Consider the following 232,618-nt stretch of genomic DNA (forward strand, 5'->3'; position numbering starts at 1 on the left):
GTTATAACTCAGGAACTGCTAGATAGAAGAGATACATAAGTCAAGATACTGCCTGACCTGTGGTGGTGCAGTGGATAAAGCGTCGACCTGGAAATGCTGAGGTCGCCAGTTCGAAACTCTGGGCTTGCCTGGTCAAGGCACATATGGGAGTTGATGCTTCCAGCTCCTCCCCCCTTCTCTCTCTCTGTCTCTCTCTCCTCTGTCTCTCTCCTCTCTAAAAATGAATAAATAAAATTAAAAAAATTAAAAAAAAAAATAAGTCAAGATACTGGATAAGGATGCAGAGCTTTCACACTCTCGCTGGGTGTGCCACATTTCCCAAATCTCCAAGTGTTCATCAATCTGGAAGCTCTCCAAACTCCTCTCTCATCCCTCAGTTCTTTTTGGATTTTATAGAAGCTTCATGACAAAAGCATGATTGATTAAAATCATTGGCCATTGGTGATTGATCTCAATCCCTAGCCCCTCTGCCCTCCCCAGAGGTCAGGGGTGTGGGACTGAAAGTTCCAACCCCCAATCGTGGTTGTTTTGACTCTCTAAGTGGTGAAATAGTAGCTGTTTTGTTTGGGCTAAACACTTATATCTCACCCTCAATTTCCTCATTCTCAAAATGGGAAAATAGCTATGTTGATGGTACCCATGTGTTGGGCAAACAAGTGTATAAAAAGTGTGTTAGGGCCCTGGCCGTTTGGCTCAGTGGTAGAGCGTCGGCCTGGCATGTGGGAGTCCCGGGTTCGATTCCCGGCCAGGGCACACAGGAGAGGCGCCCATCTGCTTCTCCACCCCTCCCCCTCTTCTTCCTCTCTGTCTCTCTCTTCCCCTCCCGCAGCCAAGGCTCCATTGGAGCAAAGATGGCCCGGGTGCTGGGGATGGCTCTGTGGCCTCTACCTCAGGCGCTAGAATGGCTCTGGATGCAACAGAGTGGCACCCCAGAGGGGCAGAGCATCGCCCCCCTGGAGGGTCTGCCAGGTGGATCCCGGTTGGGCTCATGCAGGAGTCTGTCTGACTGCCTCCCCGTTTCCAGCTTCAAAAAAATGAAAAAAGAAAAAAAAAGTGTGTTAGGATTGCTTGCTTGTATTTACCTTATTGGTGCACGAGAAAGGGGCAGCACCATGTGTATATAGTCTATGTAAGGCTGTGGGTGCTTGCTCTCAGGGTGGCAGATTGCAAATTGCGGATTTCCTGCCTGCTTGGGAGGGACCATTGTTTGCCAGGGAAGGGGTCCCTGCCTCCCAGCCCGCCCTGCCTGTTCTGCTGGAGAGTCCATGGGGGGGGGGGGCGCCATCTTCCCTACTTGCTGGTCTGCCATGGCAAGACTGTAATAAATGGAATGGTCCACCATTTTTGGCTCCACAGTTCCTTTACCGTCTGCCCGAATCCAATGTGAACTTGCATGGTCATGGCCACTGGCCTTATACCATGATTATTTTTTCAATTCCATCTTGGGCACATTGTGGGCAGAGGCAATGCTGCCTAGAGCAGTGGTTCTCAAAGTGTGTTCTGGAGATCCCTGGAGGGTCTCTGAGACCCTGTCTAGGAACCTGTGAGGGTATCTCTTTTTCAACTATATATCTGTATGAATCTGAGTTTTCTTCACATCCTTAAAACAAAACGTCACAACCAATTAAGTAGAGAAACAGAGGTGAGACTGCAGATGTCTTCTACTAAGCAGACACTAAAATGTTTGCAGAAGCGTAAAGCAGTACTTTTCTCACTAATTTTGTGGGATGGGGGAAAAATACAGCCTGGCCTGTAGTGATGCAGTGGATAAAGCGTGGACCTGGAATGCTGAGGTCACAGGTTGGAAACCATAAGCTTGCCTGGTCAAGGCATATACAAGCAACAGCTATGAATTGGTGCTTCCAGTCCTGGGCGGTTGGCTCAGCAACAGTGTCAGCCCAGCGTTTTAAGTTCTGGGTTCAATTCTAACTCAGGGCACACAGAAGAAGTGACCATCTGCTTCTCCACCCACCCCACCCTTTCACATACACACACACACTCTCTCTCTTCCCCTTTCTCCCTTGCTAAAATTAATAATAAAAAAATAATGAATTGGTGCTTCCCCCTTCTCCACCACCCTTCTCCCTCTCTCTCCCCTCTCTAAAATCAATCAATAAAATCTTTAAAAATAAAAATATATTAACAGGTAATGACATTTTATGAATTAAAGAACATTTTTAAACTTCTCAGCTTTAATTTTTTTTTCTTTTCAGCTTTAATTTTAATACAGTAATTATCAATAGATATCATTCACAGCCAGGGGTAGTCAACCTTTTTATACCTACCGCCCACCTTTGTATCTCTGTTAGTAGTAAAATTTTCTAACTGCCCACCAGTTCCACAGTAATGGTGATTTATAAAGTAGGGAAGTAACTTTACTTTATAAAATTTATAAAGCAGAGTTACAGCAAGTTAAAGCATATAGTAATAATTACCAAGTACTTTATGTCGAATTTTCGCTAAGTTTGGCAGAATAAATCTTTATAAAACAACTTACTATGGTTAAATCTTTTTATTTATACTTCGGTTGCTTCGCTACTGCCCACCATGAAAGCCAGAACGCCCACTAATGGGCGGTAGGGACCAGGTTGACTACCACTGATTCAAACAAACCAATTCTTTGGGATCCTTAATAATTTTTAAGAATAAAAACTTTGAGGCCAAAGAGAAAAGAATAGGGTTCCAGATCTAGATTTTACAGGTACCTCGTGGTCTTAACCTTCCCCTGTGCTTCCATTTCTTTAACTCAATACTCATCCCTGTGACAGTTATTAATCTTTCTTTTCTTAATGTTTATATGTTGTATTATGTGTGTATTATGAAGACTGTTTCTAGAAGGATACACAATAAATTGGCACCAGTGGTTCCTCCTGCAAAGGGGAACTGGGAAACTGGGATGCCGTGACACCGCAAACCTTTCTGCTTAGATTTGTTTTTTAATACATCAGACATACACTGCTTATGTTTATTATTGAGCAATTAAAAGTAAAATACAATTTTGTTGAGATTGTTAGGAAGCACAAATCCGTTCAAGTAAAGTGGTGCTGACTGGAAATTTAAAAAAAAACAACCACCAGTAAAGTTTTTCGCACCCACTTTCGCTGGGCTCACAATCACTTCGCACAGGTCCCACGCCGCTCGCGTCGGCCGGAGCTGGGGCGAGGGGTGGGGGGTGTTCTTCCCCGCCCACGGCCCGCCCCTTGCAACATCGGTCCCGCCCAGGGAAGCGTCACTTCCGGCAAGGCTGCTTCCCCAAACTCCCTCTGGCTCCCGCCTTCGCCCGCTTCCGGTCGTCGTCGTCGCCGCTGCTGCCGCTGCTCCTGGTGCTGCTGCTGCTGCTGTTGAGGCTGCTGGCGGAGGCCGAAGGATCGGGCGGCGGCAGCGGCGGCGGCTGAGACGGCAGCGGCGGGAGCGGAGCGGGACGAGGGAGCAAGAGGAAGCCTGAGAGGAGCGAGCGGAACGCACTCTGCCCCGCCCGCCCTTCCGCACGCCAAAAGAGCCGGAGTAGCCCGGGTCCCCAGCCGCCGCCGCCGCCGCCGCCCGCCCGCCGGACAAAGCCCGAGAGCCCGCGCCCAGAGCCATGTCCTCGTCCTCCAGTAGCGGCCACCAGTCCAGCCAGAGCCGCGCCATCCCCTCCCGCACCGTGCCCATCAGCGACGCCGCGCAGCTACCTCATGACTATTGCACCACGCCCGGGGGGACGCTCTTCTCCACCACACCGGGAGGTGAGCGCCCACCGCGGCCCCCGGCCCCGTGCGGCCCGCACCCTCTGTGCCTGCAGCTACCTTCTCCGTCGTGTCCCCTACTCTCCCTCCACGGTCCTTTAACTCAGGGTGTGTCCACGCTGGGCCGCTCGCTTGGGCCACCTCCCGACCCAACCCGCCTAGTTCCACCAGAGCCCCGTGGAACTGCTTTCCGGAACCTTAACTTCGCGTTCTCTCTTGCCCGCAACTCGATTGAGCGCGCGCCTAGTCTGGAAACGTGGCTTTCCTGTCGAAAAAAAAAAAAAAAAAAAAAAAGGCCTTGTTCCCGCTTCGTGGCAGGTTTATGCACTCGACCTAGTTTTCTCCCCCTTCTCCTGAGCAAATTCGTCTACACTTGGCCGTGCACTCACTCTGCATTAGCTCTGCCTCTTGCATATTGTGCATTTGTGCACATTAATGCTTGATTTTGGAGTTGTGTCCTAGACCTTTTTAGAAAGGAAGTTGGAGAGAGTAATTCGCTCTTGGGACCCTGAGATGACTTGTTTTGCTGCTTTTAGAACACAAGGAGGAGGCTGGAATGCGGAGTTGGGAAGCCTCGCCCAGCCTTATCCTGCTTTGACAGCATTGTTTACTCTGCGGACGAGTCCCCACGGGTGGGGGTGGGGGGTCCCGAGGCAGGAAGAAAGAGTGATAAAGTAATAGCCAAGGGAAAGGGGGTGGGGGTCGTAGAGCCCTGGCAGCCTTAAGGGTAGGGTTTTGGCAGCGACGGTTTAGAGATAGAAGAGGCCATTAGCAATGAGGGCACCCTGGTCAGGGGATTGCTTGATTTTGAAGAAGGCATTGTGCAGGGCAAGGTTTCTGGACATTGCTTTTCAGGGTACAGCCAGGAACTGTTTACAGGGAAGAACACTGGGGTAGAGGTGAAGCGTTGAATTGGTCTGGGAAAAGGGAGCTCAAAGGTTGCGTGTCCCCTGGCTGGGCTGTTCTCCAAAGGGAGGAGATGGAAAGCGATCCTGAGGGATCTTATTGAGGGGAACGGTGCTTCATTTTTAATTTCAGAACTCTGCCTTCTTTCAGTGCAGAGGTGCCCTGTCACTAGAGGGTTGGGACTGTGCTGGCAGTCCCTGCAGTTTCCAAGATTGCCAGATCGCTCCTGTAGGCTGGGCTCACCAGTTGGACTACAACCAATCCTGGCAGTTAGGCCTTGGCCATCCTTGAGTCGCTGCACAATAGCAAGGGATCTTAGAGTAGGAGATCTCTATTTCAACAAAAGATAAAAATCTAGGAGAGAGCTCTACAGAAAAATTGAGCAAGGCCACTCTAGGGGAGGGGTGGCCGGCTTGGAAAACTAAAAGGACCTAGGCTGGAGAAGTTCATAATATGTATGGAGAGCTGGGTTTAAGGAAGGTTTAACTGCAGAACATTGGAGTTGCTTAGTGATGTATGTGGCTTACCTCATTGGAGAAATCTCCTGATCTGATCTATTCAAGGCTAGCCCCTGAGCATGTTGAGATTTTTGCCTTTTTATCCCTCCAGTCAACAAAATGGAAACTTGAGTGAGGCCCCAGGGTCATGGGGTTCAGGCAGAAGGTCGCCCTGCCAGCGGAGAAGGTGGTAAAGGGGCCTTATTTAACCTTCTTGGGGCACAGGTTGTTGGTGTGACTGCATCTCTTCTTGTGGCAGTTGACAGCAGTGGGTTGCAGGCAGATGTAACATTTGTGGCAGATTATCTTGTCACAGTTGCACTTCCAGGTTAGCTGGCAGAGGAAGGACTTGAAGCCACCCTGCAGATGAAGCATCAAGTGCAGGCTGGGCTCACTAAATATTGTAATCTGAGAGAGTGCAGCCATCCTTCAGCTGTTTGTCCACAAAAATCAAACACTGCTAGTCAGGCAGGATGCCCTCCTTGTCTTGGATTTTAGCTTTGACATTCTCAGTGGAGTCACTGGGCTCAACCTCAAGGGTGATGTGATGGTTTTGCCAGTCATGGTCTTCACAAAGATCTGCGTCTCTGCACCTGCTGGGGAGGCTGCCTGCCACCTCATTGAAGAGAGAGCAAAACCTTTTTAATCACAAAAGATTTTGACAGACCAGCATCTGCTCCAGATAATATTGTCTTGAATTTGAACTGATAGCTTTTAAGAAATGAATATTGTTTTCTTAGGTGATGGAAAGAAATTTATAACTTCCAGAATTCTTTGTGGTCAGTAAATGCCTGTGCTTCCAGCCGTTCAGAACATACATCATAGTAACAACTGCAATTCAGCTATTTGGGGAAGGAATTAAACTTTTAGTTATAGCAGTGATTTTCAGCCTTTTTCATTTTGTAGCACACATAAACTAATTTCTAAAATTCTGCAGCACACCAAAAAAGTACTTTTTGCTGATCAGACCAAAAAACAGGTATAATTGTGATTTATTCACACTGGGTGGCTATTGTTGGGTTGGCTGTTGTCATTTTTTGATAATCTATGGGAAAAGAGGTTAGTGCCCCTGACTAGTCAGGTGTTGCATGTTTTAAAGTCTTGTGGCACACCGGTTGAAATTTCTGCCATGTATATATTAATCATTATTCCCCTAAGGCAGTGGTTGGGAAACTGCTGCTCGTGAGGCTCTTCCACAAAATACAACGTGCGGTGCTACCTCGATAAGGAATGTACCTACCTATATAGTTTAAGTTTAAAAAATTTGGCTCTCAAAAGAAATTTCAATCGTTGTACTGTTGATATTTTGCTCTGTTGAGTAATGAATGAGTTTGCCAACCACTGACTGCCCTAATGGAAGAGACAGAGGGGCACTCTTTGGCCTTCCTTTTTTCTTTTCTTCTTTTCTTCTCCCCTCCCCTCCTCTTTCTTTCTTCTTTCTTTCTTTCTTTCTTTCTTTCTTTCTTTCTTTCTTTCTTTCTTTCTTTCTTTCTTTCATTCATTGCTTTTAGAGATTCAGAGAGAGAGAGAGAAAAGCATTCATTTGTTGTTCCACTTAGCTGTGCATTCATTGGTTGCTTACTATATGTGCCCTGACCAGGGATTGAACCCACAACGTTGGTGTTTTGGGATGACACTGACTGAGCTATCTGGCCAGGGCCCTTTTGGCATATTTCAAAGAGCCAAGCTACCCTGCTTTTAAAATAAACTTTGATTTAAAGATAGAATCTAGTCTAATAGTCTGGATTAGTTCCTAAAATGCTTGAAAAGATTCTGCTAAAAATACTGATTCATTTACCCTTCTTCCCAACATACAATCTCAAATATCATTTAACCTGTCTCCAGATAGTTTCTACACACACGGTTTTGTGTTTGTTTTGTTGCAGATTTAAATATTTGTCCTGTTAGCTCATCTATTATATTACGCCTGTATTTATTGGTAGAACACATTGTGATTTTTGGAATTTTAACCCGAAGACTTCCATAACATGTTTAGAGGATATAGCACTGTTGGGATTGGATTTATTCACTATTGTGTAGTAGTTAACACAGTGCTGTTTAGGTGTTCAATACTTAATGATTTAATTTCTTCCTTTGAAATTTTCTGCCCTTGTGGTTTGTTCATTTCTCTTGTTACATTCCCCTTTCTCCTCCCATGTAATTTTATTTCCCAGAACCAGGGTAAGGTGGTTTGTTGTTATTTGGTCTCCTCCAGACATCTGAATTAATGTGGTTAGATATCTTTTTTAAAAATTTATTGTGTAGATAAATTCATAGATTTAGACATAGACATAGATTCTAATGTCACCTATGTTCCCCAGTACATCCCCCCGTCCCCTTCCCTGTACCACCCTCCCCCCTTCCCTCCAGAATTTGCTTTTCAGCTCTCATCCCATCCTATCATTTCCTTTCCCTCTGTCCGCTTTCCCTCTGGATCCTCTGATCCCTCCTCTGTCTCTATTCCGTTCCTCAGTTCATACTGTTCGTCGGATTCCTCAAATAAGTGAGGTCATATAATATTTTTCTTTCTCTGCCTGGCCTATTTCATAATAGTTATCCAGGTCCACCCATGTTGTCGCAAAAAATAATATTTTCTTTTTCATGGCCCCATAGTATTCCATAGTATATATGTACCACCGCATTTTAATCTACTCCTCTACTGACAGGCACTTGGGCTGTTTCCACATCTTCGCTATTGTGAACAATGCTGCCATAAACATGGGGGTGCATTTCTCCTTTTGAATCATTGATGTGGTGTTCTTGGGATATATTCCTAAAAGTGGGTGGCTGGGTCAAAAGGCAGTTCCATTTTTAATTTTTTGAGGAATCTCCATACTACTGTTTTTGTAGTTAGATATCTTAAGTGAGTTTTATGGGCCCAGTGCAGTGCTTTGCTCTGATTGGTCTTAAAATCTTGGTGGGAGTTGAGGATGGGTAAGATTTTCATTCTAGAACAAAACACTTGTATCGAGTTAAGTGCTAACATATATTTCAGACTTGAAAACATTTAGAAAAAGGAGTCAGTAGGCTTGTATTGGAAATCTTTATTTATAGGGAAGGGAGGAGATTAGTATTTCCTGTCTGAGATTTAAGGGTATCTGTACACATGTCAGAGCATTCCTGGGTAACAGTTGATGTGCTGAATGCCCTAAAGGATCAGACTGGGAAGGGACACTCACAACTTGGTGAACTTAATGATCTCTCCCTCCTTGAGTCTTTTATTCATTGGGAATCAGAGGATACAGCCAACCCTTGAAAAGGTTTCTCAAAATCGCCTTCTGGAGCTTGAGAAATGAGAGGTGGCTGAAAACACACTTGTCGCCACTTAGATTTCTCATTGTTTTTTTTCATTATTAGGGAAGAGGAAAATTTTTGTTAAATAAATTCAAGGAAAAAAAAATGCCCTTGGATTTTACCTTATTTTGGTTCTTTGAGAAGCTACTTCTAGCCTCAGTGAAGGTAAAGGTATTGTCATTGGGTTCACTTTCAAAACACACTGGTTAGCTGAGAAAAACAGACCCAGAGAAATTAACTGGTGAATGTCACACTGCTGATAATGGCAGCAGGTAGCCACAAATTTAGTGTCTTATCCCTATCCCAGTTTCTTCTCCACTATCATAAGATGCTTATTTTACTGAGAAAGGAAGTTTTCAGACATTTAAAGAAACTTCTCTACTTCGGGAATGTTAGCTAATATCTAATTCTTTCTGTTACCTTATTTCTTTAAGTTCTCAACTGTCTCCTTCAGGGAGACTGCTGTGGGGAATGAGCAGAAACATAGAGACCTCTTTTAGCCTTTCTTTCTCCTTTTTTCCCTGTGTAACAGCCTCATCAGCTGTGGAAAACTATGCTGTTGCCATAACAAGAGCACCAGAGGGGAACTAACTATTATGGTCTAAAATCTTGTTCATGCTTTTATTCTTTTTCTCGGCCAACTGGAGAGTTGCTGTGATTGGTCACTGGGCCAGAATTACCTGAAGGCCACTAGGAGGTTCTTCTGTAAATAAAGGAGAAGGCAGGAAGAAGGGAAAAGAATTTGCTTGGAGTATTAATAAAATAAAAGTACTTTGGGGAAGTCCTGAGTTTTGTTTTTTGTTTTGTTTTGTTTTATTTTGGGGTGTCAGAGGAGTCCTGAGTTTTAATCTAGTTTCCTAGGAGGAAATAATAAAGCTCTGTGTAGATATGGGGAAGAAAGGTAAGTTTCTGACTGTTGTAAAATTTCTAATTTTGTGACCTTGAGTGGAGTTTATTTTAGGCCAAAAAAGAAGTACTGTTTGGCTCTCCGGCTTTAGTTAATTAACCAAAGGGTTTCATTATTACATGTGATTGCATGAAAGGTGTTCATTTTGCCTGTGTTCAAGGAAGATGATATTTGTTTATTATAGAGTAACACAAATTAACATGTGTTATTATTCCATGGAAGAGTCAACTTAAGTCTCCCACTCATCATTTGCCAAAGTACATATGTATTAAAGACATGTACTTAATTTTTTTTTAAGAGAGAGAAAGTGTGTGTGTGTGTGTGTGAGGGGGAGCATTAACTTGTAGTAGTTACTTCTTGAATGTGCCTTGCCCCAGCAAGCCTGGGGTTTTGAACCAGCCACCTCAGCATTCCAGGTCAACACTTTATCCACTGAGCCACCACAGGTCAGGCTATACTTCTTTTTTTTTTTAATTGGGTGCATTTTTGCTGATGAGAAACTTAATTCTGAGCTTGCTTGGGGAAGGCAGTGGTGCTCATTCTACTGGCACACAGCAGTGCTTAGTCTGCCAAGGGAAGGCAACTCTTACAAGTTGGTAGTGCAGAATGAATGACAGGCCTGTGCCCAATCCCTTTCTCTCCTGAGGCCTCTCGTATGAAATAGGAAGAATGAAAAGTGATGAATCTGTAAACTAGCTCTCCCCGGGGTTATTTAGCAAAGACTTTGAGAACTGGAGTCCTAGAGACAATTTTATAGGAAGGGGGTCTTGCATGGTTTGCAGACAGTATAGGCTTGATTACTTGTGTATGTAAAAGTTGGAGATCAGACAGGGTCAAGTTAATGTGGGGGAAGCTAGTTCATCTGGTTGGAGAGGAAGAGAGCCTGAACAGAATAATTTGTTGGTGAATGGCAGAACTTTTTCTTGACTCCCAAGACTTCAGATGAACAAATTAATATTTAAAAGATTTTTATTGCTTTATTTATACTAGGACAAAAGTCATTTGAAACTTGCAGTTATTGAACTTATTGAATAGGTGAAGCCTACATTACTATTCTCAAATTTTTTCATCATGGAACTTTGTTTTCCTTTAACATCTGTGTGCTCCTTACCACCCAACAGCTATATATCTGATGTGTGGCTAGTTTTTTGTTTTCGTTTTTTTTTTGTATTTTTCTGAAGCTGGAAACGGGGAGAGACAGTCAGACAGACTCCCGCATGCGGCCGACCAGGATCCACCAGGTACGCCCACCAGGGGGCAATGCTCTGCCCCTCCGGGGCGTTGCTCTGCCACGACCAGAGCCACTCTAGCGCCTGGGGCAGAGGCCAAGGAGCCATCCCCAGTGCCCGGGCCATCTTTGCTCCAATGGAGCGTTGGCTGCGGGAGGGGAAGGGAGAGACAGAGAGGAAGGAGAGGGGGGGTGGAGAAGCAAATGGGCGCTTCTCCTATGTGCCCTGGCTGGGAATCAAACCCGGGTCCCCCGCACGCCAGGCCGACACTCTACCGCTGAGCCAACCGGCCAGGGCCTGTGGCTAGTTTTTAAAGACCCCCTTCTTCTGGCTCAGGGACCACAGCCAAAAGCTCATAAATCGATGAATGTTGTACATCTAAACAAATTGTCTTTCATATCTCTAGGACAAATGCTCTGACAAACAGAAGCTGTTCATTTCACTGAATAGTTTTAAAAAGTAAAAACCTTAACAAGCAAGGGTGTTAACTAGAAAATACAATTTAATTTTTTGGATTTTCTATATATGGGATCACATCACTGAACAGAGACAGCTTTACATCTCTTTATCAGTCTGGGTGCCTTTTATTTTTCTTGGATAATTTCCCTGACTAGAACATTTAGTACAGTGTTGAACAGAGGTGGCAGGATACTGAGAATAACACCCTTGACTTGTTCTCAATAATAGGGAAAAAACAGTAGTTCTTGTCATCAGGTAAGATGTTAGCTGTGGGTTTTCCATAGATGCTCTTTTCAGGTTGAAGAAGTTCTCTTTATTCCTAATATATTGGGTGTTTTTATTATGAAAGGGTGTTGGGTTTTGTCAAATGCTTTTTTTTTTTTTTTTTTTTTGGCATCTCTTAAGATGATTGTGTGATTTTTAATTTTTTTTTTTTGTTGATGTGATGATCTTACAGTAATTGATTTTTGGATGTTGAACCAACCTCACATTTCTGGAATAAATCCCACTTGGTCATGGTGTATAATCCTTTTTATATGTTGCTGAATTTGGTTTTCTAATATTTGATTGAGGATTTTTGCATCTGAATTCATGAGGGATATTAGTCTGTATTTTTCTTGTGATGTCTTTGTCCAGTTTTATTTTCAAGGTACTACCTCATTTAATATTAATTTTTTTGGAAGTGGCCTGCTGTTTATAGCAGGAGTGCTGATTATTTACTGATGAAGATAGATGTATAATTAGAAAGTGTTAAGAAGCTTGTGATTCTTCATTTTAAGATGTCATAATTAATTTTTTGACCATCAGAGAGGAGATCTCATCACCAGAGACTTTTAATGTTAGAGTTGAACTGCTTTTATTTATTTTATTTTTCTATTTTTTATTTTTAGTGAGAGGAGGTGAGGCAGAGACAGACTCCCTCTTGCACTCTGATCAGGATCAACCCAGCAAGCCCACTAGGGGGCAATGCTCTGCCCATCTGGGGCCCTTGCTCTGTTGCAGCTGGAGCCATTTTTTAGTGCCTGAGGTGGAGGCCATGCATCCTCAGCGCCTGGGACCAACTCGCTCTAATTGAGCCATGGCTGCAGGAGGAGAGGAGAAGAGAGAGAGAGAAGCGAGAGGGGGACGGGTGGAGAAGCAGATGGGCGCTTCTCCTGTGTGCCCTGACTGGGAATCGAACCTAGGACATTCACATGCCAGGCTGCCACTCTGCTGCTGAGCCAACTGGCCAGGGCCTTGAGCTACTTTTACATTGAAATGAAACTGCTCTGGTCGTAGAAGTTCCTTAAATTATTAGGCATAGGCGGTAGATACAAACATTGACCTAGACCAATGATCTTCCAGTAGACTTTTGCCTCTTCCATACTTTGTTGATAGAGTTCAAGCCCCTTACTGCAAGTAAAAGTGTTGTTGTTTTTTAAATGAGTGCCTAATACGAATTAACTGGGGAGGACAGCAGATAGTTGGAATGAAAGCCAGATGTGAATCTGAGTGCTTTCTTCATACCAATAGCAGTGATCCTCCATTAATTATTAGTATTTCAGAGACTGAGTCACAACATCTGTGAAATCTAGTCCAAAGAATGGATCCAGGATACAGTCAGATCCAGTTGAATCCTGGCAGATCCAACCAGCATTTCCTAGAATTAGGGCTTGACATTTCTTGTGGAGAAATTTTTTTTTTTTCTTTTCATTTTTCTTAAGCTGGAAACAGGGAGAGACAGTCAGACAGACTCCCACATGCGCCCGACTGGGATCCACCCGGCATGCCCACCAGGGGCGACGCTCTGCCCACCAGGGGGCGATGCTCTGCCCATCCTGGGCGTCACCATATTGCGACCAGAGCCACTCTAGCGCCTGAGGCAGAGGCCACAGAGTCATGCCCAGCGCCCGGGCCATCTTTGCTCCAATGGAGCCTTGGCTGCGGGAGGGGAAGAGAGAGACAGAGAGGAAAGCACGGCGGAGGGGTGGAGAAGCAAATGGGCGCTTCTCCTGTGTGCCCTGGCTGGGAATCGAACCCGGGTCCTCCGCATGCTAGGCCAACGCTCTACCACTGAGCCAACCAGCCAGGGCGAGAAATTTTATTTCAAGATGAATGTTCAAGTGTAAATAGAAGTGGACATATTTGATATACTTTATTTTGATGCAAATTTTTTGATGGTCAAGGCTAGACAGACTTAAAATCCAGTGGCATTTATTTAAAATTAGTTTGAGGCTCATATATAATTTTGGACCTGGTACTAGCTCAAAAGTTTAGCTTATTTTGCAGTGAAGACTTGAGAACCAGTTTTGCTTAGAGGACCTCACTTATTTGTGTTGATATCTAAACTCCTGTGTCACTGTGTGATCTTCCACTAGTTTACTTCTCTGAACATTAGTGTCTTCATCTGTAAAATAACAGGCATCCTGCATGCAGGTGCTCTCGAAGGCCTCTTCTAGTACTGGACCTTCTGAATAGGAACAAAGTCATTATCAGCTTCCCTTTCAGCCCAGGTGTGTGTTCTGTTGTCACAGTGTCCAAAGTGACTGGGTATGAGCCGTCCTTTGACCTTAGTATCTTGGAAATCTTTACTCCCAGAAGTTACTGACTTAGTAGAATTGGCTTTACACAAACCTTGGATGTCTTCCATTTGCCACAAGAATTTAGTCATACTACAGTAAGTTATTAGATCCTGAGGCTCCAGTTGTGCCTTTTGTTGATGTAAGAATGTCCTTTCGTTGGTTTTATTAGCTCTTCAGGGATTTAGTGGTTACAGACACTGAACGTGTGTTGGCCACCATCAGCCTCCCCGGAGGATACTGAGTTAGGCAGCTTTTAGTTTCCTCTAGGTTATCCCGCATAGAGCTTTTAAGAGTCTGTCCTTTCATCCAGAGCCTCTATGAAGAACGGATGTTTAAAGCTGAAGTTTGTTTAGGAATGTTCTTTAACCTAGTCAGTCAAACACAGACTTCTATCACTTTCCCAAATTGGAAGAATAAAAAGCAGAGAAAACCGCTTTGTTTCATAAGTCCTTTCTGTATTTTCACCTCTCATTTTCTCTTTCTATGCGGGGGGGGGGGGGGGGGGGGGCTTCCTTTCATTAGAAGCACTTTGCTGCTTGTTCATCTTCTATTTCTGATCTTGGTGGGCCCTGACATGAGGCATAAATGGAGAATTGTCAAGAATTCCTAATGGGCCTGACCTGTGGTGGCGCAGTGGATAAAGCGTCTACCTGGAACGCTGAGGTCGCTGGTTCAAAACCCTGGGTTTGCCTGGTCAAGGCACATAGGGGAATTGATGCTTCCTGCTCCTCCCTCCCCCTTCTCTCTCTCTGTCTCTCCTCTCTTAAAAAATAAAATAAAATAAAATAAAGAATTCCTAATGAAATACTGAAGTTACTTGCCAAGTACTTTGTTTCTTTTTAATTCAATTTCTAGGTTTGAAGGATACCTTCCTTCCTCGTGGCCTGCTGCCTTAGTAGTGTCAGTCTGTTATGTATATATTTATATTTACAAGTACTTTGAAGTCACCATTTCCCTCAATTCCTTGTAAATTTTTTTTACACTGTCCTTGATCTTAAAAATATTTTTGTGGGGAGGGGGGCTCTAAACAGTGAAAATGTATTCTCTTGTTTTTGGAGGCTAGAAGTCTGGAGTCAAGTTTATTTTTTATAGTGTTAAAATATACATAACAAAAGTTACCATTTTAACCGTTTTTAAGTGTACAAGTCCATGACATTAAGTGCTTTCACATTGTTTTGCAGCCATCTCCACCATACATCTCCAGGACTTCTCTGTCTTCCCAAACTGAAGCAGTAAGCCCCCTTACCTGTCCTCTCTCAGCCCCTGCAACCGCCATTCTACTTTCTGTCCCTGTGAATTTGACTACTCTATGTGCCTTATGTAGATGGAATCATTCAATAATTGTTCTGTTGTGACTTGTTTGATTAGCATAATGTCTTCAAGATTTTTGCAGTCACCCTTTTATTTTTATTTTACATTTATCTTTTATATCTATGAAAATAAAGTTTGAAAGTGATAGTATTATTAGGCTAATAACAAAAAGCAACATTCTCATGCCCCATCTTCTCTCATCTCCGTTTCTACTCCCCAGAGAAACCATTTAAAACTCCTGTAGTTATTCTAGTGTTTACCTCTGGATTTCTGAAATAATGCTGTTTATTTCTCAGTTTTTGATATTAACAATTAGTTTCCTGCAGTGGAAGACAAGGATTTTGTTGCTATATACACCCTTCTTCCAGAATATATACTTCTACCTCCCAGCGTACTAATTTAATTTAATTTTTTTTTGAGGGAGAGAGAGACAGGAAGGGAGCAGGGGGAGGAGAGAGATGAGAAGCATCAACTCGTAGTTGCTTCACTTTCGTTGTTCATTGATTGCTTTCTCATACGTGCCTTGACCAGGGGGCTCCAGCCGAGTCAGTGACCCCTTGCTCAAGCTGGCGACCACAATCCCACACTCAAGCTGGCAAAATCATTCTCTAGCCGGCGACCGGGGGATTTCCGAACCAGGGCCCTTAACATCCCAGGCCAATGATCATTCCACTACGCCACCACAGGTCAGGCCCTCCTAATTTAATTTTTAGCCCATTTTGGTTAAATTAGTAGTTATTAAATTTAAGTAAATATTAAACACAGATGTGGCTGGTACTTGTTGGTTTCCAACTCACTAGCCATTCCATTTGCTTTGCTACTTATTTTTAAAGGGGCAATGTGCCGGGGCCCAGGATATATACCATGACTATTCTGTGGCTTCCCCAGTGTTCATTCTGGTGGGCATCTGACCCAGTTCTGGGCCAAATGAAATATAGGGAGAAATTGGCTGGTTTTCTGAGAAAGATTTTTCTCTTTGATAGAGAAAATGCCCTGAGGGAAGCCCCATTTGACTCCATACTCTCCCTTCCTCCTGGGACACTGTTGTGTGAGGGTATAGGTCCATCACAGCCTTCTTGGAGGGTGTTGTGTATTTAAGCTGTGCAATTTGGGCAAGTTATATTTCTGTTCTGAGATATTTGTGTGAGTGTATGCTTAATTCTGATTCTGTAAGAGGCTTAGTTAAACAGAACTTTATGATGGAGACCCTGTGAAAGTTAGAGTAACTATACACTACCTTGTCAATTAACCCTGTTACAGTGGACATTCTCTAAGTGGTTTTATTTCAAGTTATATAGTTTCTTAGGCGTACATAGCTTAACATGGATTAATTATCATTTAAACTAAGCTACTTGGCCTTCAAAGAGAGGCCCTTAGTCTGGAGTGGCCTTGTTTCTGTACTAATTATCTTGGCAAGCATAATTTTGGCCCTCATTCATTGGCCTTCTTGTTCCCTGCTATTTGAAAATCACTAGTTTTTAGATTAACAGGTAGAAGCTTCTTCCTTCCTTTCTACTCTCCCTCAAATGGACTTGGTTTTACTCTGCTAGTAATGTCAGCATCAAGAACATGCTGGTTCGGCCTGACCTGTGGTGGCTCAGTGGATAAAGCGTCGACCTGGAAATGCTGAGGTCGCCGGTTCAAAACCCTGGGCTTGCCTGGTCAAGGCACATATGAGAGTTGATGCTTCCAGCTCCTCCCCCCTTTCTCTCTCTCTCTCTCTGTCTCTCCTCTCTCTCTCACTCTCTCTCTTTCTCTCTCTCTCTCTGTCTCTCCCTCTCCTCTCTAAAATAAATACAAAAAAGCAAGTGAAAAAAAATAATATTAAAAGAACATGCTGGTTCAAGGTATTAGATTTATCCTAATATCTGGTCGCCAAGGGATGAAGAAAATTTATAAATATCTACTGTGTTTCCCCATGTATCATATAAGACGCTCCCATATATAAGAAACAACTTAATTTTGGGGCCCAAAATTTGGGAAAATAATTATCACATAAAGTTATTGAACTCAAGTTTTATTCATCATATATAATTCATACAACTCCTCATCACTGTCAAAATTCCCATCCAGCCTGACCTGTGGTGGTGCAGTGGATAAAGTGTCAACCTGGAAATGCTGAGGTTGCTGGTTCGAAACCCTGGGCTTGCCTGGTCAAGGCACATATGGGAGTTGATGCTTTCTGCTTCTCCCCCTTTCTCTCTCTCTCTCTCTCTCCCTCCCCCTCTCTATAATGAGTAAATAAAATCTTTATAAAAAAATTAAAAAAAAATTTCCATCCATTAGCTTGTCCTCATCTGTGTCTGGTGACGAATCACTGTCTTCAACAGTGAGCACAAAAACAAGTGTAAAAAAGCAGGAAATGCAAGTAAAAAATTCTACAACCACTGTATAGGATGCACCCAGTTTTTAAACCCCAAATTTTTAGGGAAAATGGTGTGTCTTATACATGGGAAATACGGTAATGCTAACCCTAGATCTAGAAGTTTTTAATTGTTCTGAAGTTCAGACATAAAGGCAAATATACACATTTTAAAAACAAAATAGAAAAAGAAAAATTGAGCAGGAAAGAAGCACATAAAATGCAAAGTGTCAATTGACAACTGCCTTTTTTTTTTTTTTTTTTTTTTTTGACAGAGACTGATAGGGACGGACAGAGACAGAAAGAGAGAAATGAGAAGCATCAGTTCTTTGTTGCAGCACCTTAGTTCAGGGGTCCCCAAACTTTTTACACAGGGGGTCAGTTTACTGTCCCTCAGACCGTTGGAGGGCCGGACTATAAAAAAAACTATGAACAAATCCCTATGCACACTGCACATATTTTAAAGTAAAAAAAAACAAAACAGGAACAAATACAATATTTAAAATAGCCTGACCTGTGGTGGCGCAGTGGATAAAGCGTCGACCTGGAAATGCTGAGGTCGCCGGTTCGAAACCCTGGGCTTGCCTGGCCAAGGCACATATGGGAGTTGATGCTTCCAGCTCCTCCCCCCTTCCTCTCTCTCTCTTTCTCTCTGTCTCACTCTTTCTCCTCTCTAAAATGAATTAATAAATAAATAAAAAAAAAATTAAAAAAAAAAATAAAATAAAGAACAAGTAAATTTAAATTAAAAAACTGACCAGTATTTCAATGGGAACTATGGGCCTGCTTTTGGCTAATGAGATGGTGGTGCCCCTTCCTGAAGTGCAGCGAGGCTGGATAAATGGCCTCAGGGGGCTGTAGTTTGGGGACCCCTGTCTTAGTTGTTCAGTGATTGCTTTCTTATATGTGCCTTCACCGGGGGACTACAGCAGAGTGAGTGACCCCTAGCTCAAGCCAGTGACCTTAGGCTTCAAGCCAGCGACCTTTGGGCTCAAGCCAGCGACCATGGGGCCATGTCTGTGATCCCACGCTCAAGCTGGATGCTCAAGCCCATGACCTCGGGGTTCGAACCTGGGTCCTCTGCGTCCCAGTCCGGCACTCTATCCACTGTGCCACCACCTGGTCAGGCAATAGACAACTGCTTTTAATAGTTTCTGTTTTTAGTGCTTTTTATGGGTTATCACTGTTGGTATAAGTAATATACCAGTATGTATACCACAATTTCTTGATTTCTTAACATTAGCTAATACATTGACTCCCTGTTATGAAAGATGAGGAATCTAGATTCTAGGACACTTTCATTACTTTTTACCTCATTTTTCCTTCCCTCTCAGTTTACTAGTGTCTGTAATTTGTGTTAAATGTTTTTGGTTCTTCTGGGTGGTTACCATTAAAACTCTAAATAATATAGTTAAACCTCTGTGTCTCAATCTGTCGACTAACTCTCTTCTACCTAAGATTATACTATCCACCTGTCTAACCTGTCCTTTGCTGGTAAGGTCCACCTTTCCATTATTTTTACAATGTCAGAGTCTATAACATTTACATTCTCTTCCTTTACTATAATCCCTTTTATTATGGATTGATTATAAATATTGAAAACCAGTAAGTAGCATCCACAATTATGTAACTTTTATAACTTTTCAATATAAAACTGAAGGGTATGATTATTTTCATAGAAAGGGAAACGCAGTGGAAGGAAAAACTTTCTATTGTCAAGGTCAAATAGATTTTTTTTTGTTCTTATACATTCCATTAATTGATCAAAATCATGCCCTATTTTAATATTGTAATATATGCAAGGCTGTGGATATCTTGTATGATCTTTTGTTTCTCTTCAGGAATTTAAGGTTGTTTCTAATTAGTTGTAGATTAATTGGTTGACATTAAGTTGGGCTGACATAAGTGTGGCTGGCAGTTTGAAAGAAAAGTTAATTACTAGGAAGTTCTTGCTACAGAAAATAATATGTCTGCCTGCACTTATGTGAGAGACCTGGAGTATTTTAAGTTTTTTAATTGGTTGTCATGGCATTCATGTAATTTCACAGTAAACACAATATCCAACAAAGGAAATAAAAGGGTTTTCTCCTGACATTTTAGTTATAGTTGAATCTTAATTTTTTAAAATAGATTTGGTTTTTTGAATGTCTACTTCTGAATTATACCACAGACTCCTTAGTAACTAACAGGCTGGTTCACCTTTTTTACTGTATAGCTGCTACAATAGATTGTTTTTAGCTTGCAGTGATCTAAAATTCAAACACTTAAAATACCATGCTTTTGTATTCATAGTTTCCTTGACTATATTTGAGAATATTATCAGCATCAGGTAATACCCTAGTTTTTCCAGGTGTCTTCTCTTCTGAATTGTCTACTTTTCTTGCATTCAAAACCATGAATTTGCCTGACGGGGCGGTGGCGCAGTGGATAGAGCATCAGACTGGGATGCGGAAGACCCAGGTTCGAGACCCCGAGGTCGCCAGCTTGAGCGTGGGCTCATCTGGTTTGAGCAAAAGCTCACCAGCTTGAGCCCAAGGTTGCTGGCTCCAGCAAGGGGTTACTCGGTCTGCTGAAGGCCCACGGTCAGGGCATGTATGGGAGAGCAATCAATGAACAATTAAGGTGTTGCAATGTGCAATGAAAGACTGATGATTGATGCTTCTCATCTCTCTGTCCCTGTCTATCCCTCTCTCTGACTCTCTCTCTGTCTCTGTAAAAAACAAAACAAAACAAAAACATGAATTCTAGGAATCCACTAAAAATTATTAGAACTATTATATTAAATGAATTTAGCAAGATTACAGTATAAAAAATTGGTGTAAAAAAATGAATTGTAGCCCTGGCCGGTTGGCTCAGCGGTAGAGCGTCGGCCTAGCGTGTGGATGACCCGGGTTCGATTCCCGGCCAGGGCACACAGGAGAAGCGCCCATTTGCTTCTCCACGCCTCCGCCGCGCTTTCCTCTCTGTCTCTCTCTTCCCCTCCTGCAGCCAAGGCTCCATTGGAGCAAAGATGGCCCCGGGCGCTGGGGATGGCTCTGTGGCCTCTGCCTCAGGCGCTAGAGTGGCTCTGGTCGTCAACATGGCGACGCCCAGGATGGGCAGAGCATCGCCCCCTGGTGGGCAGAGCTTCGCCCCATGGTGGGCGTGCCGGGTGGATCCCGGTCGGGCGCATGCGGGAGTCTGTCTGACTGTCTCTCCCTGTTTCCAGCTTCAGAAAAATGAAAAAAAAAAAAAAAAATGAATTGTATTTCTACACACTTGCAATGAGCAATCCAGAAATTAAATCAGTAGATAATTCCATTTGTAATAGAATAAAAATAATAAAATACATAGAAATAAACTTAACCCAAAAAGCTCAAAACATATACTGTGGAAACTGTAAAAAAACACTGTTGAAAGAAAGTAAAAGAGGCCATTGAAAGATATTCATGTTAATGAATCAGATGACTTTATATAGTTAGGGTGGTAAAACTTTCCATATTTATTTATACATTTAGCACAATCCCCATCAAAACCCCAACTGAAGTGTTTGTAGAAGTTCACAAGCTGACCCTAAAATTCATATGAAATTTTTTTTTCATATGAAATTTTGAGACCTAAAATAACCCAAAAAATCTTGAAAAAGAAAAACAAAGTTGGAAGATTCACATTTCCTTATTTCAAATGTTATTATAAGTCAAGACAGTGTGGTACTGGGTACTACCATAAGGATAGACATATAGATCAGTGGAAGTCCAAAAATAAGCCCTCAAGATTGTGGTTAATCAATCTCTGACAAGGATGCCAAGACAATTAAATGGAGGGAAAACAGTCTTTTCAACAAATGATGCCAGTGCAACTACATAGATATCCACATGCAGGGAGGCATATAAATATAAGCACAGCCATGGCAATCTGAACTCTGTTTAGTGTAAGGAAAATAAAGAGTGTCAATTGAATAGGCCTTGAGACTTCTAGGTCGCAACATATAGTGTGTCTGTAAAGTCATGGTGTACTTTTGACCAGTCACAGGAAAGCAACAAAAGACGATAGAAATGTGAAATCTGCACCAAATAAAAGGAAAACCCTCCCAGTTTCTGTAGGATGATGTAGCAGCATGTGCGCATGCGCAGATGATGACGTAACACCATGTATACAACGGAGCAGCCCACAGCCATGCCAGTCGAGATGTGGACGGTACAGAGCAGGGGTCCCCAAACTTTTTACACAGGGGGCCAGTTCACTGTCCCTCAGACTGTTGGAGGGCTGGATTATAAAACTATGAACAAATCCCTATGCACACTGCACAAATCTTATTTTAAAGTAAAAAAACAAAATGGGAACAAATACAATATTTAAAATAAAGAACAAGTAAATTTAAATGAACAAACTGACCAGTATTTCAATGGGAACTATGCTCCTCTCCCTGACCATCAATGAAAGAGGTGCCCCTTCTGGAAGTGCAACGGGGGCCGGATAAATGGACTCAGGGGGCCGCATGTGGCCCGCGGGCCGTAGTTTGGGGACCCCTGGTACAGAGAAAAGTTCAGTGTGTTCTGTGGCTCGCTAAATTCAAATCTGTAACCAAAGTGCAACGTGAATATCGGCACGTTTATAACGAAGCACCACCACATAGGAATAACATTAGTTGGAGAGGGATAAGCAGTTGAAGGAAACCGGCAGTTTGGTGGAGAAACCCCGTTCTGGTAGGCCATAAGTCAGTGATGAGTCTGTAGAGGCTATATGGGATAGCTACCTAAGGAGCCCTAAAATGTCTGCGTGAGACCACATCGAACTGCACTGAATAGGTATGAAACTGGGAGAGTTTTCCTTTTATTTGGTGCAGATTTCACATTTCTATCATCTTTTGTTGCTTTCCTGTGACCAGTCAAAAGTGCACCATGACTTTACGGACACACTGTAGTATAAAAAGTTATTTTCATAATTATGTCCCTGATTCACCAAGAGAAGGTTGAATTGTTTTCTGTTTAAGGTAGTAAAAAGTTTTAAATCCATATTAGAAAATTTTTTATCCAAAATAATTAAAATTATTTACTTTTTGAAAGTTGAACTGTTTTCTGCTATACAAAATGACTCAATTTCCAGATGCCTTTTGAATTGTTACTCTAATTCTTAATATTTTTCTTTTCTTTTTTTTTTTTTTAAAGTGAGAGGAGGGGAGGCAGAGACAGATTCCCACATGTGCCCCAACCAGGATCCACCCGGCAGGCTCCCTACCAGAGGATGCTCTGCCCATCTGGGGCTGCTGCTCGGTTGTTTGGCAACTGAGCTATTTTAGCACTTAAGGCAAGGCCACAGAGCCGTCCTCATGCCCGGGGCCAACTTGCTTGAATTGTTCAAGCCATGGCTGCAGGAGGGTAAGAAAGAGAGAGAGACAGAGAGAGAAAAACGGGTAGGGGAGGGGTAGAAGCAGAGGGTCACTTTTCCTGTGTGTCCTGATCAGGAATCAAACCTGGGACTTCCACACTCTGGGCCGATGCTCAACTGCTGAGCCAACTGGCCAGGGCCTAATTCTTATTTTTCAAAATAAAGAGGTTAAAGGTAAATTGCAACTTTTCATCATCCTAAATTTATATTTGAAACAGGATATAAGACTTGTATCTTCTTTAAACAAGGAGTGAATGATTTCTAACTTTTCTAAATGTTCTGATGGATTGGAGGGAGGCATGTAAAACTGTTCTGTTAAGGTTAGGATCATGGTACAATCACAAATGTACTATGAGCCTTTGCACCTAAATATTCCTAACAATAAAAATAGGAAGCTAATTCTAGCCTACTTTCAGAGGACTAAAAGACTTCCTTTGTGAAGTTTTGGTCTTAACCTCTTTCCCTATGCCTTGTAGGTGAAAGAAGCACCATTAACAGAGCTGTTCCCTGGTTTTTGCCATGCTGCTCTTTTTTGGTGAGAGTAGGGGAGAGATAGTGAGGCAGACTCTCACATGAGCCCTGACCAGGATCCGTCCAGCAACCCCATCTGGGGCCAGTGCTCAAGTACCGAGCTATTTTCGCCTGAGGCTGATAGCTAGGCTCCAACCTAGCTATCCTCAGCACCCAGGGCCACACTTGTACCAATCAAGCCACTGGCTGCAGGAGGGGGAGACAAGGGAGGGGCAAGAGGGAGGGGGTGAGAAGCAGACAGCCGCTTTTCCTATGTGCCCTGACCAGGAATTGAACCTGGGACTTCCATATATCAGGCCAACTCTATCCACTGAGCCACTGGCCAGGGCCTTGCTATGCTGTTCTTTAGAGATCATCATCCTCTCTACCAGCATCCTCTTTTCATTTTTTTTCTTTTCTTTTTTTTTAAGTGAGAGAGAGAGAGAGACAGAAAGGGAGAGAGATGAGAAGTATCAACTCGTCGTTGGGGCACTTTAGTTCATTGATTGCTTCTTATATGCGCCTTGACTAGTGAGGAGGACTCAAGCTGAGCCAGTGACCCCTTGCTCAAGTGACCTTGGGCCTAAGCCAGTGACCATGAGGTCATGTCAAGTAGGTGACGCCTTGTGCCCGCATTCAAGCTGGTGACCTTGGGGTTTCGTACCTGGGTCCTCAGCATCCCAGGTTGATGCTCTATCCACTGTACCACTACCTGGTCAGGTTACATTCCCTTTTCTTACCAAATAATTTGTAATACTCCTGTAGTATTCTGAAATGAATTTCTTAGGTTATATGACCTACCTATTCACATCAGTTTTTAAATTGTACATGTAAAAAGAAATGCAAGGATTAAGTAATATATAAAATGTATAATTGCCAAACTAGAAAACCCCAAACCACCTTTACCACTTCCCCTCACCCTATCTTAAAAGGTAGTGCTTTAGGGCAAATGATTGGTGGTCTGTGTTGTATAAACTGCTTGCCATAACATGTGCTGTCTACTCTGTGATTATTATTAAGTAGTACTGTGTACCTTCCATCTCTTTTACTTTAAACAACTCACTTCCACTCTTGGAGATCATAGTGATTGTGAGGTAGACTGAAAGAAGGCTGGACTAGGAGTCAGGAGACCACAGGGTCACTACACATTTTGCCTCTGATTGGCTCTGTGACCCTGATTAAGTCACTTTTCTGAGTCTCAACATCATCCATCAAAGTGATCTGTATTGACCCTTCACTTTCTTACTGATTCTTTGATATTTCATCTATTCTTAAAGCACTATTAGGATTTTAGAATAAGGATGAAGTTGGGTTCTTTAATAAAACAGGGATGACTGAGGAACTTGAAAAAAATACGGATTTTTAGGTTCTACCGTATTTCATTAAATATTTTAACATGCCATTTGGTTCAGAATATTTTTTTTCTTATTTTCCTCAAAACCTTAGGTATGTCTTACGGAGCGAAAAATACGGTAATTCCAAGGATTGGAATTCACTTGGAATGTGTTTTGTTGTGTTTTTTTTTGTTTTTTGGTTTTTTTCATATAAGAAGAATGGAGATAGATAAATTTTTTGCATGTGTCCTGACTGGGATTCACCTGGCCACCCACCCCCTTCTGGGGCTGATGGTTGAATTAGCTGAGCTATCTTTAGTGTCTGGGGCTGATGCTGGAACCAATCTAGCCCCTAGCTGCAGGATGTCCATATGTTGGGCTGATGCTCTATCCACTGAGCCATCCAGCCAAGGCCAGAATGGGTTTTTTTTGGGGGGGTTGTATTTTAAGTTGGAAAGGGGGAGGCAGTCAAACAGATTCCCGCATGCGCCCGACCGGGATCCACCCGGCATGCCCACCAGGGCGCAATGCTCTGCCCATCTGGGGCGTTGCTCTGTTGCAATCAGAGCCATTCTAGCGCCTGAGGCAGAGGCCATAGAGCCATCCTCAGCGCCCGGGCCAACTTTGCTCCAATGGAGCCTTGGCTGCGGGAGGGGTGGAGAAGCAGATGGGCGCTTCTCCTGTGTGCCCTGGCCGGGAATCGAACCCAGGAGTCCTGCACGCCAGGCCGACGCTCTACCACTGAGCCAACTGGCCATGGCCAAGGCCAGAATGTTTTTAAACAAGCATCCACGATAATTTTGATGCAGATATCTGCAAAATTCTTGTCTTAGTAGCTTCCCAAGTACAGCACAATATTTTTCTTAGTGTATTATGGAGAAGCTGAGAGCCAGATATTTTATTTTCATGTCTTATAAACTGTAAATATGATTGTGTGTGTAGTATAGTTGCAACAGAACTAGCTAGTAAAATAGAAAGTTGATATGCTTTAGAACTGATTTGAAAGCCTTAAAGGTGTTGTTTTTGTTTCTTTTTTGAGAGAGGCAGGGAAAGAGAGACAGGAACATCGAGCTGCTCCTGTATATGCCCTGACCAGGAAATCAAACTGGCTGGCAACCTGTGCTTTGGGACAATGCTCCAGAGCTATCCGTCCAGGGCTAAACTTCTATTGATTTTTAGAGGAATGGAGAGGAAGGGGAAGAGAGGGGAGGAGAAGGGGAAGCATTTGTTGTTCCACTCAGTCATGCATTTTTTGGTTGCTTCCTGTATGTACCCTGACCTGGGATTGTATCCACAGCCTTGTTGGGACAGTGCACTCTTAACCCACTGTGCTAACCTGAGCTAACTGGCCAGGGCCTAAAGGTTTTGTTTTAAAGTGTCTTCATGTGCCAACAGAGTGAGAATGTTCTTATTCTGAGACATTTGTCATTCTTTCCTGTGCCTGATTTGTGGTATTATTGAGAAGAGAGTATGCTTAGTGCTTAATTTTGATTGTTAAAGCCAGGATGGGGGAGGTAATTGATAAGTCTCTGTTGGCCATCTTCTCACCTAGTTTGACTCTTTTCCATCTAGTCAGAAGGAAATTATTTACTAGCATTTGCATAAATGTGTTATGGCAGCAATGCAGCTATTAATTCCAAGTAAATTATTGAGTTTTTAACTCCTTTGCCACCTATTTAATGTTGATAATTGCTTATTTGGAGTAAATGTTAATTTTCTTCCTTTTTTGGGAAGATTCCAGAGTTTCTGTTCCTTTTGCAGTAAATGCCTTGCTTTTTTTTTCCTCTTCCTCACATTTCAACTAGCTGTTGTATTTGTTCTTCTGTTTCCATGGATATAGCTGTCATGTGTTATTTGAGGAAATTTGCCTGAACCAGACTTTCCTTATAATATGTTAACAGTATTCTTTCTTTTTACTAGGGGAGCATTGACCAGCAGGTAGTGTTTACATTCTGCCTCTTTAAACTGAGTAACTTTGTACACAATTTTATTTTCATATAATACTGCCCTTCATTGGATTGCTAAACCTTTAAAGCAGGTTTTTCTTCTCTGGGTTTAAGCCTAGTGTGAGCAAAATGCCTCCACACGACTGTATCCTTTTGTTACTTGAGCAGTAATGGCTAGTGTGCTGGGCTGCCATTCTCATTTCCAACTGACTTGTTTAACAGATTATCTCATGGTCACATTCTTTCTTCCTGAGCTTGCTGTAGTCTTAGAACCAGCAGCAGAGCTCCAGGCATCCACCACATTAGGCCAACATCAGGCATCCACTACATTAGGCCAACATTAGGCATCTTTGAATTGTCACTGTATTTTTCGCTCCATAAGATGCATCTGACCATAAGACGCACCTAGGGTTTTAAGGAGTAAAATAAGAAAAAAAATATTCTGAACCAAATGGAGTGTTAAAATATTTTATAAAATATACCATAATAATATTCCAACAATGTAAACTCAACAGCAGTATTAACAACCATTAGCAGTGTTATTAACAAATGAGAAGAGACTTTAATGTTCAAATACTCTTTTAGTTGTCTGGGAACCACAGCAGCTAAAAAAAATGAACATTTGCTCCATAAGACACACTTTTTTTGGGGGGGGGAGTGCGTCTATGGAGCGAAAAATACGGTAGTTTTATGTCTTATTTTTAGTCATTAGTACTTAAGATGACCATGACAAAAGAAATGGACAGCAGGCCATGGATAGGTAGTTCAGTTGGTTAGAGTGAAGTCCTGATACACCAAGGTTGTGGGTTCTATTCCCAGTCAGGGCACATACAAGAATCATCTAATCAGGAATCAACCAGTTAATGTATAAATAAGTGGAACAACAAATTGAACTTTCTCTTTTTCTCTCTCTCTCCCTCTCCTTCATTCCCTCCATCTCTCTCTCCTTCCTATGTCTCTGATACCAATTTTAAAAAAGGAATTGACCAGTGAACACATAAATAAGTAGAACAACACATCGATGTTTCTCCCTTCCTCTCCCTCTGATATTAGAGGGATTTTAATAAGTAAAAATTTTTTACAAGAACTGAATAGATACTTCTCCAAAGAGGACATACAGGTGGCCAATAGAAATGAAAAAAAGTTCAGCGTCACTAATCATCAGAGAAATGCAAATTAAAACCACAATGAGATTTCACCTCACCTGTCAGAATGGTGCTCATTAACAAATCAACACACAGTAAGTGCTGGCGAGGGTGTGGAGAAAAGGGAACCCTCCTGCCCTGCTGGTGGGAATGCAGACTTCTGCAGTCACTGTGGAAAACAGTATGGTGTTTCCTCAAAAAATTAAAAATAGAACTGCCTTTTGACCCAGCTATCCCACGTTTAGGAATATATCCTAAGAATATCAAATCACTGATTCAAAAGAAGATATGCACCCCCATGTTTATTGCAGCATTGTTTACAATAGCCAAGATCTGGAAACAGCCCAAATGTCCCATCAGTGGACAAGTGGACTAAAAAGCAGTGGTACATATACACAATGGAATACTATGTGGCCATGAAAAAGAAGGAAATCTTACCTGTTGTGACAGCATTGATGGACCTGGCAATTATTATGCTAAGTGAAACAAGCCAGGCAGAGAAAGACAAATATCATATGGTCTCACTTATATGTGGAATCTAATGAACAAAGTGAACTGAGGAATGGAATAGAGGCAGAGGCAAGGTCACAAGGAGCAGAGGAATGGGGGATGAGGGGATGGGATCAGAGAAGGTGAAGAAATTAGTGAAATTATAAATACATGACACATAGATACAGATAACAGGACAGCAAATCCCAGTAGTAAGGGGTAGGGAGTTAGGGGGAGGAGGGCAAAGGGGGTGTAATGGGGGACATAGGGGTGGGGGTGGAGTGTTATATTGAGTGGGACGCTTGAATCCACGTTAACACAATCAAAATTAATTTTAAAAATGCAAAAAAATATTAAGACACGGTAAAAAATAAAAGGAGATGGATAGCAGTAGGTTTTCTTAATTATCGGGTAAAGTGAACCCTTCAGAACTATTATAAAACATTTTGGTAGCATGTACTGGTAAGCAGACTAGTTCATAAAAAAGAAGAGGGCTGCCAGTTTTAGCCTCTGCTACAGCTCTGTGTGGAAAGAATGTTGGTCTCAGTGCCTTTAACCCAAATGTGGCCATATGTATCTATTGGCTACTTTTTCGCATACTTTTTTTTTTAAGAGAGAGAGAGAAAGAGAGGGTCAGATGGGAATGGAAAGAGTTGAGAAGCATCAACTCATAGTTGTGGCACCTTAGTTGCTCGTTGATTGTTTTCTCATATGTGCCTTGGCCAGGGGGCTCCAGCCAAGCCATTGACCCCTTGCTTAAGCCAGCGACCTTTGGGCTCAAGCTGGCAACCCTGCGCTTAAGCTGGTGAGCCCGTGCTCGAGCATGTGACCTTAGGGTTTCAAACCTGGTCCTCAGCGTCCCAGGCTGACTCTGTCCACTGAGCCACCATGTGGTTAGGCTCTCGTAGTTATTTATAACTTTATTTAAACATATAAGTAAGTCATGGCCCTGGCATAGGGAACTCTCACGGTTTAGAGTGGCAAATAGATAACAAGAGTCCTAATAGATAATTTGTATTAAGATGGGGGGGGCAAAGTATTTGAAGAAAAAAAAAAGTTTTGTAAAGGAAGCAATGTTGGAGCTGAGGCTTGAAGGGTAAGCAGGAATTTCCCCAGCTGGAAAGGAGGAAAGGCATTCCAGCTGGCAAAGGAGCCAGGGAGGTTAGAGCTAATCCTTTTTGCTTGAATTGTAAAATCCTTAAGGGTTAGAATTAGATGGGATTTAAAATAAATTCTTGGGTAATATTATATGTTGATAAACCCCTTCGTTTGTTCTCAGACTCTTTCCAATAATGTTTTCCAGGAACCCGAATCATTTATGATCGAAAGTTTCTATTGGATCGTCGCAATTCTCCCATGGCTCAGACCCCGCCCTGCCATCTGCCCAATATCCCCGGAGTCACCAGCCCTGGCACCTTAATTGAAGACTCCAAAATAGAAGTAAACAATTTGAACAACTTGAACAATCATGACAGGAAGCATGCAGTGGGTAAGAGAATGCTGGTGTTGGGAATCAAGAGAGTGGCCCTGGAAATGTGAATGTCAGTTACCTGTATGTTGAAAAATGTTGATGCTTCAATTAACTAATGTTCAGTTAGTTATATGAGTTTAAGGTTCCCACTCCCCCCCACCCCTACTTCCTTCACCAAGGTTAATTGAAATGTTCTGGAAACCCTAAGTTCTAAATCATAATTGAAAACTAGTGGATGCAGAGGAAAAATCCAAAATCATGAAATGGTAAATTGCAAAGATGACTCCTTGAACTTGAACTTTATGTGACAAGGGAAGACACACACAAAAACCCCAAAATAATTGTATAGCTCCCATTCCCATCAATTTTATTTATTTATTTATTTAAGAAATATTTTATTTATTGATTTTACAGGGGTTGGGGTAGAGAGAGAAATATCAACTCATAGTTGTTTCACTTTAGTTATTGATTGGTTGTCACATATGCTGTGGGCCTTGTGCCTTGACTGGGCAAAGCCGGGGTTTCAAACCAGTGACCTCAACTTTCCAGGTCGATGCTTTATCCACCACACCACTGTAGGCCAGCCTCCGTTGTTTTTATGTTGTGGGGAAAAGCAATATGTTTTTTCCTCTATTTGCTAGAATTGCCTATAATATTTATATAAATGGCCCCTACAAACACACATTTAGTAGTGACTTCTCAGTGCCTCTGGGAAGCAGAAGAGGGAGGTGGAAACAGCCAGCTCCTGAAATCCACCTCAGGTAGCACTCTGACTCTATAAATGGCCAGCATTCTGCCTCAAATTCCAAATCAGTTTTTAATGTATGAAGTGTTGATTCAAAGCAGAGCCAAAGTTCAGAGCCTCCAGGAGAGTGTGCTGACTTGCTAGATGGCAACAAGCACCCCAGGGGCTCCTGTCTGGTCAGCCTGCTGACAAAGGGGCACTGGTTGCATCGTTTCACTTGCATCCTTTTCTCAAATGCTCCTTCCCATCAGTGATTTGGTTGCCTGTCTTCCCCCAGATTAAAAGACCAGCCAAAGCAAAGCAAAATAATTGTTTTAAGGCAGCAGAGAATGAGACAGTTTGAATTAATTTTTGTACCTTGTGCAGAGGGAATGACAAAGCTGTTTTGCTTTTCCTTTTTCTTTAAAACTTTTCATCTTTTTCCTTCTAACTAGGGGATGACGCTCAGTTTGAGATGGACATCTAACTGTCCTGCAAGGATCAGAAGACTAGCAGCAACAAGGACACCTGTGTATACCTGATTTGGCCAATAGGATCAACAATGCAGATACAGAAGAGGCAGCACAGCAGTCCCCATTGCAGTTTCCACCTCCTCTTCCTCTGGGTGCCAAATGATGTGAAGATGAGCTTCATCTGACCATTTCTTCTCCCTCTTTCCTATTCTCCTTTCCAGTTAGACAGATTAGATTGAAGGCCCACGACATATTTCTGTAGAACTAAGCAGCCAGCAAAGGAAAACAGTTGAATGGTGGCTTCCCTAGTCATTTTGGTATTGAGAAGTACCCTTCCCGTTAAAAAATAATAATAATAATAATTGTTTTTTAATCCCAAATCAGATTTCAGCCTACCAACAAATGCTGGCTGGGGAAGTGCTAAAGAGGTTTGGTGGGCTCAGCATTGTTCATGTTCTGACCCTGTGTTGTTCCCCCCACCCCCCGTCTCCCACCTGTGGTTCAGTGCTACCAGAGTCTGGGTTTGGGATCTTTAAAACCAGAGGGAGGCCCTGGCCGGTTGGCTCAGTGGTAGAGCATCGGCCTGGCGTGCAGGAGTCCTGGGTTCAATTCCCGGCCAGGACACACAGGAGAGGCGCCCATCTGCTTCTCCACCCCTCCCTCTCTCCTTCCTCTCTGTCTCTCTCTTCTCCTCCCACAGCCGAGGCTCCATTGGAGCAAAGTTGGCCCAGGCGCTGAGGATGGCTCTATGGCCTCTGCCTCAGGCGCTAGAATGGCTCTGGTTGCAACAGAGCAACGCCCCAGATGGGCAGAGCATCACCCTCTGGTGGGCATGCCGGGTGGATCCCGGTCGGGCACATGCGGGAGTCTGTCTGACTGCCTCCCCATTTCCAACTTCAGGAAAAAAAAATGGGAAAAAAAAACCCCAGAGGGAGATAAACAACAAGGGAGCTGCTTTCCCTTTTATCTTCAGGTATTTGTTCTCGGGGCCAGCACAGCTTGTACAACTCTGGTAGCACTACCCTGTGACACTATTCTGAGGTCTGCTTCCCCTCCACTGTCTGGGAGGATGTCTTTGCTATTATAGTTTATCTTCCTATTTCTTTACTTAGCACATGTGTGCAAAGATTTATAACTCCCTACATGAGAAGGGGTTGTTGGTAACCAGCTGTTGTTTCCTTTTCTTTCATTCTTCCCTGCTTGCATGATGTTGCTTACAGTCCTGTTGGACTCTGAGCATCCAGGGGATTTTACTCCTCCCAGAGTGGGTCCACACCAAGTGATAGAGGCACTTTGGATAAGGCCTGATCACAGTGTCCTGCAGATAATACTTAGGAATGATTTTGAAAGAGGGGCCCATTTGATAACTAAGTCTCAGTGGTCATTGTTTTTCAGTCCAGTGAGCATTGTAATATTTGTTATCTCATTGCAATTTTTTTCTATTTGAGTTTAAAGATGACTTCCAGAATGCTCTTAGGAAAGAACTAAACTCTTTTCCTTTGTAGACCTGCTTTATTTGGCTGCCGAGATAGATAAGCATGGGCTTCGAAATGTGTTCCTCCCCATTTTTTTGCATTTTCCATTGTACTCTGAACTTTCCCTTTCTTTCCTGTCTACCCTCCCTCCTATCCTTCCTCTCTCTCACTCTTCTTCCTTTTTCTCTGCCAGGCCATTTTTCAAATATACATCAAAGATACCTCAAGTGTTGGTATCTGATAATATCTGTCACTCCTTATCTGAGAAGTGACCTTTTATTTTTTAAGATGACTACAGACCTATTTTTAGATATGTTTTCAATACAATTTTGAACAGCAACTTTTTAATCACATCTTCCAGTGTTAGGAAGGTGAGAAATGTCTGTAGGCAAGTCGGCTGTCCCGTCACCACTCTTTGTCTCCTGCAGTCCCTTATGAGCTCTTTCCTTCTCCTAGTTTTGGGTGTGCATGTTTGGCATTTGTAGTGGATGGTTTGTAAAGTTGGACCATTCTGCCTTGTTTTGGATTGTTCATGAAAGCTCCTTCTTTTCCCTTACCCTTTACTGTCACTGTCCTTCTCTCCCAGCCACGCTCCGGACTGTTGCTTGGCACGGTGACCCCAGGAAAGTGACTACCTACTTAGAAAGACTGATGCCTCTTTTCTTTCATAGAAAGCCAAGTGGCCTCTGGTGTCCTGGGAATTTCTGTGTGCCCTGAACCACAACCCAGATGTGAGAGTAACAGGCCAATTGGCTAAGAAAGAAAGCTATTTGTTTTTCTTTTGAACTAGGGAAAGACTCTGTGTGCACATATATTTTAGACAAGAGAGGAGGATGTCTGAGGAACTTTGCTCTGTTTCCTGCTATAAAATGTGAATAGTTCAGAGTGAAACCTTTTGTGATGGTTGATGTCTCTCAGGAATAAGCTGGACCTCCAAAGTTTTGGAGATACTTTCAGTTTCAAATTGATGATCATAAATGTATGTTATGTTTGTTTATTGTGTACTGTTCTGATTTTAATTAAACTCCAAATTTCGCTCTACATTCTCTTGGAAAACCTCAAGTTACACTAATTTTCATAAGAGGCTTGCTCAAGATCTTTGTCCCCTGGTAACATGCTTTGTTAGGAATGAGGCTGGTCATGTTCATACTCTGGCCTTGGCATGTGGAGTCTGACTCCAGCTACAGCTAGTTAGTCTGTCAGGGAGCTGAAGAGCATCCCCTTCTTGATCTTTATTGTTGCACATGACAACTCAGCTTCCTTACTGAACGATAGGGAATGGAATTAAAACATGCCAGCTTAAGTAGTAATGAGATACCATTTTCTCCTTTTTTTGCCATCTTGGGGAATCTGCACGTGGCCCCCTAATCAGAAGCCATGTTTCTAGTATTCTTGGAGTGTCCGCTGTATGGTACAACAGCAGCCCAATCGTTTAGCCTTGTCTGCGAGGACTTCTTCCTGCCTTGTGCACTTCTTTTCTAGAGGCCACTGCTACTAGGGATACTTTGACTTCATAAGTTGGTGTTTTAAAGATGATTCCACAAGTGTACAGATAAACTTCCACCAGATGGCACTTTGTGCCGTGCCTCAGAGTCATTTTCAGAGCCAGCCAGAATCCACTGGGTGGTTTACCTTCTGGATGTTTGGAAGGAAACCCACAGCTAAAGCCCTAAATGGCTATCTATCCTGGCTTTTTTGGGGGGAGGGAATACTCTTAGGGTACTATTTGAATGAGACAGTTCTTGACATCTTAGTGATCATTTGTATTTTTCTTTTTATGAAGAAACCATATTTCTGTACTTTTGGGGACAGTCCATCTTAATGACAAATGACCTTCCAGATTTCCACAGGAAACATGCATTGTCAATGGTTTACCTTCTTTATAGTGTTTATAGTGTAGTTTCTTGTGCATTGTGTTTAAATAGCTATCTCATTCTCAAGAGCATGATGTAGAGAAACAGGCTTTTAGGTGTTAGGCTTCCAAGCCAAGAATTTTGTCCTTCCACATCTATTTCTGTATAACAAACTACCCCCAAATTAAAAATCTTAAAAGAGCAAACATCATCTGTCCTTTTCAATAAATTACAAACTTGGAAGCAGCTCAGCATTGTGGTTCTGAAACAAGAGTCCCAGGAAGTTGCAGTAAGATGTTGGCAGGGTCTTCAGTCTTCTGGGGCTGGAGAATCCACTTCTAACCTCTCTCTTTGTGCTTGTTGGAAGGATGCCTCAGTTTCTCCCCATGTTGGTCTCTGTGTAGGGCATTGTGAGTGTTCACACACCACAGCAGCTGGCTTCCCCCAAGTGAGTGATCCAGGGGAAGAGGGGATGAGCAGGAATTAGCAGTGCCTTTTATGATCGTCTTTGAAAAGCACAGCCCTTCACTTCTTCCTTATTCTGTTCCTTAGAAGCAAGCCACTAAGCCAAGCCTGTACTCAAGGGAGAATTAGACCCCACCTACTGAATGAAACAGTGTCAAAGAATCTGTGGATATATCTTAAAACCACCTCACCCCTAACAGGATGAAACCAGGCCAATGCGGGTAGGGCATAGGTTTAAACTAGATGATACGTTGAGAAATATGTTGCTACTGAAAACAGTTCTTTAAGATGTGTGTCACGCCTGACCTGTGGTGGCACAGTGGATAAAGCATCGACCTGGAAATGCTGAGGTTGCCGGTTCGAAACCCTGGGCTTGTCTGGTCAAGGCACATATGGGAGTTGATGCTTCCAGCTCCTCCCACCTTCTCTCTCTCTCTGTCTCTCTCTCCTCTCTCTCCCTCTCTGTCTCTCTCTCCTCTCTAAAAATGAATAAATAAAATTAAAAAAAAAAAAAAAAAGATGTGTGTCACCAAACTGGGATAGAAGACTTTCTTTCCTCAAAGTTACCTGATGGTTTTGAGAAGGGTGGCAGGAAATGACATTTCCCAGGAGAACATAATGACTATATACTTGACTGACTACCAGCAACCCAAAGATGCTGCTTTGCCAGTCCTATGCTTGGTGTCTAAGATGCAATATCACTTGCTGTCCCCTTAAGCGAGGGATCGACAAAGGGAATTGGATCCTTGTAGCTGATCCACTACAGCTGACCTAATCAGAGGCAGGGATTAGCCAGCAAAGGGAGCAAACATGAATTAGATGTTGGGTTACTGAATTGAAGAAAAGCTATACAGGAATAGGAGTTACAGTGCCTGTTACCAGCATTTTCTTATCTATAGCCCTGCTTGCTTGCTTTAGAGTTCAGATTCAGGGTGAAATAGATGACAGCATCTGGACCAGGTCTCCCAGGGTTGATGCTTGACATCTGGTCTTCAGCTACACTAGCTGAAACAGACTTGGGTCAAGCATCACCCATCAAGCTACTTGTCAAAGTAGGGAACATCTTGGAATTAGAAATGTCTGTGCTTGATTGTTCCTTTAAGTCCAATGTACAAATTAACTCTGTGTGCCACCTAGCCCTGGGCTTCCTGATGGAAATGGGTTTTTAAAAGAGAACCAGTCCTGTCTTTACCCTTGGGAAGCTTAGGTGAGGCTTGTCAGTTGAGCACATCTTTAGTGCGTGTCTGCTTTGTGTTTGTGGTACCCATACCCAACCAGGTTTTTAGAGATTTCAGACATCTCAAAGATGCAGATTCTTGTATGGATTTACACTCTGCCTTTTACCAGCATTTTCTTATCTGTAGCCCTCCTTGCTTTAGAGTAGACTTGAACTACTCTGAGGCAGCCATAAGAAAAGGTATTTCTTCCAGAAGTAAGAAACTCATCTTTAAAGCAAGCACTTTCAAATGAATTTTGTTTTTCCTCCTGATTCTAAGATGGAATCAACATAGATGGTGTTTTATGTTTGTTGTTTGGGTTACCAGCTCTTTAGGATTCTTAGAACTTACCTTCCCAGTTCCAACATTTCCACTAGAATTCAGCCTGCCAGGTTTTGTGGGCTTCACCCTCAGCGTCTGTCCGTCATTTAGCCAGTAGGTATTGAGCACCTGTTTTGAATCAAGGCTGCAGGTGTAAGGGGCTCGTTGTGTTGGCAGCAATATCCCAGGAACAACCGTTCCATTCTCCCCATCTTGGATCCTCAGTGGGGCACCAGGCATTTTGGCTGCTTTAGCCAGGGCCCTTAGCCCTTTGCATTTCCCTTTAAAGGGGGAGCCCAATGCCTTTATTTGGGTCAGAACTTTCCCTTCTTGGCAGGGTTCTGGACTACAAGCATTTGGGTGGCTATTTATTAATCTGTGAAACCCAGTCACCCACCCATGACCTCTGGGAGAGAGCAGTGTTTGTTTTAAAGAAGCATTGTTTCTTTGGGAGGGTAGTTTCTGTCTAGACTTGAAGGGGGCGTAGTTACCACACATACTACCCTCCCCACGCCCAAGTTCTTTACCTCTCAGCTTTTAATACAAGATGAAATCATACTTTGAGACAAGGGGGTCCCAGCTGTTTAGAATGCTTGTCCCCCAGGGGCATTTTGTGTTCTAGTAAGGATATTCCAGTCCAGCATTGAAGTTTCCTTGAAGCTAGCTCACAGGAATTTTTACTGAAGACTAAGAATGATTGATATGTACTTATTTTTTCAAACATTCATGTCATCTATCTCACCATCTAGAATTCACATTTCTTCAGGCTGGCCCTGAAATTTGATACCTTTTAGCAAAGCTTAGACTTAGAAGTTTCAAGGCCCTTGTTCAGGTGGTCTGGTTTCGCTTTGCTTAACTACTGCCTGGCAGCCCATACTGTGTGGATGCCCAGTGGAAAATACTATCGAGACAAAAACACCATTTTGGGGGTATTTAAACTCTGACTGCCGCCTTTCTGTGAGTGGAAGGCTGGCTGAGATGTTGCAATTCTTGATAATCACTTGGCCGTGTTGCAGTTTGCAAAGGCAGCTCTTGCCGGCGTATAAAACCAGAATTCCTGTACTTCAGACTTAAAGAATTCCATGATTCAAGCACAGAATATCCATTTTTGCCCCATTGAAATCTCTTTCTCTCCATCTTAAAAGGCGGGAGTGGGGGCAAAAACCCCAGCCCCAATCAAGGGTGCTTTTTACTTGAAACCAGGAGAGTGGGGGAGGAACACTAGATAAGGGGCGAGTTGGGCAGGTGAGCCACCCTGCTCCTGCTGTGTATGCAAATCCTGAGTACTGTGAGCCAGTGCCTTTGCTCCACCTGCAGGTGGAGCCCATCTCTTTCCATCTAGGTGAGGAGACTTTCTGCTACCCAGGGGTAAACCTTAAAGCAGGTGGCTTGGAAAGCCCAGTGGACACTCACATATTCAGGTGTCCATTTTAAGCATCTTTAAAATATTTTATGTATTAAAAGAAATGCCTTTCCCTGTCTTAGTGACACCAGCGGCCCAGTTCTATTCGTTCTGAGTGGAAAAGCAGAGACTGCCAGTTCTTTCTTTGACCTCCCTTCCTCCCCCTTGATGACTGTCCCGATGCCTCCAGTGTGCTCACTGCCATGGGTGGACAGCAGAGGGCACCGTGTAGTCCCGAGGCAGTCCTGGGTGATTCTGTGGTCAGTTGTTTGAGAGTCTGTTGGGTTTTCTTTGTCTTGGGTTTTTGTTTTTTGTCCAACTGTTCTAACAAACCAGCAGGTGTTTGGAAATTAGGGGGGGAATTCTCACCAATGGTTGCTGTTACAGTTAAGTCAATAAAAATCTTGAATATCAACTTGGTGTTCTTTTTAATTTTTTAAAATTTTAGATACGCCCTGGCCAGGTAGCTCATTTGGTTGGAGCATTTCCTCAATATACCAAAGTTACAGGTTCAGTCTCTGGTCAGGGCACATACAAGAATCAAAAAAGATCCAACCAATGAATGTATAAGTAAGTGGAAAACAGATTGATGTTTTTCTTTCTCTCTCCCTTCTTCTCTGTCTGAAATCAATAAAAATAAAGTTTTTAAAAATATTAAAATTTCAGGTGAAATCCTGTTGGTTTCACACTCAGGGGTTCTTGGCTGGTGAGAGAGATGGGTAACGGCAGTCGGCCACTTCATGTGTCTGTTCTTCTTGACACTTGGGGAGCACTGACTGTCCATCTGGCCCTGTATTTGCAAGGAGGTGATGTGTCCCTTCAGGGGCTTGGAGAAGGTGGACAGGCTGGGCTGAGTGTACAAGAAAACTAGGTGCCAGCCTTAAGGAAGCCCAGCAGCGTTTCCTGAAGAGGGCTGCCTCTGCCTCTTGGGAGCATTTGCTAGAAATCCATCCGATCTGATGTCTTAAAATAAACTGGGCTATGCTGTGTGAGCATCAGATGATTTGCTATTGTTAATCCAGTGAGGCTCATCTTAGTATTGAGAACAAGAATAATTCTATCATTTCATGTTTTAGATGCAGTTAATGAGAATCCATAGAATGAGACTAGACTTGAGATGTGTTCCTGTCGGAACAGCCTAGAGGTTTAGCACTCGCTTTGGAGGAGCAGGCTGGGTTCCAGCTCGCGGTGTAAGAGCCACCTTCCCACCAAAAGGACTCTCAGTCGATTCCCTTCTCTAAAATAGGCTTAAGATAAATGTTTTTCTTGGGTGGTTTGAAGCTCAGGTAAGATTGTGGGAAGCACTTAGCCCAGTGCCTTGTACCTTGAATTAAGTGAGGGACTCAAACACAACTCAGTTGGCCTGACACCACAGCTGTCCGTGGGTCTCCTTTTCCCCAGAGTGCAAGTCTGAGAGTGGAGCAGGCTTGCCAAAGGCAGCCACCATTTGGTGTTGGAACCTCCAGGACTAAAGAATCTAAGGGAAGATGGGGCCTAGTAATTTTTAAAACACTTTGATACATCCTGTATTTTGCCCCAAAAGCAAGTAGAATTTAACCTCAAATGCAACTTAGGATACAGGGGTGAGTGGTTTGCTGCTGATAAAAGGGGAGGCTTTACAACATGGAGAAACGAGACAGTGGGTTGTGTGAGTCACAGGTGCTTCCCAACTTGTGTGTGTCCTGTTTCTGCTCGTCTTTCCTTTTCTCCACTCCTACCTCTTGCCAGGCCTGCCAGCGTCCCCAGCCAAGGAGAGGAATGCATCTGATTTTCCCCACCCACCTACTGACTTGGCACTGCTATAGAAATGATAGGAGACCTTTGCCTTTGGAGCAAGTTAAAATACCTCTGCCTATTCTATAAAAGCCCCTTCCTGGCCCCCAGTTTAGGGCAGGACTCAGTTTTCAGGGGCAGTTATTTTCTCTGACTTACAAGTGTTCACCAGCACACAGGGTCCACCAGGCGTCCCCAAACTACAGCCCGCGGGCCGCATGTGGCCCCCTGAGGCCATTTATCTGGCTCCCCGCCGCACTCCCGGAAGGGGCACCTCTTTCATTGGTGGTCAGTGAGAGGAGCACTGTATGTGGCGGCCCTCCAACGGTCTGAGGGACAGTGAACTGGCCCCCTGTGTAAAAAGTTTGGGGACCTCTGGTGGAGCTGTGTTGCTAGGCTCCACCGCAGATGCCTCTGAGCAGGCAGCGGAATGCCCCTGCTGCTGGCACCAGACCGAGCTTTCAGCTGGAGTCAGCAACATGGAGCTTCGCTCCGTTGTGCCTGTGTATTCTGCTTGATGAGGCAATGCCTTGTTGTCAGTGAGGCTTGTTCTTTGAATCAGAACTGCTAACTGAATACTCCCACAAGCTATAGCCATAAATAGCTTGACCTTTTGTTTTCCTGGCCCCAGCCATAGAACTATGAGGCACGTACTTAGTAAAGATGCAATAAAGCCCTCAGATGGGATTTTCTTTCCCCAAAATTTCAGTTTGGTAGTGGAATTGGGATTCATGTTTGGTTCCAAGGCCTACAGCCTTGATCTGAAGCTAGGAGAGCAAAGGCCTCTAGAAGCTATAAGGGCAAGGCCCCTGGGACTCCAGAGACCAAGCTCAGCTCTTGGTCCTGCCACTCCTGGCTGTGTGGTCGGCCACTAGGGCTCTCTAGGGTCCCATTCGGAAAGAGGATGGGCCAAAAGCTGACCTCACAAGGCCTCCCCAGCCCCACTGTTTTCTAAGTAGAATCAGATGCAGAACCCCATTGTGATCCTAAATTGCGGTTAGGGGAGGTCTGTTTCCACTCTAGGAAATGAGCAGCTGGATCAGCTTTGTTGCTGAATCAGGGCATTGAGGTTTCTCAGGCCCAAGCCTGGCTCTAGCCTCACCAACCCCTGCCTGAGTCAGGATTACTACCCTGACTCGACCAAGGTTGCAGTTGAGTCAAGTCTAAACTCAGCAAGGGTCCTCACATAATTGGGGTAATTTTCCAAAGGCTGGAGCTTCCTGGAAAAGCAGGGGCAGATTTAAATATTCCCAACAAAATGGCCCCTTTGTTCTGCCAAACAAAAACTATATCTAGTCCATTTTGGCAATGCTGATAAGAGAAACACAGAACCACTGCATTTTTGGGTTTTTTCATCCAGAAGACAAAGGTGTGTGTTTGGTGGGAGAGATTCCTACAAGAAAGCTCATGTTCCTTTTGCTGTGCTGCTATGAGAAACCTGAAATTAAGCCAGTCTTAGAACCTGAGGAACAAAAGCCGATAAAGAATAGATAGATGAAGGGGATGGCAGGGCCTGGGCTTAGCAGGCTTTATAGGGAGATGGGGATAAAGCTCAAAGGACAGTCTGGCTTAAAGTGCACGGCTCTCCTGAGCCTGCCAACAGACACTTCACAGGAATGCATCAGGGTCTACCTGCTTTCATGTCACAGGATCGGGCTGAGCTGTGAATTACTCAGTAGAGGAGTAAGGGTCACACAGCTTCTCAGTGGCTGAGCTATGACCAGAATCCAACTCCTGCCAGCCAGGGCATGTCCTTTACCCCTACTGGATAGGAAGCTTATTAATAACACGCATTAAGAGATGGAGGTGAACTGTCACCAACTTTAATAGATGGTGTCTGCCAAAGCGGACTGACCCGGAGGGTGTCTGAGTGCTCCAGCTTCTGTAGTCCAAAGGTGGCCAGTTCTAAAAAAGTTCCTGCCTCTCCCTTTAAAGGCACCAGCCGACCTAAGGGACTATACAGTGGCTTTTTTGGTACAACTCCTCAGCAGAGGTCTTCTTCAGAGCCTGGACAAGGCCAGACTGCTACTGGCCAGCTGGAAAGATGTAGGTAGGGGCCCGTAACCCAGTCTGAGGCACCGAGAACCGACTCAGTTTTAAACTTAACACAGTGATGCTTAACCTTTGGAAGTGGGGGTGTCAAAGGCCTCTCCAGAATACATAACTTTGTCCCACCTCAAAAATGCAGATATGCCCCAACTTTAGCGTACAATTTCTGGGGGTTCACAGGTTTAAAAAAGTCAGGTAGAGAACTCTTACATTAGTGCTTTTACTCCCACTATCTGCTCAGTGAAGGGGGAAGCCCACGAGGCTGCTGGGCAGGCTTCCTGCCCCTCTGGCAGCCTCTGCATCAGCCAGACTCCACAGGGCCTCCACTGACAGGAGGGCAGCCCCGCTCTGCAGGTCTGGCAGACAGAGCCGCTTTCCCCTTTATTTCCCCTCATTGGGTCAGACGGTCATCGTATCTTCCAGGAGCTTCCCAGCCTTCCAGGGTACCAGCAGATGCAGCACCCCTCCAGCAGCTCCTCAGAGACACCCGCATTCTTCCACAATCATGTCTTTATGATGGTCTAGAAGGACTCTGCCGTTGTCCACATAGAGCATGCTCAACGGCCTGGTCTTCACCGGGGCACAGCAGGTGGAAGGGACTCGGTGGGGCTGGTACCGCTTCAGCAGACTCTGAAAGGGAGCAGAGGGGGCAGGTTCATTCCCCAGTGGTCAGGTCAGAATAGTGTCACTGGTGGGCAAAGGGTGAAATGATAAAAAGAGTCTAAATGAGTTTCTGGGTGCAAAAATAGAAGGAAGTTGTTTTCATAAAGGAATCAATTGGCTTGCCATACATCATCAACTCTTAACTTCTAGAGTAACTTTTTCTTTTTCAAGTATCTTTTTTTTTAAACAGAGACTAAGAGAGGGACAGATAGGGACAGACAGACAGGAAGGGAAAGAGATGAGAGGCATCAGTTCTTCATTGCAGCACCTTAGTTGTTCATTGATTGCTTTCTCATATGTGCCTTGACTGGGAGGGGGGGAGTTATAGCAGAGCAAGTGACCCCTTGCTCATCCAGAAACCATGGGCTCAAGCCAGCAACCTTTGGGCTCAAGCCAGCGACCATGGGGTCATGTCTATGATCCCATGCTCAAGCCAGGTGAGCCCATGCTCAAGCTGGATGAGCCCACGCTCAAGCTGACGACCTCAGGTTTTCAAACCTGGGTCCTCTGCATCCCAGCCAGATGCTCTATCCACTGCACCACCACCTGGTCAGGCTTTAAGCATCTTTTAAACATAAGATTCTAAAAGCTATATCTCAATAGAACAGTAGCTAACTTATATATTCTCCTATTGTTTTTTTGTGTTTTTTATTTTTTTATTTTTCTGACGTTGGAAACGGGGAGGCAGTCAGACTCCCGCATACGCCCAACTGGGATCCACCCGGCACACCCACCAGGGGGCGATGCTCTGCCCCTCTGCGGCATCGCTCTGTTGCAACCAGAGCCATTCTAGTGCCTGAGGCAGAGGCCACAGAGCCATCCTCAGCGCCCGGGCCAACTTTGCTCCAATGGAGCCTTGGCTGCAGGAGGAGAAGAGAGAGACAGAGAGGAAGGAGAGGGGGAGGGGTGGAGAAGCAGATGGGCGCTTCTCCTGTGTGCCCTGGCTGGGAATTGAACCCAGGACTCCTGCACGCCAGGCCGATGCTCTACCACTGAGCCAACCGGCCAGGGCCAATTCTCCCATTGTTATAGTCTACAGTGAATACCAGTTTTAAAAATATTCCAAGTAAATTGCTGGTGTAGTTCCAAAAATATGAGGCAGAACAGAGTCGTGGAAATTCTTGTGGGATTTGCTTTCTTGCTCAGAGAAGGCCAGTCAATGGGAGAAAAAGGCAACAACCCCTTGGTATTCTTTTTTCTTTTCCAAGTGTAAGGAAGGGAGATAGATTCCTACATATGCCCTGACAGGATCTACCCAGCAACCCCAGTCTGGGGCAGATGCTCTGTCCATCTTGGGCCATGCCTGCAACCAAGCTATTTTTAGTGCTTGAGGCAGAGGCTCCATAGAGCCATTCTCAGCACCTGGGCCAATGCACTTGAATTAATCAAACCATGACTGTGGGAGGAGAAGAGGGAGAGAAGGGGGAGTGGCTGGGTGGAGAAGCAGATGGTCACTTCTCTTGTGTGCCCTGACCAGGAATAGAACCCGGGACATCCACATGCCGGGCCAACACTACCACTGAGCCAACCGGCCAGGGCCCCCTTGGCATTCTGGAACTGGGCCCTGTCCCTGTGGTGTCCCTGAAAAGTGACATTTTTTCAGGTCAGAGTTGGCCACTGGGCCTATCTGGGTCTCTGTAATTCCCCTGATCATGCAATAGGTGAGTTGGTGGAATGACATGGGCCTGGGAGAGGGTCATGAGGGCCTTTGCCCAGGTCAGGTTCTCTAGGGAGCTGGCCTCCACCTGTGCCTCCTTTGCATGGGCTCAGCGCACATGCTCTGACCCTGCCTGAGGTGTGGCATGCAGGATGCACTACAGGTTCAAGGGATTCTCAGTCTAGGCTTCTTGGAGTAAACAAAAATGCTTTGATCCCATATGATCTTTGAGAGCAGGCAGGGCCACCTATATTATCAGGGCCACTACATTAGTCTCTGTTCTCTGCTTTCTTCTCTCATTCTCCTTCCATTCCTTTCCCTCCACTACCTTCCAGAACTTAGGCTGATTAGTTTTACCTGGTGGTAGCATAGGGTCTTATCTAACTCCATAAAAATGGGTGTCCAATTCCTATTTTAGGCAGCAAAAGTACAGAGGCTGGAACAGTATTATGTCAACAATGGCCCCATAAACCTGGCCCCCATTTCATCAGTGAATCACAGCTTTCTAGTAATAACACAGCATCAAACATGCCTATTATCTGCCAACATGCAGTACACACATTATCTCATTTAACCCTATCACATCCCTATGAAATATGGCACTGCTACCCCCATTTTACAGGTGGAAAAACTGAGGCTCAGAGAAAATAAGCGAATTGATCAATATTGCACAGCTAATAAGTAGGAATCAAACCCATGCCTCTCTATCCCGAAACTCCAAATTCCGAACTTCCTTTCCTAGAATGTCAGGGTTGGGGAGGAGTTGAATCTCTCTAGTCTATATCCTCCACCCCTAGTTTTATGGAAGACAAGGAAAAAGTCCCAGGAAAGCAATGTGTTCAAGGCTACCCAAGGGAGCATAACTCCAGGTAGGCTTTCTGAGAATGCTGTCATTGGTCACTTCTCTATCTTTAGGACCTGGCACATGGTAGGTGCTTGAATAACTGTGCAGGAATGAACACAGTCATTTAATAGCAAAGCTGGAGTCCTGTGCCCCTAATCTGGCAGGCAGCTACTTCTCCCCCGTAGACTACCCATCATCCCCCATGCCTTGGTAGCACACCTGGATGTATGCATGGTTGGTCGGATGGAACTCCTCCCCAACAGGGTTAGGACACTCGCCCTCGCAGCGATAGGCATTGTACTGCTTGGGATAGATGATCCAGGCACCCCATCCAATCAAGTTGAAGTCCACCTGGAACTTGACCTTCCGACACAGTTGGCTTCTGTCTGGCAAGTGATGTCGAGGGTGCCTGCTGCTCTTCTCCCGGAAGAGCTGTCCCTCCTGGGCCCGCCAGGAGCTCTCGGCTTCCCACAGCAAGGTGGAGCCACCAAGCCTCCTCTGCTCCGGAGAGAGGTTGGAGTACAGCAGGAGGAGCACATTGGTGACAGATGGTGTGGGAGGCCGCTGCCAACACTCTCTAGTCAAACTGGACATCTGCTTTTCCAGTTCCCTAGGGTTCTTCAGCCACTTGGAGAGTGGCCTGGTCACCTCCACGACCATGGTGCCTGAGGAAAAGGTAACCTGGGACAGAGTGACAGTGAACAGGTCCATCCGAAGACGCTCCAGGCAGTCAGATGGGTCCTGACCTGCCTCCTGCTTTGGCTGGTGGAAAATCTCAATGGAGAGCGGGACATCAGGCTGAAGGTCCACAGAGCTGGACAGCTGCAGCCGGAGCTCAGCCCACTCCAGATCCTCTTTTTGGCTCAGGAAGGAGAAGTCAAAAGCAAAAGTCCAGTTCTGCCCATCCACCTCCACATCTGGGTGGGGAAAAACAGGAAGGAAGCAGGGTGAGTGGAAGCCTCTGCGGTGTCAGTCGGTGTAATAACAACCATAGCTCATGTCTGAGCTCTCTCCTTATATGAATCATTTCTCTTAATCCTTACCTTGACCTTATGAGTTGGGAGTGTTTCTGAACCGATTTTAGAGATGAGAAATATTGAGGCTCAGAGATATTAAATTACCTGTCCAAGGTGTCATTCTTGGAAGGTGCCAGAGCCAAGAATAAACTTGGATTTGCCCAGACTTCAAATCACTGTTCTGCCACTGCCCCTCAAGACACTCTGAAGCCAGAGAACAACTGGTAAAAACTGGATGAGTTCATCTCCCCTCCCCTCCACACACACACATGCACACACAGTATAAGGCCATGCCCTGAGCTTTTTCACCTAAACCCTGAGCTTCCAACACACCCTCTGGCCCTGGAGCACGTCACCTTCCCAGGCTTCGTTTTCTCACTGGAAAGGGTGGCCTGTTGCACAGGCACAGGGAAGTTGGCGTGCATATCACGGAAAGGCTTGGAGCTCTCAGGGCACAGGCAACAGAAACCAGAGACTGCCTGCCCTCTTCCTGGATAGTTCCTCAGGATGGAGGCAGAAACTTCAGGAGGTTTTGGCAACGCTACAAATAGGTTTCTTAAGGCATTCTAAGCTTGACTTTGCACTGACCTCACAGTTTCCAGGAGTCTGTCCTTTCTGCCTGCAGGGTGCTCACCCTCTCCGGCCTCAGGTCATCCACACACCTAGGGCAGACTGGCAAGCGCATGCACACGCACAGATACCACAGCCCTGTTCCACCCACCCAGGACCTAAGCTCAAAATGGATGAAAAGGAACAGGAAGCACATTCCATTTATTTTAGTCCTGGACTGATTTGGTCTGATGTCTGAGAATGTCATGGATTTATAAATCTTCAAGTCACTTAAAAATGACCTCCAACCTTTTGCAGCCCAGTTTCTTCTTCTTTGCAATGGGAATGCCTTACCCATCTCTGCATTATCAGAACCAGGGAAACTGAGAGGTTTGAGGGTTTATTGCTCAATAAAAGCCAGGGGTTACTCATTAGAAATTAAAACAGAAACCCTTTTGCATATAGATCCTGGAGGCAGTGATGATCTCCAATTTAGGTCCTCCTGAACAGACCACATCACGGTTTATTTTCTTATTGTCTCCCAGAGCATGTTGGGTCAGACAGTTGGTGACTTTCTCTGGGAAATCCAGCCTGCATTAGCACGGCAATTCCAGGGCTCAGCCTCTGGCAGGTCTCCCAGCCCAGACTTAGCTGTTCCCATTCACTTCATTTCCACCTCCCTCCTCATTAGCACCTGCAGGGGGCAATAACCGGTCCCTGACTAGCAACTCTCCCCAGAGGTGTGGGGAGGAGGGTGACATTACCCACTGCCCATTGGAGCCTCATCTGGCCACCTGGGGATTAGGTGGGACATGTAGCAACTTCAGGCCACATGCACCCAGAGTTAACATATTATCTCAAGTATCCACAAATGGCCTTTTACAGGAAGGCATTCCAGCTCAGGGGTGAAGAGCAGAGGCCCGGCTCTCTCCAGCAATGGTTCCGATTCTGCCACCTGCTGTTTAACATTGGGCAGGTTACTATTGGAGGCCCTCTTTGGACCTCACTGTCTCTCTTTGTGCAGGGGAAGTGAGGACAGTATCCACCTGACAAGGAGGTTGATTTCCTGAGATAACGTGTGTAATGTGCTTTATCTAGCACAGCCACCAAAATGCAACCAACACAGCCAGTCAGCCACTACCTTCGCCCAAGGCCCAAAGTTAGAAATGAAGGCAGAGGGACCTGGACTGAGGAACGAAAGCATTTGTTACCGGGATGGGCAGTGTGTATGGAGGGCGGACAGGGACATTAGTCCTTCCTGCTGGAAAAGTCTGAGACTCCACGACCCCCACCCAGCCAAGGGCTCTCTAGGACACAGCGCTGATAGGTTCTCTTTGACCTGGCTCTGGTTCGTCTTAGAATAGGGGTGTTAATCTTTTGGGGGTCACTGTTGCCTGATGAAAGCTGAGAATGCTCTCCCCAGAAAAAACTATCTCCCACTTATGCAATAAATCTGCCTTCATGCCAAGTGTTTCATAAACATTGTCTCTTTTAAATCTTCCCCACCTTCATCACCATTCTGCAGATGAGGAAACTGAATGTCCAATGTGAAAGTGGTTGAACAGTGTCAGGCAGATGCAAAGCCAAAGTGGTAAGGCTCCAAGCCACACCCTGGTGCAGGTTACAAATAAACTTAGGGGAAAAAAGAGCTGGTTTAGGTTTAGGACCCGCCTTATGGTCAGTCTCTCTTCAGGCAGGCTCTTCTCACTGCTTTAGAAAATAAAGCCAATGCAGGCCCTGGACGGTTGCTCAGTGAGTTAGCTCATCGTCCTGGATATGAGAAGCAACCAATGAATGCATGACTAAGTGGAACAACAAATGAATGTTTCTCTCTCTTTCCCTTCCTCTCTATCTCTCTAGAATCAATCAGCCAATCAATAATAATAAAACAATTCACAACAATGTGAATGTACTTAATGCCATTGTACACTTAAAATAGGTAAAATGGTCAATTCTTGTTATGTATATTATACCATACATACACAAATGAAAGGCCCTTTCCTGTTTCACAAAAGAGGTAACTAGAGAAATGCACTGGAGTGCCAGGGACACCTGGGAAATTAGGAAGCACCGTTTGAGGGACCAAATCCCAGCCTAAGACTCAAGACTGCCAACTCACCAGCCTCCCACCTTCGGGAACTCTCTGATAGAAGGAACTCTTAAAGAGCATTCCGCTTTGCCCAGCCGCCCCACCCCCAAACCCCAGCAGCTTTCTGGAAGAGGAGCAGAGCACTCCAGTAATTGCCCGGCTCCTAGAGTGTCCCTAGTCTGGCTGGTCCCGGGATGACCCTTCTGGAGAGGGTCACCAGCTGTCTGACCCGAGACTGGGCAGGCCAAGGACCAAGGAGCCCCGACCCACAGACCACAAGGGGCCGGCGGGTGGCCAGTCAGATCAGATTATCAGATGTGGATTTCGCCTCGGCCCCGGGGAGGGCCGTCTAGCCCCGGCAAGCGGCAGGAGGCACAGGGCCGCAGGGACCACTCACACCCCAGGCGCCAAGATGTGTATTGCGCGAGGCAAAGGGGACCCCGTGGGCAAGGGTTCCCTATGCTCAACACCTACTTGCCCGCCGCGCCCGGTACCCAGAACACTCGGTCCCGTCCTCGAGGGCGAAACTCCCAGGTCACCAAGGTCACTGACTTCCCCCTCATCTCAAACCACCTCCACATCTAGGCCCTGAACCCGGTGTTATCCGGGACACTGACATCTCCCCAGCCTGGCCTTGCGTACACAAACTTGCCGCAATTCTCCGCTTGGGGATATCCCATCTATAATCCCTGAAACCTAATACCTGATGTTACATGCCTGAGGCCCAGTTTCGAAGCCTGCTCTCATCCTGAGACATTCTCAATGCCAGACCCAGTACATATTTACCCTCCTCACTCGCCAGAAGAAAAAAACGACAAGACAAATAATTGTAGCAATACTAACGACCATTTATTGTTATGCCTGGTTTTGTGCTAAGCAGTGTGTGTGTGCGTGCGCGTGCTTTGTCACCTAGCCCTCACTACAGACTTACAAGGGAAGTACTATTATTCCTATCCTACAGGTGCGCAACCTGAAGCGCCCGAGATTACGTAATTTAACCAAACCGCACAAATGACAAGTGGCACAGCCAGGCTCCCACTTACAGCACTGTGCTTTTACCCACACTAAACCGGGACAAGCAACCAGAGGTCTCCGTCCGGGACACACCCCGACGCCACGATCCCGCCACCCACCAACACTGCGCCCCAGGCCAGACACCCCCAGACTCAGACCGCGGACGCGCTCTCGGAGCTCGGTACGTCCTCAACGGCGGCATTCCCAGCACGGCGTTCGCAGCGCGGAGCCTCAGCCACCACTCGCTCCAGCGCCCTTCCGGAGGCTGGCGGTGCGGCGGGACCCGAGACGCCCCGGGGAGGTCAGCGCGCTGGGCAGCCTACCTTGCGCCTGCAGGCTGCGGAGGATGTCCGCCCGGGGCGGGTCGCGGTAGAGGCTGAGCATATATGCGAGAGGAGACGGCGACGAGGGCTGCTCCCTCGCACGCAGGGGCCTAGGGGCCACTGTTGAGGCACCTGCCTGGAGCAGGGCCCACCAGACGTGCCAGAGGAGGAAGGGGAGCCGGTGGGCGTGCATGGTGGGTTGGCCGGGCCTGAAAGCGGCGCCTCCGTGTTTATATGCTGGGTCTTCGTAGCCGCCCAGCCCCGCCCTACCTCCCTGGGTGAAGCTTTAAGAGCATATACACGCCCCCCTCCCCAGCCTGGGGTCCCCCCCTTCCCCCGGGAGACTCCTTACTCGGGGCGGGCGTGGCCTGAGCCTAGTAGGGAAGAAACACACAAAGCCCATGGAGGAGCCTAAAGGGCAATCTAGTTCGCCCGTTCTGGGCACCCTGGCCCTCTAGGTCTTATTTCTGACACAAAGCAGGCTTGTTGCCTGCAAACTCCCAGGTCAGAATTGTGGCTTCCTTGCTCTATCTACCTCACCTGGTATCCCTGCCCTTCCCTGTCCCTCAAGCCTCCGAGGTATGTCTGGCTCAAGGAGGAAAAGGTAGGGAATGGCCGTGGCTGTTGGTGACTACCAAGGGGAGTGGAGCCTCACTGGCTGTGATGTTTCAGCCTAGCCTGGCTGTGCAGCCATCCCAGCTGTCCAGTTCACCTCCGGGAGCACCCCAGGCCTATCTGGCAGGGCCCATCTGGAGGGCCACCTTGGGGAAACTAGGAGGTACCTAGAGCTGCTGGAACAAAGAAGGTGAGCTCCAGACCAAGGCCTGCAGGGTTCTGCTTCAAATATGTAAGTGCTTTCCTGGGAAAGACAGAGGACAGGGGCCACCAACATGAAGGCTGGACTTCTCCATTGGAAAAATGAAGTGTTCAGGACAAGCTGGAACCCAGAGCATAGCTGACAGATGGTGCTGGCTCTTCCCTTCACAGGCACACATCACTCCATTGATTTCAGGGAAAGGTGTTGCCTGCAACGTCCATGCCTGCAGTCCCTCAGGAGATCTGGATATTAGCTCCGGACCTCTCACTTCAGGCTCCCTGGGCCCTGCTTTCCTCATCAACTCTAAGAGGGATCCTTGCCTGGCCTCCCTTCCACACGCAGTCAGGTCTGCGCTGAAAAATTACCTTTAAAGAAATGTAAATCCCTGCCCCTTGGTAGGCCTGAACTGCTTTCCTCCACACAGAAGGGCCCCCCTCCCCCATGTCCTTTTCTAACCTACAAGCGCATTTGCAGTTGGGTAGCATTTACGGAAACATTATGTGCCAAGCACACCTTGGTTTCACAAGATGCCTCCAGTTCCAAAGAACCACAAGCTCAGCCTTGAGCAAGTGTTAGACAGTGGAAGAAGGCCCAGCAGGCTCCAACCCTGTGTTCTGGCAGAAGCCAGCCCCACCCAGCAGGAAGGGACCTTGCCTAGGAGAGACCTGGGGTGCAGACCTATTCAGACTCTGGGAGTGGACAGTCTGCTCAGCCAGCCAGCTGTTAGTTCCTTAAGGCTGGGGCTGTTGTGTTTGTCATGCTCTCCCCACTGTACAGAGCATAGCTGGGACCCAATAAATCTTAGCTATGTAAATAAATCAATAAGTAGCACTGTGTCTGAGCTTGCCCGAAGATAAGTATCACCAGGAGTGTTTGTTAAACTATTGATTCCCGAGTCCCAGTCCGAACCTTCAGGATTAGAACTTGAAGAGGGGGCTTTTCCTACATATTTAAAAAGCAACCCTGTGATTCTTAGACAACTTTGAGAACCTGGGTGGGGCTGAGGTTCTAGTTGTGGTTTGGAGCGCACCTCTCCCTGTTTAGTTTCCTCAGGTGTAAAGCATGACAGGAGATACCTCCTCCCATGCAGATTAAATGAAATGGATCCTCAATTGCTTTGCAAGGTCCAAACCCTGATGTTTTTGTAAAGCCTTATGCATTTGAATATTAGTATGGTTGTCACCCAACTTCCTCAGCCTGGAGGCTTGCTGGCTGGGTATTGTCAGCCCCAACCCTCTGCATCAGACCCCTCCTCAGATGCAGAAGGCACCCTAACCCAGGTTATAACTATATAAATAAAAAACAATGATAAATTGTGGTTAGTGTTTGGAAGTCCCTGCCAAGGACATGGGAACTAAGAATGACAACATGGGGCAAGTGCATGTAGCATGACAGAGGCATAGGAATCATCTCCCCAAATCCCAGCTCTCCAAATCCCCTTGTGTCCTAGAATCCAGGTGGTCCCTATTAAACAGGGACATTCAGCACAGAGTTGTTTATCCATCAAAATTGGAGAAGGAACAAAAAAGATGATATCTCTACTTCACATACTAGACCAAAGCTTCTTGAAATTAAGAATAAAGCTTTATTCATCCCGTGTCGCTAGCACTATGTGGCACATAGTAGGTGCTCAATAAATGTTTCAGTTAATATAAATGCTAATAACAATAGTATCTTTTGAGATAAAATATTTTAATATACAAAATAAATAAAGCAAACCTATTAGAATATATATAGAATCCCTAAACACACATTGGGCTTTAATTTTCAACTCTGACATGTAAAGAGCTTGTAAATTATCACTCTTATCCTTACAAGAAAAAGCTGGACAATCTGACAAGCAACAACTTTTCTTTGACCCCCTCAGAGAACAGTAGTTAATATTTATTGATCACCTAATGCAGGAGACACTCTACCAGTGGTGGGATTCAGCTGGTTTGCACCAGTTCAGCCAAACCAATACCTAATTTTTTGTTGAGTTCAGAGAACTGGTTTTTTAAAATGGCACTTGCAATCAGGGTTCTCTCTAAGGTGGGCACCTGGGCAGCCGCCCAATGTGGAAATCAGAAATTTACATTCCTTACTCTTTTTTAACATTCATCTGAGCAATGTTAAGCACTTGTAGTGATGTTCATTCTGTCCATAGGTGAAAAAGTTGCAATTGAGGACACCAATCTTAAATAACAGTTTTATTGTTTTTTTTGTCAGGTATTATTTAATTTTTAGTTAATATTTTAAAACTCATAAAAATCTAGTTTTGTGTGCCTCGTTTATTGTGCTTATTTAAGTATTAAATGCATGAAATAATAAACTACCTTTTGTTATATATTTTCTTATACTTAAAACTGTGATTAGGGCAGAGAACTGGTTGCTAAATTATTTGAATCCCACCAAATAATTGCACTGTACTAATCATTGCATTGATTTTATTATTGTCTCCACTTCAGAGATGAAAAAACAGAGGTTCAGAGGGAACAAGGAGCCTTGCTCAAGGCCCCAAATTTATAGCAGGAAACAGCCAGCACGAGAAGGGTAGGACTGCTTGTTAACTACACCTGTGCTTTTGGCCCTGTAGCTTCCTCACAGATGAGAGGGTGAACATGTGCCTTGTCCTAAGACTTAAAAAAACTCCCAAATAACAGTCTTGCCTTTCCCAGGGTCCAGGACTGCAGACAGAGCTCATTTCTGATGTGTATTGGCCCAGGGCCATGTGGAGGCCTGGACTTACTCTCTGGTCAGCAAGAGTGACTGACTCTGTCAAAGCCCATCCATCTCTGAGCTTTCTCCAGCTCTGGCACCTTGAGAGAACCTGACTCTCTGTTCTCCTCAGGACAGAGGCTAACAGTCATCCTTCTGATTTTTGAAAGGTATTGTTCATCCAGGATCTGTTTCCAACAAGAAGTTACCAGGAGTGCCCCTTCCCAGGAAGGGAATAACACCTTCTCACTTCCCCTGCCCCAGATGGACTGACGGACAGATTCCCTGACCTGGGAGATAACCTGTGAAGGCCATTCCAGCTGGCTGGAGGGTGGGGACACAGTCTCTCAAAGTTCTCAAATGCTTTCCATCAGGCCGTCAGACCTTCTGTTGATGTGAGCAACAATACGTGGCGTGTTTAAGTGCTGGGGCTCTGAGGACAGTGCTGGGGCTCTGAGGACAGGCTGCCAGGAGGCCGAATCTGGAGGCTTCTCTCTCACCACCATTCTCTTAGCATTTGAAGCCTCTGCTTCCCCCACCATAAAATGGAGGTAATGAATAGTACCTTGGCAGGTGTGCTGTAAGTACTAAGTGTGTGTAAAGCGCATAGTGCATGTAGCATTTGGCCATTTGTGTATTCATTCATTGAATGACCCTGTTCATCTAGTGAGTCTATGACAAGTTACCTCCAAGAGCTAGGTTGTCAGGGAGTCAATGCAAGAATCCATTTCAGTTCTGCAAATATATATATATATATATATATATATATATATACACACACACACACACACACACACACATATATACATATACATATATATATCTATAGAGAGAGAGACAGAGAGAGAAGGAAAGAGTGAAAGAGGGGGGAGAAGCAGGAAGCATCAACTCTCATATGTGCCTTGACCAGGCAAGCCCAGGGTTTTGAACCGGCGACCTCAGCATTCCAGGTCAACACTTTATCCACTGCGCCACCACAGGTCAGGCAGCAGAGTCTCTTTTAAGTAAAACACCATAGAGCAGTGGTCCAAACTTTCTTCAGTGGCCACCATCAGATTGTGAACTCCCAAGAGGCAGGAACTACTTCTGACTGTTCCTCTCCAAACTGACCATTGCTTGCTATGATCTTAAAACTAAATAAATGAATGCAATACTGGAAATGGTAGCGGTGGGTCTAAGCACAGGTTTCTGGCTTCCACCTTCAGTACTTGCCCACCCTTTCTCTTACCCTACCCTGCTGGTCTCGGAGACCCACACCAAGAGCTGAGAGGTACCAGCTAAGTGCCTCTGCTGGGCACACATGGTTCTCTGTGATCTGGAGATAGAGACCACAGCCCTCCTTCACAATCTCCTTTACCCCAAATGCACGCTAGCTCCATGGAAATACCTACCCATCCCCAAGTTCAAAGCTGTTCTTCCCTTGCCCAGAATATTTTGTTCTTCATTCTTACAATCCAGTTTAAGGGTCTCCTTTTTCAGGAAGCCTTCCTCCTGTGGTCTCCCTCCCCCTTCAGGCTCCAATCTCAGTCATTATTTGTTGACCAGTTAAGATGCTTAAGCTTCCAGGAGTTTTCTACCAATGAGCTTGCTGCCCTGCTCTGTATTCTTCAGAGTGCTGGCACTTGGTAAATGGAGATAGCAAACTATGCCTACAGCTAGCCTTGGCTGACCCAGTGTTTTGCCTGATCTCAGAAGGATTTTGAAAAGTTTTTATTTAAGTTGTCAACATTGAAAATCTCTCCCCTTTTTTTAAGTGAGAAGAGAGTAGATTCCTGCATGTGCCCCAACTGGGATCCTCCTGGCAACCCCCATCTGGGGCCTATGCTTGAATCAACAGAGCTATCCTCAGTGCCTGAGGCTGACTCTCAAACCCGTTGAGCCACTGGCTGCTAGAAGGGAAGAGAGAGAGAAGGGGGAAAGGGAGGGAAAGATAAGCATATGGTCACTTCTCCTGTGTGCCCTGACTGGGGATCAAACCTGGGACGTCCACACACCGAGCTGATGTCCTATCCACTGAGCAAATCAGCCAGGGCCAAAAATTCCTTTTTTTTTTTTTTTTTTTTTTTTTTTTACAGAGGCAGAGATAGACAGGGACAGACAGACAGGAACAGAGAGAGATGAGAAGCATCAATCATCAGTTTCTCGTTGCGCATTGCGACTTCTTAGTTGTTCATTGATTGCTTTCTCACATGTGCCTTGACCGTGGGCCTTCAGCAGACCGAGTAACCCCTTGCTGGAGCCAGCGACCTTGGGTCCAAGCTGGCGAGCTCTTTGCTCAAGCCAGATGAGCCCGCGCGCGACCTCTGGGGTCTCGAACCTGGGTACTTCCGCATCCCAGTCCGACGCTCTATCCACTGTGCCACCGCCTGGTCAGGCCAAAAATTCCTTTTTTAAAAAAAATTATTTTCTTTTGGGACAGCATCAACTCATAGTTGCATCACTGGATTAATTGTTCATTGATTGCTTCTTATACATGCCTGATGGGGGTGGGAGTTCAAGCCTAGCCAGTGACCCCTTGCTCAAGCCAGTGACCTTGGGCTCAGGCCAGCAACCGTGGACTTCAAGCCTTTGATCTTTTAGATCGCATTGATGATCCCACACTCAAGCTGGAGACCTCCGGATTTCAAACCTGCGACCTTAGCATCCCAGGTCGATGTGCTATCCACTGTGCCACCACAAGTCAAGCGTGAAAATTCTTAAGATTTAGTAGTATAAAATAGTTCCCCCCTCCCATCATTTAAGAAATGGAAAGGTCTAGGCCTTCACTTCAATGTGGCAAATGTTCCCTAAAGCTGAATCATTTGCTGCTTCCTTTGGGCAGATCTGTTCTCTAAAGTGTGCCACAGTCTCCACTACTCCTTAACTTGTACCCATTTGCCTGGTGCTAAAGACAAATGAGTTTGAGACCTCGCTATATGTGAGAGAAAGATACTCTGGAATCAGTTTGGAAATGTATATTGGGGAGTGTTTTGTTGAGCCCACCCCATTGTCCTTCTCCACAGGGACTAACCCATGGATTATGTGTACCTGGTCCAGGCTGGATGAGATAGAAATAATCTGTTACTTAATAAGTGCTTACCATAATGTGCTTGCATTATCTAATGTACCCTTCTCATCAGTCCTATGAAGCAGATTGTATATTTACTCTCATTTTACAGGTGAGGAAACTGAGACTCAGAGGGGTTAATCAGCTTGCCAAAGATGGAACACCTAGCAAGGGGTCTAGCTGTAATGGACCCTAAGTCACTCTGGCTTTGGAACCCAGACAGGATACTACCATGTCCTCACATAGTCATTTATTACCCCCTTACACAGCGATGCCCTTCCCCACTTAACCATCTACATCAGTGGTAGTCAACCTGGTCCCTACCGCCCACTAGTGGGTGTGCCAGCTTTCATGGTGGGTGGCAGCAGAGTAACCAAAGAATAAATAAAAAGATAGATTTAACTATAGTAAGTTGTTTTATAAAGATTTATTCTGCCAAACTTAGAGAAAATCTGACATAAAGTACTTGGTAAGTAATTATTATTATATGATTTAACTTACTGTTATATAATTATATTATATAATTTAACTCTGCTTTATAAATTTTATAAAGTAAAGTTACTTCCCTACTTTATAAATCACCATTACTGTGGAACCGGTGGGCAGTTAGAAAATTTTACTACTAACAGAGATACAAAGGTGGGCGGTAGGTATAACAAGGTTGACTACCCCTGCTCTACACTGATCTGCTGCACCCTGTCACAGCACCCTGTTCATTTCTCCACAGCACTTCCACAGTTGTATATTAACTTGTTTTGTTTGGTACCGTTTGTTTGTTTTTTGTCTGTTTTCCTCCCTCAGCACTGGGCTATAAGCCAGCTTACCTGTCTGTTTAGTTTACCAATGAACCACCAGTGCTTAGCTTAGTTTTTTTTTGTTGTTGTTGTTGTTTAATTTAGTTCTAGAGAGAGAGAGAACGAGAGCTTGTTCCACTTATTCATGCTGGCATTGGTTGATTCTTGTATGTGCCCTGACCGGGGATCAAACCTGCAACTTAGGCATGTTGAGATGATGCTCTAAACAACGGAGCTACCCAACGAGGGCCCAGCAGAGTTTTTTTTTTTTAATTTTATTTATTCATTTCAGAGAGGAGAGACGGAGATACAGAGAGAGAGAGAGAGAGAGAGAAAGTGTGGAGGAGCAAGAAGCATCAACTCCCATATGTGCCTTGACCAGGCAAGCCCGGGGTTTCAAACCGGCGACCTCAGCATTCCAGGTCGACTGTTTCCCACTGCGCCACCACAGGCCAGGCAGCACAGTTTTTGATACATGTACTCAGTACATGTATCAAAAACATGTATTCAGCCTGACCAGGTGGTGGCGCAGTGGATAGAGCGTCGGACTGGGATGCAGAAGGACCCAGGTTCGAGACCCCGAGGTCGCCAGCTTGAGCGCGGGCTCATCTGGCTTGAGCAAAGAGCTCACCAGCTTAGACCCAGGGTTGCTGGCTCCAGCAGGGGGTTACTCGGTCTGCTGAAGGCCCGCGGTCAAGGCACGTGTGAGAGGGCAATCAATAAACAACTAAGAAGTCGCAATGCGCAACAAGAAACTGATGATTGATGCTTCTCATCTCTCTCCGTTCCTGTCTGTCTGTCCCTGTCTATCTCTGCCTCTGTAAAAAAAAACAAACAAAAAAAACATGTATTCAGAATGAATACATTTAACCCAGTCCCCGGACCTGGGGAGGGGGTGGACACAGAGGTAAGAAGGGGAGGACCTGGGGAGGGGGTGGACACAGAGGTAAGAAGGGGAGGACAAGGGAAGTGCTTCTTGATCTAGTGGCCACCAAAGGACATAAACCTGCAGTTTGCCAGCTTCCTGTGCTTTCAGGTTCTTCCACATCACTCTGAGCACACATGGGTACACAGTAGGCACTTAACAGATACCCAGTCCACCTGAGTATGCTGAGTTCGTGACATCAGCAGGAGAATGCCTTCTTAGTGCTCCTGGCTCCTTAAGAGCATGATTCATGTTACTGAGCCTTCTATGCACTTCGCTTTTGCCACCCTCTCACCTCCATTTTCTCTCCTGCTCCTTGCAGGAACTGCGTGACCTGAGTGGGACTAGTGAGGGACTGGTACCTACAGCTGGTCGGGCCCTGCCTGACTCTGAACCCCTGCTTTCTCCAGCTCCCGTGGTCAGACTGCCCTCCTCGGCCCCTCTGTGTGGAGCGCAGGCCTGTGGTGCTTCCCACAGGGTCAGGAGGTGAAGGCTCAGCCTGGCCTGGGAAACAAACAAAGAGGCTACCAGGAGGATGCCCTCTCCTCCCACCCCAGGGGCTTCCCAGAGATTCCCACAGGCCCCCCAGCCAGCACCCCCTGGGCCCCACCTCCCACCTCCCCATTCCTCTCCATTGAGAGCTGGAGCTGACCTGGAATTTGATGACCCAGCTGAGCCTGGTCAGTTGTTGTATGTCAATTGTATCTCACTCAAATTGTAAAAACAAATATAAATATAATAAACTTATAAAAATTATTCAAAATTCATTAAACTAAATAAACATTAAAGAAATTTAGATAATTAAACTTTGATGTTCTTTATAAGTTTGTAGCATTTATCTTTGTAAAATAGAAGTAATTTTAAAGAATATACTTCTGCTTAAGCTTAAAAGTGTACTAATGCCTGACTGGTGGTGGCGCAGTGGGCAAATTGTTGACCTGGGATGCTGGGGTCCCAGGTTCAAACTTGAGCAAGGGGTCACTGGCTTGGCTTGAGCCTCCTGGTCAAGGCACATGTGGGAGGCAGTCAATGAACAACTAGAGTGATGCAACTATGAGTTGATACTTTTCATATCTCTCTCTTCCTCTCTAAAAAAAAAAAAAAAAAAAAAAAAAAAAAAGCCCTGGCCGGTTGGCTCAGCGGTAGAGCGTCGGCCTGGCGTGCGGGGGACCCGGGTTCGATTCCCAGCCAGGGCACATAGGAGAAGCGCCCATTTGCTTCTCCACTCCCTCCCCTCCTTCCTCTCTGTCTCTCTCTTCCCCTCCCGCAGCCAAGGCTCCATTGGAGCAAAGATGGCCCGGGCGCTGGGGATGGCTCCTTGGCCTCTGCCCCAGGCGCTAGAGTGGCTCTGGTAGTGGCACAGCGACGCCTTGGAGGGGCAGAGCATCGCCCCCTGGTGGGCAGAGCCTCGCCCCTGGTGGGTGTGCCGGGTGGATCCCGGTCGGGCGCATGCGGGAGTCTGTCTGACTCTCTCCCCGTTTCCAGCTTCAGAAAAATACAAAAAAATAAATAAATAAAAATAAATAAAAGAAAGAAAGAAAGAAAGAAAGAAAAAAGTGCACTAAGACCTTTGGGACACTGAAGTCTTATAGGTCTATAGATTCAGTGGGCCTAGAGTGGGATCCAAAAGCCCCTGCCCTTCCAGGGAGTCTTATTAAGGAACACAACATCATCTCTTTCTCTTTCTCTCTCTCTCTGGCTTTCCACAAACCCATGAAGTAGGGGATTCTGTTGGCTTCTATTGATGAGATCTCCGAGACTCAGAGAGGCTGGATGACTTGCTCAGGGTCATGCAGTCAGTTAACAGCAATGTTAAGATTTGGGCCCAGGCAATCTGACTCCAAAGCCTGCTCTTGGAATAACTCAGGCAGGGGGTGGGGGCTTATATCTCCGAAATCCTCAAGTACTGTGTACTGTTAGCCACTGATACAAGGTTGGCAGGACCCTAGGCTGGTGCACCCTCTACTCAGATCAAATGGCTCAGACTTCCAAGGCAGCTGGAAGGGAGATGCATATGCCTGTATGGATATGCAGGAAGCCCTGGAGAGCTAATACCATTAACCAAAGACCCAATGGGGCAGTAAGAGTCTTCAGGAAGCAGATAATTCAATGGAAGAGGCTTGAATACATTCCCACCCAACACCTACCCTCAGAGCCTTTCATTCTATGGCTACTAACAGAACCTCTAGGCACATGAGAATTAGAGGTGAGGTGGGGTCTGTGCCAAATACGTGTCCATTTCATAGATGGAAAAACTTTTTGGAAGCCAGCGGTTACCAATTGTATGTCAGGCACAATACTGAGTGTTTTGGACACACGCTTCATGCACAACTCCAAGGGGCTCCTTTCACATTGTATTCTGTAGGTATAATTGTTCCTGTTTTACTGATGAAAAAACTGAGGCTTGAATTGCATGGACTTGCCCAGGGTCAAATTGGCACTAAGCAGCTGAGCTAGCTTGGAGCCCAGGTCTGTTTTGACTCTCACCCTCATTCTCTACACCATCAGTCAGGAGTGGACAAAGCCAAGGAGACCTCAGGTGTTCTCATCTTCCCTTCACGCTGGTGTGAAGGCAGCAGGTTCAGGAGGTAGCACTGTGCCTGTTTGCCCACTCACCACGCTCACATCTTTGGAGAACAGGGACTGGGTAGTCCAATGCTGAGATAATGTTCTCGTGATTCGAGATGTTATAAAAATCACACCACCACCCACCCACCCACTTCACCCTGTGGCTCTCATGTCCATCCCCATACACCGATATTTCTTCCACCAACCCTGCCCCAATCATGTCCTGACAGCTGACACCCCTCTCTGCTGTTTCAGAGCCAGAGGACCAAGATTCTGAGGTCTAAAGGAGGCGATCTGCCCCCAGCTCCAACCTTGGCCACACTAACTGCCCTCCTAGGGGTGACCCCAGCCCAACCCCCTTCCCAGCCTACTTCTGGTTCCCAGCACCCTTGCCCTCCCTACTGCTACCCCTTCCCTCTGCTCCCTTTTCCCATCCTCCCTGTGGACTGCACCCCTCAGAACCCTGTTCCTTTCACACTGGTAAGAGCTAAGATCCCATGACCCTTTTTCTAGCTGTACCTGCCTCAGGTCCTGAGCTGCCCTGAGCAGCTGCCCTGAGGGCTGGAGGGACTGGTAACAGATTTAGAGGGGAGCTCTGTTGGGGAGTCCAGCCAAGGAAACCCCCTAAGGAAAGAGAGGGGGAGGAGTGGGGTTGATGGTTTAAGTTAGTGCCAGTTAGGCTTGTGGTTTGTGTGTGTGTATGTGCCCAGGGTGTGTGTGCGTAGGAGGGGCCAGCCTGGGTTTTTCCAGCCCAATTGGCCACTCTCTCTGGGCCCTTACATCATGCCCCTACCACCCACCTTGTCTTAGACTTTGATCTTCCAGGGGGCAGGTGTCCTCTGGGCCCCTGCACTCAGTTTCCTGGAACAATAGGTGCTAACCAACGAGGCTGAAAAGGTGCTTTTCTTATCATAGAGTTTCTATCCCTAGGGAGGTTGGCTTTTATCTGCAGGTGGCTGAGGCAAAGGAAAGGAGCACGAGTCTTGAAGTCATAGTCGTGCCCTTCAGTGTGCGAGGCTGCCTCCAGTTGTGCTTTCTCGTTCTTGGAGAAGGGTCTTAACCGGATGTGTGTGGGGCGGTGCCCAGTCCTGACTGCCACTCCTGGCACTGCGCGGACACAGCTGGGACGCAGGAGGAGGTTTGCAGAATGGCAGACAACGTCTGCAGGGGGGGTGAGCTCGCCTGGCTGGCTGTTTCGCAGGGACCTGGCGGAGGCCCAGAAGGCGCACCCGTGGGAAAGCGCACAGACCACAACGCAGGCGACTCTGCTAGTGAGCAGAGCGGAGGGCAGCGCGAGAGGACCACGGCAGGGCGCGGCGGTGAGTGTCCCGGGGCCAGGCGGCGGGGCCGTTGTCCCGGGCCAGCAGCTCCGCGTTGCCGGCTCCGGGGCCGCAGCCGCCTAGCGAGGTGCGGGCCATGCCTGACGTCTGCCGCGCCCACCACTTGGCGCCGCCCTATGGACAACTCTCTGGCCTTGGGGTCCCGCCACGGCATCCCACCACTGGGTCCCGGACACGAACCCGGGTGCAACACGGTCGGATCCCTGGCCAGGGCCGGTTGATCCAGGTTCTGGGGTGAGCTGGAAGTGTTCCCCTCCTACATATTCCGTCCCCACATCCCCACTCTGGGCATTTAATAGCCTGATTTGCCTGCTGTTGGTGGGAGGAGTGGTGTGGGCGGACTGTTGAAACTGGGGGCGCTGGGGAATGAAGTTCTAGTTCAGGGCCATCTGCAGAGCCCCCACTGGGTGCCAGGCTGGCTCTGAGGTGGGTCACTCACACCACCGAGGCCTTTTTGTCCTCAATGTGTTTTGTATACCAGGGCCCCTAGGCTCAGAGAGAGCGATGCTTTTTTCTTCACCCCCTGCCTTAGGGGAGCCCAGTCTACAATGACCAGCTGCCACAGACTGTCAGAGCTCATGGAGACAGTCTGGTCAGACAGCTTTGCACAGTTCTCTTGTGTGATGCTCGCAGCTCTTCAGGTGGGTGCTGAGAGGCCATGCCACTTGCTAGAGGTCATGGCAACCACAGAGGAGTTACCTTGTGGCCAATGAAGCATAAATTTCAGTCACTTTCCTAGGCCCCTGGTCCCAGTTTGTATTTGTATTTTTCTATTTTTTCCTTTAAAAACCCTGTCCCACAATGGTATGAGGCTCAGGCCCCATAACAGGTGAGCTCTCCTGAGGACCTGGTCTGTCCTCTGCCCTCTACCACTCTGCCTAGGGTGGGTGGAGGTAGGGAAAGGCAGGGGCCCTGCAGAGAGGGAAGGGCATGCAGATCAGGTCAAGGGACCCACATGACCTCAACATGATTCTTGGCTTCGGCAGTCTCCAAACAGCCTGGCATACACCCTTGCCCTTGGCCTGCTGTGAAAGGAGACAGCTTGGGTGGAGCTCTGTATGACCTTGGCTCCTCTCTGGAGCTCAGTTTCCCTCATCAGAGGGAGCGGTGGTTTTTACAGGGGTGACAGCAGGAACCAAGGTGAAAATGGAAGGGACAGAAGAAAGCTCTGGAAAGTGGCTGGGTCCTACAGGCCCGCCTATGCTTTCCATTCCTTCCCCATATCCCCTGTCCCCGCTGTGCCCTGTAACCCCATCTATGCATCAGTCCACCGCAATCCCCTTCCAGCTGCAGGCTTTTCTCACAGCCAAGTTGCCCACGGGGCTGCCCCCCTGCACTCCCTGACTCCCAGTTACTCTTCACTGCCAGGAGCCCTCCCACCCCAACCCCCTGTGGGCCTGCCCAGCTTGGGTTGTGGGACACTCCATGTTGCCAAATTGGCTCTAGGCCTAATTGATGTTGCAACGGCCTTTGACACAGTTTAAACCCTCCCCTACCCCTTGGCTTTTGAGCCACCAAGCTTCCCTCCCTCCTCCCTGGCCACTCCTGCTCAGTCCTCTGTCTCTTAGTTTCCTTCTCCTTCTCTAGTCCCTCCCCTCTGCTCTGATAGCTCTCCCCACCCCCACTCTATGCTTCTCCTGGAGGGTCTCACCAGTCTGAGGCTTTAAAATGGTGCCCTGCCTTTGTTTACCCCGGGCCACTTCTCTGCACCTGGGCCCCTACTCAGCCGCCCCCTGTGCATCTCTCTCATGCTTCCTCGTGGGCGTCTTGAGCTGCCCTCAGACTGAGCTCTTTCGTGTTCCTTGCCCAGTGCTGCCACTTGACTCAAGCCTCTCCCTCGACCCATTTACTCCACCTGACATCCTGATTTCTTCTTCCCCAGTACCCCAACATCCAGTCCAATCCTTGCCCTGTTGAATCTGCGTCCAGAATTGTTCTCTAGGACTCCTTTGCTCCTCTCCATCTCCTCTGATCCCAGCCATCATCGTCTCTCTCCTGAATACCTACAATGGTCTCTGCCGGTCTCCCTGCCTCCACCCTGATCCCCTGTCTTCCCCTAGGGCCCCCATCCACTCCCACAGGAGTTGCTGCCCTAGATGGGCCTGCAGCACTTCCCCCAGTAAAAACCTTCAGAGCCTCCCATTCCTTTCCGGGTCGAGTACCAGCTCCCGAAGCCCTGGCCTGGGTGTCCTCTGCAGACAGCAGCCCTCTTTGCGTTCCTGCAATTTAGTGAGCTTGTTCCCAATGCACAGCCTTTGTCCTTGTTTTCCCTTCTGCCTGGAATGCCCTTTCTCCCGCTCTGCTTGGCACACCCCTGTTCAGCCTTTAATTGTTCACTTAGATATGACCTCCGTGGAGAGTTCTTTCCCCACCACTCTGTCTAAAGACCACCTGCTTTCACATACCCTCAGAGTACCCTGTATTTTTCCTTCAGAGCATTTATCATCAGCTGTAGTTACATCTTTACTTGTAGGCTATTTATTCACGTCTGCCTCTTCCACCAGACTGTAAGTACCGAAAGGGCTGTATAGGGTTTACTGTCTGTGTTGCTCTGCATTCCTGCCCTTTCTTAGCTCCAAGTGGGCACCAGGAAATACCTGCTCTAAGGGAGAGGCTGTCCTCCCACATCTGTCCAGCAGGTGGAGCCCTAGGGCAGAACTTAGTCCTCAGATACCAGAACAGCACCCAGCCCCATCCCAGGGCCCCAGTTGGGGATCCAGAGGGCAGGTTTGGAGCCAGGCAGCCCTCTTTGCCTCTCTGTCCCACAGAGCCCCCATACTTCTCTTGGTTAGTTAAAGCTTGTGGCTCTGCCTCGTGGTATTTTTCCTGCAGGGGTTAGTGGCAACTTAAAACCAGAGACTGGTTCTAACCTATTTCTTTTTCCTTGTTGCACGTTCAGAACTCAGAAAACTGAATAACAAGTAGGAAAATGAAGTGACCGCACTCTGTGTAGAGGCTGTCCTTCTGGCAGTTAACATGAAGGCTTTGGAGCCCGGCTGCCCCGGTTCTATCCTGACTCTATTGCTTACTAGTTGTGAGAGTTGGAGCGAGTCACTAGGTGACTGTGCTTCGTTTTCCTCTGTAAACACAAGAGCAGTGCCTACCTCATAGGGTTGTTATGAGACTGGAAAGATGAAGTACAAGAAAAGTATTTAGAATGGTACCTGGCATGTAGTACATGGTCAGTGAATGACAGCTTTTATTATTGAACTATTCTTTACCCTCTACTGGAACCCTCAGTCCCAGATGTGGGAGACACTGGCTGCCGCTGCCCTGGCTGGAGCATGGCGCACGCACATACACGCAGAGCAGGGACGTTTCCAGCGGCAGCCCAGGCAGCCCAGGCAGCCCATGGTGCCCCTCTCCCCGGGACAGGAGAGTCTGGCAGATGCCCTGTCACCTTCCTGGCACTGTGTTTCCTGCACTCAGTGCCATTGGCTTGGAAGGACAGGTTTCCATGGCAGCAGGTGATCAGGCTGCAGACAGGGACAGTGGCTGGTCTTGGCTGAGCTCTCTGGCTTTTTAGAAGGGGGTGGCTTCTAGCCAAGGCCCAGGGCCTTCTGCTGCCCAGGCATTCAGCTAGCCTGGGCAGTCCTGGCCACACCCAGAGCCCAGTGTAGTCTCCCTGCCCTGGGAACTGGGAGGCTGAGCCAGCTACTCACTCCTGGGCATTCCCCTGGCCCTGGGCACATACCCCTCTCCCCCATTCCTCATACTTTACTAGAAAAATCTGCACGAGCCTTTCTCCTCTGCTTGCGATCGACCTCTCAAGGCTGTGCTCGGCATGCAGCAGTCCTCTCTTACATGTTTATAGGGTGTATGTGTAAATAAAAAGTGAGTTTTTCTTACCACCTTCAAGAGAGTAATGTTGTGAGACATAATCTGCTCTGCTCTGATGATGGCCTGTTCATCCCAAATATTTATTTGGTAACTAGTATATGCCTGCCTTTGCTCCAGGTGGAGCCAAGATTTCAACCCAGAAAGACACGTTCCTGCTCTCACAGAGCTGACATCTTGTAGGGGGAGAAAGGCAGTAAACGAGCAGCCTGGCCTGTGGTGGCATGGTGAAAATGCTGATCTGGAATGCTGAGGTCACCAGGGTGAAACCTTGGGCTTATCTGCTCAAGCCACACAGGACAAGCAACCAGTGAACAACTAAAGTAAAGCAACTATGAGTTGATACTTCTCGCTCCTCCTCTCTCTGTAAAATAAAAAACAAAGCAAACAAACAAACAAAAGCAGAGTAAGGAAAATAGCAGATAATGATGAGCGCCGTGATGAGAATAAGAATTGTACCAGAGTGATGTAATAGAGAGACAATGAGCGGCTGTTCAGACGGGGGCCGCCAGGGAGGCCTCTCCAAGGTGGTGACATTGTGCAAAGAGCTAAGTGGAAGGAGGAAAGATGTGGAGGAAGAGCATTCTAGGAAGGGGACCAGCCAGTGCAAGGTTCCTGAGGAGGGACCACAGCTGGGCAGTTTGAAGATCTGAGAGAAGTTAAGCTGGAACATAGTGGGTGAAGGGGATGATGATACACACAGTAAAGTGCACTAGTCTTCAAGACACAACTGGATGAATTTTCACAGGTGTATACTTCTGTGTAACCCCTACCCAAATCAAGATATAGAACACCCCAGCACCCCCATAAGGTTCCCTCAGGCCCCTTTCCAGGCAATGTAGCCCCTCACCCAGGGTGACCACTTTTCTAACCTTGATCGTCACAGTTACTTTGGCCGGTCCTGGGGTGTTGTCTAAATGATGGGCTCTTCCCCTATGTTCTGATTTGTGCCTGCTCTCCTCTCTCATCAAGTCTGTGATGTTTATCCATGGTGGGACAGGTATCTCTCATCAAGTCTGTGATATTTATCCATGGTGGGACAGGTATCAGTAGTGCACTCATTTTAGTTGCTGAGAGGTGTTCTATTATAAGACCACAATTTCTTAGTCCATTTTTCTCTTGATGGATATCTGAGTTGTTTCCAAGTTTATGGCTGCTCTGAATCATGCAGCTAAGACCATCCTTGTCCATGGCCCATGTACCGCCTCACAAAGTATACATGCACTTCTAGGTGTATTACACATACTAGTGAATCGGGCAGCTAGGTCTACCCTTTCATTTCCAGGGGGGAAACAGGCCCAGAGAAGGGACTGGGTTTATCCCCTGGTTCCCAGGCCATCAGTGACTGACGGGGACACTGTGCTAGGTTGAGGGGAAAGCAGAGAAAAAATATTTTTTGAGCACCTGCTGCATTTCAGGCCCTCCATGGGTATTATGTCATTTGCTGTAATTCCCAAAAGACCACCGCAAATTAGGTATTATTATGGCCATTTTACGGATGAGGGGCCTAGTCTAAGAAACATAGACAGGGATAAAGCCAGGCAGGGCTAAGACAGACCTGTCTGATCTAAAGCCTAACCCCCTCCCTGACATGCTGACCTCCGGGGAGGGATGAGAGCTGTATGTGCCAGGGCTGCAAACTGTGGACCTGGGGGGGAAATGAGACACTTGAGGGGTCCCCAGGCAGGATGGGGTGCAGCCTGGAGAAACGATTATTTTGAACCCCTGCCAGCCCCCAGCTGGCCTGTGTTTCTCTTCTGAGGGCAGTTCAGGATTGGGTCAGCTCGTGGTTAACTGGCTATGTGACCTTGGGCCAGACACTGCCTCTCTGTGCTTCTGGTACCTTCTAACTCTGACCTGTCCAGTTGGGGTTGGAACTTGAAAGTCTCCTGGCCTCCACTGGCCTGACAGGTGCCTCTTGCTCCGGGGCTGCTGCCAGAGAGGGCCGGAAGGAAGCAGCGGCTCTGGGACTCCCAGGAATGTGCCGCGCGCCTGTATGGGGCCTCTGTCCCCACATACTGCTCCTGTTACTTGGAGCCGGACCTCGACCCACTTTCGACTTCTTGGGGAGGTATGGGAGAGGGCAATTATTTTCTCCATTCTGTGGTTTGTGTGTTTTTGTTTTAATTGTGGTAAAATATACATCACATTAAATTGACCATTTTAACCACTTTGAAGGGACATTAAGTACATTCACGTTGTTGTGTAACCGTCACCACCATCCATCTGCAGAACTTCTTCGCCTTTCCCAAACAAAACTCTGTACCCACGAAGCGTGAACCTGTGGAGGCATTTTGGGTAGTGGTTTGGGGAAGGGCAGCAGGAGGCAGCTATCCTGAATGGCCTGGGGAAGCCTGAGAGAAAGTGAGGGGTGTGGGGCAAGCCTGCAGGGAAAGCAGGCCCTTGCGGGAGAAACCAGGGGCCTGAGTATGCCCACCTTCCGGCCCTTGCTGGGCTTTCCCCGCCCCTTGCGCAGGGCAGTTTATTTCCTTCCTGCTACCCCAACCCCCTACACTGGCCTCTCCCTCCCTACAAGGCAGCGGGCACCCCCTTCAGAGATCTGAAGTGGGGGTGACAGGTCGGGAGGTGAGCAGAGGGGGCTCAGATCCTAGGAGACTTGTCTACAGCCTTCTAAATGTCAAATGTCAGCTAGGTGTGAAGTCAGAGCCAAGAGACCAGCTCCTGGGGGGTAGGCAGGGTGCTGAGTGATGAGGACAGAAAGGCTTCATTCTCTTCTTGGCCCTCTTGGGAAAGAACCTCCCGGGGAGTCTGGTGGCAGAATAACAGTTAAGACCTCTTTTGGTCCCAGATGTTCCCACAGGCCTTTGAGAGCCCTGGGGATATGAAGTGGGAGAGGAAGTCTGGCAGCGGAGTATGAGATGGCATTTCTCAAATATCTGAAAGGAAGAGTGTATACATACGTTTACCCTGGTGGTCCCGTGGCTGTGGGAACAGGAGCAGCTGGGGACCGAGGAGAGTGACTGGGAAGGGGATGTCAGGTTCCTGTTAGGAGGAGTAAGGACATCCTAACACCCAGCACAGTTCTGCAGGGAAGCCTCCCTCGGGAGTAAGTTCCCTGTCCCTGGGAGATTAAAGTCAGGGCGCAGTTTAGTCCTGAACACAAGGACTCTGGTGTCAGAGAGGGCTAGGGGACGTTGGGCAAATTTTACAACCTATCTATGCCTCAGTTTCTTCATTCATACAGTGAGGATAGTAACGAAATGTACTTTTCAAAAGTGAGGAATGAGATTGTGGACATGAAGCCTAATACAGTGCCTAGCGCTTAGAAAGCACCATGTAAAGGACAGGAGTACTGTGAGGTTTCTTCTTGGGTGAGGTGGGGAGTTGCTTAAATCCCCATCAAAAGCCCTTCAGTTCTGATGTCCCTGGAAGGAGAAGCATGGGACTGATTCTGACAGTGTCCGAGAGTTGTCTGAAGTTTGTCACCAAATGGGCACTTTGTCTACCTACCCACCAGATGACGTCTAGGAAGAATACCTGTGTTTATGTGCCAGCACCAGGGTCTGGAGAGTTTCGTTGACTTGCCCAGTGTAGACATATAAGGCAGGGACTAGATTAGGGTGTGGGGCTCTGGGCACTGGAAACCTAGCCAGAAGCCCTGTCCACCGAATCTCTCTGCTCATGGCCCGTACCCAGCTTGACCCTTTGGTCCCTGTTCAGTTAGAGAGGCTGCTTGACTGACTTGCCAGGAAGAAGGCAGGGCGAGGGGCACCAGACAGGGTTTTAAAGGAAGCTTTCTTTTTCTAGGGTCTAGTATGGAGCCCCCTTTCCTGCCTTTGCCCCAAAGGAGCCCCTGCCTGGTGCTTCTTGTGGACCTTCTGTAGTGGACAGAGTACAGCAGGGGTTGGCGTCAGGGGAACCATCTTGAGCCATCACCACTCTGAGCCTCCGTGGTGCGTTGGGAGGTGGGAGTGGCATCTACTTCTCAGGTTGGCTGAGATTAGCCAACATGATAATTTTGAGAAAGCCCTTTGTAATACAAAAAACACTTTATAGACCTTGGCATATATAATATAATATTAGGTACTCAGGACTTGAATTTCTTTCTTGTTCCTCTACACAAACCATTTCTTACAGTGGAAACTGCTGCCCTGCCGTGGTTGCAGGGCTGGCCTGGCCAATTACAAAGCATTTAGTGAGCTCCGTGTATATGCCCTGGGCTGGAGCACAGAGATGGGAGTGCTCTGGCGTCCAGGAGCTCACTGCTTGGTTATGGAGGGACAGGTAAGCCAAGGAGTCATGCTGGGGGTGGCAGCCTTGAGGCTTGCTGCTCTGAGCTCCCTTCCCAAGAACTCGCTACAGGATGCAGTTAGCTGACTGTCCTTAGTCGCCACACTGTCACTATCCACCGCTGCATTCACAGAGGCCATCACCTCCCTGGGCTGCTCCCGGTCAGTGCTGAGCCCAGTGGGGGCCTTAGAGTCAGGCCCCGTTTGTCAAGTGCAAGACTCCTCTAATGGGCAGTCTTTGCTCGGGTCTGCCCTCAGCCTGGCAAAGACATCCTCAAGGCCACACTGGGTCTAGGGTTCTTCCTCCCCAACCCCTTCTCTACCCCAACCTTTCACAAGTGTCAGACCTGTAACACGCTGTGAGGGCTCTCCACACTTGGCCTTGCCCTGTCTTTCACAAGCATTTCTGCCAGTCAGTCTCTTGCGCTGCTATGTTGCCGTGGTATCCACTTTTCTGAGCACCAGAGCCCACACAGGGTGTGAAGTGCCGCCTGCACTGACGGGGGTGCTTAGTCATTCTGAGCACAGCCTTGCTGCCCACTTTGGGGGCAGGCCATAGGGGAAAGCAGAGTCTCTTTTGGTTGCTGGCACTGGAAGGGGGCAGCCAAGAGTTAAAGCTAGAGAAGGATGGGCTTTGATGTCAGACTGCCTGGTGAGACTCCCAGCCCTGCCCCCTGCTGGCTGTGTGCCCTGGTGCAGGTTCATTTATCTCACTGAGCCTCAGTTTTCTCTTCTGCTAAAAAGATGACCTTACCTCCTGCCCTTCACTTCAGTGAGTTAATGCACGTGACTGTGGCAGAGCAAACACTTAGTGTGTTTCCCTGGAGGATGAAGACTGTGAAGGGAAGGAGGCGAGATGCCTCCAGCCCCAGAAAGCACACTGGATTTGGGGGCTTTATGTGCTCCTCTGATACTTGGCCAGCACACCCTTAAGAGGAGTTGGCATCACCTGGTTCCCTGCCATCCGCAGTTGGGAACATTGCACTCCAGCTGGTGAGTGGAGGCAGGCCAGAATCTTGGTACAAGGATAGGTGACTGAATTCAGTTGACCAACTGCAGCCGGAAGAGGACCTCAGAGTCTCTTGGCTCTGAGGTTCTCAAACACCAGACACTTGGTGACTGCTTTAGAGCCACCGGGGAGGCTTTCCCAGGCTTCATCTCTGGAGCTTCGGGCCTGAGAGGGCTGGAGTGGAGCCTGGGAATCTGCAGTTGGACCCTTCTGCCGGTGGTTCAAACGCACACATAGATAGCAGGTTCGCGCCTGGCTGCCATGACGGTGAGTGCCTGTCAGAGACGGACTGGGCGTGGGGGCTGCTTCACGGGGCCCTCCAAGCCAGCAGAGCGCCAGTGTCCTCCGGTTTCTGAGAATGCGTGTGGTGTGCCATGATGCTTCTGAGTTTGTTTTGGAGAGGAACAGATTCTCATGAGCTGGGTTCTTTCCCTGTGGCCTCGAGACACCTCTGCCCACTGCTGGGTGCCAACAAGACGGCAACGAAAGAGTGGGGTGGTGCCAGGGTGGAAGCCTAGCTCTAGGCCATTAGGACAAAGGAGATGGGGCAGGTAGTGAGTTCCTCATCTTTGGGAAGTCAAGCAGAGGCAAGGGCTTGACCTGGGGATTTCATTTGGGATACACTGACTTGCGTCTCAGAGTTTATCTTTTTTAAATTGTATTTATTATGTCCATCATATTCTGATGGAGGTAGGGGTGAGATGGTGTGATGTCTGAGGGTTGCTTTAAAATACTCCAGCAAGTGAACCAAAAGCAAAAGAAAGATAATGGTAGCACGTGTGGCAGGATCTTGGTAATCATCTGGAGGATGGGCATGCAGAATCGGTGATGCTATTCTCTGCTTTTGTGCATATGTAAAATGCTCAAAATAAAAATGACTGAATTATTAGATTATGTCATAGATGCACAAAAGGATCGTGGGTGGGAGGCAGTTGGCTTTCCTCCCTTGGCCTCTTCTCCGTGTCTTCAATGGTCTTTTAGAGATTGATCACATGTATACAAGCCCATGAGTTAATTTTTTTTTAATTATTAAAGAGTAGATAACACATCCATGTGGAACAAAATTCAAATGCTCAGGAAGGTATACAGTGAAGTTTCCCTTCTGCCTGAGTCCTGGTCACCCAGTTCTTGGGAGGCAACTAAAGTTTCTGGTGTCTTACCTGTCGTTTAGAGACATTCAATGCAATGTGTGTGTGTGTGTGTGTGTGTGTGTGTGTGTGTGTGTGTGTGTGAGAGAGAGAGAGAGAGAGAGAGAGAGAGAGACAGAGAGAGAGAAGGGGGGGGAGGAGCTGGAAGCATCAACTCCCATATGTGCCTTGACCAGGCAAGCCCAGGGTTTTGAACCGGCGACCTCAGCATTTCCAGGTCGACGCTTTATCCACTGTGCCACCACAGGTCAGGCCTAGACACACCCTTTCTACAGCTCCAACGTGCTGGACTATTAGAGACTCTGTCCTGCAACCTCCTCTCCTTCCCTCCTTCTTTCTTCAGCTGCAGAGTAAATACTTTTCCTTAAGCCGTAGCACATTATTATCATTGCCATCAATATAAGTGAGGCCTTTCTCTTGTGTTTTTCTCTTTGTTTTATTTTCCCTTCATTTCATTTCTTTTTCTTATAGACACCATGGTATTGTGTTTAATAAATACTTTTACATACTGTAAATTTTTTTTAAACTATGGTATTTTTCTGTGTATAGTGTCATTACCTTACATCAATTCTATTATATGGATAATCTAGCTTCATTTATGACTTTTACTCCGGGATACTGTGTTGTCATGCTTCCCCCACGTTTTTCTGTACGTCCCTCAATTGTTGGGTGTAACTGGACAGGATGCCATGGCTGGGGTTCATGTGACTTAGACATTCCCCTGGAGACCACTGGACAGCACTGCCCTGACGGCCCTGTGCATGTCCAGCTCCACAGATGAGTTCCCACCAACCCCCATAATCTGCCTCGTGTTTTAAAATAGCTGCATAATATTTCTAGTTTCGGGGTGCTCCATAGCTTATCTGGTCAATCATCTCTTTGTTGACAGATCTTTCAGTTCTTTCCAATTGAAAACAGGTTCCCACCCTCATGCACTGTTAATGGGAATGCAGACTGGTGCAGCCACTATGGAAAACAATTAAAAAATTAAAAACGGAACTGCTTTATGACCCAGCAATTCCACTTCTGGGTTTTTATCTGAAGAAACCCAAAACACTAATTCAAAAGAATATATGCACCCCAAGTTTATTGCAGCATTATTTATAATAGCCAAGATATGGAAGCAGCACAACTACCCATAAGTAGATGACTTGATAAAAAAGCTGTGGCGCCCTGGCCGGTTGGCTCAGCGGTAGAGCGTCGGCCTAGCGTGCGGAGGACCCGGGTTCGATTCCCGGCCAGGGCACACAGGAGAAGTGCCCATTTGCTTCTCCACCCCTCCGCCGCGCTTTCCTCTCTGTCTCTCTCTTCCCCTCCTGCAGCCAAGGCTCCATTGGAGCAAAGATGGCCCGGGCGCTGGGGATGGCTCTGTGGCCTCTGCCTCAGGTGCTAGAGTGGCTCTGGTCGCAACATGGCGACACCCAGGATGGGCAGAGCATCGCCCCCTGGTGGGCGTGCCGGGTGGATCCCGGTCGGGCGCATGCGGGAGTCTGTCTGACTGTCTCTCCCTGTTTCCAGCTTCAGAAAAATGAAAAAAAAAAAAAAAAAAGCTGTGGCACACATATACAATGGAATATTACCTGTCCATAAAAATGGTGAAATCTTACCAATTGTGACAGTATGAATGGATATAGAGTATATTAAGCACAGTGAAGTAAATCAGTCAGAGAAAGACAAGTACCATATGATCTCACTTATATGTGGAATCTAAGGAAAAAAACAAATAAACAAACAAAATTGAAACAGACTCCCAGACACAGAAAGCAGCCTAGTGGTTGCCAAAGGGAAGGGGTTTGGGGACTGGGTGGAAGAAGTGAAGGGATTAAGAAGCACAAACTGGCAGTTATAAAAGTCATAGGCATGTAAAGTACAGCATAGGGAATATAGTCAATAATCTTGCAATAACTATGTATGGCGCCAGGTGGGTACCGGGAATATTGGGACAACACTTTGTGTAGTTTACCATTGTCTAACCACTATGCTGAAGACCTGAAACTAATGCAAAATAATATTGAAAGTAAAGTGTAATTGAAAAAGAAATAGTAAATACAAAAATGGGTTCCTGGCCCTAATTCCGGCATGTGTCTGGAGACTTCCTCACAATAGAAAACAACTCTTTTTTTAAAAATAGAGACAGAGAGAGAGTCAGAGAGAGGAATAGATAGGGACAGACAGGAAGGGAGAGAGATGAGAAGCATCAATTTTTTTTTTCTGTATTTTTCTGAAGTTGGAAACAGGGAGGCAGTCAGACAGACTCCCGCATGTGCCCGACTGGGATCCACCCGGCATGCCCACCAGGGGGCGATGCTCTGCCCATCTGGGGCGTTGCTCTGTTGCAACCAGAGCCATTCTAGCGCCTGAGGCAGAGGCCACAGAGCCATCCTCAGCGCCCGGGCCAACTTTGCTCCAATGGAGCCTTGGCTTCGGGAGGGGAAGAGAGAGACAGAGAGGAAGGAGAGGGGGAGGGATGAAGAAGCAGATGGGCGCTTCTCCTGTGTGCCCTGGCTGGGAATCGAACCCGGGACTCCTACATGCCAGGCCGACACTCTACCACTGAGCTAACCGGCCAGGGCCAAGAAGCATCAATTTTTTGTTGCAGCACCTTAGTTGTGCATTGATTGCTTTCTCATATGTGCCTTGACTGGTGGGGGCTACAGCAGAGTTAATGACCCATTGCTCAAACCAGAGACCTTGGGCTTCAAACCAGTGACCATGGGGTCATGTCTGTGTTCCCATGATCAAGCCAGCAACCCCAAACTCAAGCTGATGACCCTGCACTCAGGCCGGTGAGCCTGCACTCAGGCCAGCGACCTCAGGGTTTCGAACCTGGGTCCTCTGCATCCCAGTCTGACGCTCTATCCACTGCGCCACTGCCTGGTCAGGCCTAGTGTGCAACTCTTAAATGCCAGGGTAGTGTCGGGAATTTAATTCCATTTTGACACTACTGTCTACCTAGAGAGAGAATCAGATCCACAAGGAAAACGTTCGGTCCCTCAAAATTGTCCTCTACCTGAGATGCTAGTTGCAAGCCCAGGTTGTTCTGTGCTTCTGACTGGCCAGCGGCAAATCAGGTTCCCATGATCCCTGTGCTCCCTCCGGTTTGATTAATTGGCTAGAACTGCTCACAGAACTAGGAAGACCTGTTTACTCTAGATTACTGATTTATATAGAAATGAACAGCTGAATGAAGAGCTCCATGGGGCGAGGTCCAGAGTGAAGGAGCTTAGGCCCAGGTTTGGTGGAAGCTTTCTGGTTCTGCTACATATATGCTCTGAAAAACAGAAGTCTCTTTGGGGGTGTTTATGGAAACTTCATTACCTACCTGTGACTGCCTAAGTCAGTCATGGCTATTGATTTAACCTCCAGCTCCCTCCCTTTCCTGGAAACCAGGGGGTGGGACTGAAAGTTCCAATCTTCTAACCACTGGGTGGCTCCTAATCAGCACCATGCCCCCACTTAAAAGTCACTTCATTAACATAACAAGCGACACCATTGTTGCTCTCACAACTTGGAAAATTCCTAAGGGTTTGGAACCCTAAACCAGGAACCAAATACATCTGATAAATCACACTATCGACCCAATCTATCACCACTGAAAACTATGAAAATCTTATATGTTGTCAATTTGTGCGTGTGCAAGCACGAATCTAGGCTGAATTCCTAGAAATGGACTTGCTGAGAACCAGAGCCTGCATCGTCATTTGGGTGGATACTGTCAGAGTGCCAGAGTGTCTCTTTCCCACCCCTCACTGAAGCTATCCTCTAGCGCCCCTATCTTCTAGCACCAAGGTTCTTTGAGGTCCAGAGAGGGCGGGTGACTCGGCTGGGATAGCACGCCCTACGGTAAGTGCTGACACCCAAACTAGTACTCAGGAAGCTGAGCGGGGGCCAGTGGTCTTTCCGGGGCACCGCCTGCTGGCTCCTGTGTGTTCCGAGCTTCATGGAATCTGTGGCCTTCTCCGTAAAGCTGGGGGCCTCGGCCTCTTCTGGAATGTCTCTGATAGCCAAGCACTTCCCCCTGCCCACTGGTCCAGTGCAGGGTCAGCCCAGGAGCTCTTTCCCTGGGGACCAGCAGCTTGCCACGTGAAGGCCCCCGGGAGCTGCTGTGTCAGGCCTCAGGAGCTCCCTGGACACCCCCCCCCCCCAGCATCCTCATAAATGGCTCTGTCAGAGTGAGACATCCTTGGGAGCCTGAGTGGTGTTGCTTGGAGACAACTGGGCAACAGATCTAGGTTATTTAGAGGAGAGAGAGTGGGAGGGAAAGGGGTGACAGCCTGTTTATTCAGGGATGGATGGTCTCCCTGCTGCAGGGTTTGGCAGTCCCCCTCTCAACCCCTTCCTGCCCACGCCTCGCTATTCCCAGTGTCCGAGGCCTGGGACTGTGCAGTGCAACCCAGCAGAAGGCCATTTGGAGCCCCTTCCTGATAGCAGTGGGCGCTGGGGACTCTGCCTGTTCTAGGAGGCACTACACAAGTGCTGGCTTGGGGAGGGGCCGAGGAGGGGCGGGCAGAGAGACAGAGCCTCGGAGGGGATCTTCTGGTGCTCATAATAGCCACAACTACTATTCTGTATTGACCTTCCTATTCAGCAGTTATTTGTTAAGGGTTTTACATTTATCAGTTCATTTAATCTCAAAACCCTGTCAAAGTGGGTATGACTATCCCCATTTTACAGATATAGAAACAGAAGCTCAGAGATTTGCCTGAGGTAACACAGCTAATATGTGGCAAAACTTAATTAAAACTCAGATCCGTCTGATGCCAAAGCTGGAATAAATTATGGTAATTGGTAGAGTTGTCAGGGTCTCTGCAGGACATCCACTTTCACCCCAAACTGACCAGGAATCCTCCCCACTCCCCTGGTACCCTGGTACCCACTCCCCCCAGGAAACGCATCTGCTCTGAAACAGTCAGTTCCCCTGTCTGCCTCTCCCAAAGGTCTGTGAGCACCTAGGGCAGGGTGGGGCCTTACTCATCTCTGTGCCTGGAGCTAACGGTCAGGCACATAGTAGGTGCTTAAAGAACATCCTATGGAGCTCGATGCTTAAGCAGCTCTCCCGGAAACAGGGGTGCTGCTCTCTCCCTGATAGCCCTGCAGGGGCTGAGAGCCAATGTCGTGCCCTTGAGCCTTCTCAGGTCCAGCTGGACAGACCCAGACCTCTCAGCATTTCCCCAGGGCTTGGCTTCAGAGCTCAGAGCCAGACAGACCTTTTGCTGTCTGGCTGGGATTCAACACCCATGTTCCTGGGCAGGCACGGTGCCATCAGCAGGGAGTCCACCGAGGTGTGGGCTGGGGTGGTGAAGGCTGCTGGGTGTGGGGGCATCTATCCCTGGATGGTCTGGCACCAGGGACTCTTCTAGCACTGGGAAGAGGCTAACTCTTCAGTGCTCTAGCTTTTAAAAAGAGGCCAGCTCAAACTGGGCTGGGCTGACTGGTGGAGGGAGTAGGAGTGGGGAGCTGTGGCAGAGCTGGGACAGACAGGCCAGGAGAATTGTGCACAGGGACAAGTCAATATGTGTGTGGGCCCTCAGGCTGTAGTCAGCATTGTCCCCGCACACTCCTCCGAACACAATGCAATCTTATATATCTTCAATCATAGTTATTTATCTAATAACAATGACAGTGAAGGGTGGTACTGCATATTTTGAACTCATTCTCCCATGTAAGCCCCACATCCACTTGCTCTGGTAAATGTTGTTGTCCTTTTACAGATGAATTAGCTGAGGCTCAGAGCCCTCTAGCATTTCTGAAGTAGCCCCACTAGTACACCATTCTATACCATTCTGTTGTAGTATCTTCTTCATAGCACAAATCTCTCAGAAATGATCTTGTTTCCGTTTACTTGTTTATCATATCCCTCAAACCCCCTCCCCCAACACTGAAATATTAGCTCCATGAAAGCAGGACCGCATCAGCTTCCTTTATTGTTTGGGGTCTAGAACGGGGCTTGAACAGGGCTCTGTTAATGTTTATTGACTGACTAACTAAATAAATGAACTATTTGTTGAGTGAATGAGTCCAGAGTCCCTCTCCCCTTTCTCTCTTCTTCTGATGGCATGCTCTCCCTGAAGTATTTGAGGGATGTTCTGGAGACAGACTCACCCTCCTCCTACATCTCCTGGGGACTCTTGAGTCAGGTACTAAGTGGTGCTGGGAATAGGAGGTGGGGTCCCCCTGCTCTCAGGGACCTCATCATTCTGAGCAGCATTTTCAAACAGTAGGTAACAGGTAAAATCAGTTTTGTGCAATGCAATCAGCAAACACAAAAAGAAATAGGATAGGAGAGATTAAAAAGTATCAGAATCATCACACATGGTAAGGCTAACCATTTGTGTGTGTGTGTGTTGTGTGTGTGTGTCTATAAAATATTCACATATTCATTTCTTTGTGGAGCTGGTGGTCCAATGTAAAATATTTGTTTACTTGGGTCTTGGTCAAAAAAGTTTGATTGTAGCGTGTGAATTTGGGAGGTGGGAGATATTATCCTTGTGCTTGGAGGGTACAACCAATAAAATGAATAATCCTGCTTTTAATTATGATGCCAATTATTGAACATATATTCTGTGCCAGAGATGGTCAGGTCTAAGACCCCTGCACAGAGGTGATGGGGAAAGAGTCCAAGAGCAGACAGAGATCTCATAAGCCAGGAAGACTACCTGGAGGAAGTGGAACCTGAACTCAGCCTCAAAGAAGCCCTCTGTCCCTACAGAGTCAGGGCTAGGCCATAGTGTGAGCTCAGGTGCCAACAATAATAACAATGACAAGAGCTGCTGTGTCAGTGAGCTCTGGCTGAGTGCCAGGCACCCTTTTAATCCTCCAGACATTTGCAGGAGGCAGGAATTGCTCTTCATATAATTTTACAAATGAGAAAAATGAGTCTTAGAGAAACATAATGATTTTTAGGGTCGTGGTCACATAGTGGTAAAGCTGCTGAGGATAGATCCAGGGCAGGCCCACTCTGCTCTACGCTCTGGTCTTTAAGCTCTGGACTGCACACAGAAGAGGCCTGGCAGACAAGGGGTGCTGGACCCTGGAGACTGGCAGTGGGCTTGGAAGGGCAGCCAGACACAGCAGGCCCCTGAGGCAGCTGGGGCGGACAGAGCTGGGTCTGTGTGGGGACTTGGGCAGCAGGCATGCATACCTGAGGCTCAGAGAGCATCTGCCTCAGGTGAAGACTGCAGGCTCCAAGACACCCACCCTGGAGGGGCTGTGTGGGCCCCAGGTCTTGGCAATAATGTGGTCATGGGCAGCAAGACCAGGCTGACTTAATTGCCCTGACACTGTCCATTCCTTGGGCCCAATGTCCCCAGCCAGGGCAGGCTTGGTGGGTACCAAGGAGCAGAAAAGAACAGTAGGACCTGTTTCTTACTGCTGTCAAGTCTTTCATCTTCGCTGCTTTGAACCCAACTTTCTGCCTTCCAGTGAGTCACTTGTGCCTGTCAGGAAATAATTATTAGCTTGAGTATTGCCATGAGGGAATTGGGATTCCCATAGCTTATTTTTTGGTGCAGGGACTAAACTTGCGAGTTATCTCCCAAGAGCACCGGTACCTTGCTTGCTTGGGCAGAGGGAGCTGTGGATGGCCATAGGAAATTCTTCTGGAAGCGTGAGCACTGCGATTACTTACTGTTGCTTGCAGCAGCAACCTGGCTTTGGACTAGAGTAGGTTGGTTTGTGTGTATTCTGCACATACTGACATATAATCACGTGCTCATTTGTATATCCACTTTCACTACTATTGGACACTAGCACAAACATGCATTCCCTTCGTCACATCTTTGCAAATGTGAGTTCACCCATGAGCAACACAAGCACATATGTGTGCACACACAAACACACATTTGTACATGGGGCCTTAGTGTCCTTCAGAACAGGTGGTATCTTGAGTGCTTATATGTGTGGGATGTGGGATGGTGATTGAGCTGGTAAGTGGCTGGCTGAGCGAGTGGATGTTCTTTTCTGCTCTGAGCTTCCAGACCTCTTAGGAGGCTTCTGTGACAATTTGGGCAGAGAGAGTTCTCCCAGCTGACCCTTGCCTCTGCCTGGGGCTGGGGAGAGTGCATTCTTTTGGGTATACCTAGGGCTGCTCTGTGTCCTTTATTCTCTCCCTCAATATTCAGCCTCCTCCCCATCTCATGCCCCAGGGTGGGGCAAACCTGGTCCTGAAGGCTTCCGTGTTGTTGGGGGCACTCCCAATCCCATGGCCAGCAGGCAGCCAGAGACACTGGCCTTGCTGGGGACTTGGCAGAGCCCAGGGGTTGGGGGTGGGCCGATGAGGCTGGACACTGTGGTCTGGATGCAGTTGGTAGCTTGTCCCTGAGACACCTCCAAGGCCCCAGCCCTGTACTTTTCTCCTTCTTCTTTTTCCAGATTTAAAAGAGAGTTTTACTGAAAACAGGGTGGAAGAAAGGAGAAAGGAAGAGAGCTTGATGCATCAAGGGAGGGCACACTAATGAAGAGTATGGCTCCCCAAACTGCTACTGGGGTCTGGCTTATATAGGGTTCTTCATGTAGGTGCAAGAGTAGATTTCTTTGCTTTCCAGGATACCACTGTGATCTAGCCCTCTACTTCTGGGCTTTATCAGCTGGGCACTAAGCTTGTCTTTTGGAGTCAGAAGGCTGTGATTGTTGGCTCTCCTGGGGACATCTCTGCCCTGAGCTTCTCTGCTTGATTCAAGAACACCTACTGTTACATGGTAGATACAAATGAATGACTGATGCTGTGCTAAGCACTGTGCTGGGGACCAGAGATGGAATTTTGTCTTCCAGGAGCTCACTCTAGACAGACAGCCACATGTTCTAGTATCTTTTGGCCAGTGAGGGAAGAGGAGGTGTGTGTGTGTGTGTGTGTGTGTGTGTGTGTGTGTCACACCTTACTAGGTTAGGAGGAGTCCTGGAGCTGAGAACAAGTTTTTCTGGGCCTCAATTTCCTCATCCGCTAAAATAGGGATAATAAAAGTATCCCCTTTTCTCTCATAAACTCATTCAGGTGAAGCACTTGAGACCTAGGTACTGGGGACCTGCTAAGTACCACAAACGACAGCCATTTCTCTTGTCTATTTTTTTTAGGGCTCATGGGGGCTGCGGGGCCTGAGTGCCCCTCTCCTAATTCATTGCTTTCTGGCCTGACTTTGGACAGAGGTGAGGCCTGAGCTGCCTTCATTATGGGAGACCTGGGCTCCATTTACTCCCGCTCCAGCCCTGATTGGGGGGCGAAGCAGGTAGTAGTAACAGGTGAGGAATAAGGATTTCCCGAGTGTAAGGCGGAAAGAGGAAGTGACTCACCAACCACAACAAAGCCTGTCTCCCGGAGAGGAAGCAGAGGCAGAGTGAATGCACATGGATGTCCACGGGAGCTTGCGAGCCAAGCGTCGGTGGGCCTGACATTTCCACGCGCCGCGGGAGGCGGGAGCAAGCACTCTGCGGGGCGGAGATTGTGCATGTCACTGACCTGAGGCAAGGGGTGGGGACAGAGGGACCCTCTTTCCTCTCGAAGTTTGTTGCCTGCTCTTTACTTTTCGCCTTCTGGACCTGAGGGGCGTGTTTCCCTGTGTACTCAGTGCTGGGAGACACCCACTATTGAGCGACAGTCTGTATTTTGAGTGCTCGCTGGTTGACACTTGGAGAGACTGAGGCCCAGAGAGGGCAATCGCCTAGATCAGGTTGCACAGCACAGTAAGGTTCGCCTGGCTTTAAAAAGTAGAGAGGAGCGAGGGAAGCCCGAGTTCGCCGATCTCCTGGGGAGCTGTTGTCTGGGAGGGGGTGTGGCGCCCACAGCATTTGCTTCTTTCTCCAGCCAGCAAGGCTGAATGTACGGTTTGGGTATCTTCCAGAACTAACCGAATTAATGACAGGGAAAGAGGAACTGGCTTTCCAGGCAGTCTCCCCCACGCCAAACTTTTCCTCCCGAGGTTGGGTGGGCGGGAGGAAGGAAGGAGGAAGCGGGGTTGGGGAAGGTGGGGCCAGCCATTCCCTCCCCGCTCCGGAGCCGCAGCTCTGAATGCCTATCCCGACGTGGCTTGGTGAGTGTGTCTTTAAATCCGAGCCCCCCGCCCCCTTGTCGGCTGGGGCCGGGGCTCAAGATGGTCAGGCGGTGGCGGGAGCGGTGATTGGCGGCCCAACCAGGCCCGCCCCTCGGCGTTGGGGGCGCTGGGCGCCAGCACCACAGCCGCGCGCTGGGGCTGGGTCGCGCCGCTCCCACTGCTGGTGAGCGCGGTCTCCTGTTCTGGTGACCTCGCCTGATCACTCCCGGCCTGCCCACCTCCGGAGCCACCTCTGCCCACGGATGGGCCGGGGAAGTTGGGAGGAGCGAGCAGGAGCCCGCGCCGGGCTCGCCCCGCCGCTGCCTGACTCGGCGCCGGCAGTTCGGGCGCAGCGCGCCAATCGCAGGCTGGCAGGTACCGAAGCTGGCGAGGGTAGGGCAGATCCGGGAGTCTTCCCCCCCCCCCCCCCCTACCGTGCAGGCTGCTCCGACCACCCACTCCCTAGCCCCGGAGCTCACGCCTCCCTGGGCTCCCTGGAGAGTAGAGGTTTTGGGCCCCCACCCAAACTCACACTGGACTGGTGCCTGGGAGAGAAGCGGGACACCACGTACTGAACAGTGAGCAGATACTGGGGTCGTTTTGTTTGTCGCGCTTTGGGCTACCCGCTCTCCAGAGGTGTTCCTTGCTTTCGTGTAGACTTGGGCTGGCAACACCTCCACTCTTCATGGCAGGGCTGGGGGTGGCCCCTGAGCCAGGTTTTCTGCGCAGTTGCCCGGAGGGAAGCTGTCTCCTGATCCACACTTGCCCCCCATCCCCGCTTATATTTAGGGGTCTTGAAGCCTTTGTAAGGGGAAGAGTCCCGAGGTGCCAGAGGGCACACACTTTGATTCTGGGTTACTCTGGTCCTCCCTCTGTAGGCCTGGGTCTCCCAGGAAAGCCTCCTTCTCATCTTCACAGGTTTTTCCGAAAGAGGCAGTGACCTGTCAGAAAGCAGGGTGCGATGTGAAGGAGAACCGCTGCACCCAATGTAATGTGGCCGCGATGGTTGGAACATAGCCTTATCTTATGGGGAGTCAGACACAGAAGAAAGCTTCCTGGTTTCAGCAAGCTTCTGGATTCATTACTTTCCCAACCAGAGGCCCAGCTACTAACTCCTTGGCTTCTATGCAGAGCAGCCAGACCTAGTGACCAAGTGCCTCTTAAATGCCAGGCACTGGGCTCTGCCTGGGAGGATGGCAGTGGTGGGAGGAGTTAGAGGTTCTGTTCTCTGCTGGTTCAGCCCCATCCGGGAAGACAAGACATAAACACACAAAGTTTGCTGATTTGGGATTTCCATACCAGTCCTGGACTAGTAATAATAATGGAAATGCCAAGAGGCTACACATGATTAATTGCTAAATGAATGACATAGGCCGCATTAGGGGGAACATGCAGGCTGGTATCCTGTTCTCATGCAATCATGCAAATATGCATAACATGTTGCAGCTCCATACCCATCCTTTCTAATTACTCTGCTAGTTATGAGGACCTCTTACCACCCCCAGAGACGGAGCAGCAGGAGGACTCAGGAAATTCTTCATATATGTGCCCCCAGCCCTACTACCAGGTGTTTTTTTTCCAACTGGTAGATTTCTGAAGAAACCATTTGATTTCTGGGGTTAGGCTGAACACCAGACTCTCCTAGCTGCCCTGAGGCCTCTGAGGTTTAGGGTCTAGATTCAGCCTTATTGAAGGCTCAGAGGCCAGCAGGGAGGAAGTCCTCACATCCTTTCTGGAGAGCATCTGTTGCTGGGGCCTGGGGATGAGGTTGGGAGGCTGGTGGAGGTCCTAGGCTGGTGGAGGCCCTAAGCCAGACACTGTTTCCTGTGAATGCAGACAAGCGCTCTTCCGTTCAGTGGCCACTGATGTTGGAATTGGGGTGGTGGAGGTATGAAGGCTGGACAGGGTTGGCCTGAGGTGGGAGGTACCTGGGGCAGCGCAGACCTCACGCTAAAGTTCTGTTGTGTCTGGGACTCCACCCTCCCCCAACATCCCTGATAGGTTCTGCTTTTCTTTTTCTTTTTTTTTTTAATTTTTAAAAAAATTTTTTTGTATTTTTCTGAAGCTAGAAACGGGGAGAGATAGACTCCCGCATGCGCCCTACCGGGATCCACCCGGCACGCCCACCAGGGGGCGATGCTCTGCCCACCAGGGGGTGATGTTCTGCCCCTCTGAGGTGTCGCTCTGCCGCGACCAGAGCCACTCTAGCGCCTGGGGCAGAGGCCAAGGAGCCATCCCCAGCGCCGGGGCCATCTTTGCTCCAATGGAGCCTCGGCTGCGGGAGGGGAAGAGAGAGACAGAGAGGAAGGGGGGGTGTGGAGAAGCAGATGGGCGCCTCTCCTGTGTGCCCTGGCCGGGAATCGAACCCGGGACTTCTGCATGCCAGGCCGACGCTCTACCACTGAGCCAACCGGCCAGGGTCGGTTCTGCTTTTCTGAAACACTTTGTGGAGGTGGCAGTGTGCATGTACCCTAGCCTTGGTGCTGTTCTGGGAGTGGGAATGCTGAGCTCACCCTGAAGCCCTTGGCCAGCACTGTGAGCACTTGGGTGAATGCACCCATGTGCCTCCAAACAGATGGCACACACAGAGCCACCTGGGCAGAGGGGGAATGCTTTATGAGCAGAGATGTGTGTGCACTCAGGTTAGTAGGGTGTGGGCAGAGAGTGACACTGGGTAGAGTCATGATGAGACAGGAAGACAGTGGAGATAGGCAAGACGTATAGGGGAAGACCATGTAAACACAGAAACATAGACCACACATGGGCCACAGACACTACCAGGCATCCCCAAACTACGGCCTGCGGGCCGCAATGCGGCCCCCTGAGGCCATTTATCCAGCCCCCACTGCACTTCTGGAAGGGGCACCTCTTTCATTGGTGGTCAGTGAGAGGACCACTGTATTTGGCAGCCCTCCAATGGTCTGAGGGACAGTGAACTGGCTCCCTGTGTAAAAAGTTTGGAGACCCCTGAATTGTAGACTGATTTATACCTTCACGAAAATTTGAACCTCCTCGTGTGAGAGGCAGACGTGTAGTGGGAAGACATGGACTACTGGTGTGGACATGAGTTGATGTTCACAGCACAGGACATGGAGCCACATGAAAGTGGCTGGAGTACCTGGGCAGATGTGGAGTTGGCTGTGTGCTCCCTGGGGACCCAGGCACATACCTGCTGTGTCACCTGACAGCAGAGGCCAGGACAGGCACAGAGCTGGATACTGAGATGTCGTCTGAGGTATATCACTCAGTTATCCCTGAGGCTTCATGTGGCAGCAGTGCTGGAAGTGGTCCTTTTGGGGTGATAGTGCAGGTACTCTGTGGCCTCCTTTCTAGATCCCCACTCTAGGGTTTGAAGACCCCAAAGGGCTCAGTATTCTCTGTTTTGCTCTGCGAATCATTATCATCCTTACTCCCTAGTAACAGGGCTTGGCGCATGCCTAAGCATGAGTGGGGGCTCCCTGAACCATTGAGTCTCATCTTTCCTGAGTCTCCACAAGTTTCCTGAAGTGAGGCTGTGTGTCCTGGATGGGGGCGGACTCTGGCTGGGGACTCTCCTTCTGAGCCCTTTTGGGCCTCTGGGAGGGGAGCCAGTGGTTTGCTAAGAATAGCCCCAAATCATGGTTCTGCCTCCCAGTGGGCAGCCGTGCACCTCCCTGGTCCAGGGCCAAGGAGCTTGCAGATGGGCCTTTTATGTTTCCTGTAACTGGCACTCAGAAGGGGGATGGGTCTGGGAGCAGCAGGCTCGGTCTGGGAGGAGGCACAGCTGTCTCCTTCCTAGAACTTTGGCTGGGACTGGAGGAAAGAGAAGGCTCCTCTTCCACTCAGAGCTTGTTGGGTCCAAATTTTGGCTGTCTCCCTCATTAGCTGTGTGCCCCTGGGCAACTCACTTAACCTATCTGTGTCTGATTCCCTTATGTAGCAGGGTTAATGATAGTAACTCCATAGTGCATAGAGAGCACTTGTGGTAGTGTGTAGCTCATAGTAAATGCTCAGTAAACTTCAGGTGCTTCTGTTATCACCATTCTCTCAGTTGAAAGACAGACCTGTGAGGCCAGAGGCCAGAGTGCTTGCGCAGTGCCTCATGGTGGGAAGGCACCAGGACGTTTGACCTGGATTCCTGGCCTGGGGTTCAGTATGAGGTGCAGGCGACAGAGATGAGTGAGACTCGGCCCTTGTCAGGTGAGAGAGGCACTTTGCACATTGAACCATGCCTGTCTCAGGTTCTGTGCTGGCTATGGGTCGAGCCCAAGGTAGGGAATGGATTGCCTGGGGGCAGGGTGACGCTTCAGGTGGACTTTGAAGGATGGCCAAGAGTTTGCAAGGGTGAGGAAAGGTTTCCCAAGCAGAAGGACCAGCCATGTAAAGGTTTGACACAGCTGGGTATGTATATGGGACATGAACAGATCTGTGGATCTGGGGGGGAACTCCACTCTCAGCACTCTGGCCTGTTAGGAAAGACCCTGCATGTCGGGAACTTCTGTTTCTCCCACTCTGGGCTCGGAGGCAGCCCTGGTTCCCTGTTAGGACACAGGCTGGAGGCCCACCGGAATTCTTACTTGCTTTTCCGGAATCACAGTCTTGCTCACCCATTCTCCAGAGGCCTCCCGCTCTCTTATAAATTGTCGGCCCTCACTGCAGCCCCCCATTTTGAGCTGTGGCTCCAGACTGCTCCTGCCCCAAGATCAACATGCCTATTTTTGCTTAGTCAAGACACTCATGGATTAATAAATCCTCCTCTCCTTCCTTTCAGTGAACTGAAGCCTTTGAAAACTCCTTAGCCTTTCCAAAGGAGTAAATGTCTAATAGTGGAATTTCTAGACTTCAAAAATTATTTTCTATATTCTCTGTAACTGATATGTGGACTGGCTTGAGCTATGTGGGGGTCCCCCTGTTTGGTCCCGGGTACTCTACGAGGCATGGGGCATCTGGGGTTACCTGCATGCCCAGGGCAGGCAGCGGGGAGCATCTGTGAACTGGGTGTGTCGCAGATGACCCTGTACTCCCAGGGAGCTGGGGCTTTCGGAAACTCCAGGAGGGAGGGTGTGGTGCTGGGAGGGCTGTGGGCCCACTGCTGGGCTTCCCGTCCTCGCCCACGAGGCTGGGTCGGTTTGCACGGGGAGAGAGGTGGGCGCCCTCAGATGACCTTGTCCCAGGCCAGTCCCTGCAGCCCGCTGAGCCAGCCTGTTTGCAAGTGTGTGGCCTCTGTCCTGCCTCCCCAGGGTAGAGGACAGGAATTTCAGTGTTTTGAAGATTCTGTTTAGAAAGCACAGAGGGAATTTCTCTTCCCCTTTTTCCTTTTCCTGGAATTATAGATCCCATGAAAGAGCTAACCCCTCTCCTGCTGGTCACAGAGTGGCTGGTGGATATGTCCCCTTTGACTGCTGCCTTGTAGTGACTGAGTCCTTCCTCCTGGGGTCCCTGAGGTTGGTGCTGACCTCCTATATCTCAGGGCCCTGTTGGCAGGACCTAGAACACCTCATCCAGCCCGGCTCTGCTGGGGGCCTTCCCTGCACGCATCCATGCCCCTTGCTGCTTTAGCCTTAGTTTGACCACCTTCTTAGTGGGTGTTCACTCTGCTCCCCACGCAGCTGTTTCTGTTGATGGAGCTCATGAACTTTGGGAGCCGCCTGCAGGTGCTGCTCTGTGGGCGGCTCACTCCAAGGTTTGCGGGGAAGCTCTGGTTTCCAAATACTCTGGAGAGAAGTGCTCTCCCTGGAGATTAGGCCCTAGAGTCGCAGAGCCCTTGGGGACATGCAAGGCGGGTCTCTCTGCTGAGGCACAGGTAGGTAGCTGTGGGCTGGCAGTTGACTACTTTTTAAAAATATGATGTCTATTTTAAATTATTTTTTTATTCATTTTAGAAAGGAGAGAGAGAGAGAGAGAGAGAGAGAGAGGAGAGAGACAGAGAGAGAAGTGGGGGAGGAGCAGGAAGCATCAACTCCCATATGTGCCTTGACCAGGCAAGCCCAGGGTTTTGAACCGGCGACCTCAGCATTTCCAGGTCGACGCTTTATCCACTATGCCACCACAGGTCAGGCTGACTACTTCTTTTGAGCCCAGTTCTCTCATCTGCAAAATGGGTGTAATTTCTTTCTTGTCTACGTTAAAAATTTTTTTAAAATTGAGATGACATTCACTTGACATAATAGTCAACATTTTCAAGTGTACAACTCAGTGGCATTGAGTACATTTCCAATGCTATGTGACCATTGCCTCTATCAACTTCTAAATATTTTCCTTGCCTCAAAGGAAAACCTGTACTCATTAAGCAGTTACTTCCCATTCCATCCTCTGCCTTATTTTTATGGAGGTATAGAAAGTGTAAAATTCATCCATTCTAACTATATAGCTGGATGAGTGTTTTATGAATGTGTAGCCACCACATCAGCCAAGTCCAAGAAGACTTCCATTACCTGGAAGGTCCCTCGTGATCTGCTGTGGTCAGTCACCACCTCTCCCACCCCTGGTCTCAGGCCCACTTATCTCCTTTCTGTCACTATGGTTTTATTTTTTATAGGTTCTCACATAAATGGACTCATATAAGAGGAGGCTTTTATGTCTGGCTTCTTTCCTCAACATGACTTCTTGAGCTGTGTGCATGGTGCCGCGTCTCTGCAGTGCAGTCCTTCTTCACCACCGCGTCATATTCCTGTGTGTGCATGGTGCTGCGTCTCTGCAGTGCAGTCCTTCTTCACCACCGCGTCATATTCCTGTGTGTGCATGGTGCTGCGTCTCTGCAGTGCAGTCCTTCTTCACCACCGCGTCATATTCCTGTGTGTGCATGGTGCTGCGTCTCTGCAGTGCAGTCCTTCTTCACCACCGCGTCATATTCCTGTGTGTGCATGGTGCCGCGTCTCTGCAGTGCAGTCCTTCTTCACCACCGCGTCATATTCCTGTGTGTGCAGGGAGCTTGCTTATCCTGCTCTCAGTGGATGGACGCCCACCCTGCTTTTGAAAATGTTTTCAGTAAAAAAATAATCTAAAGCTATTATCTTTATGAAAAATTCAAGTAGTAGCTTCACCCATTCCACCCAGTGGGAATAAAATATATATAAAATGTTTCTCCTTCTTCCTTCCTCTCTTCACCAGAGGTTAACACTGTCAGCACTTGATGACTGTCCCCTCATCTTTTTTTCTATGCCTCTATGTGACTTTGTGTATGTAGTCTTTGCTTTGAGGATATAAGTGGGATCATGATTAGCCCATGACTCTGGGACCCACTTTTTCACTTAGCCATTGGTCCCCAGCACTGCCTCCGGAGTTCTGAGCACATTTCCCGGGGACCTTTCCCCGGAGCTGAGGGCTTAGAGATGGGGGTGTCATCTCCCCCAGGCTCTGAGCTAGGGCCCAGCGAGACTACAGGGAGACAGAACAAAGGCTCCCTGGAGCAGGTTTCTGGGGGAGGGAGGCATTGGAAGAGAAAGGATCATTCTGTTGTGGGGGAGACAAGGTGGTGTCTGGGTGGATGTGTATTCCTGCACTGCCTCCCACCCAGCGGACAGCAGCACGGGCTTCCTCTTCCAGTCTCTGTGTAGTGTCTCTGGAAGGAATAGGCCCAAGGAGAGGAAGATCTGTTGAGTCGACAAAGGACAGACACTGGAGGCCTCCCCTGCTGCGGTGGGGCTCCCCCTTTCAGAGGCAGACTCTTCTGGGAGACTGCTTGGGGTCCCACTAGTGGGATCCTGTCTTGAGTGGCGGGCTTTGCCCAGTGTGTGTGGGTGGACTGTGGGATGTCTCCAGCCTCCTGAGGAAGGGGCTGTGGGTGCTCAGATTTACATGCTCCTGGATCTACTGTGACCCCAGCCCATGGCTCACAGAAGCTCTGGATCTGTATTGTCACATTCCTTCCCTTGACACGGCCATCATGTATACATGATTTATAGTTCCTGCGTACTTACTAACATTAGTGGTTTTCATCATTTTAAAGTTTTTCCCAGTTTAATAATTCAAAGTTGTGTCTTACTACTGTTGTATGAAGTGAGTTCTAGGAGACAGGAATCCTGTGTGGTGTTCCAGGGCAGCCTGCTCGTCCAGGGTGGCCTTGTCTGGTGACTTAGGGTTTATTTTATTTTATTTTTTTGTGTGTGACAGAGACAGAGAGACAGAGAAAGGGACAGATAAGGACAGACAGACAGGAAGGGAGAGAGATGAGAAGCATTAATTTTTCGTTGCGGCTCATTGCAAGTGACCTTTGGGTTCAAGCCAGCAGCCATGGGGTCATGTCTATGATCTCACACTCAAGCCAGTGACCCTGTGCTCAAGCTGGCGAGCCCATGCTCAAGCCGATCAGTCCATGCTCAAGCCAGTGACCTCGGGGTTTTGAACCTGGGTCCTCTGCAACCCAGTCCAATGCTCTATCCACTGCACCACTGCTTGATCAGGCATTAGAGTTTTATCTTAGCCTCCTTCTCAAAGCCCTTGGGGATGATGTAAGGAGAGGGAGAAAGGGGTGGGCCTGGGAGAGAAGCTGTCAATAGGTGGGAAATATGCTCAGATCTAGGTAATATGTTGACCCTTCTCCCTTTAAAAATAGCTTTATTGGCCCTGGCTGGTTGGCTCAGCGGTAGAGCGTTGGCCTGGCGTGTGGGGGGACCCGGGTTCGATTCCCGGCCAGGGCACATAGAAGAAGCGCCCATTTGCTTCTCCACCCCCATCCCCCTCTCCTTCCTCTCTGTCTCTCTCTTCCCCTCCCGCAGCCAAGGCTCCATTGGAGCAAAGATGGCCCGGGCACTGGGGATGGCTCCTTGGCCTCTGCCCCAGGCATTAGAGTGGCTCTGGTCGCTGCAGAGCGACGCCCCGGAGGGGCAGAGAATTGCCCCCTGGTGGGCAGAGCGTGGCCCCTGGTGGGTGTGCTGGGTGAATCCCGGTCGGGCGCATGCGGGAGTCTGTCTGTCTCTTCCCGTTTCCAGCTTCAGAAAAATACAAAAAAAAAATAGCTTTATTAAGATATAATTCACATGCCATACAATTCACCCATTTAAAGCAAACAATGCAGTATCTTTTACATTCAGAGCTGTGCATCTCTCTGCACTCTCATTTTATAGCATTGTCCTCAACTCAGAAAGAGAGCCTGTACCCTTAGTTGTCACTCCCCACCCCCAGCCCACTAACCTACTTCTTTTTTTTTTTTTTTGTATTTTTCTGAAGTGAGAAGCGGGGAGGCAGAGAGACAGACTCCCACATGTGCCTGACTGGGATCCACCCGGCATGCCCACCAGGGGGTGATGCTCTGCCCATCTGGGGCACTGCTCTGTTGCAACCAGGGCCATTCTAGCATCTGAGGCAGAGGCCATGGAGCCATCCTCAGTGCCTGGGCCAACCTTGCTCCAATGGGGCCTTGGCTGCAGGAGGGGAAGAGAGAGATAGAGAGAAAGTAGAGGGGGAAGGGTGGAGAAGCAGATGAGCGCTTCTCCTGTGTGCCCTGGCCAGGAATTGAATCCAGACTTTCACACACTGGGCCGACGCTCTACCACTGAGCCAACCTGCCAGGGCCTAACTTTTTTTTCAGAAGATTCGCTTCTTTTGGACATTTCATATAAGTGGAATCATATAGTATATACATACATATATATATATACACACATACACATATACATGTACATATACATACACAATATATCTATATATACATATCTGTACACATGTATCTATATGTATACACACATATCTATACATATATCTTTCCATATATATTTTTTGACTTTTAAAGGAAAAAAAGAACCTCATTTAAGTTTTCTTATTTGAATATAACTTAAATATATACAAATATAAAACTAAAGTGTCTTAGATTAACATAGTTTTATATATAACTATGAAATGCTAATAAAACCAGAAAGCCAACTTGTTTCAAATGAATAATATTAATTTACTGGGAGGATGTAAATAGCAACTACATTGCCAATGTCCGGTTGGTAGTAGGGAGCTGTGCTCTTGGTCCCTGTCTGTTTCCCTGCCACTGTCACTTGATCCTGCTATTCAGAGTGACGTTAATAATATTGGGCTGGCCAGATAGTTCAGGGTAATTCTGATTATTCACATATGAGCCCAAACTGTAGGTGAGTAATCCCCAAATGTCTGTTTTAGTAATACATCGCTTGATACCTGGAGAGCTGGCTTGTGTGAGTGCAGATGAGGACAGAGTGGTGGCGTGACTGGATCTGTATATAGTAGATCTCAAACCCACTTCTCTTCGAAATCAGGAATTTGGCAGAGATGGGCTTTGCTCAGTTCACACAGATGTTTCAATATGAACATACATGGTCCTGACTGCTAAGAGGCTGGGCCTTTGAACTGGGTTCATCCAGGCTGCATGGGCGATGGGGTGGCTCAGTCTCTACCCCACCCGCTCTTGTATTTGTTTGTGCTGTGTGCAATGATGTCATTTGGCTTTCTCCAAGAAGGAACTGGATTGTAAACACAGGACTTGAGCCCCAAATTGCATTGCAGTGCATCATTTAGATGAGCCAGGCTTTATTCTCATTCCTTTTTTCTTTAAATTGAGGTGAAATTCACATAATGCAAAAATGAACTATTTTAGTGAGCAATTCAGTGGTAATTAGTACATCTACAATATTGGCCAACTAACCATCTCCTCTATCGAATTCCAAAACATTAAGAAAATTTTATTTTATGTGGTAAGAACACTTCACCTGAGCTCTGCCTTCCTAACATATTTTTGAAGTGTACAATACAAGATTTTTTGCCCATAGGGACAGTGTTGTTCAGCATATCTCTTGTTGTGTTTAACTGAAACTTTATGCCCGCTGATTACCAACTTCCCACTCCCCCCTCTCTCTAGCCCCGGGCAGCCACCACTCCATTCTTTGAGTCTATATGAATTTGACTGCTTTAGAATTCTCATATAAATGGCTTGACCTGGTGGTGGCACAGTAGAGAAAGCTTTGGACTGGGATGCAGAGGACCCAGGTTCGAAACCCCAAGGTCACTGGCTTGAGCGTCAGCTCACCAGCTTGAACGCGGGGTCATAGACATGATCCCATGGATGCTGTCTTGAGCCCAAAGGTCGCTGACTTGAAACCCAAAGTTGCTGGCTTGACCTCAAGGTCACTGGCTTGAGGAAGGGGTCACTCACTGTGCTGTAGCCCCCCACCAAGGCACATATGAGAAAGCAATCAATGAACAACTAAGGTGCCACAATGAAGAATTGATGCTTCTCATCTTTCTCTCCTTTCTTGTCTGTCTGTCTCTCTCTCTGTCTCTGTCACAAAAAAAAAAAAAAAAGTTCTTATATAATTGGAATCTCGAATTATTTGTCTTTCTGTGACTTGCTTATCTCACTTAGCACAGTAGTTTTCCACTGCTGTGCCACAACACACGGGTCCTGCAACAATTTTTAAAACATAAGGTGCCTGACTCTTTGGTCAGAGACACTCACCTCTTTTCCCTTAGACTGTCAAATAAAAAAATGAAAACAGCCAACACAACAATAGCTGTCTGGTGTGAATGAATCAAAATCACACCTATTTTTTTTTCAAATCGGCAAACATTATATTTTTTGGTGTGCTGCAGAATTTTAGTAATTAGCTTGTGTGCCATGAAATAAAGAAGGTTGAAATTATTGATTTAGTATAATGTCCTCAAGGTTCATCCATGTTGTAGTCTATTGCAGAATTTCCTTTTTTTTTAAGACTGAATAATATTCCATTGTAAGTATATATATTATATATATACATGGATAAAAAAGATGTGGTATATATTTATATATAATACAAATAAATAATACAGTGCGAACCTACTTTTGCATATATATCAGTGGGCATTAGGGTTGCCTCCACGTCTTGGCCATTGTGAATAGTGCTGCAGTGATCATGGGTGTGCTACTATCTCTTTGGGATCTTAACTTCAAAGTAGGATAGATACCCCGCTGGATTGCCTGGTAGTTCTATTTTAATTTTTTTGAGGAATCTTCCTACTATTTTTCATAGTGGCTGTGCAATTTTACATTCTTGCTAATGGTGTGTAAGGGTTCCAGTTTCTCTACATCCTTGCCAACACCTGTGTCCCGTCCCTTTTTTTGGCTAATAGCCATGGCAGGCATGAGGTAGTATCACTTTGTACTTTTGATTTGTATTTCCTTCATTAGTGATGTTGAACATCCAGAACATTTTCATCACTTCAAAAGGAACCCCTGTATCTGTTAAGCAGTCACTTCAGAATCCCCGCCCCTTCCCCTCTTCCTAGCTCCTGGTAACCACTACTCTGAATTCTGGTCTCTATGGAGTTACCTGTTCTCAGTATTTCATAGAAATGAAATTACACAATATGTGACTTTTGTGTCTGGCTATTTTTCACTTGGAACACTGTTATCAAGGTTCGTCTGCATTGTGGCATGTAGCTGGGCTTCGTTCCCTTTTATAGCCGAATACTGAGTAATAGATAATCCATTGTATGCACACACCAAATTTTGTTTATCAGTTTATCAGTTGGTGGACATTTGGATTGTTTCTGCCTTTGGCTATTGTGAATGGTGCTGCTGTGAACATGTGTGTACCAGTGTTTATTTGCACACCTGTTTTTAATTTTAATTTCCTTGGGTGTGTACCTAGAAGTGGGATTCTGGGTCTTATAGTAATTTTATGTTTAACTTTTTGGGTTTGATATTCTGGAATTAGATAAAAGGTGAGAGTTGCACAGCATTGTGAATGTACTAAGTGCCACTGAATTGTATACTTTAAAAAGGTGAATTTTATGGTATGTGAATTAAATCCTAGTTTTTTTAAAAAAAGACTCAGCCTGTGTGGATACCAAAGCAGACACCCAGGGAGTCTGGACTGAGTCATGTTCTCGGTGCTGGAAAACCCAGAACCCTGCATTGCCTTTTAGGGTCCTGCAGACAGACTTCCTGGGTATTGGGAATGCTGGGCCCAGTGCCATGGTCCTTCTTTGAGGTGGTAGGTGAGAGCTGTAGGAGCCAAATAGGCTGGCTGATGGCCTTCCCCATTACCCCCTCAGCTCATTCTGGCCTTTTCTGGATTCTAAAAGAGAGGTGCTCACTACCGAAAGTTCCCCCCGTTCCCGTACCTGAGACGCAGGCCTGTGAGCAACAGCCTTGACCATGACTTGGGCTCTAGGGACATCAAAGCTTGTATGGGGTCAAATGTACCATGCTGACCTCCCCTCTGGGTCCCTTTTCCCTTTCTGTGTTTTGTACTGTCTTCCATAATGACCCACATGGGCCTCAGGACCAGATCCTCTTGCTATAGCTCTTGAAGGCCTGCTGCTTCCTTCTGAGAGTGCAGCCAGGGCGAGGCTGTGGCTGTCTGTCTGTTCAGTCCTCCCCGCACCCTTCCCCCATGGTCTGTCAAATCCCAGTTAGTGGCAAACCCATCCCTCTAGTTGCTCAGGCCCACCACCTAAGTCATCCACAGTTCCTCTGTGTCTAACTTCAGAAATGACATGCCAGCAATCCTGTTGGCTTCACCTTCAGAGTAGATGGATCCAGGGTGACCCTTCTTCCTCACCTTACTCTCACGGCTGGCCCAGGCCTCTGCATCACTTGTGCTAGTGCCCTAGATTCCTGACAGGTCCATTGCCTTCCTCCCTGATCCTGTACAGACTCTTCTAACACAGCAGCCTAGACCCTAGTGTGATCTTGTTAAAATGTAAATGTCAGATCAAGGCACTTTTCTGCCCCAGGCCCCAGTGGCTCCCCATTAACTCACAGTAATACCCCTGTGGCCTCCAGGACACCCCCATCTCATCCTGAACTTCTCACTTGCTCCACCCAAACTGGGCACCTCATGGCTTCTTTGATACACTGGGAACACCTTACCTCAGGGCCTTTGCATGGGCTATTCCCTTAATCTGGGATGCTTTTCCTCCAGAGAGTCACATAGCTTTCCATGTCACTTCAGGTCTTTACTCAAATGTAAAGCCTCCTTTGGGGACTCTGACTAACATTTCATGCCGCATCTTCATAACCCTCTTCTTTCTTATCATGTATCGCCTCCTGATATTCTCTATATTTGATTATTTATATAGTTCATTTCTGTTTTTCCAGCTAGTGTGTACGAGGCAGGAATTTCTGTTCTGTACTGTCAGCTCCTCAAATAAGGCCTTGCACATAGTAGGTGAACCAGAAATGTTTGTAGAATGGCTGCATGAAGAGGGAAGGAATTAGCCCATTTTATAGATGAGGAAACTGAGTCTCAGAAAGGTTGACTTGAACCTCATCTCTTGACTCCCAGCCATGTGCTCTTATGCTGAGCCGTAGTTTTTAACCTCCTTCTCCCTATTATCCCTATGTCCAGGAACAGCTGTGCTAAACTTGTGAGTTTGAGCCTTCAAAGCTCCCCTGGGGAGTTCTCCTTGTTAACCTAGTAATGATGGAATTGACACATGTCAAACAATCTGCTCTTGGAAAGACACGTCTGCCGAGCGCAGCTGGAACAGAGGCCTCGAGGAACGTGTTAAATGGCAAGTGCCCCCAAAGTAGGCGAGGATATTTTTTTTTTTTTATAAATTTTTATTAGTGGTAATGGGATGACATTAATAAATCAGGGTACATATATTCAAAGAAAACATGTCTAGGTTATTTTGTCATTAAATTATGTTGCATACCCCTCGCCCAAAGTCAGATTGTCCTCCGTCACCCTCTATCTAGTTCTCTGTGCCCCTCCCCCTCCCCCTAACTCTCTCCCTCCCTCCCATGTCCTCCCTCCCCCCACCCCTGGTAACCACCACACTCTTGTCCATGTCTCTTAGTCTCATTTTTATGTTCCACCAATGTATGGAATCATGTAGTTCTTGTTTTTTTCTGATTTACTTATTTCACTCCTTATAATGTTATCAAGATCCCACCATTTTGCTGTAAATGATCTGATGTCATCATTTCTTATGGCTGAGTAGTATTCCATAGTGTATATGTGCCACATCTTCTTTATCCAGTCTTCTATTGAAGGGTTTTTTGGTTGTTTCCATGTCTTGGCCACTGTGAACAGTGCTGCAATGAACATGGGGCTACATGTGTCTTCACGTATCAATGTTTCTGAGGTTTGGGGGTATATACCCAGTAGAGGGATTGCTGGGTCATAAGGTAGTTCTATTTGCAGTTTTTTGAGGAACCACCATACTTTCCTCCATAATGGTTGTACTACTTTACAGTCCCACCAACAGTGAATGAGGGTTCCTTTTTCTCCACAGCCTCTCCAACATTTGCTATTACCCGTCTTGTTGATAATAGCTAAGAGGATATTTTTTTTAATGGACAAAACTGGAAAACTTTGTTGCCTGGTTAGTAGAAATAGGAGCTTCTTTTATAATTTGTATGTATTGTCCAAATATTGTTTGTATTATAATAAACTTTTTAAAGATTAAAAAAAAAAACAAAAAAACCCAGTCTGCTCCTGTTTGTTGAGTGTTCACTCTCTGCTAGGCACAGGGCTCAGCGGGTTAGATGGATGCATTACTCATAAACTTCACAGCATCCTGAGGAGGAGGAGCTGTCATTTATCCCACTCTATAGACAAGGAAGTGGAGAGGTTTCAGATGAGCAAGATGAAAAAGATGGATAACTTCTTGAACCCAGGAGGATATGGGGAAATTGGCCTTCTTATGCAATTTTGGTTTCTGTGCTACAACCTTTTGGAAAAGTAATATGGCAGTATTTACTATAGTTTTTAAAAGACACCTGCCTTTTTATCTAAGCAGTGCAAGTTTTAGTAGCCTGTCCTGAACAAGTAAAACTGTCAGGATGCAAGGCCATGTGCCCAAGAATTTTGGGGCTGTGCCTTGGAGACCCCACTGTCTCCTTCCAGTTCCCTCTTCTTCCCCACCTTAGGGCATTTGCACAGGTTGTTCCGCTGGCTGCCTGGCATGCCTTTCACATGGTTGAAACCTTCCTGTTCGGTATCAGCATAGGCCTTCTGTGACTATCATATCTAAAATCTGTCCCTTGCAACTACCTTCCTTATTTTTTATCTCAGCATCAGGCCCTTGTAGCCCACATCCCAAATATAAAATATGTCCCTATTGTATTTCTTGTTGACTCTTTCCACCCCCACCCTTTCCTCTGTCTTGTTGGAATATCTGTCCATGAAGGGCTAGGACAGTGCCTGTCTGATTGACAGGATAGATACTTAGTAGCTATTTGTTGAATGAGTAGTGATACAGTGAAATGGTATGCCAACTTTAAGCAGACTGGGTTGGAGCTGTATGTATCAATTGGGAGAGGTGTTTGGGTTGTTTTGTTAAGGGAAGAAAACTTGTAGAAGGAAGCTTAAGAGGTGGACTTGGAGGGGAATGGGAAGGGCATAAACTTTATTCATCTTTGATTTATGACATTAAGTACAAATTACTTCTGTAATGAAAAATCTGATTAACAACAACAAAAAAATCAACACTGAAAAAAATGTATCCAATCAGAGGGAGCCTCAGGATTTGAACCCTGGTCCTCTGACTCCCAGCTCATGTACCCTACCCTTTCTGTGGCTTTTCTGCACACGGCCTGGTAGTATCAGTAGCACCTTGCTGCATATCTCAGAAGAAGGCAGAGTTAGTAGCTGTTTGTATTTTGTTTTGTAAATTGAGATATCGTTTACAGACAGCAAATCAGGACATGATTTGATGAATTGTTACAGATGAATCACCTGTGTGACCCCCACCCAGATAATGTTCCCTGGGGCCCTTCCCAGTCAGTTACCTGACTCTCACACTCTCAAGTGGCTGTGCTACTGAAGGACTTCCCAAGGATTAGTCTTGCTTATTCTTTTTTTTTTTTTGTATTTTTCTGAAGCTGGAAACGGGGAGGGACAGTCAGACAGACTCCCGCATGCGCTCGACTGGGATCCACCCGGCACGCCCACCAGGGGCAAGGCTCTGCCCACCAGGGGGCGATGCTCTGTCCCTCCGGGCATCGCTCTGTTGCGACCAGAGCCACTCCAGTGCCTGGGGCAGAGGCCAAGGAGCCATCCCCAGCACCCGGGCCATCTTTGCTCCAATGGAGCCTCGGCTGCGGTAGGGGAAGAGAGAGACAGAGAGGAAGGAGAGGGGGAGGGGTGGAAAAGCAGATGGGCGCTTCTCCTGTGTGCCCTGGCCGGGAATCGAACCCGGGACTTCTGCACACCAGGCCGATGCTCTACCACTGAGCCAACCGGCCAGGGCCTAGTTTTGCTTATTCTTGAAGTTTATGTAAAAGGAACCATATAAAATGAAGAGTTTTTAATCTGACTTCTTTCACTCAATATAAACTCTGTAAGATTCATCTGTGATACTGTAGGTATCAGCAGTTTGTCCCTTTTCATTGTTGCGTAATAGTCTATTATATGGGCGTACCATTGTGTGTGTGTTTTACCCCTGTAGATGGGCTTTGCCTTGTATTTAGTGTTGATGGCTATGGAAAAGCTGCTGAACGCTCTTGCCTGTCCTTCGGTGGACTCACATACTTTCTTCCCTGGGATGTATATCCAGGATGCTCGCTGAGTAATGGGACCGAATCCTTGTTATACCAACAAGAAAACTAAGGAGGCTTCAGAAGATCCAGAAAGAGAAGTGATGTGCCCAACTTCACACAGTGACTCATGATGGAATCTTGTGCCATCCCCAGGACCTCTCAGCCCTGGTTTTCCCCACCTCCCACCCACAAGCTTCAGCTGCTGCTTCTCACTCCAGCCTGAGGGGAAGGTCGAGGGGCTTCTGGATGGCATTTCTCTAAGTCTCCTTGTCTTGGCATGACCTCTGAGTGCTTCTTCTGCATCCCTGGCCCTGGAGAAGATGGGCAGTCCATAGTTTGCCTTCCTTGGTTGTGTGTGCTGGGGGACATGGAGTGGCATTGTTATTTGTCAGATGTTGGTTCCTGGGCTGGCCAGACAGGGGTCAAGATTGGTATGTGGGGGCTGTACCAGCGTCGCTGGCCTGGGCCAGTGTGCATGGGTGTGTGCGGTGTGAGTGGGTCTTGCACACCTCACACTCACTGTGCTCCTAGTGTGTGCAAGAGCATGGAGCTTCCTGGTTTAGACCCACTGCGTGCTGGGAGCAGCCTGGAAAGTGGCTCAGTCTGGGGCTGGCACACACCTGGCTTGGGGGCCACCTCCTCGCAGCCCTCCCAGGACTGGACACAGCATGTGTCTCTCACTGCTTGGTTCTCTGATGATACTAACTCCGTGTGTTGGGGGGTGCCTTAGCTTTTCCCATGCCTGCTTCACCTCTTGGCCCTGAACTCTCCAAGGGCAGGGATGGAAACGAATATGAATGCCTAATCAAACCTTTTTTTCAGCTTTAAATTTTTTAAAATTGAGGTACATATACAAACCATAAAATTTACCCTTGTAACCATTTTTAATTGTACAGTTAATTCAGTGGCATTAGGGACATTCACATTGTTGTACAACTGCCACTGTCACCCCCAGAACTTTTTCATCCTTTGAAACTGAAACTCTGTCTATTAAACACTATCTCCCCATCCCCCCCATGCCCTGCCCCTGCCTGCCCCTGCCTACCACCCTTCTCTGTCTTTCTCTGAAACTAACTACTCCAAATACCTCACATAAGTGGAATTATACAGTGTTTGTCCTTTTGTGTCTGGCTTACTGCAACATTTAGCGTAATGTCTTCAAGGTTCATCCATGTTGTGGAATTTCATTCTTTTTTGTGTGTGACAGAGACAGAGAGAGGGACAGATAGGGACAGACAGACAGGAAGGGAGAGAGATGGGAAGCATCAGTTCTTTCATTGTGGCTCCTTAGTTTTCATTGATTGCTTTCTCATATGTGCCTTGACCCAGGGTGGGGGGTTATAGCAGGGTGAGTGACCCCTTGCTCAAGCCAGCAACCTTTGGCTTAAGCCAGCGACCTTGGGCTTCAAGCCAGTGACCTTTGGGCTCAAGGCAGTGACCATGGGGTTGTGTTTATGATTCCACACTCAAGCCAGCAACCCCGTGCTCAATCTGGTGGGCCCGTGCTCAAGCTGTTGACCTTGGGGTTTCGAACCTGGGTCCTCTGTGTCCTAGTCTGATGCTCTATCCACTGTGCCACAGGCAGAGTCATTGCTTTTTTTTTTTTTTTTTGTATTTTTCTGAAGTTGGAAACGGGGAGGCAGTCAGACAGACTCCCGCATGCGCCCAACCGGGATCCACCTGGCATGCACACCAGGGTGCATGGTCTGCCCATCTGGGGCGTTGCTCTGTTGCAACCAGAGCCTTTCTAGTGCCTGAGGCAGAGGCCATGGAGCCATCCTCAGCACCCAGGCCAACTTTGCTCCAATGGAGCCTTGGCTGTGGGAGGGGAAGAGAGAGACAGAGAGGAAGGAGAGGGGGAGGGATGGAGAAGCAGATGGGCGCCTCTCCTGTGTGCCCTGGCCGGGAATCGAACCCGGGACTCCTGCACACCAGGCCAACGCTCTACCACTGAGCCATCTGGCCAGGGCCAGATCATTCCTTTTTAAGGCTATAATTGTTTTTTCCAGCACATTAAAATTTTTTTTTTTCTTAAGTGAGAAGCAGGGAGGCAGAGTGACAGACTCCTACCTGCGTTCTGACTGGGATCACCGGCAAGCCCCCTACCTGGTGATGCTCTGCCCATCTGAGGCCATTGCTCCATTGTTCGGCAACCAAGCTATTTTAATGCCTGACATGAAGCCATGTGCCATACTCAGCGCCTGGGGCCAACTTTGCTTGGACTGTTAGAGCCATGGCTGCAGGAGGGGGATAGAGAGAGAGAGAAAGAGAAGGGGGAGGGGGGTGGAGAAGCAGATGGTCGCTTCTCCTGTGTGCCTTGACCAGGAATTGAACCCGGGATGTCCATATGCCGGGCCAATGCTCTACCACTGAGCCAACTGTCCAGGGCCATTTCCAGTGCATTTTAAAGGCATCTCAGACGTCAGGATTGAGTGACGGGTCAGCTTGATTGTGGCAGTGGAATAATGTTTATTCACATTTACTAGGTGCCCAACTTTCCCAGATGTTGTCTCCTGTAATCCTCACCACATCCTTGGGAATAAGTTCCAGTGTTATCCCTATTTTATAGGCAAGGGAATGAGGCTCAGAGAATTTCAGTAACATGGCCCAGGTCACAAAGCAAGTCACTGGTCAGCCAGGATTGGATGCCAGGCCTGCCCAGTGGCACAGACCATGCTCTGCAGCCCCTCCCCCAGCACAGTGCCCTGGCCCTGCTGAGAGTCATTTCCTTGGATCCTCCTACCCTCTCTGCAGCCGATCAGAGCTGAGTGTGGGGCTGACCTGGACCACCTGGCACAGAGGGACGCCAGCAGCAGCCCCGCCTCCCTGGGTCTGGGTCCTCCATCCTGGCCCCAGCTTCTGTGGGAAGCTCCTTTATGAAGCAGCCTCCCTGGGCCAGGTGGGGGCTGTGGGGAAAGTGGGCCTCCGTGCCCCCAACACAAGGCTGATAGGAATGCCTGGTGCGGGATGGCCAAGGGCAGGATGTCACTCTTGGCAGAACGCTCCCTGAACAAACAGCTAGCTACCAGGAGCTTTGGGATCAAAAGGAAGATAAACAGGAAGAGGGAAAAACACAAAAATATTTTTTCCCCTCCTGTGCCCTGGCGTTTTCTTGCTGCTCTCCCTCCGCCACTCAGGTTTGAGGTGGTGGGACTCGTCCTCTGCCAGAAACCACCCCAAGGCCTGGAGAGCGCGTGGGCGGGTTCTAGGTTCTGTTTTGCCTGATGGGCTTTGATAAGCCTGGGCACTGGGGCCAGAGAGGCCCGAGTTTGAATCTTCACTCTACTATTTCTTTGCCAGACTGTCTTTCTTGTCTATCAAATGCTGCTCACCCTTAAGGACCCAGCTAATGGGCCTCCTCTTCCAGGAAGGCTTTCCTGAGCTAACATCTCCCTCCTCTGTGCAACTTAGTGCAGTGAGGAAGGTCCTGGAGTCCTTGGCCTGTGTCAGCCTCTCTCAGCCTCAGGTTCCTCATCTGTAGATTGGGAATAATAGGAGTGGGGAGAAGAGAGAGCCTGGATTTTCTTGCCTGTCTTGTGTGGGTTTGGCCAGGGCCCAGTGAAGTATGGTGCTCTCAGGGTTAACTCACTTCCATGCCAGGGGTGGAGGACTGAGTGTGAGATGAAGTCACTTCCCTGCCGGGGGGTCTGCTATGTGCCTGGCCTTCCTCCGTAAATCCTGTTTCCGCCTTGGCCTCTGCATGCCCACTAACTCCTGGCTCCCATGACCCTGAAGGTCACCAGCAGGTGGGGCTTCTGATGGAATGTTGGCCTGTCATTCATCCTATGAGGTCACTTCCTGTCTGGATCAGCCATCCACCTTTCCTGCCATAGCCTTCCACATGGTGATTGCATGGGAATGGTTGCATGGGGTTTGAGGGAGGCTACCAGAGGTCAAGTTCAATGCCTAGCCTACTCTTTTTTTTTTTTTTTTAGTGAGAGGAGGGGAGGCAGAGACAGACTGTCACATGAGCCCTGACTGGGATCCACCTGGCAAGCCCACTAGGGGGTGATGCCCTGTCCATCTGGGTCCCTTGCTCTGTTGCAACTGGAGTCATTTTTTAGTGCCTGAGGCGGAGGCCATGGAGCTGTCCTCAGCACCTAGGGCCAATTCACTCCAATGGAGCCATGGCTATAGGAGGGGAGAAGAGAGGGTGATGGGTGGAGGAGCAGATGGGCGCTTCTCCTGTGTGTCCTGACCAGGAATTGAGCCTGGGACATCCACGCTCCTGGCTGACACTCTACCACTGAGCCAGCTGGTCCGGGCCGTGACTAGCCTACTCTTTATGCTGGGGCACTGAGGCCCAGGGAAGGCGGGGCCCTGAGGCCCAGGAAGAGCGGGGCCCTGAGGCCCAGGGAGAGCGGGACACTGAGGCCCAGGGAGAGCGGGGCACTGAGGCCCAGGGAGAGCGGGGTACTGAGGCCCAGGGAAGGCGGGGCCCTGAGGCCCAGGGAAAGCCGGGCCCTGAGGCCCAGGGAAAGCGGGGCACTGCCTGAGGTCAGGATCAGGAGGCAGGACTCTAGCCCATGCTCCAGTTATGGGGACATTTTGGGGACCCCATGGGTGTCCCTTGGAGTCACAGGCTGGTGGTTTGAGGACATTACTCAGCTTCCCTGGGGCTCCATTTCTTCTTGTGTGGAACCTGGGGAAGCCTGTGTGTCAGACCTTCCCTGAGCACTGTCAGGCCCGGACATCCGTGAACTTGTTTAACCCTCACTCTGCTGTAGGGAAGCTGAGACTTAGACTCAGGAACTAGTCTGGGCTGTGGTGGGGTCAGCGCTGCTGCTGACCCAGGTCTTCCTGACTCCAGTGTCCTAGTTCCTTCTGCGGGAAGGTGTTAGCTTTCCATCAGCGGCAACTCGGGAACGTCCTCAGTTTTCTGACCTTTTCCTGTGGGGTCAGGGGCACTTTGGGGCTGTAAGGTTGGTACAGAACCTCCCTGGTATCAAAGGTCATATTGTGCATTCTTCTTCTTTTTTCCTATAAATATTTTAGATTCATTTTAGGAAAATCAGAAAATAAAGATATGTAGGAAGATTATATGATCCCACTTCCCAGTGATAACCATAGTTCACCGTTATTCCCCCCCCCCCCACTATTTTGAGATTTAGCCTTCCAGACACTTTTTCTGTGTGTGTGTGTGTGTGTGTGCGTGCATGTGCTGGTGCTTTATATGAAGGAACTCCCACTCCTTCTTAATGGCTCAGAACTCTGAAATACTGTTGGCTGCTCCAGAGGTGACTTCTTGTCTGACTTCTAACACCATAGAATAATTTGGCCTGTTTTTGAGTTTTAGATCAGTGGAATCACAGTACTGTACTTGCTTACGTTGCCATCTTTCCCTCCACGTTCTACTGGTGATGGTCATCTGACATTCTCTGCACTTTAATGATACATTCAACTTTGACCACCGTTCATATGAAAGATGTTTTTAGTCTTTGACTAATGTAAACAAAGCTGCACTGAACACTTTTTTGGATATATCTTTGATCATTGCTTTTGAAATCAATTGATAGAAGAATTGCTAGGTCAAAGGGTTGTACAATTTTAAGGTAGTTTAAAGTTATTGTCAGATTGGTCTCCAGGGATCTGTGTGGGTTTCCATGGCCAGAGGTGCTTGGAGGTCACCTGTCCCCAGCACGCACATGACACGGTGTTTTTGTCCTGCTGTGGCTGTGACACCATGATAGGCAGTACTTGACATGCCATCATTTCCAGAGTTTACATTACAAATTAGGGTGAACATTTTTTCTCATGATTATTGGCCATTTGTATTTCTTCTCTATTGCGTTTTTGGGGGTCCATTTTACTCACAAGATGTACTTGTTTTCTTATTTATTTGAACAAAAGACTATTTTGAATATGATACATAATAAAAATGTGTTGAATATATTTTTACCCAGTTTGCAGTTTGCCTTTTAACTTTGTGGTTTTTCTCGGTTAGTTAAAAACTGACCATTCTTCTGTTGATATTTCACTATGTCTTCAGCAGTTTGCATAGAAATTTCTCTTCCACCCCAAGATTATACCAGTATTTACTTACGTTCTTTCATTTCTGCGGTCTCCTTTGTAGCATGTTATCATTCATTTCTCTGCACTTCCTTTGGAAACATAATGTGAAGGACAGCCTAGAGCAGGGGTCTCAAACTCGCGGCCCGCGGGCTGCATGCGGCCCTCCGAACAATTTTGTGCGGTCCGCAGACTAATCCACGAAGTTCAAGAAAAGTGTTGCGTAACAGTTGCCTTTTGTAGACCTAGTGCGGCCCGCCTAACGGCTGTGATCTTGCTCTGCGGCCCACATACTGAGTTGAGTTTGAGACCCCTGGCCTAGAGGTTATGAGCATGTACTCAGAAGCTCCCAGTGACTTGTGTATCCTTGGGCAAGTTACCCGGACTGTCTGTACCTCAGTGTCTGTACCTGCAAAATGGGAATTACGCTGGTACACAAAACCCAAGGTTTACTGTGGGGGTTAAATCGCAGCAATGTGCAAACTTTTAGTTTTAGGACTCCTTCCTTGAACTCTTAAATATTGGAGACCCCAAAGAGCTTTTATTTATGTGGGTTATATTATACGTAAGTTGATATTTACCATATTAGAAATTAAAACTGAGTATGTTTAAAAACATTTATACATTTCCTTTTTAAAATGACAATAAGAAAACTCACTATTTGTTAATATAAATAAAATATGTTTTTTTGAAAAAGAAGTTTTTTTTAAAATGTGGGATTTTTTTTATTCATTTTAGACAGGAGAGGGAGAGACAGAGAGAGAGGAGAGACAGAGAGAGAGAAGGGGGGAGGAGCTGGAAGCATCAACTCCCATATGTGCCTTGACCAGGCAAGCCCAGGGTTTCGAACCGGCAACCTCAGCATTTCCAGGTCCACGCTTTATCCACTGCACCACCACAGGCCTGTTTTTTGTTTTTTAACATGAGAGGAGGGGAGATAGTGAGGCAGACTCCCACATGTGCCCCAACTGGAATCCACCTGGCAACCTTGTCAGGGGCTGATGCTCTAATCAACTGGGATATTTTTAGCACCTGAGGCTAACATGCTCGTGGTATAATCCTCAGCACCTGGCGCCATGCTGGAACCAATTGTGCCACTGGCTATGGGGAGGGGAAGAGGGAGAGAAGGGGGAGAGGGAAAGGGAGAGAAACAGATGGTTCCTTCTCCTTTGTGCCCTGACCAGGAATTGAACCCAGGATGTCCATATGCTGGACCAATGCTTTATCCACTGAGCCACTGGCCAGGGCAAATAACATTTTGTTTTTTCCTTCTTCCAAGTGAAAGGAGGGGAGATAGACTCCCACATGTGTCCCAACCAGGATCATCTGGCAACTGTCATCTGGGGCCGATGCACTGTCTCATCTGGGGCCATGCTTGCAGCTGAGCTATTTTTAGCACCTGAGGTGGATGCTCCACGGAGCCATCCTCAGTGCCTGGGGCCTGTGTGATTAAACCAATTGAGCCATGGCTGTGGGAGGAGAAGAGAGAGAGAGAAGGGGAAGGGAGAAGGCTGGAGAAGCAGAAGGTTGCTTCTGCTGTGTTTCCTGACCAGGAATCAAACCCAGGACATCCACATTTCAGGCTGATGCTCTAGCACTGAGCCAACTGGCCAGGGCTCAATAACTTTTTTTTTGTACTTTTCTGAAGCTGGAAACGGGAGAGACAGTCAGACAGACTCCCGCATGCGCCTGACTGGGATCCACCCAGCACGCCCACCAGGGGGCAATGCTCTGCCCACCAGGGGGCGATGCTCTGCCCCTCCGGGGCATCGCTCCGTTGCGACCAGAGCCACTTTAGCACCTGGGGCAGAGGCCAAGGAGCCATCCCCAGCATCTGGGCCATCTTTGCTCCAATGGAGCCTTGGCTGTGGGAGGGGAAGAGAGAAACAGAGAGGAAGGAGAGGAGGAGGGGTGGAGAAGCAGATGGGCACTTCTCCTGGGTGCCCTGGCCAGGAATCGAACCTGGGACTTCTGCACGCCAGGCCAATGCTCTACCACTGAGCCAACCGGCCAGGGCCTCAATAACTTTTTTAAAACACAAAATATACTGGGAAGAGTAGCATTGTTTTGAAGTTTTGCAAATCTCTTTAATATCTTGTTTTTTAAAAGTTTTTATTTATTGACTAGAGAGAAAGAGGAAATGAGAGAGAGAAACATCAGTTTGTTGTTACACTTATTATTATTTTTTGACAGAGATAGAAAGTCAGAGAGAGGGACAGATAGGGACAGACAGGAGGGAGGGAGTTGAGAAGCATCAATTCTTCATTGCGGTACCTCAGTTGTTCATTGATTACTTTCTCATATGTGCCTTGATCAGGGAAATACAGCAGAGTAAGTGACCCCTTGCTCAAGCTAGTGACTTTGGGCTCAAGCCTATGACCTTGAGCTTCAAGCCAGCGACCTTTGGGCTCGAGCCAGCCACCATGGGGTCATGTCTATGATCCCATGCTCAAGGCAGTGACCCTGCGCTCTAGCTGATGAGCCTGTGCTCAAGTCAGATGAGCCCATGTTCAAGCTGGCGACCTCAGGGTTTTAAACCTGGGTCCTCCACGTCCCAGTCCGATGCACTGTTCGCTGTTCGCTGTACCACCGCTTGGTCAGGCTCTTTCTTTCTTTCTTTCTTTCTTTCTTTCTTTCTTTATTTATTTCTTTATTTCTTTCTTTCTTTCTTTCTTTCTTTGATTTGAGAGACAGAGGAAGGGAGACAGTGAAAGAGAGAGAGAGAAGCATCAACTTGCCATGCCACTTAGTTGTTTCACTTAGTTGTGTACTCATTGATTGCTTCTCCTATTTGCTCTGACTGGGGATTGAACCCAGGATCTTGGTGTGGCAGGATGATGTTTTAACCACTGATTAACACGGCCAGGGCTGGCAGGTGATAATATTTTAAAGTTTAGTTGAAATGTAGAATTTGAAAACATATTGATAAACTTTGCATATTTTGTTATGTTACAATGAATGAATCTTTGACCCAGGCATGATTTTATAACATCAAATGTTGGTTATTGGAGAAATAATTGGTTCACTGATTTATACACATCTTCCAAATGTGGAAACATTGCATTTCATCATATTCAAAAATTCCATGCTGGCCTGACTAGGTGGTGGTGTAGTGGATAGAGCATTGGACTGGGATGCGGAAGACCCAGGTTCGAGACCCCGAGGTCGCCAGCTTGAGCACAGGCTCATCTGGTTTGAGCAAAGCTTACCAGCTTGGACCCAAGGTTGCTGGCTCGAGCAAGGGGTTACTCGATCTGCTGAAGGCCCACGGTCAATGCACATATGAGAAAGCAATCAATGAACAACTAAGGTGTTGCAACGAAAAACTGATGATTGATGCTTCTCATCTCTTTTCGTTCCTGTCTGTCTGTCCCTATCTCTCTCTCTCTCTGACTCTCTCTGTCTCTGTAAAAAAAAAAGAAAAAAAAAGAAGAAAATTTCATGCTATATTAATATCTATATTGCAAAATCTTTATGTGTTGGGAAGCCTTCAAACTCACAATGGCTGATAGAAGTTCTCATAAATTCTGATTTTTCCTCTTGATAACTCATCTTTGTCATTGGCAACAATATTGCCAGCTCCTGGTTTGTCTGCTGGCTGCTCTTTCAAGTAGAAGTGGTGCTTCGTGGCCGAGAGGCTGGCCCGGCCGTGCTCAGACGGCTCCTCACACCTGTGTACTTCCCGTACTCAAAAGGCACAGGGACTGGGGTTTAATGAAATTAAACAGTTTTACTGCTTCAGCAAGAACATTTTTTTTAATGTTTTATTTATTGATTTCAGCAAGAGAGAGTGAGAGAGAGACAAGAACATCAAGACGTTCCTATATGTTCCCTGGCCGGGGATCGAACTGGCAACCTTTTGCTTTGGGCTGTGCTCTAACCAACTGAGCTATCTGGCCAGGGCTAAGAACATTCTTAAGTGACACTGTGTATTTTGTCAGTGTGAATGATGACCAGCCCAGTTCAGGGTCAGTGCCGTGCCTCCTGCTGAGCCTCTAGCAGTTTGACCCTGTGGCTTTTGCTCCATCAAATGTTCTGCCGGTGAGAAAGGCGAAAGGCAGTGATGTTTTATTACTGTGTTGAGAACGGTTTTGACCCTGCAGACCCCTGGATGGTGTGGGGGACCCTTGGGCTTTGTGGAGTGTGCTGTCGGACTGTGGGTTAGATGACGGGTAAAGGGAGTCAGCGCAGTGCCGGGACCCCTCTGGGTCTGGGCCAGCTTGCCTGCTGCCGTTATTTTTTCTGTCATAACACACCTGAGACAGACAACATGGGAGTGGAGAGGTAAACCACTTGGGGTTAAAATTTATCATTTGTGATTTTCAAATCCTACTCAAGGTGAATGTGCTTGGTCATCAGGAGTAAGTGAAGAGCCCAGGGGACTTTGTAGGCACCCATGTCCTTGCTCCCATGGGAGACAGAGAGGGTGTGACTCAACAGAAAAGACCCAGGGGTCTCAGCCAGGCAACTCTCCTGAGCAGGTGGGGTCCTCTTTCCAGACAGGGGACTGCTCAGAATCACCTTTCCCCCTTCCTGGCTGGCCTCCATGTCCCTTTCTCATGAACCTCTGCTGTGTGGGACCCAGAGGTTAGCATCCCCATCCCATTTTCTAAAAAGCAGTCAAAACCAAGCAGTTTTGGAGTGCTTGTTGTCTTTGGGGCCTTGGGCTCTAACCTTGCTTGTATTATTTCATTTATACTCAGAATGTGGACACCCATAGAGTTGATCTGTTTTTCTTTCTTTAAAAATCTTTCCAATTTGGTTATTCAAGTGGCTATTTTGTGCCAAGCACTGGGATGCCCTTGAAGGCCAGCCTCGGCCCTGGCCTGGTGGGCCTCATGGGGCGACATCCATGGTGGATATGGCTGGGGGAAGGTTAAGGAAGGCTTCCTGGTACAGGGGATTGGAGTGAGCTAGGCAGAGGGACAGTAAGATGTAGAATGAATGTGCATTGGGTCTTCAGACTTTATCGGCAGAAGCAGACATCTGTCGCTAGAGGAAAACTGACTAGGTTGGACCAACAGGGAGATGGCCCAGCCTTGTCTTTAATGGGCTATTAAAGGGTTTCCAAAGGTGCAATTTCAGCCTTACATAGACTGTACAAAACCCTGCCCCCAACGCCCTGGCCTGGTAAGATACACCTCTGCTTTATTTTTATTTTTGTAGCTCTTTGATAATTATTTGCAGAGGTTTGTTGAGATGTTGTCTGTTCCAGGGACTGTAAGAAGTTCCCTTTGATTGGAGTTCAGAGCACAAAGCTGGGAGTTAGGGAGCAGTAGGTTGGGGAGGGAGGCTAGGCCTGAAAGTCATGGATTGCCGTGTGGTTCCTCTGTGACTCTAACTGAAGTCTTTTATGAAATCTGTCTCCTCTGCTTGGTGTACTTCATTCTCTGGATTAGGAGAGCTTTTCCCGGACAGGGTTTTCTCTGGCCCTGGGTGGACATGCTCAGTGAAGCAGATAAGCAGGGTGGTGCACGGGAGAAGGGTGGGAGACCCCTGGTCCTGGCTCTGCTGCTCACGGTCTCTGTGGCTGACTCTGGGCAGGTCTCTGGCCTGTTCTGGACCTCAGTTTCCTCTTCTGTAAAACGAGAAGAACAGTCTCAAATGTGCCTCTAGTTCTCAGATACATGTTGGTACCCAAGGGGAATTTAGACTGTGTGTGTGTGTGTGTGTGTGTGTGTGTGTTGGGAGTATTGAGGGACAAGGCCCAGAGTAGGTGGTAGGCTGGTCTGAGCCCGTGTGTGTGTGTGAGAGAGAATTGGGAGTATTGAGGGACAAGGCCCAGAGTAGGTGGTAGGCTGGTCTGAGCCCCTGCCCTGGGACAGAGCTGGAAGTTTTACTGGGACCCCCCCAGCTCTCTCCCGGCCCCGCAGTAGGGAAACCCTGCAGCATGGTGACTTCCTCCGTGTTTGTTCTGCAGCTGAGGCAGATGTTTCCTGCAGCTGGTCACTCAGCCTCCTGCCCTATTTTTAGCTCCATTGTTACCCACACTGGGCATCTGGCTGCCAGGGCTGTGTGAGAGGCTGTGGTCCTGGGAGGGGCACTCTTCTCTGTGTCCAGCTTGTTCTGTTCCTTCTCCGAGGTCTTCTGGGGAAGTGAAGGTGGCTTTGGAGAGATGGGAGGGTGGCGCTAGGTGGTGCAGTGGACAGCGCCCAGGTTGTGAAACCAGAGGCCCAGCTCTGTCATTATGTCATGGGGTGCAGTGGTTTTGAACTGCCGGTCTGCAGACCAGTGCTGGGCCCCAGAAATTTCATGCTGGTCTGTGAAGATGTTAACCACCCTGACATATGAAAGACTGGCATGAAGTTTTGGGCGGACTGGCATGGGTCTGCCAACCGGCGGTTGAAGACTGCTGATGCAGTGAATGCAGTGAACTCTCCGAGCCTCAGGTGTTTTCATCATGAAATGGCACAGCAGCCTGTGCTTCTGCCTGTCTCACCAGGCACGGACTCAAGGCCAAGGTACAGGCCGAGTGCTGGAGGGCTTGCAGGGGGAAGGGGCATTTCCACTGGACGTTGGTGGACCGGGGAAAGGGCAAGGATGGGGATGGCATTCTTGTTTGCAGGACCAGGGCGGGCAGAGGCATGGAGGCAGGGAGGCAGGGAAGGGCTGGATGTATCTTGGGACATCCGAGCAGTGAGGGCCTTGAACATCCCTGGCCAGCCTCACTGGAGCAGTTCCTCCTGAAATGAGCCCCGTGGTGCGTTCATGGGCAGGAGGCGTTGTAGCTCCTTCCTGAGCCAGCAGTCAGCATGGCAGCTCTGCCTCTGGCTGTTCTACACATTGAACTTGCATAAACGACTGAGGGGTGATGAGGGTGGGAAAGGGTGTCTTGAATGCCAGGTAAGGGAGTCTAGACTGGAGGCCATAGGGGTGGAAGGGATGGGAACAGACCCCAGAATTGGGTCATAGTTCTTTCCAGCTCTTTGAAATGCTTCTTCAAGTCCCTGTGACATTGCTGGAGGTGGAAAGTGAGGTTCAAGCCTACGTTCCCACTGGCCGTCTGGGGCGCAGTCCCCGGGAGCAGACAGGAGAGTGTTGGCAGGGCTAGGGCTCTGGGTGGAGTCTCCGGAGACTGACTTTCTCCTGACCTTGAAATGCCCGAATGCCCGGCGTCTTGGCGGTGATCATGTCTAGGTCCTCTTACCTCTGTTCTCCCAGGGCCTCCCTGCAGAGCTCTCCCCTCTCCCCCAGTCCCAGGCTGCCTGGCCCCTGGTGATGGACAGGAGCTTCGGCTTTTTCAGGAACGGAATGGGTGCCTTTCCCACCTTCTCTGGGGCTTCACACTCCCCTTCTCCTGCTCCTCCCTGAAAGAACCTGGCAGGCAAGGTCCTTCCCGTGCAGGTGCTACCTTGTTTTCCAGGGCGTTCCCCTGCTCAGAAAGACCCTGAGAGGGGCAGGGAGAGACTCCAGATGGAGAGACTCTTGTAGACTCAGCCTGTTTGGAGCAGTGGAGGCCAAGCCTCTATCTAGAGTGTGAGGCCAACATTTAGCTGCTTAGAACTTTCCAAATTTCTGCAGCTGACTCAGGGAGAACTGCTGTGCCACGCTGTCTAGCAGCTGATGGTGCTGTAATCGTCACCTGTGTGCATCTCCCATGGGCCCAGTGGCCAGGGATGGTGACTTCTGTACCTTGTACACCCCGTGGCACAGGCTGGACTTCCAGGACCCTGGCATTGCTCTGCCTGAGTGTAGGGCTGCCAGCCCACAGTGCAGCCTGACTTCCATCAGTGGGGAAACTCGACATTCTCCTGCAGGAGGGGCAAGTAAGTTCTGTCCTGTTGCCATGTGGCGTGTGGTCACTGAGAGTCAAACCTAAAAATAACAGCATGCATTAGTCAGGATCAGATTTGGCTACAAGTAATAAGAAAGGCCAAGTAACAGTGGTTTACACAAGATGCGAGTTTCTGTCCTTTCCAAGCCCAGAGCTTTGTGGCCCATGGAGCCCCTGGGAAACCTGGTCTTTTCCATTCCCAGCGTGTGGCTTCACGTGCTCATGCTTCAAGATGGCTTTGAAACTTCAGTCATCACATCTGTGCTCCAGGCAGCCGGAAGGAGGAGGGAGGACAGGGAGAGGAAGGATTCTGGAACTTGCCATGTGACATGACCCGTATGTTTCGTAGCTAGAATTAGTTACAAGGCCCCAGGTAGCTGCGAGGGAGATGGGCAGTGAGGTCTTGGCTCTGGGCAGCCATGAGCTCCACCTGCTGCCCCTTATCCGGTTTGTTTAATACAGACGGGAGGGAGGGGGAAAGGATTTTGAGCTAACCTGAGGATGTTCCCAGCTGAGCACCTGGGCCAGCCCTTCAGGGACTGCAAAGTCATACCCAGGCAGGTGTCCCAGGAGGGCAGTCCTGCCTTGGGACCAGAAAGCCACATGCCTCAGACCAGTAAGGGGGACCAGAAAGGCTTTTGAGGGGTTAGGAGTTGACCCAGTAGCAGTGGTCAGAATAAGGGAAGCGAGCCAACCTCTTTGAAGGGGTTCAGAGCTTGTGGGCCATGTCTGGGCTGCTGGGATCTGAGGGAGGGGACAGGCTCCCTCCCAGGACAGGATGCCCCAGGATGAGGGTTAGACCTGGAGCCCTGTGCCCCTCAGATCTCCAGAGGGGGAGGGGGATCCGGGGGGACTGCAGGAGTTCCCCCAGGGCTGCTGGGATCTGAGGGAGGGGACAGGCTCCCTTTCAGGACAGGATGCCCCAGGATGAGGGTTAGACCTGGAGCCCTGTGCCCCTCAGATCTCCAGAGGGGGAGGAGGGTCCGGGGGACTGCAGGAGTTCCCCCAGGGCTGCTGCCACTTGATGTGTAAGTGCTGGTGGCTAATTAGGGTGGAAGTAAAACTGCAAGGCTCAAGCCACTTGCACGTGTGACCCTCTTGGCCCATGGATGACAGACTTCCTCCAGATGAGAGGCATTCTCTGAGTCTTCAATGGGGAGAGCTGGGGGAATAGGTAGAAAACTAGCTTCTTGGAAGACAGCTTAGATTTAAAAATTATATATTTAAAAATATTTTTGGCCCCATTTTTTTATTTTGAAAAATATCAAGTCTACAGAAAAATTGATAGAAGAGTAGAGTGAACACGTTTGTGCTCACCAGTTGCTAAATTTACTCCATTTGTGTTTCTCTCTGTCTCTACCTCTCTCTCAGCTATATATGAAGATTATAGACATCAAGGTGCTTCACCTCTAAACACTTTATTTTTTTATTTTTTATTTATTTTTTTGTATTTTTCTAAGGTTGGAAACGGGGAGGCAGTCAGATAGACTCCCACATGTGCCCGACCGGGATCCACCTGGCATGCCCACCAGGGGGCGATGCTCTGCCCATCTGGGGCGTTGCTCTGTTGCAACCAGAGCCATTCTAGCGCCTGAGGCAGAGGCCACAGAGCCATCCTCAGCACCCAGGCCAAATTTGCTCCAGTGGAGCCTTGGCTGCGAGAGGGGAAGAGAGAGACAAAGAGGAAGCAGAGGGGGAGGGGTGGAGAAGCAGATGGGCGCTTCTCCTGTGTGCCCTGGCCGGTAATCGAACCCGGGACTCCTGCACGCCAGGCCAATGCTCTACCACTGTCACCTCTAAACACTTTAGCCTTTGTCTCCTGAGAATGAGAACATTCTTCTAATATCTACATCAACACATCCAAATAAGTTTACTTGTTTATCCAACATATAGTTTCTATTCAGATTTTTCCACTTGTCATCAAAGTGTTCATTATAACCCCCCCCCGTCCAAGGCCCTATACGGTCAGAGCTAAGGGGATGGGGCCCCCAGGCCAGGAGGCAGGCAGCCGGTGCTTGAAAGTGCCCTCTTCCTTCTTGAGGGTCCCATACTCCAGGAGCCTCCAGGCCCATGTGTGACAAGTGCCAGGGTCTTTGCTGGCCTTGGAGCAGGCAGGAGCCCCTTTTCTGCCCTTCACCTGTCAGGGGAGCTAAGAGGGAGGCTTGTTCACCCTTGACCCAGCACAGGGCCAGCCTTTCCAGCTCCTCCCCGCTCAAGGACCTATCTGCCCTAGGACCCCCACCCCCCGCTCTGCAGCTGTTCTGTGTTGACTCCCAATGCGTGGCTCCTCAGCTGGCCATGCAGTCACTCTGCCTGCTTTTGTCCGCTTCCAGCTCCACGCCCACCTTGAGGTGTCATTTCAATGTATAACAATGAATGACGTGTCCCTGCCAGAACTCAGACTTCCAAAGGCTCCCCATCTTTTGGAGGCTGAGGCCCCAAATTCAAGGCCACCCCGTCATGGCGGCGCCCCTGCTGAACATGTGGTAGTATTTCCAGACATTTCTCTACCTTCTGTTTTTAACTCTTAGACTTTTAAAAACATTTTTTAATTTATTGATTGATTTTAGAGAGAGGGAAGGATGGAGAGAGTAACATTGATTTGTTGTTCCACTATTTATGCAATCAATGGTTGATTCTTGTGTGTGCCCTGACCAGGGATCGAACCTACAACCTTAGTGTATCAGGACGAAGCTCTAATCAGCTGAGCTACAGGGCCCGGCCTTTAGTTTCTTTTTTAGTTTAGAAAAAAGAAAATATTTCAGAAACATATAATTTAGTAGGTGAAAGTCTCCTGCAATTCTAGACACCAGATGGCTTTATTTATTTTTTTGAGAGAGAGAAAGAAGAGGAGAGAGTGAGAAGCATCAGCTCATAGTTGCTTCACATTAGTTGTTCATTGATTGCTTCTCATATGTGTCTTGACTGGGGGACTCAAGCCAAGCCAGTGACCTTGGAGTTTCGAACCTGGGATCTCGGTGTTCTGGGTTGACATTCTAACCATGGAGCCACCACCAGTCAGGTGGCTTCGCTTTATTTTTTTTTTAGCAAGAGAGAGAGAGGGAGAGAAAGAGAGGGGCAGACAGGGGCAAACAGGAAGGGAGAGAGATGAGAAGCATCAGTTCTTTGTTGTGGCACTTTAGTTGTTCATTGATTGCTTTCTCATATGTGCCTTGACTGGGGGGCTTCAGCTGAGCCAGTGACCCCTTGCTCAAGCCAGCGATATGGGCTCAAGCCAGCAACCTATGGGCTCAAGCCAGCAACCCTTGGGCTCAAGCCAGCGACCATGGGGCTATGTCTATGATCCCACGCTCAAGCCAGCGACCCCACACTCAAGTTGGATGAGTCCGCGCTCAAGCTGGTGACCTTGGGGTTGTGAACCTGAGTCCTCCATGTCCCAGGCCGACACTTTATCCACTGCGCCATTGCCTTATCAGGCTACTTTATTTTTTAAATTGATCTCATCTTATTGTTAAAGAGAAGGAGGCTGAGGGGTAGAGGTTGTGAAGGGATAGGTCTGGGTGACCCCCAGACACATGATGTGATGGAGTATGCAGCTGAAAACAGGACTCGGCCTCTACTGAGCCATGTAGCCTGGGGAAATTCCCATCATTGGTTAGCTGTTTCCTCTTCTGTAAACCCTGCCTCACCTCCCTTCAGGGCTGTTGTTGGTAGCCAAGACAGAAAACCACAAGGACAAAACACCCCATCAGGCTGCACTATTGGAGTGCTTTATTGGGAACACAGATGACAGTGGGCAGAGGGCACTGTGGACAGAGGCACAGGGGGCTTTGAGGGTATGGGTGGTGGTACCCTGGTTGTACAACTTTGAAACTTACAAATAACAGTACTTTTTTTTTTTTTAGCATTCCCAAAGTAATCATGTTCATGGTAAGAAATTTAGAAGCTGATGGATAAGCAGAAAAAAGAAAAATACCACACTTAATCCCCCATCAGGAGTAAGTGACAAAGTGTTTAAACATCCTTCCTGTCATTTGTGCCTGCTGTTGTGTGCTGTCCTTGGTCCCAACAACAAGGACCCAGGCAGGGTGGGGAGACAAAGTGATGGAGCCAGTTCGTTCCATCAGCAATTATGTGGCCAGCTTCTCCTCTGAGCCTGGCTGCTGACAGCCAGGAAGGACACAGGGTGGCCCCGGCTGGGAACAGCGTGTAGTGGAAGAAATGTCCCATTTTGTGACACTCGTAATGGACTCTGGGAGTGGAGAGGTGAGGGTGAATGTATAGTCAGGGAGAGCTTCCTGGAAGCCCTGGCTTTAGCCTTCAGGAGTGGGTAGATGTGGGAGGGTTGGGGAGAAGGGCAGTCCAGATGGTGGAGTGTGGGCTGGGAGCAGCTCCCTCCACCCTGTCTTGTGGAGGGCTGAGCTCACTCCTTGGTGCTGGCACTCACTTGCCCCTCTGTCAGTCCCTCAGGCTGGTCATCTGTTCATCTCTTAAATACTTCCTGAGCATCTGCTAGGCCCCAGCGCTATTCTTGGGTCACAGTGTGGACAAGTCAGGACTGTCCTGCTTTTAGGGAGTCGGGGAGACTGATGCTATACACAGTATAATCGCACCAGTGTGTCCGTTAAGAAAGAAAATGGGCTCAAAAGATGGAGGACTGTCGGGGTGGAGTGGGCAGACCACATCCCTGGGGCCTCAGAGGGGCCTCTCTGAAGAGGAACGTCTGAGCCAAGGTGACAGGCAGTGGCAGCCTTGTGAATGGGAGGGGTGGCAGGCACGCAGCCTTCATGGAGGAGCCTGGGTGTCGGGAGGGGAGGACATGGCAGTGGCTAGAGCAGGTGGGACAGCCGAGGTCGAGAGCGGGCTGTGCACCAGGGTGAGGGAGGAGGGGTCTGTCCTCTGCTCAAGTGCCCTCTGCCTAATGTGCCCGTGTTCCCACGATCATCATTCCATTTGTACCATCTGGTGGCTTTTTTAGTGTCTTTGTGGTTTTTTTTCTTTGCTACTGCCATCAACCCTCAAGGAAGAAGCGAAAGGGTTTGTGATCCCCACTTTACAGCAGAGGAAACAGTGAAGCAGGGCCAGTGGTGTGATTTAGGGGGGACAAGAGGGAAGGAGAGAGACCCCCAGAGGCCGGTGCAGCCTGTCCGGTCAGGGTCAGCGGCTGGTGGGCAGAGCAGTTGGACCAATAGGGGTGCAAACTTGTTCTTCTGTGGGTAGGTTGTGGACAGAGGACTTGCCCATTCCTGCTCCTTCATTCAAGCCAGGAGCAGGAGCAGATGGAAACCTTTCGAAGTGGTTCCCTGGACAGAGCAAAAGGGGGAGAGTTGCTGTGTTAGCAGAGCAGGGAGCTTCTGTGGGTCAGCTGCCTGCTGCCCTGCCGCTTGCCTGGGATGACAGCCAAGGTCAGCCTCCTCATTCCTCCCGGGCCACTGCTTGTGGGTCTGGGCAGGGGAGGGGACGTGGAGAAGGGCAGTGAGTGGAGTGATGGGAGGCGGGGGCCTGGGCTGACCTGAAGGGCCGTGAGGAGTCTGAGCCCTTGCTGTGTGGCGGGCTGGGTGTGTTGGTTTGCACACACATTCGCTTATTTCATTTTCATACAGACCAATTAGGGAGGTGTACTCACGGTCCCCAGTTAGTAGTTGGGGAAACGGAGAGTCAGAGAAGTTAAGCCATATGCCCCAAGTCACACCACTGATAAGTGGTAGAAATGGGAACCAGCCAGTGGTCAGCCCCAGGATCCCTGCTTCACTGAGTCAAAATGACAGTGTCCTGCATTTAGGTGCAAGGACATTGGAGAGTCACTCACAGCTTCTGTGAGTCTCCACCTTTGGCTGTTAAATAGGACGCTAGCATGGCCTTCCTGGGTTTCCTCACACCTTGAACAGATGGTTATTAAATTCTCACCTGTAGCAGGCAGTGGGCTCAACTCTGAGGACCCCCACGCTGACAGAAGGGTACTCTTGGGGACCATAGATTTCAGACTTAAAAGACTCAGCAACACTGTCTAGAAAAAATATAATGCGAGCCACAGGTGCCATTTTAAATAGCCACATTAAAAATAAAAAATGAAAAGATGAACTTAATTTTAATACAGTATGTTTTAACCTAATGTCAAAATGTTATCATTCTGATAATAATAAACATAGCCCTAGCTGGTTGGCTCAGTGGTAGAGCGTCGGCCTGGTGTGCAGGAGTCCCGGGTTCGATTCCCGGCCAGGGCACACAGGAGAAGCGCCCATCTGCTTTTCCACCCCTCCCCCTCTCCTTCCTCTCTGTCTCTCTCTTCCCCTCCCACAGCCGAGGCTCCATTGGAGCAAAGATGGCCCGGGCGCTGAGGATGGCTCTGTGGCCTCTGCCTCAGGTGCTAGAATGGCTCTGGTTGCAAAAGAGTGATGCCGCAGATGGGCAGAGCATCGCCCCCTGGTGGGTGTGCCGAGTGGATCCCGGTTCGGGCACATGCAGGAGTCTGTCTGACTGCCTCCCTGTTTCCAACTTCAGAAAAATACAAAAAAACAAAAACAAAAAAACATAATAAATTCTTAATGAGGTATTTTATTCTTTTTGTACTAAGTCCTTTTACACTTGCATTGCACCCCAGTGTGGACCGGCCACATTTGAAGGGCTCCAGAGCCATGTGCGGTCAGTGGTCACTGCACTGCACAGCCCAGCTGTGCGGTCTGAGTGGTCAGTGCCCCCAGCACAGCAAGGTCTAGTAACAGCTGACTTACTGAGCACTCACTGACCAGGCTGAGGACTTTATATACAGTATTAGTTAACCTTCACAACAACCCCATGGGGGAGGTGCTGCTACTGCCCCATTTCACAGAATTGTCAGCTGTGGCCCAGAGAGGTAAGTAACTTGGCTGAGGTCCCACAGTGGTGAGTTGTGGAGGTGGGTATGGAGATGTGACTATAGAGGTGAGCACACTGGGACAGAGGATGGGAGAATCCCCCCTTTTTTTAATTGAGAGGAGGGGAGATAGTGAGACAGAACTCCCGTGTGTGTGCCCCAACCAGGATCCACCCAGCAGCCCCCATCTGGGGCAGGTGCTTGAATCAGCTGAGCTGTCCTCATTGCCGGAGGCCGATGCTCAAACCAATCAAGCCACTGTCTGCGAGAGGGGAAGGGAGAGAGAAGGGGGAGAGAGAAGGGTGGAGAAGCAGATGTTGCTTCTCAAATGTGCTCTGACTGGGGATTGAACCGGGGATGTCCACATACCAGGCTGACACTCTATCCACTGAGCCAACTGGCCAGGGCCAGAAGCACCTCGTTTCTAACATATTTTTTTTTTCATTTTTCTGAAGCTGGAAACAGGGAGAAACAGTCAGACAGACTCCCGCATGCGCCCGACTGGGATCCACCTGGCACGCCCACCATGGGGTGACGCTCTGCCCACCAGGGGGCGATGCTCTGCCCATCCTGGGTGTCGCCATGTTGCGACCAGAGCCACTCTAGTGCCTGAGGCAGAGGCCACAGAGCCATCCCCAGCGCCCAGGCCATCTTTGCTCCAATGGAGCCTTGGCTGCAGGAGGGGAAGAGAGAGACAGAGAGGAAAGCGCGGTGGAGGGGTGGAGAAGCAAATGGGCGCTTCTCCTGTGTGCCCTGGCCGGGAATCGAACCCGGGTCCTCCGCACGCTAGGCTGACGCTCTACTGCTGAGCCAACTGGCCAGGGCTCTAACATATTTTTGAAGCAGATTTCATACAATAAAATTTTCCCATTTTAAGTGTACAGTTTGGTCAGTGGCAAGTATGTGTAGTTGTGAAACCATATTCAATATATAGAGTAGTTTTGTCCCTCAAAAGATGCTCTTGAGCTCCTGTGTGGTGTGCCCCCTTCCCCTGACACCGTGGATCAGCTCTCTGCATCTATATTTTTGTCTTTTCTAGGATGTCATATGAGTGGCTGACAGTAAAGTCTTTGGGCCTGGCTTGATTCTCTCAGTGTGCTAGTTTTGAGGTTTGTCAATGTCATTGTTTGTATCGATAGCTTATTCCCTTTTTTTGCAGAGTAGGATCCCATTGTATGAACACACCACATTTTGTTCCTCTGTCCACCAGCTTACGTGAGAGTTGATTTCAGATGTCGGTGGTTATGAATAGTGCTGCGATGTACAAGTCTTCCTCTGGACATCTTTTTATTTTGTTCAGTAGTTACCTGACTGAGAATGGAGTTGGTGGGTATGTTTAAATTTGTAAGAAATGGCAAAGCTGTCTTCTGAACACTGTACCATCTTATGTTTCAGCAGCCATGTCTGGGTTTAAGTTCCTGCACAGTTGCCAACACCTGGTATTGTTGGTTTCTCTAAACTTGTCATTCTAGTGCATTTTCCTGATGATGGATGATGCTGAACTTCTTTTTATATGCTTATTTAGCATCCAGCTGTGTCTTTACATCTTTTGCCCATTTTTAAATTACTTTAATTTTTTTTTTTTGTTTTGTTTTTTTTTGTTTTTTTGCATTTTTCTGAAGCTGGAAACAGGGAGAGACAGTCAGACTCCCGCATGCGCCCGACCGGGATCCACCCGGCACGCCCACCAGGGGGCGATGCTCTGCCCACCAGGGGGCGATGCTCTGCCCATCCTGGGCGTCGCCATGTTGCGACCAGAGCCACTCTAGCGCCTGGGGCAGAGGCCACAGAGCCATCCCCAGCGCCCGGGCCATCTTTGCTCCAATGGAGCCTTGGCTGCGGGAGGGGAAGAGAGAGACAGAGAGGAAGGCGCGGCGGAGGGGTGGAGAAGCAAATGGGCGCTTCTCCTGTGTGCCCTGGCCGGGAATCGAACCCGGGTCCTCCGCACGCTAGGCCGACGCTCTACCGCTGAGCCAACCGGCCAGGGCAAATTACTTTAATTTTTTTACCTTGGTATTGAGTTGTAGTTTTTCGTCAGGATTAAATGAGCGTTGGATTCTTCTTGGCTGAACAAGGTTGCCTCTCCGCCACGGTGTCCGCAGGGTGGTCTCTTCCCTCGGGACTGACTGCGTGTGTTTTCACAGAGGCAGGGTGACAGCATGTATATGTCTGGGACATGCTTAAATGTCATTGTAACTGCGACCCAGATGAGTCTGGCTTCTTAGCTGGTCACTAAGGGAGAAATGGAGCCTGGAGTTCCTGATCCCTCCATGGGAAACCATGTTTCGCTCTGCCTTGCTAGGTCTGGGGTGTTCTGTCAGAGAGTGGGGTGAATGAGGGTCCTGAGGACCCTGAGTGCAGGTTGTACAGGTCCCAGAGCGAAAGGAGAGTGTGGGAGGTGCTCTTGCTCCCAGGGTCAGTGTGAAGAGACAAGAAGGCACACTAATGAGTAGTTAGCAACTGCTGCCACCTTCCAAAGGTCAGCTGTCCTCATCTGAGCATGGACATAATAATATCTCAACCTTACAGGGTTGTTGGAGGACCATATTATGGGAAGTTCCCTGTGTGGTACCTGGTGCTTAGTAGGTGCTTTGAAATGTTAATAAATAGAAGACAAGGAAAAGGTGGAGGAGGACCTGTGTTTGGTGGGTGGCATGCTTTCCTTAAAGTATGAGTTTCTCTTTTTTTTTTTTTTAATTTTGCTAAGCCTGACCAGCCAGTGGCACAGTGGATAGAATGTCAGACTGGGACATGGAGGACCTAGGTTCACAGCCCCGAGGTTGCCAGCTTGAGTGCAGGCTCATTCGGCTTGAGCACAGGGTCGCTGGCTTGAGTGTGGGATCATACTCATGACCCCATCATCGCTGGCTTGAACCCAAAGGTCACTGGCTTGAAGCCCATGGTTGCTGGCTTGAGCCCAAGGTTGCTGGCTTAAGCAAGGGGTCACTTGCTCTGCTGTAGCCCCCTCCCCCATCGGGGCACATATGAGAAAGCAATCAATGAATTAACTAAGGTGCTACAACGAAGAATTCATGCTTCTCGTCTTTCTCCCTTTCTATCTGTCTGTTTCTCTCTCTGACTCTCTCTCCGACTCTGTCACACACACAAAAAAATTTGCTAAGGGCCCCTCTAGCAATCTGGCAGGAGTTCATGAACCTCTTCTCAGAATGTTTTATTTTTTTTAAGTGAGAGTAGGGGAGATAGATAGACTTTCGCATGCACCCCGATCATGAGCCACCTGGCAACCCCCATCTGGGGCTGATGCTTGAATCATCTGAGTTATCCTCAGCAACTTAGGCTGATGCTTGGACCAGCCTAGCTATACTCAGCACCTGGGCTGATGTTTGAACCAATTGAGCCACTGGCTGCGGGAAGGGAAGAGGAAGAGAAGGGGGATAGGGAGGGAGAGAGAAACAGATGGTCACTTCTCTTGTGTGCCCTGACTGGGAATTGAACCCAGGTCATCCATATTCTGGGCCAATGCTTTATCCACTGAGACAACCAGCCAGGACTCAGAATGTCTTTAAGTGCACAAAACAAAATACATGGGATTACAGAGGACGTACATTTTATTGAGAGCTGTCAAAATACTAAAAACAAATTGGTGATATAGTAACGCATTAAGATAATCTATTAGATAAATGAATGTTTAATTGTATTTTTGAAGACATATCAGTGACAAGGCTCTTGTTGCTCAGCTTTGAGGGAGCCATTAGGCTGGGGCACATCTTTGATAGGCATGTGCCCAGCACCATGGACACCAGGTGATTATGATTGTTTTGATGGTCCCGAGTGCTGAGACTCCCACTCTGCAAATAGAGTGACGGCTTCTTTATGACTGCCTTTGTACGGCGAGCATTGGCTTCTCTCCAGGATCATCACATTCTCCATGTTTCTTAGCTGTGGGAACCACCTGGGATCCCAGTGTGCGGGTCTCAGACCACTAGGCACAGTTACCCAAGTTGGCCAGTTATGTCACCCCCGGTGTGTGGGCAGGGAGCCTGGGTCTGTAATGACTGTGGTTTGAAAGGAGTGATGAGGGCAGGCCACGTTCCAGATACTGCACTGGGGCGTGATGTGAAATGTCTTTGAGCTCTATGGCAGCCATGTCCTGGGATCTGCTATGCGACGGGGTGGCCTTAGCTGTGATGGAAGGAAATGCTTGCTTTTACTTAGACGTTAAGAAAATAAAGGCATAATTGTTTACAAACCGTCCAGGCTCATGAAACCCCTTTGTCTGGTACCATCCAAATCCATCCTCCTTTCCCCCAGCAGAGATTTGAGCACTAGGGATCCTAATACCCCCACCTCTTCTGACCGCTGCCCTGGTAGTGGACAGCAGTGGTGTGACCACTAGGACTGGCCATCTTAGGAGCCAGACCATGTGAAACTGGAAGGGGATTTCAGACCATCTCATCCTTCACTGTCATTTTATGTGAGGACGCTAACAGCCAGATGGTGGAAGGAAGTTACCCAGGGCCACACCGCACGTGGCCAGCAGGTGAGGCTTACTCTGGGCTGGGTTGAGTGAGGTTTCAAGGGGAGAGTTGCAGAGTGAGAAGCCTGGGGATCCCAGGGTTTCACTTTCCTCTAGACATTTTGGAGGCAGGTCAATTTCCAAGGATCCTGTTCTTCCCCTGCCCCTGTGGACTGCAGCTGTGCACAGCTGTGTTGTCTCCTGGCTGCCTTTAGAGGCACTGGCTGGGGCCTGTCCTTGCCTGTGGAGCCGGTGAGAGATGTGGGTGGCTGGGGCTGGAGCTGGAGTGGGAGGCAAGGGGAGGAGGGTGGAGGTGCAGGCCCAGCCCAGATCAGTGGGAGCAGGGCCTGGCCTTGGCCTGGCAGCTGTAGCCAGCTGTCGCCTCTGTTTGCCATGCTCTTCTTTGGGACAGCTGCCTGTCTTCTGGAGAGGGCTGTTCCCACCCGTGCCTCCTTGGCCCAGACTGCTGAGAGGGGTCTGGGAAAGTTTGGTGACCTGTGTTGGGAGCCTGCCATGGCAGCAAAGTGGAGAGAACTGGCGAGAATTTCGGGCTCTGCTGTCGGCCAACTGGGGTCCACTGTGAAGCTCCCTCTCTCTCTGAGCTGCCTTGTTTTTTGTTTAGGAACAGACTCATTCCCTCCACGCCCGGGTCAGGCATGAAGAGTCGTGATGGGGCTCTGATAAACACCAGGTGTGCATGTTAACAAAGCTGTCAAGCGCTTCTGGGAATTTTCAAGTATGACAAGGCTGGGCAGGGAGCCCTTTCCAGACTGGAGAGGGAGAGAATCGAGTGGTGGTTTGGGAAGGCTCTGGGAGGGACAGCAGGAGGCTAGTCATTCTGTCTAGGTGTCTCTGGGGAGGGGAACATGAGTACACAGCCATTGGGGAGACCTGGGGAGCATCTGTCTAGGGACCAGGAAGTTTGACTCAGGGTCTGGGGGAAAGGGCACCATGAGCTCAGCCTTCAGACTGAGCTGCTGAGTCCCTCATCCTCCATCCACTTCCGGCGGTGCTGCTGCTGGTTATGAGAGGGCTGAGGTGGGGCAGGGGGTATGCATGGCTGGGGTATATTGTACCCACCCACCGACTGGGAGCAGCTCATGGCCAGCTGAAGGCAACTAGGGGAGGTGTCATGTTCTAAGGACTGTATTGTCCCTGTGCTTCTGTAAAGTAGACTCATGTTAGGGTACAGATGGGGTTGGGGTTGGGCAGGGCAGGGCAGGTAGGGCCCGCCTCCTGATTCTGGACCATTCATGCCGTGGGGGCCTGGCAGCTGCTGGGCTTTCAGAAAGTTCTGTCTCCCATATCTGGATCCAGAGTCAATCTTCCACACACCCTCTAGCAGCTCTTAACAGGTCTTCTAGCACATTGTTTGTTTGTTTGTTTTTGCAGAGAGAGAGAGAGACATGAAGGGAGAGAGATGAGAAGCATCAACTCAGTTACATCAGTTTAGTTGTTCACTGATTGCTTCTTATATGCCTTGACCAGGGGACTTAAGCCGAGCCAGTGACCCCATGCTCTAGTGAGTGACCTTGGGCTCAAGCCAGCGCGACCTTGGGATCATGTTGATGATCCTGCGCTCAAGCTGGCAAGCCTGTGTTCAAGCCAGATGAGCCCAGGTCCAAGCCAGCGATCTTGGGGTTTTAAACCTGGGACCTCAGTGTCCCAGGTCAACACTCTAGCCACTGCGCCACCACAGGTCAGGCCTTTCCGCATGTTCCCCAGCCATTCTCGTACTTGTTTTGAATAAACTTTAACTTTATTACCCAGTGTTCAGAGGAGAAAAATCAGAAGATGCAGAGAAGCAAAAAAGAGAAAATAAAAAAAATTACTTATAATTTCATCACTTGGTGATAACTCATGCTAGCATCTTGGTATTTATCCTTCCAGACTTTTCTCTTGATACACTTTCATGAATTAAATTGGGATTATAGCTTAATGGCCATTTAACATTCCATTTTAGAAAGGTCCTGTAATTTATTCAACAGGACTCCTGATGTTGGCTGGAGGTTGTTTCCAGTGTTTTGTTTTATAAGCAACACCAGTCTTTGTAGTCCACTTTTTGCATTCATTCTTAGGTGCTTCCCTAGGAGAGAGCTCTCCACAAGGACACTCGCAAGTCTCATGTGGGTCAGAATCTTTGCCTATTGATGATGTTGAGTTTGGTGATGTTGAGGTTGATGATGTTGATGATATTGAGGTTGGAAGTGGTAAGGTTGAGTTTGGTGATGTTGATGTGGATGATGTTGGGGTTGATGGTTGTTGATGATGATGATGTTGAGGTTAGTGAGATTAAAGTTCAGGTTGGCCTGACCAGGCATGGTGCAGTGGATAGAGCGTTGGAGTGGGATATCGAGGACCCAGGTTTGAGACCCTGAGGTCACCAGCTTAAGCGCGAGCTCAAGCTTTTTTGCTTGGGTCCAAGCAAAAAGCTCGCTTGAGGAAGGGGTTACTCGGTCTGCTGTAGCTCCACGGTCAAGGCACATATGAGAAAGCAATCAATGAACAACTAAGGTGCCACAATGAAAAACTGATGATTGATGCTCCTTATCTCTCTCCGTTCCTGTCTGTCTGTCTCTATCTGACTCTCTGTCTCTGTAAAAAAAAAAAAAAAGGAAAAAAAAAGTTCAGGTTGGTGCTGGTGATGCTGCTGAAGCTGGTGATTGAAGCTGAGGTTGATAATGTTGATGTTGAGGTCAGGGTCCTGGTGCTTTCACTGGACCTTTGATCTGCCGAGACAGGGGTTGGCAAACCGCGGCTCGCGAGCCACACGCGGCTCTTTGGCCCCTTGAGTGTGGCTCTTCCACAAAATACCACGTGCAGGCGCTACCTTGATAAGGAATGTACCTACCTATATAGTTTAAGTTTAAAAAAAATGGCTCTCTAAAGAAATTTCAATCGTTGTACTTACTGTTGATATTTGGCTCCGTTGACTGAGTTTGCCGAGCGCTGTGAGAGCTCACCCAGTCTGGACTTTCTTGGCCTTGTTTTGTGACATTCATGGCTAGAATGTCCTTCTGCACCCTGTTTGCATCCAGATCTTTTACATCCAAGCCTGACTTCCTTTTATATTTGCCCTTGGTTCTCCCTCAGGTCACCTACTTCTTCCAGTCTGGAGGGCCTGGCCTCCATGTGGCCTGATCCAGTCACCTGGAGCCCTCAGTCCCCACCTGGTGTGGAAGGTTAACCCCTTCCTCTTATTTTCATCAGAGGAGTATCAACTCTAATAGGTCAGGGTCTCTGTCTTTTTATCTCTCTATGTCCATCACCCCCAAAGTGCCAGCAGTGGGCTGGGCAGATAGTGGACATTCAGTGAACACGTGGTAGGCAGCACACCTGCCCTCTGTCTTCAGCTACAGGGTGAGCTGGCCCTCAGACTTTGATCTGTATGTACGGGGAAGGTGAGGGTGGGCTTGATCTCCTCTGCCCTGGCTTTTCCTGCCACCTCCTTGACCGCACGCCCTCTCACCCCATAGGACTCGGGTCTGAGATTGCTGGCTGACTATGGGTACAACAGCCAGCACAGCCCAGCAGACGGTCTCAGCCGGTGCACCCTTCGAGGGCCTCCAGGGCAGCAGCACGATGGATGGGCGGCACTCACTCAGCGTCCACTCCTTCCAGACCTCGGGCTTGCACAACAGTAAGGCCAAGTCCATCATCCCCAACAAGGTGGCCCCCGTCGTGATCACGTGAGTGGCAGGGGGAACGTGACCATGTCCCTGGAACACGTGGCTGTGGAAGCAGCCTGGAGGGTGGTGGCACGTAGTATTTAATATCTGGATGAAGACCCTGAGGCCCAGAGAGGTTAGGCAGTTTATCTGGAGTCACACAGTAAGCAGGGGCAAGGACTCTGTTGTGGGTCTCCAGCTTATGGGACTTACTGTATCCACAGTGCTAGGAAGTGTGGAGAAGGAAGACTAGTTGGGGCACACTGTTTTGAAAATAATTTTTGGTTGAACGTTTTCATAGGGAGTTTATATACTTAGATGCATAAAATTTAGATTTTTCCTCCCCCACAACTAATAATTATGGTTGGAAATTGAAGTTAACACCAGGCTATTAAAGGACCTTGGGCTAAAAAGCTGGAAGCTGTTGGTAGACTGTCTTAATTAGGTCTTTCAAGGACATTCCTGGAGGAGGTTGAGGGTTTGTTCCAACACCATATTTTGAGAGAGACCTGGGTGTCCTGAGGAGGAGGGCCAGGAAGGGGCCCTGCAGCCCTGTCTGCCCCCCAGGGCACAGTGAAGTAGTGGGTGTTGGGGACCCCCAAGGCCAGGAAGACGGGAGGAGCATTGGGTCTGTTTCCTGAGGAGTCAGAAAGCCTCGTCTGACATTGAATCTGCCCACTGTGCTCCCTGCTGCTGGCCCCTCCAAAACACAGGAAGTAGGACATGATGAGCTAAGAAATATATTCCTCACGCAGAACTTTGGCAGAGACCTAGCAGATGGGCCTTCTGTAAGGAAACCCGAAGGTGGGGATGATAAATTTGGCCTGCTGGCTTTGGGGCCTGACAGAAAAGCTGTAATCATAATATATAACTGTGTTCATGATGAGGGAAGAAGAGAAATGTTATATGAAAGAGACTTGATATACAGTCTCTCCACTGGAGATGAGAAAACTAGGTGTCGGCCTTGAGGGCAGTGTTGAAGACATGTGTCTGGGTTTTGCTACGTGAGCTTAGGCGAATTCTGTTCCCTCCCCGGGCCTTAGTCTCCTTATCAGGATATGTGGAATGATGTTTAAAATATTTAACCAAGCGGTGTGGCTCAAAACAGTCTCCGGCCTGTTATAAAAATCTTCCGTAATGTACTTTGCATGTTTCCTGGAGCCAGCCAGGAGCTCAGGCTCAGGTTATAGTGTGGTTGAGGCGGAAGGGACCTTAGAGATTATCCAACATGAGTTGGCAAACTATCTTGCAGGCTAAGTATAGCCCAGCATCTGTTTTGTAAATAAAGTTTTATTGAAACACTGTCATTGTCGTTCGTTTATACATTACGAGTGGATGTTTAACACTTCACCTGCTGAGATGAGTAGTTGTAACAGAGCTTTTGTATGGCCTACAGAGTCTAAATATTTCCTGTCTGACCCTTGGCATAAAAGGTTTGCCGACTCCTGATCTAATAATACCTTTTAGATCAGATGTGGAAACTGACTTAGATGCACAAAATGTTTCGAGGAGGTAGAGAGATTTGCCCATGATGGGCCCCGCAGTGAAATAGAGGCAGAGCTAGCTGGCTGGCTGCCTGCAGGAAGCCAGTCTCTGGACTCCTCCTCCAGTGCTCCCTGCCCCACCCCTTTCACCACCCAGACTTTCCAAAAGGCACTTCTTTTCTAAAGAGGATCAGATACCAGATCAGGAGCTCTGGGAGGCTGTGTCTTCTTCATTGTTAGAATCAGCACAGAAGTTTTTTGTCTTGAGGACAAAGACCTCCCCCCTTGTTTAGCATTTGCAGAAAACTAGATTTGTACCTGAGCGTTTTGTTTGAAATGTCCCTGTATGGAGATTGAACTACCACTAATAATAATAATTTTATTAATAAGTATAAGGCACTGGGCTAAACACTTATATTCATTAACCTATTGATTACTCACAGCAGCCCTGGGGGGTGTGAATGGAGCTAGAGAGTAACTCCACTCCATGAATCCATTGGGCAGTGGATTCATGCCCAGACCACATGGCCCCAAAGTCTGTGATCTGAACCGCCTTGCTGTGCTGCGGGATTGTCAGTGGGGAGCCTGTTCCCAGAGACAATATGATGGAGGACCATTCAAGACCAAAGTAACTCTGGAATGGAAAGCCCTATTCAAGACAGAAACCTCTGTCACATAAAAGTCCAGGTGATGCACGAGGCTCTGTGGTCGCTGGGCTCCTCCTCTCTTGCTGTCCTGCCATCATCAGCATCTGCTTCTTGTCATCATTTCTGGGTGCTAGTCAGCCAGAAGGAGAGAAAAGTAGAAGGCACACATCTCTTTAATAGAATGGCCCAGGAGTTGTACATACCACTTCTCCTCACATCCCATTGGCTGGGACCTAATCACATGACCATGCTAGCTGCAAGGGATGCTGGGAAATGCAATCCTCATAGGAACCAGTCTGCATTCCAGGTTTCTATTGCTGTCAATGGGGAGAGTGAATATTGTGGTACAATGGACTGTCTCTGCCACAAATGGGTAAGCACTTGGGTGGGGGTGGGGCGACTCTGCTGTGGGTCTGGTGAGGATGGAGTGGACCCTGGCTGCAAGGTTGCCTGACTTGGTCTCCATCTGCCTCCGGCAGGTACAACTGCAAGGAAGAGTTCCAGATCCATGACGAGTTGCTCAAAGCCCATTACACTCGGGGCCGGCTCTCAGATGGTACCCCTGAGCACTACCTGGTGCAGGTGAGGTCAGGCCCTCCCCTTCCCTTCCTCTTCCAGCCTCTCCTAGCCCCTCCTGTCCTCCTTCCTCACAGGCTCTCTGTCTAATCTCTTCTTCTCCCCACCCCACCCCCCTTCTCTGTTTCACTGCCTCATCCCACCCCTCTGGGGTTTCCATCCCACCTCCCTCACCCCCTTGCTTCCTGAGGCCTGTTCCTCCTGTCCTGTGGAGCCCCTGCTCTTCTCTCTCCACTCATCCCCTGCCAGGCCCTAGGATGTCCCCTCGCCAGGAGCACCAGGGAGAATGCAGATGAGGACAGAGGCCCCAGGCCCAGACTGCTTCCCCTAGGCTAGGGATCTCTCTCCCCTTCTCTTTTGAAATTTCACAACTTCTTTGGCTTAGCTGTTTTTTTTGCCTTAACTATCCCCTAGAAAGTAAAGTCACAAAGACAGACGAGTTTTCATCTAACTTATTCACTGCTACAGCCCCAGGCCCCAGAACAATGCTTAGGCAAGATGTAGGTCCTCAGTAAACAGTCAGTGAATGAATGAATGAATGAATGAAAGAAAGATCATGACAGTTAAACTGTATGTACTGAAAGAGTGGCTAACCATTTCTGGTATCTGGAAGAACTGGTCTCTTATCTGTCAGCAATGTAGTATGTTTGTGTTTGGGAGGGGGTGGACGAGATGACCTCAGGGTTCCTTTTTGCCCAGGAAGGAACTCTTCCATTTCCCTCTGCTCTCCCCTGATCTCTGGGTGTCATTTTCCTCTTTTCTCTATAGTCATGGCACCCATTCACCCCAGTTAGGGAGGGAGAGGCCTGCCCACCCTCAGAACTGCAGAGCCCTAGGAAGGGGCCAGTAGCCTTCCTCTAGTTGGTTCCCGCTGCTGCTGCTGCTGTGACTCCCTACTCTGGCCCCTTCTCCGTACTGCCCCCGGGTTGAGAAAAGTTTGCCCTCCTCCCAGTGGCTGAGAGCCCCCTAGAGCCAGCTTCAGCTTCTGCCCCTTGAGTGCTTCTCCCTGCTTTCCTTCTTCAAGACCTAGCCTGGATGCCAACCCCTACATGAAACCTCAGATTCCATTCAGGAGTTGTCTTCTCTCTCACTCTGTGACCCCTTCCCGGCATCACAGATGGTCATATAGTTTTTGCAAGCCTGCAGACAACTTGAGGACCATGTCTTCTACCCCGTCTCCCTGATCCCCATCCCCTGGGACGGAGCCCTGCCTGTAGAAGATGGTCCTGGGTCGCCTCAGTGACTCCTGTGGCTCTCCCACTGCCAGGGACGCTACTTCCTGGTACGGGACGTTGCTGAGAAGGTGGACCTGCTGGGCACTGTGCAGAGCCCTGGTGCCCCCAACTTCCGGCAAGTGCGGTCTGGGCTCGCTGTGTTTGGCATGGGGCAGCCCAGCCTCTTGGGGTTCAGACAGGTCCTCCAGAAACTCCAGAACGATGGACACAAGGTAAGCACGGTCACTTCTCAGGCAGAGGCCAGCCTCCCAAATCTGGGGAAATAGGCTCCCAGGAAAGGCAACTTCAGAGTCAGTCTTTGGAGGGTCCTAGCCACATGACGGAGAGGGTGGCTGGGGTCTTGATCAGGCCTTGAGTGCCATCACAGTCTTTGTTGTCAGCATGGTTGGACGTTCTGGCAAATGTTTATTGCATTGTCCTGAGTGGACATGGAAGCCTCAAGGTCAGCACCCCACCTTGAGGACCTCAGAGGAAGCAAGGAGGGTGACAGGATGGCAAGAGGGGCCAGGTCATAATGAGAGAGCCACAGGAGGATGAGCACAGCTAGAAAAGAGCACTAGACTAGGAGCCTGAGACTGAAGTTCACTAAAGGAGAGAGGATGTGTTAGCTGATTGTCACTACAAAGTGGGAATTAACATTATGAGGTTCAGGTGAAGGACTATACCTTGAGAGGAGGGAGGGTCAGGAGCGGGTGGCATTTGGTCTGAGCTTTGCTTCCTGGGTGCAGTTCAGGTCTTAAGGACAGGGTGAGGTGATGAGCCCTTGAGGAGGGGGAGCGGCCTGCTCAGAGATCTGGAGGCGGGGCAGTGAATTGACGGTGACGTCCTCCTTGGGCTCCTGGCAGGAGTGCATCATCTTCTGTGTGCGGGAGGAGCCCGTGCTCTTTCTGCGTGCTGATGAGGACTTTGTGCCCTACACCCCACGAGACAAGCAGAGCCTTCACGAGAACCTCCAGGGCCTTGGACCTGGGGTCCAGGCAGAGAGCTTGGAGCTGGCCATCCGAAAAGAGGTGAGGGCCACTGGTGTTAGTGGGGGCCCCTTGTCTGATAGGCCTTGGGCAGCTGAGTTGGGACCCCAGCCCACAGCTCAGCTTTGCTCTCCCTGGCCCATACTCGCCCCCTTTCCTGCCCTGCTTGGGCCAGTGGCTGGCCACAAGGCCAGCTCATGGGCAGCCAGAGAAAGGACTTACTATTCCCATTTCAGTTTGCCTCTGCCCCTTGCCCACCCTGCTTTTCTCCTCCACACTCAGTGTTATTTAGAGAGAGGCCTGGTGGAGTGAAACAAGCACTCGACCAGGAGTCTAAGACTGAAGGTCAGCCCCCGTGGGCCATGAGACCGGGAGGGAACCACTTCTCTCGTGGGCCTCTATTGATGTCCGAGGTTCCACTGTCCTACAAGGTTTGCCAAGGTCTCTGAGGCTGTTAACATACCACAGAGGTGTGTAAATAGAGTATGGGGGTCAAAGTGCCCCCATGAAACTTTCATGAGCAGGAAGCGAGGCTGTACTGGACACTGGTCACCTCCCCGTGTCCATTTCAGGTCTCCTCTCTAGCTCCCAGCTGACCAAGTCTCACCCTGTCCTTCAGACTGGTGACTTATCTAACCCCTACTGCCCACTGGGCAGGGCCCTTCCTACCTGACCCAGCACCCAGGTCGCTGCTCTTACGACAGCCAGGTCGTAGAGAACACCCTGGCCATGTAGTTCCCCTTGAGGGAAAAGCAGCCTGTCTGTGGCCTCTTTGTGGTCTAGTCACTCCAGAACTCAACCAGGAAGGCCAGGAGGGACCTGAAGGTCCGTCATGGCTGTCTGGCCCCCACACCTCCCTGTAGATCCACGACTTTGCCCAGCTGAGTGGGAACACGTACTATGTGTACCACAACATCGAGGACCTGCGGGGGGAGCCCCACGCTGTGGCCATTCGGGGCGAGGATGATGTGCACGTGACCGAGGGGGTGTACAAGCAGCCCCTATTCCTGCAGCCCACCTACAGGTACCGTGGGCCAGTCCTGCGCAGGACCCCAGGGTGTTAAGCATGGTGAGCTCTGGGCCTGCACTCCAACTGTGGCCTCAGTCTCACCAGCTGTAGGTGGGGCTGAATTGCATGCAGGGATGCGGAGCTGCCCAGGGTGTGTCATCCTGCCCAGGGTATGGAGCCTGCCTGATGGGTGACTCCCCCTCACCTGGCAGGTACCACCGTCTGCCCCTGCCAGAGCAGGGGGCTCCCTTGGAAACTCAGTTTGATGCCTTTGTCAGTGTCATCCGGGTAAGTGGGGGCAGCAGGGGTGTTGGGAGCACTGAGTGGGGAGCTGGAGAGTGGGTCCCTGTATAGGCCCTCTCTCTATGGAGATGCTCAGGGTGGCTTTGGCCACTGAGTTTTCTGAGGAAGAAATCCTCTTTCTGTGTTGTGTATGGTGTCGAGTATGTTGGGTATGTGTGCATGCGTGTTTAGGTTGTGTGTGTCTGTGTGATCGTGTGGGGTGTGTATTTGTACATTCTCTAATGACCACCCAGCACAGGCTTTCTGGAGGACTGGACTTGGGCTGTGACTAGGCTGCTAACTTGCTGTGTGACCTTGGACAAATCTCCTAACCTCTCTAAACCTCGTTTCCTTATTTCTTTACTGGAGCTGAAAATTCTTACCCTCTAGACTCTCCTCCTGATGCTTCCTAAGTCCTGGTGGTGTTTCCCTTCCAACCCTTTCAGATCACCTTATTTAATTCACATCTTGCAGGGATGTTAGATATGGCCTTGTCCCCTCTGAGCAGTTCTCACTTCCAGAGCCAGTGCCTCAGCCTCCCCTGGGGGCTGGGAAGGAGGCAGGGCCTGTGATCCCAGGGGCAGGTGGAGCAGATCAGGCTGTGGGGCTTGCAGAAGGGGCTGGGCTGTCTCTCTGGCCCCGCCTTGCTGCAGACTGCGGGGCCGGGTGGGCCTGTGTCACGACCCTCCTATTCTTCCTAGCTCCTCAGCCGAGGGGTCCTAGGTCACACTCATGACCCTCCTATTCTTCCTAGCTCCTCAGCCGAGGAGTCCTAGGTCACACTGTGAAATGCTATCCCTGGTCCTTCCCCAGGAGACGCCCAGCCTGCTGCTGCTCCGAGATGCCCAGGGGCCTCCCCCTGCTCTCCTCTTCAGCTGCCAGACAGGTGTGGGCAGGACCAACCTGGGCATGGTCCTGGGTACCCTCATCCTGTTTCGCTACAGTGGGACTGCCTCCAGGCCGGAGTGAGTGGTGTGGGACCCAGTGCCCCAAGGAACTGGCCAGCATGCCGGGGACACACCGGGCTCTCAGAGCCAGAGCTGGAAATGGGGCGTCTGGGGTCCAGTTCCTGGGCTGCCGTAGACTTGCAGGGTGACCTGGAGAAAGTCACTTGACTTTTCTGGCCCCACTTTCCCCAGTAGGCAATAGTGCTCCTGCCTCCTCCAACCTGATTTGAGAAGAAGACTTGGAGCCTGTAGTCTGGTGCCCCTCAGAGGCTTGGAGTTAATACAAACTCTCATATAAATGCGAGAGTTTCAGAGCAGGGCCATCCTAGTCGCTGACTGTGCTGATGCCCTTTCCTTGTCAGAGCGGTGCCTGCGAAGACCAAGCCACTGCCCATGGAGCAGCTCCAGGTGATACAGAGCTTTCTCCACACGGTGCCCCAGGGAAGGAAGATGGTGGAGGAGGTAAGCAAGGGAGCCAGGAGCGGGGGCCAGGGCAGCGAGGGAACGTCTACTCCCCGTGTGGGTGGGGCCTTTCTGCCCTGACACCCCCTGTGCTCATCCCTGGCCATTCTCTTTACCTTCTCTTCTATCTCCCGCTGTCTTTCCTGGGCCCTGCTGCTGACCCCTTGTCCCTGACCTGTCCCTGGCACCAGGTGGACAGAGCCATCACTGCCTGCGCTGAGCTGCACGACCTGAAGGAAGCAATCTTGGAAAACCAGAGGCAGCTGGACCGTGTCCGGCCGGAGAGCCCAGCCCCGGTGAGGCGCGCACAGCTCCTGCTTCTGCACAGACCGGCCGCATCATTTCATTAGGCCTGTTATCTGGCTTCTTTCAGACGGGCTTTTCATGGTTGCTGCACCTCCCAGGAGAAGAGCGGCTTCAGAGGAAGGGGAGGGGGGGAGCAGGATGTGCAGGGAGGACGGATGAGGAAGAGGGGAAGTTTACTTTCCCGGCCAGGTCCCCTTGCTGCTGAGTAAACAGGATGGCGGAAGGGGTGCTGGTAGAGGGCGGGGGGCCTCTGGGCCCAGACACTTTCCAGACAGCTTATGGCCCCCCACAGAAAAAACGTTGGTGTTTCTCTGGGAAGGCTGGGGTTGGTCCAGCCTGCTGCTTCTGGAGGCGGGCTGAGCTCTGGGCTTTCTCAGCAGGCCTGTCCCCACTCTGGGGAGAGGAGGTCAGATGGACAGTGTTTGCAAACAGTGCATGGAAAGAATCTAAAGCCTGCAAAACCCTTTTCTTTTTGACACTTTACAAACATCTTTTAAGAGCAATATTTTATTATGGAAAAGTGAGAAATTAGAGAAGGAAACTTCCTTCCAATTCTGGCCTCACTGCTGCGTGTTCAGGGCTGGCTCCCTCCTCCTCATGCAGGTGCCCAGCACGTGGTTTGTAGCCTGCTTGTCTCGTGTCTTTCCCCTGCGCATACCTGGCTGTTGTCACTGGGAATTGTCCTGGCTGTGTCACTTCAGGTCATGGCCTGGTTCCGTCGTCACTGGCCTGATAAGTTAAGAGCAGGGCGGCCAGGGTTCCAGTCCTGGCTCGCTGGATACAGGGGTATGGATGTGGGCAGCCTGCTTACCTGCTCTGTGCTCCCCATTCCCCACTTACAGAGAGTCCCCACTGATGGTGATGACCTTACACGGTTGTTGTAAAGAAAAATTCAGATGAGATCCATAAAGCACATAGAAGGGGGCCTGACACAGAGCAGGTGTTCCTGGCATGTCACCTGCTGAGATTTACTACGCAGGCCTCTTCTTGTTGGACAGTTGAGTCACTTCTAGTTCTTTATCAGTGTAAACACTTTTGCATAAAGCAGCTTTGTGAAAAGGAGGTTTTCATTACATGCATTTAGGATTTTCCCCCTTAGTGTAGATTAGCGGCTGGCCTACAGAGGCCCATGGGCAAAATCCAGCCCACCCCTGGTGTTTTGTAAGCATATTTTTGGGGACACGGCCTTGCCTGTTCATTATACGCTGTCTCTGGCTCTCGTATGCTGCGCACAGAGCTGAAACACTGTGCAGCCTCAGATCTAGAATACACACTGTTTGGACTTCTTTAGAAATAAAAGTTTACCAGTCTCTGGCCTAGATTCCCAAAGATGGAATTAAACTTCACCAAAGGGTATGACCTTTCTTCCAGCTTGCACCCCCCCCTCCCCGCCCTCAGAGGGTGGCACTGACCCAGCAGGAGAACCCTGGTCTCTGAAGGCTGACAGAGTGACCCCAGTGATTAATACCCTCTCTGACAACCCCCCACCCAAAGTTGTTGGGCTGGGCTTAGGACACTTGTTTGGGGACCTGGCTCTGTGATTTGAGCAAGTCACTTACTTTCTCGGAACCCCAGTTTCCCCTCTGTAAAGTAAGGGTAATGATGATGGCGCCTGGGAGTGCTGTCATGAGGGTCTTTTTGTTCTTTCGTAGGAAGGGGCACAGGCTTGAGGAAGTGAAGGCTCTGGCTCAGGGGAGAGGGTGTTGATACACTCGCGCTTCTGCACAGAGGCGTGCTGCCCGTATGATGGGTGCCGCTGGAGCAGATCGGGGCGTTCCAGCCTGTCTGTGGGCTCAGAGCCTGTGGAGAAGGCAGACCCTGTGCTGAGAACTGTAGTGCTTGTGGTAATCCTGTAGCTCTCCCTACACCATGCCGCAAATGGGGGAGGGTTAGATGCTTAGAAGGACTTCCAGCCTGGCAGAACTGTTTTATGAAGGGATAGGTAGATTGTCTTCTGGGATTTCTGAGGCTTAACTCCTGCCCTTCCTGGGGTGGAGACTGTGTGGCCAGAGCAGCCCCATCTTTAGCTCCCTACCCTCTCTCCTGTCCCCTCCTCTCAGGGAAGCAGCAGCCAGCACGGTGGCCGGCAGAGGGCGCTGCAGAACCTGGAGCGATACTTCTATCTGATCCTGTTTAACTACTATCTGCACGAGCAGGTGGGGCTGGGGGATGAGTGGACTCATTCATGACCCCTTCTCCTGGGGCCCCTCCAGATCCCTGCCACAGTGACAGTCGTGGGGTCAATGAGGACCCCATGGAACTAGAGAGGAGAGTTGGGCATACATGTGTTGATTCCAGAGGAAGAAAGGAAGGTGTGTGTGTGTGTGTGGGCGGGGGGTGTACAAGGAAACACCAAGATAGGGGAGGTCCCCAAGCATGTCAGGCAAAGGGAGGCCCCGCCTCTCTCCTCTGGGCTCCCCAGCCTGTCTCTGTACCCTTAGCAAGAATGATCTCGCTTCTGACGGCCTGGTCCTTGCTCCCCACCCTCTCATCCCTGCCCTGGGCCAACATGGATGTCTCCTGGGGCGCCCTTACCCTGGGCAGACAGGGGGAGTTCAGGGTGGCTCTGCGCCCCTGAACGCCCGTCTCTCTCTGCTTCGGGCTGCAGTACCCGCTGGCCTTTGCCCTCAGTTTCAGCCGTTGGCTGTGTGCCCACCCTGAGCTGTACCGCCTGCCTGTGACACTGAGCTCAGTGGGTCCTATGGCCCCTGGGGACCTCATCAAGGACTCCCTGGTGAGTGTGGCTGGCTGCCTGGAGGAGTGGGAATGTGTGGGGTGCTTGCTCTGGATTCCTGTGGGGTTCGGGTACGCATTACCCTCACAAGCAGCAATGGTGCAGCAGTCTGGGGGTGGACTCTTACTGTGAGCATGCCGAGCATAATGGGGTCGTTCTCAGGCCGAAGAAGCAGGCACAGCTTTGGCCACTGTTCCAGTCCCCTCTCCTCTGTCTCACAAGCAGTACTCTGGGCAGGGAGTCAGGAGGCCTGGTTCTAGAGTCTTTGCCACCACTTCTCACCCGGAGAGTGGGCGCTGCCGGTCCCTCCCTGCCAGGGCAATGGTGAAACTGAGTGGCTGCCGGTCCCTCCCTGCCAGGGCAATGGTGAAGCTGAGTGGCTGCCGGTCCCTCCCTGCCAGGGCAGTGGTGAAGCTGAGTGGCTGCCGGTCCCTCCCTGCCAGGGCAGTGGTGAAGCTGAGTGGCTGCCGGTCCCTCCTTGCCAGAGCAGTGGTGAAGCTGAGTGTGCGGAGCTGGTCCCGCCTCCTGCTGCCCCCGTGGACGGGTCTGAACCTCTCGGTTGTTGTGAATCCAGGCTTGCTGCTCTCCCCACAGGGGGTGGATGATCTCATCTCCTCAGACGCACTCGGCACCATCAGAGAGATGGACGTGGCCAACTTCCGGCGGGTGTCCCGAATGCCCATCTATGGCACAGCCCAGCCCAGTGCCAAGGTGACCACCCCAGCGGGCCTGGGTCCACTTATAGATTGGCAGGAGGGGACAAATGAGCCCTTTTGCTGACCACCCTCCTGTCCCTCCAGGCCCTAGGGAGTATCCTGGCCTACCTGACCGATGCCAAGAGGAAGCTGTGGCAGGTTGTTTGGGTCAACCTGAGGGAGGAGGCTGTGCTGGAGTGTGATGGGCACACCCACAGCCTGCGGTGGCCTGGGCCCCCCATGACCGCTGACCAGTTGGAGGTGAGACCCTTCTGTCTTCTACACACCCTACCTTAGAGGCCTTCAGGGGAATAGGCCTGGGAAGGTCTTTAGAAGATCCCATGCTCCTGTTGAACAGAGGGAGGAACTGAAGCCCCGAGAGGAGTGGTGTCGGGGGATGGATGATTCAGGGCTCCTGCTCTGGCCACCTGCCTGGCTCTGAGTCTGGCTTACGACCCCTCAGGCTCAGGAAGGGGCGGCGTGTCCAGAAGCCAGTCTGGTCCTGGCCGGAGCAGACCTGGTCTTTCAGGTTGTCCTGGAGTTCGCTTCAGTGGCCTGTGTGCCCTCTGTCCTACCCTCCCCTAGGCTCTGGAGACGCGGCTGAAGGACCACCTGAGCATGCCTCCCCCAGGCCCAGAGGGCCCACAGACCCACAGGTTCCAGACGTGCCTCACCATGCAGGAGGTCTTCAGCCAGCACCGCGGGGCCTGCCCCGGCCTCACCTACCACCGCATCCCCGTGCCGGACTTCTGCGCCCCTCACGAGGAGGTGAGGGGGAAAGGCAGGCAAGGCGTCTGGGCAGGGAGAGGAGCCCGGCCCACCCCCACGGCCTTGGCCTGGCTGTGGGTGTGGCTCTGCTGAGGGACTGTGAGCTTGCTCCTCAAGGTTCTAGATGTAGCTTAGGTGCTTTGTTCCACCCCTTCCAAGCCTGGTGCTTGTGTGCATGCACGTGCTGTATGTGTACATGTGTGTTTATTATGTGTTGTTGGTGTGTGGGGGTGAGCATGTCCATGTGTTTGTGGTATATGTGTCTGTTGGGGGACTGTTCGGAGTGTCATTGTGGAGTGTGTATATGTGTGTGGTGTGTGCATTTTATTTTATTACTATTATTTTTTAATTTTACTTTTTATTGAGAGGAAGAGAGGCAGAGACAGATTCCTGCAAGCGCCCCTACCGGGATCCACCCAGCAAGCCCATTAGAGGGCAATGCTTTGCCCATCTGGGGTGTTGCTCTATTGCTTGGCAACCGAGTTATTTTAGCACCTGAGGTGGAGGCCAAGGAGCCATCCTCAGTGCCCGGGGCTAACTTTGCTCCAGTGGAGCCTTGGCTGTGGGAGGGGAAGAGAGAGATAGAGAGGCAGGAGAGGGGGAAGGATGGAGAAGCAGATGGGCGCTTCTCCTGTGTGCCCTGGCCGGGAATCAAACCTAGGACTTCCACACTCCGAGCCGACACTCTACTGCTGAACCAACCGGCTAGGGCAGTGTGTGTATTTTAATGGCGTCTGTGATGTATAGCTTGTCTTTCCTGGGGGACAAGTGTGGAGAGAGTGTTTTGGGGGTATTGTGTGGGGTGGTATGTGTGTGGGGTTTGTGGAGGAGGGTGTTGGGGAAAGCTGTATGTGACAGACAGTGTTTGTGTGTATGTGGCATCTGTAGGTTAGTGATGTGTGTCTTTAAGGTACATGGATACATCTGTGTGGTGTGTGTATCTGACGTGTATTGTGTGAGAGTTGCTGTGTGCCTGTGTGATATATCGGATGTTGGGTGCCGTGCTGTGCGTGTCTGTGTGGTGCACGCAGGTCCTAGGATGTGCTCCTGGTGACAGGTGGTGATGGGGCTTGGATTTCCAGTCTCTCTGTGCTGTTTGGGTCTGGTTGTCTGTAGTTTGTCACCCCCTGGTGGACATGTGCTCTGCCCTCTGGTGGGGACCAGAGTTGGGTCCATCTCAGGTAGGCAGTAGAGAAGAGAGTCCATGTGAGCCTGTGGGCACAGCACATCGGAGTGCATGCACACTGTGTGTTCTGCCTCATGGAACGTGGGCCCCAGGAGCCCCAGGCTTGTGTGTTTGTCTGCTCAAGTGTCCAGTCCTGGTCCGGGGTGGGGATGATGCTGTATGGGCTGTTCCGTGCACAGGCCGTGTATTCGACAGTGAGTTGGGTGTGTGTTATACAGGGAGTGAGACTGACACAGAGCCTGGCATTAGAGAGCATTCCCTTCTGGAGGGTGGGCCACCTTGGGAGTCTGTGCCGCCAGGAGGCCCCACTGACTCAGACCTTGGTCTTCCCATGCAGGATTTTGACCAGCTGTTTGAGGTCCTGAGGGCTGCCCTTGCCAAGGACTCGGGCACCGGCTTCGTGTTCAGCTGCCTCAGTGGCCAGGGCCGGACCACGACGGCCATGGTGGTGGCCGTGCTTGCCTTCTGGCACGTCCGGGTACGTGGAGCCCCTCTTGTGAGGACAGTGGTCTGTCTGCCTGGGCAGAGTGGGCACTTGGTCCCTGGGGATCCTGGCTATGTCAGGAGGGTGTGGGGGTAGAGGTGATGCCTGGCATGCCCGTCCTCCCTGGGCAGAGGGCAGATGGGGCTGGCAGACCCTGGCAAGGGGCTCCCGGCATGAGGGAGAGGTGCAGCGTGGTGGGAGTGCTCCCCACCCAGCAGTTGTCCTCCCTCAGGGCTTCCCCGAGGTGGTCGAGGAGGAACTCGTGAGTGTGCCTGATGCCAAATTCACCAAAGGGGAGTTTGAGGTGAGCACACGCCCTGTAGGGGGACCCCCTGGGCAGGGAGGAGGGCTAGCTTTGCTGGCAGGGCTAGAGGCGGTTTCAGAGCTCCTCATCCTGACGCCTCTTCTGCCTCGGCACATCAGTGCCTCTCTTCCCATTTCACAGACGAGCAAACCAAGGCAGGGACAGCTTTGCCTGGGGCCCTGGCAGATGACCACTGGGGATGAGGGGCCCGGACCCCTTCGCCCTGCCTAACTCTGTTGCTGGGCTACTGTATGCCCTGGGGTAGGCCACTGGCCACCATCTTTTCTGAGTAGCATTGACAGCCCCCTCACAAGCACCAGGGACCAGTGGTGGTTGGTGACCTGGGTGTGGGGCTCTGGCCCGCCCACCCCCACCCCCATTTCAGTCCAGGGCACTGGATGGATAGACACTAACATTTCTGATTTAGTCACCCATATGTTGTGCAACTGCCACATGTTGTCTTCCCAGATGCCTTGCAAGTAGGTGGCAAATGTCTCCCTCTTCCAGCTGGGGAGTGTGGAGCTCAGAGTTGGCCCATGGCTGCCTGGTGTTGGCATGTGGCTGGCTCCTGCCTGCTTGGCCAGCCTTTCCCGTGCCCCTCCTTGCTGTGCCGCCACTCTGGCTTTGTGCAGGACCGCAAACTCACTCATCTCTTTCAGCTTCTGGGCCTCTGCATGTGCCGTTCCCTCTCCCTGGACCTCTTCGTTTTTCTGGCTGATTCGGTGGTTCTCTTTTTTTATTGCGGTAATTGTACATAACATGAAACTTACCGTTTTAACCATTTCTAACTGCACGGTTCTTTGGCACTCAGTGCATCTTCATTGTTGTACAGCCACCACCATCATTTGTCTCCAGAACTTTCTCATCTTCCCAGACTGACTGTATCCGTCCCCACTCCCCCTCCCCCTCCCCCAGCCCCGGCAGTCATTGTTCTAGTCTCTATCTCTGTGAATTTGAGTATTCTATGTACTGCATATAAGTAGAACCACTGATAATATAGTACTTAGTAATAAGTAGTCATTTTGTGTCTGGTGTATTTCACTTAGGATAATGTCTTTTTGGTTCATTCATATTCAGCATGTATTAGAATTTCCCTGTGTGTGTGTGTGTGTGTGTGTGTGTGAGAGAGAGAGAGAGAGAGAGAGAGAGAGAGGCAGAGGGAGGGACAGATAGGGACAGGCAGACAGGAAGAGGGAGATGAAAAGCATCGGTTCTCTGTTGTGGCACCTTAGTTGTTCACTGTCTGCTTTCTCATATGTGCCTTGATGGGGATGCTCCAGCTGAGCCAGTGACCCCTTGCTCAAACCAGCGATCTTGAGCTCAAGCCAGTAACCATGGGGTCATGTCTATGATCCCACGCTCAAACTAGCAACTCCACCCTCAAGTAGGATGAGCCCGTGCTCAAGCCGGCGACCTCGGGGTTTCAAACCTGCATCCCAGGCTGACACTCTATCCACTGTGCCACTGCCTAGTCAGGCTAGAATTTCCTTTTCTTTTAAAGGCTGACAAATACTCCATTGTGTCCATGTGCTATATTTTGTTTATCCACTCACCTGTTGATGGTCACTTGGACTCTTCACTTTTTGGCTATTGTGAGTAAGCTTGTTAGGAACATACACAGGCATACAAATATTTGTTTGAGTCTCTGCTTTTATTCCATAAGTGGAATTGCTGGATATATGGTAATGGTACATTTAATTTTTGAAGAACTGCCATGCTGTTTTCCACAGTAGCCGCACCATTTTACATTTTCACCTGCAAAACCCAAGGGCTCTGGTTTCTCTACACCCTTGCCTACCCTTAGTTTTCTACTCCTCTGATGATACCCATCCCCATGGATAGGAAGTGGTAATGCACTGTAGTTTGAATTTGCATTTCCCTGATAATTACTGATGTTGAGCGTCTTTTCACATTCTATTTGGCCATTTGTTTGTCTTCTTGGAGAAATGCCTGTCAAACCCTTTTCCACTTTTGGTTTGGGCTGTTGGTAGTTGAGGTATAGGAATTATTTATGTTCTGGATGTTGAATTCTTAGTAGATACGTGATTTGCAGATATTTCCTGCCATTCTGTGGGTTGCCTCTTTACACTGTTGATAGTGTCCTTTTTTGCAAAAGCTTTAAATTTTAATGTTTGATTTGTCTTTTATTTTGTTGCCTATGCTTATGGTATCATAGCCAAGAAGTCATTGTCAAATGCAATGTTGTGAAGGTTTTCCTGTGTGTTTTCTTCAAAGAGTTTTATGGCTTTATCTCTTATATTCAGGTTTTTGATCCATTTTGAGTTAATTTTTGTTTATGGTGAAGGTGAGGGTTAAAGTTCATTTTTTTTTCATGTGGAATCCAGTTTTCCCAGCACCATTTGTTGAAAAGAATGTCCTTTCCACATTGAAAGCTCTTGCATTCTTTTTTTTATATAATTATATCTAACTTTATTTATTTATTTTACAGAGACAGAGAGAGAATCAGAGAGAGGGATAATAGGGACAGACAGACAGGAACGAAAAGAGATGAGAATCATCAATCATCAGTTTTTCATTGTGATACCTTAGTTGTTCATTGATTGCCTTCTCATATGTGCCTTGACCGCGGGCCTTCAACAGACCGATTAACCCCTTGCTTGAGCCAGCGACCTTGGATCCAAGCTGATGAGCTTTGCTCAAACCAGATGAGCCCGTGCTCATGCTGGCAACCTCAGAGTCTCGAACCTGGGTCCTCCTCATCTCAGTTCGATGCTCTATCCACTGCGCCAACGCCTGGTCAGGCGCTCTTGCATTCTTGTCAAAAATCATTTGACCATACATGTAAGGGTTTATTTCCAAAGTCCTCATTTCATACTCAGATGTGGTACGTGGAACTCTGGACCCACCCCCAGCATGTGCCAGGAGCTCTGTGTGCACTTGCCTGTTCACCCCCCACAGCCCTAAGAGTTAGGTGCCCTGCTGCTCCCAGTTGGCAGATGAGACAAGCAAGGCACAGGGAGCCACGCTCATTACCCTGGAGCCGTATCAGAGAGGTGATGGGCCTGGGGGACAAGGCAGGTGTTGGACCTCAGATCCTATATTCCAAAGTTCTATTATTTGACTTGAAGATGCCCCTATACCCCTGTCCTCACCCATCCCAAGACATTCTCCCCTCTAAACCAGCTTCCTTTGCAATTAGTTTGGGCCTATTGAACCCACAGTCCAGCTAATAGAATGTGAAGAGGGCTGGAACAGACATTGATTCTGAGGGCAGAGGGTATAGCTGGGGGAGCCCAGGAGAGCTTCATGGAGGAGGTGACGTTAAAGTACATTTTAGAAAGGTGAGTGAGTTTGCTGGGTGAAGAGGATCAGTGTGCAGAGATCAAGTTTGCAGAGATGGGAATCTGGAAAGGGCAGGAGCTGTTGAAGGGTGAGAGGATCTGGGGCTGAGGTGGGGGACTAGACTGTGAGGACCCCGGAGAGCCCCACACTGTGTTTGACCTTGACCTTGAGGCTAGCAGGGAGGACTAGGAAGTCTTCACTGGCCTCTCTTCTGGGGTCCGGCTGTGTGGAGGAGGAGGCGGGGCCTGAGTGAGGAGGGGCCTGAGTGAGGCGGGGCTGCCGGACAAGCAGGAGCAGCTCGGTTCTCACTTGTAGGAGGCACCCGGGTGACCTCAGGGTTCTAGCTGCTGCTGGTGACAGCCAAGGAGCTGAGGAATTCATGGGCAAGAGCAGTTTAGGGGAGATTCTCGGAGTTTGGTTCACTGAGCTAGAAAAACTGCAGCTTTCTGCCTGGGGAGCGCCCCGTGGGACACCGTTCCTGACCCTGTGCCCTCCTGGGGACTGCCTGTGGTGTGCTCTCCGTACAGGCGAGGTGCATACCCAGAGCCAGGGGCTGGGGGTGGGCAGGGCGGCAGCCTCTCCCCGCAGCCTGTGCCAGGGCAGCAGGGTCCTCCCGGGCTATGGGGCCCCTCCTCCCACTCGTGGCTGTAACTCCACCCCTGCTGGTCTGCCAGCCCTGGGCCCCTCCTTTCTGAGAAACTCGGGAGTGGGGACCCAATCTTGCAGGGGGGACAATGGGCTGTGTGTACAAGCAGTGGCCGTAGAGAGGAGTTGGGTCAGGTTTCTGTTCTTTTGTTCACTTAGCAGCTGTCCCTGGGGCCCTCCTGGGTGGAAAGGCCTCACTCTCAGGGGTCAGGGAGCTTCTGGCCTGGTGGGGAGTGCTTGTGAAACAGATGAGCACACGGTGGATGAGCAGGTGCCCTCGATGGGGGACTGCGGGGCTCAGAGAGGAACGTGCAGGTGTGGGCTGCACCGAGGGCTCAGGAAGGTGCTGCTGCAGGTGTTGTGGGCTGCACCGAGGGCTCAGGAAGGCGCTGTGCAGCGGGGAGGGTTATGAGCGAGGCAGGAAGCAGGCGGGTCAGGGAAGTGTAGACCTGGGGAATCTCATTTTACAATGAGTGTGAGGGAGCCATGAAGAGATTGAAGCTGTGGCGTTGGCAGGTGGGACATGCTCTCTGGCAAGGGGCTCCGAGGGAGGAGAGGCAATGGAGGCCTGGATTGATACTGGCCATGGGGGTGCCTGGCCGATGGGTTTGCGGGCAGAGGGGGCTGGGGGTCCACAGGGGAGTGGTTGGGAAGGATGATTGGGGGAAGAGCCCTGCCCTGCAGAATGACCTGCACAGGCCTTAGTTTCCACAGGAGTAAAGGGAGGCTCACATCAGATGACTGGTGTCCTCGCTGGGTTCCCATAGCTGGGTGTCCCCAAAGTGTCTGGTGGCCACTGTGGAGGACAGGCAGAGCTAGCTGGGCCCCATGTGAGGCTCATCACATACCCTCCCTCACCCCTTGCCGTTACTTGACAAGTTTGTGTTCTGTAGTTCAGTCTGAATAAGATTTTGTTTGAAGTAAGGTTTCTACTGCTTAGAAAAGAACACTTTTGGAGGCCTGGCCTCAGCTTTCTAGGAGCCCGCTTGTCCCCAACCCAGCCTGTGAGCTGAGCACAGGCAGGGCTCTGGTCTGGGCCCAGGCCTAGAGGCCAGGGTGGCTCATAGAGTGGGGTGAGCCCGTTTTGAGGGCCCACCTGCCCAGCTTGGTTTTCTCTCTGCTCAGCTGCACTCCTCTGGCCCCAGGTGGTGATGAAGGTGGTGCAGCTGCTGCCCGATGGGCATCGCGTGAAGAAGGAGGTGGACGCGGCGCTGGACACAGTCAGTGAGACCATGACCCCCATGCACTACCACCTGCGGGAAATTATTATCTGCACCTACCGCCAGGTGAGCCCACCCTTCACTCAGGTGCACAGCCCAGGGCGTGGCCGCGGAGGGTGTGAGGTGTAGGGGTCCCTTGGGCTTTCCGTCACTTCTTCACCTTCAGTATGTGGAGGTAATCCCTAAAATATAAACCCTCCCAGCCCAACTCCCCCAGCTCGATTCCGGAGCATCCCTTGGGGTGTGTGCGGGGTGTTCAGAGGATTTAATAGCTGTTGCAGCCCTGGACCTGTCAGGCCTGGCCAGTCTGAACGAAACCCTGTCCTGGTTCCCGGCAGCGCCAGACGTCACCCCTCCAGGGGCCCGGGTTCTTGAGCAGGAGTTAGGTGGGACACGGCCGCTCTGTGGTTCTGGACAGGGGCTGTCTGATAACTGGCAGGACAGCAGTTAGGAGCTAATACTGCTGAGGGACTGGGATTAAATCAGAAGGTTTCCATAAAAGCTCAGGTTTCATTTAACATTTCAGATTTTCAGCCTGTTTAGAAAAACCGTGTCCCCTTGTTGGCCGTGGCCCTCAGTATTATCACACGTGGTCCACCTGGCTAGTTATGTAACCTGCCGGCAGCCCTGGGCATTGGACTTGGTGCCCTCTGGGCTCTGTGTGGAGCACGCTGACCTGCCCAGTTCTGTTCTCTGGCCCAGTGACTGGGTGGCTGCTGGGCAGAGGAAGGTGCTGGAGCGGGAAGGGGCAGCTGTGAGGGGAACAGGGGCTTCAAGAACACTGTGCCTGAAGCAAGTGGGCACCTCTGTGGGTGTCATCCTTGGGCTGTCTTTTGCTGGTCAGCAGTTCCCAAGGACAGCTTCTGCCTGTGGCCCCTGCAGACAGTGGGGCTGCTCCAGGCCAGCCCCGTGCTCTGCCTGCACCCAGGCACGCCTTGGTGAAGTGGCAATCCAGGCCCACCTTTGCTCAGGGTCATGGCTCAGACCATGACTGGGGCACTGGGTGGGTGCTTGGCGGGAGGCAGGCTGTGCTCAGGCTCAGAGGTCTGTTGGAAAGCTGCCAAATGTTAGATAAGGATGGTGATTAAGGAGTTTCAGAAAATGAACTTTGCTGAACTTTGGAAGACACTACTTCTCCCCAAGGCCCCGTGAGATTGTATGTCCTTTTGGGTCTTCCTAGTGGTGTGGTACGCTGCCGCCAGGGGGCAGCCACGAGCGAGAGACTGAGCTCCTCCGGCTTTCAGAGGGCTGAAGCTTCCAGTTCTCTCTGTAGCTGGAGGCTCAAGGAGTTGAAAGGGATGCCCACCCCTGCCTCAAAGCAGCAGAGGGCCCCTCCTCACATCCACTTTCCTCCAGCCCTGCTAGCTCCGGAGTGCCTTTAGGCATTCTGGGTACCCCCCACGCCAGCCCTGAAACTGATAGGCTCTCCCCTCTTCCTAGCTCTGCAGCAGGGGGTGTCCACTGTGAGGCACAGAGGGCGGAGCAGAAAGCTCTGAGGGGAGAGGGGAGAGGTTCCACAGAGCTGCCCTGAACAACCCCAGTGTACTGAGGGCCAGGGAAGGCACTCCAAGCAGGAGGGACTGCATGGGCCAAGGCCGGGAAGCTGAGGTGCAAAGTGAGTTTAGGGGCAGCGAAGGTCCTTTGTGCCCATAAACACAGTTGTGTTGGAAGCTGTCAGAGATGAGGTTGGATGGGTAAGTCGCCTCTAACTCTGCTGGCAGTGGAGAGGGGAAAATGGTGTGATTGGAACTGTATTTAACAGTGGATGCCCCTGCTGCCTTTGGGGTATGGAGTGTTTTAATGAGGAAGGAGGAAGCAGAGCCAGTGAGAATGGTGGTAATGGCAGTGGCTGTGGCAGGGTGATGGTGCTACAGAAGCAAGATACAGAGTTATTTCTCAGTGTGGCCACCAGGTGGCCCCAAGGAGCTGAATTTGGGCCAAACTCTCAAGGGCCTGAAGAACAGAGAGGCACCTGAGACACTCGAATGCAGTCCTCCTCACCCTGGCTGCATAATAGATTCATAGATTCATCGGGGAGCTTTAAAAGATACCCATGCCTGAGCTCCATCTCCAGAGAATCTGATTTAATTGACCTGCTGGGGGCCAGAATATAGAACTTAAGAAAAAAAAGGTGATTCCGAGGTACAGTCAAGGTCGAGAACACCGTTATCCTCTAAGAGGTCCTCTGCTTTGGTGAGCTTCAGGACCACCTGGGCTTGTTAACATGCATGTTGCTGGCCTCGCTCCTGAGGTTTGGTTTCTGTAGGTCTGGGTGTCCAGCAGGCTCTTAGATGTTGCTGATGTTCCTAGAACAGGACCGCCCTTGTCAATTTCTTCAGGGAAGCCAGCTGAGGTTTTGATAGGGATTGTGTTAAATGTGTAAATCAATTTGGGGAGTATTGCCATCTTAACAAGAGGCATTTTTCTGATCCAGGAACATAAGATGTTTTCCATTTATTTAGGTCCTCTTTAATTTCTTTCTTTTTTGTTAATTTCCATTGATTTGAGAGAGAGGGAGAGAAGCATCAACTCATTGTTTCACTTAGTTGTTCCATTAAATTGTGCACTCATTGATTGCTTCCTGTACGTGCCCTGACCGGGGATAGAACCATGGCCTCTGGTGTGCCAGGTTGATGTTTTATCCACTGAACCACTCGGCCAAGGCCAGGTCTTCTTTAATTTTTTACATGATATCTTAGTTTTCCGAGTGTAAGTTTTGCACTTCTTTTGTTAAATTTATTTCTATTTTGTTATATTTATGCTCTTATGAATAGAATTGATTTTCTTATTTTACTTTTTTGCATGTTCATGCTACAGTATAGAAATACAACTGTAACCTTGCTAAACTTGTTTATTAGTTTTAATACTTGTTTTAGTGAATTTCTTAGAATTTTCTATGTATAAGATCATGGTATCTACAGAGGTAGTTCTACTACTTCCTTTCTAGTCTGGGTGCCTCTTACTTAATTTTCTGGTTTGACTGCCTGGCAAGATCTTCTAGTACAATGTTGAACAGAAGTTACAAGAGCAGACATCCTCTTTTTGTTACTGATCTTAGGGAGGAGGTTTTTAGTCTTTCACCATTATGTACGATGCTAGCTGTGGGTTTGTCATGGACATGCTTTGCCAGGGTGAGGAAGTTCCCTTCCATTCCTAGTTTGAGTGGTTTTTTCTTTTTCATGAGTAGATGTTAAACCTTTTAAAATGCTTTTTCTATTGTCTATTGAGGTGATTATATGGTTTTCGCTCTTTATTCTATTGGTATAGTGTATTATGTTGATTGATTTTGGGATTTTAAACCAACCTAGCATTCCTGGGATAAATTTGACTTGGTTATGGATAGTGATCTTTATATATTTCTGCATTTGGTTTGTTGAGGATTTTTGGCATCAGACTCATAGGAGATGTTAATCTGTAGTGTTTTTTTTGTTTGTTTGTTTTTTGGGTTTTTTTTGTATTTTTCTGAAGCTGGAAACGGGGAGAGACAGTCAGACAGACTCCCGCATGCACCCGACCGGGATCCACCCGGCACGCCCACCAGGGGGCGATGCTCTGCCCCTCCGGGGCGTCACTCTGTTGCAACCAGAGCCACTCTAGTGCCTGGGACAGAGGCCAAGGAGCCATCCCCAGTGCACGAGCCATCCCCAGTGCACGGGCCATCTTTGCTCCAATGGAGCCTCGGCTGCGGGAGGGGAAGAGAGAGACAGAGAGGAAGGAGAGGGGGAGGGGTGGAGAAGCAGATGGGCGCCTCTCCTATGTGCCCTGGTTGGGAATCGAACCTGGGACTTCTGCACGCCAGGCCGACGCTCTACCACTGAGCCAACCGGCCAGGGCCAATCTGTAGTATTTTTGTTTGTTTTTTTACAGAGATAGAGAGAGAGTCAGAGAGAGGGATAGATAGGGACAGACAGACAGGAATGGAGAGAGATGAGAAGCATCAATCATCAGTTTTTCGTTGCGACACCTTAGTTGTTCATTGATTGCTTTCTCATATGTGCCTTGACTGTGGACCTTCAGCAGACGGAGTAACCTCTTGCTCAAGCCAGTGACCTTGGGTCCAAGCTGGTGAGCTTTGCTCAAACCAGATGAGCCTGCGCTCAAGCTGGTGATCTCGGGGTCTCAAACCTGGGTCCTCCATATCCCAGTCTGACGCTCTATCCACTGCGCCACCAGCCAGTCAGGCTGTTTTTGTTTTTGATATTAGCATGATATTGGCCTCATAGAATGTTGCCCTCTCACTTTTACTGATGGGAAACTGAAGCCTGGAGAGGAAGAGAGGTTGTCACAAGTATATCAGTCAGCTTGGGCTGCCATAACGGAATGCCACGGATTGCATGGCTTAAACAGCAGACACTTATTTTCTCACAGTTCTGGAGGACAGGAAGTCCAGGATCAAGGTTCTGGCTGATTCCATTCCTAGTGAGAGCTGTCGTCCTGGCTCGCAGAGAGCTGCTTCCTTGCTGTGCCCTCACATGGCCTTTCCTCCGTGCATGTGTGTGGACAGAGAGAGAACAAGGGAGGGACAGAGGGTGGGGCTCTTTGGTATCTCTTCTTGTAAGGACACTAATCTTAGAGGTCATCTAATCATGGACTCCCAGAAGTGCTGTTAGAGAACAAAGAACTAAAAGTGACCTCAATTCCAGTTGGGATTTCACAGACCGGTTTTAAAAAAAGAAGGACCATTTTAGGGTTGGCAACGTGTAACCTTGTTAAGTATGCCTGTTTTAAAGAATGAAAGGCAAGAAAGAAGCAACAGTTAAAAAAAAAAAAGAATCCACCTACCATCTAATATGTTTGGCATTGAATAAAAGAAAAGGCATTTTAGCACCAGAAAAGTAGAGTGGATGCTACCTCAGACTAGAAGACAGTCCTTGGAAAGATTTATATTTCTAAATTTCTGTGGACCTGTTAGCCTGGTCATGGACCTGGATTTGAGAATCACAGCGTTTGGTAACTGGGACACTGTCTCCTTTAATCAGGAAAGCAGAATGCCTGGTGGCCTGTCTGGAACTGGAATCAGAGCCCATTTCCTGCCTAAGGTCAGGGTGATCTGAGCTGTCCCAGCTACCTCCAGATTAGCAGGGGCATCTGGCCAGCTTGGCGTGTGTGTGTGTGTGTGTGTGTGTGTGTGTGTGTGTACCCTAGACTGGATTTTATTATGGTTGATTCAGCCCAGTGTCAGTCCCTGTGCAGATGGGAAGGAAGCAGGTTAGATTGTTCCTGGGTGCTGGCCGACTGGCAGAAAGAACATGGATGTGGGATTTGGAGGGAGCTGGGTGCCAACAGGGCTCTCTCCATCCTCTCTGACTGCTGTGTCCCCACCTGTCAGGCTGGACTAATGCTTCTGCAGGGCTGTGTGGGAGGTAGAGGGACAGGAGGCACAGGGCTTGGCTGACACACAGTAACTGCTCCGCACACGGAGGACTCCTTGGATCATTGTAGGGCCTGCATGTCCCGGGATGTTCCTCTGAGCTTCAAAACCCCACATAGACCCACAGTGCTGAAGGACGTCGAGTGCACATGACCTCTCTCTTTACAGGGAAGTGGGACAGTGGGTTTCTCAGGTCCCATGTGAGTTGATGGTTGAGCAGGTATCAGAGGCAAAGATCCTCCCTCGCAGCCCAGCTCCTGGCCATGTCGTCTTTGACTTGAGTTGTCAGTCCGTGCTGCCTGGGGGCTTGGAGCTGTGGGGGATTGCTGAGGCTCCAGAGGCAGCTGCTGCTTCTGCCCTTTCTCTCTGATGAACTGACCCTTCTGGAAATAGGCAGCTGTGTCTCACCCCTGGAGTCTGGCTGTTTATTTGTTAAACCTCTGCCCTCTGGTTTCAAACCGGAAGTTCCCAGGGGATCTCCAGTGGAGCCTGCAGCTGTCTTCTTGGAGCCAGCCTGGGTGCCACGTGTGCAGGGCCTGGTTGGGCCTCTGGACTCACTGAATGGAATTGACCTGAGCCCAGGCTTGGGTGGGGTTTCTGCCTCTATCGGCTCCATTAGCCTGGGAACATTCCAAATGTAGTCCATGTTCTGCCCATCTGAAGCTCTCCCAGGAGTTCACAGCCTTGGGATCTGAAAGCCTTAATATCACAGGGTTCTCAGCTTCCTACTCTGAGCCCCCAGATAGTGGCTCCTCCCCCTTCCCGCCCCACCAGGTCCAGCCCTCAACCTATACTGTACTGGTAAGCAACTAAGAAAGCAGCTCCTGGCCTGACCAGGCGGTGGCGCAGTGGATAGAGCCTCGGACTGGGATACGAAGGACCCAGGTTCGAGACTCCGAGGTCTCCAGCTTGAGCGCTGGCTCATCTGGCTTGAGCAGAAAACTCACCAGCTTGGACTCAAGGTCGCTGGCTCGAGCAAGGGGTTACTCAGTCTGCTGTAGCCCCACGGTCAAGGCACATATGATAAAGCCATCAATGAACAACTAAGGTGTTGCAACAAAAAACTGATGATTGATGCTTCTCATCTCTCTCCGTTCCTGTCTGTCTGTCCCTGTCTATCCCTCTCTCTGACTCTCTCTGCCCTGTAAAAAAAAAAAAAGAAAGAAAGAAAAGAAAAGCAAGCAGCTCCTGGAACTTGGCCTGTGCTCCGTCCAGCAGCACAGCTATCTCAGTGCCTTTGGCAGAGAGGAGCGGTGGGCGAGCTTGGTGATCGCCCCTCTGTTGTGGATCATGAAGGGGGCTCAGAATGGCACGAATCTCCTCTGCGTGGCGATCCCCATGCAGGAGGACTTTGTGTGGCTTGTTTGTTGTTATAGAGATGATACTAGACCAGCGGTTTTCAACCCTTTTCTTTCTCGTGGCACACGCAGACTAAGTACTAAGGGCGAGGAGGTCAGTGTCCCTGACTAAATACAACCATTTTCATCTCATGGCACAAATAAATCAGTCACTAAGGGAGGTCAGTGCCTCCCTTTTCCTTAGTAATTAGTGTATGTGTGCCATGAGAAAGAAAGATTGAAACCACTGCAGTAGACCACTGCCTTGTCCCCAGACTCCCACACCCTGCCGTGATTTCATGCTTGTCTTTTCTTTCTGGCCTTTGTGTACCAGCGCACACTTCGTCTCCTAGGTGTAATCGCGGTGTGTGCACTGGATACTGGCTTGTTCACCTGGGTGATGTTCATGCATGTAAACGTGTGCTCGGCCAGCACATGCTCACTGGGGCCTGTCCTGTGCTCGCCCGTGTCTGGGGATGGACCAGGGGATGAAGCTTTACTGAGTTTATGTTCTGGTAGGACGAGGAGAGGCAAGGTGATGACTAGCTTTAACTCATGATGTTCTATCCTGTGTGCTGAGGAGTCTTCATGCCATCGTCTTTAATGTGGGAGTGAGACGCAACTGAGTGTGAGCGCCCCAATGGCACAAGCTGCTGCCCTCAATGTGGCCCCTTCGATCGCTTCCTACTCTCGGGGCAGGGATGGTAGATGAATGTCACCTTGTGGATTATTTCTGTAGGCTGCTTTTTAAAAAAGGATTAGAGACTGAGTTTAAAGTACTAATTTTAAAAAAAATTATTTTGGAAAGACCCTGGTTGGTTGGCTCAGTGGTAGAGTGTCGGCCCAGCGTGTGGAAGTCCCAAGTTCGATTCCCAGCTAGGAAACACAGGAGAAGCACCCATCTGCTTCTCCCCCCACCTCCCTCTCCTTTCTCTCTATCTCTCTCTTCCCCTTTCACAGCCAAGGCTCCATTGGAGCAGTTGGCCCGGGCGCTGAGGATGGCTCCATGCCCTCAGCCTCAGGTACTAGAATGGCTTCGGTTGCAATGAAGCGACGCCCCAGAGGGGCAGAGCATTGCCCCTGGTAGGCATGCCGAGTGGATACCAGTCAGGCGCATGCGGGAGTCTGCCTCCCTGCTTCTCACCTCAGAAAAAAAATTTTTTAAAAAATTGGAAAATGTCAAATGAGAAATTTCAAAGTATGAAGAATAGTTTCATGGACCCTGTATGCCCACTTCCCAGCTCAGGAATTACCAATCACAGCAGTCTTATTTCATCTGAAGCCTCCCCCGCCCAGCCCCCCAGCCCCCTGCCCAACTGGATTATTTTGAAGCAAGTTCTAGACTTCATATTTGTTCTGAACCTATTTCAGCACATAACTTAAAGAGGGGGAATCTTTAAAAGAAATCATCGTAGCGACATGATCACACTTACAATGGCAGTCATTCGCGTCACTGCCTGCCGCCTTGCCAGTGCCTGTGCTCCCACTGTTCTCACACAGTCTTTTGCACTTGGATCGGGATCCAGAACAAGATCTGCAGATCACATTTGGTTGATGTGGCTCTTAGGCTCTAGAACATTTCTCCTTTCTTCACTGGAAGTATATTTGCTGAGTCAACTGCATTGTCTTTACTGGCTGGCTGACATCTGGACCCTGCTGACTACACCTTGCACGTAGCTCAGCCTGTGTCAAAGGCCCTGCGCTTCCTGTAACCTGTGGGCCAGCAGCTTGATCAGATGATACTCCTTTTGTGGCCGAATAGTCATTGGTGGTGCTGTGTGCTCCACGGGGGCACAGAGGTCCTCTGGTCTCTCTTGTCACCTGGCAGATGCCAATGCTCATCCCCTGGGTTTCCCTGGGGATTTGCAAAATGGTGACATACTGACTCCCTCTGCATTAACCAAGTGCAGTACTTCCTGGAAGACAGACTTCCCCAAGGTTCAGGGGGCAGGAGGTAGGTCCAGTGCTCCACAGAGGTTCTCTATCACTGGGGGGAGGGGATTGGATCCAGTGAGCCCCAGGTCTCCTGCAGAGGAGGAACCAGACCAGATTAGATGAGGTCTGGGCCACCGCGGCCGGATGGGCTGGGAAAGGAAGGTGGAGGGGCTCACAAGGGAGCTGGAAGTCATTAGAGGCCAGGGCCCCGGGTGCCCTGCCACATCCTCGGCTGTCTCAGAACCGGCTTGAGAGGTGCAGACACCAGGCTGACTGTACACGTTCGCTTCTGCAGTCTAGCTCAGCCCTCACTCTGTGCCTGACCAAGGGAGGCTGTGACGTTCCCTCCACTTTTGCATTTGAGGAAGGGAGGCATGGGCTTGCCTGAGCACACAGCTGGCGGGTGGCAGGAGGCGAGCGAGAGGCCAGCCCCGGCCCCCAGATCATGCCACGCTGCCTCCTTGGGGGGGCACAATTCACCTCCTGCCTACCTCAAGCCCCACTGGGGGTCAGAATTAGAACTAGAAGCCACAGAACTTGCCCTTGCATTCCCAGCCTGTGGCGGGAAGGGGGCCAGAGGTCCAGAACACACAACAGATACGGGTCACGGTGCAGCTCGGAGAGCAGTTTTGTGGCAGGCTTAAGGAACCCAGCTGGCACACATGTTTTCCGGAGACAGACCTTCCCTGGTGCCACAGTCTCGGCTCTTCTCTCCGCCTCGGCCTTCCTCAGGCTGCCCAGCCTCTGGGGACTGCGGCCTAGTGAGGCCTCCTGTTCTGTAGAGCAGCGGTGAGATGGGGTCAGGACTACGGCCTAGTGAGGCCTCCCGTTCTCTAGAGCAGTGGTGAGATGGGGTCTGGACTACAGCCTAGTGAGGCCTCCCGTTCTGTAGAGCAGTGGTGAGATGGGGTCTGGACTACGGCTTAGTGAGGCCTCCCGTTCTGTAGAGCAGTGGTGAGATGGGGTCAGGACTACGGCTTAGTGAGGCCTCCCGTTCTGTAGAGCAGTGGTGAGATGGGGTCAGGACTACGGCTTAGTGAGACCTCCCGTTCTGTAGAGCAGTGGTGAGATGGGGTCTGGACTGCGGCTTAGTGAGGCCTCCTGTTCTGTAGAGCAGTGGTGAGATGGGGTCTGGACTATGGCTTAGTGAGGCCTCCTGTTCTGTAGAGCAGTGGTGAGATGGGGTCAGGACTACGGCTTAGTGAGGCCTCCTGTTCTGTAGAGCAGTGGTGAGATGGGGTCTGGACTGCGGCTTAGTGAGGCCTCCTGTTCTGTAGAGCAGTGGTGAGATGGGGTCTGGACTATGGCTTAGTGAGGCCTCCTGTTCTGTAGAGCAGTGGTGAGATGGGGTCAGGACTACGGCTTAGTGAGGCCTCCTGTTCTGTAGAGCAGTGGTGAGATGGGGTCAGGACTACGGCCTAGTGAGGCCTCCTGTTCTGTAGAGCAGTGGTGAGATGGGGTCTGGACTGTGGCCTAGTGAGGCCTCCTGTTCTGTTGGGGTCAGGACTACGGCTTAGTGAGGCCTCCCGTTCTGTAGAGCAGTGGTGAGATGGGGTCAGGACTACGGCTTAGTGAGGCCTCCTGTTCTGTAGAGCAGTGGTGAGATGGGGTCTGGACTGCGGCTTAGTGAGGCCTCCTGTTCTGTAGAGCAGTGGTGAGATGGGGTCTGGACTATGGCTTAGTGAGGCCTCCTGTTCTGTAGAGCAGTGGTGAGATGGGGTCTGGACTACGGCCTAGTGAGGCCTCCCGTTCTGTAGAGCAGTGGTGAGATGGGGTCTGGACTACGGCCTAGTGAGGCCTCCCGTTCTGTAGAGCAGTGGTGAGATGGGGTCTGGACTACGGCCTAGTGAGGCCTCCTGTTCTGTAGAGCAGTGGTGAGATGGGGTCTGGACTGTGGCCTAGTGAGGCCTCCTGTTCTGTTGGGGTCAGGACTACGGCTTAGTGAGGCCTCCCGTTCTGTAGAGCAGTGGTGAGATGGGGTCAGGACTACGGCTTAGTGAGGCCTCCTGTTCTGTAGAGCAGTGGTGAGATGGGGTCTGGACTGCGGCTTAGTGAGGCCTCCTGTTCTGTAGAGCAGTGGTGAGATGGGGTCTGGACTATGGCTTAGTGAGGCCTCCTGTTCTGTAGAGCAGTGGTGAGATGGGGTCAGGACTACGGCTTAGTGAGGCCTCCTGTTCTATAGAGCAGTGGTGAGATGGGGTCAGGACTACGGCTTAGTGAGGCCTCCTGTTCTGTAGAGCAGTGGTGAGATGGGGTCAGGACTACGGCTTAGTGAGGCCTCCTGTTCTGTAGAGCAGTGGTGAGATGGGGTCAGGACTGTGGCCTAGTGAGGCCTCCTGTTCTGTAGAGCAGTGGTGAGATGGGGTCAGGACTGTGGCCTAGTGAGGCCTCCTGTTCTGTAGAGCAGTGGTGAGATGGGGTCAGGACTACGGCTTAGTGAGGCCTCCTGTTCTGTAGAGCAGTGGTGAGATGGGGTCTGGACTGCGGCCTAGTGAGGCCTCCTGTTCTGTAGAGCAGCGGTGAGATGGGGTCAGGGCCTGATCACCCCGTGTGCATGAGGGGGCTAGCACGCTCAGGGCAGTTAAGAAAAGAAACAGAGAAAACCCTCCGAACTGAGCCCCTCTGTGAGTGTGGGATAGAGGGGAGAAGGCTGGGTCCCGGCTGAGGAGAATCCAGGGTGGACAGCAGCCCACAGGGGTGACGCTGTCTGGTGGGTTAGTTGTTTCCTGCTGGGCGGGAAAGGGAAAATACTTGTGACAGAGACCAAGGTCAGGGCTCCTGGAGGAAGCCCTGTTAGAATTGTTCATGGCAGGGTCAATTTTTGCCTTGGCCTTGGCTGGTGGAATTTACCTTAGAGTTTAAAATAGTCTAATGTGCCTCCCTTCTGTCTGTCCCTTCAGAAAGAGTTTGCAGGAAAGCTGAGGTGGAGGTAGCCACATGGAGAGAAGCAACATGTGCTTTGCTCTCAAATCAAGACGATAATACTTGAACTTCGTGCAGTGCCTTCCGAGTTTTCTAAGAAGTTACTTTTGCTTCCTCTGGTCCTTCACAGCAGTTGGTGAGGAGATGGTGGGATTTTAGACTCATTTTGCTGAGAAAGAAACTGAGGCCTAATAGAGTTTTGTGACCAGCCAGAGGAAGAACCAGCACCTGCCTCCCAGCTCCGCAGCCCGCCTTCCTCCCCCTCCACCAGATGGACACCGCCCGTGGGTTAGTGCCGTTCTGGCGGAAGAAGGAAGGGTTGTCACGGGAGCCGTCGGCCCTGCTGCACGTGTTGCCCTGGGCTGGTGGAGAGTTGCCAAGATGTTAAGATCCAGCCAGTGTCTTGAGAACTGTTATTATCTTAAGAAATATATGAAGTGAGGCAGCTCTGGCTCTGAGCCCCAGGTGAAGTCTCTCTAAGACTCTGGTTTGGCCAGAGTTATTCCCTGGAGACCTCATTCCAGTAGGTAATGTGTCTTCAGGTCCGGGCTGTGCAATTAGAGCAGCTCTGGAATGCTGTGAGCTGTCACATAAAATATGACGAGAGAAAAGGGTTGCTTCCCAAGGTTCTTTCACACCAGGCCCAAAACAGAGCCAGTGAGTTGGTTAGCGGCTGCCGCAATGGAGACTGCGCACACGCATGTGTGCTCCTGTGTGTGCCTGTGCGTGTACGTGTGTGTGTGAGCACGTGCGGAGGGCACCTGTTCTCAGTAGCTGAGACCTCTTTTGCTTTCCTTTCGTACTGTATGGCTGAGCCGGGACCGTTTCCACCCTCTGGGGGTACCTTCCTGGTTTATTCAGTAGCAAGCATCCACGAGCACATGTGGTGTGTCAGGCTGGGGGTCTGAGAGTGCAGGAGGCTGGGATTGTCAGCGGGCTGGGAAGGCTTTAAGTCTTACCCTGAGCATTCCTCTGGCACAGTCCCCTCTGACTGAGACCCTGCCTTTGTGCTCACTGCTGTCACCGTCAGGATTGTGGTTGTCACCAGAGCTGTCTCTTTCTGTTGCTCATCTCTGCTTTGCTTCACAAGGGTTCATCTCTGACAGCCCGACTCCTAGACCTCACCTGGCACAGGTAGGGCTCCGTGGTGAGTCTGTCTGGCAAGCAGATGGAGGGTGGAAGGCTGCGTGAGTCATTGTTTGACTAGATAGGAAACCTTCCTTATGTCTTTGGGTTCTTTGTCCACATTCCTGGTCCTGCAGGAGGGGGCGCTCTTTTCCAGCAACTGGAAGAGTGCAGGTCGGGATTGGCAACCCAGGTTCTGGCCCTGGCTTTGCTAGTAACTCCTGGTGCCACCTTGGGTGAATCTCTTGGGCCTCTGCTTCTCTGTCTGTCGCCCGGGGTCACTACCGCTGCTCCGTCTGCTTGGAAGGAGGGTGGTAAACACTGACCTGGGTGTGGTATGAGGTGGGAGTGGGTCTGAAGGGAGTGGTGGGCAGGGGCGGCCGGAGCGGCAGGGGCAGCCAGGACCTCAGGCTGATGCACTAGGTATGTGCAGGGACAGTGGGCTCCTGAGGGCCCGGACCATGTCTTGTTGGTGTTGACCCCGGAGCCTGGCCGAGGAGTGCATGCACAGCATTTGTTGAGTGAGTGGCACCCAGAGAAGCCCACCGCACAGGTTTAGCCCCTTTGTACTTTGAAAACACTAAACAACATATGAAATCTTGGCCCTGGCCGGTTGGCTCAGTGGTAGAGCATCGGCCTGGTGTGTAGAAGTCCTGGGTTCGATTCCCGGCCAGGGCACACAGGAGAAGCGTCCATCTGCTTCTCCACCCCTCCCCCTCTCCTTCCTCTCTGTCTCTCTCTTCCCCTCCTGCAGCCAAGGCTCCATTGGAGCAGAGTTGGCCCGGGCGCTGAGGATGGCTCTGTGGCCTCTGCTGCAGGCACTAGAATGGCCCTGGTCGCAACAGAGCGACGCTCCAGATGGGCAGAGCATCGCCCCCTGGTGGGCATGCCGGGTGGATCCCGGTCGGGCGCATGCGGGAGTCTGTCTGACTGCCTCCCCGTTTCCAGCTTCGGAAAAGAAAAAAAAAAGATTAAAAAAAAATGAAACCTCTGGGAAACTAGTTCCCTGACTATGGGGTGAGATTCATTTTCTCTTCTCTGGGGACTGGGTATAGAAAACTTGGTTGTACTCCAGGCCCCAGTGGCCACACAGCCTGAAGGAACAGTTTACAGGGACTCATGGAAAGCCCTGGAAGCAGCTCTTGCTGATTGCTTGGGGACCAGTGTCTGCTAAGGAGAGGGGTAGCCTCGAACTTTGAGAAGAAAGAGGGGTCTGAGCTGTGGGAGCCTGCTTTCAAAGATGTTGAGGACTGTCCTCTGCTGCCTGCCCAGCCCGGAGTCCCCCCTCGGCGGGAGGGCCGAGGCCGTGCTTGTCCCTGCTGAGACGGTAGGGGCAGGGCAGCAGGGAGGCTGCAGTGGTGGGCGGCACCTGGCCTGGACTGACGCAGGCCGCGAGCCTGGCCCCTCTCGCCCGTGCTGTTTCGCCCCTGGGGCCATTTCCCTGGAGCCTTGGCACACTAGCTCTCCCTGTGACCCTGGCAGGACTGTCCACCTCTTTAACCTCAGTCTCCCTTCCCAGAGAGCACAGGTTTGATGTAGGTAATCCTGGGCAGTCTGATGCAGGGCTTAATGAAAATGCAGGCTGTCAGCATTGGTCATTTATTTTTTTTTAATTTTTTTTACAGGGACAGAGAGAGAGTCAGAGAGAGGGATAGATAGGGACAGCCAGACAGGAACGAAGAGAGATGAGAAGCATCAATCATAAGTTTTTCATTGCGACACTTTAGTTGTTCATTGACTGCTTTCTCATATGTGCCTTGACCGTGGGGCCACAGCAGACTGAGTAACCCCTTGCTCGAGCCAGTGACCTTGGATTGAAGCTGGTGAGCTTTGCTTAAACCAGATGAGCCCGCGCTCAAGCTGGCTACCTCGGGGTCTCGAACCTGGGTCCTCCGCATCCCAGTCTGGCGCTCTATCCACTGTGCCACCACCTGGTCAGGCAGCATTGGTCGTTTATTGATTTGACAGACATTTATCATGCACGTCCTGGATGCCAGGCCCTGTGCGGGTGCTGGAGAGGCTCCGTGAGCAGAATGTGAGAGCCCCTGGCACCCACACTCCGGTGATGCAGACACAGAAGAAATAATACACCAGTCAGAATTATGGGGTGGTAGGAGTTGATATGTCTGTGGCAGGGAAGGGGTTGCAGCTTTGCATAGGGTCTGGGTCAGAAAGAGGCTCGATAAGAAGGTGGTATTTGTACACAAACCTGAAGGAGGTGAAGGAGGTAGCTGTGCTGAAATCCAGGCAGCTAATGTGGCAAGTGCAAAGGCCCTGGGTGGGAGCTGCCCGATACGTTTGAGGAGCAGAGGGAAGGAGCAGGGACGGGCAGGAAAGGAGGTCAGAGGTTATGGGGGCAGGAAGGGCAGACCGAATGGGGCTTTGTCTGGGATTACGTGGACTTCAGCTCCTACTCTGATTGCTGGTGGGAGCCAGTACAGGGTATTTATTGAACAGAGGCGCTGACTGAATGTTCTGGCAGAGTCAGCCTGGTGCTGTGTTGATAATGGGCAGCAGGACTGGGGTGAAGATAGTGGCAGGGAGGCTAGTCAGGTGCTCCCACTGAGATAAGGTGGCTTGATTCAGGGTTGTGTGAGGTGGTAGTGTCAGGAGTGTTTGGAAGTAGAGTGGACCACTTTCCCTGGCTGGCTGGGTGCGGCTTGAGGAAGGGAGAGCCCAGGGGGGTGTCGGGTCTGGGCCTGAGCAGCAGGAAGGACCGAGTTGCCACTAAGATGGGCGAGCCCGCCTGACCTGTGGTGGCGCAGTGGGCTAAAGCGTCGACCTAGAACACTGAGGTTGCCAGTTTGAAACCTTGGGCTTGCCTGGTCAAGGCACATAGGGGAGTTGATGCTTCCTGCTCCTCCCCCTTCTCTCTCTAAAAATCAATAAATAAAATATTTAAAAAAAAAAGCATCAACAATAAGATGGGCGAGCCTGAGGGTGGGCAGGTTTGGGGAGCGCCGCAGGCCCGTTTGGGACATGTTTGTACATTTGAAAAGCCCTGAGCAGACAATCGATGCCCAAGTCTGGAGTCCCAGTATACTGGTGGGAGTCCCCAGGGTCCTGTCTAGCATCTGGACTCCCGTGGTAGTGAAAACACGGGGCAGGAGGAGATGACCTAGGGAGGCCGTGCTCCTTGATCAGTGGGGCACTTGCTGCACACCAGCCCTAGTCAACACCAGGGCCCGGGGAGGAAGGAGATATAAACCTACCGTACCCTGGTGCCTGTCTCCTGCTTTCCCGCTGGTCCAGGCCAGTCATGTCTCGGGAGGCAGAGGAGGCTGAGCAGGCAGGGCAGGACCTGGGCTGGAGCTCACAGGGCGGACTTCAGGAGTGTAGGCTTGTCCTGGGCCTGGACACACTGGCTGGTCACAGCCATGTTGAGTGTGCGTGTGGGGGGGGCGTTCCTGGCAGGAGGAGAGAGGGTGAAAGTACAGAGGAAGAGTGAGGCACGCAGTGGTTGAACTTCCCTGTGAAGAAAGGGGCTAGGCTGATAGGAGAGCTGCTGTTCTGGAGTCGGTGTCCCTGCCTGGAATTGTGTGACACTGGGTAGATACTGAACCTTGCAGAACCTCATCTGCGAAATGGGGTGTCCCTGTTCCTTCACGGGCTTAGTCGGGGAGTGGATTGGACTCTGGTAATGAGATCTGTATGTAGCATGCCCACCCTGGGACATGGTATGCAGAGGGCCCTGGACACACCCGGAGAGGCTCGCCAGCCCTGCCTCCGTGTCCAGCAAAAAGCAGAACTTCAGTAGAACCCCTGCTGGCCACGTGTGCCTGCATCGGGCCAGGCAGACTGCAGGTTTGAGAGGCCTGGAATGCCCAGGGCCCTGGCCACCTTTCCCAGGCCCCTTCTATTTTAGGGCTCAGTCTCAGTGGACGAGGAGGTCTGCCCACTGCACCACAGCTAATGACAGCCTGGCCTGCCAGGCCATTTAAAAACAGCTCCACTATTTTTATCAGTAGAAGGTGGCCAGCCCGCCTTCCTCCCCAGACAGTGCCAACTGGGTGATTTTAAGGAAGCCAGGGCCTTGATAGGAAGATGGGTCATTCCTCAAATCACAGACTTCAGTTGGGCAGGATATGCCCTTGGAACCTTCCAGGGAGTATCAGGCGTCACCTTTACCCAGTGGTCTGAATTTAGAGATAATTCTACCCCACTCTGCCACTAGGGCTCAGAAGGACTCCCTCAGCCTCTCCACCCTGAATATAACTCAGGCCGACGCTGATGGTGTCTCTGGGGGCAGCAGGCCTGTGTCCCTCTAGGCGCAGGGGCACCAAGAGGACAAGGCTGGTCTGGGGCTGGCCCTGGCCCTGTCTGGGAGCCAAGCCCAGGACTGAGGGCTTTGCATGGCCTCGGGACATTTCTTCTGAGCTGTTTCATTGAAAGTATAGTAATGTAAATGGCTTTTGCCTGGTGAGACTACTGGTGATTTCCTTTCCTTCTTTCTAAGGAAATGCTTTTAAGTGGGCTCCAGGCCTCTGGATGGATTCGGGTAGTAGCAGCATGAAGTGCCCATTCATAGAGGCACCAGAGCTGCATTGTATTAGTCAGTTTGTATTTAGGTTAAAAATATATATGTTTGGTCTACTGCCTAATTCTAAACAAAATTAGTTGCTTGTTAAAACAATAGGCATCCTGATCTGTCCCCTTCCTCCTCCCCAGCAGTAACCATAGGGCCATTCCCAATCTCAAATCCACCAGAAGCCTCCACAGGCCCCTTTATCTGCAGGATCAGGGCTTGGCTTGGCTTCTGGGTGTTCCTTCATCATCACCCTCCCTGATGGTATATGTTCCTCCCCCTCTGTCTACCTGGAGATACCTTGCTCTTTAACCCCTTTCCTCCCCCTCCCCGGCCTTCTCCCTTCCTCCTAACCCACCTCATATATCGCCTTCTCTTTGACGCCCTCCCCAGTCCGGCTATCTGCCCTGCTTTGATCCCAGGATCTGGGCCCTCCAGGTGCTTCATATCTGTCTTCTGGTCGCCCCCACCCAGCCACACCACCAGCGTCTCTGTGTGCAGGGCCTGTGCGTATGTCATAGCCCTCCCTCCTGCGCCATGAATGCACGGCCTTGTGCGGCTCTTCATGGTTTTTAGGTGCTAACTCACACTTTACTGGGCAGCCTCACCTCCAGAAATGAGAGTGGGGGATGCTGAGAGTTTAAATGGCAGAACCAGGCCCAGCACCCAGCTCTCTCTCCTAGGGAGTTAGAGCACTGTCTGTGGGCCCTGCCCCTGTCCACCTTGTCCCCTTGTCCCATCCCCAAAGCCCCAGAGCTCATCATGGATGGTGTGGGTGGGCTGGGTGTGTACACTCCTGTCTACTCACGCAGCCCCAGGAGCCAAGGTGGCAGAGGCACCAAAGGCTGAGAACTGGAGGCAGGAATGGGAGGTGGAGAACCACGGGCTCCCAAAGCAGAACCGCTGTGGCCCCGGGTTTGTAGGACTGGCCGAATCAGGTCTGGTGAGGGGGACCCACCTGGGAGCCATTCCACAGCAGCTAGAGGCTGACCCGGAGGCTGAGGTTGGGCCTATAAGGAGAGGCTTCCAGCTGTGGCCCAGCGGGTGGGAGACTACCTTCCTGCTTCCCCGAGGCTGGGCTGGCTGTGCCCTCCCATTGGAGGTTCCAAGCGCCTGAGGGAATGCCCCCTGTGCCACATTCTCTTACTGGAGCAGGGACCACTGCTGTGGGCCCTGGGTGGAGACCCGGGTGCAGCATGAGAGACAGTGTTCTCTTCGGGGTGGACAGCACATCTTTGGTGGGTAGGAGCACAGGCAGGAGTGGGGCAGAGAGGCCCTTCGGGGAGAGCTGTGTCTTGTCCCTGGCCTGCCCCTGCCCCTGCCCCTGCCCCGGCCCCTGCATTGAGGAGAACCTTGAGAGGACCCCCTTCCCACTGCATTTCTCTCCCACGAGTCTTTTGTCACTCCTGCCCCTAAACAGTGGCTCCCAGAGCTGGGGCCATGGTGCTCAACTCTGGCTACCGAGACTAACCCAGGAGCATTCCGCAATCCTGGTGCCCAGGGCCACCCTCAGAAGTCTCATGCGGTTAGTCTGGGCGGGGCCTGGGCTTCTGCATGTCTGGGTTGGGAAGCCAGCCTAGAGGGTTGACTTCCTGGGTCAGCAGTGGTTCCTATCACTGGGCACGAGCCCACTTCCCCTCCTGCGGAGCACCACCCCCGCCTCTGTGCCGTCTTGCTGGTGCTCAGGCCTGGTGCAGGAGGAGCCTTCCCACGGCAGCCTGTCCTTGTCTGGCTGCCCCTCAGAACAGGGTGGTGGTTATAGATCCACACTGAGGAAGTGGGCATTGAGGGAGGCCAGGTGACCTGTCCATGTCGTCCACGGAGGAAGTGGGTTTCTGACGCCCTTGGCCTTGCTGTCTGAATGGCTTCCTCCTGTCCCCACCCTGGTGCTAAGGGCAGTAGACAGAGTGTGTGTGTGTGTGTGTGTGTGTGTGTGTGTGTGTGTGTGTATGTGAGAGAGAGATTGGGTTTGTAGTGAGTATGTATGTGATATGTGTGTGGTGTGACTGTGTGCTGTGGGGGTTTGTGTGGGGTTTGAGTGTGTGTGTGGTGTGAGTGTATGTAGTGTGTGTGAGTTGGTATGAGTGAGCGTATATGTGTATCTGTGTGGTGTGTGTGTGAGTGGGTGTGGGTGTGGGTGTGGTGCGGGGATGTGCTGGGTGGGGGTGTGCCCTGCGCCGACTCCCACCCTCGCTATCCCTCAGGCGAAGGCCGCCAAGTCGGAGCAGGAGGCCCGGAGGCTGCAGCTGCGGAGCCTGCAGTACCTGGAACGCTACATCTACCTGGTGCTCTTCAACGCCTATCTGCACCTGGAGAAGGCGGGCTCCTGGCAGAGGCCTTTCAGCACCTGGATGCAGGAGGTGAGAGAGGGAGGTGGGCCGCCCGGATAGGCTCCCTGTTGAAGGGAAGCGTTCTCACCTGACACTCTTCTATTTGGCTAGACTTTTTGTTTGACCTTGGGCCCCCAGCACAGCGTCTGCGCTTGGCGGGTAGTCAGTAAAAGTTTGGCGAGTGAGTGAATGAATGAACGGATGCATGAGGGGGAGGGGGAGGTGAACAGTGTGTCAGCTGGGCCCCTGCTCGGTGTGTCCACAAGGCCAGCATCACCTGGCCTCTTCATGCCTATATTACATGTTCACCCCTCACATACTCTGCAAGGGGGAAGGTGGCATGATGACCCGGTGCAATGCCAATGGCCAAAGCCAGTCAGGTCCGCATTGGATTCAGGCAGACGGTAGAGAAACTGCGGAACCGAAAAGTGTTGGGCCGCTCTGTTTAATAGTCTCACAATGGCAGACAAGCACACAGGCAGGGGAAACCGCCTCTCAGGTAAACAGACAGCAAAATGGCCCCTCACAGTGGTGGCAGGCAATCCGCCACCTGCAGTCCCCATCTCGAGCTCAAGCACCCATAGCCTCATATAGGCCACACACACGTGGAGCAGCCGTGTGCTCACGCACCGGTCAGGCAGAGTGCTTGCAGTGGGTAACCCCGCAAACAAGCCTAACACAGCTGCTCCGCCCCCGCCCCTGCCACCGTCCAGGGTGAGCTTGGGTGATGTAGTTAACCCCACCAACCCGCTGCACCCCACACCGGACATGATGTGGATCCTGTCGGCACCACCTCAGAAGGTTGTGGTGAGGGCTCCGTGAGAGGCACAGTTCCGTCTGCCAGACCCTGTGCTAAGCAGGTCTGCCTTCCATGGCAACTGTTACTCTCCCATTTTTCAGAGGAGGAGACGGAGCACAGGGAGGCTAAGTCCCTTGTTCACGATCAGCATTAGAGCCAGCTGGTTGGCTCCAGAGCCCACTGTGTCTGGCCTAGGACTCTGCCCTTGAGTCCCCCCACTTTCCCTGGCCCCCCCATCTCTTCCTGGTTTCCCTCTGGCTCCGCTTTTAGAGGCAGAACTGCTACCTCATTACCTCTAGGTCAGGAGAGTGGCCGCCTTCTCTCCTTGGCAAAGCGACCTGTAATTACCCCTCCACCAGGACTCTGGCCTCTCCTGGCCTCACTGCCTGTCCAGGCGGTTCTAATCTGGGGTAGGCAGGTGGGAAAGCAGGAAGCTGGGACACCAGCCAGAGGGATATAGGGAGGGGATGAGCTTCGGCAGGGGTGAGAGTGGGGTCAGAGAACGGAGGCAGGGAGGCCCCTGCAGTGCTGGGTGGCAGGAATACTGGCAGCTGTGCCCTTGTGCTGAAGGAAGAGCCTTGAGCATACAGCCCTCGGGTGGATGAGTCAGGAGACCTGTCTGGGTGTGGGTCGCACCATGGCCATGTTGAGGCTCAGCTTCCTCTTTGAGCCCCTGGGTAGGGTGGAGGTGATGGGGGCCTAGGACACATCTGCTTGGATTTTGCTTAGAAAGTGGAAATCTGAGGAGCTGAGGGCTGAGAAGGAGCTTAATCCCCTCCCCAGCTGAACATGGCTGGTAGGTGTTGGGGAGGTCAAGGAGGAACTGCGGGTCCAGTTAGGAGTGTGGGGTTCCAGCCTCAGGGCCCCCCTTTTCTGGGTATAAATGGCAGATGGGGGTGAGGATAGCTTGGGGACCTTTGTTCTGAGCGGATCCTGTTTTTCCCCGCCCACAGAATGGTGAGGAGAGAGGGGGCTGCTTATAGGATGGTTTGGGTCTAGTGTCAGGGCAACAGAGCTGTGTGGAGGGTGTCCAGGGAGGCCCCAGGTAACCTACCCGAGCAGAGCCCCACAGCCAGAGCTCGCAGCCAGAGCCCCACAGCCAGAGCTCACAGCCAGAGCCCCACAGCCAGAGCTCACAGCCAGAGCTCACAGCCAGAGCCCCACAGCCAGAGCCCCACAGCCAGAGCTCACAGCCAGAGCTCACAGCCAGAGCCCACAGCCAGAGCTCACAGCCAGAGCCCACAGCCAGAGCTCACAGCCAGAGCTCACAGCCAGAGCTCACAGCCAGAGCCCCACAGCCAGAGCCCCACAGCCAGAGCCCCACAGCCAGAGCTCACAGCCAGAGCTCACAGCCAGAGCTCACAGCCGAGGGCTCTCACTGGCTCCCGAGCTCCCGCTGCCTCCCTCAGCCCTCCCCACAGGCCGCAGCCGCATCCTTCAGCCCTCCCCACAGGCCGCAGCGGCAATGCCGGAGCCCATGCCCCCGATGGTTGCGGTGGGAGCATCAGGGCTGCACAGGCACAGGCGTACTCAGTCTCCTGCACTGTTCCTCATCTGCTGAACATTGCAGCCCTGCACGATGGTGGAGGGTGTTACCCCATCAAGAAGAAGTTAAAGCTCAGGGCAGTGAATAGCAGTCAAATCGCAAACTTGTTCAGTTTGCTGAGCTGGTAGGAGACAGCCCTGGGCCTGACTCAGCTCTGTGCTTCGGAGCCCAATGAAGGAAGGAAGGCACAAAAGGGGAGCAAGGTGGCCCGAGTGACACCTTTCATCTGGAGTGTATCCCCATCTCTGTTGTCCTCTCCAGGTGGCATCGAAGGCTGGAATCTACGAGGTTCTCAATCAGCTGGGCTTCCCTGAGCTCGAGAACACAGAGGACCAGCCCTTCTCAAGGCTGCGCTGCCGGTGGCAGAAGCAGAGCCACAGGCTTGAGCCCGTCACTGCCGGGGACTTCCTGTAGGATGTGTTTCCCTGCCCCTGTCCCCTCCTGTAGGGCCCCACGAAGGCTGGGGATGCCTGAGGTGCTCTGCACTGAAGTGGCCCTGAGCCAACAGTTCCCCAGCTTCCCAGGGAGACTGGGTCTGGGTTGGGACCCCTTTTTTGTAAGAGCTTTTTATAGGACAGTTAGCACAGTCATATCTTAGAAATGACAGGCATGAGGACAGCCTTCAGTGTGTACTCCCTGAAGACAAGTGGGGCACCCGGCCGTCTTGGCATCAGCCCTCCAAGGGGCTCGCTCACTCAAGTTGCCAAACAAAGCTACTTGCCACTTCCCCTGCCATCCCTCCTCCTGCGCCCTCTGAGAGCAGATCAAGGGCTCCTGGTGCAGAGAGCTGGCCACGTCAGCTCCCTTCTCGCGTTCTTCTGCCGCTGTCCCCTGTGGCTTCTCCCCTTTAGCTTCCTGAGCACAGTCCTTGGGGCCCTGGCTCCCCGGAGAGTGGACAGCCCTCTGGGTGGTGTGGCTACTTTAAAGGCAGCTCACCTAGTTTTCTCACCTCTTGGGCCCTGTCCCCAGCCCGCAGACTCACAAAGTACAACCGTGTGGCTTGGTGGGTCCTTCCCCCTACGCACCCCTTGGGCTGTCAGGACTGTGGGGTTTTCTAAGGAGCAGTAAACATCAGGGAGCCCTTCTCAGGAGAAGAAAGAGCTTCCAGAAGGTGGATGCAGCCCTGGGGAAGAAGCCAGCTCCATTTGCCTGGGAGACGGGGTAGGAGGTGCTGAGGCAGCCAGAGCACTGAGCCCAGGGTCCCACTGCATCTCTTCCCTGCCCCACCACCCAAGACAGCTCCGTGCCCCATCTGCTGCCACAGATGCCCTCAGCAGGGAGAGGTGCCAGGCGACCTGAGTGAAGTGGTCTGTGAGTGTGCTAAGGTTGGCATGAGGGATCACCTGGATTCCAGACCATTCTTGCCGGGACCATTGAGCTGCCTTCCTGTGGGAGCAGAAGGGGCCAAGCACTGCTGAGCTAGAGGCCTTCAGGATCTGCTGTGTCCAGAGCTGGAAAGCTGCGCAGAAGAGGCAGGAGAGGCAGGCGGTGTTGAGTGGAGCCTGGCTGCCCTTCCTCTGGGAACTGGTGTCTGCTGAAACCCAGGGACTGAACCTGTGGAGGCTGTCTGCCTGGCCTGGCTCTCAGCGGCTGGGGGCCTCTCTCTGGCTGAGTACATGCACTTCTATGGAAAAACAGGCAGTTGCGTCCCTGGTCATGGTATCTGAATAGGGGTGAAGAGGCTGAAGTTGTTCATATCTACCTAGTATTGGAAAAATATTTGACCACCTTGGCTGATTTCTTTTTGCAAAACTACTGTATGTCTGTTCACTACCTTTCTAGATTTGTTATTTTTGTTTTTATTATTTTTGCATGTATTAAAAAGATTAAATTTTTTGCAGACAAGGTCTAGATAAGAGGTCAGAGATCCAGGTTGAACTCGGAGGGAACCTTTGTGTTCTTGTGGTTGGCCCTGACTTGCAGCTGTGCTGAGACCACTGGCTGGTCATGGCACCACTCTGCCTCAGTGTCCCCATCTATAAATGGGAAAATAATACTTGTCTACCTACCTCACAGGGGTGTTGTGAGGATTCATTTGTGATTTTTTTTTTTTGTACAGAGCTTTTGAGTATTAAAAACAGCTAAATGTGAAGTGCACCTGACTACTGGTTTGTCTTTAGTGTGGAGCAGGCGCCATAGAACTGATGCAAGCTGGGGTCCCGGCTCCTTCAGAATAAGGGTAAGTGGGCAGCCAAGAGCATCCACCCTCGCACCCTTCAGTCTTAGAAAAGGTGTTGTTTTCTCAGATATCCCTTTCCCTCTTTCACGTTTCCAGCTGTGACTTACTATTTCACTCAGGGTTCTCAGGGCTATCATGCTGAGTCCCTCCTTGAAAAAAGCAACATGACAGGCTAATTCACACCAAAGTGTGAAGGACTGCTATATCTAGGGAAATGAAACAAGGTAGAATTTCACGGGCTATGAAGGAGGGTGAACCTCAGCTTCTATTTCATCCACCCCTGTCCCCAGGCTCTGCTTGGGCCCTTCAGGCCCCTGGATGCTTGAACACTTGCATTGAGAGGACGGTGTATAAAAAGGTAGTGGGGAAAGTCAGACAGAGAGAACACTGACCCTGGCTTCTACCCAGACTCTTCCAGGATTAAGGGAACAAGCCTGTGGGATTTAGTTTGAAGTCAGTTGGGGGTGTTCTGAATGGAACTCAGAGACCCCACTGAGCTAGAGTTGGTCATCTTTCCAGGCCGGGAGGGAAGGCCTCTTGGGGTTACTTCCTGGCACCACAGGAAACTATTTCCTAGGATGCTCCGTGTGGTTTCTGAGTGTAAGTGTAGAGGTGTATGCACCAGGTGTGTGTGTGTGCTCACTTCGCCCAGGATGGATGAGGGGTCTGCATGGGGATGAACAGAAGTGGGGGGGTGTTCATGGGAGTGCCCCCAAGCTCCCAGGCTGCTCCAGCCTGCAGAGGGCACCTAGCAGTGACACGGACAGTACTGGCTCACATTTCACTAGCTCCTCTGGTCAGTAGCACCTCAAGCCTCTGATACATGAGTGAATACGTGTTAAACTTGAGAACAGCGCCTGACACAGTCAGCATGTAATTAGCTTTAACCAACTTTGCAAGGTCTCTAAGCCCTGTCCCAGGAATAGTTCCCTATTTACCCACACATCTTATCCAAAACAACGCACAAATCTTAACAAATGCATACACCACCCGTGTAACCCAAACACTTATCAACATAGGCAACCTTCCATGCGGGTTATTTTTAATGTTAAAATTTATAAACAATATTTCAAAGTGCATCGTGAAACACAAATATTTGTATAGATAATGGTTAGAACTCCTGCGATTGCATATTACTGGAAACAGCCACAGCCACAGCTACCTTAAACAAGTGAAGGGATCATAAAAATGTGGTCAGTGATATCTCATGGGGGCCCTGGTAGGGATGCCACAGGGCCTGGGGACGAGCAGAATAGGGCCAGGAAGCCCTCTGCAGCACCCAGGAGTGGGCACCACTCTGCCTCCCTCCGGAGAACCTGCTATGGAGAGCAGTTGGCGCAACCTCCAGCTGCTGCCCCTTTGGGTCGAACACGTGCCTAGACTCTGCTCCCTCCAGCCCTCTCTCCCTCAGTTCTTGCCTCCAGACAAGGACTGAGCTCAGAGATTCCTGCCCATCCCTACGTTCCCCCATCCGGCAGCTTGTGTGGTGCCTCCCATTGGTCTGCCATGAGTTCCGAGAGTCGCCAGCAGGGTGAGGCTCTCCCTTCCGCGGTATCAGACCCGCATCGTGATCCAAAGGCCCATCCTGTCTTCTACCTCCTCCTTTACCCTTCACAGAAGGTTCCCCAAATAGATCTGCACGTCTGATCCTATCTTGGTGTGTGCTGCTCTGATGACTTGAACACCACACCTTCACTTCTGCCTTGGCCTCTCTGGGCAGCTGCTGTGTCCCTTCTGGTGAAGGTCAGCCTTCTCTGTCACTGCTTGGGGAAAGTGACCACTTAGTTTCCAGCTTCATGTCACAATTCTACCCAGATGAAGTTGCCTTTCTTTCTCTTGCTCTGCCTTCCATCTCAAGTATGGGGCCACTGATCCTGTGGACTGTGACCAGAGGGGCAGGAAATTGTTGCTTAACTTTTCCCTGTGGATGGAATGGTTGGGGAGAGAAGGGCTGAGGGGCTTGCAGTGAGCTGGATGGAATCCTCCAAATCTGTGTACAGAGGTGCAAACCAGATTCTTTCCTGAAGAAAGGAAATGCCCTTTGAAAGGTTTCTGAGTTGCACCTTTCTTTGTCCTCCTGAACGGTCCTATTTACCTTTGAAATAGCAGTTAATGAGCACGCAGTTTTCCAACTCCTGCCAGCACTGCCTATTCTATTTTCTTAAAAGTTCTTGCCAGTTTTTGTAGTTCAAAACAGAATCTTGTACTTATTTAATTTTATATTCCTTTTAAATTAATAGTGAGGCTGAACTTTTTTTTATGTTTATTGGCCATTTATATTTTTCTCTTATAGATTGTGGCCTTTGCTGACTTTTTCTTGGGGTATTGGTCTTTTTTAAAATTGATTTGTAAAGGTGGGAACACTATTTCTCATATAGGGTGCATTATTGTTAGCTTTAAAATGTCATCAGACACATATGTTCCCTTAGAACCTGTCCTCCCTGTTCCTCTGTGCCCTCAGGCTCCACTGCCAGGTCAACGGTCTGCTTATTTTACTGTGTTCTTTATTAGAGCACTTGGTCTCTATGCTATATTTTGTCAGATGCCATCTTTAGTGTCAGTCATCCTCCCATTCCAAATTCCAGCAATACCACGAGGTAAGCATTATGATACCCAGTAACAGATAGGAATACTGAGGCCCAGCAAGTGTCTGATTCCAAGTTGTTGCTCATTTTAGAGGTGGACACGGGAGCCAGCTCTGGGTGCTGGAATTCTCTCTGACATTTTCCATGATGGAGAAAAGAAATGTCAGTCCTTCTGGGAGAGTGCCCTAGCTGGGGGTGGGAGGGAAACAGGACTTCGTACTTTGAAAACCCTCCCTCAAGGTCTGTGGTTCTCAGACTCTGATGCTGTCCAACCCATGTCCTTTCAAGAGGTTCCCCTCAACACCCACAAGAAATGCTTGTTTCCTCTGAGTCACACTGAGATCACCTCCGACACAGGCCTTCTGCGTATCACTTTGTATTTCCCCTTAGCTTATTTTCTTTTCCTATCAAACGCCTACCCCACCCGTCGGCAAAGCTATGCGACAATGTGTTTACACTGTCCAAAAGTAACTTTCATTCTTTCTTTGAATTATATGAGGCCATCTTCTGGACTGAATTAAACACCAATAGTTTATGAAAATACCCATTTCCCCATCCCCACCCCAACATTTGAGGTCACCAGTCTTTTTAATTTTTGCCAATCTGATAAAGAAAAAGAACGTCTTTTATTTTTATCTTAATATGATTTTCCCAATTACAAATGAGATGGAACGCCTTTCCATATTTTCATTGGCCACTTGGATTTTCTCTCTTATGTATTTGCTTATTTTTGTACTGGGTTGTCTTTTTAGATTAATAGGTGCTGGAATCCATGGGAGTCCGAAAAGACCAGAGTAACAGGCTTTATTGAAAGGAAGAAAGGAACCCTGCTGAGCACTTCTCGGGGAGAAGGGCACCAGTAAAGACTAGGGGGCGAATTTTTATAGGGTTTGGGAGAGCCTGAGGGGGTACTGAGTCAGAAGTTCTGGTATGTTCCCTTTTATGGTTTTTTGATTTCGGCTTCCTGGAACGCTCCTCCTTGGGGCGGGTTGACCATCTCCCTGGAACTCTTCTCCTAGGGAGGTTGATCAGCTTTTCTGGAACTCTTCTGCCTCAGAGGTGATTATCCAGTAAGTAAGGGTGAGGTCAGGCAGCCAGGTGGGACAACAAAAGGGCAATTAATATTTCTGGTAAATTCATATATCTATCAGCAGGCATAAGTTTTTAATACAATTTGTTTTATTTATAGATATAGATACACAGCCAATTTTTTTCTCTTAGTTTGTTTTGTAACTTTTTAGAATGTACTTTTGCCATAAAGAACTTATGTCATGATATAGTCAAATTTATGCATTTTGTATTTTATGCCTTGTACAAGCAGACCTTACCTACCCATGGTTGTATATCTATTTCCTATGTTTTCTTTGACTATTAGTACAGTGTTGTCTTTTATGTTTAGTGCTTTAATTCATATGGAATAAATTTTTTGTGAATGACATGAGGTAGAGAACATAATTTTTCCAAATCGGTATCCAGTTGGCCCACATCATTTATTGAACTCCTTGAACTGCAGCCTTCATTGTATTGTACATTAGATCCCCATGTATACATGGGTCCATAGAGTAGACATGGTCATCACTGCCCCTAGCATCCATTCATTTTTCAGTAACCATATCTGCCTTCCAATCATCAGGAAGAACAGGAACAAAAGAACAAAGAACAGAGACTCAGCTGGCCAGTTAAGCCCAATCAGAGCTTATCCTGAGCATTTGCCTGAGTGACCAGAGTCTTAACTACTCTTTCGAAATTAAAAGGAGAGGGTGGAAGTGGCTACAGTTATCACACAGACAGAAACAAATCTGGGAATGAAACCAACATATGAAAGCCAATGGAATTGAGCTGAGAGATGCTGATTTTGAGTTTCTCCATCACTTTACGCCTACAGCCAAGTATCCCTACCCCTTAAGAACTTTTAATTAGCAAGTTTTTTCCCTTTGTGCTTAAGTGAGTTGAATGGTGTTTTCCCTCATTGCATAGGCATCATAGTCTACATCTGTAGTATTCTTTATTCTCTTCCATTGAGATATATATATTCAAATATATATATATTTCTTTTTAGCAAGAGAGAGTGAGGCAGAGACAGAGGAAGGGAGAGAGATGAGAAGCATCAACTCATAGTTATGGCACTTGAGTTGTTCGTTGATTGCTTTCTCATATGTGCCTTGACCAGGTGGCTCCAGCAGAGCCAGTGAGTGGTCTTGGGCTCAAGCCAGAGCATGGGGTCATGTCTATGATCTCACACTCAAGCTGGCAACTCTGCATTCAAGCTGGTGAGCCCTTGCTCAAGCCAGTGAGCCTTTGCTCAAACCAGTGACATTGGGGTTTTGAACCTGGTTCCTTAGCATGACAGGTCAATGCTCTATCTACTGCACCACTACCTAGTCAGGCCACTGATTTTTTTTTTTGGTCTTTTCAAGTTCTCTCGTATTTCCTTCCTTCCTCTCTTCCTTCCTTTCTTTCTTATTTCCTTCTTCCCCTTCTTTCCTACTTTTACTTCCAAATGAATTTTAGAGTCAATATGTCAAGTCTTATTTTAAAATTTCATTGATATTTTGATTGGGATTGCAGTTGATTTATTGGCTTACTCAGGGAGATGGACTTACAGTCCTGAGTCTTTCTGTTAAGGAGTAAGTTTTTCTGTGTCTTTCAATAAAATTTATTAATGCTCTTATTATAAATGCCTATTTCTCACTAAGTTTATTAATAGTCTTTAATAGTTTTTTGCAATTATGAATTATTTTATTATAGTTTTTAATTGATTATTGCTGATTAGCAAAGATTTTTTTTTGCTTGAATTTTGCCACATTCCTGAACTCATGTAATATCTCTAAAAGGTTTTTTTTCCCCCCTTCTTTTTCCAAGTGAGAGGAGAGGAGATAGAGAGAAAGACTCTCACATATGCCCTGACCAGGATCCACCTGGCGACCCACCTGGCAACCCCCGTCTGGGGCTGATGCTCACAACCGAGCTATTTTTAGCACCTGAGGCAGAGGCTCCATGGAGCCATCCTCAGCGCCTGGGGCTGATGTGCTCAAACCAATCAAGCCATGGCTGTGGGAGGGGAAGAGAGCAAGAGAGTGAGAGAGAGAGAGGAGAGGGAGGGGGAAGGGTGGCAAAGCAGATGGTTGCTTCTTCTGTGTGCCCTGACTGGGATTTGAACCTGGGACATCAATATACTAGGCCAACACTCTACCACTGAGCCAACCGGCCAGGGCTCTAATAGTTTTAAAAAAATTTTTCTTGGATTTTTGGAGCTAGATGATTATATTATCTGAAAATAATAACTAATTAGTTTCTTTTTGATATTTATAATTTGAATTTCTTTTTCTGCCTTATACAATAAGATTCTCCCATACAGTGTTTGGAATAGTGATATCTTTACTCCATTCTAAATTTATTGACAATATTTCTAATACTTCACTAATTGTAATTCTTTTTCTACTTTATATAAATTTATTGTATTTCTATAAATCTGTCTAGACAAATACTTTCGTATTTTTTCCCCCTGTGAAAACTTTTTTTTCTTTTGAATTGAATTAAATGTAATTCTTGATCTAGGTTCCAAATAGAAACACTTTTTCATGTTAAAGAAATTTCTTTTTATTCCTGGTTTGCTAATTTTAAAAAGTCTTGAATAAATTTTAAATTTCAAATTTTTCTTGGCATCTATTGAGGCAGTCAGATTTTAAAAAATAATATTGACAAATACATTAACAGATCTTTCAATTTTGAATAATCCTGTATTCCTAAGAAGATATTACTTGGTAAGGATGTTTTATTCTTGCTGGATTTGAATTCCTCATATATTTTTTAAGATTTTGTATCTTGGTTTTTGTGTTTCTCTTTTTCTTGTATTATCCTTTGTAGTGTAGTTGTCTGAGTTGTGATAGCCTTATAAATGTGTTAGGTAACATTCTATCTTTCTCAACGTTTTGTAACAGTTAATATATCTATAGATTATCTGTTCCTTGATGGTTTCATAGAATTCTTTTTATTATTTTTTTTAGAGAAAGAGAGAGAGAAACATTGATTCATTGTTCCACTTATTTATGCATTCATTGGTTAATTCTTGTATGTGCCCTGACCCGGGAGTGAACCTGCAACCAGTGTATCCAGACCGTGCCCTAACTGAGCTGCCTGGTCAGGGCTTTAGAACTCTTAAAAGTGGGCTGGTAGCCTGACCAGGTGGTGGTGCAGTGGATAGAGCGTTGGATGGGATGCTGAGGACCCAGGTTTGAGACCCCGAGGTTGCCAGCTTGAGCGCGGGCTCATCTGGTTTGAGCAAAAGCTCACCAGCTTGGACCCAAGGTCGCTGGCTCAAGCAAGGGGTTACTCGGTCTGCTGAAGGCCCACGGTCAAAGCACAGATGAGAAAGCAATCAATGAACAACTAAGGTGTCGCAATGCACAACAAAAAACTAATGATTGATGCTTCTCATCTCTCCGTTCCTGTCTGTCTGTCCCTGCCTATCCCCTCACTCTGACTCTCTCTCTCTGTCTGTTAAAAAAAAAAAAAAAGTGGGCTGGTATTTTTTAGGGATGAATCTTTATAAACTTTCCAGTTTTATCTATGTATATTAGTTATTTAAGGATTTTTACTTTTCCTTGGGCCAATTTTGGCAAAATATTAACATTTTCCCAAATAACACATGGACAGGATAGGTTACATCAGTTTGGACCTTGCCTTTGATCTTAGTAAACTGCTGCATATAGATCTTCTTTACTTCATCTCCTGTTAGGGCATACTTAAGTCTGTTCCTTAGGAAAGTGAAGAGAAGGAGAGACTCTCCCAGCTTGTGGGGACCAGCAGATGGCCGAGGAGCAAACGCGCCGATCCATTTATCCAGCATCGGATGCTTGGAGCCGCTGAGTGCTTCAGATGCTTCAGGGCTGTGCTAGACGTGGAAAGAGGCTAGAATTTTAAATATGTATACTTTTAATGACATTTTGAGGACATTACGCTTGGAAGGGGAAACTAGAGCTCAGTTGGTTAGAGCATTGTCCCAATATGCAAAGGTTGTGAGTTCGATCCGCAGTCAAGGCACATACAGGAACAGATAGATGTTTCTGTCTCTCCCTATCTCTGTCTCTAAAATCAATCAATAAATAAAATAAATAAAAATAAAAATAACTTACAGTATGTGCCAGACACTGTAGCAATTAAGATCCAGGCAAAGAAATGGACAGCAACTTTAGCTCAGCTTGTGAAGAGAATTTGATTAAAGGGCCACTTACAGAAATGTGGGCAGGGTTAAGGGAACCAACTTGGAATGGTGAGGTACCCAGGAGCTAGTTACAGAGGGAAGCAGTAACCTCCCCGGGATGGAGGAGGCAAAGGGAACAGCTGCATGTTACTGAGCCTGTCACCGGTGTCTTCCGACTTTCCAACAGGAGTTGAGTTGTGGGGGAGGCATCACTGAGCACAGGGCTGAAGGAGGTGGCTTAAGTCCTCTCTTCTCTCATCCTGTGCCTGCCTTTGACTGAAGGGGTCACAATGACTCGGTCTATGGGTCAGCCTCCAGAGAGAAGGGTGGGAGGAGAGACAGCCACCAGCACAGCCCTCTTCCTAGTACTTCACATCCGTCATTACCTCCCGTAGGTCCATTTCAGCCTGAGGACGTGGCGTGTCATCATCCTCATTTCGTAAAGGAGGAAGTCCAGGCACCCTCTGGTGCGACTCTTCTTCCTTCACACCTCCCTCATTGAGCTCTGGTCTTCCCTCTGCCTGAGGCGCCTTCTCTCCTTTCCATGGCTCACTCCTCATGTTCCCAGTACTGCTTGATTCGGGGCTCCTCACCACTGCGAACTAAGGGTCCTCAAGGTACCCGTAGAAAGGGTTCTGACTTCTCAAGCCTGCTATGACCTCAGTTCCATCATGAAAAATTTCAAACTTACAGGAAAGTTGAAAAAATTGTAGAGAGACTGCCTATGTGACCCCATGTACACTTCTCAAAAACACTTCACACTCTTGTCAGTTTCCTGGTTTATATCTGTAAAGCCAGTAGCCACGGCCACCATCACAGCCGCCTGGCCCATGCAGGTTCGCATTAGATTCAGACAGACGGTAATGAAACAACGGAGCCAAGAACTGGTGGGCCATTACCTTTAATCTTAGCTTGCACCTGGCAGGCAAGTAAAAACACACATGAGCTCTAAAACTCACTCATTCAGTGCTCACAAAGCTACTGACTTATCCGAGTTTCCTAGAATCAAAGGTTTCTACCTCACCAGCCTTATTCACCTCTGTTCCCCATCTCCTTCTCCTGCACAAACTGGCTTCTCCTTCAACATTCCACCGTCTTGACTGCTTCCCCTCTCCTCCACGTGGCCTTTCTCTGCTCTCCTTTCTCTGCTCTCTCCCCTAATGCTAATCTCAGGAACCAAGAGTGAGTAAGCTCCCGGTCTGCTCCACTTTATAGTATAGAAATCGAAATCTTTAATCCAATATACAAACAAGGAAGTCTCTGATACAAAGTCACTTATCTGAGGCATAATGGGATTCTTCATGAGAGTGCACCACCCCACATCAAAAAGGATGGGAAAGGCTTAGTCCTTAGTCTTAAAACTAAGCCTTAGGCCCTAACTAGATTCTCAGTTGGTTGGAGAGTCATTCTGAGGTGCAGAGGTTGCCGGTTCAATCCCTGGTCAGGGCACATACAGGAATAGATCTATGTTCCTGTCTCTCTCTCTCTCTCCCCCTTCCTCTCTCTCTAAAATCAATAAAATAAACATTAAAAAAATAAATAAGAAAACAACAACTAAGCCTTAGGCTATAAGGATCCTGCCTGCTTATAGTCTGTCTCCCACACCCAATGCAAACTATAAGCGAGCAAACATATATATCATATTTACAAACTTATTTGACCAACAGTATCCTCACTAACTTGTGAATTCCTTAAAGGGAAGGGCTGTGCTGATTTGCCTTTTTGCCTCCAGGGTCTACGATGGCCTGGTCCATGAGTGTCTGGTGGATGGATAATTCACAAAGTATTTGGTGTTTCCTAAAAAAGGAGGGAGGGCACTTTTATTTATTGGATGCCTATGGTGGTTTCCATTCATTAAATTGGGGAATTGCATTTATTATTTCAGCAAAGCCTCACAAATCAGGCAAGGCAAGAATTATTGTCTCTCTAACAGACTAGAGGGGTTTCAGATGTGTTCAAGCACGTTGTATCCCTGAGGAAGGTGGGAGTCAGATATCAAGCTGTCCTCCTAGTCCATGCTGCTCACATTGTACCTGCGCCTTCTCCATAGACTGGAGAGCACTTGGGGTTGGGACTGGATCTCATGCAGTTTGAATATCTCAGGACCTGGCAACTAGCAGGTATAAGCAATACTTTTTGAAAGAACAACTGAATGAAACTTAGATGAATATTTTCTTACTAATAGTTTTCACTACTGCATAGGGCATTCATTACTGGAAATCCACTCACTGCTAGAATATGACCCCTGAAGGGAACTTGACCTTCACCTCAACCAATCTCCTAAGAGAGGAAAAGTCAAGCCCCTACCCCTCCTCCCTGAGGAGGAAGAAACAAGAAGAATGCAAGAGAGAGGAGCTTACAGGGGCAACTAAGTTGGCCAGTCTTAGATTACTTCCTATATTTCTCTGAAAGGGTGACTGGCACCACCTGCTACACAGAGCAAAGAAGATAGAACTTATCTGAAAACCCCTTCCTCTTCTCTTTTCTTAAAAGCCTTTAAGAGCCTGACCAGGCGGTGGTGCAGTGGATAGAGCATCAGACTGGGATGTGGAGGACCCAGGTTCGAGACCCTGAGGTTGCCAGCTTGAGCGTGGGCTCATCTGGCTTGAGCAGAAAGCTCACTAGCTTGGACCCAAGGTTTCTGGCTCAAGCAAGGGGTTACTCAGTCTACTGAAGGCCTGTGGTCAAGGCACATATGAGAAAGCAATCAATGAACAACTAAGGTGTCGCAACGAAAAACTGATGATTGATGCTTCTTATCTTTCTTCGTTCCTGTCTGTCTGTCCTTGTCTATCCCTCTCTCTGTCCCTGTAAAAAAAAAAAAAGACTTTAAGAGACAATGTTTACATACTTTAATAAAAAATTCCAGGCCCTGGCCGGTTGGCTCAGTGATAGAGCGTCAGCCTGGCGTGTGGGAGTCCTGGATTCGATTTCCGGCCAGGGCACACAGGAGAAGTGCCCATCTGCTTCTCCACCCCTCACCCTCTCCTTCCTCTCTGTCTCTCTCTTCCCCTCCCGCAGTCAAGGCTCCATTAAAGCAAAGTTTGCCCAGGCTCTGTGGCCTCTGCCTCAGGCGCTAGAATGGCTCTGATTGCGGCAGAGCAACACCCCAAGATGGGCAGAGCATCGACCCCTGGTGGGCATGCCGGGTGGATCCCAGTCGGGCACATGCGGGAGTCTGTCTGACTGCCTCCCGTTTCCAACTTCAGAAAAAAAAAAAAAATCCAACGCTAATCCTCTAAACCCACTTAAACTCATCCTGGAGTCATGAGAGTGACATTATACCTCTAGACAAAGGGACCACGAGCCCCTTGCATTGGGTGTGGGGGACAGGCTGTAAGCAGGCAGGGTGGTTATAGCCTAACACTTAAGTTTTAAGACTAAGCTTTTCCCCACTCCTTTGACTGATTGCATGATATGCAGTGGTGCATAAGTGACTCCCATAAGTGACTTTGTATCAGAGACTTCCTTGTTTGTATATTGGATTAAAAGTTTTGATTTCTAGGCCTGACCTGTGGTGGCACAGTGTATAAAGCGTCGACCTGGAAATGCTGAGGTTGCCAGTTTGAAACCCTGGGCTTGCCTGGTCAAGGCACAAATGGGAGTTGATGCTTCCAGCTCCTCCCCCCTTCTCTCTCTCTGTCTCTCTCTCCTCTCTCTCCCTCTCTGTCTCTCTCCTCTCTAAAAATGAATAAATAAAAAAAATTTTAAAAAAGTTTTGATTTCTACACTATAAAGTGGGGCAGACCAGGAGCTTACTCTCTCAGTTCCTGAGATTAGCATTAGAGAGGAGAGCAGAGAAAGGCCACGTGGAAGAGAGGAGAAGCAGCCAAGATGGCAGAGTGCTGAAGAAAAAGCCAGTTTGTGCAAAGTTTATGCAGGGAGAAGGAGATGGGGAACAGAGGTGAATAAGGCTGGTGAGGTACAAACCTTTGATTCTAGGAAACTCGGATAAGTCAGTGGATTTGGGAGCCCTGAATGGAAAGGGAAGTGTTTTCCCACTGTATGTATCTCTTGCCCGCCTGGTGCAAGCTAGGATAAAGATGATGGCCCACCAGTTCTTGGCTTCGTTGTTTTATTACTGTTGGTCTGAATTTTCGGGAGCCGATCGACAACTACTGGCTGACAAGGTCATAGCAGGAGAAGATCCACAACTGCTGGCTGACAAGGTCACAGCAGAAGAAGATCCAAAACTGCTGACTGACAAAGTCACAGCAGAGAAGACCAATGGCTGCTGGTTGACAAAGTCACCACAGAGGAAAGGCACAACAATACTTCCCCCTTTGACCTTTTGAATTAATTTGGCCTTATATCCCCCCTTTTCTGGGTGTGTGCTATCATTTATGGCACAGGGATAATAGTATCGTGCTTTCCCTGTAGATCAGCGGTTTTCAACCTGTAGGTCGCAACCCCGGCGGGGATCGAACGATCAAAACACAGGGGTCTCCTAAAGCCATCGGAAATACATATTTTATTTAAAAATGTACTGTATAATAAATATGTATTTTGTATTTAAGGTAGAGTTATTAATCAGTACTGACCTTTTAGAAGTTTGTACCAATATTGTTATTGCTATTCAAGTTATTGTATAACTATACTTTGAATGACTTACCACCTGATTTATAGCTTATAGAAATGAATTAACTGTTGCCTAGAAATATGTAACCATAGTGAAACAAAAACAATGATTAATCAATGTATTCTGAATACCATGTGATTGTAACTTAGTGTGTGTGTATAAAAATAAAGCTAGACCAGCCATTGGCAGAGATGCCTGGCAGTAAATGCTAAAGAGAAAAAAAAGAATTCGGCTCTCTCACTCGATTCGCGCCAACGCCGTCTCTTCCTGTGGGACCCCTGGATTCCCCCCGGGGCTGGACCCCAGCACTGAATCAAATGCGAACCTGTACTGGCCAGGCAGCTGTAATGGTGGCTGTGGCTACTGGCTTTACAGTATATAACCTGTAAGAAAATCAACTTCAGGGAGCACATGTCTTTGGAGCTTCTAGTCCTGCGTGCTCTGCCGGCTTCTAATAAATTTTCTTTTCCTCTAATAAGTTATCTGAGTGTCTATCCTCTGTCAGGTCCCTTCCTGCTACACTCCCTGAGTGTATGAGGGATCTGAGGCTGGAGGGGCCGGAGTCATACTGGTTGTCAAGGGCAGAGCCAGCATGCTAACTCCCAGCTCAGTGCTCTTCCCCTTCCTCTCCAGACCCAGCCGATTGGTATCACTCAATAACTCCGAGTCTGGAGACCTAGATAAACCACATTTCCTAGGAATTTCTCTGGATTTGTGAGTACCTCTCACAACTTAAAACATCAGTGTGGACTTGACTTTGAAAGCCTTGCCCTACCTGGAGAAGCAGTGGCTTAGAACTTGTGTCCGGGAAGCTGCACGGTTCTCTCGAGAGGCACCTTCTGCGTGGGCTGGTGTGGTTGGTTCCTTGGTGGCGTTTTTACTGGGGTAGGTGCTGGAGGTTATTTCCTGGGCTTGCAAGATGGGGTATGAACTCAGGTGCATTTATGTGTTTCACAAGAGGAGGTCATGTCATTGTCAGTTGGACAGAATTTCCTCCCAAGGGCTTTGGGAGAGAATCTGAAGATGGTTGGTTCTGACTGGTCAAAGCAATCTGCTGCCCTCTGCTCCCTTGGAAGCGAACCCCTCGGTGTGTGTGTGCGGGGAGGGGTCATGGGCATCTATGAAAGTATTGGGTGGAGGGGTCTGGGGCCATGTGAGATGACCCTAGTCCCTTGAGTTTCCTGGGTCCCTCCATCCCTCCCTTCTGCGCTAGGCTGGTACATCCCACAGGATATTCATTGTCCCTCCTGCCTCGGACCCCCCCACCCCCTACCTCATCTCAGTGCATTGGCTGGCATTCCTCCCACTGGGACCACTCTCTCCTTGGCTGAGGACAGGAAGGATTGTGGCTTCATATAGACATTTTCCAGGGAAGGTCTGCTGTGGAGAGAAGTTGGCCCAGCAGGACCTTGGTGGATGAGTGAGAGTAGATGCCAGTGTGCAGGCTGTGAATGAACTGGGGTGCTCTTCCCTCCCTGGGGCTCCACATACGGTACAGTCTCTCTGAGTAGTTCCTGAATGCACAGACACTGTGAGGCCAGTGGCCACCGCCATGACCATGCAGGTTCTCATGGACTCGGGCAGACAGTAAAGAAACAGTGGAGCTGAAGAGTGGCAGGCCGTTCTGTTTATTAGTCTCATAACCACGGATGAGCACACAGGCAGGGCTCCTAAGTCCAGAGGCGGATCAAGGTCAGTTGAGGCTCCGGGCACAGAAGAAAATATTGGGCCCCTTACATTAGAAAAAAGTGTAAAGTTGAGGTTTTGTGGGGCCCATCAGAAGTCAGGGCCCAGAGCGCTCGCCCAGTGCATCCTCCGTTAAACCTGGCTCTGCCTAAGTCCCTCAGCATTCCAGACTCAGCCGGACTCACAGGCCCCCACCAGCCTCAGCACTCCCCAGCCAAACAAGCCAGGTGGAAATCAGGGCTCTGAAACCCCAACTTGGTCTCTGGCTCCGCAACCTGGACTCATTCTCTGGATTCACCCTCTGGACTTCTAGGCCCCCACAAGCCTCAGGAAGGCATGCGCGCTCTCTCTGTCTCTCTCTTTCTGTCTCTCTCTCTGTCTCTCTCTCTCTCTCTCTCTCTGCCAGTGGATTCCCTCTGCACTCCTGCGCCCAGCAAAACAGTCTGGGGCCAGGAAACAATAGCAAGCAATCTTCCCAAGCAGGAAGGCAATATGCAATTTGCACTCTGCTGCCCTGAGGGCAAGGACCAGCAGCCTTCCGTAGACTATACACACATGGTGATGCCTCAACACAGGCAGCAAACCTAAAAATAACCATTTGTTTACCCAACTGATACTATTGTTCATCTACTAAGTGCCTGACAGATTGCTTCAGCCCTCCCAGCCTGTTTCTTCTTAAAATGGAATTTAGAATGCTCCTCCCACCCTGGACACCTTCTTTGAGCCTGAGTGGGACTCACTGTATGGGATCTGAGGCAGGACTGGTGGCCGTCCATTAGCAGGGCCCTTTTTCAATGCTGCTGTGCAAATTGGTCTGTAGGTGTTTACACGTTTGGTCCTCTTCCACACGCGAGTGTACGAGCGATCTGAACCCCGACTTAGCTGTTAGTGTGTCTAGGTGACATTTGAGGAACTGGGGACTCGGAGGGAAAACTACTTGCTCAAGGTCACTTGGCAAGCAAGGGCATGGCCCACCATACACATCTGGTCTGGGAAGGCCTTGGAAATGCTGTGCACTCCAGATGGTACCAATTAGGTCCTTTTGCCCAGTTTTATTAATACAAAAATGATAATAAACAAACAAATGCTTTTTGGAAACAGCTGAGGGACATAATTAGGGAAGAAATGACTAAATCACTGGACTTTTTAAAGGAAAATCCTAGTATTATTTTTATATGCACTACAGATGAAAGCCAAGAATAAGCTACTGTAGGCCCACCTGGGGTCACTGCAGCACCTGCTGAAAGTAGCAGATAAGAACCACGAGGGATCAGTTATGGTTTACACACTAATTTGCACGGTTTTCTTAACAAGCATATTTGTATGGTTTAAATGGTTTCCAAAGAACTTGAAAGCAGTTTGGGTTCTCACCAAAGTTAAAGAATTCCCTGCCATCTCATTTGCCCTGTGAATTGGCTCTGCTTAACGTATTTTTGTTTTGTTTTTGAAATCATAAACAGATGTTTATGTTTAGACTGTGGCTCCTGCCTAAACACAGGCTTTTCTATTTCTCCTCTGTCCAGTTTGCTGTTTAAGGAGTCGGGAGCACCCCGGCCCCAGCATTTGCTGCTCCCTCAGCAGTGGGCCTCCTGGGGAGGGAGGCCCCTGGAGCAGCAGGGAGGGGGTGCTAAGGGTGGGGCCTTCTGGGGTCTGCTTGGTCTTGAGGAAGCCCTCCCTTTGCCTGTTGGGTCCTTACCTGCCAGCTCAGGGTATTGGAGACCCAGAGAAAGGAGGTCCATGTGGTCAGCTTGAGCCTGACAGGGTGCTCCGTGGAGTTTTCTTTATATCTATTTTTTTAACAGAGACAGAGAAAGTCAGAGAGAGGGATAGACAGGGACAGACAGACAGGAACGGAGAGAGATGAGAAGCATCAATCATTAGTTTTTCATTGCGCGTTGCAACACCTTAGTTGTTCATTGATTGCTTTCTCATATGTGCCTTGACCGTGGGGCTACAGCAGACCTAGTAACCCCTTGTTTGAGCCAGCAACCTTGGGTCCAAGCTGGTGAGCTTTCTGCTCAAACCAGATGAGCCCGCGCTCAAGCTGGCGACCTCGGGGTCTCGAACCTGAGTCCTCTGCATCCCAGTCTGACGCTCTATCCACGCTCTATCCACCGCCTGGTCAGGCTCCCTGGAGTTTTCAATCCAGCCTCCCTGCCCTCAGCTGGGTTCAGAGGGTGAGGTTGAGGAGTGCTCACTGAAGGTCCCAGAGAGGGGAACCTATGTGCCACTTGGTCTAACCCAGGTGTGGCCAACAGTTTTTGCCCCCGGGCCAGATTAGAAAGAAAACTTTTTTCACTGGCAGGACAAAATATTAAAATTAAAAAATGTTTAATACAAAAATGATTCATTTAAGTAAACAAAATTTTATTATATAATTTGTTTATGAATAAATGTGAGTGAAAAAAATTTTAATATACAATGTTATTTTAATAAAAATATAAGGTGGTCAGAAATGGAGGAAGGTCACATGAGGAACTCAGACCCAGGAACTTTGGCTGGAGCCACCCACCAGCATACACGCCAAAAGAAACTTCCCAGGAGTCCTTTGGAAAAGAGTAACTGTTGTCAGCAAGTGAGATTTCACCATGTCATATTAGCTCAACCACCCTAGAGACCCTTTAAATATCCCCCACGCGGGTCACCCCAGTTGACTTCCCTGGCCTCTGTCCCTGGGACCAGGTAACCTTGTCGGGCGGGATGCGCTGTACTCAATAAAGCTTTTTTGCTTATCCACACTTTATGGCTACACCCCTTCCTTCTTCCTCGGTGGGGGAAAATATCTTACATTTGGTGCCGAAACCTGGGAGGAGTCAGAAGCCCGCTGGGGCCGCTCCTCTCCCCTCCCCCTCTGAGAAAAAACCAGGATCTCCGACCTTCCACCCACTTCGGCGCACAGTGCCTCCAGCCTCACCTCAGTTCTTTCCACCGAGCCTCCCTGTCCAAAATTGCAGCTATGTCAGGGACCTCTTTTCTGTTCCATTCCGAGTCCATGTGTGCCTGTGGAGACACCCCAAGCACATCCACTTTACCTATCCGACCGGTGGCCAGAGCTTGAGTTGCGGGACACCAATACTCAACTCTGACCACTCTGAGAACTGAGGGTGGCCATAGAGGCACAGGAATCTAAACCTAATCTAAAAACACTCCTGGAGTTGCCTTATCCGAAATCTCTCCCTCCCTAAAGGAGAAGAAACTGTTCTCCACTGTAGCTAGGCCACAGAACCCACTGGATAATCAAACCAGGTAGCTTCCTGAAGAGACTGTCAGTTTTAACACCCTCACCAATTTAACTGTTGCCAAAAGAACTGGGAACTGGTTGGAGATCCCTTACATTCAGGGCTTTTAGTTTTTCATGCTCCTGTCCTAATCTCTGTGCCACCTGCTACACGGCGCAGGCCCTTTTTTTGGCCAGAGAAACCTCACCTAAAACCTCCGCTCCTAATCTTTCCTTCTCCTCCAAACCTCAACTCTCTCTGCCTCCTGCTTGACCCCCGGGGCACCCCTCTCTCGGGACCCCTCTCTGGTCTCTTCCCTCCAAGAGCCTCCTCGCCTCCCTTCGCAGAATCCTGTTTCTCATTCACCTGCAAATACCATTCTCTCTTTCTCCTCCCCTGCTGGCCAGGGGCCCCTCCCTTCTCCACTGTATTCTTAAATCCCTCCTCTGTACGGCCATTCTCAGCCTGCCATTGGCCCTTACACCGGTTTGCAGGAAGCCCAACCCCAATTTTCTTGCAGGAAGTTCTGGCCCTGTTCTGCCTCTGGCTCTGACGTTTCTGGCCGGATCTGGGTGCTGAGCTCCCCAGGAGCCCCCCTCCTCTTATTCTCAACCCCTAAACCCCTATCTGGGACCTGTGAACATGGCATTTAAGGGTTTTTTTTGTTGTTGTTTTTGTTTTTTGTTTTTTAACAGAGACAGGGAAAGAGTTAGACAGACAGGAATGGAGAGAGATGAGAAGCATCAATCATCAACTTTTCGTTGTGACACCTTAGTTGTTCATTGACTGCTTTCTCATATGTGCCTTGACCGTGGGCCTTTAGCAGAACGAGTAACCCCTTGCTCAAGCCAGTGACCTTGGGTATAAGCTGGTGAGCTTTGCTCAAACCAGATAAGCCCGCACTCAAGCTGGTGACCTCAGGGTCTCGAACCTGAATCTTCTGCATCCCAGTCCGACGCTCTATCCACTATGCCACTGCCTGGTCAGGCGGCATTTAAAGTTTTTAATGGTCACAGCTAGTAGGAACAGGCCAAGGCTGTTCGCAAGGACTGCATGCAGCAGAAGGTAATGCTCCAAACCCAGACTCTTGTGGCAGCCCTGAGGCCAGCAGAGCAACAGGGGCAAGGCACAGAAAGTGTCTGACTCAAATTCAGGCTGCAAAGAGGAACTCCATCACAGGGGCACTGTGCCTGGCAGTGCCCCTGCCCACAGCTGCCCACTGAGCCCTGCTCTGACTGCAAGCATCCCGGCCACTGGTGGAGCGATTGCCCCCTTTGGCAGTAGGCTCATCCTCAACGTCTCTGCATGGAGGACAAACCACCCAAAATGGGAGGCCAATCCAGACAGGCGGGCCCACTGCTCAAACTCCTAGACCTCAGACAACTGACACGGCCTCAACTCGGAGACCCCATCATCCTCACCCACACTGAACCCAGGGTAATGCTACAGGAGCAGGTAAGTCCATCTCATTTCTTGTGGACACAGGAGCTACCTTCTCTGTTTTGCCATCACACTCTGGACCTCTAGTTCCCTCACAGGTCTCGGTTATGAGAGTGGATGGGATCCTTTCCTTTCCCCTTCTTACGCCACTCCTGACATGCAGTTTTGCCTCAAGTTTGCTGGCCCCTACCCATCTCTGGCTCACCAAAAGGCTGGACCCTGAAGATCCCCCTATTACTCCTCCTTTTTTAAAAAATGCCTTACAGGACCACATCCGCGAAGTTTCTCCAGTCACGCTCTAACAGATGTTCCTCCTGACACCCCTCAAAGCCACCACCTTCCAATCTTCCCTCCCCACAACGCTCCTAATCAGCAGGAAGTAGCCAGACGAATAAGAGGTGCCCCTAATTAACACAAAAGATCGGAATGTAAGGTGGTCAGCAATGGGGGAAAGTCACATGAGGAACTCAGACCCAGGAAGTTTGGCTGCAGCCGCCCACACCCATGCGCACCAAAAGAAACTTCCCAGGAGTCCTTGGGACAAGAACGACCATTGTCAGCAAGTGAGATTTCACCACATCGTATTAGCTCAACCACCCTACAGACCCTTTAAATATCCCCCACGCGGGTCACCCTATGCGACTTCCCTGGCCTCTGTCCCCAGGTACAGGGAACATTATCCGGGCAGCGTGGTACTCAATAAAGCCTTTACTATTCCACACTCTGTGGCTACGGCCCCTTCCTTCTTCTTTGGCGGGGAAAAATACCTTACAAAAAAATGTAATTAAATACCATATAAATATCCAAACTGTATCGCAATCAATCAAAACAATATTTAATTAATAGAATGAGCTTGAAGGGGTTATATTGCAAATAAAACAATTAATTTTGTTTTACAAACAGCCTGGACACGTTTTCAGTTATCAGTTGCAGCTATTGTCTATGCTACAATGCCACTTGATTCAGCACACTTGACCACAAAAATACCGAATTGTTTGACCTTGGGTGCGCACTGGCAAACCCCGCCTAAAAGAATGTGGGTTTCACATCGCCGCAAAACACCAAACAGTTCATATCGAGTACAGACGAGTACAAAAGTTGTAAATCTTTATAATGGAATTTTTTAAAAAAAATAAAGAAGTATCGTGAATCCATTCGACCAATTATTGGAAGTTAACCCTAGATAAGTCACATATGAAATTTTTTTCTGTGTACCACTATCTTCTTAAATATCTCGATTTCCAATAATCAAAGATGCCTCCACTTCTGAGTAGCTGAGATTTTAAAGTAGCGAAGAGTATTAAAAATTTAATTGCAGGCCACATAAACTCATTCCACAGGCCGGATGTGGCCCACTGGCCGGATGTTGGCCCGGCCTGGAACCCCTGGAGAGCTATTTCAACCTGTAGGGGTCATTTCCAAATGCTGAGGAGAACAGACGGAGACAGCAGGGTGGGCTAAGAACCTGCAGTGCAAGATGGACCAGGGCGAGGGAGTGTGGAGCCAGAGGGAAGGGAGGACCCTAATGGGAGCCCTCTGCCCAGGCTGGGAGGCGAGGAGTGAACTAGGGTCCCCAGCCCCGCTTCAGGCCTGCAGCCGCTGACAGGTGGACACAGAGGGAAGACAGATTGGGGATGGGGTGCGGAGGGCGGAGCAGGAGCAGGGCCCTGGTCTGAATCTCACCTTTCCCAGCACTGAGCAGCTGGGGGACTTGGGTCAGTATCAAACCTTTCTTTGCTTCAGTTTCCTCATCTGTTAAGTGGGGCCTTTAGAAAATTAAATGAAATATGCACATTTATGTGGCCTGTCCCACAGTGCACACTTAAGGTATGGTAGATAAAGATAAAAACAAACAAGACTACCTGACGACCCATTCTCACTACATTTATTATGGGTTTGTGCCTCTTCTGCACAAGTGTCTGAAGGCAGGGGCACCTGGGCTGGCTCTGGGCGGAAGTCCCTTCCTCCAAACATATGGGCCTTAAATTGTTTTAAAGTAGAAGAGGGAAGGGTTGGGGTGCAGTTGGCCTTTCTGGGTAGGGGAGTGGTGATGGGAGGGACTTTTTAGGCAAAGGAGTATGAGGAGGGAGGAGCCAGGAACTTCCCCTACTGCTGGCCAAGCCTCTTCTTGGGAGCAGGGCTCCAGTGCTCACTATTCTCTCTCTCCTCTCTTCTCTCTCTCTCTCTCTCTCTCTCTCCCTGCCTCCTCAGTCTCATCATTCCCCCACCTCAGGCCAAACCAGTCTGTTCTCAGTCATGTTAGTTAGCTCTTCTCGTTTGTGGTTTCCCTTTCAGATCAGGGTTGGTAGGAGTGCTGAGATGAACAGGCCATGGCCCCTACCCTCCATGAATTCAGTCCTCTGTGTGTGTGTGTGTGTGTGTGTGTGTGTGTGTAGAATACATGTAAACATTCATTCAATAATGTTTACTGAGCACTTACTGTGTGCCAGGTCTGGCTCATGCTAGGGGCTATGGAGATAGTAATGGATAAGACAGAATGAGATCGTCTACCAGGCAAGAGGACCCCGAGGCCCAGTAACACGTGCCCACCCATTCAGCTTTGTCCTGCTCCCCACCCCCCACTGGCTGGTGACCACTGTTCGAGGGGGCATCTCCAGACGGAGGGCCTAGTGGTGGGCAGGGCTGCACCCTTGGTGCCTGGAAGGCTTGGAGTCACCACGATAAGCCATGACTGTGAGGATGGTCTCTCCCTGATGCTAGAGAGTTGAGCTGGATCCACGTTCAAGTCCTGACTTGACAGGTAGAAAGGTAGGCACAGGAAGGTCAAGGCAAAGAGGCTACCTAAGAAGGTGAAGGCAGCTTATGGAAATGGCTGGGTGGTTTTTCAAAAGGTAAATGGAACTACCCGCTGAACCAGCACTCCTACTCCTAAGTATATGTCTAAAAGGAATGAAAGCAGGGACTCAGACATCTGCCTGTACCCTAATGTTTATAGAACACTATTTACAACAGCTGAAAGGTGGAAACAACCCAAGTATTCATCAATGCGTGAATGGCTAAGCAAAATGATATGTCCATAAAATGGAGTATTATGCAGCTGTAAAAGGAATGAAGTCCTTATACATGCTACAACATGCATGGACTTGAAAACATTATGCTGAATGAAAGAAGCCAGACCCAGAAGACAAACACTGTTGTCTGATTCCACATATAGGAGGGACCTATAATCGGCAAATTCATAAGGATGGAAAATAAAATAGAGCCTACCAGAAGCGGGGGGGGGGGGGGGTATATTTAATGGATACAGAGTTTTGTTGGAGATAATGAAAAAGTGTCTGGTTTTGATAGGGTTAATACTTTCACAAGACTATGAATGTACTTAATGAACTGTAGACTTGCAAATGGATACAATAATAAATACTATGCTGTGTATATTTCATCACATTTTTAGAAGTGAGTGGCAGGGTGGTATGGGGAGACTGCTTCTCCTGAGAGCGTCCCCCCTAACACGGGTAACTTCAGCCACTTTAAGGCACTGTGTGAAGATGGTTGCAAGCACGGTGGAGGAGAGACACAGTCCACTCTTGACATTCAGGAGCCAGACCACAGCTGGCAGAGAAGGGTCAGAACAAAGGTAAGGGGAAGAGCCTCACCTTTCTGTGATATCTCATTTCTAAAATGGGCGTGAGTACCTCCACTCACAGGGTCGTTGAGAAGATTAAATGCACCAATACTTGCACAGTCCTTAAAACACTACAATAAGCACTCAAGAAATGTTATTTTTTAATATTTCATTTGTAGTGTTAGTGAGAGAAAGATAATGAAAGTGAAGAGGCAAGGAAAGGGAGTGAGGTCTCTCAGTTACTCCCATGGGAAGAATGCCTCACTGAATAAAATCACACAAAATTCCACAGTACCACGGAGAGGGAGAGGCATGAGTGGTAATGGCGTCTTCCCTTAATGACCAGCTCCTGATGGCGGAGGACCTTCGGCCGAGGTCCCAGTCTTAAAGGCGAAGCTTCTTGTGAAGGAAGAGGAATGGAGACAAGGCTGTTTTCCAGCTTCACTGCATGACTGGAGAGTATGACAGGGAATTCCCAGGGGACAAGCCAGTCCTGCCAGCAAGCTGATGTCACTGCCTTTCCTAAGATGAAACCAGGAACCAGCTGTTGTGGAGATTCACTGTGAGCCCAGATGTGCTCTTGGAGCCCCACAGTAAACAAATTCTGATTACATCCTGCAAAACAACAACAGTTGTTCTGGTTCGGGCCACTGGGGTGCGTACCTGGGCCTTGGAGAAGAGGAAGGCTAATGGAGCCGGGTGCTTCCAGCACCAGGAAAGCGGTGCTGCCGTGGTGTGGCTGCTGGGCGGAGTGAGAGTGATTGGGCTGTTGGGTCCGTTCGGCCACACTTGCTGAGGGTGGACTGGATGCTTACAGAATCTACAGAATCTGCCCAGCCCCTCTGAGCTGGACAGCTGTGCAGAACTCATTGTTCCAGCCCCTTGTTTTACAGTGGGGACCCTTGGGTCTGCAGGGGAGTTTTATGTGGTTGCAGTGTACTAAGAGAACTGACTGAGGTTGGGGCTCAGTCTCAGATCAAAATCAAGGTTCATGTGATAGGTCTCTATGTCTAGTCTGGGATGAGTGTGTGGCTGCGGTCATTTCATTTGTGGGTTGGATGGTAGTCCTTGGCTGCTCTTGAGGGTCCTGTTTGTGTGTGGGGGGGTTGATCTCTTTCTGTGTGGCACTAACCCTAACCAACCCATGAGAATCTCACCTGTGCCCCTGGTCTCAGCTGCACCAGACCTACCCCTCAGCCTTCACAGGGGAAAGCCAGCCAGGCACTCAGTCTGCCCCTGCTGGTGTGTGTGGCCACCTGGGCTATGGAAGTCTTGGCTGAAAAGGACCTCATCAGGCAGCAAGAAAGGGTAGGGGGAGAGGAATCCCGAGAGCAGGTAAGGTGGCGGGTCTGGCCCTTCTGGGGTCACAGCCTTCCTAGGCCGAGTGAGCACCAGCTGTGCCCAGAGAAGGAGCTGACCCAGCTGGAATAGACTCAGCTGGTGCCTGTGTCCACTGAGAAATGAGAGGTCTGGGTGGGTCACAGTCCAGAGGCATCCCTCACCTCCACAGATGTTCCCATCTCTGTGGTCAGTAATGGAGAGGAGGGGCTGGCCCCACCCCACGGTCACCTCTACCCCGGCTGTGTGTGTCTCCTTCATGGCTCCACAGAAGGAGGGAGGGGCAGCAGCTACTTGGACTGGAATCAGCCCAGTGGTTCTTCTTCCCAAGCAAGTCTGAGACGGGACCAGAGATTTAGATACACAATCCCTGAACCATGACCAGGGCTGGACATGATAAGGAGGCAGTGTAACATGATGGCTCATATTCTTCCATAGAACATCTACCTCCGGAGGTTATGAGTTCCCTGACGTTGGGGGAGTTTGAACAGCAGTTGGAAGATTTCTTGGTGGATTCTATTCATTCATTCATTAACCCATTCAGTCATCCATTCAATCAGCCATCCAATATTTTTCAAGCATCACTTATATCAGGTGCTGGACTAACTGGTTCAACTATGAGTAAGATAGAAATGGCTGTTGGCCCTTGAGAAATAGTGGGAACTATAGGAGCAGAGCAGTGGGGGCCATGACCTAGACCTGACAGTGAGAGAAGGCTTCCTGGAGAAAGCCACATTTGAAGCTGAAGCCTGAAGCCTGAGGAGGACTCAGGATAGAGGAGACAAGTTCTGGAAAGAGGAGGCAGCCTGTGTGAAGGGCTAGAGAGAGCAGAGCCAACAGAGGAATCAATAAGCTCAGTGAGTCAGGGCTCTGTGAGGGGGGACAGAGTTGAGAGTGGGGTCAGCATGTCTGTCACATTAGGAGGTTTGAGCTTTATCCCAAGAACCACAAGGAACCAATTTTTTTTTTTAAACAATGCAATGATGTGGTGAGATATGCTTCTTAGTTAGTTTCCCCAGAGGCAGACCTTGAGACAAGGACTTGTGGGCAGGCAGTTTATGTGGAGGTGAATCCAGAAAATACTAGTAGGGGAGCAGACAATTGAGACAGGGAAAAGAGCCAGCCAAGAGAGCATGTGTGGTCAAGCTCTGTGGGCACTGGAGCTTAGTCCTGCTGGGGAACTCTGAGAGCCAGCACAGAATTTTGTTCAGTCATTCTCCCCAACGGGAGGGAGCTGGAGTGTCTATAGACAACCTCGATTGGTCACTGAACACTGTTCTGGGCTGGTTGGGACATGACACTTCTCCAGCACTGTGGTCTTATTTATTTATTTTTCTATATTTTATTTATTCATTTTTATTAGAGAGAGAGGGGAGAGAGAGAAAGAGAGAGAGAGAGAGAGAGAGAGAACAGGGGGAGGAGCAGGAAGCATCAACTCCCATATGTGCCTTGACCAGGCAGGCCCAGGGTTTTAAACCGGCAATCTCAGCATTCCAGGTCGACGCTTTATCCACTGCACCACCACAGGTCAGGCCAGCACTGTGGTCTTCAATGGGCTCCACATGAGCCTAGGGGTCCATACAAACTTCAAGGGGCTTAATTTATAGGGAGTTTCAAAGAGTCAGGAGGGCTGTGCCAGCAACTCTGAACCCCTCTGACAATATCCCTGCACAGCCCAAACCCACCACATTTAGTAGGCCACCCTGAATCTTGCCACCCATCCTGTGGATCTGTTCTGAGGCTTGTGTCCCTGGCACGTGAAACAAAGACCATTTCATCTTATATCAGACCCCAAGGCTCTGGTGTTCACTGCACGCCAAGGGCAGGAAGACCTCTGATACTACCTTCTTGGAACCACTGCCATCTCCTCTCAAATTGTGGGACGGGGGAGAGTTGCTCAACTTATCAAATAGAGTCTGTTGAGTCAGAATTTCCAGACTGATTGCTCTAGGTCAATTATGGTTCACATATGGCCGGAGAATCCTACTAGCAACCTCCTTGCTCTGGGGCCATGTAACCAATCTGGCCAGGGCTTAATTTTTATTGATTTTTAGAGAGACAGAGAGAGGAAGGGAGAAAGAGGGGAGGAGGAAGGGAAGTATTTGTTTGTTGTTCCACTCAGTCATTCATTCTTTGGCTGCTGACTGTGTGTGCCCTGACTGGGGACCAAACCAGCAGGTTTGCTGTTTCGGGACTATGCTCTTACCTGACTGAGCTAACCGGCCGGGGCCTGGACCATGTTTTCTCACATCGCTTTATGTGAAATGTATTGCCAACAATTAGAAGTCGAAGTGGGAGTTCTGGTTACTTTATTTTTCTTAATTTTTAAATAAGACTTTATTTATTCATTTTAGAGAGAGAAGAGAGAGAGAGAGAGAGAGAGAAGGGGGAGGAGCAGGAAGCATCAACTCCCATATGTGCCCTGACCAGGTAAGCCCAAGTTTCAAACCAGTGACCTCAGAGTTCCAGGTCGACTCTTTATTCTGGTTATTTTAAGGATCTAGAGGACCTGGCAGCACTGGGCTCCCATTCCTGTCTTGCAATGTTTGGCTGGTGCAGAGCTGCAGCCCCCTCTAGAGAAGATGTGTGCCCTTCAGTTCCCCCCCAGTCCTCGCTGTTCCCTATTGTCTCCAGCTGGGAACTGAATGCCTGTTGCCACTCATCACCAAGTTCATGGTGCTGTTTCTCAAATCAGAGAGCTATGAGGAAAGTGAAATATTTTGGGCCCCCATATTTCCAACAAAAGTGAAAAAGAAGTTTGTTTATATTGCCTGCCTGCCCTGAGGTGAGCCACCTGTCCTGTTGTATAGGGTTGCTAGAGTGGAGGTTTCTCTCCAGGGCTGTGTTTGGCCCCATGTTCTTCTCTGCCACAACTACCACCATTATAGTTGTCATCACGTCACTTTTATTGATTCTCTAGCAGGTTGTGCACACAATGAGACAGGCCAAGATAGCCCTTGGTTTGTCTGAGAAACAAAATTCGGTGAGCAAGGTAACAGTAAACAGAGCAGCTGGGGCAGAAGGGATTAGATCTAATATGATGAAAAATTCACCATGTTATAAAAGGCTGAGAGGGATACTCTTAAATGACACCCAGTAGCCCAGTGGGAATGGCCTCCTGGCCTTCTGTCCAGCTCCTGGCCTCAGCTTTGGCCCATGTAGCGACCACTGGGTGTGGCCCAACCCAGCTTATTTCCTGGGCTTGAAAATATCAGATGGCCAAGGTAGATTGGACAGGGAGACTCAGGGCTGGCCTATAAATTCAGCCACCTCACTGAAAAAGAAGAAAGCCTCAGTTTCCCATCTGTCTAACGGGAACATGAAGATAGAAGGGTCCTGGCTCCCTCTGTGAGAGCCCTCAGTGCAGGCTCACGGGTCCTCTCAAGGCCCACTCTCATCACCACACTGCCCCGCTCCGGTTTCCTGGCGGCTCCCCCAGGCGCCCTTGGGGGGCGTAGTCCAGGCAGGTTTTCCCCGCCAGGTGAGGCAGGCACTTGGCATGGTAGAAGAACTTTAGGCGCCCGTGGTTCAGGCGACACTCCACCTTGTGTAAGCCAGACTGTGGAGTCCGGTCACAGGTGCCAAGGAGGTCATCGTCCCAGCCGTAGTCTGCGTCCCAAACCTGCACCCTCAGGGGCCCCGCTGAGGCCAGGACCACGTCCCCGAAGTCCAGCTGTATCTTCCATTGGGGGTTGTTATTGTTCCACACTGTGTTCGTGTCCAGCTGCTTGCCTCCAAAGAAGACCTTCAAATATGCGTCCGTGGCAGTACTTGTGTCTCCCCACAAACCTGTCGCCTGGAAGTTCATAACCTCCAGCCGGGCCAGGCCCCTCTCCCGGGGACAGCAGTCCTGGTTGGTGGCCCCTAAGCCAGTGCACACACACTGGCAGGGGTCACGCTGGCTCTTCTGCTGCCCTTGGGGGCAGGGCTTGCTGCAGTCCTTCCACCGAGCCCTCTGCGTCAGGTACTTGCTCACAGCCTGCCTCAGCGCCTCCCGCCGCGGGTCCTTGTGCTCCAGGAGCAAGTGCAGAGGCTCCAGGGTGTAGTCCACCAGGCTGGGGCTGTCCAGCAGAGAGGCCACCCAGGCTGAGAACTGCTGGGGCCCCGCCTGGTTCCCGAACAGCAGGTCGTGCACGGAGCCGTGGTGGCCGCCCACCACCTCGGAATAGCGCTCCCGGTAGGACTGGTGGAAAGAGGCCGTCATCTTGTGCTTCTTCTTCTTCTCCTCGCAGGCCTTGGCTTCTGAGGAGGCGCTGGCCAGGCTGCCCACGCTGACCGCGGCTTCCACCGCCAGGCAGTCGGCCACCTCGTCCGCCGTGAGCTCCTCCAGGGCCAGCTCGCAGGTGCGCAGGGCGGTGAGGGCGGAGACCTTGCCGCCCAGCTCCATGGAGCGGATGAAGTGGGTGCCATAGTTGGAGATGAGCCGGAGGTAGTCGGGCTCGGCGGAGGCATTGAAGTAGGGGGGCAGGGCCCTGAGGGCCCGCTTGAAATCAGAGTGGAGGGGCGGAGAGTGCACCAGGTGAAAACTGGGAGGGAGAGAAAAACATCAGGTGGGCCCAGCAGGGGGTAGTCCTTCCCATCCATAACTCCCTCAAGGTTGCCCAAGGTCACATGTGAGCAGCATAACTAGGACCTGAACCCAGGAACCCCTCTGTCTCTAGCCCCTCAGTGACTTAGCTACTTTGTTGAGGCATTTTTTGCTTCTCTTTTTCAGAATAAAGCTTTTTCTTTCCTTTTTATTTTCTACTTACAGAAGTGTTGGTACTACACTGGCTGTAGTCTTCTAGCTTCGGACCCTAGTCCTGTGGCCTTCGTCTGCCTGTCCCTTGGATTGGGTCCTACATGCCTGGGCTCATTGCAGCTCTGGCCGTGCAAGCAGGCAGTGCCCTGTCTCCCTGCTGGGGAAACGTGGCCTCCGGTGGGAGAAGTCAGGCAGGTGACTCGGGGTTGCCCATGGAGACCATGAATGTCTCAGGTGAGGGTCCTAGGTCCCTGAGGATTGGGGAGTAGCTGCTTCTGCTCAGCACTGTGGCCCTAATTCCCAGCACAGAACCTGACGAGATAGGCTGAACAGTGGCTGAATGGATGAAGGAGTCCCAGGGATGGGAGGGAGCCAGCCAGGTCTCCTGCCCATAGAAGGCGGCCATGCCTGGGAAAGAGGTCATTGGGCACTCAGTAGGCCTGAAGGCACCAAGTTGGGGCTCTCAGCACAGCCTTGCTTGCTTCCTGTCCACCTGTTTCCTCCCTAGGCTCTTCCAGATCAGGGTCCCAGGGCTCTGGACCACCTGGTGTGTGAGAAACGAGGCTGTGGTCTCTCCTGGTGGACGGAGCCTCGAGTCCTCACTCTGCCATTCCAGACCACCTGCTCCCAGACCACCTGCTCCCAGACCACCTGCTCCCAGACCACCTGCAATTCTCCATAACGTTTTCAAGCCCCCTTTGCCACCGTCCCCAGCGCTCACCTGTAGAAGCGACACTCCACTGAGTCAGTGCTGAAGCTGTACTGGTCCTGGAAAGATTTCTGGGCTGCGAAATTGGCCTCCTTGGAGTGTGAGCCAGCCACTGCTACACGAGCACTGGTGCTGGGCTTGGGGTTTACTTCCAGCCCCACCTTCCAGTCGTTGCGGATGCTGGTCGCTGCGTCCTTGGCCGCGGCCTCCGTGGAGCTGATCTTGGCCTTGATCACTTTGCGCTGGCAGCCCGAGCCCTTGGTGCGCCAGTTGGTGATCGCCAGGGGTAGGCGCTGGAGGGCGCCCTTCTGCAGGGTGTTGTGGCAGAGGGTGCAGGTGCCGTCTGGCCGCAGGAAGTGGTCCACGTCCACTGGGAAGAAGCCTGAGCGGCGGAGGCTGGACACATCGATGCCCTCCCCCGCCAGCCGTGAACCAGGCACGAACTGGCGAACACGCTGGCATTCAGACTGCGCAGCAGTGTAGCAGTGGGCAGGGGCAGGCGTGGGCAGCTGCAGGAGAAGGATGCCCAAGAAGAGCACACAGGTGGCCATGGAGCTGAGGGGACAGAAGGTGTTCGGGATCTGGGAAACTGGGGCAGAGGTATGGAGAATGGCTGGCCTCTCCCCCCAACTGAGGATGACCAGGGCACATAGAATGGGGAGGGAATGAGCCGTCTCTTAAGTCATTGAACGTCAGAGCTAGAATGGACTTTGTACACCTGGTCACCTCCCGCCTTGTACAGAGGGCCCAGAGAGAACGGACCGGCCCAAGGTCACAGAGCCAGTAGGAGCTATTTGCTAGGATCTCACTCCTTAAGGCCTACTGGGGACCCAGGTTGATGGCTCTGTCCCCACAGGGACTGCTGGTGGAGTCAGGGTTTCTGTGTGCGTCAGAGGGGACACAGAGTTGCTGTAGCAGATTTGGGGGCGGGGGCTGACGACTCTAGAGAAGACTGGATTCTGGAGAAGTGCCATTTTGGGCCCTGGAACAAACCGTGCTTTCCCCATTCTACCTCCCTCATTTTCTCTTTCCCATTAAGCCTTAAACGGAAATGGAAAAGAAATGGGGCTGTACATCACCGTTATTACTCACTTTCCCTTTGGGGTCTTTCTTTGGGCCTCATGGAAGAAGATTAGCCTAACTTCTAAAATAAAAGCCGTGCATAAGCTTATGGTCATAGATCATGTGTGGGGAGGGGCCTTGGAGTTTGCTGTCCGGATCTCCTCCTGATGCTCAGGTCTCCTTTGTGGCATTCCCCGCCGTGCCCTGGGCAACTCTGCATGACTACGAGCTAGCTGTTACCCACGATCAGACAAGTTGGTTAGAAGTTCTTTCTCATTTTGAGGTGGCTCTGGAGTTTCACCGGAACCTGCTTATGATCTGGAATCTCCTCTCTCTACCTCTATCCAAACTGAGATGCCAGGGGCCGCTCCCCCCAGCACCTGAGACACGGGGGTTCTGGAGAGCAGGATCTTCCCCTGCGCTCTGGCTGGAGACGGCCGAGTCTTACCCAGTGGTGGCGCTCCAGGAGACATGGCAGTCCCCAGGCGGCACGGAGGATGGGGGGCCTTTCAAAGGCCCAGTTCACCCCACTTAGGCAGCAGTTTGTATCCCTAATCCAAGGAACTCGGTCTCTATCTTGGCCCTCATCCTGTTATCTCCCAGGAAGCTTGTTTCCAGCTTCCTTAGAAGCTCTCACTGTCAACATTTTAAGGGGTCTTAGAGCTATGTATTCTAACCTCTTAATTTTATATGTGAAGAAACTGAGGCACTGAGGCCCAGACTCCACAAGGCCGCCTGTAAGTGATGAGCACAGTCCAGAACCATCTCTCGTCCCACAGGTCACAGCACTTCCTGCTCCACCGGTTCTTCCTACAAAGCAGCAGCCCCACTCCCCGGCCCCTCAGTCCCCACCCAGGGACTCCCAGTCTCCCTGACCCCCTGCTTCCTCCATACCTGGGTCCTACGATGAGATGCTCCCACACAGACACCCTCTCTCAGCGGGAGGCTCCTAAAGTAGTGTCAGCTCTCCTGGCAGGCGCCCCACACAGCTCATCACAGGGCCACTGTCACATCGCGTCTGCTTCCTGCCCTGCCCCCGAACTGTGGTCACAGGTCCCCCTCGCACTCCCCCCTCCCACCTGCACCCACCCTGTCCTCACCTCCTCATCCGGCCATGCAGACAAGCCCTCAGGAAGCAAACTGTGAAGGCCAGAGGCGCACTCTCCAAGTCGAGCAGCCTGGAGTGCGGGGGCCAGGGGCAAACAGAGAGGCTTAGTGGGGAGTGAACACAGGGACCTGAGGACTTCCATGTTCAGCTCTGGTGTTGATGAGCAGGCTGGCAGGGTAAGTTCCTGCTCTGACCTGCAGTATCCAGGTATGAGACCTAAGAGGCAGCATAGAGTGGGAAGTCACAGTGTGGGCTCAACTTTTGGTCAGCCTCGGGCCAGCTCAGCTGTGTGGCCTGACAAGTTTCTTTAGCCTCTCTGTGCTTCACTCAGTTTCCTCAACTAAAAGTGAGAATAACAATAGTATAGACCTGATAGGTTGTGAAGACTTAGGGAGTTACTAGGCATGAAGAACTTAGCACAGCACCTGGCACTCAGCCAGTGTTAGTACGTGTGACCATTCCCTCCTCTCTGAGTAGTGTATGTGTAAGGGGAATAAACATTGTTCAAACCTCCTCACCCACTTCCTGTCCACACCTACATCCCAGCCCAGCCCAGGTTCTGAGCCCCAAACACATACCCCAAGACATGGTCTCCTGCCCCTCTCTTTGCGAGGAGAACCAGCGGCTGTGCTGGTCCCCAACTTCCTCCCCAGCCTTGGCCCGTGGTTGCAGCCACAGCATGGATGGGAGGAAAGATGTGGGACCCTGCTGGGAAGAGATATTTGGGTGGGACCAGAGGCCCAGGGTCGTCTTCATTTTTCTGTCTGACCTGAGGTCATGGTGGGTAAAGTTTCCATGGGATGACTGACTCACAGGACAATCTCTGGGGGCAAAATCACACTAATCTGAGGTGGGGACAGCTGTGTAAGTGGGGGACTGTTTTCATAACTTCCCTCCAACTGCGTACATAATGAGGACAAACAGCCGCAGACCCCAGACCACGTGTGACACCATGAGGTGGTTCATATCTTGAGTTCATGCCCCTCCTTGTGTTCTCCACTCTTACGGGAAGAGGGGCTTACACCCCCTCCTCGGACCTGACACATTTCCTCCCCTCTGTGCTGCCCTCCTTCTCCCAGAAACTGCAGCCTCCTGACCCCCGCTAGCTCTTGCCCAGGGCCTGCCTCAGATGCCCGAGCTGTGAGGAACGTGGCTCTGACTGTGCTCAGATCAGTCTGAGGCGCATGGAAAGCCTGCAGATACCTGTCGGGAGAGAAAGGTGAGGGGAGCAGGCTCGAATCTCACTTTGCCGAGAACTTGCTGTGTGAGCCTAGGCAGCGGAGTTCTAACCCCTTTCTAAGTGAGTTTCCTCATGTATAACATCAAAGGGAGGACTTCAGGATTTCTAAGAGTTCTTAGATTTTAAATGCTGAACGGTGCATTTAGCAGGTTTTCTGTGGTGTGTCCCAGAGATGCTGGGGGCGCCGGCCATGAAAGAGCAGTGAGGACAGTGGGGTTTACCACTACCGGTCTGGCCTCGGTAACAGTTGAAACTTAGCACTTGATATGTGCTTGGTGGAAATATAATTTACAATCATATTATTGTACAGTTCAGTGGTTTTTAAGTATATTCCCAGAGTTATGCACGAATCACCACAATCAATTTTGGAACATTCTCATCACTCACTGAAGTGACGAGAACCCCTAGTCCCCATTCACTGCTCGTCTCCCCAATACCGCTCTACTTCCTGTCTCTGTGCGTGTCCCTAGTTTGGACATTTCATGTCAATTGAATCATAATATGTGAACTTTTTCCTGGCTTATTTGATATATTTTCAAGGTTCATCCAAGCTGTAACATGTATCAGTACTTTTTCCTTTTCACGACTGTATAATATTCAATTGTATGACTGTACCATTTTATTTACCCATTATTTAATCGACAGACATTTCAGTTGTTTTCTCTTTCTGGCTATTAAGAATAATGCTACTAAAAAAAAAAAAGAATAATGCTACTATGAACACTTGTGTGGACATATGTTTTAATTTCTCTTGGGTTTATACCTAGGCGTGGAATTGCTGGTCATATGATAACTTTTTAGGAACCACTTTCTTATGTGGCTGCCCCATTTTACATTCCTACCAGCAGTGTAGAGGGCTCCAATTTCTCCATATCCTTGATATTATCTGATTAAAAAAATGAATTGAGAGAGAGAGAAAAACATCAATTTGTTCCACTTATTCATGCACTTATTGGTTGTTTCTTGTGTGTGCCCTGATGGAGGATCAAACCCACAACTTTTGTGTATCGGGACAATGCTCAAACCAAGTGGGCTACTGGGCCAGGGCGTTACCTGCCTTTTGATTTTGCCATTCTTGTGTATCTGAAACAGTATCCCACAGTAGTTTTTATTTTAATTTCCCCAATGGCTAATGACGTTCAGCATCTTTTTGTTTATTGGTCATTTGTATATATTCTTTGGAGAAATGTCTATTCAAGTCCTTTGCCCATTTTGAAATTGAGTCATCTTTTAATTGTTGATTTATAACAGTTCTTCATTTATTTTAGATTCTAGACCCTTATCAGATATACAATTGCAAATATTTTTTCCTCTTCTGTGGGTTTTTTTCACTGTCTTGATGGCATCCTTTGAAGCACAAATTTTTTAAATTTTTGATAAAGTCCATTGTATCTGTTTATTCTTCTGTTGCTTTTACTTTTAATGTCCTATTCAAGAAGTCTTTACCTAACCCAAGGTCACGAAGATTTACTCCTGTAATTTCTTCAGAGAGCCTTATCGTTTTAGCTCTAACATTTAGGTCTATGATCCACTTTAAGTTTGTTTTTTTGTCTGGAAAGGGGTTCTACTTAGTTATTCTGCATTTGAATATGGTATATATATTCAATATATATTAAGGTTACAAAATATTTACTCTTGAGAGAAGGCTCTGTGGATACCTTACACAGAATGCCCGAGGAGTGCATCTACTCACTCCACACCTACTACAGAAACAACAGACATGAACTGTAGTCAAAGTGATCCTTCAACGAAACAAGTGTTTCAATTGTAATTATTATCCATATTTTACTATCCAAAATGCAGTTCCAGGTATTGTTCCCTTTTCTTTACAAGTCTGTGAAACCTGAGGGTTTTTCTTCCTCCCCCGTCAAATGTCTTACCCAGAGTTATGCTCAGGTTTTCACCTTTGGCCTCATAAAACGAGTTGAAGAATTCTTCTTTTTCCATTTTGTGGCAGAGTTTTTAGAAGCTTGGCACTCAGTTTTTGTAGTTGAGTAAATTTTTAACTACTGAGTTCAATAGTTACAGCTCAGATTTTGTATGTGTGTGTGTGTTTGTGTGTGTGCGCGCGCATGTGCGTGCGTGTTTTCTGGTATCAGTTTTTGGCAAGTTACATTTTCTAGAAACTCTTCCAGTTTGTCTAAAATTTCACACATGTGGGTATGAAGTTATTTACAACAGTCTCTCTCTCTCTCTTTTTAAAACAAGTCTCAGTCTGTAGTGATGCCCTCCTTTTGTTTACAGATATTTAAAATTATATATCTTCTCTTTTGTCTAGATCAGTCTTACTAAAGATTTTTGTGTATTTTATTAATTTTTTTGAAGACCACACTCTTGGCTTTATTGATCACCTCTATTGTATCATTTTTAATTTTATGCATTTATTTATTTTTAAATTATTAAAATTTTTTTCAATTACAGTTGACATTTAATATTTAGTTTCAGATGTATAACATAGTGGTTAGACATTTATATGACTTAAGAAGTGCTCCTCCAATAAGTTCAGGACCCACCTGGAACTATACATAGTTATTATATTTTTCATTTTTGGAAATTGTTGCATGATTGACACAGAACATTAGTTTGTATACAACATAATAACTTGATATTTGTTTATATTGTGAAGTGATAACCATAATAAGTTTAGTTAACACTTGTCATCATCCATAGTTACAAAATCTTTTCTTTTTGTGATGAGAACTTTTAAGATCTACTCTCTTAGAACTTTCAAATATACAATACAGTATTGTTAACTATAAACACTATGTTGCACACACATTACATCTTTATGACTTATTTATTTTATAGCTGGAAGTTTGTATCAATTGACCCCCTTTACCCATTTCATCTACCACCCAATCACTGCCTCTGGCAATCATCAATCTGTTTTGTACATTTATGAGCTTGTTTGTTTTTCTTTTAAGATTCTACATATATATAAGTATTTGTCTTACTTATATCACTTAGCATAATGCCCTCATGGTCTATCCATGGTTTCACAAATGGCAAGATTTTCTTTTTTTAATGGCTGAATAATATTCCATTGTGTATGTATGTGTGTATGTGTGTGTACACACATATATGTCACATTTTCTTTATCTATGAATCCATTGAGGGACACTTAGGATGTTTTCATACCTTGGTTATTATAAATAATGTTGCAATTAATATGGGGTGCATATATTTGTTCAAGTTTGTGTTTTCATTTTCTTTGGATAGAAACCCAGATGTAGATTGTTGGTTCAGCCTTTCTTCCTTTTTTAATATCAGCATTTAAGGCTCTACATTTCTCTAAGAATCCTTTAAATGCATCTCTAAAGTTTTGGTATAAAGTATTTTCTTTCCTGACTTCCTTCCTTCCTTCCTTCCTTCCTTCCTTCCTTCCTTCCTTCCTTCCTTCCTTCCTTCATTCCTTCCTTCCTTCCTTCCTTCCTTTCTTTTTGTGACAGAGACAGAGAGATAGACAGAGAGAGGGACAGATAGGGACAGACAGACAGGAAGGGAGAGAGATGAAATTCTTTGTTATAGTAGCTCCTTAGTTGTTCATTGATTGCTTTCTCATAAGTGCTTTGACTGGGGGTGGGTTTGGGTAGGGGGGTGGGGTGGAGGGCTACAGCAGAGCTAGTGACACCTTGCTCAAGCCAGTGACCTTGGGCTCAAGCCAACAACCATGGGATCATGTCTATGATACCATGCTCAAGCCAGCGACACTGCGTTCAAGCTGGTGAGCCCCCGCTCAGGCCGAATGAGTCCACACTTAAACTGGCAACCTCGGGGTTTCGAACTTGGGTCCTCTGTGTCCCAGTCCAACGCTCTATCCACTGTGCCACCACCTGGTCAAGCCTGAAGTATTTTCATTATTGCTGTTTCTTAATATTTTCTAAATTTCCTTATGATAGTTCTTTGACTTGTGAGTTTTTTTTTAATATGCTTTTCACATTTTTATGAAAATGAAGTTTTAAATACTGTTGCTTATTAATTTCTAAGATATTACATTGTAATCAGAACATGTCAATATGACAACCATTCTTTGATGTATGTTGATATTTTCTCTATGGTCTACTAAATGTTCAGTTTTGTAAATACTCCTGTGTACCTGAGAATAATTTTATTCTATAATTTAAAATATATTTTAAAATTTTATAATCTGCTAAATTTTGGATGTAGGGTTCTATATTCAAATCTATGATTTTTTGATAGATTACTGAAAGAGTCATGTTAAAATCTCTCATTGTGAAGATAGATTATTCAAGATCTATACATTTTTTTCAATAGCTCAAGTTTTGTCAATTTTTACTTTATGCTTTGAGGCTGTTTTATAAACAAGTTTAACATCATTTTTGTTTCCTGGTGAAACACTTTTATGCAGTAATTCTTTTGTAGTAATTCTTTTTATTCCAAAGTATGCAATTTTGTTTCATATTACTAGAACTATCCCAACTTCCTTCCTCTTTTTTATTATTTTTAACTGTGGTAAGACACATATAACATACAATTTATCATCTTAATAGTTTTTTAAAATTTATTTATTGATTTTAGAAAGAATGAATGGGAAAGAGAGAGACAGGAACATGGATCTGTTCCTGTACGTGACTGACCAGGGATCAAACTGGCAACCTTTGCATGCCTGGACAATGCTCTAACCCAGTGGTCGGCAAACTCATTAGTCAGCAGAGCCAAATATCAACAGTACAACGATTGAAATTTCTTTTGAGAGCCAAATTTTTTAATTTAAACTATATAGGTAGGTACATTGTTATTAACTTAATTAGGGTACTCCTAAGCTGGCCAAAGAGCCTCATTCAAGGGGCCAAAGAGCCACATGTGGCTCGTGAGCTGTGGTTTGCCAACTACTACCCTAACCAATCAACTATCTGGCCAGGACATCTTCTTAATAATTTTTAACTTTGTCTTAAGATTTGGTGCAATATGTTAAAAAAAAAAATTTTTTTTAAGTGTACCAACTTTTTTTTTTATTAGTACTCACCTTGCAGATCTTCTATTTTACTTTCAAATTCTTTGTGTTTTATGTGTTAGGTGAACCTCTGTTAAGCATAATTGGTTAGATTTTGTTTTGTTATCCAATCTAACTCTATATAACTGAGCATTAAATCCATTCACATTTATTGTAATTACTGCTCTATTAGAGATTATTTCTACTATCATGTGTTACTTTTTAAAATTTTCTTGCTTTTTCTGTCTTTGCCCTCTCCTGTCTTTTTTTTAGATTGAATTTTTAAAAAATTACAGTTTTTTCTCTCTAATGGTTTAGTTCTTAAAATCTTTCTGATTCTTTAGTGACTAATCACAAAAATGCTAACATTCCTTCTTAGCAAAATCTAAAGCTTACTGTTTTTCTCCTTTCCAGGGATACTTAGAATGCTATGAACTAATATCACCCTTACTCATTCTGAGGGTTAGTTTTATAGGGCATTTTAGTTCTAACTCACTTTCCCGCTACTGAATTAGTCATTTGTACTATTACTTAATACAGCCAACATTCCCTTATATTTACCCACGTGTTTTTCAATTTCTTTGCTCATTATTCGTTTATCTCTGGGTTCCTTTTGGGAATAATTTTTTTTTCTTAAAGTACACCCATTTGAAATATTTTCAATGGGCATCTCTGGTAGCAGCAATCACTCTCAGTTTCTCTTTGCCTGAAACATCTTAATTTTGCCCTTGTTTTTGAGTCATCGCTGTAGCTGGTCGATACCCTGAAGATATTGCTGGTTGACACCTTTTAAAGGAACTTTGAGGTTAGCTTACTGTTTCTAGCTTCCATTGCTGCTAATGTTTAATTATCATTCCTTTATAGAGAATTCATCTTCTTTTGAGGGGATTCATCTTCTTTGGAGGGACTGTTTATTACGATCTTTTCATTTTTTATTTTCTCAACATTTACTACAAACTGTGTATTTAGATACAAATTGCTTTTTTTTACTTTTTATTTATTTTCTAAAAACTATGATAGAGTTAACTACAACTGAAATGATCTAAATAAAGTACTTCAGTGTCAATCATTCCATTGAACCAATGTTTTCCCATGCACACAGCACTTATTAATCTTGATAGTATTGTTTGAAGTCTACCCTGCTATGCCCTCAAGTATTCGTACAATCGTTGATGATTTTCTCCATTCCCCATGGAACTGCCCTTGAATTTCAACTGTTATATTTTTCCAAAGACTATTTTGTGACCTGACTTTGCTGCATTGATGAGTTTTGGGCTATGGTTTGTCTTAAAACTTCATAATTATATAACTTTATATCATAACTTATAGCAAATATATATTTTGATATATGGATAGGAAAAATTATTTACATACTTATAAAAACTGGAGGAAGAAAAGTTTATTTGAGATGTAGGATTTGAAAGGTCAGCTTGGCTGGTATTAGAGTTGAAGTGTAAGCATTATTGAATTCCCCTAAGATGTTTGGACCACTGCAATAGTCTTCTTTGTCCAGAGCAATGACCTCTAATCTTAGATTTGTGACACCCTTGGGTGTCTCCAGATATTGCTGGAAATGTAAATTTCTTTTAATTCATCCTGTTTGGGATTTGTTCTTCCTGAATCTGAAGATTCACATCTTTCATCATTTGAAAAATGTCTTGGCCCTTATCTCTTCATATATTCTGTCTCATTCTCTCTAATTTTGTCTTTTGGAATGCCAATTAGAAATATTTTCTACTTTTTGCCTCTCTGTACTGTGTTCCCATTATTTTCTCTAGTTCTTTATTATAATTCACTAATTCTTGCTTTAGCTGGGTCTAGTCTGCTGTTTAATCTACCTGCTCAGTTTTTAAATTGGGGAATATATTTACCAAGATACAGTAATTCAAAACAATATTAAAAGATCTATAGTGAATAATCTTGCTCCTGCCCCTTCCCCCATCTGCCCCACTCTAACTTACTTACACAGGTGCCTCTTTTTTCTTTTAGTTTCTTTTTTTAAAAAAATATTTTATTTATTGATTTTTTAGAGAGAGAAGAGTGAGAGAGAGAGACAGAGAGAGAGAGAAGGGGGGAGGAGTTGGAAGCATCAACTCCCATATGTGCCTTGACCAGGCAAGCCCAGGGTTTCGAACCGGCGACCTCAGTGTTCTAGGTCGACACTTTATCCCACTGCGCCACCACAGGTCAGGCCCCTTTTAGTTTCTTTGGCATCTTCTCAGGGGTTTTTTCATACAAATATAGGCAAATGCTAGTATAAATGTTTGCTTATTTCCTGCCTCCTCTCTTTCTCACACAAAAGGAAGCGTATTCTCCATCTTGTTTTGTACTTTGATTTTGTTATTAAATACTATAGTATGAAGATCTTTCCATAGCAGCACATATAGAGATTCCTCATTCTTATATTTTAAATGGTTGCATAATATATTTTATTATGTGGGTGAAATATAATTTATTTGACCAGCCTCTTATTGATGGACACTTGAGTTATTTATAGCCTTTTGCTCTCACAATCAATGTTGCAGTTAAATAACCTTGTACATAATTCAGTTGTTGGATTAGAACTTTATGCATGTTCACTTTTGTTATAAATTACATGTATGTATATATACATTACACACATACTGGTGGTATGGATGTATATACACGTGTACTATATATGTGTGTATATATGCATATATGTGCCATCCATAAGGTTGACATCACTTTTGCTCTTATCATGAGTGCACGACTGGGCCTATTTTCTCTCAGTCTTACCTGCAGAATGCGTGGTCTTCTAGATTTTTATTAGGTTAGTTTTTACTTTTAATGATCTAATTTTTAATTTATGTACTTTCTGTTTCAAATTTTATAATTATGTTTTCTATTTCTTTAAACATTTAAATACACTCATTTAAAATTTTACCTCTACTCAATATCTGAAGCCTTAGATACATATAGTTCTTTATCTTGTTTTATCAGCTAAATCTCCCCCCTTGGTGGCATTTCATTGCCACTTATGAGTTTAGATTGTGATCTCATGCTTGGCTGCTCTTTACCTGTGGAAATAATGCAAAGCTTGGGTGGAAAATACTCTTCCAAAGCAGGTTTGCATTCGCTTTTGTGAGGCACCTCCCAGTTTTACCCACCCATCTATTTATGCTTATATTTTGGCTTGGTATTTTCTGACCCATATAAGTAGTATAAATTTGAACCTCAAATGTAGGGGAGGTAGGTCTGTGTTTATATTTTAGGAGACACTCTGTCCTTCCACTCAGATTTGAGACTGAGACAAACAAGTGTCTTTCTTGACTCCCTTTCCCAGTAAATAAATCCTTTTTCTAGTTTACCCTGTCATTGATATTATTAGCTCTCTGAGAATTTATTTAGGTTTTATGTGGGATGATCTCAGCTTCAGTTCCCTTACCTCACCTCCCACCTGAAGACAGCATTGTTTTTTACTCCTGTGGTGACTTAGGCTCTATTATAACTTAGGCTCTGGAGGCAGATGCCCTCAGGGCGCCCAGGGCTGCTCTGCCTGCTTTTCTCTCGAGTTCTCACTTTTTTTACTTTTTGACTCTTTGGAATTTCTCTTACTTATTTTCAATTTCATCTGTCTTTCTTGATTCATGCTATTATGTTTAATGCAGGCTTTCTTGGCATTTTACAGCAGGAAAAAGTTTAAGAATAATTATTTTATAATATCTGATTACACAAATATTCACTCAATAAATATTTATTCAACAAATATTTTATTCAGTAAATATTGAATGAAGTAAATATTTATTGATTTCCTACCATGTTCAAGACTAGTCTATCTTGTTCTTTCTATTTTATCCAAAAGACTCAAAAGACTCTGATAAGTGTAGCAACCACCAGTTAATACACACACTGTTAGATGAAGGGGAAATTTTTTCTGGTTTTAACAAAGAAATCTAAGCCCATGGTGGATGATGGTGATGAACAGGTGTATGGTAGTTACAGCTCCTCACTGACAGTATTTTTATATGAGATCCACCCAACTGAAGTAGCATTAAAATGATATTTGTAACACCCTTGAAGTGAGGTTTACCCCTCTACAGTAATCTCTATTGATTAATAAAACAAGAATCTATATTGCTAATGTATATATCATGTCAATGAGTAGTAGCAGTAGAATCTCTTGCTTTTTTTTAACCATTTAAAATAGTGAGGGATGTTATAAGAATAGCTTATTGTGGGAATCTCCCAGAATGCTGGTGCTTAAAGGAACTATAAGGACATCAGGCTGCTCACTCTCTCCTGTCCTTTCTGTATTTCTTTTCTCGACTTCACACTCTTTCATCTCTTCTCTCTCTCAATTGTTCCTCAGTTGCACCGAGCTGCCTTCTTGGCTCACTCATCTACATCAATGGTGCCATCATGGCTGCTCAGCCTTCCCTATTGACTCCCATGGCTCACCCTCTTGATGCTATAAAGCTTAGACTTCACTGTTTACATACACTGTTTCATCTATGCTTAGTAACATTGTGACAAAAACAGAATTAAAAAAAATGTTTTTATGAGAAAAATGAGACCCAGCCAGAAGTGCTGGCCCAGCATTGCCCAGCTGACAAATGTCAGAGCAGGGACAAGCCCAGGACTTCTGGCTCGAGGCCAGCTTTCCCTCAGGAGCCCAACTCAAGTACAGCTGGCTAGTGAATTCACATCCAAGTGACAATGAGCTCCCCATTTTCTGATATTTCTTTTAAAGGACAGTAGATTTGAGATTTCTCTGTGAGAGTGATGGACTCAGGTTATAGAGTTAAAAAAAATTGGTGTGGGTTTTGTGACTGTCCTGAGGGTCACACTTGGTCATGTCTGGAAGTTTTGTGATAAGTTACTAGTGGCCAAGGGCTTGTGAGAACATAAACATCTCACCAACCTCAAACCTGAATGAAAAAAAACCTAGTTCTGAGTAAGAGTCTGACTAATGACTCTTTGGAAAATATTGAACAGTGTCTGAGACTTTTATTTTTCAAATTTAGAAAATTAAATTTAGTAGGGGGAACATTGATCGGAAGAGTACATAGGTTTCAGGTAAACACTTCTATAGCCTTTGAACTGTTGATTGTGTTGTGTGACCATCACCCAAAGTCAGATCATTTTCCGTCACCTTATATTTGTCCCTCTTTACTGTCCTCCCTTCCATTTACCTCTCCCGGTAACCACTTTACTTTTATCTTTTTCCATGAGTCTCATTTTTACATCCCACTTATGTGTGAAATCATATAGTTCTTAGCTTTTTCTGACTTACTTATTTCACTCAGCATAATGTTCTCAAGGTCGATCCATGTTGTCGTAAATGTCACTATGTCATCATTTCTTATGGCTGAGTAGTATTCCATAGTATATATGTACCAGATCTTCTTTATCCAATCCTCTATCAAGGACACTTTGGTTGTTTCCATGTTGTGGCTACTGTGAATAATACTGTGAAGAACACGGGGAGGGGGCGTGTGTGTTTCTTTGAGTACCAATGTTGTCAAGTTTTTTGGGTAGATACCCAGTAGAAGAACTACCATACTTTCTTTCATAGTGGCTGTTACCAGTTTACATTCCCACCAGCAGTGAATGAGGGTTCCTTTTTCTCTACAGATTCTCCTACACTTGTTATTACCTGTTTTGTTGATAACAGTCAATCTAACAGGTGTGAGGTGGTATCTCATTGTGGTTTTGATTTGCATTTCTCTAATAGCTAGTGAAGATGAACATTTTTTCATATATGTTTGTTGTTTGCATGTCTTCATGGGAGACCCCCCATTTTTAAATTAGATTGTTTGCTTGTTTGTTGCTGAGCTTTGTGAGTTCTTTATATATTCGGTAAATCCCTTAGTGAAGCTGTTGTTTGTAAATATGACCTCTCATTTGGTTGGTTGCCTTTTTGTTTTGTTGTTGGTTTCTTCTGTGGTGCAGAAGCATTTTATCTGATAGAGTTCCATTCATGTATTTTTGCCTTTGCTTCCCTTGCCTTTGGGGGAGACTCTAACATCTGAATTTCAGCTGGAAAATTTTCTTCCTAAAACCCCACAGCGCCATGCATTTGACCAGTACATGCACTATGCTCATTTGTCCATTGTGTTACTCATCAATGAAATCTTTATTGAACACCTGTTATGTGCCAGGTGCTGCTAGGTATTGATGATTATGGAGAGTTACAAAGCACACAGGACAGGGTTCTACCCTTAAAGGGACTACAATCCAGAGAAGTTTTAGCACCATGACTAGACTTACAGTCTTAGAAACCAGGCTGCTTGGTCAAATCTGGTGCTATCATAGCTGACAATAAACCTTGGAAAAGTATCTAAACCTTGGAAAAGTCTCAGTGTTCTCATCTATAAAATAAGGCCAATGACTGTATCTACCCAACCACTCCTATAACTCAGAGCACCGATGTGGAGGTTAAATGAGGTGATGTATGTAAAGGGTGTGGCACAGAGTAAAAGATCTAAATAGCATTCCATCTTAAAGGAGGTTTGGGATGTGTGGTTTAGAAGCAAGAAGCTCCAATAGTCCAGAGGGCTGGTTTGGGGTCTGGTTAACCCACTGATGTCACCAGAACAAGATGCTCCTGGAGGATTGGCAGCTGGCAGGGACTGGGCAGAGGTTTTCAGGGGGAGGAATAGCAGGACCAAAGACATGAAGGCAAGAAAGAGGGACCCACATCAAGGAAATAGCTGTGTTTATGGGTAAAATTAATATATAGGGTACAAACAGATAGGTATTAATAATTATAATTATTATAAATATTCCATATTTAACATTCACTATTAGCCAGGCACCCTGGGAAGTGCTTTATAATTACGATGTAAATTAATCCTCCCCATAGCACATGGAATCTCCCCATGAAATATTGAAACTTACCAGCCCAATGTCCCTTCTAGATCAAAGCCCCAAAGTTGAAATGGCTGGGAGTAAAATCTAAACTAAACAGGACAGTGAGGAGCCAAGAGAAGATCAGCTAACGCTGGGGAGGGTAACACAGGAAGCAGTTCTCAAACTCCTCTAAGCCGCACTGTAAAGACATTTTTTAGTACGACAGAAGAGGGAGCCCTAGAGCCATGAATCTTGGCCAAGAAATCCCTGCCGGTTCTCCCACTAAGCAGTACAACCTGAATGTCCACTAACAGTAGATGGATGAATAAATGGTGGTATATTCATGCAATGGAATTCTACACAGCAACAAAAAAGATGAACAACCAATACAAGAAACATGGATGGATCTCATGTCAAATGTTGAGTGAGGAAAACCAGACACAAGAGAATACAAACTGTATGATTCTACATATATGAAGTTCAAAACAGGGAAAACTATGGTGACTGAGATCAGAATGGTGGTTATGTAATGAAGAAAATTTACAGATGGGTTAATGCTGGCAGCCCAAGCCCTAGGTGAGCCAGTCAGTGAGCACCAGGGGCAGGACATTGTGGCAGAGGGTGCAGGTGTTGTCCTCTGAAGGACGGTGCATGTCCACTGGGAAGGAGCCCAAGTGCAGGAGGCTGGTCACATCCACACGCTCCCTTGCCAGCTACTAGCTGGGCATAAACCAGTAGGTATGCTCTCACTTGGAACATGGCAGCGGGGCTGGAGACCATGGTGGGTGGGGCAGCAGATGGAGGAGGAGGGGGCATGCATGCAGGTGGCCATGGAGTTGCCGAGATGAGGCCCAGCTCATGTGGAGCTGAGTCTGAGCAGAGAGGACAGAGACAGGTCTCTACAGCAGTGGTCCCCAACCTTTTTTGGGCCACGGACCAGCCTTTAGGGTGGGACAATTAAATGTATCACGTGACCAAGACAAGCGTCAAGAGTGAGTCTTAGATGGAAGTAACAGAGGGAATCTGATCATTTTTTAAAAATAAAACATCGTTCAGACTTAAATATAAATAAAACAGAAATAATGTAAGTTATTTATTCTTTCTCTGCAGACCGGTACCAAATGGCCCATGGACCGGTACCGGTCCGCGACCCGGGGGTTGGGGACCACTGCTCTATAGCATCTCACCTCCTTCCCTCCACTCTACCTCTCCACACACCGCTGTTGATGCAGCCACACTCAACCCCCATTCTAGCACCTCCACCTTCTTTTTTTTCTTTTTCTTTTTTTTTTCCAAGTGAGAGGAGGTGAGATTGACAGACTCTTGCATGTGCCCTAACCGGGATCCACCTGGCAACCCTTATCTGGGGCAGATGTTCTGCTCATCTGGGGCCACGCTCACAACCGAGCTATTTTGGCACCTAAGGCAGAGGCTCCATGGAGCCATCTTCAGTGCCTAGGGCCTATGCGCTCAAATCAGTCAAGCCATAGATACAGGAGGAGAAAGAGAGAGAGAGAGAGAGAGAGAGAGAGAGAGAGAGAGAGAGAGAGAGGTGGAGAAGCAAACAGTCTCATCTTCTGTGTGCCCTGACCAGGAATTGAACCTGGGACATCCACATGCCGGGCCGATGCTCTACCACTGAGCGAACCAGCCAGGGCCGTACCTCCACCTTTTGCCCAAGGCAGATCTCCTGCCAACAGTGGAGCTAGTGTAAGGTGAAGAGCAGGAGTTGAAACTGGATTAGCTGAAAGTACTCGGGGGTCCTGTGGAAGGAAATAGGCCGCATTCTGAAACCAGTGGGTCTTGGTCATGGTGCATGGCCAACCATCCTAGTTTTCCCAGGACAGTTACTTTTAATGCTAAAACTGGAAAAGTCCTGGGCAAACAAGGATGAGTTGGTCATCCAGGTAATGCACCCAGCCAGTGCTTAATCTGCTATGTGAGTAGGACCGAGGCCCTCTCGCTGCTGCAGACCCACCCGGCTCTGGCTCCAGTGTGGCCCCTACACCTCTGGGACCTTGGCTGCTCTGCTGAATGGGTTCCGTTTTGGCTCTGTGACCATGGGCTGGAGCCTCTGCTTCAGTTTCCATGTCTACAAGCAGGAGAATTAATACCCACCTGCTCAGCAAATCACACAGGGTCACTGTTGAATGTGAAAGGACCCAGTGGGGACCTTTGACAGGTGGCTGCTGGCATTATGGTCACCTTTATCCTGTTCTCACTCTGGTGGGAGGAGCTGAAAGCTGAGCCCAGCATACGGTCGCCATGTCCTTCCTTTGCTGCAGCTCTATTTATGTGCTTGGCTTCTTCTAGGAGCACATGTGTGGCCATGTTATCACGGTCAGCATCACCTTTCTCGCTTGCATATCTCAGCTCTGTATGGTTTACAAAGGGCTTTCATAGCCATCCACAATATCATTTGATTACTTCTCAATTTCTGATTTACAGAGCACAGAATCTACCAAAGCCCCCAGACCTAAGTGTCTGAGCACGATAGTTTGTAATCCTCATTTAGAGCAATAATACTAAATAGTCAGAATAGCAGCTGACATTTGTTGTCCTGGAAGTGCCCAATCCTTTCCTGGCCTCCTTCCCTTGCCTGAAACCCAGGTACCTGGCTCCCCCACCAACCCTCATCTGGACCGTCTCGAATTCTGCTTCCAGATGCATTATTACAAGTCAGGGTTCAGCTGAGGGAAGAAACGGATGTGGCTCACTGCTCACCCTTGTCCGTATGAAGACAGGTGGCACCTCCCCGCTTAGCACACAGGCCTGCAATGCTCCCCTGTATCTGTGGGGAGACAATTTCAATAGACCTCCATCTGTCTTCTTACAGCTTTTGTTCTGGACTATGTTGTAGAGGACTTTGCGTAGCAGATTGCCCTGGAAGATGAAGATCTTTGTCTCTCTCCAGGGCAGAGGGCAGATTTGCTCTCCTGCCAGGGCAATGATTGGGCAGCTCTCCTAGGAGCCCCCTTATAAGATCAGAATTTCCTAAACTCAGGCTTTCTCAGCTATGACACAAGCTCACTGTGGGCAGTGTCCACCCAGGTCTGCCTCTAACTTGGGCCAGTGAGATTTAGGGGATCAAGAAACATGAAGATCATGCTACCTGCTATGCCACGAGCAACAGGGGCCTTGGTCTCTGACCCAAAAGTTTTGTGTCTTCTGCCAAGAAACTGGGTTAGCCTACACATAGGGTAACATCTCAGATCTTTCAAAGCAATTTACAGTTTTGTGACAAAGATGGGTGCTGAGGGGATAAGGCTTTCTGGAAGAAGAAGGGAGAAGAACCCGATGGGGGTCATGGTGGATATATAAGAAGACCCCATGGATGTGGTAACATATGCTCCCACACAGTGGTGGGGGAGGGGGAAGGAGCAAGGGTCCCTCACTGTCTTTCCTGTTAATCATGCTGTGGGGCTGGCTGGAAGAGGGAAACAGCTGCTGATTATCACTTTGGCTGTTGTTCATGAATTCCTGCAGCCAGGAGTAGAAGGGCCAAGGAATCCCCAAAGCTGATAGACAGCTCTGGGGGGAGCCAATCTGAGCCCAGCTGCTAGAGGGCTGCTTAAAACCCAAAGCCTGGGATGGACCCCAGCTACTGACATTTCTTCAGGTGACTCAGAAAACCACATGGCCCTGGACATCAACCTGTGTTTGTGTTGGCTTTCTGGCATTTGCACTTTGACAGTGGTATACCTTCCAAAAACAATTACCCAGGGCAGAGGCGAATTTAACGGTGGACGCACCAGGTGCATGCCCTGGGCCCCAACTTCTGAAGGGCCCTGCAAAACCTCAACATTTTTCTGATGACACCAAGTTTGGTTTCATATGTGCAATTTTAACATTAATAGTACATAATATTTTCTATTTATTTAAAAATATGGTTAACATGTATTTTTATTTTCCCTGTCTCTCTCTCTCTCTTTTTTATTAATTTTACTAGGGTGACATCAATAAATCAGGGTACATATGTTCAAAGAAAACATGTCCAGGTTATCTTGTCGATCAATTATGTTGCATACCCATCACCCAAAGTCAGATTGTCCTCTGTCACCTTCTATCTGGTTTCCTTTGTGCCCCTCCCCCACCCCCTTCCCCTCTCCAACCTCAACCATCACACTCTTGTCAATGTCTCTTAGTCTCGTTTTTATGTCCCACCTACGTATGGAATAATGCAGTTCTTGGTTTTTTCTGATTTACTTATTTCACTCCGTATAATGTTATCAAGATCCCACCATTTTGTTGTAAATGATCCAATGTCATCATTTCTTATGGCTGAGTAGTATTCCATAGTGTATATGTGCCACATCTTCTTTATCCAGTCTTCTATTGAAGGGCTTTTTCGTTGTTTCCATGTCTTGGCCACTGTGAACAATGCTGCAATGAACATGGGGCTGCATGTGTCTTTATGTATCAATGTTTCTGAGTTTTGGGGTATATACCCAGTAGAGGGATTGCTGGGTCATAAGGTAGTTCTATTTTCGGTTTTTTGAGGAACCACCATACTTTCTTCCATAATAGTTGTACTACTTTACATTCCCACCAACAGTGAATGAGGGTTCCTTTTTCTCCACAGCCTCTCCAACATTTGCTATTACCTGTCTTGTTAATAATAGCTAATCTAACAGGTGTGAGGTGGTATCTCATTGCAGTTTTGATTTGCATTTCTCTAATAACTAATGAAGATGAGCATGTTTTCATATATCTGTTGGCCATTTGTATTTTTTCCTGGGAAAAGTGTCTGTTCATGTCCTCTTCCCATTTTTTTTATTGGATTGTTTGTTTGTTGTTGAGTTTTATGAGTTCTTTGTATATTTTGGATATTAAGCCCTTATCTGAGCTGTTGTTTGAAAATATCATTTCCCATTGAGTTGGCTGTCTGTTTATTTTGTTGTCAGTTTCTCTTGCTGAGCAAAAACTTCTTAGTCTGATGTGGTCCCATTCATTTCTTTTTGCCTTCACTTCCCTTGCCTTTGGAGTCAAATTCATAAAATGCTCTTTAAAACCAAGGTCCATGAGTTTAGTATCTATGTCTTCTTCTATGTACTTTATTGTTTCAGGTCTTATATTTAGGTCTTTGATCCATTTTGAATTAATTTTAGTACACGGGGACAGGCTGTAGTCGAGTTTCATTCTTTTGCATGTGGCTTTCCAGTTTTCCCAGAACCATTTGTTGAAGAGGCTTTCTTTTTTCCATTGTGTGTTCTTGGCCCCTTTATCAAAAATTATTTGATCATATATATGTGGTTTTATTTCTGGACTTTCTATTCTGTTCCATTGGTCTGAGTGTCTATTTTTCTGCCAATACCATGCTGTTTTGATTGTCGTGGCTCTATAATATAGTTTGAAGTCAGGTATTGTAATGCCCCCAGCTTCATTCTTTTTCTTTAGAATTACTTTGGCTATTTCTCTCTCTTTTTTTAAGGGGCCCAATACAGTGTGTCCATAAAGTCATGGTGCACTTTTGACCAGTCATGGTGCACTTTCAACAAAAGACGATAGAAATGTGAAATCTGCACCAAATATAAAAGGAAAACCCTCCCAGTTTTTGTAGGATGATGTGGCAGATGTGCGCATGCGCAGATAATGACGTAACACCGTGTATACAGCGGAGCAGCCCACAGCCATGCCAGTCAACATGTGGATGGTACAGAGGAAAGTTCAGTGTGTTCTGAGGCTCGCTAAATTTGAATCTGTGACCAAAGCGCAATGTGAATATCGGTGCATTTATAATGAAGCACCACACCTAGGAATAACATTACTCGGTGGGATAAGCAGTTGAAGGAAACCAGCAGTTTGGTGGAGAAACCCCGTTCTGGTAGGCCATCAGTCAGTGACAAGTCTGTAGAGGCTATACGGGATAGCTATGTAAGGAGCCCTAAAAAATCTGTGCGTGAGCCCACATCGAACTGCACTGAATAGGTACGAAACTGGGAGAGTCTTCCTTTTATTTGGTGCAGATTTCACATTTCTATTGTCTTTTGTTGCTTTCCTGTGACGGGTCAAGAGTGCACCATGACTTTACAGACACACTGTATTTTGTTCTGCGCCCAGGGACTCCATTGACCTTAATCCGCCTCTGACCCAGGGACTAATGTAGGGCTCTGCCTCCCTGCTTCCTACTGGCACTCACATCTCAGAAAGGTAGTGAGAACACAGGGTGTGGCACTGCTACAGGGCTCATCTCTTGGCCACTCTCGGGCCACAATGCTGCAGAGGTATGCAGATCTATTTTGAACATTTGGTGGAGGTCAGTGACTTCCGAGTGGGAGGACGCTTCCCTGGCCAGCTGGAGTGGACTCAGGGAAGCACATAGCTCAGGGGCCCGGTTTTGCAGCTTGCAACGTGTAATCTAGAGTCCTTTTTTTAGCTCATTCCGGATTTAGGACTTCACACTGTACTTTAATTCTCTGTGTGCTTTGCTCTCTTTGTGACCTTGTATTCCTGTGGCTCTCTGTACCCCTCTGCCCAAGGCTCAGCTCCACTGGCCCTAAGTAGCCATCTGGTGACTGAGTCAGGGGCCCTGGGAGAGATTTCTGACCCGGTTCCCACCCAACAGACCTCCCAGCTTCCCAGCGCTGACTTGGCCAATTGATCTGGAGGCCTTGCCAGAAAGTATATCTTGGAGGCACGTGGAGCTTCAGTGGGGGGCAGCTCCAGGGCCCCCAGGCCTGTGGTGCGTGGGTGACTAATGGTGACCACCGGGGTGCTGCCATCAGCTGTCGGGTGCAGTGATGTGTATCAAGCCTCATTCAGTTCCCCAGGACTGAGTATCTATGCAGGCTGATAACCTTTCTTATCCTGAAGTTGGGGCGCAGGGGCCATCTTGACCCAGAGCACAGGGCACAGGACTTAATTGGCAACTTACAGTCTCCTGAGAGCTGGCTGTGGGTCCAGCCCAGTTCTAAGCACCCTGGGAGCCTTGCCCTATGAGGAACCATTATGATGCTAACATTTGGTGAGAAGTGACGTGCTTGCAGACCCGACAGGAGTGCAGGGAGCATGGATTTAGGGGTCTGAAGAGCTGACTCTGAGTCCCAACTCTGCCACTTTTTATTTATTTTATTTTATTTATTTATTTTTTTCATTTTTCCAAAGCTGGAAATGGGGAGGCAGTCAGACAGACTCCCGCATGCGCCCGACCGGGATCCACCCAGCATGCCCACCAGGGGGCAATGCTCTGCCCACCAGGGGGCGATGCTTTGCCCCTCTGGGGCGTCGCTCTGTTGTGTCCAGAGTCATTCTAGCGTCTGAGGCAGAGGCCACAGAGCCATCCCCAGCGCCTGGGCCATCTTTGCTCCAATGGAGCCTCGCTGCGGGAGGGGAAGAGAGAGACAGAGAGGATGGAGAGGGGGAGGGGTGGAGAAGCAGATGGGCGCTTCTCCTGTGTGCCCTGGCCAGGAATCAAACCCGGGACTCCTGCACGCTGATGGTTTCAAAGTCTTAGAGGAATCAGCCCCCCGGAGAGAGCAGCTCATCCAGTGTGGAAGGCTGCAGGGAGGGGACCTCAATGCTCTTCAATGCAATACACTTTTGTTGAGTACCTACTGGGTGCCAAGCCCTGATGAGAAAAAGCCTGAGCAAAGAATGGCCCCTGCCTGTAAGAGATTTATAAGAAATATTTCAGCAAGAAGTATGGGTCTTTGACTGTAATGGCAATCTCTTAACACTGAATCAGGCTTGAGAAAACACAAATGACTAATTCATGCCTTCTTTCATTGATTCATCAAACATTTTTAAAGCATGTACTGTGTTCCAGGCTGTATGTTAGACAGTAAGTAAAAGTGAAATGACTCCCTTTAGTTCACAGTTATTAAGCCAGGGAACAATTTCAACACAGGGAGTCCTGCAGACTTTCTTCCAAGGTACAGATGTGGGGCAGAAGAGGGAGTGATTGAACGGCTTGCTGGTGGGAGAGTGGGGGAAGTTCTGCATCTGGGAGTGTTTCACGAAGGAGGTAACCACTGAAAAGGAACGTGAAGGAAGGGTGATAGCTTGCCAGGTGGAGGCGTGGGAGAAAGAAACTCCAGCCTGAGAAAACAGCCTGTGCAAGGGCCTGGGGGCTGAGTCATGGACGGCCAGAGCCAGCGGCACTGCAGGTGATCTCATCTGCCCACTCATGGTACAGAAGGCGAAGGGCATGCCTAGGGTTACCTCGCCAGTTAGCAGCGAAGTTTTGATGGGGACCCTGGCTTCCTGACTTCCCAGCTGAGGTATTATTCTTGCTGGGCAAAGTTCAGACGTGCTAAGCATCCTCTTCACCACTTGAATCACAAGTAGGTACCCATTCAGGTCATCTGAATTTAGTTTGAAGTTTGCAAATGGAGAGCAGAGCTGGAGGGCTGATGCTCGCTGGGGTCTGAGTGGTGCTTTCCACGGTGCCAAGTACGTAGTTGTTGCTCAATCAGTGTTTGCAGCATTCTCCATGGCTGGGTAGAGGGGCAAGGCCTCTCCCTCTCTTGGAGGACACACAGATGACAACTTCTGATGACTATTTAAAGGTGGGATCTGGCCCTGGCCGGTTGGCTCAGCGGTAGAGCGTCGGCCTGGCGTGCGGGGGACCCGGGTTCGATTCCCGGCCAGGGCACATAGGAGAAGCGCCCATTTGCTTCTCCACCCCCACCCCCTCCTTCCACTCTGTCTCTCTCTTCCCCTCCCGCAGCCAAGGCTCCATTGGAGCAAAGATGGCCCGGGTGCTGGGGATGGCTCTGTGGCCTCTGCCCCAGGCGCTGGAGTGGCTCTGGTCGCCGCAGAGCGACGCCCCGGAGGGGCAGAGCATCGCCCCCTGGTGGGCAGAGCATTGCCCCTGGTGGGTCGGACGCATGTGGGAGTCTGTCTGACTGTCTCTCCCCATTTCCAGCTTCAGAAAAAAAAAAAAATACTAAAAAAAAAAAAATAATAAAAAAATAAAGCTGGGATCTGTGACTGCAGCTACACCCATCCCAGCAGGTCACCCTCACCCTGGAATGCTCGCCCCTTGTCTGTGACTTACAATAGGCTGTGAGCTTAGAATACACAGACTAGTCTGCCGCAGTCAGCTCTGGACCTGGGTGTCAGTGCAGAGCTGGAGAGGAGGCATGCCAAGGGTCTGTTCGATGTTGCCCGAGAGTTGGAAGATGGAGTGGGGGAATCTGTGTCAGGGTGTGTGGGAGGGCGCCTGACTGGTTAGAGTCAGCAGAGGGAGATGGACGAGCTCCTGCATTTTGCTGAGACGACCCATTCTGGAAGGTTGGAATCATCCTGGTCTCCGCCTCCTAACCATTCACTTCCTTTCCTCCTGCTGAGAGAAACCCAATTTGGTTCATCTTCTTATGAGCAGCCATGTGTTTTCGAGGAGGGCCCCTCTCCTTGTCAGGGACTGGCTAAGAACAGGCTGAGGGCAAGTTTGCACACGGGGACTTGAAGGCAAATTGTTGCCGGGGGCCTGTGGGAACCTCTACCTTGTTCTTCAAAAGGAACTCAAGAAATTGCAGAATTCTATAGGACAAATATCCTGGTGTCTCAAACAAGAAAACAGAAAGGAGAAAAAAGAGGAGAAAATTGTTTATATAAGGGATCAGCAAAACTCTTCTGTAAATGCCAAGTAATAAATGATTTCGTCTTTGTGGGCAGCACAGAATGACCCGGAGATTATGTGAATGACAGAGGTGGCTGGCTGTAATGACAAAGGCAGGCGGTGGCCTGACTTGGCACTCGGTGTAGTTTGCCCACCCGTGGTTTAGATGAAAAGGTTCTTTTGAGAGACACAGCAGCCAAATGCAGTGGGTGAACTTTGTTTGGACCCTGATTTGAATAAACCAAATCTTAAAAACAAAACTAAAGCAAACAAAAATTTTTGTGAGTTGGGGAAATTTGAACAGTGATTGGATATAAAATAATTTTAGGGATTATGGTTAATCTTGTTAGTTGTGACAAAGAATTATGGTTTCTGTTGTTGATGTTCTTTTGTTTTACAGAAGAGAGTCTTTACTTATTAGCTACTGATACAGTTTGCTTTATTTTATTTTTTAATGTTATTTATTGATTTTTTTTTTTTTTTTAGAGAGAGAGAAGAGTGGGAGGAAGAGCTGAAAATATCAACTCGTAGTAGTTGTTTCTCATATGTGCCTTAACTGGGCAAGCCTGGATTTTGAACCAGTGACCTCAGTATTCCAGGCTGATGCTTTATCCTCTGTGCCACCACAGGCAGTATTGAGATTTGCTTTAAAATAACCTAGGGTGTGGAATGGTGTGATAAAAGGGAACAAGACTGGCCACGTGCTGATAATGATTCAGGATGGCTTATGTGTAAATGGCAGTTTTCATACTATTCTGTCTTCTTTTGTGTATATTTCAAAATCAGCCTAATAAGGTCCTGGCTCAGTGGACAGAGCGTCATCCCTGCGCACTGAAGCTGCATGTTTGCTCCCTGCTCAGGGCACATATGAGAAGCAACCAATGAATACACAATTAGAGGGAACAAGTAAGTGGAACAACAAGTTGATGTTTCTCTCTCTCTCTCTCTCTCTCTCTCTTCCTTCCCCTCCCTTCCGCTCTCTCTCTCTCTCAAATCAATGTGGGGAAAATCAAAATTGGCATAATAAAATTTATGAAAGGAAGGGACAAGAAAGAACTCTCTCTTCCATTGCCTCTAGTGTGCATGTGGTGAACATATGTTGCCTGGTGATAATGCAGCCATTTTGTGACTAAGAGGGGACAAGACTGAAGATGAGACCAACCACCAAACATGACGTGGCAGAGTGGAAAGAGAAAGGAACTGCAGTGCTGGATGGTTCTGTTGGGCTGCCAAACTAACCAGGCGGGAACAGGCTTGCTTCAATATTCTGTATTATGTGAGGTAATTAATTAAGCCATATTGATTATTATTATTATTATTATTATTATTTGGTTATATGTAACCCAACTGATCTAGAAAAAGGAAAAGAATGGAGCCTGACCTCTCTTGCTACAAGATGGCTCCCATAGCATCTAAGAGGACACCAGGATTAGAAAAAAAGCTTGTGAAAAACGGGTCTTGGACAATCTCTCTGAGTCCTTCTATCATACCCAAAGGGGCTCCAGAATGTGAGAGAGGTCTCTGCTTTCTGTCTACCTCTATTGAACCCCTAAGGGCCGAGGTCAGGGTCTATACTGGACTTTGGTTAGAAGGATGCTGATGTTGTCATCATAGACCTACAGTTTTAGAAGAGGAAATGGCAGAGACAGGGTTCCCGAAGGGCAGCTGGACTTTCTGGCATTCCTCCTTATGATGACAGGGAGAGCTCCTCTCCCTGGACCCTTCACCATGCGGCAACCACAACCACACAAGATCTACACACAGGGCACAAATAGCATTGTTTCTCACTGATCTCATGGTTCAGCCGCTCTCAGGGGTATCAGCTGTTCCAAAGTGCATGACAAATCACTGTGGATAACTTGACCCGTCTGAGTCTCCTAGATACGGTCATTAGACACTTGCCAAAAAATGTGCAGAGGGAATGCTGGGGGTTGGGGAGGAGAAGGGTGATGTGGAGAAGGGCCACAAGGCATGGTCTCTGGTTCCTCTGGGTGTTCAGGAGCTCTGGCCAGACTCCAAGTTCAGCTCCAGCTCCAGCGCAGGCCTAGGAGACTGGATGGGAGGGGAGGGTGGCAGCCTTTATTTCCGAGCAGGTCCTCAGCGAGTTTGTTTCAGTCCTAATGTGGTCCGATTTTCTAGGCTTTGTTCAGAACAATGATTCTTAAATTTGAAGAGGCATCAAAATACCTGGAGGGCTTAAAACACAGATTGCTGGGTCCCAGTCTCTGAGTTTCTCATTGAGTAGGTCTGGGGCCTGAGAAGTTGCAAATTTGACAAACGCCCAAGAGATGCCGATTCTGCTGGTCTGGTGGACCCTGATTTGAGAACTTCTGGCCTACAACTTGTCAACAGGACTGTGGCCCTCAGGTCTCAGGGGGAAGAGGTCCAAACTGTTCTTCCCTGGGCTTAGGCGGGAACCAGTGGTGAAAGGCCAAAGGGCCTGTGGCCCTTGGACAGAGGGGACACAGAGCGGTGATGCTCTAACACCATCTGACCAGGAAGCAGGAGCCTTGGGCTGTGACCCTGCCCCTGAGCAATCTCGCCGTGTGGCCTCAGGGGTTACCTCTGCTCTCTGGGTCTCAATATACTTCTTTGTAAAATGGGTACTGTTCTGTATGTGTTATAGTTTTCACAACAAAAAGATTTAAAAAAACAAAAAAGGAAGACAAAATGAAGTAGGTGACCTCTCAGGTGGTGACGGTGGAAGAATCTCACCGGATCCATCGTGTCCTTAGAAGCTTGTGGGTTGGACCTGACTTGGGTGTCAGTATGACTGATATTAACCAGCTGGCCAAATCGCCTGACCTTACAGGTTTAAGGAGACCCACTAGCAAGGTTTCTGTGAGAACTGAGGAAATATGTAAAGTATCTGCCAATAAGTGGCAGCTATGATGACTGGTTTTGTTGTTTTTAATATCTTGTCAAGGCTTTGGGGGGGACACAGGAGCAACTCTTCCCCCTACCCTGACCTACTGTGGAGCCTGCTGACCTTCCCGTTGATGGTGGAATCAGAATGTGTGTGTGTCTTAAGTTGATTCTGGGAAACATGTAACCCCAGATTTTCCATGAGCTGCTGCTTTTCCTACTCCCTTTCCTTTGATCATTAATTTAACTAATATTGACTGAGGGCCCAGCAGGTGCCAAACACTGAACAGGCACTGGGGACACAGTGAGGGGGGAGATCCAGGCAAGGTCCCAGCTCCCTGGGGACCTCATGGTCTAGCGGGGAAATCAGGCATTAAGCTGTGACTCACATAGAATCAGGTGAAACTCAACAGTGAGAAGTTGTGTGAAGGAGATGGAGATGGTGACAAGAGGAAGATCTGACCTAGTTGGTGGGACAGAACAGGCTTCAGGAAGTGATGACTGGAAGGATGTCATCACAAAATGAGTAGGGATGGACTGGGTGAAGAGGGAGAACAGGGCAGAGGGAACAGCCTGTGCAAAGGCCTCAAAGCAAGGCGAACATGCATCAGGAGCCAGGTGGAGGAATGTGGAGGCAGGGGGGCTGGTGGGACTACCCTGTGCGGAGCCTCATAGCCTGAATTGGGGAGTCTGGTCTTTATCCCAAGGGCAACAGAACCTTTGCAGGTTTTATAGTGGAGGCAGCTACACAATCTGAGGTGTGTTTAGATACCTCCTCTGGATGTATTTGGAGAGAAGGTTTCAGGGGCCACAGAAGAGGGGGAGGTCTACTAGGACAAACTATGGCAGTGTCCAGAGAAGGAGTACTGGTGGCCTGGGTGCAGCAGAGAGTGCATTTGGGATGGAAGGAAGTAGCTGTATTTAGGCGGAGGATGAGGGTCCTTTGGAGCAGACACCATAGAGCTTAGAGGTGATTGACATGGCGCAAGAGAGAGGTGACTAGAGTGGTTCTGGCTGGGTGGTTCCTAACTGGATAGATGATGGTGGCTTCCCTGAGTTAGGGTGAAATTCCCTTACTCCTCTTCTATGTATGTCAGAGTCTAGCTGGTTGCTAGTCACACCAGAGGTTATAAGAAAGGGGCCCTCTGTGATCTGACTGAGACATCTGTCACCCCATTGATTGCTAGGGTTGATTTGGCTGATCTGGCTGGCTAGGCAGGTGTCCTCTTCCTCCCTCACTGCTCCATGTGCATCCCTTCCGAAGCTGCGTGTGCTCAGTCGAAGAGGACGACCTTCAGTCAAGGGTATCGTTCTTCAGTCAAGCTGCACTCCCCTGCTGGAACCTCCCTCCAAACAAGCTCTCAAGAAGGGAGCCTCTGTGTGTGTTTCAGCCACCTGCTGGGCCCCATGAGCTGTGACAACACTGTGCCTACCACTGGGACACCCATGCAGCCCTCCCTCAGGGGTCCCTGGTTTCTTGCCACAGAGACCTGTCTCAGGCTGACCCTTACTTTCTTGTGGGTAGAAGGGCATTTGTGCCTCCCCTGAAGTGGGAAGATTTTGTCTCAACCTCAAACTACCTCCTTTTCATCTTAGAAGGTGGAGCACCGGAGGCACGGGCTGGGGCTCAGAGGAGAGGTGTGCTCCTGCAGCTGAGCAGGAAGGCACCTTGGCTTTGAAGCCTGGGGGCCTGGCCCTACTCTAAACTAGCTGTGTGAGCAGAGCAGTCCCTTTCCCGCTCTAGACCTGAGCTTACCTTACGTGAATAATGGGGGTGAACAGCGGGCTAGAGACTGTTTCAGAGCGCCTCTAGTTCCAACTCTGGCTTTTGTCTGTGCTCAGAGGAGCATGGGCTGGAGGCCAGGACTGCCTTCTTCCTCTGGGGGAGTTCACTCAGGGCAAACCATTTCCACCTCCATGTCTGCGCTCCAGAGGGAGCACTTCCTCCACTCTCTTCTCCTGTGGGCTCAGCTTGGACCAATGTCTTCCACGGAACTCCCGCCCACCCCAGCCCCTCTCCTTCCGAATCCCCTCAGCCCTGTGTGACCCTCTCCTTCATCTAGAGCATGCTCTCTCCCTGTCTTACATACATAGTCTTCAAGCTTTCTCATGCACCTGTCCTGTCTTCCGATTGGTTGCTGACTCTGTGCAGGGCAACGTGCATCTCTCCCTGTCCTGCTGGGGCTGTAGAGTGACAGGGTGTTGGGTAATGTTGGATAAGGACTGCCAGTGAGGGAAACACCCCTGCCATTCTTCCAGGAGCGAAATCCCAAGGCGAGAAAGTGGGGCCCAGGACTTTTCTGTTTAAGAGGGTCGCCAGTGGATGCTGGTAGCTTTCTCTGCTTTGGCCCTGCTCATCTCCAGAGAAGGGCCTGCCATTCAGCCATTTCCCCACCTCTGGCCCAGACTCTGAGCTATGTTCTTATGTCCCCACTTCCTAACAAAGGCTTCCTCAGTAGAAAAGAACTTGGACATACAATACTCACCAACAAAAGCAACCATTGTAGCCCCAGGGAAGGGGGTGGGGGTAGAGAATCAGGCTAAGGTTTTGCTCTATGCTTGCCAAGACTGGCTCCAGGGAAGGCCCCAGCCACTGCTCATGAGTCAGGCTGCCGGGGTCCCAGCTGTGATCAATCCCTCTCGACTTACCAAATCTAAGGCAGGAATGGGGCGGAGTCTGGGGAGAGGGCTCAGACCCCTGAATTTTCTAGGCAAGCTTCTCTGGGATGGCTCTGCAATGGGAGGAAATTGGCAATCACATGCTGTAATTTTTCTTTCTGTCCCCACAGGGCTCCCACTCTGTAGCTGGGAAAACTGAGTCCCTGAGTAGGGAGGTCATTTTATCCTGAGCAATTTTAGTGGGTTTGTGGGGGGCCACAATGGAGACCGTTCAAAGCTTGGTTATCTCACAGCCTTTCCTCCACGTCCCTACTGACACACACATACCCCTCACATCCTCACTCCATCAGCCTTTACACACAAAACCGCGGTCTGTCTTTTGCACAGATCTTAAAGAAACAGAAAATGGAGAAAGAAGAACTCTAATCTTCCCGAACCTAATGTAGATTAGTTTGGTGGTGCCATTTCCAAATACAGTCAGCTGTCCACACCTGCAGGTTTTACTTTGGAGGATTCACTCAACCATGGATTAAAAATATTAGGGAAAAAGTATTCCAGAAAGTTCCAAAACCAAAACCTGAATTTGCCACATGCTGAGAACTATGCTGAATCCATGTGAATGAAGTGTCATGCAGGCATCCACAGCTGTAGTCTGTAGGCAAATATAGATTGTATGCATTTACTATGCTATTTTATAGAAGGAACTTGAGCATCTATGATTTCGGTGTCTCTGAGGGTCCTGGGTCCATTGCTCAAGGATACAGAGGGAAACTGTAACTGGAGGCTCTGATGGTGCTTGGAATACAATACGCTTTGCACTTCCACAGGACTCTGGAGTTTACATCTGTGATTCCGGGATGCTCATGAGTTTCCCTTTGAACAGAGAGGTGTTGCAGCCCACAGGGAAATGACTTGACCTTGGTCACATGGCCAGTACTTGGCAAAGTCCAGTCTAGAACAGTCTCCTGACTGCTAATCTTGTCTCTCTCTCTCTGCCACTAAGCACTGGACTCTGGGTTCAAAATGAGCTATGTGACTTAGGACACATGACTTCAGCTATCTGATCCTGCTTCATAAATGCACTGGCCCTCCAAAACCTCAGTGTCATTTCATTCATTCCACAAGTGCTGCCTCTTCGGAGGCCCCGAGCCAGGTCCTGGGCTATGAGGATGAAGATGCCAGGTCTGCCCACAAGGCAGGGGCATACTCAGAGCCCAGCAAGGCTGAAGATTGGGACACCTGTCACGGGGAGAAGAGGGCAGGAACCCAAGTCCTTTCTCAGGGCTCACAGAGATTCCCAAGAGAAGTCTAGTTATAGAATTTCCGCCCTCAAGTTGGCCTCCCTTTAAGAAAGCCCTACAACACAAGGTCTGAACTCAAAAGCAGAAAGATTAGGGGGTCTTTATACACTTTACACAAAGATTCTTTCTTTTACAGTTCTTAAAAAAAAATCTCCAATTCCCTCCTTCTGGATTTACTGAAATACAGTTTATTTGCAAACCATTAGGAACACATTTACAGAGTAAAGCAGGAGGGCAGAGGAGTCAGGTTATTTCCTGACTCCTGAACTGGTCTTGGCAACATTGCAAAACCAGCATCCACTCTTTTCCCTCAGACTTGGTTTTTCTCAGCTTGGGCTGTGTGGCAGGTGCTACTGGTGCCAGGGGTGGAGAAAGAGAACTGTTGTTTATTGAACACCTACTATGTGCTATAATTAACACCCATTTCACAGAGCAGGAAATGAAGGCTGAGAGCTAGGATTTCAATCAGGGCCGTCTGACTGTAAAGCTAGTAGTAGCTGCTAGGCTCTTGCCTCACTTTGCTCAGCTCTATTCTTGACTGAGACCCAGGCCAGTTAGTTATTGCACTTTGGGCCCAGGGAGCTGTCCTCTGCAGAATAGGTAGCGCCAAGGGGTACGAAGTTTAGTGGGGGCATCAAGGCTATTATGAGAAAATGGAGACAC

The 232,618-nt window shown here is 48.7% G+C and overlaps 4 protein-coding genes and 1 pseudogene across 9 annotated transcripts; 2 read left to right on the top strand and 3 right to left on the bottom strand.

The window, feature by feature from the left end:
- The first annotated feature begins 3,262 nt into the window (after nucleotides 1–3,262).
- On the top strand, nucleotides 3,263–35,021 carry EIF4EBP2 (eukaryotic translation initiation factor 4E binding protein 2). Its single transcript, XM_066243566.1, has 3 exons — nucleotides 3,263–3,725; nucleotides 29,346–29,531; nucleotides 30,693–35,021. The coding sequence occupies exons 1-3, from the start codon at nucleotides 3,581–3,583 to the stop codon at nucleotides 30,722–30,724; spliced, it is 363 nt and encodes a 120-aa protein (XP_066099663.1). The 5' UTR covers nucleotides 3,263–3,580; the 3' UTR covers nucleotides 30,725–35,021.
- LOC136313174 (ubiquitin-ribosomal protein eL40 fusion protein-like) lies at nucleotides 5,330–5,749 on the bottom strand (annotated as a pseudogene).
- A 6,269-nt stretch (nucleotides 35,022–41,290) lies between the features above and the next one.
- NODAL (nodal growth differentiation factor) lies at nucleotides 41,291–49,613 on the bottom strand. The gene is made up of 3 exons (XM_066242991.1): nucleotides 49,421–49,613; nucleotides 44,649–45,346; nucleotides 41,291–41,895 (listed from the first exon to the last, which is right to left on the bottom strand). The coding sequence occupies exons 1-3, from the start codon at nucleotides 49,611–49,613 to the stop codon at nucleotides 41,743–41,745; spliced, it is 1,044 nt and encodes a 347-aa protein (XP_066099088.1). The 3' UTR covers nucleotides 41,291–41,742.
- Nucleotides 49,614–61,146: 11,533 nt separating this feature from the next.
- On the top strand, nucleotides 61,147–171,262 carry PALD1 (phosphatase domain containing paladin 1). 6 transcript variants are annotated; one of them, XM_066242885.1, is made up of 21 exons: nucleotides 82,000–82,248; nucleotides 116,933–117,025; nucleotides 127,834–128,046; nucleotides 130,636–130,738; nucleotides 132,000–132,179; nucleotides 132,813–132,977; nucleotides 133,799–133,959; nucleotides 134,157–134,232; nucleotides 135,040–135,191; nucleotides 135,536–135,635; nucleotides 135,827–135,931; nucleotides 138,002–138,097; nucleotides 138,550–138,675; nucleotides 139,270–139,386; nucleotides 139,476–139,631; nucleotides 139,956–140,138; nucleotides 141,662–141,802; nucleotides 142,041–142,112; nucleotides 147,206–147,346; nucleotides 166,700–166,855; nucleotides 169,432–171,262. In XM_066242885.1, the coding sequence occupies exons 3-21, from the start codon at nucleotides 127,862–127,864 to the stop codon at nucleotides 169,582–169,584; spliced, it is 2,568 nt and encodes an 855-aa protein (XP_066098982.1). In that variant the 5' UTR covers nucleotides 82,000–82,248; nucleotides 116,933–117,025; nucleotides 127,834–127,861; the 3' UTR covers nucleotides 169,585–171,262. The 6 variants fall into 6 exon arrangements, with proteins under 6 accessions (XP_066098983.1, XP_066098981.1, XP_066098982.1 ...); XM_066242886.1 differs by lacking the exons at nucleotides 82,000–82,248; nucleotides 116,933–117,025 and adding an exon at nucleotides 61,147–61,164; XM_066242884.1 differs by lacking the exons at nucleotides 82,000–82,248; nucleotides 116,933–117,025 and adding an exon at nucleotides 61,467–61,586.
- Nucleotides 171,263–197,874: 26,612 nt separating this feature from the next.
- Nucleotides 197,875–202,667, bottom strand: PRF1 (perforin 1). Its single transcript, XM_066243804.1, has 4 exons — nucleotides 202,594–202,667; nucleotides 202,388–202,518; nucleotides 200,444–200,986; nucleotides 197,875–199,507 (listed from the first exon to the last, which is right to left on the bottom strand). Exons 3-4 carry the CDS (start codon nucleotides 200,980–200,982, stop codon nucleotides 198,379–198,381), a joined length of 1,668 nt encoding a protein of 555 aa, XP_066099901.1. The 5' UTR covers nucleotides 200,983–200,986; nucleotides 202,388–202,518; nucleotides 202,594–202,667; the 3' UTR covers nucleotides 197,875–198,378.
- Between the last annotated feature and the right edge of the window lie 29,951 nt (nucleotides 202,668–232,618).

The sequence above is a fragment of the Saccopteryx bilineata genome, chromosome 9 (assembly GCF_036850765.1).
Source record: "Saccopteryx bilineata isolate mSacBil1 chromosome 9, mSacBil1_pri_phased_curated, whole genome shotgun sequence".
Lineage (NCBI taxonomy): Eukaryota > Metazoa > Chordata > Mammalia > Chiroptera > Emballonuridae > Saccopteryx > Saccopteryx bilineata.

Excerpts from the sequence above, each read along its gene's own strand:
- EIF4EBP2 (XM_066243566.1), top strand. The coding sequence starts at position 3,581 with ATGTCCTCGTCCTCCAGTAGCGGCCACCAGTCCAGCCAGAGCCGCGCC. Across the intron at positions 3,726-29,345 it reads CTTCTCCACCACACCGGGAG|GAACCCGAATCATTTATGAT; the intron begins GTGAGCGCCCAC and ends AATGTTTTCCAG. Across the intron at positions 29,532-30,692 it reads TGACAGGAAGCATGCAGTGG|GGGATGACGCTCAGTTTGAG; the intron begins GTAAGAGAATGC and ends CCTTCTAACTAG.
- NODAL (XM_066242991.1), bottom strand. The coding sequence starts at position 49,613 with ATGCACGCCCACCGGCTCCCCTTCCTCCTCTGGCACGTCTGGTGGGCC. Across the intron at positions 45,347-49,420 it reads CCGCAGCCTGCAGGCGCAAG|ATGTGGAGGTGGATGGGCAG; the intron begins GTAGGCTGCCCA and ends TTCCCCACCCAG. Across the intron at positions 41,896-44,648 it reads CCAACCATGCATACATCCAG|AGTCTGCTGAAGCGGTACCA; the intron begins GTGTGCTACCAA and ends GCTCCCTTTCAG.
- PALD1 (XM_066242886.1), top strand. The coding sequence starts at position 127,862 with ATGGGTACAACAGCCAGCACAGCCCAGCAGACGGTCTCAGCCGGTGCA. Across the intron at positions 139,387-139,475 it reads CAGCCCAGCCCAGTGCCAAG|GCCCTAGGGAGTATCCTGGC; the intron begins GTGACCACCCCA and ends CTGTCCCTCCAG. Across the intron at positions 139,632-139,955 it reads TGACCGCTGACCAGTTGGAG|GCTCTGGAGACGCGGCTGAA; the intron begins GTGAGACCCTTC and ends ACCCTCCCCTAG.
- PRF1 (XM_066243804.1), bottom strand. The coding sequence starts at position 200,982 with ATGGCCACCTGTGTGCTCTTCTTGGGCATCCTTCTCCTGCAGCTGCCC. Across the intron at positions 199,508-200,443 it reads GTGGAGTGTCGCTTCTACAG|TTTTCACCTGGTGCACTCTC; the intron begins GTGAGCGCTGGG and ends TCTCCCTCCCAG.